The following is a 269,703-nucleotide window of genomic DNA, read 5'->3' as shown; positions in this document are numbered from 1 at the left end:
GTCCCCTCCCAGGATCTGCAGTCCCCTACTCCCTCCTCAAGGTGAGAGGGCCCAGACACCCAGCTCCAGGGCCACCTGGCTCCCAACCCCTAGTTGGTGCATCCGAGGGTCTCCTGGCTGGGTTTGCCCATCCCCGAGGTCACCCCCGAGTCTTCCGCTCACGCTAGACCCTCCTGACGTGTCCAGCAGCTGTTCCCAAGACAGTCTTGGATCTTGGATCCTGGGGCTGGGAGGTTCCCAGGGGCCACAGGACGTGCCCTCCTCCCACTGGTCCCCAGAGACCACCCGCTCCCCTCCCCCCATGGCTGTTTGGAAGGTGACCCACTTCCACCACCTCACAGGGCCCAGCAGGAAACGGGCCCAAGAGGTCCCCTTGCCTGTGGCCTGGCTTCCCTGGGCTGCTTGGGAGGAGGAGACCGCCGCTGGAGGTGGCTGTCCTCCCAGGGTGGGGGCAGTGGGGCCCTCTCCTCCTGAGGGCACACACGTGCATGTGTGGCTCCGCGCTGCTGACGTGCGTGATGGTGTGGGCACAGGCATGTGGGGTTTCCTTTCTGGGAGCTGGTCAGACCCTGGCTGGACTTCGGGGGCCCCTTCCAGGAATGACCTACCCCTGCCCAGCTACTCTTGAACTGGTCACCCCAATCCTCACCTGGGAGGGCGGGGCTGGCTGGACAGAATGGCATCTTCCCCGCCTCACAAGCCAGCCGCTACTCCTGAGACAGTGGTGGGCCTGCTGCAGCTGCCAGGCTCCCTGCAGTAGCAGGAGGATCAGTGCATGAAGGAGGGGGCCCAGAGACCCAGGGCGGTGGGGGGAGGCACTCACCACCCTGGGAGCAGCCTCTGTTGACAGCCAGGCGTTGGTTCTCGTCCCTGGGGCCTGGCCACCCCTGGGACCAGCCTTCTGCTTTTATCTGCCCGCCTTGGCCTGGCCCCCACCCAGCGACTTCCTGTCCCCGCCCCACGTCAAGCTTTTCCATGACAAGGCCTTTGTGGGGGGCGGGGGAACCAAGGAGATCAGGAGGACAGGAAAGAGGCCAGAGCAGGGCTGGAAGGAGTGGAGGGGTGAATGGGATGCCTGACACTGCCCCTGCAGCAGCCCAGATGGCTGCCTGTGTGGTCACCCCCCCTCCCCAGGTAGGCCTGCCTGGACTGGCCTTAAGGGGCCGGAGAAGCTGGCCTCCACCCCAGGGCCCAGGAGCAGTGAAGGCAGGCTGGATGTGGGTTTCAGGACTTGAAGGGTATGGCGGGCCCATGGAGACCCTGGCCACCTCTCCTGCATCTGGGACTCCCGCCAATGGCGACACCACTCACCACTCCCTCCTATGGCGGCCCACATGCCCACTTCCGCCACCCCCTCAGGGTAGGAACAGGTGGGGGTGGGGCTGGCCTGTGGAGGGAGGCCCAGGCCAGGTGGCCGCCAAGGGACCCATGTAGCAGGGCCAGGGCTTCCCCGCCTGGCCCCACTCTGCCCTCTCCTGAACTGGGCGCCCAGCCTGAGCGGGTAGCCTATCCTGTGGGGAAGGAGGCAGCCTGACCTGGACGCAGCCGTGGCCAGGCACCTGGACTCTGGCTCTGCACGGGGGCCTGGCAGCTTGGGGACTGAAGCAGCCTGACAGCTGGCCACCCTGGGGTCACTCCCAAGCCCCCATCTTGTCAGTCAGAACTTGGTTTTTCCTAAAACTTTATTTTGTAAAATGTATAGAATAAGCTATACCAGTGACATCTTTAAGTTAGAACAACGTCTGTCCTTTGTAAGCATGGGCCAGGAGGGCGGATGGGGACGCAGGTGGGAAGGACTGGGCGGCGGGCTAGCCCATGGATGCCGCTTCCTCCTCGTCGCTGCCATCGGGGACAGCATCTGTCCCGAAGTAGCGATCCCCGAAGTTTCCTGGAGAAAGAAGCAGGCCCTTGTAGAGGGGGCCTGGCTCAGCCTGCCCTGCCCCGTTGAGACCCGCCGCTGGCCCTGGCAGCCGCACCGATGCCCGGGATAATGCGGAACAGGTCATTGACGCGCTTGTCCACCGCTGTGGTGATGATCCTCACGCGGGGAAACGCGTAGGCCACCGAGTGCACGCCCATCTCTGCCATGAGCAGCGACAGCAGGAAGATCTTGTCCTCCGGCACGTCGTGGTCCTGCCGGAAGGGCCCAGGGACGCAATGGAGACTCCAGCCCCTGCCCCACCCAGCAGCCCCTGGGGCCACTCACCAGGAGCACGCGCACTGCCATCATGGCCGCGGCGCCCGTGGACACGGTGCAATCCATGAGGATCACGTGGTCGTCGCTGATGTCCTTGGGCAGCCGCAGGTAGTGGAGCTGCGGGCGGCCGAGCGTCAGCGCCACGTCAGCACCACGTCAGCACCACCCGCAGCCCAGGGTCGCACCAACGGCTCCCACCCCCTGCACAACCCCCACACCTCCGGCTCCCCCGTGAGCTGGTTGGTCTGGATAAGGATGGTGCCGATGCGCACGTCCTTGCACACGGCCCGCAGCGCTGGCTCCATGGTTTCACCCGCCCGCAGGATGGACACTCCTGTGATCTGAGGGGGCAGGGGGCGGGCTGAGCTGCATCCTGCCCTTGCCCCCCCACCCCCGGGCGCCCCAGGCACGCCCACGCCCTACCTGCTTCCCCGCGTAGCACTTGCCCGCGTAGTCCTTCCCCTGTGGGGTCTGCACCACGCAGTCCTGCGGCCAAGCAGTTGGGGGCGCTGGTGAGCACGAGGGGCCACCCTACCCCGCCCCTCGCCTGCCAGCCCCGCACCTGGAAGGGCAGGAAGGACAGCGCATGCTCGATGAGCAGCCGCATCAACCTCTTGGAGTAGAAGATGAACTCGTCCCGGCTGGTCTCCTTGTCCCTGCAGCCCAGTTACAGGAGGGATGGGGGCGCTTTAGCAACAGGGGCCACCTGGCCCCGCCCCGCCCCCCCTGCCCACGGGCTCACCTGATGATGGTGTGCATGCCCCGCACCTGCGGCGTGCTCTTGAGGACACTCAGCGTCTGCGGCAGCGGGTGGCACTGGTGCGCGGAGGCCAGCGCGGCCCTGGGGACACAGCGGGCGGGACTGGAGGAGGGTCTCGCCCCGAGCCCCCTCTCGCTCCACACACTGTGAGGGGGAAGTTCTGGGTGGGAGCTGCCGCCTCCCTGTGGCCCCTCCGAAGGTGGGGAGCCCCATACCCCCACCCCCTCAAGAGCTAGGCAAAGGTTAAAGAGCACAGTGGAAGGAAGGTGGAGCAGCTGACCATTAGGCGGGAAGCGAGCTGCGGAAGAGCCGCAGAGGCGGGGCCAGGCAGAGCGAGGGGGGCTCAGGACCCCTCTACCCCCGGGGACAGCTCAGCTGGGGCAGCCCTGCCCCTGCCCCCCAGGTGACGTGCGGCCCCTCAGGAGAGGGAAAAAGCTGCCGAAGCTGCCCCGTACCCGGAGGGAAAAGGGCGGGAGGCGGGGTGGGCGGCAGCGGCCACAGCCCCAGCACAGCGCAGCCGGCACCACAACCAGCGCACTCGGTCCTCACATATCCCAGCGCAGCTTCCTCTGCTCGCCAGGCGGAGAGGTGATGAGCGGGTCGGGGAGGGGACAGGGCAGGACACCCCAGGGTTTACAGAGAAGGAAGAGAACAGAGAGGGCCGCTCAGCCGGGGAGCAGCAGAGGTGCGAGGCGGTGGGAGGGGCCAGGCGGCAGGAAGACCCCGGGAGAGCGAGCGTGCAGAGACGTCCTCGCCCGCCCCCGCGACACTTCCTGGGGCCGCGGAGGCGGTGCGGCCCCAGTCCCCACTTCCTGGGCTGACCAGAGAAAGGGAAAATGCAGGCAGCCGCGTTTAGGGGGTTTCTCTAGTGTGAAGCCTGGAAACGTTTTTCTCAGAGCAGAGGCTGGCGACGGCCCTGAGGGGGTGCTCCGGGTGAGCACTGGGGGCCCTGCCAGGCACACAGCCCAACGCCACAGAAAGCCCAGGCCGCAGTCAGCCCCCCATGCTGCCCACCCCGAGGGGCAGGACCTGGATGCAGCCCCGGGCCCTGTGTGAGCTCTGCCCTGGGGAGCGGGGGCCAGAGGGTGGGGCGGGTGGGCACCACCCCAGCGCTGTCCACACCGGTCCCCCCATCCGACGAGGTGCTCCCCCAGCGCTCAGGCTGCAGGAGGCCTGGACCCCGTGGCCCCTGGCCTGGCGGGCAGGCAGTGCTGGCGCAGGGAGGCCGTGCCTCTGGGGCCGGGAAGAAGCCAGACTCCAGAGTGGCCCGAAGCCTCCCAGGTCACGGCTCGGGGCGACCGCAGGCCAGTTCTTTCACCTCCTCCTGTGCCTTTGTTCCCTCACCCGCCCGAAAGGGGAGGCAGAAGCAGCGTGGGGCCTGGGCCCCCTTCTGTGTCGGGAGCAGGGCTGCCTCAGGGAGGAGAACCGCGGCCCCCAGCACCGCGCGTGCCGGCTACGCGCCGTCTGTGCGGACAGGCGTGGGGCGTCTTACCTGACGCTGAGCTCACGCTGCGGCAGCATCACGGGGGACAAGGGGACAGGGAGGCGCGTCACTGAGGGCAGTTCGCCCCTCGCAGCCACTGGACAGCATAGCCCGTCGCTGCCGTGTGCCCTGCCCGGCCACCCACCCAGGAATGGACGCGTCACAGCCCCACGAAGGGACGGTCCTCGGTGACTGCCAGCCACGGTGGGGGGCAGAGGGGCGGTGCCAGCCGACCGCGGGTAGGCAGCCCCTCAGGCTTCCAGCCCAGAACGTGTGGCCTCAGGCCGGGACCCCGCCGTGGGTGCTCCAGAGGGGGGCCTGGCCCGGAAACCCAACCGTCCCCCCACAGGGCGGGAGGCGCAGCTCAGGCCTGGACCACCAGGGGGCACCCGAGCCCCCTTCCTGGGGCCCTGCGGACTGCGCAGGGAACAGGAAGCATGTGGGGGCCGCAGGGGCAGGCGTGGGGTGGGCACGGGGAGGCTGGCTCACCTCTTCCAGCTGGCTGTGCACATGCTGGACAATCAGGTCAATGGCCACTGTGTTCCCGCTCCCTGGGAGGAAGGGCAGGGGGATGACGCCTGCTGGAGGGTGGCCGCGCCACATCCTCACCCAGCCCCCAGGGCAGGCGCACCTCGGGGCACCACGATGTCTGCCAGGCGCATGGTGGGCTGGATGTACTGGTCGAAGGCCGGCTTGACAAACTTGTTGTACTGCTTGATGACGCCCGTGATGTCGCGGCCGCGCTCGCTGATGTCCCGGCGAAGCCGCCGTACGAGGCGGATGTCGGAGTCCGTGTCCACGAAGATCTTCATGTCTAGGAGCTGCAGCAGAGTGAGCCACTGAGCATGGCCGGTCCAGGCCCGGGTCTGGTGACGGGGGGCTGCTGCCGGCCTGCTTCCCGGGCAGCCTCCCTCACGGACACGCTCACCCCCAGGCCTGGGCTTGGTGAGTCTGGGGTCTGTCCTCACACTCAGCACATGGCAGGTGGCCCCTGAAGGGACCATGAACGGGGGTGCAGGGGCCATGGGTTCCCAGGGCCTGAGCCTCAGAGCTTCCACAGGAACAGAAAGCACAAAGCGGCCAGGAGACAGGCCTCAGCAGGGGCAGCACAAGGGGCCACCGTGGACCACCCTCACCCCAAGGTCACAGTGACCTTAGCAACCATGTGGACCCCGGGGGACAGCCGTGGGGTGTGCAGATGGGGACAGAGGACTTGGGCGGTATGGCCACTGAGGGGATATCAGTGTTTTTGGGGGCGTGGGGGGGGGGAAAGCCCTGCCTGGTCTGCTCAACCCTACATCCCCCACCCCTCCAGGGAGAAGGCATGCTCTCAAGGCACCACCTACTGGGACAGGTGGCCACATACCTCGGGGGCAGGGCTGTGACCAGGGCCTGCCAGGAGGCGGCCAGTCTACAGCCAGGCCTGTGGGAGGCAGCCCAAGCCCGTCCTCACCTCCAGCAGCGCCTTGTCAGCAAAGGCCATGATGCCCTCGAAGATGATGACGTTGGCCCCGTAGAGCGTCTTCTGCGGAGGGAGGGGCCTGTGCTTGTGCCCGCGCCCGCCTGTGGCCCCCGCCACCTGCGCGCGCGCCCGCCAGGCCTACCCAGTCTTTCTTGCGGCTGTGGGTGGTGAAGTCGTAGACGGGCACTTTGACGCTCTTGCCCTGCTTCAGCTTCTGCAGGGTAGACACAATGAGGTCGAAGTCGAAGGCATCGGGGTGGTCGAAGTTGTAATTGTTGAGGGCGGCCTGCTCCTGCTGCTGCCGGGTGAGCACCTGCGGGGCAGGCAGGCTGGGTGCCACTGGGGCCACCGAGGGGGGGCGGGCTGCGGGCTTGGGACGGCGGCCGCGGGCACAGGCCCCTTACCTTGTAGAAGGAGTCCATGGACAGTAGGACCACCCAGGGCACGTCCAGGGCCTCAATGATCATCCTGGCCACGGTGGTCTTCCCAGAGGCGCTGCCGCCACCCAGGCCTGCGGGCAGTGGGCCAGTGGGCTCACACCAGGACCCCGGGGGCAGGGCCCATGGGGATGAGGGGGTGGCAGGCGGGGCAGCCGGCTCACCGATGGCGAAGGCCTCCTTGGACTGCGCGCCATGCTCGTTGTACCAGGGCGGCCGCCCCGCCGTGTAGATGGTGCGCTTGCTGGTGCGCAGCAGCGGCGGCTCTGACTTGCACTGGCTGGTGGTGCGTTTCCGGGGTGAGCGCCCGGAGCCCACGGGTGGGAGCAGCCGGTCCAAGGCCTCAGCGTTGCTGCTGGGGGGTGGGGAGGGACATGCTCGCCTCGGCCGGCTGTGCCTGTGACACACCCCCTGCAGGCGGCACACCAAACCCGCCTGCCACCCCCCACCCACAGGGACTGCAGCCTCGGTCACTGTTCACATGCATTCCCAGGCACAGCAAACCACGAAGGAAGTATCGCCCACACCAAGGGCAGTGACATGGATGGACACAGGAGGGGACCCTGGGCTGGGAGGCCCTGCAGCCTGCAGGGTGGACACTTGGTCTGGGAAAGTGAAGCAGCACGTGGCCTGGCTGCCACCAGGCTTGTGGGGGCCAACCTGCTGACCTTTTTGTTACTAGCACCCCAGAGGGTCTGCGACTACTGGCCTGAAGCCCGAAGCCGAACAGGGTGGCCCCCTCAGGGGGACCCTGAATGGCTCAGGGCCTGCTCGGCACCCTGTCAGGAAAGGGCTGAGGCAGACTCGGACACAGTTGGTGTCCTCGACGTAGGTTGGTGGGGGAAGTGAACGCTAAAGTGTTTGTGCAGAAACCAGCCAGCAGGCGTGGCCACCTGCACGCCCTTCAGGAAAGCGTGCGAGAGTGGGGTGCGTGTGTGAGAGTAGGCTGGAAGCCGACGCGCTGGGACCGTGCTGGGCGGAGGTTAGGGATGAGGGGTTTGTCTGGCTGGAGTGCCTCACGGGCACCTGCCCCCTGCTCTCAGCAGCCAGGCCAGGCTGCATCAGCCTCTGAGGCTGGCTGCCCAGCCATCGCCACTGCAGCCCACATGCGTGTGTGGGGAGGGTGTGGAGGGAGTCAGCTGAGGCCTAACACATGACAAATCACACGGGAAGCTCCCAGGGCACAGATGGCCATGTCTGCACATGTGTGAGCTGTAAGAAAGCCAGCTGGCGTATTTGACAGGACGCACACAGCACTGTTCTGGGGGACAGAGAAGTCACCAGGGCAGCAGTGGCGGGGTGGGGGGGTGTCGGTGGCAGCAGTAATTAGCCAGTTTGTGTGCCTTGGTGGTGTCTCTACAGGGACAGCAATTACCCTCCACATTCTGCTCAGAGCCAGTGCTGATGTTCCCAGTGGGGCCGAGCGCCAACACCAGGCACAGAGGTGTGCAGGTGGTCAGGTGGGCTGGGGACAGGATGCGGCGCTGCCGCCGACCATGAGCATGTGGGTCACTGGGCCCGACGTGGACCAGCCGCCCTGGGCACCGCCGGCATGCCCCCTCAGCATGAGGAGGCGGATGGTATCCGTAGGTCCCGGTCAGAGGACAGCGCCAGCAGCACCCCTGGACACCTGCCCGGGGGCAGCCCAGCCGCACACCCCGGCAACGGCAGGAGGAGCCGCCCCAGCAGCAGGAGAGCACCGAGGGCCATGGAGGCCCCTCCTCTCTGAACCTGCTCTCAGTGAGGAAGCCCCACAAGGTCACTGTTTGCCAGGGGCCTGCCAGGCCCACATGGCCCCCCAGAGCTGAGAACTACAGCTCACATCGCTCCCGGTCCCCCACTTCTCATCCCAGGCGGCAGGCCCCTCTGGTGGGAGCCTTCGGGTCCCTCCTGTGACAGTGCCTGGTTCCCTGAGGAAATGACGGTCACCATCAAGGACAACTGAGGGCGGGCGCTGCTAACGCCTGGGGTGGACAGCTTCCTAGGGAAGGGGGGAGTGGGTTGGGGCAACTGCACTAGACGTCCACCCACCTCGGCTCACAGGGGCCTGAGAGGTGTTAGGCTGGGTGGGCAGCCAAGCCCAGCCCTGAGGCCTCCTCCAAAGCCCAAGCCCGTCTCTCTGGGAGCTGGGACACGGCCTCTCCCCACACCCTCCAGGTGAGCCTTGCTCCCTTGTCACAAGTGGGACCAGCTTCCAGGTGAGAAACTGCACAGGAGACCTCACTTCCCTGCTCCCAGGTGGACCAGGGGCTCCGGCTACAATGGCAAGTAATTTCAGGCACAGGATTGGGTCCCCAGCGACAGACTCCTACGGTGAACAGCACTCCCTCCCACCCCTCCCCTGGCAAAACCAGGGCCTGTGGGTGGTAGGTCTGCCCCCACCCCCAGCACCTGCCTGGCCTGGATGTTTCCTGACACCCATTATGCACAGCGGTGGGAATCCCCCTTCTCCCAGAGAAGGTGGGTCTCTCCACCACAGCCACGACAACAGGCCAGCCACTCACCTGCCTTCAAGGGCCCAGCAGCCCGAGATCCTGATGCCAGGGTAAGCTGGGGGGCTGCTCATGACTGGGGCACAGGGGTGGGGGTCCGAGGTGTTTGCAGGGGGCACCAGTGCAAGGCCTTAGGCCCACAGTGGCCCCCCACGGCAGCTCAGCAGGCACCCAAACTGCCCCTCCGTGAGGGGCTGCCCCCTGGGAAGCAGGGAGTCAGCTGCTGGGAGGCCCTGCCAGGCCCTGGTCACAGCGCTCACCGCCAGCCCCCGACACCGAGGTCATAGGCATAAGCGGATCACCCCGGCTGGGGGCTGTGCACTTGCCGATATTAATAGCACTGACCCTGCTGGAGAGCAGGCCAGCCGTGGGTGTGAACAGCCCTCTGGTGCACGGCTGGCGCAATGGTGCACTGCCGCCTAGGGCTTGCTGTGACCCCCGTGCACCCCCCCCAACACCCTGCAGAGAGCTACAGACCCCTGGCCTGCCTGGGGCTGCAGAGCCAGCTGCCCCCAGCGCCACGGGAATCTGAGATGTGTCTGGGCCGAGCTGAACTCGGGGCTGAGCAGGGTATCCCGCCCCTGTCCCCAAGGTGCCTCCTAGAGGCATAAACAAACCTGAAACTCTACCCTCCAGAGCAGCTGAGAATAGCTGCTGGCCCCGCCCCTCCACAGCCAAGCTCCAGCATGTCCCCCAAGGCCACCCAGTGCTCAGTCCTGGGTTTGGGGGAGGGGGGACGGTGCACAGCCACTCCCCAACCTGGCAGCAGGAGGAAGAGAGGCTCAGAAAGAGTGGCCAGCTAAAGGATCCATCCGCAAGTCTGTGAAGGGGTGTCCATCCACGGGCCCCAGACTCTCTGTGATCAGTCCACCAAACGTCAGCCTGTCAGCTCTCTTCCTGACTCAGCACTAGGGCTGACAGAGCCTCAGGGGAGAGAGACGGCCACGTGAGGTTCACAGGTCGGCAGGGGGCCTCTCTCCTGGCTGCCCAGGTAACAGAGGTGTGTATCTGCAGCCCACCAGAGGCACCTGGTGGCAGGACTGACCTGTTGGTCTTTGCCCATGGGAGCCCCCCTCTTGGTTGCCCTGCCCCCCTGGCCTGGGCAGATGGGCAAGGGCAGAGCCACTTTAGGGACCTGGACCTGCCTTGGGCAGGACTGCAGAGCTGGGGCTAGCAGCCCCAGGGCCTCTACACCTGCCTGACAACCTGTGTGGGGTTAGGGAAGTCTGCTGTTTGCAAGGGTGGGGGAAGTGGGAGGGAGGTGTTGGCAGGAGGTAGGAGCTGGTTCATCTGGGCCAGGCAGCCGATGTCCCAGACCAGCTCAGGGACAGAGGTTTCAGGGTGGCTGTCTCAGGGCAGGTACAGACATGGGAACCCCACCCACTGGCATGACCCCTCCTTCTGGCTGCTCTGGGCCAGCCCCCCTGTATCCCACAGCTTCAGCCCTGACTCCACTGGACCCAACCCGGAGATAGCCTGAGGCATGCAGGGATACCTGGCCTCCACTGGAGCCCGCTTAGGGACAGTGCAGGGGAGTCCTTGGCATAAGCACTGGGGGACAGTGGTGAGCAGAGGAGTGGCGGGGCAGACCCCTCAGTCTCCAGAGCAGAGTCCTGCCGTCCACTGGGCCCGCAGGTCCGGCCACCTCCTCTGTGTGCAGGGCAGGGCAGGGCCCGGGTGGTGGCTGCTGGCCACCTGTGTCTCCAGGGACTTGCCTGGCCTGTCTGATTCCAGGCTAAATCAAAGGCTCTTTGGGATCAGCAGGTGTTACTGACTCAGGGCCTATTAGGCCCTGTTCCCTGTGCCAGGCTCCCAGTATCTGCTCATTGGGAGGGTGTCAGCCCAGGACACAAGTTGCTCCTTCAGAGCCAAGGCAGCCTCCTCCTGCCGGGGAGCACTACACGGCACCCTTCCTTCCTCTCCCGGCCGCACTCAGGTCGTCCAGGTACCGACCGTCCGGGGACCAGGGGCCCGGACTGGGACCATGGTTTCCTTTAGAGCCCAGGCCGGGCCATCCCTGACTTCCCCTGGGGACAGCTCAGACCCGGAAAGCGAGGACCCGGCCTCCTCGGTCTGCCACTGGCGGCGCTGGTTCCCGAGGCATGGAGCTGAGCCCGTTTCCTCTCGACCACTTGTCTCTACTGCCAGGGTGACAGGCAGCTCCTCCCCAACTGTACCCCCACAACGTCCCCTCTTGCAAAGCCGCCACCGAAGCCTGGAGGGTACCCCCCTCCAGGTGCGACAGAGGGGTCCATGTACCACCCCTAGAATCGCGCCCCCTGACCTCTCGGTGGGGCGGGGGCGGACTCCAGCACAAGCTACCCGCCTCGGAGCCTCAGGCGGGCACACACCGCGGCCCAGTCCACTAGGGACGGAAACCAAAGCCAACCTCGGGGTGCGGAACGCGCTCGTTCGCTCGGCCCCGGGTCCGCCGGGGACCGCCCAGCGCAACCAGGGCACCAGTGTGCCTGGCCGCACCCCTGCAGCGTCCTCGTGGGCCGGGGCTGCCCCTCCCACGGCTGCCGCGTGGGGCGTAGGCGACCCCGGCCCGCCCTCGGTCGCCACGCCTACCGGTCCTCGCCGGCGGCCTCGCTCTTAGCCACTGGCCGATCCGTCCCGTCTCCCGCCATCGGGGGCCCCGAAGGTGTGCGGGGGGCATCAGCGGAGGCCGGAGGCGCCGCCATGGAGCTCCGAGGCCTCTGCGCTGGGCGAGTGGGCGGGGTGGACTGCACAAGCCGCCGGGAGCTGTAGTTCGGGGCTGTACACTGTACGCCCGCCGGCGCGCTGCAAGGACTACAGGTCCCACAAAGCCTTGCGGCAGGGCATCCCCAGACTTAAAGTGGGGGTTTCGTCCGCCCGGGGGAAGGACCCTACCCCTTGTATTACCACAAACTCAGCCACACACAACCCTTGGAAAAAAGGCAATAAACATTTATTTGATACAGTCATTTTTAATACATACAGTTGATGGCCCACCCCCGTGCCACTCGTGCCTGGGGGCAGGGACGAGGACCAGGGACAGATGGTCACAACGCGGGCAGACCCGAGCTTACCGTCAGAACATCTTGCAAATAAACACTTTGTAGATAGAATATATATGTATATTTGTGGTTACAAGTGATAGCTGGAGCCTCTCTTTCAGAATGCACTTATGTGCGGAGACTGGCATTTAAAAAACCAAACCAAGAAACCCAAAGTACAGGACGCGTGGCTGTCAGGCTGGAGGTGCAGGCTGGTCCTTGAACGTCCCCCCCCCCCCCCGCCCCCGCCGCCCCCCTCCCAGCTCCAGGACAAGCCTCCTGAGGCCGGCAGAACGAGGACCCATGGGGACAGCCCTGACCTCCATGGGTCAGGGTGCACCGGTTCTTTCCCTTCTGAACCAGAGGAAAGGTGGGGGGTTGGGGAGGGGGGCTATGGCTGGGAGGGCCACTGGTCACACCAGGAAACATCCTCATCTGCCTTTGCACAAGCAAATAAAGTGCATCCTATTCCTGTGTGAAAGTGTGAGCCCCTCGAGCCAGCCCCTTCCTGTTCTCAGGGCAAGGGGGTGGGGGGGCTGGGCCAGAGGTAGATCTTCAGAAGGGGACTTGGCATTGTGTCCTGGGCTTGGGTCTCAGGCAGGGTCCACGCCCACCACGCCCACCACACCCCGGAGCCTGCCACTGGGGTCCCTCTCACTGAAGGTGGCAGTGAAGGCCCTGCAGACCAGCCTGCCACTGCCGCTCACCAGAAAGGAGGGAGGGAGGAAGGGGGAGATGGGGTCCGACCCAATAGCCCATTTTGGCAGCAGCCCCACACCCACTTTAAAGACAAAGAAGGGGGTTAAAGTGCTAAACATCAAGTTATCCAGGACCCCACCGCCTCTCACGTCTGGTAGGGTTCCCACCCCAGAAACCATCTGTGAACCATTTGGAGAGTGACCTGGAAACACCCCCCAGCAAAGTCTAGCCCCCCACTCCCCAAGGGCCAAGTACCTGAGAGGCCGGGGCGGGCGGCTGTCCCCCCAGTAGAGCTGTTGAGGTCCAACCTCCCCCAGTCAGCGGTGACAAAGACAGAGAAAGCATACCTGGGGCTCCTGTCCGCACCTACTTCTCCTCCCCTCCCGAGGCCACCCCTGAAGTGGCTGTCTGACCCCTCCTCCACCCGCCATGCACCCAGTGGCTCCCAGAACCCAGGGAAGAAAACCCTCCTGCCCTGTAGCCCAGCCCGTGCTGCCCTGCCTTGACTCCAACTCCGGATCCCCACCCGTGAGCCCATAGCTGTGAGTGGGCCGCAGCCCACCACTCTGCACCCTCCCTCACACACCAGGCCCAAGCTGCTCAGGGTCAGAGCCTCTGGACACACAAGCAGCACAGCGCCCTGGCACCCAAGCCCCTGGGGCCTGTCCCCCTACTGTAGGGCCAGAAGAGTGGAGCCCAGCTTGGTGCCCCTCCTCTCCAGGGCTGGGCGAGAACGGCAGCTGGGGTGCAGGGGGTGCCCAGTGGGCACTGCCTCCCTGAGCAGGGGAGGGACCCCAGGGACCCCAGACCCAGCATCGGCACCAGGAAACCCTTAGCACCAAAATGTCAGATTGTTGTAAGTTTTTGTATAAAAAACAGAATAAAAAAAGGTTGTTACTTGTCACAGGAACAAGACTGGCACCCACGACACACCCAGGAGACACACGCACACAGGCAAATATCAAAATTCACATCGTCCAGGATCAGCAAGGCCGCACCCTCAGCCCCCCCACCCCCCCGTGGAAAACAGCCTCCAACCAACCCCAGCGGCTCTGAGCTTCCTCACCCCCAGGCAAGGCCACAGCCAGGAGGCAGGGCCCAGGGAGGAGGCCAGAGCTGTTGGCCTACTCCTCCAAGTGCCCTGGACTCCAGCCTGAACCCTGCCACCTAGCCATCCTCAGGGCCCCAAAGGGAGCCAAGACAGCCCCCAGCTCCCATCAGCCCACTGTGACCTTAGCCAAGCCCCCTCTCAGGCCTTCAGCTCTCCTACGAAAAGACCACACAACCAGAAACGAAGGGGCAGGTACAAAGCGGGCAGGGGCTTCCAAAGGAGCCTGGCCCCAGGCAGACAGAAGGCTGCTTCCTGCAGTGGCCACTCCTCAGAGCTGGGCTCAGGCCCCTGCCCCAGACTGGCCAGTCTCTAACCTATCAGGCTGCCCCAATCAGCTCAGTGCTGTTGGCCCAGCTGGAGCATGCTCCACGTGGCCCCAGCTGCTGCAGCCCTGCCTGTGGGCAAACCAGAGGTCCTCCCTTGCCCCAAGCAGGGAGCACCACGGAGATGGCAGGGAGCCCACAAGGGGGCCAATGCCCCCACCAGAATGGACACAGGCCAGTGGGGCAAGCGCCTGAGCACAGCAGCAGTCACACCTGCAGGGGCGGGGGGTAGGCCCGGAGAGGTAGAGAACAGAAGCAGAGGAGCCAGAGGTGGGGAGGGGCGAGGGGCACGGACTGGCAGGTCAGTATGGCAGCAATCAGACTCGGGGTCTGTCCTGGGAGGTAGCTGGGGGTGCTGGGGTTCCAGTGTCGGGGAGAAAGGCGAGGCTGCTCAGGCACCCTCATCAGCCCAAAACCAGGGACCCCCGAGCCTTGGGCTTGAGGAAACAGACGGGGCACGCGGCTCACGTGGCCGGGGCCAGAAGGCACCTGGCTGCTGTGCATCGCCCCCATGGCACCAGGCCCAGGCCACAGAGGCTTGCCCTGCCCCTCCAGGGCCCTGGACTCAGCCAGGCCCGTGCATATCCCTCCAGGCTATTGCACTTCCACAGGCCCAGTAGCAGCCTGCATGAGGGAGGGGCAACCTTCAGGGAGAGGGGTGGGGCTGGCTGCCTCACTGGACAGATGGGTAGATGAGGTGGGGGTGGGGAACTGGAGGGTGGGACATCCTCGATACCCCACCCTAGACAGAGGAGGGAGGGCTTGGCCAGCGTGGGGACCGGGCCCCACCCACCTGCCAGCCACCATGCTCACTTCTCAGGCGCCTTCCCAGCTCCCACCTTCCGGCCAGTGGAGCCCCGGGACCCCTTGTCTCTGCCTCCTGGGGGCCAGTCATCCTGGCGGGGGGGCATCTTGGGCGCAGGCTCCTCAGGGGGCCGCTCCTTGGGCTTGCGGCCTCGCTTCTTCCCACCTGCCACGCTCTTCTCCTCCTTCTTGGGTGCCAGAGAGTCCTGGCTCCTCTGTTTGGGGGGCGGGTCTGCTGAAGTCCGGAACCAGTTCTGGGGAGAGAAGAGCAGCGACGGGAACCTGGGACGGGAACCTGGGACGGGAGGGTGGCCCCAAGCATCTTGACTCTCCCAGGGACCCTGGTAGCCACCTTGAGGATAACGTGCCCGGTCTTTTGATGGTGGCCACTCACTGAAACAGCACCCCCAACCCCTCCCTGGCCGGGCGTCCTCCATGGGCCGGCCCGCCCCACCTGGCCTACTCACAGGCCCCAGCCACCCACCTCAGCGTGCGCCTTGAGGATGTGGTACTTGACGCCGCTCTCGGAGCCGAACTCCTTTGGGCACAGCAGACAGCAGTACTTCCCCACCAGGTGGTCTCCCTGCAAGACGCGGGCAGCCCGGCCCCAGGTGTCGGACCAGGCCCCCACCCCCGGCCACAGGGTACAGCAGCCACAGTGTAGCTGGCCAGGTCAGGGTGCTCACTGTACCCCACAGAGGAAGAGCCCCCGTGGTCAGGACAACTTGGGAGTGACTGACCCGTGGCTAGGGCTGAGGGATGGCCAAGTGTCCTGGGCTGGGTTGACCATGGAGCACCTGGGGCGAGGCCGCATGTCCCGCATGTGGGGGTCCCTGGGCGGACTGCTGGCCATGGTGGAGGGCCTGGGGGCTCACCTTGCTGCAGCTGGCCAGATGGGCCTTGAGGCCAGACACGCTGGAGTAGATGGCTTCGCAGCACTGGGACAGGAGACAGCCATGGGGAGGACCTCCCAGCAGGGCCCCCTCCTCAGCCAAAGGGCACTGGGCCCCTCTGTGCGAGCCAGTTGGGGGCCTAGCCTGGGAGCCCTGGGGTATGGGCAAGCTGGGCCTCTGGGTCTGAGGTTGAGGCCTTCTGCTAGCAGGACCCAGGGACCACAGGCAGGCTGGCCACTTGGCTCCCACCCAGGGCCACATCTGGGGCCTCTTTCCCTCAGTCCCAGTGTCCCCAAGCCCACCCAGCAGCCTGCCCCAGCTCACGTCGTTGGGGCAGTTGATATGGCCTTTCTCTTTGACTTCGTTCTTCCACGCCTCCAGCAGCTGGGGGTTGAGCGTGGGGAGGCCTGGCCGTGTGTAGTTGAGCTGTGGAAGCAGGCAGGCACCAGAGTGAGCCCGAGGGGCCGGGGCAGAGCCACCCCCACTGCCCTATGGAGGCCCTCAGCTGTGCCCTCTGCAGGGAGACCCAGCCCTCGGGAAGTCAGCAGATGGCCCGGGCCCAGGGGTCAGGGTCATCACAGGGGACTCCATGCAGAGGCTCAGAAATCAGGCCTCACCCGCGCCGTCTCGGGCACCAGGTCATCTTTCATCCGCCGCTTGGTCCAGTCTCGGGCCAGTTCGTCCTCTGCGATCTCTTGCAGGTGGAACACGGCAACCTGGGCCGATGTGCGGCGGATGCGGCCGCTGGGAGTCCGCTCAACACCCAATAGGTCCTCAGCCTCAGGGGGCTTGTCCTGGGGCTCCTCCGGGGGCTGCGGGGCACAGAGGCCAAGGTGAGTGACGGGAGACCCATACCAGCAGGTGCAGGCACACGTGGGGAGGACACACGTGCTCAGTGCCGGGAGGACAGAGGGGCCCAGCAGCTCACCGGGGCCGCGTGCTCCGAGCGCATATGGTAGTCATGGCCGGCCTTGGAGCGGTATGTCTTGCCGCAGTGGCAGCAGGGGAAGGAAGGGCTGTCCACCTCGCTGGGCGGCTTCCCGCAGCGCCGCTGGTGGTACTGGTAGCCCATGAGGCTGGAGAAGGCAGCCCCACAGCCCTGGGGGCCAGGGGGCATTAAGAAGCCAGCAAGGGGCCCTGTGCCGCCCACGCTGCCCCCACACCCGAAGGGTCACACTGACCTCCTGGGGGCAGCGCAGCCGCCCCATCTGCTTCAGCACCTTGCGCAGCCGCTCCCGCTCCTCCTGCTCGCTCCCCTCTGAGGCCTCAGTGTCAGAGGGCTGGGGGGCAGGCCTGGCCTCAGTGCTCCCACCCCCACAAAGCCCTGGCCCACGTCGGGCTGGGGTGTTGGAGGGCAGGCAATGCTCAGGGCTGGGCAGGCAGGGTGGGGCAAGGTAGGGAAGGGGGCCTGGGGTCAAAGCCAGGGCAGGGCAGCTAGGCCTGGGCATACCTTGGCGCTGTGCTCGGCCATAGTGTGGTAGTTGAGGCCAGCCTTGGACTTGAACTGCTTCCTGCAATGCTGGCACTTGAGGGCATCCTGCAGCTGCAGACGGGTGACCCATGAGCAGCCGCCCAGGGCACCACCCCATGGAGCCCCGGGGGCAGCCTTACCTTCTGACACACCTCCATGTGCTTCTTGAGCCCCACAAGGGTCTTTCGGGTGACCACGTTGCAGGTGGGGCAGACGGCCTCCCCCCGCTCGTGGAGAGCCCGCTGCCACTGCTCCTCGGGGCCACCTGTGGGGTGGGGTCGGGGCTTCAGGGGCTGTGGCGGGCTCAGGCCACCCTGGGTGTCAGGCAGGGCCCAGGGTCCACACTCAGCTCCTGATCCGTGTGGTCCAGGATCTGCCTCAGTCAAGGCCTACCCCCTTCCCCCGCCACAGTAGCCCCTACCTGGGGCTGGATGGGCCACGGGGGCCAGCACTTCCTTGCTGATGTTGCTGGCGGGGGGCACTTTCTTCCGAATGTCCTCAGGACTCGGCCCCTCCTGCTTCTTGGTACGGTAGCCTCGGGATCTGTCCTCTGCTTTGGCCAGGCCTGTGTGCACACCCGAGGTGGGGCAGGTGTGGGCACAGGCACCACACACCTATGCACGAGCCTGGTCCCGCAGGTGCCGGGCCAGCCGGGCCTCACCTTTGAGTCCAAATGTTCCTGAGATAGACGGCTGCTCCCCTGTAAACTTCTTGGGTGTTTTCTGTTTCCTTCCTGACTCGGGGGAGAGGAGACGGGGCCAAGACTCTGGTCAAATAACCGTGGGGAGGCTGGCCGCCGCCCCTGCCCTGGCTGTCCCCCCCCTCGTCTTACTGTGCTTTGTGCGTTCTGCCCCCTCCTCAGGCGGGGACAAGGGGCCCACGGCCCTCGGCGCCTCCTTGCCGCCCAGGGGCCTGCTGCCCAGGGAAAGAGGGCCACTGCTGAGGTCCGCGCCAGGATGGCAGGCCGAGCCCTGGGCGGCAGTGGACGGGCCACACTCCCCGTTCTCCGGCCTCGCCTGCTTGGGTGGGAGGGGGCAGCTGTCCAGGCCATCCGCAGCCCTGTGGGAAGCAGAAGGTGAGGGGCCAGAGGGCGCACCCCAGGCCATCTCCCCCGCCTGTGCCGGCCAGCACCCCAGCCCACCCAGACGGCACCCCTACCTTTTCTTCCCACTGGCCCTCCCTGCGGCTCGAGGAGTTTTGTTCTCGGACTTGGTCAGCAGCACCATTTTGCAGGATGGCGTGTGTCTGCTGATGGCGATGGGCCTGCTGACTGTCACCAGCTTACTGACCACAATGGGCCTACTGACCGTCACTGGCTTGGCCACCGGCACAGGTTTGGTGACCGTCACAAGTTTTGTCATCGGCACTGGTTTGTTTGCAGTCATGGGCTTGGTGACCGGCACAGGCTTGGTGACCGGCACGGACTTGGTGACCGGCACGGACTTGGTGACTGGCACGGGCTTGGTGATTGGTATGGGCTTGGTGACCGGCACAGGTCTAGTGACTGGCATAGCCTTGGTGATTGGCACAGGCCTGCTGACCGTCACTGACTTGGTGACCGGCACAGGCCTGCTGACCGTCACGGGCTTGCTGATGCCAATGGGTTTGCTGACACCGACAGGTTTGCCAATAGTGACGGGCTTGCTCACTCCGATGGGCTTGCTGACCCCCACGGGCCGGCTGATGGTGACCGGCCGGCTGACCGGCCCAGGCTTGGGGGCAGGCAGAGGCCGGTCCATGTGGTTCCAGATCTGGTGCTTCTCCAGCTGCGTCTTAGAGGTGAAGGCGGCCTCACAGAAGGGGCAGGGGAAGGTCAGCCTTTCTGAGATAGCGCCCTGGGTGGAGAGGGCAGTTGTGGGCCGGGCCACCTGGGGCTCTGCCCAGACACACCCCAAGTCAGGGCAGGCCTCCTCCTCCCTGACCCATGGCCCCTTACCCCCTGACACCGCTGGTAATGGTATTTGAGTCCGTAGATGCTGGGGAACTCCAGCCAGCACCCTGAGTTGGGACACTGCACCCGTGAATGTGCTTTGAATTCGTCTTTCCACTGGTTCATCAGGGAGAGCTGGCATGGGAAAGGCGGGGCTGCTGACCCAGGCCCCGGGCTCAGTGCCCTGCCCGGCCTTCAGGGCAGGCACACTGCGAGGCCCTTCGACCTGGGCCCACAGTGAGATCCGAGCCACCCTGGGCAGCCACCTGGACCTGCTGTAGGGTCCCCACGGACATGGTCCCCTGGGCCCCAGGCCACACCACGGACCCCTGGGGCCCAGGGTGGCCCTGATGCGTGCTTGGTGCTGGACTGCAGATGGCAGGCAGGCAGGATGGGAGCCTCAGCAGGTGGGTCCCATCTCGAGCCCCACCCCAGCCCTCAGGGAGCTCACGGGAATGTCTCGGAGGGCCTGGTTCTCGGCTTTCGGGCGCCCCTTTTTCTTCCCTTCTGTCCTGTCGCCAGCTGGACTTCCCGGGTCAAAGCAGAGTGGGGCCTGGCCGGGCACTGTCTGCCCCCCGCGGGCCGCCGGCAACCCTGCGGCACACAGCGTGTGTGGGGCTTGGTGCGGTGCGGCCGGTAGCCTCGCGCCCCCACGGCTGAGGCATGTAGGGGGGAAGGTTGTCAGCCCAGGACGAGAATCCAGGGTCCCTGGCTACCCCCACCCTGGGAAAGCTCTGAGGGGGTCACCCAAGAGCTGGCGGTCCAGGAGGTGGCTGGCACCCAGCACTGGCTTTCTGTGACCGCTTGAAGTTGACCTCAGCCTGACCCTCTTACCCAGCTTCGGCGGGTCGTGCCGCACAGGAAGCCGGACCTCATGCCGGCTGCCATCCTTGCCAGGCCCACTCTTGCTGGATCCGGGGAGCCGGCGGCCGCCTCCCACACAGAAGGGGTCAGACATCGCTGCAAGGCAAGTGCACAGCCCCATGAGGCCCACCTGAGAGGCCGTCCTTGCACCCAACCCCTGCCCTCTGGCTCTGGGAAGGGGAGCCTGCCTGTGTGCTCTTGGTCCCAGGGCCAGCAAGCGACGGGGCTCAGGGCGGTGCTGGCCCAGCTGAAGTCTCCCCAGGAGACACTATCAGCTCGGGAGAGTCTGGCCCTGTCCCGAGACCCGCATGGGTCCGACGGGCTCCTTCCATCCTAGACACAGCCTCCGAGCGTGTGGAGGGCCGTGCACCTCACCCCTGGCAAGGGGCCTGGCGGCCCCAGCGGAGGCCGAGTGCTTGGGCAGCAGGCCAATGGCATCCCTCCTGGGGGCCAGTGATGACACCAGTGGGGCTGTGGGCGCACAGGCTGTGCGGGCCTGTCACCTGGGGTCGTCTTCCTTCCCAGTCCCAGCCAGACCCAAGGCCAGGCCGCCCTGCTCAGATGCTTACCCTGAATCCTCCTCCCCAGGACCGACAGGGAAGACGGCCAACGTGAGCACTGAGGGCCCCAAGTCCACTCCCCAGGTGCACGGGTCCCCCTCCTGGGGCAGGGGGCAGGCGAAGGGTCCCTGAGTCTGTACAGCCACCCTACCTGCTCCATCTGTTTGTTCTGCCGGGGTCCCTGGGCCACCCTCCACCTGGTTGGCCTCCTCACCTCCACCCTCCACAGCCTCTCTATCCCCCCCTCGCAGGGCCACCAGCCACAGGAAGTACCCCATCCCCTGAGCAAGGAGGCTCTGTGGGCATGAGAACTGGAGGGACTCGGAGCTCTGGCCTGCCGGGTCCTCCACAGTGATGCCCAGGCCCCAGGGGGTGTGGGCAGGTGACCCCCCCCTCTCGGGTGGTTTCCTGCTGACTGGGAGAGGACAGGAAAGGGCTGCCCGGGGGCAACAGGAGCTACCTGGAAAGCCGAGGTCAGAGGTCAGGACAGTCACTGCTTGTTGCAGAGAGGGTGCCTGGGTCCTGAGCCTGAGGGTCTAAGCAAACTCAGGCTGCAACTTCCAGAGGAGACAATGCCAACATCAGTCACTCCTGCCCTGGGGTGACCCCAAGTGGCTTGAGGGGCAGGGGCCTCTGGAAACCCCCACTTTCCAGTCTTTCTGCAGCTTGGTGGAGAATTCAAAGTTGGGGGGCCTGGAACCAGGGCTGGCCTGGGAGGCAGAGACCCTCCTTCCATCCGAGGCCTGTGACTCTCGCAGCAGGAGGAAGGGCTTCCACCCTCCTGGAGGACCCAGCAAGGACGAAGAGAAGGGACCCTCGCGGGGGCTGGGGAGAAGTGTGCAGAGGTGGGCGCCGCGCTGATCACAGGCAGCAGGACCGCAGCACGGCCAAGGCCGCTGGGCCCTGACACCCCCCCCCCCCCCACGGCCCCGCTCAGGTTCGGGTGCGCGGGCGAGGCAGGCCCGGGGATGCACACCTGGCGGCTGGCCTCGCCACCCACCTGTCACCTGCGGCCGGGGTGAGGCCCCGGCCTGGCCCCGGAAGGGCCGATCGCGGGCGCCTGGGGAGGGGGGGCGAAGGCAGTGAACCAAAATGGCGACTTTTTCTGGAGAAGGAGGAGGCAGGAGCGCGGCGCCGGCGCGGGGCGCGGGGCGCGGCGCGGGCTGTCCGGGCGCGCCGGGGGAGCGGCAGGCGGGGGCTCCAGCGCGGCGCCCCCCAGACCTGCGCGCGGGGTCGGGGTCGGGGGCATGGGCAGCGCGGGGACCGTGCCGGGGTCTGAGCCGGGGGCGCGGCCGGGAGCTTACCTGCGGCGCCCAGCGGGCCGGAGGCGGGGCGGGGGCCGGGGCCAGGACGGGCCGGACAGGGGTGCGGGCGCGGGGTCCGGACGGCGCAGGCTGCGCGCCGCGCTGCGCACATGCGCGCTCCCGCCCCTCCCACCTTTGACAGTTTTACTGGGGGGGGGGGGGGCGGCGAACTCTCGCGGTATTCCTGCTGCCGCTCCGCGCAGGGAGGGCCGGGGCCGGGGGCCGGGGCCTGCGGGGCCCGCGGGGCCCGCGGGGCTGCGCGTCCCACGGGTCCGTCTGCCGGGGCTCCAGTGCAAAGTGGCCGGTCGTGCCGCCCAGAAGGCGGGAGACGTTATTTTCAGACACTGGGGTAAACTGAGGCACCATAAGGGCGCAGGGTCCTGCCCCAAGCCCAGCTCGCTTGGACTGAAGCCACCGGATGCCTCTGCGTCATGGCCCTGGGAAGGGGGGCCACCGTCCTCTGGGACCCTGAACTCCTGGCCATAGGAGCCCTGAGACTGCAAAGCAGGACTCGGCCTCTCTGCCAGCCAGCCTTGGGCCACCTATGCCCATGGCCACCCTCAGGGGATCGCTGGCTCCTGGCCTGCGAGGACTGCTCTCCACTGGGGTTACTAACATTGACGGGACCAGCCCGTGCGCTTGGGGACCGGGTATTCCTAGGCTGTCCACCACTTTGCTCCTCTGTGCCCCTGAACCTGGCCCCCTGCGGGAAGCTACTATCAGGTCTGCTGGGGAATGACTGGAAGAGGGGAAGGAGGGCCCGTTGGGGACGGTTACGAGGTGTACCTCCTTCCCTGAAGCCCTGCCCACCCGGCCCTCACACTACACAGGCCCCACCCCCACCCTGGAGCAAGCTCCGCGGCACTGCTTGGGGACAGGGCACCAAAGATGGCACATTTGAGGCCTGCTCTTCTTGCAGGACCCCTTGAAATCTGCCCTCTCAAGGCCAGCCACAAGGTGCCTTAGAAACCAAGGCAAGGTTCGGGTGAGGGCACTCAGTGGGGGGGTCCGTCGTTGGCCAGAGAGAGACCTGTGTGACCCCGGGAGGTAGAGGGAAGGCCCTCTGACCCAAGCACACCCAGAGCTGTCAGCTCCCCCTGTGTGAGTCTGCACGTCCGTCTGTGGCTGTGGCGTGTCGCTGCCAGCAGGTGTGGGTCAGGCAGCACCCTCTGCAGACGGCAGCGTCGGGGTGTGTGTCCTGTGCTGGGTGAGAAGATGCTTGTCCACCCGTTAGTCTCCAGGGGGCTGGCTGGTCATGGGGTGTGGGGCTTGTCTGGATCCAGCAGGCGTGTGTTCCGGCTGCAGTGTGTCTGGAAGTCGGTCTCACACAATGTCACGTGTGTCTGTGTTGGGGGGTCATTGTGTCTCTCTGCTACTGTTTGTGCGTCTGTTGCTGTGAACACACCTGTGTCAGGACCCTGCCCGGTGGCACACGACACTGGAGTCCCCAAAGGATGCCACGGCAAATCCCTGGAATGTGGGAATGAGACCCTGTTTGGGAAAAGGGTCTTTTCGGATGTGATTAGGGATCTTGAGATGAGATCATCCTGGATTATCCAGGTGGGCCTAAATCCAGTGACAAATGTCCTGTGAGAGGGAGATCTGAGGGAGAGAGAAGGCAGCATGACGCCGTTCCTGGACACAGTGGTGAGTCCATGAGCCCAGGTGCCACCAGGGCAGGGAGCGGTGAGCAGGCGGGTGGCCCTGCTGGATTTCAGACCTTCGACCTGCAGAACCGGGAGAGGACTGGTTTCTGCTGGGTGAAGCCTCCCAGTTGTCACTTGGTGCGGCAGCCCAGGAGCCTGTCACTCTGTGTTGGCACAGTCCTGCAGTCCCAGCCCAGCCTCTGCTTCTGGACCCCCGGCCCCCACTTCTAGGGTTAACAGGCACCCTGCCAGGGTGTGGCACCACTGCCCCCTGGTGGCCTCTGCAGGAGGCAGCTGGGCCTGGCACCCCTTCCTCCCAGACTCAGGGTGAGGGCTCCCCACTCTGCCTCCCCTACAAGCCAGCTGACTGGAGCCGGACACCACCCTGGGGCACTTGAGAATCAGGTTTATTTCTGGTCTTTTTTTATCAGAATATAAAAAGTGAACACAAAACAAGGAAGACAGAACAGGAGCTCGGTGTGGGAGCAGGGGCAAGACAAAGGAGGGAGAAGGGGCAGAGGAGGGAGGGGCCCCTGGAAAGGGTGACATCGTGACGGTACAAGGAGGGGGACGCTCGGGGCAGCCAGACAGGACAATGGGGCTTCCCACGGGGCTTACTGGGGACCGGGGGGACCAGGCCAGTTCTCCAAATTCCACTCGGGATCCGAAACAGCCAACCTCCTGTGCTGGGGCCAGCTCAGGGCACAGAGAAGGGGCTGGGGCTCGGTCTCATCCGTCCCTGAGGTTTTCTGGGCCCACTAGGGAGTGGCAGACAGGGGAGCACGGGGGAGGAGACTGCAGGACAGTCCTCCCTGTCCCTCTGCTGTGCTGCACTGGCCCCTGCCTCAGGCCCTCGGGCCCCTGGAGAGGTGGTCAGCTGCTGGCAGGGCTCTGGGGACAGGTGTGGCCCTCAGGCCCATCTCTTGTGAGAACCTGGGCTTTCCTGGGCAAGGGGAAGTGGGAGTGCCCGGCCACTGATGTGCCCCCAGGGTGGCCTCCATGAGCCTGAGAGGAGGGCAGGTCCCCAAACCTAAGGCCAAGACGCGGCCCAGCCTGGTGCTGAGTGCTGGGTCCCTACTGCACAGCATTAGTTCTTGGGTGCTCTGGCAGTCCTGGACCTGCCTCTCCTCGATTCTGTGAACGGCTGCCGGCGTGGTGAGGGTCCCATACATAGGAAGGGAAGGTGCCAGGCAGGGCCTGGGCGGGGGATGGGCACTCAGCAAAGGGAGCTGGGCAGTTTACCCCACCTCTGTGGGCAGTCCTCGGTGGGCAGGGGGAGGGCGTGGAACTGGATGGGTGGGTGGACAGACGTACCTCTGGCCCTGGGAGAGGACAGGGAGCCCGAAAGACAGGGGTGAAGGGGATATAAATACACACTCCCTGGGAGTCTGGGGGGAGCATCCAAACGCTGTTCTGGCTCCAGGTGGCTGCCCCAAATGCCACCGGCAGCACCAGGGGTGGGCTGGAGCTCGGGTCCTGGAAGCAGGCCCACGCTTCCAGAGCCTCCAGGAGCTCCCACCCGCCCAACCCCTGGCACAGCCGGGAGTGCACAGCCAGAGGTGGCTGGAGCAGGCAAGCCTGGTCCCAACTGTCCACTGGGCCAGGCTCGGACCTGGACACCCCTGAAGGTCTGAGAGGAGCCGTGCCTCGTCTTTGCCACGGGCTCCGGTCACAGTGCTGGGGTCTGGGGCTCCGGCCTCGGGCAGCACTAGGACATGTGTCCAAAGGAAGCTGCGGGTGGGTGGGTGAGGAAGAACGGGGCCTCAGGCATCATCTACGCTGCCATGGGAGCAGGACAGCCCTTATGAGGTGCCACGGCCACTCTCCCGAGGTCCACCCACCCAGCTTGCAATCGAGGGGGCCTTGCAGCCCAGCTCCCCAGGCCTCTCCCAGCCTCTCAGGCACTCCTGGCTGTTTTCACTGACCTTGGCTGAGCAGCTGCAGGCTCCGCCCCTCCTCGCGCACCTGCAGGCGCAGCACCTGCTGCAGCACCTCCTGCCGTTGGGCCTCCTGTGCCAGCCCCATGCGCTGCAGCTTCTCCGCGTTCAGCCGCAGCAGTGCCCGGCCTGGAGTGAGGGGAAAGGGGTTGAGCTGAGGTCAACCTTTGATGGGCATCAGGAGCCAAAGCAGAGAGAGAGAGCCAAGTGGGGGGGTGAGCACAGAGGCTAACACAGAGAAAAAGAGGGAGAGAGAGAGAGATGGGGGGAGGCAGAGACACAGATCAATTCAGAGAGACGAGGAGAGAGAGGAAGCAATGCGGACGGACAAAGGCCAAGTGGGGAGAAGCCAGATGCAAACACGTGGAGACTGCAGAGGCCCGGCCAGGAGAGTCGGGGCGGGAAGCAAGAGAAGACAGGGGCTCCCCTGGGCCTCCCGCCCCACGCCCGCGCCCTGGCACCGGTGATGGCGTGCTGGGAGAAGGCCTCCACGTAGACGAGGTAGTTGTGGGGACAGTGCTTCTTGAGCCACTTGCAGACGTCCTGCTGGCTCCACAGGACCACAGGCCTCGTCAGGCCCCCCAGCGATGGACTCGTGTGGTACAGGCCGCAGCGGTCGGAGGATGGCCGGCCCTGCAGGGGGAGGGCGGCAGATGCAGTGAAGGGTGAGGAGGGCAGGGGCCCAGCTGGGTATGGTGGCTGGGTACCTGGGCAGCCTCAGTGCCGGGCTGCTGCAGGAGCTTGACCGGCCGGCCGCCAGCTGCCCTCTGGCTGCGGGAGTCATGCCAGGTGAGGCTGGTGCCTGGAGTCCTAGGCAGGTGGCAGGGGATGCTCTCCGCTGACACTGTGTGCTCCAGGAGGGTGCGGCAGAAGCTGAAGTGGGCAGTAGCTGTGGAGCAGGGGTGCCCTGTCAGAGTGGTCAGGGGCAAGGCCAGAGGCTCCTCTCCCTGCTCAGCCCATCTCCCCTCCGTTGAGGACGGAGCCTCTTTCCCAACTAGGGGCTCCTGAGCCCCTACAGGCAGCAGGAAGCAGCAAGAAGTGTCTTCAGCTCAAAGAGGAAGAATAAACACCTTCCCCTGAGTCCGACACCCACGTTCCAGGGGCCTGGACGGACTGTGCTTACACTACAGAGTGGATGTGCCCACCAGGGAGCCAAAACTTACAGTCAGGGGTGGCGTTATCCTGGGCCTGCCCTGACCTCACCCTTGCCTTGGGCTGGGTGCCCTGGCCTCACCAAACCAGGGTGCACACACGGGTGCTGCCTGCAAGGCCCTGTGTGCTGGGGAGGCCCCAGGGTGCCCTGCCTGCCCACCCTCATAGATGGAACCCAGTCACTGAAGCTGTGGCTGGAGCTGAGGCTTGGCCCTGCCCAGCTATGCTCACTGGTTGTAACTCATGGACAGAAGCCTGAACTCAGGATGGCCGACACCCCAGATTCCTGCTCCACACCTCCCACAGGGCCCAGCCCAGAATGGTTCCTGTCCAGCCCGCACAGGCTGCTCAGGACAGGTGCTCCAGGACCCACTGCGGTGCCTGGAGCTCTCTCTCCGCCCACACCAACTTCATCACACTCACCAAGTTTTGGGTGATGGAAGGCTCTGTGTGATGCCCACAAGTCAGCAGACCCCTGGGCACGGACTGGAAGCTGGGCCCAGGCTTGCCCCCGTCTTTAGGGCATCCAGGCCCTGACTCAGCAGCCAGGATCAGCCAGGCCAGGTCCTCCATCCCCAGGAAAGTGAGACCCTCTCTGCCACTCCCTACAGAGGGTAGGGCCGGCCCTGTGCCCTGGTCTCAGTGACGGGGGGGAAACCCGTATCTTACTCTGCCTTCCACCCCCGAGAGTCATCCAACTCAGCACCTCCTCCCCATTCCCCCAACTCTCCTTTATCAGGTGACCCTGGGTGACTCCCAATTTGAGATCTGAGGTCAGAGTGTGGCCGCCGCCTTGAGGTGGCTTCTAGTACCGTGGGAAAAGACTTATTCTAAGCCGGCACCTTTCAGGGAACTGGCGCCTGGGTCGTTCGGCTCGCTCAGCGGAGCTGGCCCTGGGCGAGAGCGCTCTGCTCTGGGCAAACCAGTCAGACACCTCCGTCAGCGCCGCACCTGTCCCCGGCCAGCCCGGTCCCGCCCATTTCCGGCCCGCGCTCGTGGTGGGATCGCCCTCCAGACGTCCGTCCTTCCCTCCTCCCAGCCCCAACGTCAGAATTCTAGTAGAAAATGGGGAGGGGGCGGCCGAGGCCGGCTCTGGCTTCGGGCCCCCTCTCGGCCCCAACGCAAGGGCTGGGGAGGGATTTTTTCCGAGCGAAGAAAAAGGTGGCCGCACGGTGGTGCCAGCCCGGGGACGTGAGCCCTGGTCGGTCACCTCCTCCAAGCCAAGAGTGCGTTCATCCCCATGGCCTGAGGCCGCGCCACCCGCTGCCCCCAGTGCAGGACAAAGACACCAGGAACCCGGCTCGGCCAGGGCGCGCCCCCCACTCTGCCTGCCGCCGCGGCCTCCCGGAGTCCGCCAGGTCCCGCCCCCCCCGTCCCTCCCGGTCCCCAAGGCCCCAGCCCGCGATATCCCCGCGCCCCAGTCCAGCCCCGCTCACCATCCACATCCCGGCGCTCCCCGAAGCCGGCGCGCACAGCCCCGGGGCGGCCTCGCGGGGGGCTCAGCTTGGTCCTCAGCTCCGTGAACATGGGGCCCGCGCACACGCCCCTCGCCGGGCGCAGGGCGGCCCTTGTGGCCGGCGGGGAGCGCGCGCCACCGCCCCGCCCCAGCCGGCCCCGCGCCCGAGCCGGTCCCCGCGCCCGGCGAGTCTGCGCGGCGAGGCACCTGCCGCTGAGCCCTGAGTGCCGGGCGCGCTCCGGGAGCTTGGAGGTGTGTCGGCGGCGCGCTGGTCCGCGTCTGTAAAGGGCGCCTGCGGGGGCGAGGGGCGACCGTGCACACCGGGGCACGGCTCCAAGGACGAGTGACAGTTCGCCGACAGGGGTCCAGGCGTCCGCAGGGGCAGGGAAGTAAGGACACATTAGTCTCCTCCGTGTGTGTGTATGTGTGTTGGGTGGGGGGGGCCTTGCCCGCTCCTGGGACCTTCTGACCTCTGGGGACCAGGTCAAGGGTCAAACTGACCCCCTTCCAACCACTTCCCTCTTCTCCAACCTCAATTTGCTCCTTTGATTTACACATTCTCCAGGGGGCACTTTCCTCCCGAAAGTCAATTTGACCCCCTCTAGCCCCACCACGCTGTGAACTCCAGGGGTACCGCCAGGGTCTGTCCCTTCCCCTCGGTAGCCCCCAGGTCTGACTCAGTGCCCAAGACTTGGCATTGAAAGGGGCTTGGCTGGGCACAGGGAAGAGAGAGGCTCGGAGGAGGCTGCAGCAGGTAGGAGGGATGTGTTTGCTCCAGGACACCGGGGAGAAGGGCTGGGGTGGGCGTGGGGGCTGCCTGGTCCAGCCGAAGGCCAGACTGGCGACCTGAGTGGCGCTGGCTCTGCCCGGAGCCTGTGTGCTTGCCCCAGGTTCACGTGGGGGCCCCAGGGTGTCCCACACCAAAGACGCGCGTGGCGTGCAGAACTGCACAGAGGACAGGCATGCCTGTCGGTCCGAACCCAGAGCAGTGATGACCTGTACGCGTGCTCGCACGGAGCCCGCCCGCGCGCTGTGGTCGCCCCCACCACGTGCTGACTTGCTCCAGACACATCTGCTGCATCTGTTTATTGTCCTCAATCAGCTCTCCAGCTCCTGCCCTCACTGCAGTGTTCAGGGCGCGACGGGTGGGTGGGGCCTGTGTGCGCGTCTGAGCGCTGAGAACGAGGGCAGCAGTCCTCACACGGGAGACCCGCAGGCGGGGCGCCCACAGTCACGACCCCCCCACCCCCCACTCACAAGCTCTACACAGCGGGGGGGCAGTGCAGCCCCGCTCGGGCGTTAGGGCCCGACCGGGCCGGGGCGACTCCTTAGGGCAGGGCGGCCAGCGGGGCTGGGAGAAGCAGGTGTCCCTGAAAAATATCGAAAACACGCAGGCAGCGGGGACGCCCCAGCTCGGTTTCGAGGTCCCGCAGGGATCGCTCAGGTTGCAGTCGTTCCGGACCCCTCCAGCCGCTCGCCTGACCTCCGCGCCACAAGTAGGCGCTGCGGCTTCTGCGCTCGCCGGGTCTCCGCCCCTTAGCCGCGGCCGGAAGTTGCGTTTCCGGAACTTCCGCCTGGGGACCCCGAGGTAGGCGGGGCTGCGTGGGGACCGCGGGCTCTGCTTCCGGGGCGCGGGTGACGCCGGACCAGCGACTTCTTCCTGCACCGAAGTTCGGGGGTCCTGTGGTTCTCCGCCCCCAGCAGTGGCCTCCGTTTCTTCCCTTCTCAGCCCTCGTCGCCGCCGGCGCCATGAACAAGAAGAAGAAGCCGTTCCTGGGCATGCCCGCGCCGCTCGGCTACGTGCCGGGGCTGGGCCGAGGGTGAGCCCTGCGGGGGGGCGCGTGAGGGGTGGGGGCGGGCGGGCCCGGGCCCCGGCAGGCGGAGCGGGCCCTCACGAGCCCGGGCCCGGCGGCGCGCACTTGGGGAAAGGGCAGGTCGCCGTCCCGGACAACACCATCCAAACTGCCCGACGCGAATGTGACAGATGAGGGCCTGCGGCCATTGCGTCTGCAAGATGCAGGCCGTTTAGTTCAGTGTTTGCAGAAGAAACTACTGCGGCCTAGGCGGGAGCCGGTGGTTTGGTGTCTGCTGTTGGAGCATCACGGCCGCCCAGGCCAGGAGAACCCCGCCCCGCTCCCCCCCCCCCCGGCCATCCCACCAGGGGCATGATCGATCCTTTTCCTTAATCCTCTGATTCTTTTCTGTGGCAGCTCGAAGGGTCTCTCTCCTTTCCCGTGCCGTCGGTGGTCTTACCCTGCTTGTTCAAAGCGTCAGGTCCAGTGGGTCAGGCGCGGTCCCAGCCCCCAGACGACTGCCATGAACTGTTGAATAAACGAGCAGTCGTTACCGTCCCGTTTGTTTGGTTATTCACTTGATGAGGGAAACTACTGGGTTTCTGTCCTTGGGGGTCTTGTGTTAGAAGCCATGCGGTGCACGTGGGTCTCCTATTCGACACTGTCTTCAGAGGGCCTGCAGTGGGCTGGAAGTGGCAGGGAGAGCGCAGGAGCAACTTCAGGATGAGGAGTAGATTTAGGACTGTGGGGCTTGGCGGTTGGGGCGCTCTGTGGGGTGCTAGCATTTGAGCTGCGTTTAGGGGTGCAGGAACGGGCAGGGTTAGGGAGTAGCAAGGAGCCCACGAGCAGGACAGGTGGTGGCGGTGACAGGAATGGAGCTTCTGGAGCCCTTGGAGAGGCAGAGCCTCAGAGCGGAGGGGCAGCAGGGGAGGCTGACGGCCCGGGGCAGCTCTGCTGGCCAGCAGATGGGAGCCATGGCCTGGGCAGGAGGGGTCAGGAGGTTGGTGAGAGATGGGATGGGGAAGGAGGGCAAGGGAGACCAAGCTGATGCCACTGTGTCCACTTGGGTCGCCATCAGGCGGAAGAGGAACTTGGATGGTGTCAGGTTGGGTTTGAGGGCCTGGTTGGATAGGAGATTGTTGGGGATGGGGGCTGGGACTTGGAAGGAGGGTGGTCTGATGCCCTGGGGAATGTGGCGGCAAAAGTAAGCCTCAGTAACTCCTTAGGGAGGATCAGAAGGTGTTCTCCTGAAGAGAAGAGGCTGGAAGTGCTGGAGAGCAGGGCCATTCGTGGTTCACTGTCACTAGCATCTGTGGGGACATTGGGAAAAGGTGTCATTAGGTTATGGGTGTGGAGGGAAGAACACAGGACTAGGTTACCAGGTAACCGGTGTCTCGGGGGTCTCCTGCAGCGCCACCGGCTTCACCACGCGGTCGGACATTGGGCCAGCCCGGGACGCCAATGATCCTGTGGATGACCGCCATGCGCCCCCAGGCAAGAGGACCGTGGGGGACCAGATGAAGAAGAGCCAGGCTGCGGATGATGATGACGAGGACCTGAATGACACCAACTATGACGAGGTGATTGGGGGCCTGGCCCGTCTGCAGGGGCCGGGCGGCCCTCAGCCCGTGGGCTCTAGGCAGCAGGCAGCATGGGAGGCTGGTCCAGCTACTGTTGCAGCCACCCCTGGGGTTTCCATAGCCCAGTGAGAGAAGGGAGCGGGGCAGACGTGAAGAAATGTGCACCTGGTCATCTTTTCCAAACAGGTGTTTGTGTGGCTGTCACAACCCCGCTCTGTGTTTTGTCTCGGCCCGTGGGGGAAAAAATGTTTCAAGTTACAAGAGCAAGTGTAATTTGAAAGTTACAGAGGGGCATTTGAGGTCTTGCTCCCTGGCACGTGTCTTCAGTTTGACTCAAATAAACTCACAAAAATAAAAGAAGTTACTGAGGTTGTAGAAGGGAGCCAGCCCGGCTGTATGGGCTCAGGACACGAGGCACAGAGGCAGAGGAAGGGCCCTCGGAGCTCAGGAGAGTCCAGAAGGTATGGGCGTGTGTGCCCAGGGGAGGGACGGCGTATGCGCCAGGCAGCTAGAGTGGGGCTGGTGATGATACCTGCTTCGCTTTGCACTGGTGCCGCCCACCCTGCCAGGCGGGGTGGGGCCGCTGGAGTGTTGTCTGGTGCGTTCTAACCAGTGACGTTTTTCCTCGGAGGAAGAGAGTTTGAAAATTCTGTTCTGAGATGACCACGTTTGAAGGGAACGTGCACAGGTGTATGGAGAATGCCTGTGTTGCTGGCACAGGCCTCTCCCCATCCTGTGTGACCTGAGTACAGTCCCCGTCGGGAAGGCAGCCCTGACGCTGTTAGTGAACCCAGCACCTGCGTCCTCGGTCTGGTCCAGGGCCAGTCCAGGCCCCTTGTTGTCTTTGGCTCCTTAGTCTCTCCCGGAGGGGATAGCTCCTCTGCCCCCCACCCCCACCCTTGACAGCAGTTCCCTCGTTCCTCAAGTGGGGTTTGTCTCATGCAACAATCCTGCTGAGCAGGCAATGTGGCTGGCGGTGCCTGGGGCCTATTGGTAGTAGCAGGAGCTGAGCCTGCCCTGTGCTTGACCCTCAGTTCAATGGCTACGCGGGGAGCCTCTTCTCAAGCGGGCCCTACGAGAAGGACGACGAGGAAGCGGACGCCATCTACGCGGCTCTGGATAAAAGGATGGATGAAAGGAGGAAGGAAAGAAGGTAAAAGCAGCCCCTGCCCTTCGTGGTCTTTGTCCAGCTTGTAAAACCGGTTTTGTTCTGGCGCATTCCGCATGGGAGGAAAGCTGCAGAACAGCACGTGTGTCCGCGCCGCCTCGAGGCCCCGGGTCTCCTCCGTGCTGGGTGGACGCTGGGCAGCAGCCCTGACTACCTGTCAGTCAGGGCTCCCATCTTTGGGGTGGCCGTGGTGGTGCCAGTCGGTGTGTTCTGGGGGATTTGGAAGTTATCTTTGTAAGCTGTTTGTGCTGTTTGTGTGAAAGAAGACGTCCGCACAGAACACCGGGGCAACAAGACTCAGGAGGGTGGGAAAGAGGGCGACCTGCACTCGCAAGCCCAGGTGGTGGCAGCTGATGCTTTGGTTCGCTTTCCTCCTCCTTTTGCCCATCACGCACATGGCGCTGTGACGTCCCGTGACGCGTGTGGCACCCGTAGTGTTTTCAGGTCCGATAGTGGCGATAGAAGGAGGCCTCACTTGGGGTGGTGGACACAGCAGGAAGCACAGTTGGCATAGAGCTGCTCACTCAGACCTGGGCGGCTTCACGAGCCAGCGTCACCCCAGTGGACTCAGTAAAAATAAAAATAAAAGAAGAGGGTTTGACTCCAGCTTCCTGGAAGTCATCCGTTGGGAAGCTGAGTGAGGTGGACACTTAACAGAAAGGTGTCGCGTGGAGGGGCTTTAGGAAGGAGCTCGGCCTCTCAGGTTTCATTATGACAACTCCAGGCCAGCAGGGGGAGCAGTGCGGCAAACGTCCCGTGGGGTGGGGCAGCCCACGGCCTGCACAGCGCTTCCTGCACCTGCACAGCGTCTCCCCACGTCACTCGGGTCGGGGCACACTCCGCACCAGGCAGTCTTCTCCCGCCTGGGACACTCGGCAGCGTGAACCCCTGTTCTGTCGCCTGATAGCTGGGCCGTCCGTCTTCCCTGCTGCTCACCCCCACCGTCACGTCAGCTCCCTGCACGGCTCCTGGTCTCCACTGCCCCTGCCGCCTTTCCATGACGCTGGCTCTTTGAAGAGACGCAGCACGGTGTGGCAGGGTTGGCAGGGTTGGCTTTCCCCTGCCCTGCTCCCTGCCCCTGGGGGCGGGCCTTGGGGGGCAGTGTCTGTGGCCAGAGCACCCAACAGGCACACCTGCTGTCACTCCGTGTCAGTGGCTCCTGGAGGGGTTTCTTTTAGTTGCGCAGTGTTGTCACCGCACCTCCAGAGTCCCGCCCGAGGAGGCCTCCCGCCGCACGAAGGAAAGTCCGACCCTCAGCCTGAGGGAGTTTTAGCTGCTCTTTCATGGCAGCTCTCGCTTGTCACAGCACCCGTGACTCTGTGCCCACACACAACCTCAGAGTTTGGCCCAGCCTGGACCGGTCCTGGGTCAGCGGTAGCCCAGGGACTCCCCACCCTGGGGCCCAGTCACGCAGCGATGGGCCGGACCCCTGGCTCCGGCCCCATGGGCCGAGACGCTGGTGCGGACCTCCTGTGCGTGTGTGTGCACCAGGTGGAGGGGCGGGGCCTTCACGGGCGGCCGCTGTACTCAGGTTCAAGCGCAAGAGTCTGAGTCGGAGTAAGGTGGCCTGCTCGTGCTGTGGTGAGTCCCTGCGCGCTCCCATTGGTTGGTGTGGAATTCCAGTGCTCAGAACGCCCTTAGAACAGATGTGACTGGGCTGCTGTGTGGTTTCCTTTTTGGGGATTTAATGGAGGCACAATGAAGCGACTTTGTCTCACGGTGGACATGCAGGATCTCTGATGTGTGCTCGCGTTTCACTTCCCAGGGAGCAAAGGGAGAAGGAAGAAATAGAGAAATACCGTATGGAGCGCCCCAAAATCCAGCAGCAGTTCTCAGATCTCAAAGTAAGAGACGCCGGCCTGCTGCAGAGAGCCGGGCCGCTGGGGTGGGCCGTGAGGCCTCACTGGCGCTGCTCGTTAACACAGGCAGGGGAGGGAGGTCCCAGCCTTGGTTTTTGATTATGGTCTGTGTGCACGGACAGCCTCTTCCTCTGACCGAAAAGGGGGGCGAACGGGCGAGTTTTCCTCGTGGCTTTCACTCTGTGTTTACGGCATATTTTCTAAGCCGCGTCCTCTGGGCCCTGACAGACAGCTTGCGTTTGAGTGAAGCAGGTAGCCACCCCCGCGCTGCAGTCCTGTCTGAGCTTGGGACTGACTCGGAGCCGGGGGAGCACCCTGAGACTCTGCGGGGGGCTGGCGGGGGGCTGGGTGTTTCCAGAGGAAGTTGGCGGAAGTCACCGAGGAAGAGTGGCTGAGCATCCCTGAGGTTGGCGACGCCAGAAACAAGCGCCAGCGGAACCCGCGCTACGAGAAGCTGACCCCTGTTCCCGACAGTTTCTTTGCCAAACATCTACAGACGGGGGAGAACCACACTTCGGTGGATCCCCGACAAACCGTGAGTTCCGGGACCACGGGGATGGGTCTCATCAGTCCGGTTGCGGGTGGACAGGTGTTGCAGGAGCGCTGGGGCTGGACAGGTTGCCGCTGAGCCTGTCTGCACAGCTGCGTGCGTCCAGGGGACCGGAGAGAGGAGGCTCTTCTAACAACATGTCCCTTCTCTCCCCAGCAATTCGGGGGCCTCAACACACCCTACCCTGGGGGGCTGAACACGCCGTACCCAGGTGGGATGACACCTGGGCTGATGACACCCGGCACAGGTGAGCTGGACATGAGGAAGATCGGCCAAGCGCGGAACACACTGATGGACATGCGGCTGAGCCAGGTGAGGGTCTGTGGCGTGTGCCAGTGCCACAGGTGACGCTCACAGTTTCTGTTCTCTCGTGACAAAGCTAATGCATCGTTGTGAGAAGTTCGTGCTCTGAAGTGCGTTGTCCCGAGGCGAGCAGACCTGCGGTGTGGTGCTGTCTTGCCCGTCACTCAGACGGCCGAGTCCTGCACTCAGGAGGGTCAGTGTGGCCACCTGTGTTCAGTGCTGGCAGCCGAGGGCCTCCCTGGCTCAGGGACTGTCGGTGAGGCTCAGTGTCCACTCTCTGTACCGGATGGTTCAGTGCACGTCTGCTCTCCCGGCACCCATGGCAATCAAGGTAGCCCTCCAGGGGCACGCTGTCCTTCCCGTGGTCTAGAAGGAAGATGCAGGGGATATGGGGACCCTTTCCAATGAGGACACGCACATTAGAAACCAGGCAGGAAGCCCTGTCTGGTGGGGCTCAGTGGACTGAGTGCCGGCCTGTGAACCAAAGGGTCACCAGTTCAATTCCTAGTCAGGGACCTGTGCCTGGGCTTCCAGCTGGGTCCTAGGGAGGGGGCGTGCAAGAGGTAGCCACATACTCAGGAAGATGCTTTCAGATTTGATTCCATATACGTCTAGAACCTTTGACGGCACTGTGAAGTCAAAGGAACCAACAAACTTGGGGAAAGAGCAGAGTCCTCATGCCCACGGAAACCAGGGGCAGAGTGGTCTCTGTCCATCCCGTCTGTGCTGGAGGGTGGCGTGCACGGCCGTGCCACGCCCCACACGCCCGGGTGCCGGGCGGGCGCTCTGCAGCTCCCTGGTACACAGTCCGAGGAACAGTTTCCCACGTGCTCAGAAGCAGAGACAGTAATGCAGTGGTTCTCCACCCATCCGGCTCGGATGCTGTGGGGGTGTCTCATAGTTGATCTCTTACTGTTTTCGAACTTTTATTGGGAAAACCAGCCGTTTGTTCCCCAGCCTGTGGTGCTAGGTGTGCATGTGCCTCCCGCTCGGTGGGTCGGAGAGCAGTCACGCCTGAGAGCAGCCGAGCACGTCTCTGGTGGAGCTCTCGGTGGTGTCTGCTGCCTTTGCGGTGACGCACCGTGTCTGAGGAGCTCCTCGTGCTTCCGTCTGCACACTTAAGTGCAGGTTTTCACGTGTCTCTGAGGAGGAGCTGTTGGATCGGCGCATTCTAACCGCAACGCGAGATTGCCTCCAACACGAGGCGGCTCACCTCGGCAGCACCGGGTTGGGGCCCCCCGGGCGCCGCCCCACAGCCGCCAGCCAGGCCGCACCCCTCCCTGCGTGGAGCCCCTGGGGCACCCGGACCTGTCCCTCCGCTTGCTCCCACGGTTTCCGTCCACACCTCGTCTCGTGTTCTCTTAGGTCCCTCCTTGGCCAGACTTCTGTGTGGGACGTACAGGCATCTCCTTTAAGGAAAACTTGGTCAGGGTTGGGTTTTCGTGGAACGTACAAACAAGGTAGAATTAACTATCTCTCTGAAAGGTTTTGTGTATTTAAAAAGGTAAGGGAGGAAGAAAGGAAGGGAGAGAGACACCCATGTGAGAAACACTGGTCAGGTGCCTCTCACACCTGCCCATTTGGGACCAAACCACAACCCAGGCCTGTGCCCTGCCCGGGAATCTACCCGCAACCTTTTCGGTGTGAGGGGTGATGCCCAACCCCCTCAGCCACTCCAGCCAGGGCTAGAATGTACTGTTTTAACCATTTTCAAGCGTCCAGTCGGTGGCATCAGGTGCGTTCACACTGTGCAGCTGTCGTCCCCTTCTGGCCCCTGGCGGAGGACGCTCCCTCCCACCCCCGCCTGTCCCGGGACTCAGGAACCTCACATGAGTGAGTCTCACAGGATTTGTCCGTATGTGACGGCCGATGCCACTGAGCATCATGTCCTTGAGGCTTGTCCGTGTCGCAGCTGGGGTCAGTGTCCTCATGAGGGCTGAGGCCACGGGCAGCACCCCCCCCGGACTGTCCTGTGCACCGTGGCCACTGTGAGCCTCGGTGCCCAAGCCGAGCGCCTGCTTCGGCTCTTTTGGGTGTGAAAGCAGAAGGGGTTGCGGGGTTGTGTGGGGCGTCTCTCTAGTTTCTGGGGCCCCCCACTATTGCCCACGGCAGCTGCCCAGTTCAGATTCCCAGCAGACCGGCACGGCTCACAGGTTCTGGTTACACCGACGCCTTTGACAGCATTTTCTTTCAACTGATTTTTTGGAGAGAGAGAAACATCGATTTGTTGCCCCATGTATCAGCGCATGCACTGGTTCCTTCTGGTCTGTGCCCGGACCAGGGGTCGAACCTGCAACCTTGGCGTGCTGGGATGATGCTCTGACCAGCAGAGCTGCTGGCCAGGGCGAGTTTTCTTGTTCAGTGCCAGCCGTCCTCGTGGGTGTGCAGTGGTGCCTCGCTCTCGCGTTTCCCTGCTGAGTGATGTTGAGCATCTTCTCACAGGCTGCTGGCCATTTGTGTATCTTCGTGGAGAAACGTCTGCCCCAGTGCTTTGCTCGCTTTTCTAGGGTTTTCTAAGGCCCAGTTTTAGATTCAGAGCTCAACGGAGAGGGAGTGCAGAGGTTCCCACCGGCCCGGGTCACACCCCGTGGGGCGCACTTGCAACATCACTGTCACCACGTCCGAGGTCTGCACCGGGCTCGCTCGTAGTCACATGGAGCACTTGCGCTGCCCTTGGGCCTTCCTGTGTGGCCCGTGGCCCCTGTCCCCCAGCCTCTGGTCTGCGCCCGGCTCCACAGCTTTGCCCTTCCCAGAATGTCCCAGAGTGGGAACCGCATGGGGTGTGGCCTTTTCAGGTGCCTGGTGTCGCTTCGTTGTGGCACTCACGTTTCCTCCCAGTATCCTGTCACCGGAAGGGCCTGTCTGGAAAAAGGAAAGGTTGCAGTCAGGGGTGGGCAGCCGCTGTGCAGACACCCTGCAAGAAGAGGCTGGCGCCTTCCTCAGCGTGGGATGTGAAGTGAAGGCGGTGCTGTCGTGGCCACAGAACTCCTCCGCTGTGGACCAGGGCGGGCTTTTTCCCATGGGGCTTTCACGCAGATGCACGTGCAAGAACTCCCCCCACAGCTCCTCCAGGTTCCCATCCGGCCACGCCTGCCACGTGTGGTGACGGCCCTGTGTCCGTTCTGTGGGCACTGTGCTGCCTCTCTGAGGTCGCTTGCCCTCTGCCGTGTAAACATCAGAACCCGCCTGTCTGTCCCCACCACACGGCATCAGTCTGCAGATCCAGGGGGGACGCACAGCGCCCCGCGGTGTCAGCCCCTCCTGTGTGGGAGCAGGGAGCGTCTGTCCACGGCCTCGGTCTGTCTGTGGTTTCACTCCCAGAGTTCCGAGGTGTTCCTCGCAGAGAGCTGCTGGGGGTGTGGGGGGTCACACGCATTAGCGTTCCCCACGGGGGTGCTCGTGTGGATGGTGCCATGTTTCTAACTCATGGCTCCTGTGTTTGGCGAGCCCGTGAATGGGTGTTGCGCTCATTGTCACCAGGGCCACAGCAGCCTCGCGGTTGCCTTCAAAGGGCTGAAGTATTTTAGGACTGTGTAAATGTGACTACCCTTAATGGTTAAGGGGTTGAAATTATACTCGGCCCTTCAGAGGCGACCCCGAGGCTGCTGTGGCCCCAGTGGAAATGAGTCTGACCTCCCTGCCACAGAGGGAGCAGCGTGCTCGGCCTGCTGTTACCCTGGCACCCACGGCCCTGCTGTGGTGACTGCGTTGTGGTCCTGGGGGTCCTCGTCGTTCCGGTGACCCGTTCGGACCTCTGTGTGGACGGGCGAGTCCTCTGCGACAAGGCGGACGGCAGACTGATTGTTTTCAGCCTCTGGTCCCCAGGTCCCACTCACCCTCAGACCTTCCTTAATACCCAGTGGGTTTTCCCGCTGGGGCTTCCGTGGTTTCGGGTGTTTGTGTGAACCCTTGCTCTGTAGCAATGACCTTTGTTCCCTGTCATCACCAACTGTGTGATGCGAAGGTGTTTTCCTGCTTTAAAGCCCCCACCTCCACTGGCAGGCAGGGCTGGGGTGTACCCAGGGCCCCCGGGGCCCCACCTGACCTGCCGCCTGGCCCGGCTGTCTTGCAGGTGTCCGACTCTGTGAGTGGGCAGACGGTGGTCGACCCCAAGGGCTACCTGACAGACTTGAACTCCATGATCCCCACCCACGGAGGGGACATCAAGTGAGCGCTCTGAAGGCCGGGGCAGGGCGGGGTTGCCTGGGATGTTCCGGGTGTTCTTTGAAAAACCTGCAGCCAGAGTGAGGTGTGGGTGTCCTAAGGAACATACAGGGTGGCGGTTTGGTTTCCACTTAAAACGCATCTGTCGCTGTTGGCTGTGGACATGCCGGTGCCCGAAGCCGGCTTGCACGGCCCACTGAACAGGCAGGGGGCGGTGCCCACCGGCCACAGTGCTGTCTCCTTAGGTCCAGCTCCCCAGGGGCATGTGTGCTGGTGCTGTGTGCCCCTCCCCGGGGTGTGGGCGCGGCGTGGCAGCCTGACCCTGTGCCTCCTCGCCCTTGCAGCGACATCAAGAAGGCACGCCTGCTCCTCAAGTCCGTCCGGGAGACGAACCCTCACCACCCACCTGCCTGGATCGCCTCCGCCCGCCTGGAGGAAGTCACTGGGAAGCTACAAGTCGCCCGGAACCTCATCATGAAGGGGACGGAGATGTGCCCCAAGGTAAGGTGCACAGTGGGGTCCCTGGGGAGCCTCCGTGCCATGTGGGACACCTGCTGGGGCAGACTGAGTTAGAGTGAGGCTGTCTGCCTGTCCATGTGGGAGCTGCAGGCAGAAGGACAGGCGAGGCTGAGGGTGTGAGCCTGGGGAGCGGGCTTCCTCCTGCCCATCCTCCACGCAGCGAAGGCCTGTCCACTCTCAGATTAACGGCAGGACAACCTTGACTGGGAAGAGCAAGAGTGGTCCATGCTGCCAGCCACCTCATGTGAACACTCTGCAGACCAAGGCTACTCTTCCACCGTTTTTTGGTGGTGCTGTGATTAGACCTTCTACGTGACTGTCCACCATGGTGCAGACTGGGTCCCCTGGCACAGAGATGCCCTCTGCATACTCACCCCGGGCTTGGACATAGGCGGGAGCCTCCCAGGCCAGTGTGTGGCCACCTGTTGCCTATCCCCTCCACATCTGGACCAGCTCCTTACTCTGCAGGCGCTGAGCTTCTCTTACCGGGGTGGCCTGCCCCCCCTCACCCCCCGCCAGATGTGCTACAGCCATAGTCTTGGCCTTGGTGACCCCAGGGGTCTGTGGTGCAGCTGAGTTTGAGGCCAGGCGACAGCCTCCTGTTGGTTGCAAAACTGGTGGAGAGGTCTGGGAGCCAGCCCCTGTGTCCCGAGGCTGCGTGTGCACCCGAGGGCTCCCAGCGGTGTGTGCCTGTACCAGGCGTCTCATCTGCCCCACAGAGTGAAGACGTCTGGCTGGAAGCAGCCCGGTTGCAGCCTGGGGACACAGCCAAGGCTGTGGTGGCCCAGGCTGTGCGCCACCTCCCACAGTCTGTCAGGATTTACATCCGGGCTGCGGAGCTGGAGACAGACATCCGCGCCAAGAAGCGGGTCCTTCGGAAAGGTGCGCCCCCCCACCCCGGGAACCTTCTGCACGCCCAGTGCCCTGCTCCAGCCTTGGGGGCAGTGGTCGCGGAGCAGGCGACATCTTCCAGGCCTTCTCTGCCCTCCCACTGCCTGACCCACCTGTAGCTGCGGCGTGACCTGTGGGCGCTGGATAGCAGCTCAGGCCCAGGCCATCCTCCTCTGCAGGCTCGGCCTCTGGGTTCGCTGGGGACATGCGTGGGGGTGAGGCAAGCTGGCACCATGCAGCCCTGTGGGTGTCGCTGGTCTCTGCCACCAGCCTCGAGCTGCGTGCCGGCAGGTGCTGTGTGGTTCAGAGTTGTTCTGAGTGGCCACGCTGGAGCTTTGCCTAGACGAGCCTGTCCCTGTCTTGGAGGAGTCCTGCAGGGCAGCGGGTGGCCGTGCCTTGCTCTTGCTGGGTGCCGTGAGCCTGGTGCAGCAGGGCCGCTGGGCGTCACCTTGGATGGTTTGCATGCTGGGAACTGAGTCCATCCGGGAGCCGTGGCCAGGGTACAGCTCCTGTGGGCCCTGTGCATGGCTCTCATCCTGGTGGAGTCGGTGAGCACTGCTCCTTCCGCCGTGCCTGCGACGGGCAGTGCCTTCGCTGGGTGTCCCGAGCAGGCACTGGTCAGGCTGATGGCAGCAGCCTGAGCCAGTGGCATCGAGGGCTGTTTTCAGCCAGTGTGTCTGGCTCTGGTGTCCGGGTGTGCGTGTGAGTGCCATCAGGCCTGCAGGTGTTGTCACGGGCTGTTTCTGGGTGGTGTCCGCCTGGCCCGTGGCCCTGACTGCGTGGGCGTTGTGCTCACGAGTGGTTTTTTGCCATGTCTGCCTTCTGGGTGCGACCCCGCCACCCATCAGGTGCTCAGAGCCAGGCCTTCCCACGGGGCCGGGAGCAGAAAGCCAGCGCCTGTTTCGGTTTATAGGAACCAACTCCTTGCTTCTCCTCAGCCAGGAAAATAGCTAACGACACACTGAGCTCTCAGCAATCAGCAGTGTTTACTTAGGGAAGGTCTGCTGCACTTCCCCTGCCACGGCTTGATGAATGACCCGCCATCAGAACCTGGGTGTGTGTCCAGCTGGCGTTAGGCGTGGAGGGCAGTGGGCACGGAGGAGAGCCTGCTGGGCCCGGGCCGTTTGGGTCCTCAAGGGCTCGGCCTCCTGGAGACACGAGTGTGGAGCCCCCCGCGAGCCTGGTCCTGGCCCCGCTCCCTCCTTGGAGGGGCTTCTGAATCAGCTTCTGTTTCCCGGTGCCTCCCTGTACTCTTGGGGAGCACCTGACGGCCCCCACTTGAAAAATCTGATTTTTGAAACCTGAGAGGACACCCTCAGTGGCCTGGGACACTGTGCCCCCCTTGGCCTTGGGTGTGTGAACCCTGCTGTGGCCACAGTCGGGTGCAGCAGACGTCCTTGTCCTCTGTTGGGAGACCTTCTGCTTCCGCGGCTAGTCTGAGACCTGAGGAGGCAGCATGACCTTGGGCATACGCTTGGCCTCTGAGCCCCAGTGTCCTCCTCTGTGTCCCCCTCGTGACCGCACTGGCGGGGCTGAGCCTTGTGCCCTGGGGTGGCAGTTGGCTGCTGCCTGGTGAGCGGCCCTGTGTTCCTCCCTGCATCCCTGTGTCCGTGCACTCACAGGAAGTGACCGATTCTCCCTCCCCCCTCCCAGAGCGGTCCCTCTCCCACAGCACAGGGCCCCGCTCCTGCTCCCGCTCCCGCTCCCAGGCGTTTCTCGTTCCGACTGCTCTTCCTGCCTGAGCCCCAGTGTCTGGTGGTGGCCCTGACACAGCCCCGTGTGAGCAGTGCCCAGCCCTCGGGCACTTGGCCAGGGTCGTCTGTGTCCTCCTGTGGTCTCTGTGTCCTCGCTCGCTCACGCCAGTACCAGCCCCCCAAGTAGTCACTGCCTTCCTGTGCCCGGGCCCCTTTGTCTGCTGACACTGCTGTCCAGGCGTGAGTGGGGGTGGAGCGGACGTGCTGCCCTCAGCCATCTGCTGTGTGCTGGGCCTGGGAGGACCCTGAGGAAGGGCCAGCCTGTCCTCCTGGCCTGTCACCAGGCGAGGCCATCTGACCCTGCTGGCTGCAGCATCCTCTGGGACCGGGGCGTCCTGCCTCCACTCCCCTTTGCCTGTGACCTGGTTTCTCGTGTGCCTTCCCAGCCCTGGAGCACGTGCCCAACTCGGTTCGCTTGTGGAAGGCGGCCGTGGAGCTGGAAGAGCCAGAAGACGCCAGAATCATGCTCAGCCGAGCTGTGGAGTGCTGCCCAACCAGTGTGGAGGTGAGTTCGGGGCCCGGGCTCAGCTGGGCCCTGAGCTCACATGGGCAGCGGGGAGAAGGCACAGGAGGCGGCCGGTCCCAGCTGCCGTGGCCAGCCATGCTGCCGACGGGGGCTCTGGGTTCTGTGCAGAGCCCTCCTTCCACCCTAGAGCCACTCAGGGTTTGCAGATGGGACCTGAGGAGGCAGTGTGGTAGAAACCGTTGCTGTATCTTCCCGCCAGCCCAGCGCGAGGCTGGCTCCTTGCCTCAGACCAGTCTCTTCAGTATTGAGCACTCAGGCCCCTGATGTGCAGCGGTTTTCAGTTTGGGTTCTGTGGCGTCCAGTCTGTCTACAGTTACTCTACGGGGTGCTGTGAAATCCTCCCGACGAAATCAGTCCTCGTTTATTCACATGAACACGGAGCCCATGCACACTTCCGTGATGCAGTGTTACCAAGTGGCCAGCTGGGGTATGAGCCCCCTGGGGGCCAGACCCGCGTGTCACCTTTAGCTTGTGACACAGCTGCATGTCCTGCTCACCTCCGTGCCAACCCCTAAAACGAGCTGGCACACAGGGCACGTCCTGTCCACCCAGCGTGCGGGGCGTGCAGCCGAGACGTGTGGCTTCTGCTAAGTGGAGTGTCACTCTGTGAGCCAGAAGCAGGGCCGGGCAGCTCGGAGGAGGTAAAAGTGCTGCGGTCCCGCTCAGGTGGCCCCAGAGCTCTCAGAGCCTTGGGGGTGCCCTGGGCCACCCAGCGGCTGCCGCCTGCCCTGTAGGTCTCAGTTCCCGCGCTCCCTCCACGCAGCTCTGGCTCGCCCTGGCAAGGCTGGAGACCTATGAAAATGCCCGCAAAGTACTGAACAAGGCCCGCGAGAACGTCCCCACGGACCGGCACATCTGGGTCACTGCGGCCAAGCTGGAGGAGGCCAATGGGAACACGCAGATGGTGGAGAAGATCATTGACCGGGCCATCACCTCGTTGCGGGCCAACGGCGTGGAGATCAACCGCGAGCAGTGGATCCAGGTAGGCCTCCGGCCGCACTCAGGTCTCGGCGACGGCTCCTCTCGCAGGACGGGGGCTGGGCGAGGCGGCCGGGGTCCCACACCAGCAGGGGCACAGGCACAGGCTTCTCTCAACACGATCACACCACAGCTTCTTGTCACAGCAGCACGGCCAGTGGGAGCTCAGTGCGGGGCCCGCGCCTTGAAGAGCGTGCGTGTGTGGGGTGGGCCCACGGTGCTGTGACACTGTGTGTGGAAGGGTCGCACCGAAGGGGGTGATGGCTGGCCAAAGGGCCCCTTTCACTCTTTTTTTTGGGGGGGGGGTTATATATTTATTGATTATGCTATTACAGTTGTCCCTTTTCCGCCCCTTCACTCAACTCCATCCTGCCCACCCCCTCCCTCCCACATTCCCCCCCTATAGTTCATGTCCATGGGTCATACTTATAAGTTCTTTGGCTTCTACATTTCCTACACTATTCTTACCCTCCCCCTGTCTATTTTCCACCTATCATCTATGCTACTTATTCTCTGTACCTTTCCCCCCTCTCTCCCCCTCCCAATCCCCTATTGATAACCCTCCATGTGATCTCCATTTCTGTGGTTCTGTTTCTGTTCTAGTTGTTTGCTTAGTTTGCTTTTGTTTTGGTTTTAGGTGTGGTTGTTTATAACTGTGAGTTTGCTGTCATTTTTACTGTTCATATTTTTATCTTCTTTTTCTTAGTAAGTCCCTTTAACATTTCATATAATGATGGCTTGGTGATGATGAACTCCTTGAACTTGACCTTATCTGAGAAGCACTTTATCTGCCCTTCCATTCTAAATGATGGCTTTGCTGGATACAGTAATCTTGGATATAGGTCCTTGCCTTTCATGACTTGGAATACTTTTTTCCAGCCCCTTCTTGCCTGTAAGATCTCTTTTGAGAAATCAGCTGACAGTCTTATGGGAACCCATTTGTAGGTAACTGTGTCCTTTTCTCTTGCTGCTTCTAAGATTCTCTCCTTATTTTTAATCTTGGGTAATGTAATTATGATGTGCCTTGGTGTGTTTCTCCTTGGATCCAGCTTCTTTGGGACTCTCTGAGCTTCCTGGACTTCCTGGAAGTCTATTTCCTTTGCCAGATCGGGGAAGTTCTCCTTGATTATTTGTTCAAATAAGTTTTCAATTTTTTGTTCTTCCTCTTCTCCTACTGGCACCCCTATAATTCGGATGTTGGAACGTTTCAAGATGTCCTGGGGGTTCCTAAGCCTCTCCATTTTTCCGAATTCTTGTTTCTTCATTCTTTTCTGGTTGGATGTTTCTTTCTTCCTTCAGGTCCACACCATTGATTTGAGTCCCAGTTTCCTTCCCATCACTCTTGGTTCCCTGTACATTTTCCTTTGTTTCTCTTAGCATAGGCTTCATTTTTTCATCTACTTTTCGAACAAATTCAACCAATGCTGTAAGCATCTTGATAACCAGTGCTTTGAACTGTGCATCTGATGGGTTGGCTATCTCTTCCTCGCTTAGTTGTATTTTTTCTGGAGCTTTGAAGTGTTCTGTCATTTGGGCCATTTTTTTTTTGTCCTGGGGTGTCTGTTACCTAAAGGGGCGGAGCCTTAGGTGTTCCCCAGGGCGGGGTAACGCTGGTTGCTGCCTTGACGCAGTACGTGTGGGAGGGGCTGAGAGGGAGCAATGGCGCCCACTCCCCTCTCCACCGGATTTCAGTCTTTCACTCCGATACCCACAATCAAACTGGGCCCCTCTGGTGCTGGTTCCCGAGTGGGTGGGCTTGTGCACGCCCCAGGCCCCTGTGGGTCTCTCCAACCACCTCTCCTGTGAGGTTGGGAGTCTCTCCTGCTGCCGCCCCAACCCCCACGGGCGTTTTCAGTCAGAGGTTTGAGGCTTTATTTCCCGGTGCAGGAGCCTTGGGTTATGCGGTCTGCTTTGTTCCCCGCCATTCGTCCTGGTTTATCTGTGCACGAATGTGGGGCTGCAGGGTCTGCTAGTGGTTGGACTGCCTGCCCCGTTCGTCCCACACTCCGCCAGTCTCGGTCCCGCCACGGCCACGCGAGTCCTCCCTGCCCCGGTGCCCATCTCTGCCCCTCCTACCGGTCTGGATGTATGTTTCTTTTTTATCTCCTTGGTGTCAGACTTCCTTGCCGTTCGATTTTCTGTCAGTTCTGGTTGTACGAGGAGGTGCAGTGTGTCCACCTACACCACTATCTTGGTTCTCCCCCCTTTCACTCTTGTGGTTTGGTAACTCTCGCTGACATGTTTTGACCCCACCTCCAGGCCGATGCCCTCCAGCTCCCTGTCCCCGGGCAAGCTCTCTGGGCAGCGGGGGGTCTCCCGGGGCCAGCAGGCATCCATTGCCCAGGGATGGCCTCTTCTCACATCCTCATCCACAGCAGTGAGGACAGCCAGCTGCGGGCCACTCACACCACCTGCCCTGCTGCTGCTGCTGCTCCTAGGGGGCCACACCTGCGAACCCCCGCCCCCTCCCCCCACCCTGCTGCAGTGGACACCTCCTCCTGCCCAGGGCGCGGTTAGGCCATGGGGCCCCTTCTCTGTTTCATGTGAGGCCTCACACGTCTGTACGGTCTGACCGTCCAGCCTGCACCCGTGTTTCCTCAGTGTCCCTCTTCCCGCCTTGTGTGGGTCTGGCTCCTGGCTCCTCTTCCGTTGGTCCGCCCGACCTTGTGTGTCTCCCACCGCGCCAGCCTGCGGTGGGGAGCCCTTCGGCGTCCCAGTGTTTGCCGAGTGTTCATTCCACCTTGGTTTTTGGGAGGTGTTTTTCCTGGTAGAGAATTCTGGGTCGACCTTCTTTTTTCCAGCATTTTAACCATCCTGCTCGCACACGTTACTTCTGGGAAGAAACCTGTTATCACTCGTATTCCTGTACGAAGTGTGGTATTTCTTTGTAAAAATTCCTTTTAATTAAAAAATAAGGTCTTTTTTCTAGATGTAAAAAACTTTCAGCTACTTTTAAGGCTTCCGTCTGCATCATGGGTTTGAGCAGTCTGTGATGCCCCTCGGTGCGGTTTTCTTCGTGAGACTTGTGTGGGGGCTCCTTCAGCCCCTTGGGCCTGCGGGTCCTCGGTCCTGTCAGGCCTGCATCCCTGCATCTTGGTGACGCCAGCTGCCTGTCTCCCTCCAGGCGCCTTCCGGCTCGCGACGCTGTCCTGCCGCTCACCACGGGCTGTTCTCTGTTGAAACCGTTTCTTCTGCTTCGATTTTAACGCTGGGTTAGGCTGTAACTGGCGCTCCTCGGAACGGACTCACGTATAGTGTACGGTCAGTGGTTTCTAGCGCTTGCAGATGGGGTTGAATCGAGAGGCTCCCCATCGCCCAAAAGTGAGCCTGTGCCCCCCAGCCAGTGCTGCTGCCCTCGTCCCCGGGCACTTGCTTTGCTGCTTCCTGCTCGTTGTCTGTCTCCTGCTCGCTCCGCCTGACTGCAGGGCCACACAGCCCGTCAGCCTGTGAGCGGCTTTCGGGTGACGGGACGTTGTCAAGGTTTCTCCGTGTGTAGCGTGGATGCGTTGAAACCCTTTGTCCATGGTGACGTCGGGGGTTTGCTTTGGTTTTGGCCGGACTGCCTGATCTGCTCATGACGGTGCTGTGTTGAGTGCAGGGTGTTTTGTTCGCGCCCCCGCTGGAAGCCCCCCGTGTGCTGCCCGAGTGCAGTCCGTTCACACCCGGGGGCAGACATGTCCTCAGTTCTGACAGAGTCCAGCGTGTCTGGCTTTTCCTTTCGTTGCTCGTGCTTCCGGAGTCGCGGCTGAGACTCCTTCTCTCACCCCTGGTTGTGACGGTGGGCTCCTGTGTTTTCCAGGGGATTTGTTCCAGGCTCACATGCCAGTCTGTTTCCACGGCATCAGTTTCAGGTGTGTGAGGTCGGGGTCGTGTCTTCCTTTTCCGCGTGGATGTCTGTAGTTGCAGCCCCTGTGTGTCCCTGGCGAGTGGTCTCGGCACCGTCGTGGAGAGCTGTGGGCCATGCACGAGGGTTCCTGGCTGGGCGCGCTCCATGTCACTGGCTGGCATGGCTGTCCCCACCAGCACCGCGCGGTCCCCATTCCCGTGAGCTGCGGAGTCGGGGTGTGTGCCCCTCCTTGTCCTCCGTGTCAGCTGTGTTGCATGGTTTTTGCCGTGTTTTAGGGTCAACTTGTCAGTTTCTGCAAAAAAGCCACCTGGGGTTTCAGAGTGATGGCACGGAGCCGTCCGGCCAGCGCGGGGACTGTGCCCCCGATGGGCTGTCCGCTGGCCCCGGTCTTCACGCACTTCTTTGCAGCCTGTCTTTGTGCTGGTCCCATGGTTCGTTCTTGGGTTGCCGACGGTAGAAATGAGGGCGGTTGTTGGATGTCGAGCCCAGACGCTGTGGCCCTGCCGGAATTGTCTACTGGAGTGAAGTGGTTTTAGCGGGTTCTTGAGGACTTTCTGAACATCGGATCGTGGCGCCTGCAAACACCGTGTGACATCCTCCTGTCCGAGGCTGTGGGAGTCCCTCTTCTCCCTCCCGCTGCTCTGCAGCCTCGTCTTGGGGTCACCGCTGTCCTCTAGTGTGTGACTGGCTGTTTACCTCATCGAGGGTGTTTTTCCTTGCAGATCTGTGCTCCTCGCTCCCAGGAATGAAACTGGAGCCTTTTTAAGATTTCTGTCATGTCTGGTGTCTGCTTAACACTGGGCCGAGCAGAGCGCAGTGACCCCTGGCTCCGGTGGCCTCGTCCGCTCACCTTGGGCCTGTGTCCACTCGGGGCTGACTGGGGTGGCTCTCTCCCCCGACTGTAAGCTGGATTTTCCTGTGTCTGTCCTGTCTGGGACTGAAATTTGTTGCCCGGTTCTGTGCACTTCCCCTCGTTCAGTGCTGGGCACCTCTGTGCTCCCGTGAAGGCTCAGGCTTCCATGCAGAGCAGCCGCATACTTCCCCCAGTCAGGCTCCTGGGTTTGGTGGGTTTGGACCCAAGCAGTAATCAGCTTGGGGCAGCTGAGGCCAAGTCCCCTGTGGGGGTGGGACCTCCCTGTGTCCCTCCAGCGCCCGATGGCTTTTGGGGGTTTCCAGCCTGGCTGGTGGCGCAGGCCCCGCTCCCGCCCACGGGAGCCCTGCTGGGAGCCGGTCCTCACACGTGCTCTCCGCGGGCTCTTCCCGGGCTGGTGTGCCGGCCCGCCCTCGGCAAAGGCTCACAGACACCCCGTGCGGAACAGGTGTCGGGTCCTCTCTCTCCCGCTTGGCCTGTGTTCTCTGTCCTGGCTCTTCCAGGCTCTCGGACCTGTGCCTCCTCTAGCCCCTCCCAGACCCCCTCCCTGCTCTGCGGTCTGGAAACTCCCTGCTGTGGCTGGGCGGACGTGACCCGGGACTGCCCGTGTCTCAGTCCTTGCCCTTCACGCCCATGCCCACTGTCCATTGTGTTGGCAAGCATGGCCGTGTGGGTGTAGTCTGGGGTGGGCTCTTTCAGGGGGGAGGGTCTCAGCCAGCAGGGGCCGCACTTCCCCTGGTCCTCAGGGCTTTCTGGCAGCTGCCTGCACCCCACAAGTTGCTGTGCCGAGCAGTATAAGGAGGGGCCCGCATCCCCTGGAGGGGCCCTTGTGTGCAGCTCCCACTCCCAGCCTCTCTAGGGCTGTGCACAGCAAGCCCCTCATTCCGCCAGCCCATGTCCCCTCTTGTCAGGAAGGCGGTTGCAGGGGGTGGTGGCAGGTCCCCCATCCCCTTGGGGCTCCCAGCCCGCCCCCTGCAGACCCTTTGCCAGGGCTCTGCCAGCGTGCGGGCAAACGCAGCATGAGCTGGGACTGGACTCACCTTATACTTTCCTTGAACTTCGTTTTTTGCCACCACGGGCTTACAGGGGTGCGCAGTGCAGAGGGCCTGATGCCCAACCAGGCTCACATCAGCCCTGCCAGGTGGGCGCCCGTGTTTCCTGTGGTGCCCTGCAAAGAGCATTGCGCGTTTTGGGCCTTTTGCTTCCTGAGCAGGTCACCATTTATTGAGCCCCTGCTGTGTGCCAACTGCGAAGCGGCAGGGAGCCCTCGCCTGCACGCTCCCGTGCACGGGCCCAAAGACCTTCCCCAGCCGGCACAGGCCCTGCCATCCACGCTGCAGCCGCTCCCCGTGAGCCCCCTTGCCCGGCAGTGTCTGCCTCCTGTGCTGGTTCCCTGCTCCCCCGCATCCCGAGTGACTTGGTGGTTTGGCCCAGAGCCCCTGTGGCTCGCCTTTTTGGTGCCCTCAACTCCCCTGTTGCTAAGAACTGTTGCCAGCCTGGCCAGGTAGCTCAGCTGGTTAGAGTGTCCGCTGCTATGCCAAGGTTGCGGGTTCGATCCCCCTTCAGGGCACATAAAAGAAGCAACCAACGAATGTATGAATAAGTGGAATAAGAAACCAATGTCTCCCTCTCCCTCTCTCAAACCCATAAACTAAAAAAAAACTTAACGTGAAAGTAATTGGAACTTACATTTTTTTTAACAAAAATGCTGCTTACATGCCAGGAACCCCACACGTGGATGGTGCTCTGGCGCCCCCTGCCCTGTGTGCCCGAGCGCGGCAGCACCACGTCCAGATGCGGCCAGCGTGTGTCTCTGGTTTGCCCTTGGGCTTCCTCACCTCGCGAGCCATCACCGGCTCCTTCCTCTCGGACCTGCGCCCAGAGCGGTGCGGTCTGCACTTCCGTGCCCAGTGCGGGCACTGCAGTGCCCTCAGCAGACCCCGCCAAGGCGCTCTTCCAACGATCACGTGACTTGCCCTGTCTCTGCCCTGGCACGGGGTGCTGGGTACGGCCGCTGCACTGCGGGGGCCCAGGGGCTGAGGGTCCCAGCTGGGTCTCCGCCCCACCCATCTGCCACCACACTCCTTTGCTCCTCGCTGGTGTTGTTGCTGCACCTCCACCACCCTCTCCCGTGGGCTTTGCGCTGGGCTCTGCTCTCTCGGGGGTGCTTCTCTGACACTTGCAGGGTCCGAGGGGCTCCGGTGAGGCTGCTGAGCTCGGCTCTCGTCCCGGTCCCTCGCTGGTGGAGACAGCGGGCGGCTCCAACCTCTTTCTGTGGCAAACAGGGCTGCCAGAGTGTCTGCTGCCTGTGCTGTTCTGCATGGTGTGAATGCGCCTGGAAGGTGATTCCTTAAGGTAGAATCGCTCCATTTGCATTTTCAGAGAGAATGGAAACTGCCATCTGAGAGGCGGACACACGTGCCCTTCGGCCGTGTGCCCGCACCGTGTCCCCGCCTTTGTCGCACGAGTGCGTTGCCGGTATGTGGATAGAACCGAGTGGCTTAGAGTTCCTGTGGAGAGCTGTGTGTTGTGTGTCTGTGGCCCCTGTTGCATCTGCACGAGTGTCTGTGCCTCCCACTGCCTTCTCTCCGCTGCCCCGAGTCAGTCCCGTGCGCTCCTGCTGGGCGCCCCCTCCCCCGGGTCTCTCTCTGGGCTCCCTGCCCCTCGCAGGCCTGTTTGGTTAGACTGTTTCTTCCAGACCAACAGACACAAGGGTGTGTCAGCTTGTCTTTCTCTCTAGCCCCTTAGGAGGTTTATTTAGTGTCAGAGCCTCTTACAGCCACTGAAGTGCCTGCTGTAGCGCATGGTGCTCCAGCCAGGGTGGGGGGTGGCGCCCCCAGGAGCAAGGCAGACCCTGCAGAACCGTCGGGGCCACGCCACATGCAGGACCGGGGCTGGCGGCCCACCGCCCAGGCATCCGAAGCTCTGCCCTGTACATTCCGCTCTGTGTCCCTCTTATAGGACGCCGAGGAGTGTGACAAGGCCGGGAGTGTGGCCACCTGCCAGGCGGTCATGCGCGCCGTGATCGGCATCGGGATCGAGGAGGAGGACCGGAAGCACACCTGGATGGAAGACGCGGACAGCGTGAGTCCGCCTGATGGAGGCCGGGGTGGGAACCTCTGTGGTCTACTGGTTTTCAGAAGTGGCTGCCTTCGCGAGGAACAGTTTTCCACCCACGCTCGTGTGCAGGGCTGCCTTCCAGCGCCTGCGACCGCGGAGCTCCGGGCGCGTGGGGCTCTTCGCTGGGCCTACCCCAGGGCTCATTGCAGAGTGCACACTGGGAGCCTTTGCTCACAGGGCTTTTGGCTGCTTTGAGACTATTTCCTTAGAATAGGGTTCCGGAAAAGAGATCGGGGGGCCAGAGTCGATAAACACACGCGAAGTACTTTACACCTCGCGTGCACCCCTTGTCTATTAGCTTTTTATTCTGAAATAAGTTTAGTCTTACAGAAAAGTAGCAAAACTGGTAAGAATTCTCCCATGCCTTTTGCCCAGACCCCACCAAACCCGCCCGTTTTGCCATGCTGCGTCGTTCATTGTCTGCGTGAGCCGCACACACGGCCTCACCCCTTGTCGTCTGGGTGGCTGGCGAGTGAGTTGTCGCTGCCGTGGCCCTTCATGCATGGACGTTTCCGCGCGTGCTCCCTCAGAGGAGGACACTCGCTGTCACAGACTTGGCACGGCCGTCCGGAGCAGGAGCCAGTGCTGAGACGGGGCTGCTGCGCAGCGCGCAGGCTGTGCTCACGCCTCACCTGCTGGCGCGGCTGCGTTCTGTCCGGTAGCTGCCGGGGTGCCCTCAGGTCCCCACAACCTCGATGGCCTGCAGGAGCGCTCTGGCTTGTCGCCCCTGTCCAGGGTCTGGCGGCTTTGAGGTGTCCAGGCAAGTGATTGTGCAGAGCCCCTAGGTTCCGCCTCCCCCGTGTCTCCTGCTCAGGGGAGGCTCTTTGTCTGTGTGGGTCGGGTCTCCCCGGTGGGCCGTGGGGGGACGTCTGCGCCCCTCGACTCTGACCCGCTCGGGTGGCATCTGCCAGGTTCTCTCTCCTCTTTGTGTCCTTAGCCCGTGTTTTCTGGGGAGACACTTGGGGACTGCAAATGTCTCTTTCCGCAGCAAACCGACCCTCTGGCATGTGGGCCCTTTAACAGTGCTCTCGGCCTGTGCCGTTTGTCCTGTGGTTTCTGCCAAGTGGAGGTTTTCTAAACGTCGCGCCTTCTGCATCTGATTAGAGCTTGTTAGTAGGAGTCTCAGTAATGAAGAGCGTCCCTCTCTCCCTCGTCCACGTGAGTGTCTACTCCTGCACATTGGGAGGGCACTAGGGACCCTGTGGCCGTCATCTGTGTGGGCCCAGGCAGCTGTCGTCCCAAGCTCTGCGTGCACCGTGGCCCCCAGCACCAGTGCAGGCGGGTGCCCCCGGCTGCCGGGCTGGCCTGCCAACAGCCCTGTGCTCACTCAGCACGCTGGGTTCATGCAGGGCAGCAAGACACAGGCCAGCGTGCACCGTAACCCCCAGCACCAGTGCAGGCAGTGCCCCCGGCTGCCGGGCTGGCCTGCTGACAGCCCTGTGCTCACTCAGCACGCTGGGTTCATGCAGGGCAGCAAGACACAGGCCAGCTGTGCCGAGTGTTCAAAAGCTCTTTATCATGACTGTTTTCTTTTTTACGTTTGTGTTTATTTATTTTTAGAGAGATAGGAAGGGAGGGAGAGAAACATCAGTGTGTGGTTGCCTCTTGCACATCCCCACTGGGCACTGGCCTGCAATCCAGGCCTGTGCCCTGACTGGGAATCGAACCAGAGACTCCTTGGTTCGCAGGCCAGCACTCAATCCACTGAGCCCCACCAGCCAGGGCTCATCCTGAGTGTTTACAGCATGCAGAAGTGTGAAGAATAATTTAGCGACTATGCACACGGTCCTTGCATCGGAAGAACATCTCCAGCCATGCAGAAGACCTGGGCCTGGTGCCCCTGTTCACTCTGTGTGCGGTTACACACGATGTGTGTTCGCTCTCCCACCGCTTCTCACAGAGTGTGGGCTGTCTGGGGGTGTCCCCCTGCGGTTAGCACAGGGGAAGAAGGGGTCCACGGCCATGTCCCGTGTCCCCGTTTCTGTCGTCTGCCACACATGCTGGGCAAGACTGTCTTTCAAGGGGCTTGTGACCCTAAACTGAAGACACATGGAATGTGTGCCTTGTGCTGTATCCCCCTGGCAGGCCCGGCCTGGGCAAGTTGTCACTTGAGCCTGTGGGGCCACGGAGCCTGGCAGCCTTTGTGACCAGCCCACGGGGCCTTGGGCAGCAGGCACAGACACAGTGCAGGCCAGTGTGCCCGGGGCTGATTCTCAGCCGGGGCCTCCTTCCCATCTCCACACCTTGGTGAGAACGTGCCCGCGATGGGGCCCTTCCCTGTGGTGGTCGACACTGGTGAGGCCCCCAGAGTGAGGGGGGCCCCAGTCTGAACAAGGAGGTCTTAACCGTGTTGCTGCTCTTTCTGCTCCTCCCCCATTTGCATACTGGTGGTCTTTCAGCACCAGGAGGCTTGCTAGTGGGCTTCCCAGAGGAGGCAGCCATTGATGCAGAAAGTGACCTCAGGTGGCTCAGGTCCCCCTTGCAAAGCCTGCCATCTAGTTAACCTCAAGACAGGAGCCCCTCCTTGGCCCGAGAGGACATAGTGTGTGCCGGCACTGGGCTGTGTGCTGAGCACCAGCTTCATCCTGCGTGAGGCTCAGTGTCCCAGAGTCTCACCACAGGTGGCCCTGCCAGTTGGGGTGACCCCGCCGAGTGAGGGGAGCACACCTAGGGAAGACGGAGTGTGCGTGGTCATCTGCTTTGAGTAGATGGGTTTGCGCCGAGTATGACTTAGGGTTGAATAAGTGCCACACTGCTTTTGGAAAGGGACCCCTGTGTATGCCATGTGGCCCCCGTGTTCTCCCTGCCCCCACCCTCGGGGCTTCCCTCCTGCACGTGCACGGCTCTGAGCAAAGGGTGTCCTGGGGGAGGGTGCGACTCCGCTGCTCTGATGCCAGAGCTGAGCCCTGCCCTCATGCCCTCTCTTTTCCAGTGTGTGGCCCACAACGCTCTGGAGTGTGCACGCGCCATCTATGCCTACGCCCTGCAGGTGTTCCCCAGCAAGAAGAGTGTGTGGCTGCGAGCTGCGTACTTCGAGAAGAACCATGGCACCAGGTGCGAGGGGGCCTGGTGGCCAGTGTGCTGACGGGACCTCCAGCTGCAGGCTGTGCAGAGCTCCCACTGGTGGGCGAGGGGCTTGCCACAGGAGCTGTCCCCGTGGCTCCTTGGGCGATAGGGACATCGCTGTCCCGTAGTTGAGAGACTGAGGCTCCATGGGCCCCTCTGCCAAAGCGAAGCACCTGTGGCCCCAGAGCCCGCGGGGTTCTGGGGTGCCCGCACCCGGAGCCCGTGTTACGCTGGCTCTGGCCCCGGCAGTGTGGCGGCCTCTGAGCCCTGGCGCACATGGTTTTCATTTAGGCGGCTCTGGCTTTGGGTCAGGGTTCGCTTTTTGCTCTGAGGGGGTCCTTGACAATTTTCTCTAATTGTGCTATTTAATTGAAAAAGCCTTTTTGGTCTGCCTTCTTGGCTGCAAGTGCTGATTAGATTAGGTGTTGCAATTCCTGGCGGTGAGCGGGCTCCCCAGCCACTGGGCTCACATCCGCGCGCACCCTCTGCGCTGTCCCCGTGCTGGGTGCGGCAGGGCATCGCCGATTCTGCCAGGACTGCAGCTGGGAGCCTGAGCCCTGTTCTCGTCTTCCGTGGCGCCGTCCACCTCAGGCCGCACAGGGTGTCCTCGTGCCCCGCCCCCTCCTCATTCCTGCCAGCTGGTCTGCGTTTGCAGTCAACTCCTTGGGCTGTGTCGAAACAGCTGTGCTGGCCTGCCCTGCACCACTACCCCTTCGGACGGCCTGTTCAGGGAAGAGCCTGGCCTCCCGGCTGTGGCCTCGGACCAGCAGCCTCCCCCCCACCCCCACTCTGGCACCTGTCCTGTCTGGCTGCATCTCAGGGTGATGAGGGGTCTCGGTCCCGGTGTCGAGTGCTGCCAGGCTGCCCTGCACACATCTCACTTCATCTCACTGCTCGGGTTTGAAGGGGCACCTGTGCCAGGTGGTGTGGAAGAGGGGCGGTGGGCTTCGCACCTGGTAGCAGGCTGGCAGGCTTCTTGCTCAGTAGTGACCTAAAATAACTTTCTTCCAATGAGACAGTTTCTTGGATGCCAGAGGGTAGACCGAGGCCATAATCCTTATCGGCGGGTCTGCAGCCAAAGATGAAAAGGCCTCCCGTCACCCAGGCCATGGTGCTGCCCCTCCCTGCAGGGCGCCCGGCTGTAAAAGGGGCTCCTGGGAAGCTCCTCCCTGGGGCTCCACTCCCCACACAATATGCTGCTTTGTCGTGCTCTCTGCAGTGGTTGACACTAGAGCCTGCGTGGAGAGAGGAGGTCTCCCCACACTCTCCGTGTCGTAAACCTGGTGAATCATTCACAGGGCTGGACTTTGGAGCTGTGGCTGTCCTGGTAGCCCTGCGCTGTGGCTGCGGGGCCCTGGGCGCCCTGGTGATGGCGGCCCTGTCTTGCAGGGAGTCCCTGGAGGCGCTGTTGCAGAGGGCCGTGGCCCACTGCCCCAAGGCTGAGGTACTGTGGCTCATGGGCGCCAAGTCCAAGTGGCTGGCGGGCGACGTGCCTGCTGCGAGGAGCATCCTGGCTCTGGCCTTCCAGGTGGGTGTGGCCAGCGGTGCTGCGAGGAGCGCCTGCCTCTGGAGGGGGCGTGGTCAGGATGCACAGGCTCAGGCAGCTGGGGCCCCTTGGGCCTGAGACCCAGGACAGTAGCCCAGCTGGCCAACGCCTCTCGGGGTCCCTGCCACTCAGCATGGCCACAGGCCCAACACCCCAGCACACAGAGCTCAGGGCCGGCGGGCAGTGCTCCCCAGGGGGTAGGAGCAAGTGCAGGGACAGCGGCTCTGATGTGGAGCGAGTTTGCCTCGTCCTGGGGAGGGGGGGCCGGGGTCTGAGCACAGGGTGCCCTGGGGCCACACGTGGGCAGCACAACACCCAGACAGCACGGCGGGTGGCCTGTCTCTGCCATCACGTGTGGCGCTGACGCAGCACTGCAGGGTGGGTGTGGCTAGCAGCGCACAGCCCCCTCCCTGTGAGCTGCGGAGGGCACCGCAAGGCTGGTCTGTGGCCCAGGCTGGCACGGCCGCCCGTCATTCCGGAGTAAATCCTTGAGGGGCCGCACGTGGATGGCGCTGTGCGCACGGGGTGGCCGATGTGCTCTCCAGAGGCTGCTAGGACGCCGTCCACGTGCACGCTGCCCTGTGGGCGGCTTGTGGCCGAGTCCTGACCCTTGGGGAGTTCTCTCCGCACCATCTGCAATTCCCTGGGCACCCTTCTGGGCAGCCCACGTGGACACACTGTGGTGGCCGGTTCCCCATCACCAGACCGGGTGTGGCGGATCCCAGGGGTAGGACACAAGTGACCCACTCTGGCTTTGAGAGACCACCTAGGCTCAGGGGCCCCAGAAAGACGGTCCCACGGCTGTGGCTACCTCCTGAGTGCTGTCGGGGCTGCCCACCTGCGCAGTGGGACAGCCTGAGACCGCACTCCTGGGCCGGACCCTGCTGGGTGGACTGGCCTGCGCTGGGGAGGCTGGCACACTCCTGGGAGGGCTGCTGTTCCTCTGGGCCCCCTGACCCTGCCGTGTCTGCCGCCCAGGCCAACCCCAACAGCGAGGAGATCTGGCTGGCGGCCGTGAAGCTGGAGTCGGAGAACAACGAGTACGAGCGGGCACGGCGGCTGCTGGCCAAGGCGCGGAGCAGCGCCCCCACAGCCCGGGTGAGCAGGGCGCGTGGCCAGGTCCTGTGGTGTTGGTGGGGGGGGGTTTCCTAAGGGACCTGATGCGCCTGGCTCCTTTGTTCAGACTCCACTTAAAAACGGGCTCGTGATGTGTGTCCCGCCTGGTCCCTCAGCTGTGGGACGGCTGACAAGGCTGGCAAAGTGCAGCAGGACAAACAGCACGGAAGGGGACCTGCTGCGTGACTGTAGGTGTGTGCCATGGAGGTGCTGCCTGGCCATCTGACACGCGCCCTCCTGCAGGTGTTCATGAAGTCTGTGAAGCTGGAGTGGGTGCTGGGCAACATTGAGGCTGCCCAGGAGCTGTGTGAGGAGGCCCTGAGGCACTATGAGGACTTCCCCAAGCTGTGGATGATGAAGGGGCAGATTGAGGAGCAGGCGGAGCTGACAGACAAGGCACGGGAGGCCTATAGCCAGGGGGTAAGCGCTGCATGCCCCGGGCCCGCCGGGCCTCTGCGCCCTCACTCCGAGCAGTGCTTTTCCTCTGGACCCTCCTGACCGTTTCCGACCCCTGAGCCCTGGGGTCCCTTAGGCCTCACAGCTCCAGGGTCCCAGCCGCTGTGTGCACCACACAGCTGTGCGTGTGAACACGCCCTGTGCACACGTGTGCAGAGAAACACAGATGCGCCTGTTGTGCACATGCGGAGTTCAGCTGGGCCGTGCCGGGGGTGGTCTCCATGGCCCCGGGCAGCCCCGCTCTGCTGGGCAGAAGAGCAGCCACGGCTCTCTCGGTCCTCTGGGACACCAGCCCACGCCCTCCCTCTCTTGCTTGTCTGTCCCTTTTGGCCACAGTTGAAGAAATGCCCTCACTCCACTCCCCTGTGGCTTTTGCTGTCCCGGCTGGAGGAGAAGATCGGGCAGCTGACGCGAGCCCGGGCCATTTTGGAGAAGTCTCGCCTGAAGAACCCGAAGAACCCCGCCCTGTGGTGAGTCGACCCAGCGCACACTCCGGGCATGCCCACCCACAGTGGCTCGGGCCGCTCTCTGCGCGGCGCTTCCAGCTCAGGCTCTGTGGGAAGGGTGGCAGGAGCCACGGTCTCCTGGTGGGAGGGTCCCGCCCGGGCACTCAGGTGGGCCTGTTGTGGGCAGTTCGGCGTGGCTCTGAGAGGTGGTGTCCAGGGATCCCAGAGCTGTGAGGGGGGTCGGGGAGCAGCTCTGGGGGGGGGTGACGTCAGGGCATGATCTGGAGGGGCGAATAGGAGTTCGTGGGGTGCAGACGGCGCATTGCCCACAGGAAACTGCACACGGAGATGCCACGCGGGGCTGCGCGTGTCAGGGCTGGGGTGCACAGCGGGAAGCACGGGAAACGCCACGGTGCTGTGTGCCAGCAGCCCCTCACGCCGGTCTGTTGTCCTGCCGTCCTCGCTGCAGCAGCGAGCGAGGTCGGCATCTGGGTCCCCCTGTGGCCGCAACCGAGGGCCCACGGCGGGCAGCGCTGGTGTCCCCCTGCTGTGCGAGGTGGGACAGCTGTCTGTCGGCAGACAGGTCCCGACCTCCCTCTTGGGCCTCTGTCCTCAGGTTGGAGTCTGTGAGGCTGGAGCACCGTGCAGGGCTGAAGAACATCGCCAACACACTGATGGCCAAGGCGCTGCAGGAGTGCCCCAGCTCTGGTGAGGGCAGCCGGGCTGCAACATGTCACTTGTGTGGGCTGCCCAGCGGGGGGCGCGATCCCCTGTCTCCCGGCTCCACTCCCTGCTCCGGAGCGCCGCCCCCTCCCTCTTTCCTTTGCTGTAGCTGTTTCTCCACGAGTCTGTGAGTGATGCCCATGTGGTGTGAACAGGCGGGGAGTAAAAAGGGCGTGAAAATCCCCCGCAAGCCCACTGGTCGGCAGTCGCGCCTCTGAGCTTTCTCGTGAAGGCACGAGGTCTGTGTAGTTTTGTGCCTTTCTTTGAAGCTGAAAACTTTGTGAGAGTTTCCCATTGTCGTTGGATGCTCCAGGGTGTAAGTCTCAGGGGCTTCAGAAAACCCTAAACGTGGGAGGGGCACACTCACCGGTTGCTCTGGTTTAAGCTGATGTGTCTGCACTGGCGCTGTCAGTCCCTCCATTGCGATAAATTCTCAGCTGTGAGGTCACCGAGTTGGTGGCAGTGAAGCCTGTTGTCACCACCCGGTCATCTCTAGAGAACTGTCCCATCTCTGCCCTCGGGGCTGCGAGGTCCCGGGCGGGCAGCGGGACGAGGGGGCACGTGTGGCCTCTGTGGGTCTCCTCTAGGCTGGACACCCCTCGGGCAGTCACGTGTGGACGGACGCACGTCTGAGCCGAGGCCTGGGTCTGAGGGTGGCGTCTCCGTGTCTGAACTCCAGGTGTGCTGTGGTCTGAAGCCATCTTCCTGGAGGCCCGGCCCCAGAGGAAGACCAAGAGCGTGGATGCTCTGAAGAAGTGTGAGCACGACCCCCACGTGCTGCTGGCCGTGGCCAAGTGAGTGGGGGTCCCAGTGGGGCCTCTTTCCGTGGTCCTTGGCCGCTGAGCTCTGTGATGAGGCTCTTCGGCTCTGGTCTGAGGCCACGGGGATGTGGGCCGTCTGGGTCCCTCTGTCCTGGGTCCTCTTTCAGCCACTGTGTCACTGGCACGCACCCTGGGTCTCCAGACACAGGCAGACGTGCCCACGTTGGCCCACGCAGAAACTAATTCATGAGCAAGGCTCGTTGGGCTAAAAAGAGCTGTAAGCACAAAAACAGCTTTCACAGTGTTGGGCGAGAAACCAGACTCCCCTGGAGGGGGGCCTGGGGTTCCGAGATGCATGTTGGAGGCCACCCCTTTCGGGCCGCGTGGTCTTGAGGACAAGAGGAGGTCAGCCAGTGACCTCACAGCGTGAGCTTGGGTGTTGGGTGCCAGGGCAGGAGCTCGGGCTTTGGGGAGATTGAGGCTGTGGCCTTCGAGTAGAGGTCATTGAGAGCTGACGACCCCTCCTTCTTGGGGGAGGACTTCCGACAGGAGTGGCTGCGGGGGTGGGGAGGGCTCCCAGGCTGCTGCTCTGGACTCTTACCTAGGGGAGGAGGCAGGTGTGGCCCAGGAGCTCCCTCGGGCGGCCGCAGCCTGATAGCACCCAGGACACAAGGCCCAGCGGCCTTGGCCCCCCCTTCCTTAGGTCCTGCCAACACCCCCTCTCCACAGCTCTAGGGGCGAGGGCTTCCCATAGGCCCCTGAGGCCCCCCTTGGCCAGTGGGGGCTCCCTCCCTCCTGCCCTGTGCTTCTGCCTCCCCTGTGACTTGATAGAGCAGCCATAAAACCTTGTAAAAGGCTTTGCTAAGGTAAACAAGTCACTCCTGGAAGTTCCCAGGCTGGTGTCCTGTGCACCTGTTATCTGGGTTTGTGCTCTTTAAGTCACAGTTTATCTAACGCCTAGCAATTAAGAATGCCACACGGCTTAAAAAACGATCAAGCTATCAGAGTGTGAAATGAGCCCGTCCAGTAACAGCCCAGCCGGCCAGCTGCCTGGAGTGCGGGGTGCTGCCCTCCCGCTAGGAGCCTCTGGTGGAGAGGGAGGCGGGCCGGGTGCAAGGTGGGAGCACATCCTCCCCGTGCAGTCCTCACAGCTATGTGGAGGCTCCCGGGGGCCCTGGTCTGCTCTCAGATGGTCCTGCATGGCCTGGTGTTGGGCGTCCCTCTGCTGCGGCCCAGGTGCCTGCGCGGCCCTGGCGGGGCAGCAGCAGGCTGCCGCTCTGTTCCTGCCCTGGCCAGAGCCTCAGTGTGGGTTCTGTCAGCTTTGCTCCCACCCCTGTGTCTCACCCAGAGGGACTGGAGGCTGTGCGGGGTCTGTGGCTCTCGCTCTGCGTGCAGGTTTTTAAGAAAGAGACAGTCTGGTCAGACCCTGGAAGACCAGGGCTCTGGGTTACCACCCGCCCTGGTGTCCAGGCGACCGGGCCCTTACTCAGCCTCCAGCGAGAGCCACCGGGCTTGAGGGGAGAACAGAGCTGGGGCGCCACGGTGGGCCTTGAGGCTCGCGCTGCACCCCATGTGGGGCAGCCGCTCACTCAGGGTCCCCGCCTGCTGCTCCTGCAGGCTGTTCTGGAGTGAGCGGAAGATCACCAAGGCCAGGGAGTGGTTTCACCGCACCGTGAAGATCGACTCGGACCTGGGGGACGCCTGGGCGCTCTTCTACAAGTTTGAGCTGCAGCACGGCACGGAGGTCCGCACCCCCGCGGGGAGGCCTGGGGGCTGGACAGGGGGTGGCGGGGACAGAGGCACTCTGCCAAGGGTTTCTGCTTCCTCGGCTGGTGTCTGATGACAGGTCTGCGGCCTCTCAGCCTGAGATGCAGGTGCAGGGCCGAGTCCAGTGGCCTGTTAGCACCTCCTCGTGCATTGGCTGGCCCGGGCGGGGCTTGTGGGGTTTTGAGGGTTGTCTTCCTGGGCTGGGGCCCAGCATGGCTTCCTGGGAAGCCTGGTCCTTGGCAGAGCTGGGCTCACAGGGTGGGGTGGCCAGGCTGTCTTGGGGTCCCCACAAGAAGTACACACTGGACTTCCTGTGAGGCGTGGGCTGTGGGGCGTGGCTCTGCTGCGCACCAGGGAGGTCGGCAGCCCAGGGGGGTGCCGTGGGGGTGGCTCCCAGGAGGAGGGACTTGCCCCCTGCCCAAGGCCCAGGCTGGGGCCGCACAGTGGGGCAGGCGGGAGGAAGGGCCTGGGAGGAGCCCTGTCTCAAGAGCCCATGGCCCCCCAGGAGCAGCGGGAGGAGGTGCGGAGGCGCTGCGAGAATGCCGAGCCGCGGCACGGGGAGCTGTGGTGCGCCGTGTCCAAGGATATTGCCAACTGGCAGAAGAAGATCGGGGAGGTGCTTGTGCTGGTGGCCGCCCACATCAAGAACACCTTCTGACCGCGTGGCCCTGCGGGAGGGGGCGGGGACACAGGTGGCCCACGGCCTGTGGTGAGGGGGGCCTGGGAGGGGTCCAAGCTGCCCACCCTGCTCTGCTCTGTGATTAAAGCTTTTCTAGGTACCCTGCAGGGCTGGCACCCGGCTGGTTTTCTCTGGTTTTCCACGGCTCTGTGTGCGAGGAGGCCTCACAGAGGGAGTGGGGCCCTGTGAGGTTTCGGGAGAAGGTGGTGGGAAGTACAGGTGCTCCAGTGACTCGTCTGTCCCCTCTGGTGGCGCCAGGCCGCAGGGTGACTCCTCTGAGTCTGAGTGCAAGCAGCAGCCCGGGCCTCTGCCCCCCGAAGCCGGAGCACAGCCGGGCCCTCGGCTGGGTTCGGAGGGAGGTCCCTCACATTCGCGGGTGGGCTTGGTTTGGCTGCTTCGGAATTCGTTTTCCCAAAGGGCTCGCGACTGTCCTCGTCTGTGACTGAGACAGGGATTCAGTCCGGGGGTATGTGGCAGGTGTGTGGGCGAGGGACCCCCAGGCTGCTCCCGTGGCTCCTCTGGGGGAGGCCTGAGCTCCGGGAGCCTGAGCGCCCGAGGCCAGTCTCTGCACCACGTGGAAGCCAAGGCCCAGCAATGGGCAGTGACGGGCTGTGGTTGGCCTTCTGTGCCCTAAGGGGGGCGCTGCTGATCTGGGCACCTCCTCTGGCTCTGATGGCAGCTGAGGCCTTCTGCGGGGCCCTTGGAAAGTTCCGGAGCTTCAGGATGATCCATCCACTGTGAAGGTCTGGGGTGGTGTCTGCCTCGGGGATGAGGTGCTTCAGTTTGTCCCCCGCTGACGTTTCTTTGCCTCCACTTCAGGGCAAGGGGTTCTGGAGGGAGGGCTGCGCCTGTTCTGCGGGCAGGGCGGGGCTGCGGCTGAGCTCCCGGCCAGCGGGAAGTCCCACACCCGGGACCTGCTGAGGCAGGACCCCCGGAAGTTGGAGCAGGGGCTGGGCTGGGGTGGTGGGGGTAGTTAAGTCTCACCTGGCTGTGGCCAGGTTCTGGGGGGAGACAGCACCCCTCCTGGAGGAAGGCCCTGGTGGAGGGGTGTTGGCAGGCCCTTTTTCCTTGGCTCCCCTCCCCCACCTGGCTGTACGGTCCTCTGCCCACGGGCTCCCCACCCCCTCCCAGACGGCACATGGCACATGTCCCGGGCCGGTGGCTCAGTCCCGACCCACTGGATGGAAGGCCCAGCCAGCTGCCTGGGTCCAGGGTCAGGTTAGTTGAAGAAGCGATTGGATAGGGGTGGAGAGAGGGAGGGGGCAGGCTGGGATCAGGGGCCTCCCTCCTTGCTCCCGCCTTCACTGGAGGAGCCAACTTCAAAAGCCTCATCCGACTGCTGCCAGCTGTCCACTGCAGCCTGTGGAGGGAAGCCCTTGCTGGCGTTGGGTGGGCTTGCAGCCGGACCTGAGAGAGCCGCCGCACCTGAGGACCCCAGGGCCATGGTGGAGGCCCAGTGACAGGAGTGAGGGTGGGCCTGACCCTGAGAGGCCCATGGTGAGCAGCTTCAGGCCCCGGGGGCCAGGGGTGGGAGGCAGCTCAGCCGGAAAGGGCTGCTCGGCCCGCAGTGCCCCATTGGCCAGTGGCTGGTGGGAAATCCCCTGGGGTTCGGTCCCCAGGCCTGGCCCTGGGTGCTCTGGCCCTGGGTGCTGAGCCTGGCCTTCCCGGCAGTGTTGGGAGCAGAGAGTCTGCTGGGCCACCCTGTGGCTGGGGCTGCCCTGTGTTTGGGGGAGGGGGAGACAGACAGGCTTTCTGAGGGCCCCTGGGCAACCGACCTGCCCACCTGGACATCCCTCTGGTACCAACTGGCTCTCGTCCCTGCGTCCTCTGACTTGCAGTAGGCAGAGGCGCGACCCTGGGGGGCCATCATGGCCACATGTTCGGGAGTTGAGAGGCTCTGTGAAGAATAGCCTCTGCTCTTCCGGTGGCCGGGGCCCCACACCAGAGCCCTGCAGAGTCCTGGGCCCGGGCGCCAGCTGAGTGCTGCTCTGCAGGCCCCTCCGCCAGGGCCGGGAAGCCGAGTCGAGTCCTGGTCTCGCTCAGTTCACATGATTGATTTCCAGCCGCTGTCAGACTCCATCAGGGGGCCGTGGGTGGGTTTGGGGACTGGGAGCCTGGAGACCAGCCTTTGTTTCTCCCTGATGTTTGGGCTTCAGGGGGTGGGCTTCTACCCCTGAGAGCTGGTCCCCTGCGTTCTGGTGGATGGGGGAGGCCTTTACCAGAATGTCTGGGGGCCTAGTGTGGCCCCTCCCCTCACCTTTGGGGGTTTCCCCAAGCCTTCCCCTTCCAAAGGGGTGTGGCCTTGAGCTCTGAGCCCTCAACCCTGTCCTGGTGGGGTTGGTGTGCAGGGGACTCCGCTTCCCAGCACAGAGCTGGCTGCAGGTGGGGGCACTTCTGTCCAGGGCTCCTGGGGGGGAGGGTGGGCACCCGGAGTGCAGAGGTCCTCCTGGCTGGCGTGAGGGGCAACCTACTCCCCACCAGGCCTAGGCCAGCCTTGCCCTCCACCGTCACCCCCCTGCAGGACCCTCACCCCATCTCGCTGGGCTCTGCTGGGTGCCCTGGGTGTGGGCCCCTCTGTCTCACACAGCAGGCACGTGTCCTGCCCGACCTGCACCCGATCCTCTGGGATGTCACGGGCGTCTGCATGGCACTCCAGCTCAGAGTCCCCAGCTGGTGGGGCTGGGGGAGGGAGGGGGGTGAAGCTGATGGTCTGTGAGGCCGCTAGAAGGGGCCCCTCCCCGTGGACCTGGGTGCCCTGCCCTGACCTGGAGGCCTTCCAGGTGCCCCCTAAGCCCGTGCTCGGGGCACTCCTGCTGGCGCTGCTGGGACTGGCGTCTTCCCCTGTGCAGCTGCACACCTGCAGTGTCCCTGACGTGCTGCGCCACTACCGGGCGGTCATCTTCAAGGACCTGCAGGCCGCCGTGCGGCAGGTTGGGCCGGGGGCCACCGGGAGTGGGCTGGGCTCCAGGCATCTCCACTTCATTCTGAAAAACCAGACCGGAGCCACGGCTGCCCGACGGCGGGGTCGGCCGGGACCCTTCTGTGGCGCTCAGAAGGTACGAGGGGACACCCAACCTGCGCCCTGCGGCGTCCGCCTTGGGCTTTGCGCCCAACCCCGTGCCTCCCTCTCTCTTAGGAGCACAGTATTCTCGCGTCCATCGCCTCCCTGGCCCAGACCCTGCGCAGTGCCGCGGCTGGGGGCCGCCGCGGGGCCTTGGAGAAAGCCGCCTGGACTGTGGCCCTCCGCACCGAGGCTGTGATGAGGAGCCACTGCAGGACTCTGCGCCAGGTGTGCCTCCCATCTGGAGTGTGTGCGGGGCCATATTTGGGCCCTCTCCACCCATGGTGTCGGGGTTTACATCAAGTCCACTGGCCAGGCCACGATGCCCTTTCCCAGGGGCGGGGGGCTGGGACGGGCGCACTCGCTGACCAACCATTCCTGACAGCGGAGCCGGTGGCCCCAAACTCGTTGGGAGCAGCAGCGTCGCGGCAGCCAGAGGCGGCTCCTCCTGCGAGTCCTGGACGCCATCGCCACCTGCTGGGAGAAGCTCTTCGCGCTGCGAGCCTGGTCCCTCACAGGCTCCTAGCTGGCGCCGCGCTGGGCCTGGGAAGGAGCCTCGTGCACTGGTGGCGACCGAGGGCTCCCCCTATTGACCACTGGGTTCCGCTTGTCCGAGTCTCATCCTGGCCCAGGGTGGCTCAAGGAACCCAGACTTTGGAGACGTGAGCCCTGCCTGGACCACGCACGCGCGAGGCCTCAATAAACAGCTGGTGCTGCGGCCCGTTCTTGCTCCCTTTGCCCACTGGTTCAGGGGAGCTGCCCAGGGCTCTGCTTCTCCGTTGGTAGTGGGCGCTGGGGGCACCGCCTGTTGGGGAGCCTGGGGTGTGGTGTACACTTCCCGCTACTCCTGGACGAGGGCAGCGCTCCCAGGCTCAGGCAACAGGGGGCGCTTGGGACACTTGACTCCAGTCCAGTGGAGGCTTTAGGACCTGGGTGGGGCGGGACTCCTGCGGGCCCTGGGACGTTGCTTGTCCATCCTGCTATGCTCTGGAGTGGGGGAAGGGGTGGAAATGGCGGGGGGTTGGGGGGGAAAGGCCGAGCTTTGTGAATTCAGAGCAAAACAGCCGGATAAAGGAAACGGGCCTGAAGGGAAGCCAGAGCCGCTGGCCCTGGCTGCAAGTGGGCCAGGCCATTTCCTGTGGCCCTGGGAGGGCGGCCCTGGTCCCATTCCTGGGACTGATGGGACTCTTGCTTGGCAGAGTGAGGCAGCGACCCCAGAACTCCCCCACTCATGGCTGCACGGGCCTGGGGTGGGGCCCTCTGTGAGTGTGGCCTGCAGCCACATGGGGAATCAGGGCAGGTAGAGCACCAGGCTAAGGCAGATGCCTGGTGGATGCAGCACCTAGCATCACTCCTCCCAGACAGGTGAGGCACCCAGAAGGCACCAAGGCAGGCCTGGCCCCAGGCCCTGGCAGAGCAGAGGTGGGGTTCCCCGGTATGGCGGTCGGCCTGGTGAAACCAGGCCCCCACCAAGCCATTCATGTGGAAGCACGTGTGGTCTCAGCAGCGGCAGCTGTGATTCCTGCTTTCTGGACGAGGGAACTGAGTCCCCAGGAGGTCGCAGGTCTTGCCCCAGGTCACATGCCAGGGAGTGTCACAGCTGGGATGTGACCCCAGCAGCCAGCGAGGTTATCTGCGTGGCCTGTGGGCAGCATGGGGGCCACACTCTGAGTGTGAAGGTGACACCGGGTACATGGCACGCGTGTCGCGTGGGCTGGCGAGGGGCTCCAGCCAGGGCCGGAGAATGCGCGTGGAAACGGGAGCTGTGTGCCTGAGGGTCTGTGCTACGGAGGGCTGCTAGAACTGCACAGCGCTGGGTGTGGGCGGCCGTGGGGGGGGAGGGGTGGTGAGGCTCAAGGAGAGGCTGGGACAAAGTGGAGGGAGCATCCTGGGTGTGTGCTCTTGAACTAGAGGGACCCCGGCAGTGGAGAGCAGACTTGTGTTGGATGGAGCAGTCGGTTCCATCCATCACCGGGGCCTTGGGGCGGGGGCTCGGTGTCCCGGTAGGGGAACACGGCCACTTTGGTGGGAGCCTGAGGGGTAAGGAAGCAGAGCTGGGGGCTGCAGGTCAGTGAGAGAGTCTATGGGTCAATGCGGGGACGGGAGGAGGGCAGGCCCTCCACGGAGGCCCCCACCCTTCCCGCTTTCCCCAGCAGCTGTTCCCTGGTACCTGGACCTGCCCCAGCCCCCGGGCCCTTTTGGGGAGCAAGGCCTGGGGTGGTCCTGGCTGCTGACCACCCAGGGTGCTCCCTTCCTGCTGCCCAGAGCTGTTAGGGTGCACAGGTGGGGGAGGTGGGTCGGCAACAGGCCATCCCTGCCTGTCATTCCCCCCCCCCCGCCCCCCCCCCCCGCCCTTTCTCTCACATACCAACCCCCAGCGATGGGCCGGCTTCGTGGGTGTGGGGGCCCTGGCCACAGCCCCCACCTCAGAAACCGTCTGTCTGTTCCTAGGGCCACTGTCAAAAACACCCATGAAATAGGTGGCTCAACACGGCAGAGGGTTCATTTTCTTGCGACTCCACCGGCCTGAAGCCCAGGTGTCCAAGGGCCCTGCTCCCCCACGGCCTACCAGCAGCTCCGGGTGGCCCCGGTCCTTGCACCGTGGCTAGGGCGTGCCAGGCTCTGCCTCCTCTCCACTGCCAGGGTTCTTATCACCGGACGCACTGCCCCTGAGCACTCCAGGGTCTGCTCACCTCCAGATTCTCTGCCAGGACCCTTGTCCCAAATAGGGTCCCACTCGGGCTCTGGGAGTAGCCTTTATCTTTTTGGGGGGCAGAGTGGGCTTTGGCTTCTGGGACAGCATTCACTTGTGAAGGGGGAGTCTCCCATCCAGATCAGGCCTGGGGGCAGGTACAGAGCCACACCTACTGCGAGGGCAGCCGGGGGTGTCCTGCTCTGACCCTGAGGTGCCCGCCGCTCTTGCGGCTCTGCACAGGCCCCTCTGAGGCTGGGTCACGGTGGCTCACCAGCACTCAGGAAACCTCCACTGGCTGGAGCTGACCAGAACTGGCGGAGATCAGAGACTCAGCCACGGGAAGGCGTGTGGACGGCAGAGTCCCGGAGGGCAGAGCGCCTGCAGTAGGACTTGGTGGGCGGGCCCTGCGTGGCAGTGGGCTCGGGCATCGGCCAGGCTTCTGGGCACCACCCCCACTGCGGAGGCCCTGGGCCTGGTTCTTCGCATGTGAATGGCTTCTCAGGCTCCCGCGTGGTGGGAAGGGGGGCTACACCAGCAGGGGGCGTCCTGTCCCACATGCCTGCCCTCCCAGCTGCTTGCAGGGAGGTGGGGCTGGGGCCCAGGGGAGGGCTTCAGCACTGGGTGGCAGATGCGGCTGCAGGGCACTAGCTGGGGTTGTGCAACGTCCCCAAGCAGGGAGCTAGACCCCCCCATGTGCAGCAGGCAAAGGAGGGGCTAGGCTGACTTTGAAGGGTAGCCGGTCCCACGGCCTCCCCAGACTGGGAGCCTTTGAAAGAACATCTGGAACACGGGCCAGCTCAAACCAATCCCTGGATTCGAAAAACCGAGATGTTAATCCTGATTTTCCCACTGTGTGTTCTCCACCTCCGCCGCCCCCACCGCTGCCCCTTCCCAGGCTGCCAACCAGGGGTGGGGTGCACACCCTGCCCTGGGGGCCGCTCTGGGGCTCCAGCAGCACCACCCTCCTCGGCCCCCACCCCAGTGGCCACCAACCAGCCGGGCCGCCTGAGCAAGGGGCGGAGGATGGAGAGATGGGAGCAGCCAGCCCAGGCCTTGGAGATGCAGCTCTGGGTCCGAGTCCCCGAGGGGGCAGGACGTGAGTCAGCCGGCCCCAAGTCTGGCGCTGCATGCGGAGAAGGCTGGGGCTGGGGCCCCGCAGGAAACACCTGCACCCAGATCCAAAGGGGGTGCCGGCCCTGCTGGCACTGGCCCTTTGGGTGAGCTGAGTGTGGGGGCCCGTCCTTGCAGGTGTTCAAGGAGGCCGGCTGTTCCAGCTGTGGCTGCCGGGAAATGAGGCCCCCCCTCCAGGAAGCAAAAGCAAACACTCGGGGTGGGGGGCAGTGCCAGGTGCTGGAGCCCATTGTCCCTGCCAGTGGCCTGCGGGACCCTGGGGAGCGCCAGGCACAGTCCCCGTCTAGGCGCCTCCCTAGGAAAAGACCCGGCTTCGTAAACAGAAACAACCATCCTACCTGCCCCAGTTAACACCACTCCCAGTCCCCGCCCTCCGGGAACCAGCAGGGAGCTGGCACCTGCCGAGGGGAGCAGACCTTGTTTGGGGGCCAGCAGGTCAGCCAGGAGGGGTGGGCATAGGGCAACGTGTGCTGGCGTTGGATGCTGGCCCGGGCCACCCCTGTCTGTGTCTTGTTGGGACCTCTGCTTGCAGGGCACCCCGCCAGGTGGTCTGGCCCTGTCCTGCTGCCCCGTGTGTCCCTGCTCGGCCTGCACAGGGCGTGAGGCCAGGGGTCTGGCTGCAGCCCCAGATAAGCCCCGCACCCTCCAACACTTCCTGCACTTCCTCCCAGCGCCGCTGCCGCGCGCCTTCCTGTTTCCTTGAGCGGCGGGCGGGACACCGGTGTTGGGGTTGGTGGGGTGGGATCGTGGGGGCAGCGGGGTCATGGACAACAAGGCGGAGGTGCAAGCCCCCTCCACCTTGTTTCGAGGGAGGTGCGAGGGAGGTTCAGCCTCCTCGGTCCGTTCCTGGGAGGCTGGGGGATTGAGGGAGGTAGAGGGGTGGGCAGAAGCAGAGGGGCTGTGGTCTGAAACCAAAGAGGGGAGCCCCGTGGCTGGGCCAGGACTCCCCACACATGGTCAAGCCCCTCCGTGGACTGATGGGCACCTGCTGCTTGGAGCCCCGCCCAGCCTGAGGCAGGAGTGGGGTGGGGTGGGTGGAGGGCTGAGCCTTGGTTGGGGGGTGTTGGGATTAGAGATCGGAGGTTCTGGATCCCCTTTTGGGGGCAGCTGCTTTAGCACGTGGACTGGAGGTGCTTCACCTCCTTGCTCAGACTGGGTCATCAGAGACATCGATCTGTGTAATCGGAATACAAACACACCCTCGTGCTGTGTTTGCGGCGGAGTTGCCCACACGTGGCGTCTGTCTGTGCAGGGGACTATTGCTCAGCCTGAAAAAGGAGGGAGGAGCCTTCCCAACGGACTTACCACCGCCGGCCGAGCCTCGGCAACAGGGCGCTCGGTGGGCAAAGCAGGCGCTGCTCACAGGCCGGGTCCAGAGAGGGCCAGAGCACAGAGGCAGCAGCCAGCCTGAGGCCCCTGGGTGGCCCAGGTGCGGGGCAGGGCGGCAGTAGGAAAACCCTGAGGCTGGATGTCTTGACAGCTTGTGAGTCGTGCGCTTACAGTGGGGGCAGGCTGTGCCGCCCGCCGGCCAAGCGGCCGCCTGGTCCAGAGCTGGGCCAGTGGAGTGGCCGTGATCCAGGTCCCCCTCGCCGGCCCCGGCACGCCCTCGCTGTGGCTGGGCCTGGGAGTCCCTTGTTGTGGTGCCCCAGGGCCTCCGAGGGGACGGTTGAGCCAAGGAGGAGACGGTGCGACTCACCACTCTCCGCCCCAGCTCCCCGTCCTCCTCCCCCGGCCGCTTGCTGGGAAGGGTCTGACACCTCCGCCCAGGTCACTGCAGGGCCAGGCTGGTCCCAGGCCTGGGAGCTGTGGCTCCTGCCAGGCAGAGCTGGGAGAACTTCCCGAGGGGCCGCCGGTCTGTTCCTGGCTGGCCTGACTCAGCGGGAGCTGGGGGGTGGGGACTTCCTTTCTCCTACCCTTGGGGAAGCAGGTGGGTGGAGCCAGGAGGGGGGTGGAAGCCAGGCCTGCAGTGGGGGCCACCCAGACCCTGGGCCTGTAGCCCTGCCCAGGAGGCGGCTGTCTAGCACAGCGGCCGAGCCAGGCCCCTCGGGGAGCTCCCCAGGCAGAGCTCTGGACAGAGGGTCCTCTGAGGGGACCCCGGCCCCTCCCCAATTCCACTGCTGAGGAGCTGCTATTAGAAACGGCTGCTCTGTGTGGGTGGGAGGCCTTTTTTTCCGTCCTCCTGTGGCTGTTCCTGGGTGCCCTTGGTCCCCACACAGGGAGTCCTTCACATTGGGCCCCCACTGGCCTCCCACCCTGGCACTGAGGCAGTGTCTTCTGGGGTACCCACTGTTCTGCCACCCAAGGCCCCCATGTGACTCCCCATCCCATTGCCTCAGGGGCCGGGTGGGGCTGGTCCTTCCCACCTGCCCTGGCCAGGCGCTGGGGGGGGAGGGGGGGCAGGAGGGCCACATCTGAGGCAGAGGCTCCTGGGCTCCCGCTGTCATGGTGTCCACTTCTGGGAGGGGCCAGCTGACCCAGGGTCTGGGGGGATGGCAGGGGGTTGGTCACCTGGTCCCCCAGCAGAGGCAGGCCCAGAACAGCAGCTGGTGGGCTGTGAGAGTTGGGTGTGCCTCTCACACCCATGGGTGATGGGCACTTCTGCCCGTGCAGGAGCCCCGGGCTCGGCACTGGGCCTCCGAAACACACCCGCGTGAGAGATGTGCCTGGGCTGGGCCACCCTTGTGGTTCTATGTCCCTGCCTCCTGGGCACCAGCACCCACGGCTGCTTTGGCCACCCTTCGTGTGCTGCAGGCTGCTTCCGTCTGTTCCTCCACCCCTGGGGGCCTGTCTCTGCCTCTGAGCCCGTCTCTGGCTGTCTCCCCAGCTAGTCTCTCTCTTTCCCTTTGTCTCTGAGTTTTCTGGGCCCTGCTGCAGACGGGGTGGGGGCAGGGGCCCAGGTGCGGCCCCGCACTCTGCCCACTGCGGTGCAGGGTTCACACCAGTTCACACAGGCGATGGCAGCCTGCCTCCAAGAGACGGGACACCCGGAACAGCCGCACGCCCTGTCACCCCCACACTCAGGCAACAGACCCGCGTGGGTGGGCGGGGGCCCACGCACGGCCACTATCACATCCAGCCCCGGGCTGGCCTCAGAGATGCCTGGTGCCGCGCACACCGTCAGCTCCGCTCAGAGCTTCCTGAGCCCATGCATGCCTGCACATGCTCCTGGGCACGCTCACACGTACAGTTTGACTCGGTCCCAGCCCCAGGTGCCCCCCCCCCCGGGGCGCGTGCACGCGGGGGACTGAGCGTCACTGCCCCACATCAGGGCTGGCGGGGGTCGGCGGGACCCCCAATGTACCTTGGGGGCAGCCTGGACCGCAGGGACGTCTAGGCCCTGGGAAGTGTGCCTGTGTGGGGGACTCACGTTGGGGGTGCTCATGGACTCTCCCCACAAAGGAAGAATCACCGAGAGGGTGACAGGACATCTCAGCCTGTGGCCGCGGAAGGAGGTGACACAGAACGAGTGTGTCCAGTGCAGGGAGGGGACGCAGGGCTCGTGGAATGCAATTCCAGGCTTCAGGTGTGAGGCCTGTGCCCCCTGGTCTGGTCACTGACCTTCCGCCACTGGGCAGAGTCTGGACAGGTGACCCTGGGGAGCCCTGGGGTGTGGCCAGTGCCGCCCTCTCTGGAGACGCTGGGCCCCCTGGATGCCGCAACTGTGCGGAGGCGTCAGCCACAGCAGCCTCCTCCCGAGGGGCACGTCTGGGTGGTCCCGGGGCTTGAAGGAGGTTTCTGAGAGGAGATGAGTTTGAGGAAACCTGGGTTGGGGGCGTTGCTCGGTGTTGTCTGCCCTTTTTAGGTGTGAGTTAAAGTTGGGGTTGGGGGGGACAAAGGCTGGGAGGGTGGGGAGTGCTCACAGCTCCTGCCTCCCACCCACTCTGTTTGGGCGGGTGCCCTCCTGGGAAGCTGGGGAGGCGGGTGCTGTGGGGTCCACGCTGGGGGCCGGTTCCCAGAGAGGTTTGGAGGAAAGGGCGTGTCCAGCCCTCAGCCCCCACAGACCAGGCGGCTGCTCAGACCAGGACGAGGCACTTTATTGTGGCCTCACCTGGCCTAGGGGGCACAGCTCCATCGGGGTTCCTCCTGCGCGGGACAGACGTCGTTATGGCTGCTCATTAAACAGCCGTCTCTGCAGCGATGCTCCGCTCATTGACACCCCTGGGAGGAAAAGGTTTCAACGTTTGCGTAAAAATTAAATACAGTGTATTACATACATAAGAAAGGCAAAGTAAAAAAAAACAGCCCGTTTCTAGAAAACGCTGCAGGACAAGGATTAAGCGCTTCTTTGGAAACTTCACCCTGGCAGGGCCAGCCCACAGGGCTGAGGCCTGGGCGTCCCGGAAAGGCCCGGACGTGCGGGAACCGCACTCGCAGGGCCCGCGGGCCGCAGCCCGGGCCCGGGCGTGGCGGTTCCAAGCGGCCACAGCATACACCTGCGGCGGGGCAGAGCGGTGACGGGGCGAGGCGGCGGCGTGGCTGCGGGCGGGGCGCGGGCGGCCGGGAAGCCTAGCCCGAGATGCAGGCGCTGTAGTAGACAGCGCTGCTGGCGTCGGACAGCGCGGCGATCAGGCTGCTCTCCTCCGGGCAGGACATGGCGCGCGGGCCCAGCTTGGCCAGCGCCACGTGGTACGGCAGCGCGGCGGCGTCGGGCCGAGTCCGGCCGCAGTTGAGGTACTGGTCGAACTCGGTGAGGTCCACGTCGGCCCACAGGTCGGCGGCGGGCCCCAGCGGCTCGGCGCCCTCCGGCGGCGGGGCCTCGGGCGGCGGCGATAGCGGGCCAGGGTACGGGCCGGGGCCGGGCGCGCCGAAGGCGCCGTAGTAGAGGCCGGAGAGCGGCGCGGCGGGGGCGGGGGCGGGGGCGGGGGCGGGGGCGGGCGCGGTCCTGAGCGCCTCGGCCAGGGGCGCCCCGTAGCAGCCGCCGGGGTCCCGCGACAGGTCGGCGGAGGCATAGGGCGCGCGGAAGGCTCGCAGTGCGCAGTCCTCGGGCGCCGGGGGCGGCGGGAAGAAGGCGGCCTCGCCGGGCTCCAGGCCGTCCAGCGGCGAGCGCTCGGGCGTGGGCAGCCCCAGGCCGTCGAACTCGGCGCCCAGCGGGGGCAGCTCGCGGAAAGCGCGAGCCGGGCCCGGCCCCGTGGAGAAGGGCTCGGGCGGCGGCGCCGGGGGCGCCAGGCCCTGGAGCAGGAGGCCGGGCTCCATCCGCCGCGCCTTGCGCGCCTGCTTCTTGCGGCGCGGCCGGTACTTGTAGTTGGGGTGGTCGCGCAGGTGCTGCACGCGCAGCCTCTCCGCCTCCTCCACGAAGGGCCGCTTCTCCGCCGGGCTCAGCTCCTTCCATGCCTTGCCTGCGGGCGCGGGTCAGGGGGCTGCTGTTGCGCGGGCCGAGGGCCGGGGCAGCCCCCACCCTTAGGCAGAACCCCTCCACCGCCCCCCGCCCCTCCCCGGCCTCGCCCGACTCACCCAGCATCTTGCTGAGCACCGCGTTGTGCAGGTCCGGGTTCTGCTGCGCCAGCCGCTTGCGCTCGTCCTTCGCCCACACCATGAAGGCGTTCATGGGCCGCCGGATGCGCGACTCGTCGGCCGCCTGGCGTTCCCCGCGGCCGGCCGGGCTGAGGCCATAGCGCCCCGGGTCGGGGCTGCGCGGCGGGCTGCGCGGCGGGCTGGGCGGCGAGGCGGGCGCGGCAAGGGCGGCGGGGGCGGCGGGGAGGCCGCGCGGCTCAGCGGCGGCCCCGGGTCCCGGGGCCCATGCACAGTCGCGGCGGGCTGGCGGGTCGTCCTGTGCGCCGTAGCCGGGCGGCGATCTCTGCATTCCAGCTGGGCGCGGCCTGGGCGGAACGAAGCGCGGGAGCGCGGCGGTGGGCAGCGGTCACTTCGGGGCCGGGAGGGACAGGCGGACGGCGGCGGGCGCGACGGTGACCTTGCGCCGGGTGGGCGCCCAGATATAGCGGCGCGGGGCCAATCGGCGGCGGGGCGGGCGGGGCGGGCGGGGCGGGCCGGGGCCGCCCCCTCCCGGGGCTGCCTTTCTTCTCGCGGCGCATTCCGTCGCGGCCTCCTCCGCGCGGCGCCCCCTGCACCTTCTCTGGAGGAGAGACCCCCCCGAATGCGAAAGGGCCACTGATGTGGGCTGGAGCTTGGAAGGGGGCGTCCTCGGGGGATGTCAGGGGCTCAAAGTCGAGCTGTCGCCCCACCCACGGAGTCAGACCCGAGGGAGGTAACTGGGAGAGGGTGTCAGCCTCTCCCCGAAATTGCAGTGGCGGGGGGCGTATTTTAACACCATCTTCTTGGGAGGCTGCCTCCCAACAGCCCGTAAGTCCTTCCGTGAGTCTAGCTCCAAGGTAAGGGGAGCTTTGGGAATAACCCCTGTATCTGGAGGGAGCGAGCGCTGGGTAACCCCAGGGACACGATGTCTGCGACCTCCACACATGATGAACTTGCAGCACTGGGGGCTTGGAGCTCTAGGAGGACCACCCGTGGGGTTAAAGGAGAAGGTGGTCCTCGCGCCCCTCCCCCGCTCCCAAGCTGACTCAGAGCAGGACAGACCTGGACAGAGGGGCCACCCGGGCTGCTGCGGAGCCTCCCCGGGATTCACGGAGTCCTCCGCCTCATTTCCCCTGCCCTGTTGGGGTGTGGGGTAGGGGTCTGGGACCAGTCCTAGCTGGTTCCCTGCCCAGCCCAAGCCACCTAGGCAGCAAGAGAGAATGAGGCTGGACCTCAGGTGGGACAGGCCGGGATGGGGGAGGGGAGCGGGTGCCTGTTCTGGGCTGTCAGACCTGGGAGGGTTTCCAGAGGGGTATCCAGCCCACTCCCAGGCCCTACCCCACCCGGAATAAGAGGGTCTGGGCTCCAGAAGCTGAGGGGCCCCCCACTCCCCTCTCCCAAGGATGGTGGTCTTGGGGGGCAGCAAGTGCCCTCAGCGGCCCTGGGTTGGGGTCTGCCCCTGCACATCCGCCTGCAGCCCAGCAGCCCTGCCCCAAGCACTGGAAACGTCCAGGAGCAGTCACCTCTGCGAGTAGGGTGGGTCCCAAGCAACCCCTGGGAAAGGCTGCCACCCCACAAAGGCCCTTCCCAGGGGGGCCCACTTGCCTTTGACCAGCAAGTGGTGAACCCAGCCACCTCTGTGGGCAGCTGTGGGGATTGGTTCCAGGTTGAAGAGTGGGTCCTCCGGGCCAGCACCTGTCAGGGCTGCTCCACCCACAGCCCTCTGGGGGCGTTGGGGTCACCGGGGCCTGGTTCAGCCTGGGCAGCAGCTGGTCTGGGATGATGGTCCCCAGGGCTCAGGAAGGGTCCTCCACTGTGTGACCCCTGCTCCCCCAGAGTGGGATGGATTTCTGGCTCCTGAAGGGGCCCTGCCTGGCCCCTGACAGCCCAGAGTGGTCCAAGCTGCCCCAGGGGTGGTGCGGGCCTCGACCGGCATTACCTCACCGCCCGCCCCCCCCCTGCCCCCGCCCAGCTGCCTCGCCTGGCGCCAGCTGGTGTCCCTCCCTCTCACTCCAACTGTTCAACATAGGTGTCCGGCTGTCATGTCCTGTGGGCTGCGGCTGGGCAGGGCAAGGGCAGAGCCCCCGGGTGCCCCCTACCTCTTTGGGGGTCAGTCTGCCCCCCACGTGCTGCCTGGCAAGGGTGTGGAGGGCCTGTTGCTCAGGCCCACTGTCCAGATGGGAGAACAATGGGGGTGGGGGCTCCCCAGGGCTCCCCAAGGGCTGGTGTGGGTGTGGCCGGCTGTGCTGGGGGAGGGGCGTCAGATGTGTGTGGTCTGTGTGTCTGTCTGCCTGGGTTTGGGCTGCCCAGCACCTAGAATGGGGGTCCTGCTCAGGGCAGTCTTGGCCCTCAAAACCCACTAAGGGAGGGCTCCCCAAGACTTCTCTGGCCACCAAGCCATGGTCCCAGCTCTAGTCAAAGTGTGGGTGATTCATGAGTTTGGGGGGTGTTCCTGTGTCTCCAGAATCCACCCCAGGTTGGCCTGGTTCAGGCTGGCTGCTTCCCACCCTTGGGAGGCCCCATCTGTAGCCCCTTAAGTCCCCAGACCAAAGGTAGTGTGGGGGACAGTGTTCTTCTGCAAGGGGGCCAATGGCCTGGGTGTCGCATGGACACTGCTCTCTCTGTCCTCTGCCCATTCTCCCCCCTCGGCCTGGACCGGACGCCTCAGCCTCAGGGAAGCCTGCAAAGGATGCTGGGTAATCCCCTTCAGTGGCTCTGGGTGGGGGCTTGGATGGGCTCCGGGGTGGCGGACCTCCCAGGCGCTGCCCCGGGCCCAGACCTCACAGACTCCACCCGCCCAGCCCCGCTGCAGGAGCCGAGAGCCTGGGACCAATTACAGAGGCCTGCAGGCTGGGCCCTCCTGTTCTGGAGGGTGGAGGTGGGGGTCTCCACTGGACGTAGGTCCAGGTGAGGGGACCCTCTGGTCTCCTGAGACCTTGAGTTTGGAGCCAGGCCACCCGGTTCAGACCCTGCTTCGTGTCCTGGAGGCCAGGGCTGAAGTCTGGCCCAGGTCCTCATGCTTGTCCTTGAAGCCGCTTGCGGGGGCGGGGCTGGGGACTGTGAGGTGCAGGAACAGAGCCTTTGGGCAGAGACCGTCTAGAATCAAGTGGGCACACCTGTGTGTCTCGCCCAGCGACTGGCTTGGTTCGGGGAGACGCTGGGGTGCAGGCCTGGGGACAGCGGGCTTGACACCAGCCTCACCCCACCTCCTGGGCCGACCACTCCTGCTCGTTCCTGGGGTGCTCAGCTCCCAGGAGCCTCTGGCCTGCCCTGGGAAAGGACAAGGACGGCGGGTGGGCGGGGTGAGGGGCGGTGGCTCCCCTGTGAGTTCAGATTGGGGTCAGTGTGTGGCTGCCCATCGAGGGGGCCTGCAGCCTAGCAGAGCTGCGGCTGTGGGACGACGGGGCGTCAGCGCACTTGTGGGGTGTCGGCTGCTGGGGGTCTGACCCTTTGGAGCAGGCAGAGCGGGGAGTCGCTGACTCTGCAGGTGCCTTGGTGGGTGGGCGCAGGAAGTGGGGCTGTCTTGCAGAGTGGCAGATCTGGCCCCAGTGCTGCGGGGCCAGCAGGACAGGGCAGCTGGGGGCCCAGGGCCTGGGGGGCAGGGAGCAGGCTGTAGGGTGGCAGACAAGCTGTGGACGCTGGCAGTGACTTCTGTGGGTGTCCCAGTGTCAGGCAGCGTGGCGCTGGAGGAGAGTGGGGGCCTGGTGTGGCTGTGTGTGTCCCGGGGTGTTGCTGCGTGCTGTGTGGCCCCCCTCCCTGCTCAGCGGGGACTCCATTGGAACCAGGCTGGGGGGGGGGCGGGAATCGGGCTGCTCTGGGTTTCCATGGCAACAGCAGGGCGGAGCCAGGAAACACCAGCTCAGGAAGGAAGGCTGCAGCTGTGAGGAGGGAGCCTAGGGCCAGCCTCGCTGAGCAGGCGCCAGACACTCTGTCTGTCCAGCCCATCCCGGCGTTCTTGCCCCTGGCTCCACCCCACACCACCAACCTGGGCGCAGGCAGCCACTGGTCTGGTTGTCCTCACTCAGGTCTCAGCACCCTGGGGCTACGTCTGCGGGTGTCTGTGCTATACAAGTTGTGCCCCTAGTGGTCCTCGGAGGCACAGAGGTGGGGCTCACTGTGTGCCCTGCAAGGTGGCTGTGTGGTGGCACCCTGCACCTACTGTCCCCCAGGACAGCCCTCCCCTGGGCTGTCCTGGCCCCACACTCTCCTGCCCAGCGCTGGTGATGATCCTTGGCTGTCTGTCGTGGAAATCATGGGAGGAGGCATGGGCCCAGGTGGTCACCAGCCCCCAGGCCCTGCACCTGTGGTGACAAGTGGCTTTGATGGCCCAGCCAGGTGGGGCTGGCAGGGGGAGGTCTGTGTTTTTTGGGACCTTCCACCCCTCCTTGCTCAGGGACAGCAGTCACTCACCCCCCGAACGCTTGTCTGTGTTTGCTGAGCACCCGGTGTGTGCCGGACCCTGTGCTAGGGGACGAGCTTCGGCAGCAAACAAATCGGACCCGAGTCCCCGCGAAGGGGGAGCTCCAGTCCTGGGGGACTGACAGTCAGTGAGTCTACCAACGAGTCAGAATGAGGGCGGCCGGCTGCGGTGTTGCTCCCGGGAGCAGGGCACTGTCCAGGGCACAAGGCTTGTGTCGGGCGCCCCTGCCTGTCAGGAGGACACTCCTGAACTGCCCCTTGAAGGCGACGTGTGGAAGACACGCTGGGGAGGGTGTTTTGCACATGGGCACCAGCATGGGCAAACGCCCTGGGGTGGGCCATGTGCAGGTGGGCAGGAGGAGCAGGGAGGGTCTGTGTGGGGCCAGGAGGGCCTGGCTCTTTCTCTGCAGGAGACTTGGTGGCTTGGGGGGGCTTTGGGCAGAGGAGGGGTGTCCCCTGACCACTCCCACAGCCTCACCGCAGAGCTGTGTGGACATGGGCCTGCCTGGGGCCAGGGGAGAAGGGCAGGGGTGTGTGCCTGGAGCCCCCAAGGTCACCTCCCAAGGCCTGGCTCCTCAGCCGCGCCCCCATCTGTGCTCACCCCTCCCCTGTGAGTCTCCTGTGTCTCTCTCTGGGAGAGCAGGGCCAGCGTGCTTGACCCTGGGGTGTGCTGACCCCCTCCTGTCACCCACAGCCCCCGACCCGCCACGGCCTGGGCCCCTGGGGAGGGGAGGTAGAGTGGCCGCCAGGCTGGCGGGCTGGCAGGGCGGCGAGGGCGGCGTTTCTGGGAATTGTGTGGGGAAAGCACATTGTTAGAGCAGCCTGGAACAGGCCCCAGCCTCTGGGGGATGCCGGCTGCCGCCCCACAAGGGCTGCCTCTGGGGGGGTGCGGTGCTGGGCCTTGGCCAAGGTGATGGGCCTGCTGGGGACTTTCCGAGAGACGCTGCCCTTCCATTGCACAGATGGGGAGACTGAGGCCCAGAGGGAGGCAGCGGTGGCAGCGCCACACATGCACTGTTGCCGGGACAGGGGACTCTTGCTGCACCTCGGCCCCTGGTCGCTGCTCTGCTCGGCCCCAGGAGTCAGGCTGTAAGGGAGGCCTCGATGGAGTAGGCTGGGTCTAAGTACCACAGGGTGCCCGTGCTGGGGACCTGTGGCCCCCGTGGTGGGCTAGGGGGTCTGAGGAACAGGGTGAAGGGATGGCCGAGTGCCAGGCCAGCAGAGAGCGGCCTGCAGACAGCAGGGGACGGAGGCTGCACAGGCTGTGAGGCGCCCTGCCTGGAGCCACGGGACGCCAGGGGGGCCGTGTGAGTGTAGAAGCTCAGGCCTTCCCACCAGGGCCCCTGCCCCAGCCAGAAGGGAAGCATGGATGCGACCCGCTGGGGTCATGGCCGGCTGTGGATGGCGGGGGGCGGGGGCCCCAAATAGAAAAATTAATGGCTTGAGCTTCCGATGTTTCCGTGGACTGAGGACGGGGGTGGGGCAGGCCTCTGGGCCAAAGGTGTGTCCGGGCCTGTGGGGGGTGGGCCCCGGGGTTGTCCCCACCATCCTGTCAGAGCCCCCCGGACAGGGTGGGGCTCCTACAGAGGGCTCCTGAGGGCACCCCCCTTTCTCTAAAGGGGTGGAGTGTGGAAGGGCCAGGAGGGAACACAACCTGGCAGGGTGGGCTGCGGGGAGGGCAGCCCCACAGGTGGGTCTTCTGTGGGTGCCCCTTGGGGTATCGTGGGAACTGAGAGGCCCCCTGGTAGTAGTGGGCCAGCAGCATCCGGAAGGGCTTTCTGGAATGAGGGAGTGGGGCTGGGAGGTAAGGGTGCTGTGCTCACCCTGATTCCTCTTCACCTCTGACCTCTAATAAGGAGCCCCCTCCTGACCACACATCCGCATTTCCATGGCTCACAGCCTGGAATAAGGCCAGGGGCAGGGGTTGCGGATCTGGAAGGACCCAGCCCTGGTGGGCGCCTGCGGAGGCTGCAGCCACCCCCTGGAAGCAGAGTCCCACGGTCCGACGCCCCCCTGCCCCCGGGACAGCTGTCCGAGAGCACAGGAGGTCCTGAGGGCCCAGGCACCTTGCTGGGAAGCTCCTTGGAGGAGGAAGTTCCTAGGGTCAGGCAGGGCCCACGCTGGGTGAGGGGGAGCAAGGCTCTGGGGGTCAGGAATCGTAAGGGGTCCAAGGGCCTGGGGCTGCTCAGGAGAGGCATTGGGAGTTTTGTGGTTGGCCGGTGCTACTCCAGCTGGAGCCCTGGTGAGGGCAGGACCCACCTACAGCCCGCAGGAGTGAGGACCTCTGTCCAGGACTAAGCACTGTCCCTCTGGCGTTGGCCAGACGACCTGGAACTCGGGTGGACGCCTGGCGGGCAGGCCGTCCACGGCTCACTCCCGCCACCTAGAGGCCACTGCTCAAAGCAGTGTCGTCCTACCTGGACCTCAGGCTCCTGTTCACCTTGCCTGGGGCTGCCCCCCCACCCCCTGAGGTGGTGGTGGTCCCCAGTTCCCCAACTTGGAAGCCATCTGCCTCCTACCTGTGTTGTCCACCTCCTACTCCCCATCGCCTGCCCTGCCCTGGGCTAGGCTCCCCACAGGCTGAGCCTCCTGGCCATCCTCCGCGAGGGCCACAGTGGCTTGGTCTCCTTGGCTTGCAGTGTCACTGGGCCTCAGTTGAGATGCACAGAGACAGGCCAGGCTCCTCGAGCTGTCTCTGTGGCCGGAGCCGTGGAAGTAGGGACCACCTGGCTTCCCATGGCGGAGGAGAGAGGGCCAGGGTGGCCGGGCAGGGGAACAATGTCCCAGGTCCTCAAGTCCTGGCTTCAGTGCGCAAACGACACTCACAGGCTGTGAGGACGCCAGCTGCACTGAAACAGTTGTCAAAGCACTTTCCGAGACGTGCGACCTGGAGACCAGCCCCGTCGTCACCGCAGCACCCTCAGCTGCGGCCCTGCGTGTGCTCTGGGTGCCCGGCCCTGCTCCGGGATGCGGTTCACTGCTCCACTCCTAACCCAGGAAACGTTGCCCCTGTTAGAGATCTGTGGAAAGTAGAGGACGGTCCCTTCCCACCCTGTTCCTTTTCTGACGGGGGCTTGGTCCTGGGCCCCAGCTTGAGACCTTGTTCTCCCTCCCACCCCAGCAGCCACCTCCTCTGCCTCCAGACCTGCCCTGTCTCTGTCTCCTGCGCCTCTGCCTGCCTGTGCCACGACCCCTCCTGCCCTCCCAGCAGCTGGGTAGGGTCATAGGGCCCCCAGACCACCACCCACCTCCCAGTCCAGGGACCCCGCTGTACCCTGGGGTGCAGCCCTCTGAGTCTCTGCCCCCTCTAGCTGCCCACTGCTCAGCATGCACCCCCGTCAGCTGGTGGCCTAAGCCTCTGCCACCTGCAGACGGAGCACAAAGACCCCAGGGCTGTCCCTGGGGTACGAAAAGCAGGCTCTTCATTCTTAGCCAGCCCTTCAGTCATGCTGGAGGGTCACTGCACAGGCACGTCTTTGTGGCTGAGAACATCCAGCGCGGCCAGACCCTTAGCAGCATCCCTTACTCGAAGCACCTTGCACAGGACAGCGGGAGGCGTCCCCTCGCCAGGGGCCATCGCCCAGGGAGAGTCTTCAGGCTAGTTCCCGGGGGTGTCTGCCTGCCTGCTCCCCTCCCTGGCACTTTGTGCTCATCTGTCCCCATCCCGTGGAGGGAGCGGATGGGGACTGGCTGTGGGGCTGCCCCGTGGACACCCGGGCCGCAGTTGGGCGTCTGGGACAAACCCATCTTGGCAGCAAGGCGAGGCTCTGAGAGGCCTGCCCTGACCCTCTCCGTTGGACTCTGCTGGACAGAGGGCTGCTCCCTGCTGCCCATGTGGGTTGACTCCCCTCCCCTAGGCTCCAACCTCTGCTGGCTCCCAGTTGTGGCACTTGGAGGGGGTGCCAGCCCGAGGGGGTGTTCCTCTGAGCAGTCCTTGCAGCCTCATCTCTGGGACTCGGTTCTCTAGGGTTCCTGCTGGTTTGTTACGGGACCCTGGCCAGCAACTTGTTCTGGCCATCTGTCTTCGGTTGAGAGGGGTTGAAAGGTGTGTGGCTCCAGATTCCCCAGTGTCTCTGGTGTTGCTGGACCCCAGGAGGGTTCTACCCCCTCTAGCAAACCACCCAGCATCTGCATCACTGGGGAGGTGGCAGACGTCGGTGTGGCTGCTGACCCTCCCCGGGCCGGGCCATCCCTTCAACTTCGTGCAGTCTGGCCCCTCCCTCCCGCAGCAAGGGCGATGACAACCTAGCTGCCTGTGCTCTGTCCCCAGCCCTGTCCTCAGTGCATCGTCCTGAGAGCAGCCCTGTGAGGTACCGGGGACATCCCATTGCACAGACAGGGAGACTGAGGCACAGAACGGCCAGTGAGTTATTTGAAGTGGCAGTCCAGGATGCGCACCCAATTGGCCGACTGCGGCGGCAGGGTCCCTTGGCGCCATGCGGACTCAGCCCCGTCCTCTCGCCTCTCCGCATCCTGCCACTGCTTCCTCCCAGCCCCAGGCTCTCCGCACGCGGCCTCGGAGGCCAAGATCCGGGGCACAGCGCGCAGGGCGTGTCCACGCCCGCAGGACTTGGCTCTGGGGTGAGGGAGTCAGGGGCCGCTGCCCCGCGACGGCGCCGGGGCCGGAGGAAGGAAAGAGGAGGGCTCAAAAGAAGTAGAGAGGGAAAGACACTAAGGTGCAGTTGCCGGCCCCGCGTAGTGGGCCCCGTCTCCCTTCCCCAGCCTCTCCAGAGCGGAGGATCCACGACGTCCCGGGTTCCACGCCACAGCGGGAACGCACGTCCTAGCCTCAAGCGCCAACGCCTCGCCCCTCCACAGGCCAACGGGGCCGCGCCGGGGCTTGTGGGACTGCTAGTCCTTCTCTTCCGTAGGTCTCCGGCGACAGCCCGCGAGAGGACTACAATTCCCAAGAAGCTGTGCGCTGCCGCATGGCTTCTGGGAGTTGTGGTCCAAAATGGGAGAGCACGCGCGAGGCGGACGGGCGCCGGAACTACATGTCCCAGGATGCAGCGCGGCGGGCGCGGGGGCCGGGGGTTTGAACGAAGGGTCTCCCTCGGCCGCAGGACTGCGTCGGCTGCGGCGGGTGCGGGAGGCGGCGACGGCTGAGGCTGGCGTCGGGGCCGGCAGGTTGAGGCTGGCGCGGTGGGCGCTGGGGGCGCTGCCCCTGAGGCAATGATGGGCAAGGAGGAGGAGATTGCGCGCATCGCCCGGAGGCTGGACAAGATGGTGACCAAGAAGAGCGCGGTGAGGGGCGCGGGCCGCCAGGACCCCGGGACCCCCGCCCCGCCGAGTCCCCGCCGAGCCTGCCGAGCCCCGTCAGGGCCGGGGAGAGCACCCGAGGGGCAGGACGAGACCCCGCCGGTGGCCGAGACCCCTGCCCCGGGACAGCCCTGCCCATCACCCCCGCACCGCGGCGGAGGCCGCTTTCGGGCCTGGACGTTGTCCCGCAGCCACGGCTCTGGAGTCAGACCCAACCGCAGTCGGGGAACCCCGCGGGGCCGGGCCTGCGCAGCCCAGCCCCGCCCCGCCGGGGCATCCCCGCAGCAGTCCCCGGCCCCGCCCTGGTCCCACGCCGGGTCCCTGCCGGCGGGAGTGTGGACTGTGGTCGCCGGTTTCCTCGGGCATCCCCGCGGGGCCTGGGGCTGCGGCGCTCGCCGTCCCCGTTCGCGGGCCGGCCGCTGGCCTTCCCTTCTCTGTCCCCGCCCTGCAAGAACCAGGTTTCCCTAATAAATGCTTTCCCTTCTTCGGCCAGGACTCAGCCAGCACCCACTTGGGGGTGGACAGATAGCGAGACTCTCAGGCAAGGGCCTTAGCAGTGCCGGGCCGCTGCCGTCCCGCAGCCTCAGACAGGGTCCCGGCTGGTGGGGGGCCAGTGCCGCCCCTCGGCTTGGAGGCCTTGTCCAGCTGCGTCCCCTCACACAGAAGCGTCCTTGGCAGGCCGAGAGGGTCCAGCCAGCCCGAGAGAGGCCTGGTGAACACCGACCCGCTCTCCTCTCCCGGGGAGTTTGGGGTGGCTTCTTGGGTCGAACAGGACAGAATGTGGGTGCCTGTCGACCCAAATGTCCGGGTTCAGGAAATGGGGCTGGCCCCAGCACCCCCATTGTGTCCATACCCTGGGAGGCCGGGGGAATAATCTGTAGCCTTTTGCAGAGGTGACCAGAGAAAGAAGATGCTTCCCCCCGTGGAAGAGACAAAACAAACAATGAGCACCCCCTAGGTGCAGAGGGACGGGCCTTGAAACCCACGGAGGGCTGAGTGGGGCCTGGCAGAACTGGGGGTGTGGGGTGTGCAGGTGGAAACACCCTCAAGCCCCACGGGAGAGTGAGGAGGGGGCAGCTGTTGCTGGCACACCTGTGGACTGGCCAGGTGGCTGGGGCTAGGGGGCTGTGGGGTGGGGCGTGAGAGCTGCCGGAGGCTCCCAGGGTTCCAGCCACCGAGAGGCCCCTCAGGGGAGTTGGCGGCTGTCCCTGGGAGGTCAGGTATGGTGTTAGCCCGGAGCCCTGGGAAGCTGGCACTATGAAGCCTGGGGCTCCGTCTTGTCCCGGGAAAGATGATCAGGGAGCGGGGCTGTGCCCTTGTGCCCCCTCTGAGGAGGTCACCCAGGGCTGCAGCCTGAGCAAGGATGCCACCCAGATTGGGAGGGGCAGGGCAAGCCCACTGCCACCTGGGCTGCAGGACATCTGAGGCTCTCATGACCTTGGGTGGCCGGGTGGAGTCATCTGTACCCCTTTGTGTCCCGGGAGAGACACACGTGGAAACATCGATGCGTTAAAAAGTGAGGTGTCTGTGGAGGGAAGAAGAGCAGTGGGGAGGGTGGGGTGCTGTGTGGGGTGTGGCTGCTGAGGTGTCCCCCAGCAGCTCTGGGGGAGGGATGGCGGGAGTCTTTGGGTCTCCTGGGAAAGACATGTCCTTGGCGTGGGCGCAGGTGGGAAGGCCCTGGGGCCAGCAGTGTGGCACGTTGCAGAACAGTGAGGAAACATGGGTGGGGGGAGAAGGGAGACAGAGAAAGGAGACCGGGGGTCTGTGCAATAGTCCAGATGAGGGGTAGGGCTGGCCAAGGAGTGGGTCTCAGAGAGATTGATGGGGGGTGGGGTCATGGGACATGCACAAGCTGGGTGAGGGTGTGGTGGAGGTATCCTGAGGGTTTGGCCTCAGCAGGGGCACCCACAGGTCCTGGGTCAGCTCCTCTCACCTGGTGGGTGGGTCACTTTGGGAGGAGGCTGCCTGATCCACTTGGGCAAGGGACAGGGACCGCACAGGGGAGTGGGTACCTCTGGGGCCACACCTTCACCCGGCTGTGGCCCTCCCTGGCATTCCCCTCATCCTGGTCTGGTCAGTGGCCGCTGCCGGGTGAGAAGCCACGTGACCTGTAGTGCCAGGGTCGGGTGCACAGCCGCTTCGCATGCCCACCGGCCCTGGGCATCTGGCCCCAGTGGGCCCCTCAGTTGTCACTACCTCGTGTCCCTGCACTCTCATGTGTCGGCAGTGGGCTTGTCCAAGGAGACAAGTTCATGAAGGCCCACTCTTCTTCCAGGAGGGAGCCATGGACCTGCTGCGGGAGCTGAAGGCCATGCCGGTCACTCTGCACCTGCTCCAGGTAGGGCCCCAAGTGTCCCCTGCCTGGGAGAGCTTCCGGAGCAGGTCCTGGGCACCTCGCAGGGCTCCCTGCCCCATGCCCCTGTCCTTGGGCCGCACAAACACCTCCCCTGATGAGGCTACCCCTGCCTTTTGCTGCTGGTCTGAGATGAGGAGGGGCCTCCCAGGACGACCCACCCTGTCCCTGGCCACTGAGGCTCCCAGGTCCCGGAGGGAGCAGTAGCCCTCGGGAAGAGTGTCCCCCTTCTATTGCTGACCCTTAGCCCCTGCCCCATGGGAGCCTTCAGAGGTCTGTGAGGAGGGCCTGGCCGCTGCCCCCAGCCCAGATGCTTGCCTTGTAGTCCACCCGAGTCGGCATGTCTGTAAACGCCCTGCGGAAGCAGAGCTCTGATGAGGAGGTCATCGCGCTCGCCAAGTCGCTCATCAAGTCCTGGAAGAAGCTCCTGGGTGCGCAGTGGGCACGATGGGCTGAGCGCTGGGGCGGGGAGCACGTTGCCAGTAGCGGCTGGCTGGCAGGCCCACCGGGGATGGGGGTGTGGCAGGCCCTTCCTAGAAGCCCTGCTCAGGGCTGGGAGGGGTGGGGCTTCCCTGGAGGAGACTTGAGGGTGGCCGCGGGCTGCGCAGAGGCAAGTGGTGTCAGGGCAGCAGGAGTTGCCCCCAGCCAGTGGAGGAGGAGGGGGAAGGAAGGAGAGGAAGAAGGGGTGAGGGGCAGGAGGAGGAGGAGGGAGAAAGGAGAGAAGGCGGAAGTTGGCAGAGAGGAGGGGCCAAGGCGGCACCCGGAGCCCCTGTGGAGCGCAGAGGAATGTCTGCGGCCTCCCTGCGGTCCTGCGTGGCCGAGGGCCCCATGTTGGACGTGTGTTTTGTTGCGGCGGGTGGGGGAGGCTCCCGGCGCAGGCCCCGGTCTTGGGAGCCCTTGCGGTCTTGCTCAGTGGATGGCGCCTCCCAGTGGTGCCTGCTGCGGTCCAGCTGGGGAATGGCCTTGTCCTGTCTGAGTGCAGATGCTCCCCCTGTGGGAATGTCACTGGGGGGCGTGTGTGTCCACACTCAGGGGTCACTCTTGGGGGATGGCAACCCCTCTGGCAGATTGGACAGTGGGGTGGGCCCCTGGGAGGCCCTCAGGCAGCCTGCCTGAGTGGGGCAGCGTGGGCGGGGAAGAGGCATGGGGGCCATTCCTCAGTCTGCACAGGAGAGGCCCTGGTGTGTCGTTGGCAGCAGGGGCCGGCAGGCTGGCAGAGGCTGTGCTGTGGCAGCAATCTGCTCCCCTCCCTGGGCTGGCCCTGCCCCGGCCCCACCCCCGGGTATGCCTTCCCTCAGCCAGCCACCCCACTCTGGGCACCTGCAGATGCTTCGGATGCCAAAGCCAGGGAGCGGAGGAGGGGCGGGCCTCCACCTACGTCCTCGAAGGAGGGCCCTGAGGCCAAGGATACCAGGTAGCTTACCCGGGAGGCAGGTGCACCCCCTCCAGCACTCAGGACAGACCCACTCAGCATGTGAGCACCGATTTCTGCGCCATGAGCAGGCTGAGGCCCTGTGAACACGAGCCCTTTTAGCCTCTGGGAGGGGACTGTCCAGAGTTCCGCTGGACACTGTCTGCAGCGCCATCCCCCAACGGGCAGGGCTGCTGCTGCCCTGCCAGACCTGTGGGAGCCCTCAGCGCGGTGCTCCGTGGCCAGCTTGGGCTGTACACCCTGACCCTTGAACTGGCCTCTCTCTGGCTGGCCTCTCCCTTCTCCCTCGGGGTCACAGGTGCATGAGATGCAGGGGCCTGAGGGGAGGGCTGGTGGACACAGCCTGGACAGCAGGCAGCCTGGGGCAGGGCAGCTATGCTCTGGCCAGCTGACCTGGCCTTGAGCGACTGACACCCTGCCCCACCTGCCTGACGCCAACTGGTGGTGGTGGTGGTGTGGCCCTATGATCTGGGCCCCCCTGAGAGTGATGCTGTCCCCATTGTGCCCCAGTCAGGGGGTGGGGGGTGGAGTTCCCTCCCAGCTGGCCTCACTGCGTCTGGCCAGCAGGGCAGACCCATGGACAGGCCAGGCTGGACTGCAGCTGCATGGGGTCAGGGGCTGCTCTCAGGGTGGAGCAGATAGGACTTAGGAGAATGGGCTGTGACATTGGATTTTGTGGGGATAGGTGTCTCATGGGTCCTTATGGCCCGAGTGGGCCTGTCTCTCTCCAGCCGCAAGAGGCCAGAGCTGCCCAGAGTGCTGTCGGCCCCGAGAATGACCACATTCCCCCCAGTGCCGGTCACTTGCGACGCTGTGCGGAACAAGTGCCGGGAGATGCTGACAGCCGCCCTGCAGACGGACAGTGAGTGCCCAAGGGACAGCCCTGTCCCCAGCCCACCACTGCCACCCTGGTGCTGGGTGGGCTGAGAGGTGGTGGGCAGAACCAGCGGGGCGGCTAGTCAGAGCTGCTTCTTACAGATGACCACGTGGCCATTAGTGCAGACTGCGAGCGCCTGTCGGCCCAGATTGAGGAATATATCCTTTGCGCAGGGCTTGGAGGCTGGGGGTTTCAGGTGGGGTCCCCAGGCCAACCAGGCCCAGCTCTGCTCTGGCGCCTTTGCCAGGCTGCTGGGTGGTGGTGTGGGCCCCCCTCACCCCGAGCCTGCTGAGGGCTGATGCTGCTTGCTGGCAGCCCCGGGTCCCCGGGCCCTTGAGCCTGGACTGGGTCCAGTGGGGGCAGGTGAGTGCCCAGCAGCCCTTCCGCTCACCACCAGGCCTGGGTGGACAGACTGACCCTGAGGTGCTGAGCTCTTCTTCCCAGCCCTGTCCCCACCCTGGCAGCCCCCACGGGAGTCCCCACCCGGCTGGTGGGGTGGGTGGAGGGCAGCGGCCTCGCCTACAACAGTCCTTAAAAGCCCGCACGCATCTTCCGGGACGTGGGGAACACGGACATGAAGTACAAGAACCGTGTTCGGAGCCGCATCTCCAACCTCAAGGACGCCAAGAACCCAGACCTGCGGCGGAATGTGCTGTGCGGCTCCATCACGCCACAGCAGATCGCCGTGATGACGTCCGAGGTGAGTGTCCATCCCACGGGCAGGCGGGGTGCCCTTCGGGCTGCGCTCAGTGCCCGGCGCCCTCCGCAGGAGATGGCCAGTGATGAGCTGAAGGAGATCCGCAAGGCCATGACCAAGGAGGCCATCCGTGAGCACCAGATGGCCCGCACGGGCGGCACTCAGACGGACCTGTTCACCTGTGGCAAGTGCAGGAAGAAGAGCTGCACCTACACGCAGGTGCGCCGTGGCCACGCGTGCGGGCCCAGGTCTGCGGGTGGGCGGTGTCCACACCCTCAGCCTGGATGGCAAGTGTGGGTGGTGCCAGCCAGCACTGGGGCCCAAGCCCAGGAGTGACGGTTACCTTTAGGACCTGCTCCTCTGCTCAGGGCCCTGGTCCCCAGCAAGCAGCACCTCTGGGGCGTGGCCCACTTGCTGTGGACAGAGTTGGGGACCTGGCCCACCCAGCATGGAGGGGCCCAAGGACTGCTGCCGGGGGGCGGGAGAGGGTGCTGTGCTGCCTGGTGGTGGCTGCACGGCCACACTGTGACCCACAGAGGCAGATGCCACTGTGGACCCCAGGGGGCGCCAGGGCCCTGGTAACAGTGGAACGGTCAGGGCCACTGGAAGGAAGGGCCACCCTCAGGGGTGGGGGGCTGTAGGGCAGGCCTGGGTGGCCCCCTGGTAGTGACTGCAGGGGAGACCTGCTGCCCGCGGCCTCCTGCCCTGACTGACCGCTCCTGGCCTGTGCCACGTCCCGCCTGCAGGTGCAGACCCGCAGCTCCGACGAGCCCATGACCACGTTTGTTGTCTGCAATGAGTGTGGGAACCGCTGGAAGGTGGGTGGGTGAGCCCAGGTGTCCCTGGCCCCCTGGGGTTGGGTCTGCAGCCTGAGTGGGGCCCATGTGGTGTGCAGTGGGGGACAGCCCCACCCAACTGGCCTCCTGGGAGCTCTGGGGAGGGCGGTGGGACCCCTCCCCTGCCTCCTGCCATGCGTGGCGACTGATGCTGAGGGGATGGACGCCTGTGGCCCACCCCCCCTGCAGTTCTGCTGATGTCGTGTGGGCGCGCTGGCAATGGCCCATTGCCCTTCCTGCTTCCTGCCGCCACAGCTTTCCCGGAGACCTGCTTCGTGCCCCCACTTGCAGCCTACCTTTCTCCCTTTCCCCAAATTATTAAATGTTTCTTTTTGCCACTGTGCTCTCTGTGGCCTTTGGTCCTGGTGGGCCATGCACAGCCCTCCTTCTGGGGTCAGGTGACACTTGGGTATAGCCTTGGTGGCAAATGCTGGAGGGATTGGGTGGGAGGGGGCTTGGGTGCACAGAGGGCCCGGGTCCCCTCCCAGCGCTGGTCCCTGCACCCTGTTGCTGGGGGAGGCAGAATGGGTGGGGCTGGGCCCCGGACCCTTTCTCAGTGCCAAATCACACTGTGTGCTGGGAATTCTGGGGACGTGGTGACCAGCACAGGCCTCCCAGGGCCCGCCTCTGGAGACAACCTTTGACACGTCCCGAGACCCGGCCCACCCAAAGCCTGGGCACTGCTGCTTACTGCTCTGCCAGTCCTGGCCCCTCACCTGCAGGGCCCTGCTGGGGAAGAGTAGGCATAGGGCAGGGTGTGGGGTGGGTCTCCTCCGAGCCCGGCTGCTCCCACATGGAAAGAGAGGTGGCACATGAAAACCCCTCCGATGAGACAGCCCGCTGTGGGGGGAGGGGATGTGGAGAGGAACAGGAAGCCTTCTTTGGATAAAACACAGTGAGGACGTGTTTCCAGGTTTACAGTTAACGAACTGGTAACAGAGAGGCTGGGTCCCATCCCCGGAAGTGGGCGCAGAGGCTCTGCGTCTGGTTCCGGGTGTTGCAGCTCAAGGTGGAGGGTCTCGTCCCACCACCGCGACAGTGCAGGGGCCCTGTTTTTCACCAAAGGTGTCTTTCACAGCCCCCAGCTGCCTGGGGGGGCGGGTGGGGGTCCAAGCTGTCTCCCACGGGGTCCTTCTCTCACCAGGTAGGAGCCCTCGCGGGCCAGCACACCTGTCTGTGAGCAGGCCCTCAGGGCACGGGGTCCCCGGTGGGGAGGGCCCCTGGCCTCCCCTGCTCCTGCTGCTCACGTCTGGGCCCCCAGGGTGCCGGCCAGGTGTGCCTGCCAGCAGCTGCCGCACACAGGGAAGGTGTACTGAGCCTCTGCCCAGAGAGGAGCGGCCTAGGCCTCCTCAGGGGCGGCCTGGGAGCTGGCCTGGAGCAGCAGGGCACGGTAGGCAGGGGAGCTGAGGAAGCGGGGGTAGGAGTCCCGGTGCATGAGTGTGTAGACCTGCAGCTGTGCGTCGTCGAAGGTGTGTGCAGATGGCTCCCTCATCCTCCTGTTGATGCCCTCCCGGACGCGGGAGTCCAGGCTCACCTCCCTGGGGGACAGGATGGACACGTAGTCCTCGTAGATGAGCCGTGCCTTCTCGTCTACCACATGCTGGTCGGCCTCAGCCTTGAGCTCCTCACAGGCCAGCCAGAAGAGCATGTTTTCCTCGCTGTACTCGGTGCGCAGGAAGGCCCGGAAGGTGCTGCGCCCCGCGGGGCTGTGCATCAGCTTGTCAAAGGACTGCGCCCAGCTCTGCACCTCCTCGAGGCTTGGTGCACTGCCGGGGAACCACCAGCAGGTCAGGCACATGCCCCAGACCCCCAGCCCGCAGCCCTACCCGGCCCAGACTTACCAGGCTTCACAGCTGGGGAGGGACTGCAGCTTGCTGTCCCCGGGGGCCCGCCACGAGCGCCGCTGCCCTTTGCTCCTAATGGCAGACACACAGGCCCCCGTGTGAGCACGGGACGCTCAGCACAGGTGTAGACGCGAGGCCCGGGGTCTCCCATGTGGCAGCCCAGCTCTGGGTCCTGCTCCTTCCTTTCCTCTGCCCCAGCCTCGGGGCCAAGGCCGCTTCAGCTGCCTTGACCAAGGACTCTGCTGTTCTCTTGCCTTTGGTACCTTCGTGGGCTGCTGGTGTAGCCCCACCTGACCTCAACCCCTCTCCCAGCAGTCCCACTGTTGGAGTGGGAAAGCCCCCAGCCCCAGAGGCCCGTCTTCCCTCTGGCCTGTGTCAGGTGGGCTCCGAACCCGTACCTGCAAACACACCTCTCTCCAAGGCTGTGCAGATGGCCGATAGACCCCTCACACCCCCCTGTCCACACAGCCAGCCCGAGCACAGACCCTCCTTTGGCCTCCCAAGCCGCTACTCAGCTCCTCACACTGTCTCACCCCCAGGCCACCCCTCTCCTATCTCAGATCTGGGCTCAGGCCTCGGTTGCTCACGGGTCACCTGGTGCCCCTGTGGGTCCCCACAGCTCTGTCCAGACCTCCAAAAGGCACACAAACTCCCAACAGCTTCCTAGATACCAGAAAACCCTGGGACCACCTGCAGGCCCCATGCCTGCTCCAGCATGCTGCACTGGAGGCTTGTCCCCAGTGTCCCCGGGCAGGTCTCTGTTCTGCACCCCTCCACCTGACAGTAGGATCCCGAGGGCCGGTAGTACGTGGTGTCAGCAAGCCTGTGCTGGGTGAAGGGACGGAGGAGCGTGCAGGGCTGGCTAGCACCACACTGCAGGCAGAACACCAAACCCGGGCCCGGGCCCAGCCACCAGAGCTCCACAGTCCCTGGACAATGCTGGGGGTGGCAGGGGCATCCTGCTCGCAGGAGACACCCCGGAGGCCACCTGAGGGTCAGGGTGCAGGATGCTGGGCCCAGGCCTGCTCAGCTGCTCCTCCCCTCCCCTCCCCACCTGCACGTACCAGGAGCAGCTGCAGCAGCAGCACCAGCACAAGCAGCAGGGGCTGCGGCTGGGGGCAGCCGGCGGTGCCGCGTCATGACTGGACATGGAGGGCGGCTGGTCCGCCTCCTCTGGCCCTGTGTACTGGGAGGAGACGGGTACTTCAGCCACCGGCTGTACTGCGGGCCCACCCGCCTCCCCCCACGGGCTGCCCACTGGTGGCTGTGCTCCTACAGGCAGCACTCTCCCGGTCTCCCAGGTGTTGGAGGGGCCCTCAGCTCCTGGTTGCCGCCGGAGGCAGAGATGGGGGTGGGAGGCGCACCTGTTTGTCAGCCTCATGCGCGGTGGGCATGGGTGGGTGGAGGCAGTCGCTGGGGCTCCGTGGTGCCGGCTCTGGACCCTCACCGCAGCCTGGGAGTCTGAGGAGAGAGGCCCAGTTTCTCAGAGGACCCAAGCCCCCAGCCCCTGGACACCCCCCCCAGGGGTCCTGAATGTGCCCACTGCCTTGCCTGCAGCTGCACCACAGCCTACACCAGGGCCGCCAAGGGTGCATGGACAGTGAGGAGGGGTCTGGGACAAGAAATCCACAGGAGGTTCTGGGACACCCCCATCCACTCAGTCCCTGGGAAGCCGGAAGCCTGGGTTCCTCTTTCTTGGTTTCCGGCTCCTGGCCCCTCCCAGGGGGCCTGGAGGCCCCAAGTGTTTGTGGCTATCCGTTTGGAGCATAGGGGTGGCGGTCACACATTCAGAACCCCCACCCCAGCTCCCTCTGTGCTGGGTTTTCTGCAGGTTGCAGGGGACAGTGTGCGGCTGGTCGCTGCCACCAGGAGTCCAGATCTGCCCGTGGGCCCCAGAGCATCTGTACCCGTTCGCTGGGTGGGGGACTATGCCTGAAGCGTGGAGGGTTTGGGTGGGAAAAGCAGGACCTCCTGAGGGTGCCTGACGTGGGGCTCACGGGGGAGGTGAGCCTTGAGCCTCCCAAGGACCCACGTGCCCCGCCCCCCCAGCCCTAGACGAGGTCCCTGGGAGCCCCTTCCCCCAGCTGGCCACTTACCGCCCCGTTTCCCGCCCTCCCTTCCCCCACCAGGCTGCGGAAACCGCTGCCTTGCCACAGGGCAGGCACGCCACGCCAGTTGGGGGAAGCGGGGGCAGCAGTAGGCGGGGGAGTCCTGCTCCCCGGTAGAGAACTGCGGGATGCCCGGGGAGGCGCGGGATGCGTCCTTATCAGCGTCTCCGCCGCACCTTCACGTTCCGCACTGGAGGCTTGTGGGGGCGCTGGAGGAGCGAGTCGAGTGAGCAGTATGCCCGCCACGCCCCCCATGTGCCCCCTGCCAGCCTCACCACAGATCCCGAGTCCGAGTGGGGACCGCGGCGGTGCAGGGCAAGCAATGAGCGCCCTGGAGGCGGTTTGACCACCTCCTCACCACCGCCCTTGCCTGCGCCCACCCCGTCCCAGCGGAGGGCTCACAGGGCCCAGGGAGGCCCCTGCACAGCTGCCACGCACACCTCCCTGGGCCCCTACCGCCCCTCTCAGACGACAGGAAGCTCGCGGCCTGGTTTCGCTTTATTTTCTTGTCCCTGAGCCGGGGGCCTCTTAATCCATTTTGGTCCACGCTGGCCTGGGGGTCTCCAAGGAAGTGAGGATGGATGTCAGACGGTGCAGCTGGGGCCCCCCTGCTGTGGCTGGCCAAGTCCCGGTGGAGGTGACAGAACCAGAGCTATTCACACTTAGGGCTCCCTGGCCGCCAGGGCCTGGATGCTCAGGGGCCTCTGCCCTGACACGAATGTGGGGGCAAGGCGCAGGGTTCCCTGAGACCCCAGCCCTTTACCACCTTGAAATCACGGAGGGGAACCCCAAACTTGGTCCCATGGTTTCTGTCAGGCAGATGGGGAAGCAGCAGCCCCACAGCCTTCCCTCAGGGGTCAAGTTTCTAGGGAAAGGAAGGGGTGTGGCAACCTCTGAGGTCTAGTAGCTGTGCCCTAGACTGTCGTGACTTCCCCAGGCAGAGCCGCTCTTCCTCCTCTGCGCCCCCCACTGTGAGAGGGGGCAGGGGCCCAGTCCTGCCCCCCACCCCCAGCACCTGAAGACTGTACCCACCTTGGCTGCCATCTCCAACTCCCCTCTGCAGTGGAGGGTCCTGTCTGAGGGCGCAGGGCCCTGATGCTGGGGTCCAGAGGTTTGGGGAAAGGGGACTAGTCCCCAATGTCCAGGTTGCAGGCCCTGGATCTGGTCACCTACCCCTGGACCTGGCTGGCGCACCCTTTTCAGGCTGGCTGGGGCCACCTGTGCCCCCATGGCAACGGCTGCTTCTCTGGGGCAGCTACAGGGTGTGAACTGGGGTTCCTACCCCTCATCCCTGAGTTTGGAGGGGCCTCCTTCCTCTTCCTGGGCCCCACGCTTGGCCAACCCCCTAGTCTGGGATGAAAGAGGCTGGACAGGCAGAAAGTCCAGCCTCTGGGGACTCAGGCTCCCTCGGGAGCGGCTGCTGCTCTGCTCCACAGAAGGAAAAAGAACGTCTCCAACCCTGCCCGGTCCAAAAAAAGAATGAGAACGTGTGGCAATCCCAGGGAAAAAATGCCGGGACCTTTGGGCGGGGGGTCAGCAGAGGGGCTGTTCCCTCCTGACCCTGCTGAGTACCTTTCCTGTTTGTGGTCCCCGACCCCCATTTGGCTGTTGGTTGAGCCCCAGCCTGGCTCCTCCAAGGCAGGCCAGTTCTCCTAACCTCGGCGCCCTCGCCCCCAGCTCACCTTTGCAATGATGGGGGTCAGGGGCTCATTTCTGGCTCCCTCTTTCTGCTGCTAGGTTCTGCCTGGAGGAGCTTGCCTCCTTTTGCAGGGACCCTTTCCTCCAGTCTCTAACACCCCCACCACTACCTCAAGCAACTCGCCGTGGCGCCCCACTCACCAGCGACCCAAAGGAGAGGTGGGGGCGGGAGGGGCCAGGTTCGGTGGGGGCCCCACCCTGGTTGCCGAAGGGGCGTGCACTGCAGCAGCTGGGACTCCAGTCGGACAGCAGGAGGCTCTCCCACGGCTTGGGAGGCCAGCGCCTGCCCGATCGGCGGGGGGCGGGGGTGAGGGTCGCAGCGCCTCCCCTACGACTAGCGCGGCTGAGAGGCTGCCGCATCCAACAGAGCGCAGCGGACCGAGTGTCCCGCTTCGGCCCCTCCCCACCGGGCTGAGGGGGGCGGGAGACGCGGAAACCTGAGTTCTTCCGGCCCCCCCTTTGAGCAATCACTTCCCCAGGCCCTGAGCTGCAGAAAAGGGGAACCCGGTTGCAGCGCCCCTTCCCCCACGCGCGGGGGAGGGCAGGCTCCAGTCCCGCGGCGGCCCAGGGTCCACGTGGACCCCACGGCGGGAGTTCTTGGGGTGCGGATCCCGGAGCCTGCTCACGAGGCTCCCGCCCCGCACCTCCCCAGGTCGGGAGCGGCAGGACCGCGGTCCTCGGCGCTGCGTGCGCGCGAGCGCACTCACCGGCCGCGTCCCCGCCCGAGCTGCTCGCGCCGCGCGCGGGGCCCCGCGCTCCGAGGTCCGGATCGTCGCGGCCGGGGCGCAGGGTGGTGTGCGCAGGCGCCTGAGCCGCACTTCCCCAAAGCGCGGGGCAGGGACTTCCTCGCGCGGCGAGGCGCCCGTCCCGCCCCGCCCGGCGCGCCCCGCCCAGCGCTCCGCTGGCTCTGCGCCCCACCCGCCCGTTCCCCACCACCCCACCCTCCCTGTCCCGCCGGGCGCCTCGGTCCCCACCGTCGCTTAGGCCGGCCGCAGTAGGCGAGGTGCTACTACTGGGGCCTCTGGCCCCAGGGCGGCCTCAGCGAGCTCTGGGGCAGCTGGGTGTGTGGCCGCGCCCCCCCAGGCAGTGCCCAGCCCCGGCCGTTCTGTCTTTGCCATTCATGTGGCGGTCCAGTGTGGGGCTCAAGAGCCCTCGAGACTCCGGCGTCCCCGTGTGCTACTTGCCACTCTAGAATAAGGAGAGGCCCCAGGAGAGGACTGCCCCGGGGTTGCTGTGCCCGGCGTCTCCAAGGCCGGGTGCCCTCGCCTTTCCACCCGGGTTAGGAGTGCACCGTCTCCGTGCTGTGGGGGGCTCACCAAAGGAGGGGCAGGGGTCCGGGGCTGTGGCGCGGTGGATGCTGGGGGTGTGGGTTCTTGCATCTGAAGTCACCAAATGTCCCTATCCGTGGGTCCTGGCTGAGTCCCTTGTGATCCCTTCTGTTGCTCCAAGGGGTCTTAGTTTAAAGCCACACCCTCCCCTTTGCCACAGGTGTCCTGCCCTTACTCTCGGGCTGGCTCGCCTCCTATTTCATGACCTGGTACAGCTGTCAGTTTGGTTCCTTCTCCAGCCGGCTTTTGGACAGTGTCACGGTGGCCCTGACCATGGTCTGGAGGTGGCCTGGTCTCTCAGACCATGGACACCTCCCATCCCCCATGCAGGGGCTCAGCCCTGTCGGCTCCGGATGCTGGTTCCTGCTCACAAAATGACGCCCAGTGGCACAGGTCACCCTGTGTGCACACGTCCCCAGAACTCCATGAAACGCGAAGGGCAGTGGACATTCCACATGCACTCTTCATTTAGTCAGCAAGTGTCTGGGTGTCCCCTGCGTGCCAGGCAGTGGGGCCTTGCAGTGAGCCAGGCAGACCAGCCCTAGAGCGGACCAGCAGCAGACTGCAGGCTGGGGGAGAGGTGAGGAGAGTGGGTGTGCAGGGCTGTGCCGGCCTGGGAGGGGGACGCCGTGCTGGAGAAGACGGAAGGGCAAGAGCAGAGGTGACAGGGCCCTGGAGCTGGAGTACCTCTTGATGCCATGGGCCCAGGGGGACAGGGTGGAGGCTGGATGCCTGTCCAGAGAGGAGGTGGCTGCTTTCTCTTTAGCCCCGGTAACAGTCCTCAGAGGTAGGTCCTACAAAGACGGGCCAGCACCTGACCCAGGTCACACAGACAGACTGGGTCCCTTGGTGTGGTGTCTCTATCCACCTCCTAAGAAACGTGGGGGGCAGCCCGCTATGGGTGGGGGTCTGCACACTTCTCCCTCCTCGGGCCACACCTTCATGTCTCCTGGCCACTTGGGCCTGTTGTCTCTTCCCCTTGCCTCTGCCCTTTGTGGTCTCTTGCTCCTCTCCTGGGGACTGTCTCTGTAGAGTGTCCCATGGGAGGATCCCAGGTGGGCTGGGCAGGAACTCACTCGAAGCCATGCAGCAGGTAGTGGTGGGACTTGAACCCAGGACCCTCTGTGCAGAGCATGAGCCTGCTGCCCCAGGGATGCAATTGAGCCCTTACCGGCTCCATCCCCTGAGCCTTGGCCCATGTGCTCTGCTCTCTCACAGCGGCAGCCACCTCTAGGCCCTGTCACCTCTCCTTGGTCTCCTCTGCAGAGCTGGGGTCCCCTCCCTGGCGTGGGGACCAAAGGGTGCTCCGTGTGCCAGCCATCTGTGGGGCCACCTTCTTGCTGGGCTTCGTGCCTCTGTCTTGTGCCTCTGTCCTCAGGGGACTGCCTCATGCACGTGACCCCTCCCTTATGGAGCAATCACTGCATGGGGGGCAGGGTGCCGAGGGAGACCCTTGAGACTCCATTTCAGAGATGGGAAGAAATGGAGGCTTGGAGAAGTGAGGAAATGAAATGCGCTTTTACTAAACAGATGAAGTCATCCCAGGCCCGTGGACACCTCCAGGAGGCAGAGCACTGGGTTCCAGGTTGCAGGGAGCTTGGCCAGTGCACGTCCAGGTAGTAGTGGCCACCACCTGTGGACAGAGACTGCCTCCCTGCATCTGTCTCTCTGCCCCTGGCCCAAGCCGCTGCCCCCCTTCCCCTGCCCGAGGACCTCCCTGCATCTCCCACCCGCCTGGAGCTGCCAGACCAACGTAGTTCTGGGCGTGGTCAAGGCCACAGGCAGCAATAGCCCAGAGAGCAGGCAGGGCCATCGCAGTTCGAGAAGGGCTGGCTGAGGGCTCCCTGCAGCTATCCCCATCCTGGGCTGGGTTGGGGGGTGGGGGGGGGGGGTGCAGTGACTGCCACTGAGCAGGATTCCTTGCCAGACCCCAGCTCTGATGTCAGGGGGGAAAGAATGTGCCGCTCCAGCCCGTTTTCCGGGCTTCTGCGCAGCCCACTCAGCAGGAACCTCTGGCTGCGGGGGGCGCTTGCTGGAGTCCCTGCAGCCCCCACTGCAGCCTGATGGTGAGGGCTGGCTGAGGTATGCCCCAGACTCGGCAAACAGCAAGAGTCTTCTCAAAGGTCTGTAGAGGCACTTGGAGGCTCTTCCGAATCCAGAAGCTTTGCAGGAAGTGGGTTTTTCCGAAGGGGGAAGGGGTAGTTTCCTTCCTCCTGGGAGCGTGGGGGGCGTCACTGGTAAGGGAAATGCAGTGGGGCAGAGGAGGCCCCCCAGAGGGGCGGCAGGGGCCTCCCTTCAGGAGCTGCCCCTTCCCCAGCCTCTCAGTTCTCTGGAGGACCCCGCAGCATGGCCGGGGACTGACTCTCTCCAAAGACCAGTCCCTTGGCCTGTGCTGTCCCTTCCCCTGTCCAGAACGCCACTTCCCTCTCTGAGCCTCTGAGGGGATGCCCTGCAGGCTGGGGTCCCTCTTGGGAGGCACTTTTTCCCTGAGGCTGTCCTGACTTCCGGGCTGTGGCAGTTGCTGAGCCAGGTTCTTCTCCTTACCCCTCTCCTGGCCCCTATGGACTCACAGGGCAGAGGCTGCCTGGTTGGGGCAGCCCCAGATTTGGGGGTTCATGGTGTCCCTGTCCCCTGTTAATCTGACACCCACCCACTTGCACCTTCCTGCTTTGGTGGAGGAGCCCCAGTCTGTGTCGCCTGGTGTCTGTGACTTCCGATGCAGGAGAGGCAGCGTCCTTACCCACCCTTCCCTCCAGAGGGACCCAGAACCTGAGCGTAAAGACCAACAGGCGCTTGAAGAGTGAGAACTTTATGGGGGAGGGTAGCGCAACAAGCGGTTGCAGTAACCGTGGAGATTGCCGCCAACGACTTTCTCCTCCAGGATGGTCTCCACGCGCCTCCGCTGCAGAGGAGAGGGGCTGGGGCCAGGTGTGCAGGGAGGCGGGCGGGACCCCCTTTCCGCCCCCTGCCCGGGCTTGCAGGCACCTCTTGGCGGTCCAGGGGGTCCGGGATGCGCGTAGGCTTCAGCTGCGGCGGCAGGAACAGCTCCAGCCGGATGGCGGCGCGCGCGGATTTCTGCTGCTGGATGAGCAGCGAGATCTCCTCGGCCTGTGGGTCTCCGGCATGGGGCGTGGAGGTCTTTCTGAGCCTACTAGACGTCTGCCTCGCCGCGCAGAGCACCCAGCCCCACCTGCCCCGCCCCCTCCCGTCGAGGCCCCAGCCGGTCCCCATCCCTTTTCTTCCGCAGGTCTCCCCTGCGGACTTGCTGCGCGCCCCGCCCCCCACCCCCAGCCTCCTGCACCCTGGGCTCACCCGCATGCGGGTGTAGCGCAGGCGCAAGGCGCGGAGTCGTCCACGGGCCTCCGCTGCCTTGAGGACGCCGAGCAGCCGGTCCTGGCGCGCCGCCGGCGGCTCGAGTGACTGTTTCCACCCCCGCGGGTCGGGCATGCGGTACCCCAGCTCTGCCGACTCGCGGGGAAGGATGGAGGGGGCCGCGCCCACGTCCTCAAGCAAGTCCCCGAAGAGCAGGTGGCGGCGGCACTGCGCGGGATGCATGGCCGCGAGCACCTCCTCCGTCAAGGCCCAGCCCGGCTTGGGGCGCTCCCTTGCAGGCGCTCCCTTGGCGCGCTTCTGAGGGGACCCTGCGCCCAGTGCCTCCTTACCGGCTCGCTCCCGCGGGGCTCTGTGTCCTGCCTCCTTTGGTGCGGGTGAGGGCTGCATCCTCGGCCTTGCCAAGGGAAGAGGGCATCCCCTCGCTGGTGCCCGAATGGTGTCCGTCAGGCACCTGCCCACCCCTCTGGTCTGGCTTGGCCTGTCCAGACGCCCCGCAGCCCGCTTAGGTCCTGCACCTCAAGCCACGGCCCCTTTGCTCCCTAGCGCGCCTCCCTGTCAGCCCTGTCCTCAGCCCCGCAGCTTGCTAGAACTTTCTGGGCCTCAGAGTGTCAGGAACGTCCCTTTCTGCCCAAGGGATGTCTCTGTGCCCACTGAAGAAATGCTGAGACCCCTGAGTCGACCTCAGGCCCCACGCAGGGATGGAGACCAGATGAGGCCACTCTTGGAGGTTGGTGGACCCGCCCCCACGACACTGGGACCCTCACTGTGACCCAGTTCCCTGTGTCTGTGGTCACCGGCCAGTCAGCAAGTCCCCACCCCACTGGACCCCCAGAGGCTCAGAGCCAACAGGGCAGCTGGCTTGCGGTGGGGGAGACCCCGTCCTCTGCATCTGTCCCCTGCTGGTCTAGAGGGAGGAAGAGCGAACAGAGCCCAGGGAGGAGGGGCCGAGGAGGGAGGGTCCCTCGGGGGTAAATGGAAACACCCGAGGGCCCGGGTCCAGCCCACAGCACTCCCAGGCCCTAGATCCCGGTTCAGGTCCTGCCCACCGCCCTCCCACGCCCGTCCCACACCCCGTACTTTCTGCCTTCTGGGGTCTGAGCCTCCCACAAAGCCCCTGCTGTGACCCGTTGACGCGGTTGCCCGGCAACCGGGAGCCCCGCCCCCCCAACTCGCGAGCGGCGTGGGCACAACACTGTCCCGGTGCGGTGCGCGGGACGCTGTCAGCCCAGGACGAGTAGCCCGCAGCGGCCCTAACTGGTGGAAGACCATGGAGGTGGCGACCGCCAGCTTTTCCAGCCCCCGTGCTCTTTCTTTCCTTTCTGGGAGCCCCAAACGCACTGTTCCGGGGCCTGTGCGCCCAGCTTCCTGGCAGGGGAGGTCTTTGGCGGCTGTGTTTGAACGCGCAGGGCGCAGCGTTGAGACCTTCGTGCCGCGGCCCTATCCCTCTGCAGGACCCGCCCCCCACAGCCGCGGGTGTTCATCCGGGAACCAGGGCAAGGTGGGGCCCCCTGGGCTCCCAAGAGACTGGACCCGGGGGTCTTGCTGAACCCTCTGGGTCCTGCGCTTTTGAAATCTGTTGTGTACTCGTTAATTCCTCGCTATTCGACAGCCAATCCACGTCTCAGCTTGTTCTGTAATTCACGTCTGCGGCTGCAGTCTGTTCCAGAACTTACTAACTCATGTGCTCATCCCGCACTTGAGCACTGTCCGGCCCACTGTACTGTCAGCTGACAATTTGCCCTCCGTGGTGGCTCCTGCAGTGCCTGCGTTCCTGCCGCCTTCTCTCGCTGATGCGCCTCCTGAGGGCAGTGTGGGCGCTGGGGCCCCGGGCGGTGCCTTTTTGGGAGTCCAGGGCCTGAGCCCCTGAGTGGGCACTGTCCTGGCTCTGGAGAGGGGTCTCAGCTGAGGCTCTGGCCTCTCTGTAGGGGTCTGTGGACTGTTCCAGTGGTTTTTGGAAGCTTACTCTGGCCTCCCGGTGTGTGGGTGACTACGAGTCTCTGCCCCCAAATTCCTGAACTGGTCCCGACCCCAGTTCCACGAGACTGTCCAGCTTCCAGCCGCCCCTGGGCCTTTGCACAAAGGCTCCCTGGGGCAGGAGGGACTGGGGTTGGCTGCCAGGGGCAGCAGCGGGGGGCCAGCCTCTGGGGTTCCTGAGGGCAGTGGGGCCAAGCTTCAAGCGCCTCCTGCAGATGGTGGTGTGTGTGTGGGCCCAGGGGCCAAGGCCCTTGATCTCTCTGCCTGCCTGTTCTCTCGTGTCTGCCCATGTGCCTCACGTGCGCTGCAGTGGGCCTGCATGTGGGTGGCACGTGTGTCTCTGCATCCCTGCAAATGAGCTCGTGTCTGTGTGTCTTGCCATGTGCCTCTTTGGGCACCTCTGTGTTTGCAGGCACGTGGGCCTGTCCGTCCCTGTGTGTCTCTGTAGACATGTCCCATGTACACACACGTGTCCCTGAGTCGGCTGCCACAAAGACGCAGAGAAAAGTCCTGGGGGACAGCTTTGGAGGCTGAGTCCTGGGGCATCTGCCTGCTCTGTCCTCTCCTGATTCGCAGGTATCCTAGCGACGCTGTGTCCGTCACCTAGCAACCAGGCCCCATCCTTGGAGACGGTGCTCAGAGCAGGGTCTGAGATGCGTGGGCAGAGGTGGGAAGAACGATCCCGTGGCTGCATGGGGGCCATCGACTCCACTGAGGGGCGCCCCCCATGGCATATGACCCCAGTGGAGGAAGGACCCCCTCCTTGGGGGCGGTCCTGCTGTGAGGGTGCTGAGGGCCCAGGCCAGGAAGGAATGATGCTCAGACGGTATTCTGGGGCCCCACTGTGGGACAGGCCTCCTTGGGGTGTCTCAAAGTGACAGGGACCTGGGTTCAAACCTGCGTCTGCCACTTTGACAGGTGGCCTCACACCCCTGAGCCCAAACACTCTGCACAAAGGGCGCACCCTGGGCCAGGTGTGATGCAGACGGATGAGCTCATGCTTGTGCCTGGTGTGGAGCCCAGCAGGTGTGTGGGCACACAGTAGGTGCACAGCAGAATCCAGGGATCCTGCCTGCTGACAACAAGACTCTGGCCCCTCCCCGCCAGCCAGGCAGGGGCACTGCCGTGTGCCGCCCCCTGCTGGCCTGCTGTGGCTCGGCACCCTCGGGGCCTCCCGCAGGGCTGGTCTGAGTCTGTCCAAGACCACCTCCACGGGTGAGAGGTGGCCCCGCGTCCGTGTCCCAGGCTGTGTTTGTGTGCACCTCCCCATTTCCCTGTCCCCTGTCCTTGTGTGAGTGCCTCTCCCTCCGTCCCCGTGGGTCCTTGTGTGTGTCTGTCCATATGTCTGAGTTCCTGCGTCTGCGTCCAAGCCAGTCTGCCTGGGCTCTGTGGGTCTCAGTCTGTCTGTCTGTCACTCGTTTCTCACCGCGTGCCCTGGTCCTTGTGTCTGCCCCACCCAGGGTGGGGCCTGGTGACCCCCCTTCCCTGCGGCCCCTCCTGCAGCCCACACGGCCCCTCCCCCTCTGGAGCTGCAGTCCGCGCCCCTCCCCCGCTCTGTGCGCCAGGCTGCTGCGTCTCGTCTGGCGTCTACTGAGGAGCAGCTGCCACTGCGCGCGGCCGCTGCAGCCCCATCCGGACCCGGTGCTGTCGCGGGCCAGGGGCTCCCAGCCTGCTTTGCTCCCGGGTTAGGGTCTCCACAGCCCCGGCTGCCCCGGAGCCACCCAGGTAAGGCCTGAGCCGCGGGGGTCAGGTGTTGGGGAGAGCTGCAGCCAGCCTGCCTCTCGCAGGGAGGGGCAGGAGGAGGCTGAGCTCGGCTGCCCGGTGCCCTGCATGCCAGGTATTTCTGGGCATGTCTCGGCCCCTTTTGTGCCTGTGTGTGCATGCAGGCAGGTCTGGGCATCTCTGTGTGTGCACATGCATGTGTCCCTGTGCCCGTGAGCACACGGGCAGCTGCGTGTGCTCCAGTGCCTGTGGGTGGACACATGCCCCAGCATGTGGCTGCATCCGCACATCCCATGTGGGGGTCTGTGTCCCTGTGTGTGCACACGAGCTCTGTGTGTGCCCCTGCATGCACACACATGCTCTGTGCATGCCCCCTGCATGTGCACACATGCTCTCTCTGTGTGCACATGTACTTGGCATGTGCCCCTTTCAGCGCTTCACGAATGTGTGCCTCCATGTGTCCCTGTGTGTACACATGTGCCTCTGGGACCGTGGGCGCCTGTGGGGTCCACATGCCCACGGGGCTGCGCACCAGCCTGGAGGCCTCGGCTGGGGGGGCTGGGTGCTATGGTCACGTGTCCTGTGCCCTCCCAGGTACCGAGTGGCTGCACACTCAGGCTGGCAGCATGGATTGCCTCTTCCCCACCCCGCCCTGGGGCATCTACGGCAGCGCCCTGCAGGACAACCTCTCCAGCCCCAACCATAGCCTGCTGCCTCCTGACCTGCTGCTCAATGTTAGCCACAGCGCCTTCCTGCCCCTCGGGCTCAAGGTCACCATCGTGGGGCTCTACCTGGCTGTGTGCGTCGGGGGGCTGCTGGGGAACTGCCTGGTCATGTATGTCATCCTCAGGTAAGCTGGGCCCTGGCGAAGCCCTTGATGGGTGAGTCCCATGCCGCTGCAGAGGGGAAACTGAGGCGGGGTTGTTCTGGGTGAGTTGGGCAGGTGGTCAGTTGTCCTGTCAGGAGGTGGGGTTCATCCTGAGGCCTTGATCCTCAGCTCCTCAGGGTGGGGGCACCAAACTGCGGGGAGAGAGAGGGGACGGAGTGTCACCCTGACTCCTGACCGAGCTATGGGCCAGGCTCCCAGCTGGGCCCTACGGTGACCCTGAGAGGGAGCTCCTGCCAGTCCAACCTCGGGCTCCTGTTCACAGCTGGCATTGGGCTGCAACATCTGTGGGACGGCCGGGCTGCGAGGTTCCCGCACACCAGAGGGACAGTATGAGGGATGGTGTGGGCAGAGAGTGTGGGGACAGTGTGGGGGGACACAGAGGGGACATGCAACACACACACACATGCATGCACAAATGCATGCCTCTGCGTGCACACACACACACAGGAACACAGGCCTGTCCAGGCGAGCACACATCAGTGAGCGTGCATGGTGCAGCGGGAATTTGTATGTGCACACAACACACACGTGTGCACACATGTTCAAAACACAAGCATGTAAATGCATACACCACGGTGCACATGCATGTATGTGTTGGTATACAGAAACACGTGCAAATGCACACATACCTGGGTGCACACACACGTGTACATGTAACCTAGCATGCACACATAACATGTGAGTGTCCGCACACATGTGCACGGTGTCACGTTGGTGTGTGTGGTGTGTGAGCTCAGACAAGGTGACAAGAGCAGGAGCTGCCCCTCCCCTGTGCTGGCCCCAGTCCCAAGCCGATCTCTTTTTTTAAAGGCCTTTCCCTTTTTAGGGTCACAGCGAAGTTGAGAGGGAAGCACAGAGATTCCTGCAGCCCCCCCCCCACGCCCCCACTCACGCCCTGCCTTCCCCATTGCTGATGGCCCCGCCAGATCGCACGGGTGGGGTTTACAATTAGTGAATTTATTCGGGCACATGGTACCCACCCCGGGCCCACGGTCCACATCAGGGTGGCTCTTGGTGCTGCACGTTCCAAGGGCTGGGCAAACTGGTAATGCCGTATGTCCGCCATCAAGGTGTCACCGGAGCAGTTCCACTAAAAACCCTCCGTGCGCCCCTGCTCCACCTGCCCCCACCCGAACCCCTGGCCAGCCCTGGCCTCTCCCTGGCTCCGTGCTTCAGCCTGGCCCAGAATGTCACAGAGCTGGAATCATAACGTGTGGCCTTTTCGGGTCGGCACCTGTCACTCAGTCCAGCGTGTTCAAGCTTCTCCACATCCTCTGGTGAGCTGATAGCTCATTTCTTTGTAGTGCCAAGTGGTATTTTATTGTCTGGATGGACCACAGTTTATCCATCCACCCACCGAAGGACATCTTAGTTGCTTCCAAGTTCGGCAGTTGTGAATAAAACTACTATAAATACCCAGGTGCAGGCTGGTCTGTGGGCGGAGCTGCCGACTCCTTCGTGAACAGCAAGGGGCGTGGTCGCTGGGTCACGTGAGCCTGCTTCCTTTTGTGAGAAACCACGGAACTGCCTTCCACAGCGGCTGCCCCACCTGCACCTCGCCTGCGCCTCACCTGCGCCCCACAGGTGGGGCCGAGCGTCCCCACGGCTCCCCATCCCCGGCACTGGGTGTCGTCTGTGCTCTGGGGTCTGGCGGGTGCAGTGGCGTTGCGTTTAGTTTGAGCGTCCTGGTGACTTGGGACGGATGCGTCTTCTCGTTCGCTCATTTGCCACCTGCGTGTCATCTTCAGGGAGGGTCTGCTCAGGTGTTCAGCCCATTCTCTACCCAGTCGTTTGTCTTAGTGGTGAGTGTTAGTTCTTGTGTTCTGGATAATGGTCCTGGACCATGTGTGTCTTTGGCCAGTTTTTTCTCTGTGCTGGTTTTCTCGTTTCCTTGACTCTCTGCTGTTCGCCAGCTCTGTGGCCTTGAGTGTCCTGCACAGAGTGGGACTCAAAACAGCACACTGGGAAACGCGAACATGATAAAACCCACGTGAGGAGCTGGGCTCAGCGGCCCGCCATCAGCATCGCTATGGCTGTTGGTACTGGGTCATAATTAAGGCTTCTGGGCTTGTCCTTCCTCTCCCTCAAAGAGGCAGAGCTAACCCTCACGGCACCTGTGCTCAACGCGGAACATTCTCATCTCTGGTGTTGCCGCTGCCAACACCATCACCCTCCATCACCATCATCATCATCACCATCATCAGCATCATCACCGTCATCACCATCACCCTCCACCGCGACTGTCACAGCTGGTCCTTCATTCCACAAGGACCAATGGAACGAGCGCCCACATCCCCCTGCCCTGTTCCTGGTGCTTGGATGCAATCAGACCTCATCAGCGCCCCCACCCCGTCCCTGGCACCATCTCCCGACTTGATGGCTGGACATCAGCATGGCCTGGGAGGCCTGTGATGTGTGCTCACCAACCTGCGGCCCTTGGGGGACCTGGCAGGTGTGGGGACAGCCTTTAATCCGCGAAGGGCTTTGGAGGAGACTTGGAGGGAGGAGGCCGGGCTCCTTCTGTCCCGGTTCCCAGCCCCTCGCTCTGCGCAGGGGCTGGCATGTGCTCGTCCCCGCCTCTCACCCCCTTCTCCAGAGCAGCCCCGTCGTGCGGCCAGGAGCCCTGTTGCGTGTGCCAGAGTACCTGAAGCTTGTTACAGGGTTTGTCCCCGGGCTCAGTGCCCTGGGGCCTGCCTTTTAGCAAAGGCCTCAGAGCGGGTGCCCCTCCTGGTGGCTTTGCTCCCAGCCCCAGCCAGTGGCCAAATGAAGCCGTCCTTGTCCCCTCCCTGTCCTCCCTGCAGACACACCAAGATGAAGACGGCTACCAACATCTACATCTTTAACCTGGCCCTGGCAGACACCTTGGTCCTGCTGACGCTGCCCTTCCAGGGCACTGATGTACTCTTGGGCTTCTGGCCGTTCGGGAATGCCCTGTGCAAGGTGGTCATCGCCATCGACTACTACAACATGTTCACCAGCACCTTCACACTGACCGCCATGAGCGTGGACCGGTACGTTGCCATCTGCCACCCCATCCGCGCCCTGGATGTCCGTACGTCCAGCAAGGCCCAGGCCGTCAACGTGGCCATCTGGGCCCTGGCCTCCATCGTCGGCATCCCTGTGGCCATCATGGGCTCGGCGCAGGTGGAGGATGAAGGTCAGTCGGGGGGCCGCTCCTCCCCGGGCCCCTGCTCCCTGGACCCCTCCCTGGCCCCCCTGACCCCGCCCCTCTGCCCGCAGAGATCGAGTGCCTGGTGGAGATCCCCGCCCCGCAGGACTACTGGGGCCCGCTGTTTGCTGTGTGCATCTTCCTCTTCTCCTTCATCATCCCCGTGCTCATCATCTCCGTGTGCTACAGCCTCATGATCCGGCGGCTGCGTGGCGTCCGCCTGCTCTCTGGTTCCCGAGAGAAGGACCGGAACCTGCGCCGCATCACGCGGCTGGTGCTGGTGGTGGTTGCTGTGTTCGTGGGCTGCTGGACGCCCGTCCAGGTCTTCGTGCTGGTCCAAGGGCTGGGAGTCCAGCCGGGCAGTGAGGCAGCGGTGGCCGTCCTGCGTTTCTGCACTGCCCTGGGCTACGTCAACAGCTGCCTGAACCCCATCCTCTACGCCTTCCTGGACGAGAACTTCAAGGCCTGCTTCCGCAAGTTCTGCTGCACGTCCGCCCTGCGCCGGGAGGGGCCGGTGTCTGACCGCGTGCGCAGCATCGCCAAGGATGTGGCCCTCGCCTGCAAGACGTCCGAGACCGTGCCGCGGCCCGCATGACTAGGCGTGGACCTGCCCATGGTGCCCGTCAGCCCACAGAGCCCGTCCACGCCCAACACGGAGCTCACCCAGGTCACCGCTCTCTAGGCTGACGCACACCCTGAGTCCTGAGCATTGCCAGCTGCTGGGGGCTTCCCTGGGGCCCAGAGGGCCTGGTGACATCATGGGACAGGTCAGAGCATGAAGGCTGCCCTGCACCCCGGTCACACCACAGCTGTCCTCCTGGAACTCACCAGCAAGCAAGCCTGCCAGAGCTCAGCCAACGCACCCGCGCGTCCCCGGATTCCACGGCCTCTCGCCTGCTGCGCCCTGCCTGCTCTGGGGGCACATACGTGGAGTGTGACGGTGTGTGTTCAGCCCTGTGCCCCCGTGCCATGTCATGCCTGTGAGGAACCTGTGCTGTGTCTTCAGGGACTCGCCCTGAGCTGGAGCTGCTGATCCGGACTTGCCCGAGCCACATGCTGGGGCGGCCTCATTGTCCCCTGACTTCCGCTTCCCTTCGGGGAGCCTCCCCGCCCAGCAGTTCCCTGAACTGTTGTGCCGCAGACGAGGCTATCCGAGTGCATGGAGCTGGCAGGGTCAGGAGCGGGGCTGTGGGACCCCTCAGGCTGGTCTGTCTGCTGTTTGCAAAGTGACCCGTGTGCCTGGTTCTGACTGCTTGGTGTTGGGGTCCTGCCCGGGGGTCCCGCCTAGGGGTCCCTGGGTGCTGCTGTGGCTTCTCCCTCACAGCGTCTCCTTTTCTTGAATTCAGAGGTCAGCAGCTGTGCTGCTGGCTGGACCCTGTGCCCTGTTTGGGTCTCAATGGCCTGGACAGGGTGGCCATGGGGACAGGTTTTGCTCCGCACCGGCAGACTCAGCTCCTGCTTCATTCCCAAGCCTCCTGGTGTCCATGGGGGAGGCCTGGGCTTCGGGTACCAATCCAGGTGGTTCCGGTGTCGGAGCTGGAGTGAGGCCTGGGGCTTGGCGGGCCCTGCTGAGCAGGGCTGTGATGCTGGCCTGGGCTGGGGGACACTGGTGGGCGGAGTCTCCCTGCTGCAGTCTCAGGGGAAGTGACCCCCCAGGACCACTGATGGGAGCTGCTGCTTGGCGACTTTGCAAACAGTCCTGCAGTACTGAGAAGACTCCACCTCCACCTGTGAGCCGAGCTGAGCTGCCGCCCTTGGCCAGTTGACCTTGCGCACCTGTGAGAAACAGGAAATGCTGACTCTGGCCGGCTCCTGCTTCTGGAGCCAGACGCTGTGGGGCTGGTCCTGGGGCAGCTGATGGGCCGGCGCCGCCAGGGCTGCAGCACTTTCCACGGAGACTGAGAGATGTGCAACCTTGTGCCCACGCACCTCCATGTATGTATGCGTGTGACAGCGTGACCCCGCATGCGGCCAGCCCAAGCCTGTCTCCCGGGCCCACAGCGACCCACGCCCAGCCACAGGCCCTCCCCTCAGTGTTTCTGGCTCCTGCTGGGCGGGCTGTCGGGTGCCTTCTCTGAGACGCTCGAGTGTGGGCCTCCCCTCTGCTCTGGCTCCTCGCCTGTCCCCCTCTGTCCTTAGCAGAGGCTCCCCCACGCCCCAGGCTCCAGCTTTGGTAAGGGGCGCGCCGACTAGTTTGTGCTGGGGGCTGTTACCTTCTATTCAGCACAAGTTCAGATAGTGCCTCCTCCCTACACAACACCCATGGCACCTCTCTCCTGTAGGGGGACGTCTCCGTGGACCCAGGGTGTGGGGTGCTCCCCCCACGTGCGTGTGGCTTCTGTGGGGCCCAGTTCTGCCCAGGCTGACCCTCCAGCAGGCGACCCTGGCAGAGGGCGAGGCCGACCTTGGGCCGAAGTGCTTGGTCACAGGCAGATGGGCCATGATGGTGTAGTTTGGGGGTTTTTAAAAAGGTTTTATTTATTTTTAGAGAGGAAGGGAGGGAGAAAGAGAGGGAAACATCCATGTGTAGTTGCCTCTCGAGCGCCCCCTACTGGGGAACCTGGCCCGTAACCCAGGCATGTGCCCTGACTGGGAGTCAAACCAGAGACCCTTTGGTTTTCAGGGCTGGGGCTCAACCCACTGAGCCACACCAGCCAGGGCCTGCGGTGTGGTTTTATACAAATTTTAATGACGGGCACTTTGCTGTTAAAACTTTGGCATCAGGAGAAAGTCTGGGAAGAATGGGCCACTTGGCAAAGGGTGCTCAGGAACTGGTGGGGTCGGGGCGGAGGGGGCTCCAGCATGGGCCCCTGGAGGCTGTGACCTCCCCTCCATCCCTTGCCACCCAGGCACCAACCAGCTGTCTGCACTGACCAGCTGGAGGTTTAAAAGTGGACACAGCCAGAGTGTGGGCTGGACTTAGAGACCTGCTTCCGATGAAGAGAATGCGGCTGCACCCCGTGGTTCACCCAGGGGCCTGCGTCCTGCCCACGATGCCCAAGCAGCCCTGCAGAATGTCTGCGAGTGGAGGAGCCACGGGCTGCAGCCCACCGCTCTGTGAGGGGCCCGGAGTGGAGCCTCGGCCCTCAAGAACCTCCCCGAAGCCACCCTCAGGTTCCTGAGCCACAGCCTGTAGCAGGCACCCCTCTGAGACTGGGGGCCAGGGGTGAGGGGGGTGGGGCTGGTCCAGAGGAAGTGAGTCTCACAGTGAAGTGGAGTTTCCCGGTTTCCCATGCATATGTTACCTCTACGCTGTAGTCTATTAAGCGTGCAATAGCGATGTCTAAAACAGCAACAATGTACACACCTTAGTTACAAACCCCAGGCTCTGCACAGTGCAGCCCAACGCTGACCCCCCTGGCCAGCCCTGAGCACTGCTGCAGTGGGACAAGGACCGGGGGAGGGGAGGGGACATTTGTGACCCCAGCCCAGGCCCCTCAGTGCCCTCCCTGAAGAGTAAGCAGGACACCCCCAAAGGCGGGCCCAGCGGTAGAGCCCCTGGCTTGGTGGTTTGGGAGCTCTGGAGAGTCAGGCACCAGTAGGTCCCCTCCCCCGAGGAGTTCTGATATTTGTCACCCTGGAGCCTGGTCTGTGCCGCCAGCCAACAGGGGTCACCACAGGCTTCTCAGGGGGTGGCCTCTGAGCTGTGCTTCTGGGGAGGGGGAGTCTGGGGCAAGGCAGCGAGGCTGGTGGGAGAGCTGGGAGTTTAGGTGAGCTGAGGCCTGAGGGCAGCCATGCTTCCGCCACCCACCCCGCATCACTGGGAGGGGATCGCACTGGGGCTCTCTCTGGGGGGCGGTTCAGAAGCTTTGGGCAGAGTGACACGTCATCCTGGCTGCTGGGTGGAAGGTGGACAGAGGCGTTGCGGCTGCAGTAGGTGGCCTTTGAGGACTGGAGCTAGCGTCACCTCAGCGTGGTGGGGATGGTCACCGGCAGGGGATGTGGGGTGTGACTTGGAGGGCAGTGATGGCAGCCAGCGTCCCTGAGGACAGAAGGCGGTGAGATTGTCGTTGGGAGGGGCAGCTGTGTGGTCAACCCTCAAAGTGGCAGAGGCACCCGTCCAGGGTCTCTTGAGGGTGGAGAGGAGCCAGAGCCTGAGGGCACCGCGGGGGTCAGGCTGGGAGGGGCTGACCACTGCCACCCCGGGGGGGGGGGTTCTGTGCTGGGCATGCGTGTGTGTGCGGTGTAGTGTGTGCAGGTGTACATGTGGGAGTGCTGTGTGCACGCCTGGGTCTGCGTGTGTACGTGTGTGCATGTGCTGGGCTGTCCCCCTGCCACTCTGGCCTCTTCTTTCAGGCTGTCCCTGGCCGCCAGATGGGGCCTCCTGCCGTCCAGGAGGGTCAGCACATTCTTCTCTTTAAACCCCTTAAAAACGACTCCTTTCAATATGAGGGAAAGGACGTGGTCTCGGTGGGGGTTGGCTCTGAGGCGGCCCCGTGGACCTGGGTGCCAGGCGGATAGCGACCGTGCTGGAGCCGGTGATGCCCATGCGACATCCGGTTCTCTCCGCCTGTGTGTGTGCTTGGGACTCTGCCCGGGTAAATCGCGAAAGGCTTTGACAAGTCAGAAGACATTAGCTGGGTGTCCTGCTGGCCCTCTCAGATTTTCTGTCTGTCATTATTTTTGAACTGTTTTAATGCTCTCTAATTGCAGAGAACTGATGGTAATGCAAACAATTCTTCACGGAAATGCAAATCCATTTAGTCCAGTGGAAAGCAACTGATGGTCGCTCTTTGGGTCTCAGCCAGTTTTGCATCTCCTGACCAGTCATTTCAGGACCTGATTGCCTGGATTGGCCTCGTGGTCCAGGGTGGCCTTCGAGCTGGGTGGTGACATTTTATTGCTTCCTCATTAGTGTCATGAGTTGAATTGTGTCCCCAACAAGACACGTTGAAGTCCTAACCCCACGATCTGTGAGCGCAGGTGTGAGGGGTAGCAGGAGGTCACGCTGGTGTCCCCCTGAGAAGAGGGACATCTGGACACAGACACAGATGATGTCGGAGGAGCAGCAGGTGATGGTGGAGGCCATCACTGGGGTGGCATGGGGGCCACCAGGAGCTGCAGCGACCCTCCCCTGGAGCCTTGGAGGGAGCACCGCCCTGCACACCCTGGACTTGCCGTCCAGGCCCTGACAGGTTGAACTGCAGATGGTTTTGCGCCACCAGCAAGCAGCGGGCCTGGCTGGAGGGGTGGGTCATGGGGAGGAGTCTGGAGTTTTCCCTAAAGGCAGTGGGAGGCTTTTGGGGGAGAAAAAAAACAACCTAAAAACAAACACAGCTCCTCCTAGGAAACGGCAGGCGAGGTGTGGGCAGTGAAGCCCTGGCCCTGTGCCCTGTGTTGTCTGTTCTCGCTCCCTGGTCTGTAGAGGACTCTGCTGGGTGTGGAAGGCGGAGTCAGTGTGTTGTCCTGGGCCACCATCAGCCCCCAGGCGGCCGGGTGGGGAGCGGCTTCTGGGGGTCCTGGGTCCGGCTGTGAGCACCTATGCACACGTGTGTTTTTATGGGTGTCCCTGGGGCAGGTGCCCTCTCGGGGTGCAGTGAGGGAGGCCCTGGCAGCGCGGACCCCATGGTGCAGCAGCAGCAGGTCTCAGAGTGGGCGGCGTGGGCCCTCTGGTCCCCACCACGTCTGCTCCAAGCGTCTGGCTGGGCCTGAGCTCTGGGCAGGGCTGGAGGTGGGGTGGGGGCTGGAAGCCAGGGGGGGGGGTGCCCTGGATGGAGTGTGCCCTGCTCGGGGTGTGCCCCTTTCAGCACACCTGCTCTGGCTCCTCTGTCATCCTGTGGGGACCCTCCTGACCTGTCTGTGTCCTGGGGAGCCCCGGGGGCTGGGGGGCTGTCAGGATACATTTTTCCCTGAGGTGAGGGGCAGGAATGGGGTGGTCTCAGCAGCCACCCTGCAGCTCCGCCCACTGGATTTATCTCGGCACCTGGGTTTATCTCTTTGTTTCTGACTGGAGCCCAGCAGATACGGACAGGTTCAGACACCACAGTGAGTCCTGTGGACCCGCACAGTGAGCCCCAGACCCCAAAGAACGCGGGCCCTGGAGGGACCCGCAGGCTGGGCTCATCCCTCATCTACCAGCGGGTGGCAGCAGCTCCTCACGTTTGCCCCTGGGACAGCCGCAGGGCTGGGGGGCCTCTGTGGGGTGCCCAGACTTCCTGGGGGCCAAGCGATGCCCCGTGGGAGGGGCTGACATCAAAGGAGGCGGCCACCTGACCCCCAGCACTGCAGAAGCTCCTGGGGACCCCACCCCTGGCCCCAGGTTGGAACCTCTGGGACTGACAACAGAAGTGGGAATTCAAACACGCATATTTAAATAGTTTATTTTGCCCTGGCTGATGTGGCTCAGTGTATTGAGGGCCTGGCCCGCCTTTGAACCAAAGGGTCGCAGGTTCAATCCCCATCAGGGCACACACCTGGGTTGCGGGCGGGGCCCCTGGTCAGGGGCATGCAAGAGATTGGTGTTTCTCTCCCCCTCTTCCTCCCTCCCTTCCCCTCTCTCTAAAAATAATAAAGTTTACTTTGTTTTTCCTTTTGAGGAGGGGGGTATGTCACACATGCAGAGCAGAGTCACAAAGAAAAGGGAGGGGCCCGGTGGGGGAAGGAACTGCTTCTGTGTCCCATCAGTGGCTGGCCTGCCCCCTGCCCCTCGTGGGCCCCCCAGGCGGTGGTGCATGTGGTTGGTGCCTTCCCCAGAGCTCACGCCTTCATCTGTGGACAGGTAGGCTGCCTGCCACCTTGTCTGCACGGACAGATGGCGGTGTCAGCGAGAGTGACACCTCTGTGGTACACCCACCCACCTCCTCCCAGCACGCCCATGTTAGGAAACCTGGGCATCGTTGAGAATCTCCAGTTAAAAGAGAAACTGCATCTTGCGGTCGCCTGTCCCCTATCACGAGGCAGGTGGCACTTTTGTTGTTTCTCCTCCTTGTTCTGTAAACTGTTTATATCCTTGACCCATTTTTGTAAAATCTGGTTGTTGGACTTTGTTTTATTTATATGTGCAGATTCTTTACATAGGAAGGCTCTAATCCCTGAATAGTGGCAAATATTTATTCTTGTTTGTTATTTGACTTTTGTCTTTGACTCAGTAGCTTTGCCGTGTAGAGATTTGTATCGTGTGAGGTAGTCAGTCTTCATGATTAGGGCTTTGTGAGCTCATGCTCTCTCTGGGACTTTAGGGTTATTTTTAAACGTTTATCCTTTGGCCCACTTAGGATTTATTTTGGTATAAGACCCAAGTCCGGCATCTCATACCTCAGTTTGAGGGGAACTGAGTAGCAGGCTTCAGGGGTGGGCAGGGAGCAGTGAAGCCACTCAGGGTAAGTTGGGGCCCACCCTTCACCCGAGAGGACCCTGCAGGCTGGGGCTGGGGGTTAAACACCCCCCTTCCTGTGGGGCTCCCCAGCCCACAGGTGCTCCCGCAGGCCACCTCCAGCTTCGGCCAGGGCAGAGAAGGGGACGGGGACGGGGTGGGTGCTGGCCTTGCCTTGTGGGAGTAGCCACCGCCAGCGGGTCTGGACAACCTGCAGCTGCAGGAGCTGGATCAGTGGCGGGGGGACAGCAGTGGGCCGTGGGTGCACTGGGTCCCCAGCCTCCTCTGGAAGTGGGGCCCACGTGCGAGGGCACTGTCCTCCATTCATTCATTCATTCATTCATTCTGCACATAAGTGTTCAGTCCTTGCCAAATGGTTGTAACCCTCCCTGACATAAAATTCAACAAAAAATGTGAAGCCACAGATGATGGTTTTTCCCAGGGTGACTACTGAGACCCTTTTGAAAAGACGAACAGTTCTGCACACAGTTGGATTTGGTGCCCTGCTCGGCTGGTTCCCTAACACTCTCTCTGACTGCTAGAAATTCAGTGCCTTTGGGTGGGGCCCTGGGGGCGGGGCCTTGGCAGTGGGTCGGAGTGGCCAGGAGTTGGGGTGCAGGGAGACCCCCAGGAGAGGGCCTTGGCTGTCGTCCTGCAGGGGCAGCTGATAACCACAGGGTGGTGTGGGGGACAGGCCTCTGGGACTCCTGAGAATGGCCTTGAGCAGAACTGACAGCATGGGATGTGGGGGCAGAGCGGGGTTGGGGGGGATGCCCTGGGGAGTCGGGGGAGAAGGTGGGGGCAGAGGAGAGCTGTGGCCTTGCCAGGGTGCAGGAGCACAGGAGGCCCCGCCCCACAGGGCGCCCCTGAGCACCCTGGCTGGGGCAGAGAATGGTTCTGCTGGTGATGGTTGAATCTGAGGACCCTATGGGGCCTGGGCAGGTGCACAGGCTGGCGGAGAATGATGCAGAGCCCCCTGTGTGGGGTGGGCTGGCCTGCTGCCTGTCTGGCCCTGTGGCCCACCACCCTGGCTTGCCTGGGTGAGGGGTGTCCGGGACTCTTAGTTTTAAAACCAGGACGGTCTGGGCAAACCTTCAGGAGCTGGCCACCTGCGTCATCTTTGTTCCTAATGCGGCAGCGTGGCCCCCAGCTGCCCCTCTGACCGAGGGGCCAGGGTCCTGCAGCCAAGAGGGAAGAAGCCAGGTCCAAGTTCAAGCTGCTGCTCCGGCCCCTGCCCCAAGCCAGGGAGCTGTGGACGCAGAGGGCAGCCCTGCCCACCTCACCTGCCAGGCCCAGGCAAGGACTCGGCCACCCGGGCCCCCGGTCTGGCCGGCGCTTTGATGTCCTCTGTGGCAGTGGCCCCGGCTGGGGGCAGCCAAGTCACCAGTGCTGTTCGTCTGGAGTGAGCCTCACCCCCTCGTCTGCAGGAGGACGGACAGCTCTGTGTCTTCATGGCACATTTGTTTCCGAGCCGCTGTCGAAATTCTGGAAGCAGAGAAAATGCATTTTCTCCATCTCCTTTCCGGATGTGACAAGTCCCATAAAATCTATTAAAGCCTTTAATGAAACCCCTGCTCGGAGCTGCTCCGTGAATGAATGTGGAATCGGAATTTAAATTAAAATGTTGTTTTTCAATCTGGAGGCCTTGCCTGGGAAGAAATTAAAGGGACAGCTCACCTTTTTGCCGTCAGCCTCAGGCTTGGTGGCCCTTGTGCTGGGCAACACCAGGCTGCTGTGGGGGTGGCAGCTGTCCCCACACTCCCACCTGTCCCTGCCTTGGCCCCACTGAGGGCGCCATGCAAAGGGGTGGCCAGCAGCCCCCGGGAACTGGAGACAACAGCATTTATGCACAAGCAGGTGCATCCTGCACCCACAGAGCCCACAGTGGGGGCAGACATGCCTGGAGTGGCTGTCGAAGGCCCAGAAAGGTAGGCAAGCGCCACTGGGGTGTGAGGAAGGGTTGGTGCAAGATGTTAGCCAGGGCAGGGCCAGGGGCACAGGGGACATGGGGGCGGCTGGGAGGGCTGGGCCGAGGGGGTCCTGCCCTGTGACTTTAAACACACCAGTGGTCTGTCACTGAGAAGGACATCCCAAGGCCTCTGCCAGCCCCCCAGACCTCTTGGCAGCCCCTCCTCACTCTCCACATCCCGCCTGGTGGGACAGACGGACAGACACACACACAGAACAGCCTAAAGGCCCGGCATCCCGTGTAGCTGCCTGAGGGGGCACGGCTGTGTGAAAACACACTCAGGACATCAACAACGTGCTTTTCTGTTCTCATTTCCAGGAGGTGATGTCCCCCCGTTTCTTCTGTGATAAAAGGAAATTCTATGCCCTGGCTGGTGTGCTGGCCTGTAAACCAAAGGGTCGCTGGTTCGATTCCCAGTCAGGGCACATGCCTGGGTTGCAGGCCAGGTCCCCAGTCGGGGATGCATGAGAGGCAACCACACATTGGTGTTTCTCTCCCTCCCTTCCCCTCTCTCTAAAAATATATAAATAAAATAAAAGAAAAAGAAATTCTAAAAAACACTCAAAACGTGTGTGTAGTCCCCAAGTGCTGTGAGGCTGCTGGGCGGCCCCGGGACCTGTGTTAAAGGCAGCAAGTGTGGCAGGGTCAGGGGTTAGGGAGCAAAGGTCATAACCTAAGCAAAGGGGGGAGCCCCAGCTGTATGCTTATAACACACAGAGTCAGTACAGGTTTCTCCCCCCACATGGGGGACATGTTCATACACCAACAGGAAAATCACAGCCCAATGGGGAAAAGGGCAGTGGGGCCATGCGTAGACCCGCGGCCCAGAGAGAGTGGGGCTGGAGAAGTGGCTTCCGGGGGTCCCTGTGGTGGCTGCCTCCCTCGCCCCAGATCGCTGAGCTGCGTCTGAGAAGGGGAGCCTGTCCTGGCGGCTGCGGTGGCATCCGTGAGTTTCCAGCACGGTTGAGTGGCTCAGAGAGAGTATCCCTCGCAAAGGCCCTGGGGAGCATGACCCGCGGTGGTGGGGGGCTCATGATGGTCCCGAAGTTCTGGGTCGTTGCTGCCCGTGGGGACCCTGAGCATGCAGCACTTCCTGCCCCAAACCCTATGAGAAGACACCCACCCTCACCGACCACCCGGAGGACAAGTGTGGTTGGCAAAACTGAAAGCCGGGCACTCTGGGGCGGTGCGTAGGCCTGAGGGTCGTGATGCGGCAAGAGGGCCACCACCACGCACCCAGGGCCACCTGAGGCATGCAGCAGCAGGGAGACAGGTCACTGAGAACGTACTTGTCACAACAAAGTGACCTGGGCATCCCTGGGCAGCAAAGCACAGCTTTTACTCATGTGACGCTGCACAGGGCGAGCATCAGACGGAGGAGCAGCTCCGGCAGCTCAGGAACAATGCCGGGCGAGGCGAGCACGTTGCGAGGGTCTTGTTCTGTATGACCACGCTCATTCACATGCATGTGACCCGCAAGGGCGCTCTGCGGTGTCCGTGGGCATTCTGTGCAGACGGCAGAGCCGCAAACACGCAGAGATGACCCGCACCAAGGTCAGGGCCCCTCCCTCTGGGGACCACGGTGCACTCAGTGTTTATCATGGTCTCTGTGCTCGAACATTTTCATGCTTAAAAAATAGAGTAGGAGTTCGGGGCCAGGAGGCCCGGGCTGGGGAGGCTGTCCCGGTGGTGGGGACAGTGAGGCCGCGGGTGTGGGGCGGGCGGAGGATGAGGCTAAGCGGTCCAGGCAGCAGAAAGGGTGGAAGTGGGGCAGGAGGAGATAGGGAAAGGCAGCGGTAGTGGGGGGTGGCCGGAGGGGAAGGCCGGGGGGGCCGGGATGCGCAGGTGGTGGGTTTCTGGCCCTGAGGTGGGCTTGTGCCCAGCAGGTCACATTGGGAGTTAGCTTCAGCTTCTGGGGACCTGGAGCACAGGTGGGGCTGGACGGGCAGGGAGCACACTGACCGCGAGGGCTGCTGCCCATGGCCAGACGCTGCAAGGTGTGAACAGTGTGACTCAGCATGTCAGCCCCTGTCAGGCACTGGGAGCTGCTCCCTGCGGCTCAACGAGTCGGTCACACCGTTAAACTTTTATTTATGGTGCAGCTGTTAATTGTGCCATAAACATTTTTCCATCACGAGATTGCCATTTACTCGTTTGCCAGTCAGCTCGGGGTCTTGCTGCCTCTCTCCCCGCTGCCCCGGCCCAGGCCCACCCACCTCCTGGTGGTTGGTAGGCCCACCTCTCCAGCCGCTCAGGCCCTGCTGGGGTCTGCTGTCTCTGCTCTGGAAGAGCTGGTGCCCCTGCGGCCAGCCTGACCCCGGGCCTGCTGACCTGCCCTGGCCACTCCCCCTTCCCGGGCTCCCTTATCACAGCCCCTCAGCTCTCCATGGTGCCCCCACCCATTGCTCCAGGAGAGCATGAATCACGTGAGACGTAGGGAGGGGTGGGTCTCCCAGGTTCATCCCTTTCCGTGGCCAGCACCTGTGCCTTGTGCCCGGCTCCTGCTGTGAGGTGTTGGCGCCCATGTGGGCCTGTCTCCCCAGCAGAGCCTTGTGGAGCTGCCGGTAGGTCTCACGCCTGCTCCTGTGTCTGTTCCTTCCTTCCCTCCGCCCTGACCCCTCCTGAGCACAGGGCGTGGCACAAATCCCCCCAGGAGCTCTGGTCCCCTCCTGCCAGCCCCTCTGCAGGAGGCCTGGCCCCAGAGGGAGGCTGTGTGCAGCTGAAGCCAAGTGGAGCCTGAGCAGGAAGACCCTCTGGGTGGGACAGACCTCCTGCCAGCAGGCCCCAAGCTCGGTGTTCTGAGCGGTGCGTCTGTAGTCCTCCCCTGGCCCTTGGTTTAGAGAAACTGGCTGGGCACTTTCTGTGGGCAGAGCCTCCTCCAACAGCCCTCTGAGGGCGCTTCCCCGCTTGTCAGGCTTCCAGCCAGGCTTCCCGGCCAAGCCGGGAGGAGACATTGGCAGGGCAGGTTCTTGGGAGGAGGAGAGACCATTCCCATCCTGCCAGCCCCTTCAATTTCAGGTCAAATAGTACTGGAGACACCCCGATGGGCTGGGAGTGTCCAGGTGGAAGCTGGCCAATAGCAAAAGCCTCGAGGACCCATCCCCAAAGGAAGGACCAGGTTCAAGCCAAGGGCAGGGACCTGCGGGTTGGGGTGGGACCCCAGGGGGATAGTATGGGCAGGCCCCAGGCTATGGGTCTTGAGCTGATTAGCTGATCAGAATCAGGGCCATGTCCCCACCTCGGCCTGTGGGGGTGAAGACAGCAGGGAGACCCCAGGTCCCAGAGCCCGTGAACGGGGCTGCAGGGGACCCGCATTCCACAGCAACACCCTCTGGCCACCACTGGAGCAGCACCTTGTGGCACCTGGCTTCTCCCTACCCAGGTTGGGACGGGACAGCCCTCTGGGGATGGAGCAAGCCCCTCGTGCTCATGGGCAGGAGGTGTCTCAGGGAGGCAACTGCCGTCGTTCTGTGACAGCAGGTTTGGAGGCCCCTGTTGTGTCCTGAGCTGGTGGAGTGTCCTTAACCTCCACTAACGTCCCTTCCCCAAATGTCGGCTGGCCCCCTCTTGGGGTCCTGCAGAGCAGCTGGCCAGCCTCCTGGTCGAGTTGGGGAGCAGAGCTGTGGAAACCAGGAAGGACTGCAGGAGTCGGGGTCGCGGGTGCAGAGCCCTGGGCCTGCAGAGGCATTCGGTCAGCTCCTGCTGCGTCTTGCCCGAGGTGGGATGCGCCCTGAGCTTGAGTCCTGCCCCAGGCAGCCTCCACTCCAAATCTGGCAGGGGGCTCAGGGTAGGCGTGGGGTTGGGAGACAGAGAGCCTTCCTGGCTCTGGTACCCAGCAACCTAGGGGCTTCAGCTCAGGTTGGGGGAGGGGCTGTGACTTCCAGGACAACATCCTCCCCTTTCTTCATTCCCCCCCCCTCCCCAGACTCTGTTTTCAATCAGTGCAATTAGTGCTACTTTAAAGCAATTAGGGAGAATCAGCAGCCAGGCTGCTCCAAGCGACTGAATGCCCCCCACCTGCCCCAACCCCTCGTCCTGGCCTGGCAGCTGCTGTTGACTTGCAGGGCTCAGGCCTCACCTTCCCCTAGGATGCCGGGTGGGCGGGGCGGGCGGCAGCCCAGGGGAGAGACCCAGAGACACCGGGCCGGCAGGTGCTTGCTGTGGAGAAGACAAAGGAGGAGGCAGAAGCTGAGCCCCTGAGCCAGGGTGCTGTGTGCAGGTTCCCTCTGAGCACCTCCCTCACCCCCTGCCCTGCCCCTCGGCCCCCCAGACCCTCCTGGCTGGGAGGCGGAGGAGAGTCGAAGAGTGGGGGGCACTGGGGGGACAGTGGAGGCACCCCTGCTCTGACAGATGCTCCCTCTGCTGTGGTTGCGGGAGGGGACATGCCTGCCTCTGCCCACACCCCCTGTGGGCCTCCAGGTGCCCCAGCCTCTGTTTGGGGCTGCACTCTGCACCAGAGTGAGTGGGTGTCAAGCCCTGTGCCCCTGCACGTGGCAAAGGCCATCTGAGCCAGCCCCAGGGCCACGTGCAGGGGTGACCCCATGTGCTGCGGGCTCCTCGGTGGGGAGGCCTGGCCCCTCCATAGTGAGAGGATGGGGGAGAGGGCCAGTGCAGGGCCCAGCATGGCAGACAGAGCCCTTTGTGTGGGACCTGCCCCCCACCCCCCACCCCCCAGCCTTCCGGCCCTGCCCCCACCACCAGCTCTCAAAGAAGGCCTGTTCTCTCAGTCTCCTCTGGAGACCCCACCCGCACGGCCTCCCTCAGATACATGGGTGTCAGCGGGCCTAGCTGCGTCCTCCCTTCCCCTCCGTCCACTCTGCTCCGAAATGCAGAGCCAGCCCTGGGCAAGGCCTACTCACACTGTCCCCTGGTCCTGCCCCTGAGCAGCTGGACGCTGGACAAATGGTGGCACAATGAGTTTTGAAATTCCATCTGTGATAAGGGCTGCCAGGGGGAGGGGCCAGCACCGGGAGCACTCCAAGGACACCCTGACCTCATCTGGAAGCTTCCCAGAAAGGGTTCCGCAGGAGGAGCCCAGGAAGGAGCTGGGTGGGCCAAGCCTGGGAAGTGGGAGGGAGCAAACCCCATTGGGGCTGAGCTCAGGAGAGGCAGGCAGGCGGAGGCCTGGGCCTTTATCCTGAGGGAGGGGGCTGATGGGAGGTTGCTGCCAGGTGGTGCTCAGTGGAGACCCCCCACAGCCCCACAGGCCACCGGGACTGAGCCAGGTGGACAGCTGAAGTGGTCTGGGGCGGGCTCTGGGGTGTCTGGCCCTCAATAGCAAGCAGGACGTGAGGGGGCCGACCTGCCTCTGCTCCCGAAACTGACACCAGGGCCCAGCCCCGTCACGCGGTGGCCGTCCTGGCCCTCGCGGGACTCTGGGCCCCAGCACATGCAAGCATCCATGTCCATGTCCCCACAGCTGCCACTGAGCAAGTGAGTGCCCCTGCAGGGTCCCCTAGGGAGGGAAGCTGAGGGGCACAAGGTGGCGGGCTCCAGTGTGGACCTTACCACTCTGTGAGATCGAGTTAGAGGTGGTGGGTCCACCACAGAGCTGCTGGGGCTGAGGCCTCCGGTCACTGCAAGTGCAGAATGGCAGGTGTGTTTGGTGCCCCCGCAAAGGCATCATCTTGAGTCCAGGGAGACTTCACGCTGGAGACGATTCACTTCCCCCAAACCTGCTTTCCACCCCTGTGTTCTGGTCCCTGGGTGGGAGCCTTGGGAACAGAAGGGGTATCCTGTCCCCCAACCCCAGCCCCATGGGGACTTTTCCACGAAGGCAGGAAGAGAGCACGGGGAGGTGGGGCACCTCCAGTGCTGCTCAGTGGCCGGAAAGTTCTCTCCTGGTGCTCACTGTTCCCATTTACAGGGCCTCACTTCCTGATGAAGCCCCTTCCACTGTATGGGCCCCACACGGCAGGATAAGGGTGGGGTGGAGACACAGGTTGTCGTCTTCAGGAAGCTGTTGGCTGCAGCAGCTGTGGTTGCGGCCTGTGGACCCTCCGTCTCAGGTTGGACGGGGCAGGCCCTCACGCCAGCTCACGCCGGGCACCCAGGTTGCCGCCTTGCAGCCCAGAGGGAGAGGGACCACCGCCCAGGGGAGGTGCAGAACAGAGGGCTCAACTGACCGGCTCAAGGCCCGGCCAGGCCTCTGGACGGATGGTGAGTGTGCGCATGCACGCATGGACACACGCACGTGTCCAGATGTGTAAATGCACGGACACACACACACACGGATGTGCCCATGCACTGTACCCAATGTGCACACAGGCACACATGTGCACACAGCTCCTCCATGCAGCGTCCGCCGCCTCCTGCACTCCAGGACAGGGAGGGTCCAGAAGCCCTTGGGAGTCCAGCAAGAAGCGGACGGGGCAGCCCCTCCCCTGCACCAGGTGTAGCCTGAGCTCGGCTGCAGGGCCTGGCTGGCCCCTCTGCCACGGGTATATTTGGCTGCCGGGACCCTCCCCCATTTGCGTTCGGCTTCTGGGAATCCGTTCCACACACACCAGTGGTGAGTGTTCGGTTGCCCAGCAGGGACACTGGGAGTGTGCGGGCCGCCCTGTCTGTTGGAGCCTCCCGCAGTGTCTGGGGTCTTCCTGGGCTGAGAAGCAAGTGTCAGGACGTCCCCCTCAGAGTCAGGCCGAAGACAAGGGGTGAGAGGGCAGGTCGGGGTGTGGGGCCTCTGTGCACCCCGGCGCCCAGCTGAGACTCTGCCGCCCCCACGTCCCCCGCCTGGTGTGCAGAGTGCACAGGGGTGTCTGTCCCACACTCTGCCTATGCTCGCGTGATGCTGAGGGTCGCTGGTGTGGTGTTTGAGCCCCCAATGAGTCCGTCTCGGAGGACGCGGGCTGAGGTACCGCGGCCCTGGACCCACCGAGGCCTAATTCCAGGGCACAGAGGGATCCGTCCTACCCGAACACAGCAACGACTCCCCACGGTAACTGTCAGAGGGCGCCTGCCCGGGAGGACTCGATCTTCATTATTGTTTCCTGCGAACTCAGACGGGTCATTGTTTCCCGGGAGACTCTGCAGCTGAGCGAACGGCCAGCCGGTAGCTCGAGGGCACTCAGTGCCACTGGGCCCATGTCCCAAGTGTCCTGTCCCTCAGCCTTGGGCTCCCCAGCTCCTCGTGGGGCCACAGCCCCCCTCCCGTGGCCCTGCTCGCCCCTCCCAGGGTGGGGGCTGGCCGCCCTGCCCCCTACGGGTGGCGTCTGGTCTGCGCAGCCCCCCTGCCCCCCCACCGTGGGATTTGCATACAGGTGCCCTGGCCTGGTGCAGCTGAAGAGGGGGGCGGGGGCACAGGTGCTGGGACAATGGCCGCTCAGAAACGGGTCCCACTCGCCTGCTGCCCCCTCAGAGCTGCGGCCGCACGCCCGTGCCAGTATGGGATGCTGGGCTCTGGCGTGTGGGGCCTATGGGGAGCCCTGGGTCTGCGACTAGCTCCTCTTGGAGCCTCGTCACGCAGTGTGTCTGGGTCTCGGTTCCTGGGTGCCGTGGGATGAGAGGCCTCAGAGGTTTGCCCCCAGGACTCGGGTCAGGGAAGCTGGGGCCATGCGCCTGATGGGGGCCGACCACTGGGTGACCCTGAGGCCCAGGCTGCACCTCACATAGGTCTCCACGGGGACACTCAGGGCTCCCTGCAAACAGGGTGGCACTCGGCCGGGCAGGGCGCTGAGACTCAGCCAGCTGGTCCACAGGCCTGAGGGCGCCGGGTGTCCGACGCATTTTCCTTAGTCCCTCAAATGTCCAGTGAGCGGGTCACGTGTAGAAAGGGTTCAACTTCCAAATGTAAGTCTGGGCACGCACCCTGCTTTTGGAAGGCTGCCGGGCAGCCTCTGCTTTCTCGCAGGCTGGGAGACTTGTGGCTCGGAGGACTGTCGCTGTCCCGAGGTCCCCAGGGCCCAGTTACCACCATCAGGGAGGCACTGGGTCCCTGGCACCAGCCCCCAGTGCCCACCGCCCGTCTCCTGCCCCAGGAGTCCATGCGGCCGCACTGGCTGTGGCTGTGCTCTATCAGCCTGTCTCTCTCCTTCCAGACCCGGGACCTCGGCGGGTGGGGGAGGCTGTGGTCTCTCAGGCCTCTGGTTGGGCCCAGGGTTGCATTGCCTGGGTGTGTCCAGGGCTCAGGGTGTGTGTGTGTGTGTGTGTGTATGGTCAGGACAGGCAGGGACTCCTGGACTCTGAGCTCAGGGGCGTGTGGGTGTCGCAGGTGTGTTCCCCGGTGAGCCATGTCCTGTGTCCCTGCCGGGTGTCGCAGGTGTGTTCCCCGGTGAGCCATGTCCTGTGTCCCTGCCAGGTGCAGCCCTGCCCACGAGGAGCCATCCGGACCAGCAAACTGATGTGTTCGCCCCCGACCCACCCACTCGCCCTCCATCAACCATTTACTTGTCCACCTGCCCACCATCTGTTTGTCCATCCGTCCGCCCGTCCCTCCACACCCCTGTGGGTGGCAGAGCTGGGCTGTGCAGAGGTCAGGGCTGTGGATGGGCTCACTGCAGCCTCACCCAGCAGGCTCCGGGCACGTGTGTGTTGGGGTGGGTGGGTTGCACAGGGCCTGGGAGCTCCCCAAGTGTTCTAACCCGTGGAGGCCAGTTGGGGTTCAGGGGAAGGTGTGGCCTTGAGGCTCTGGGCTGCAGGCCTGGCCTGGTTCGGGCCCACTGGCTAGTCGGGAAGCCTGAGGCTGACCAGGCTGAGGGTGGCACCCTTCCTCACTCTGCGGCTCTGATGCCCTGCGAGGGAGCCTGGTCCTGGGGGCCTCCCTTGAAGACACCCCACCGAGGCCTCCTTGAGCTGAGAAGGCTGCAACCCAGGCTGTGGCTCCAGATGGCCCTGGACTCCAGTCCCCTCTCTGTCCTGGGACCTGGGGGCCCGTGGCCCCTCTGGGCCCCGTTTGCAAGTTGGGAACAGCATTCTTGACCCCACAGGGGGCTCCATTGTGCCAGCATAGACATGATATCTCCCTTCCTCTTCTCAGGGGCTGGACGGCTGGGTCAAGTGACCGCTTGGGACGTTCTGCCTGGCTTCCCCAGGGGTTCATGGCCTTGTTGGGGTGATGGGTAAGCTGATGCTCCAAGCTGCCCCCCACTACTAGCTCTGCTGAGGGCTCCCGCTGGGATGGAAGGCCGGGCCTCTCCACCCTCACCCCGGGCCCTGTGTCTGAGATGGGGGCTGACCAGGGTCTGTCCTGTCCACCTTCACTCATCTAGCATGGGTTTGGCCCCGGGGACTGGACTCCAAAGCTGGAGCTGCTGGAATTCCCGGGGCCAGCTGTCCTGAGCTGCAGCTCTGACCCCTCAGGGATGAGTCTTGGGAAGGAATGTTCCTCCTGATGTGACCAGGTTGTTGTCCCCAGACCCCAGCCTGCAGCCGGCTGGTGGTCACTGCCCCCTCCAAGCTCCGACGTTGTGCTGGGGGCTGATGATCAGGCAGGGGTGCATCCTTGCTGCAGGCTCCCCTTCCCAGGAGCCTTCTTGACATTTGTGGGTGTCAGCCTCATGGACACTAATAAGCAGACGCCACCAGCCTGGCCTGCCATGGCAACCGCCTGAGGCCTCGCTCTGTCCAGACTCCAGGTGGCTTTATCTCCAAGGCCATCTGTTCTGAGAGCAGAATTCCACAGCCATTGAAACAGACCCTGGAGCAGGGAAGGTATGAGCCCTCCCCCCCATGTGTGCGCATGCACACATATGTATACCATGCACACACACAGATGAGGCGTGGTCCCTGTAGGGCGAAAGGCCACCAACAGGAGGAAATCCAGGGAGATTTCCACCTGGCACTGTTTCCTGTCTTCTGTCTCCTTTTCCCTCCTTCCCTCACTTCTGCGTCCGTCTGTCTGTCTGAGCCTGCCTGACTGCTGCCTCAGCTCTCTGCCTTGGTCTCGCCTTTGTTCCCACCCCGTCTCCTCCTCTGCCTGTTTGTGTCCATCTCTGTGTCCACTCCCTTGACCCTGGAGTCCTGCCCCGCCCCACCCCTGCCTGTCCCTCTGGTCTTTTCTGCCTCTCCTCCCTCCCGCCAGGTCAGCTGCTGCCTGGCCCAGTGGGTCAGGCCCTCAGGAGGCGTCTGGTCCCTGCTCACCATCCTGGATGCATCTAGAACTCTCAGTTGGGGCTGCCCGCTTACCCCAGCTCTATCCCACCCCAAGATGGCTAGGTTGGGGGGCTATCTGACGCTGCGCTCCTCATCCTGGGCCCCACACCTGGGGCTTACCGCCCTCAGCTTGCTCTGTGACCCCTCAGTCTGTGCAGGCAGCGCCCTGAAACTAGCCTGATGGAGGAGCTGGGACCCCAGCGGGGCTGCAGTCATGGCAGGTGATGCCCAAGGGCTCCCCCTTGGGGTGGGGCGGCTGCACTGGGTGCTGCTCGGCTTCCAGTCAGTGTAGGGAGAGGCCATGGCCATGCGGGCCTGGAGAGAGGCAGGCATGGCCTCCACCTGGACAGCTGGAACCATACCTTACACACACGGAGCCTCCCAGGGGCCCCGGGGGCCAGAGGCCACTGATCCTCAAACTCTAAGGGGCTGCAGGCCTCTGGGGGTCTTGCCAATTCCTGGATTCCTACTCTCTGAGCACACTGGAGTGGGAGCAGGGGAGGCCTGGAGGACGCCCCTGTGCGCCCCCCAGAGGAGAGATGACTAGGTCTCACCTGACTCTGAACCTGTCCAAGGGGTTTTGTCATGGGCTGGCCTAGTAGGCATCGGTTTCATTGAAGGGCACAGCACAAGCATTCATAGATGCCCCCGCTGTTACTTCAAATAATCGACCTTAATTATCTCCATCCAAAGTCGGCTTCTCCCAAAGGGGAGGGAGTGGGGCGAGGTGGAGAGGGCTGGACGGCAAACTGCGGGCACCTGGCAGCTGAGGTGCCCTGAAGAGCTTCCTGGGGTCTCTGAGGTCCTGGGGGTGTATGGCGGGGCCACCAGCCGTGACTCAGCACCTGCCAAGCTGCGTCCTATATGGGACCCGCAGGGGAGCGGGCCCTGCCACCCTCACTTTGAAGATGAGGAAGCTGAGTCACAGAAGGAGTCTCCCAAGGTCAGTTCTCTGTGTCACGGTAGACAAAGGACGGTGACATGACAGATCAGAGGGGACCTCCCGCCCTGTCCCAGCAGCATCTGCAGCCCCCTGCCCCCAGCCCCCCTGCTCTGCCCCCTCTCCCTGCACCCTCAGCAACCTCACACGCTCACCCCGCCACTGCCCGGCCCCTAGTCAGAGGATGTACCTACGTCCAGCCTAGTCATGGCCCTGAGCCTCAGACTGGAGCCCACACTGAGGGACAACAGAGCTGTCCACTCCTGCCCACCCACTCCGTCCCCCTTATGGAGTGGCAGGGCCCACACCCAGACCCTCAGCAGCCTGTGCCCCCACCTGTCAGGGGCAGATACCTGCACACGGGCAGGTGAGCCCCCAGAACGGGGAGGGTGGGACAGAGACCCGGGGGGTAAACTGAGTTGTCTCAGCGTGAGAGAGCTGGGAGTGTCCAGTTGGTCTGAGGACAGCCAAGCCTGGTGGCAAAGGGCCCCCGTGGGCACTGAAGTGTCAGGGATGGGGGCTGAGGCAGTAGGACTTGCCCTGGAAAGGCTGCCCGCCCCACCGGGCCCCTCTCCACCCCTGGCCTGGACCAAGCTGCAGGAGTCCAAACCTAAGTTCTCCCTCCCAACCCCCACCTCCCAGATTGGGGTTCCTGGTCCTCCTTTCACCTACCCCCACCCTCCTGCCAGGGCTCCCTACCTGGGCTATGGGGGTCCATAGTTCACGGGCCCCAGGCAGCCAGTGATCGTGTTAGGGGCAGGCCAGGATGCCCAAACCTGATCCTCTCCCACCTGTTCCACTGGCCTCCCACCAGGTTTCTTGCCTGACTTGTTCTGGGGGGAAGTAGGGAGGGAGGGCAGGTGGGTGGAGGAAGGGGAGGAGAGGAGGGGGTGGGGTGGGGAAGGGGAACACCCTCAGAAGGCCCCTCCCGGCTCACTGGTTAGTCCAGGGGAGCGAGGGACTGCTCCCCCTCCCCACCTGCAGGCGGGGCCCATTGTCCCAGCCGGGCCCATTGTGTGGGGAAGGATCCTCATTGGCAGGGCATTAGTTTGTGATTGTCTGCTCTCTGCTCTGATTGGCTGGATGAGAAGGGGGCTCCCCAGGGCCTTGGGACCCAGAAGTTTGTGCCGCAACTTTTTCCAGCACGAAGTGACGGTGTGCCCAGACTTCAGCGTGGAGGCGGCCCGCCCAGCCAGGATGACGCTCTGCGGGACCTTCCTGGGTGCGTAGCTCCCCCAGCCCACGCCCCCCTCCCTGGGCCTCCTCACATGCTTCTGCCAAGATGCCGAAGGGGCTAATTAGCGGTGTGTCCCCGTCAGCACTGAGTGCTCCTTTCTGGGCAGCAGAGGAGGTGACAGACACAGGCTCCTTCCGGAGAGAGGCCAGACCCGTGGAAGTGTGCCGCCTGCCGCCCCACCTCCAGCTGGTCGGGAGCTCGCAGACCTGTCAAGGCCAGCCTCCCTCGGAAGGTTGGCGGTGGGGGGCCAGCGGGGGAGGGTGCAGTGCCAGCAGGCGCCGGGCTCCCTGGGGTGGGGGGAAGGCGTGTGCGATGGAGGGGATTGCCCGGAGGAACCGAGCGTCTGGGGCTGGGCCTGCTGCTTGTGTTCCCTGCACGTGCGCCTTCAACACAGCATCAGACCAGGAGCCGGCGTGCGAGCCCCACTGCTGCTCCCGGACGTGCGTGTCTCTGTGTGTACGTGTGTTAATGCAGCGTCAAGTGTTGGCGTGTTTGATGTCTCGGCGTGAAGCAGTCTCATCGCACAGCCCAGAGCGTGCTTGTGGGCACCAGGCAGGCGTGTGTGCAGAGTCAGCCCCGGGTGCCGGCAGCTCCGGGTTTTGTTTGCTCCATCTGCCAGTGCCTGCGGGGGCCGCGCCCTGCCCAGCCCCCCCCCCCCCACCGCACGCCCTCAGCTGTTCCTATACAATATTAATGCTGACCACCTCGGCTCCACACACCAGAGCCCTAATTGCGGCTTTAAGGCAGGCGTCCATCTGCAGGGAAGCTTTCAGGAAAACAACAACAACACCCCCCCAAGAAAATCCTCACCCCCAGCTGATCACCAGAGAAGGTGGTGCCAATTGCAGATGCAGAAAGTTTGGACCAAAACTGCTTGAAAGAGTTTTTACAAAGCAAATGAGCAGGCATTTGGAGTGTCTGTGTGAAGGTTTGCACAAGGGGTTACACTGTATTTGAATGATCTTTCCAGCGAGGCGATCATGCAGCCCGTTTCCCCTGCACAGGCCTCAGCCCCAGGTTTGGCTCTGCCCGTCTCCCTCCGAGTGGAGTTCAGCACCCTCTCGCCCGGCAGAGGCTGCTTCCCTGTGGGTGTTCCCAGACGTTGCCGTCACACTCGACTTCCCTATCAAACTTAACAGAACAATTCTGCTCAGTGCTCAGTTACGGAAAAGAAAATGTCTTAGGTTTAAAATGGCCTGAGTGTTTGTCACCTGGGTAAGAAAGTTTTCGGTTGCACCTGGCTGTTGTCACCTCCAAGCAGGGCTCGCCACCAGCGGCAGGGTGGAGAGCCAGTCAGAAGGGAGACTGCTGGGAACAAAGGCCCTGGCGGCGCCGCTGTCCGAAGTGCTGATCAGACCGCGGGCGCGGCGGCCTCCCTGCCGATCCGGCTTTCCTCAGCCGCCAAACCTTAGAAATTGCCCGCAAAGCCCCTTCCCCACTCCGCCCCTGTAGCTTGTCCTTTGTTCTCTCGCGAGTCAGCTGAGGGTTTTGAACCTGCGCTCATCAAACTCTATCTCCTGAAACAGCTCACAGGCTTCCCGCTCAGCTCCCGGAGGCCAGCTCCTGCTGCAGAGCCCTCGGCTCAGGGCGGGTGGCTCAGGGCAGACCTGAGAGGTGCTGAGACTTGGGTTTGCGTAGACATAATTTCTGTTACCTGGAAGAGTGGTCCTGCCGTCTCAGGTCTCCTGCGGTACAAAGTGGTCTCTCCCTGTTGGTGCCTGCGTTTGCTGTTCTTCCCCGTTTGACTGCTGCGTGTCTGAATTAAGGGCTTTCCCGAGACTGTGGGCATTGTTGGGGAACCGGCTGATTCAGCACCAGCCCTCCCTTGGAGTCTATCTCCACTCAAACAATGGCGTGCCGGGCCACCTGAGCCTGCAGCCTGCTGATAAGTGTTTAACAGAGTCCCTGAGTGCCAGAGGTTTGGGTGTAACCTCTCCCAGCGCTCACGGTGAGTCCTGAAGAGACAGAAAATGGCTTTTCGGGAGAGCTCGCTGTGGTATCCTTCTGTGCTGATGGACGCGAGCGTTCGAGGGAATGAGAACAGCTGCAGGCAGTCACTGGAGGCGCCTCACGCTGCTCTCATTTGGCTAATCAATATTTCATCCTCGGTTTGGCCACCGAAGGCTGGCCTGCATTTCCTTTTGCTCAATCTGAAAGATTGCCTTCCGCGTGCCCAGCCGCCCGGGGCTCTCATGTGTGGGGATCATTGTGTGTCTGTGTGGAGCTGAGCATCCCTACTTTCGGGTGACGCTTGTCGGCTGGCCTGGAGGCAGAATGCTGAGTGTTAAAAGCGATTGCTTGTGGGGTTGTTGCTGATTCTCCCTGCGCTTGTTCCGTCTTGTCCACGCTGCCAGTGGCCGGAGCCCTTGAGTGCCAGTCCAGCTGGGCCATTGCGCTCCTGAGTGACTTGCCCAGAAATGGTATTTGCTGTCTGGAAATCTCTGCCCTGAACTCCTGAGGTGGGGGTCCCTGGCTCTCACGCCGGCCAGGTGTCTGAAGGTGTCTGACAGCCTGATTATGGTGACGGACAGCTCTGTGACCGAGTTGTCACGAAGGAAAGGGAACTGGAGTAGTAAGTGAGAGTATCTGTGCTCTGGGGTACTCTGAGGAAATTCCTGCATTTACCCCTGAATGTGGAAAAAAGTCGCAAAGTGACAGATGAGAAAGCAGACAACTGGTTTGCCTAATGGGGCGGGGGGGGGGGGGTGGGGGGAGAGGGCGGGGGGGGGGTTCTATTGTGTGTGTTGTGGATTGTGCTCCTCTTGGCTTCCACGGCATAGCTCCTTCCGGCAGTTCAGAACAGACTCAGAAAAGCAGAGCAGAGAACTTGAGGGGTGCATTCCCTCCTTAGGGCTTCAGGAGGTACCCCTGCTCTCTTTGAGAGAGTTTTCGTATTTTAAAACTGAAAACAGAGAGGGAAGGCGTGATAAAAGAACGCACCGCTTCCTGGTGGACCCTTTGTGTGTCTGTATTTTGCAGGCTGTGGCCGTGGACACTGACTTGTACCTGGACACACAGACCCCCATGGGGGGTCACGGGGCTGAGCCTGCAGGGGAGCCACAGGCCACCCCCGCTCCCTCCGAGGGACAAACCCTGCCCTGCGCTCCTCACCACCAATAAATACTGTGGAGCGCTTTGCCTGCAGCGCGCTAACCGGGGCATCTGTCATTCGGGTTGCTGCTATTAGGAATTATTGGACTGAACCACTGGCGGAGAAAGCACAGGGGGGGGTGAGCATGGCGGTGGCGAGGCTGCCTGCCCTTCCGTGTGTTTTGCATAAAAACAGACCCCGTCGCGCTGCATGTTAATGACAAATCAGCGTGGGCAGAGGCAGGCACCGACCTCTGGCTGTGGCTCGGGGCCGCTGCCGGGGCCTCTGCCGGCCTGGCCCCTCTCAGCTCCCAGGTCAGCAGCCCCATCTTGCTGATGCTATACTGTAAATTTATTTCACCTCGGAGAGTAAACAGATATATCGGCGCCCCAAGGGTTCATGGGTAGCGTATTTACAAAGGAGCCTCTCTGCCAGCCCGTGCCACCGCTGCTAATGAGAGTGGTCATTAAGTAAATGAGACGTCGCCTCTCGCCGGCTCGGGGGCTCCAGCGCCGAGGGGAGAGGATACGCACTGAGACCCGCACGCAGGCTGCCCCCATGTGACGCGGGGGAGGCAGCCGCCCGCCCCGCCCCCGTCCACCCTGCACCCCCCATGTAAATTTCATGATTGCTTTCCGTGATGTCATTTTGAACGAGGACAGACAATAGCTGTGGGGAAAGGTAAGTCCGTGTTTCGTTCTTTCGCTGACAAAGGCAGATGCCTGGTGCCCGGCTTCTCCCCTCCGAGGGGGACAGGGTGCCGCTGGTGGCTGCGATGGAGGCTTTCTTTGCGGGAAGAGCAGGTCTGGGGACAGCTCTTTAGAGCCGCTCTGTTGGACGCAAGCTTTCTCCTCCTCCCGGGTCTGCCCGCCGCTGCCTCCTCCTCTCTTGCAGTCGCTCCCCGGCTTGCTCACGCGCTTGGCCTCTCGGAGTCCAGTGGACAGTTGTGTCTGCCAGAAAAGACACGGCGGGGCAGGGGGGGTCTCGCACGCAGACGAGAAACTTTACATGCATTTCTGAAAGAGGAGCAGAGGTACACCTGCACCCGGGGGACCCGGCGGCTGTGGCCCCGGGGAAGACACTAGCCCTGTAACCTGCAGACTGCCGGAGTGGGACAGAGGCTCGGCACCTCCTGCGGGCCCCCGCCCCTGGCGCGGAGTGGAGATGGCCATGTGAGCATTTGGTCTTCGTGCCGCGTATCTCCGAAGTTGGGGAGCGGGGTGCAGGCGCATGTGTCTGTGGGGCAGGCGTGCAGGGCTGTGTGGCCTTCCCTCCTGCTGCCCTTCTGGAGAGGAGACGGGCCCCTCGAGCTGTTGTTTATGTGTCTGTGTAACTGCATCTGCGAATTTAAAACTAGACATCAGGGCCGGCCACGCAGCTGGCCTGAGCTTCGAGCAATGTGGTGCCCTTGCCTGCATGGTGACGCGTCTGGGCCCGGGACTTTGTCCACTGGACGTACTTTCTTCTTTGTGACCCAGGGACCCAGCTGAGCTGGGGGCTGCCGGGCGCAGGGTTCTCCTCCTGCCACTGTGGTTGCGATTGTCTCTGTGTCCCTGTCATCGGCGGACACCCCTGGCCGGTCAAGTTTGTTTAACTCCTGAAACAAGCACCTGCGTGGGGGATCTGGGAGCAGGATGTGGGCTGGGGCTTGGGCCATCGGACTGTCCCTGGAATGGTGGAAATGACATCAATTACGGTTATTGTCCTTTTGGCATCGGGAGGGGTTTTTCCTCGGTGGTTTCAAGAGAGTCAGAGAGACCAGCCAAGGTCCCTGAGGCCAGTGGCCGAGGGAACAAAAGGTGGGCGGGTGCTGGGCAGCCTGGGAGGGGATCCCCCAGCGAGGTGTGACAGGGTGTGCTCTCCCTGACCCCGCGGTGGGGGGGTCCTCGCCACTGGGACTCCCCCCACCGTTGGTCCTTGCTGTGGTTGTCACTCCTTCCGTATGCTCTGTCAGTTAAGGGTAAATAAAAGAGGGGCCTCGGGGATTGGAGTTGGAGGTGTCCGGGAGCGTGTTGCCCATGGGGCAGGACCCAGCCTGGCATCCCCGGCCGGTCACTGGGTGAAGGAGGTCGGTCAGGACTTGTTTGTGAAGAGAAGGAGGCATGGGCATGACCCCGGTGCCCCCTAGAGCTGGGGACAGAGTCGTGCAGCAGCCTGACCCCTGGGCAGCCCCAGGCTCCCCAGGGCCGCAGACAGTTGGATCTGGAGGACTGTAGACCCCGGAACCCCTGGGCTCTGCCCCCCCTGGGTCCACAGGGCCTAGAGGTGAACCTGGGAGCTCATGCAGGCCAGTGGGCCGCTCCTGCCCACTCAGGCCGAGCGGCAGTCCCAAGTCCTTGGAGCCAGTACACCTGCTTAGAAGATTCTGGCAAAGGGAGACTTCCCGATGGCTCCTGGTGCCAGACGGCAGCCCCTGGGCAGAGGTGACCCCACGCGGCAGGCAAAGCCCTTGGGGCTGAGAGGGGCCTCTGTCCCAGGTATCACAGCAGCCGTCACAGGAAGGCCCTGTCGGGGCTCCGAGGTGGCAGGGAGCAGTGGGTGAGCGTGTGCCCCCAGCACCCTCAGCCCTGACCCCAGTGGCTCTGCTTGCGGCTGGAGCCAGGCCCGGCTGTTTTGGGCGCTCTCCCTGGTGCTGCCCAGAGCCTGGGCCCCGCCTTTCTCCTCCTGCCCTCCTCTGGCCTGGAGTTACCTAATGTGCCCACGAGGACATGGTGACTGTGTGAGCATGGGGTGGGGGTGGTGGTTGGGGCCTGCAGGGTACAGGCAGCTCAGAGCTGGGCCGACCTCCGTCCGGGTGGCCCCATGCCTGGGCAGCGGCCGCGCAGCTGGGCATGCGGGTTTGCACGGCCCAGCACTGGGCACAGCGGCAGGACAGAGTGCAGAGGGGTTCTGGGGAGGTGGACGCACTGGGGGCCTGTGCTCCTCCTGGATGGAGACCCTGTGCTGTGGGCCCCACCCCCGCAAACGCCTCCGTCAGCAAGGGCGGCTGGCGTGACAGGAGTGATTGCAGCTGGGCCAGGGGTGGGGGTGCCGCTGGTCACCTGATCTGCGGGCCGGCAGGGCACTGGGCAGCCAGTCAGGCGCACGTCAGTCACTCCGCCTTGCTGGGAAGAGCGCTGTGCCTGCCCCGCCCTGGAGGGCCGCCCTGGTCCTGTTGTTGTGGCCTCCCTCGCCCCAGCTCCCAGGCCCTGCCCCCCCCTGCCCCCCCCCTCCCGTGCGCTTTCTTTGTGAACTCATTCATGAATAAACCAGGAGTTGAGCGTCTACACATGCAGTTTTAACGGGAATTTTGTGGTGACAGTTTACAGGAAAACGGTCTCCGGAGCCGGCGTCATTAGGACATGAGTCAGCCTGGAAAACGCTGTTTCCCAGAAGGGTCAAGAGCAGCTGCCTGGGGCCCCCACAGCCCCGTCCTCTCTCAGGCCCCTCCCAGGCGGCCCAGACCAGCGAGCTGCGGGGTCTGGGGGCGGAAGTCCAGGTTCTCACAGTACTTTCTGTCTTCCGTGAATGCTGAATTTTTCCAAATGTTGCTTTAAAAACTCAAACTGAGAGAGAGAGAGAGAGAGAGAGAGAGAGAGAGAGAGAGAGAGAGGTTTCACATGACTTGAGATGCTGCTGCTCTTGGACTCTGGAGTGTGCGTCAGAGACCAGATGCGTGACGCGCTCGAGGGGAAGCACAGCCTGCCAGAGGCTCCCTCGTCACTCTCGGCACTGCCAGAGCTAACCGGGCCCGTCTGCGCCCTTCCCGCCCTCGCTGGCTCGGTGCACGGGGAGTCAGGCGCATTTCCGGTGCCAAGGGGCGCTTTGTCCATCGCTTCATCCCGTTTCCGTTTCTGAGTTCGCCCTTGCAAACACAGTGCTATTTGGGGGCAGTGACAGAAGCTCGGAGGCCGGCTGTGAGCTCTGCCAGGGTTAGAGCAGTGGTTGGCAGGGGGCGGGAGGGTGGTAGTGGACCAGCACAGGGTGGGCATCACCGCCTCATGCCACCGTCCTGCCGTCCTGGGCTCTGCGCCTGCAGCCCCACCTTCAGCCGCGCCCCGGCAACTGCAGGGGTCGGCCTCGGGGGCAGCCGGGTGGTCGTGTGTGCTGTGTTGTGGGGCTGATTTGGACTGTGTCCAGAACAGAGCCACTGTGGAGGCTGTGTGTGCGTGGTAGGCCCTTGAAGGATGGGTGCTCCATGCTGCCCAGGGTGGCCGGCGAGTTGCCAGTGGGCACACCGTAAGCTAGATGTTAGAGCCGTGGGCATGCCACCTGGCCTCGCTGCTGACAGCCCACCTGCCCCCACGCCTGGCTTCACGCCTTGCTGTGTGGGGCGTCGGGCTGAGGGCTCTGGCAGAAGCCACCTGGGGCCCCTCCTGTTCTCCCGTCTTGTTGCCTAAAAGCCGCACATTGGAGAAGCAGCTGAAGGTCAGGGTCCCAGAGCTGCAGTCCTGGCGGGCTCTCGCTGGACCCAGGGCCGCACCCCCACATGCTCTCTGCTGGGGCGGAGCCTGTACACTCTGTGACACCCAGGTGCCTGCTGACAAGGTCCAAGAGTGTCCCTGGCCTCCGAGACCTCAGACCTGCAGCAGCAACATGGCAGGTGTGGGGCCCTGGGGTGCGTGAGCCAGGCCCACAGGTCTGAGGGCCCCCGACCTGACCCGGCATCCCCGGGTGTTTGGCTGAGTTGGCTGGTCGTGGCCTTCAGTGTTCACACCCACCGTGTTCGTGGAATTCTGAGAGGGACCAGCTTCAGGTCCCTGCAGAAGGGCTGCTGGTCCTCAGCGAGGCGTTGTGGAGGTCGAGCTTTGCCGGCGACATCGGTGCTCAGAGCGGGGGGCCCTGCCAGTCCCGGGGTCCTGGACAGTCACCCACGGTCCAGGGTCCCATCCTCGGGGGCTCAAAGCTCCCTGTTCTGTCACAAGACCTGAGGGAACAGCGGGCTCATGTGTCAGTTACTGGTGGGCACATGAAATTGTGCCAGTTCTCACACCTTCTTCCTGGCCCCCACGTGTGTGGCAAAGATGGGGCCTTGAATTTGGAAGGGCTTGCTGCATGGTTTCGCCGGAGGATGGGCCACTGCCTGCAGAACAGACACACTTGACACTTCTGTCACCTCTGTGCCAGCGGTCGTGCTTCCTGTGCCCTGTGGGTAGACTGCCTCACCCCGTCTTCTCGCCAGGCCCCGAGGCTGGCAGGCCAGTCACCTTCCCAGGCACGAGGTGCAGCTGGACTGGAAATGACTCCCTCAGGGCCACCCAGCCCCCATGACCCAGCCCCCTCGGCCCAAGGTGTCACCCCGGCTGCTGTCCTGCCTGTATGGCCCTCCCAGGAGGTACCCTTGGTCTGTGTCTGGCTGGCCTCCAGCCTTATCATCTGTCCCCAAAGTCAAGGTCTCTGACCTGCCTCCCCAGTGGGGCTTCACCTCCTGCAGCTGGAGTTTTCTCTTTCAAGGCCTCGTACAGGTGCTACCCGGGGCCCTCGGTGGCCTCTCTGACTTCACTCTCTCTCTCACGTGACTCAGCCTTGAACCACCTGTCTCGGCAGCTCTGTGAAGACACTGTGTCCACCTGGCATGTGTCCCTGCTCCCTCTGCGGGACACCTTCCAGCCCAGGTCCAGCCCACCTGGCAGGGATCTGGAGGCAGGTGCTGCCCTGGGTTCCCTGGGCTGGACACGCCACTTGCTCCTCAATGCTGGTTTTGAGGTCGAAAGGAAATTGAGGTGAGAGGAAAAGCTCCTTAAATGTTCCATGGACGAGTTTCTGTCTGAATTTTCCGTCTGCTCCGGGCTCCGTCTGAGGCCGGCTCTACTGCAGGTGACCGGCAACCACGTCCACGTGGCTGAGCGATCTCACGGAAGGGCTGGTTTTGGAGGATTGAGATTTTTCTGTGACCTCCTTGTATTTCCACCCCAGCTGGGGAGGCTTCCGGAGGTCCCTGAAGCAGGTTACCTGGGAGGGCTCCCCTCCCCCGACACACACAAAGTGGTTGTGTCCACAGTTTGTGTGACTTGTGACAAGTGGGGACGCACCACCTTCTCTCATGCAAATTCTGATGCTTCTCAGAAATGCTCCTGAGCCGCCAGGAAAGTCAGGGGGACCCCCAGATAGGGCCCTGCTCCTCAGAGCATCAGGAGTGAGACAAAGGCTGGGTTTGGCGTGGCCCCCGGCAGGCTGGGGGCTCCAGGCCCTGGTCCTGCCATCCAGATGCAGGCGACCTCGGCTTCCATCCTGAACCTGCGCAGACAGGCTCGGCTGGTGGAGCCAGATTCCAGTCCTTCTTACAAGGCGGGTGCGCTCCCAGGCAGGGGTGCGACATCCGGGTGGTAGTGGGCCCCCCCAACCCCATGAGGCCCCTCATGGCCCAGAGTCCCACTGAGCGGCCTTAAAAGGCAGCAGAGTGCTGCTGGGCATTGCTGTGAGGGTCCCCACCATGCGGAGCCACTCCGAGCCCTGGAGCTGGGCATGATTTCAGTCCTCAGGGACATCAGCCCTGGAGCTGGCCCTCCTCCCCAACAGGAACTGGGGGTGGAGAGAGAAACCAGGGCTGTGGTCAAAACCATGGCCCCCAGGGCCATGCGGCCCCAGAGTGGCCTGGGCCTGGTGGTGGGGGGTGTCCCCCGCCTGGAGTGTCCTTTCTGAGTGGGACGGGGCCGAGGGCACAGACCCTTGAGCAGCTCCTCTGTTTACTCAGGACAGAGCCCATTCTGCTTGGGTTACCTGCAGGAGCCCCAAACCCAGTGTGGTTCCGAGGGGGAAGGAAGTGCCCTGTCCCCAGGCTGGGCAGTCCTGACTAAGAAAGGGTGTCCAGGGCTCGGCATGAGCGGTGCTGGACCAGAGTCCCGGGAAGGCCCTTCCTGGACCCGGGAGGCCGCTGTGTACTCTGGAGACCAGAGACCTCTGCAGGACCCCAGGCCATGCCCCTGGCCGCCCACCCCCACCTGGGGGCGAGGCCCATGCCACCCGTCTGTCACGTTGCCTTGTCCTCCTCTGCACCCCAGGAGTGAGACAGCCTGGTCGGCCAGCGCCCTCCTTTCCTGAGCTCCTGGGGCAGCCCAGGCTCTGGGTTGGAGGGGGGGCAGGGGGCAGCAACCGGACACGGAGGAGGGGCAGGTGGTGATTGCAGAGGCCGGGGAGCTGTGGGCAGGAGCAGGGGACCGAGTAGATGGCTTCCCAGCATCTGCCTGGCCTGGTCCGTGGGGTGGGTCAGGGGCAGTCAGAGGGAGGCCCCACCCTAGCACCTCCTGCATACACGCAGCCCTTGGGCTCCATCTCCCTTGGGCTCCCCCTGGTCCTCCTCACCCCCTATTCTTCCAGCCTTTCCTACTGGCCGGGAGGGCTGCCTCCCCCGGCTCCTCTTCTGGGGTGGGGAGCACGTGTGCCAGCTCTGAGAGCACCCTGGGGCCCCATCAGCCCTGATGAAGGTGGCGATTGGGGTCAGAGAGGACCCCTGGGGGGGTCCGCGCGGGCGGCAGGCTCTCTGGGAAGTCCTGCTAGCTGCGGCGTGGAGCTCTGGCGCCTGCACTCTGGGCACCTGCCAGAGGCGGGAGGCCTGGCTGGGCACCACTGTGTCGCTCCCAGGGGATGTGTGGCCTGGGGGGGTGGGGGGGTGGGGAGGACACCTCCTCCAGTCAGGCTGGGACCCGCCCTCCCCTGCTGGTGGGCTCCATGACAGGCCGCCTGGAGAGCGTCCTGTGGTTTGGTTTGGAAAGTCATTATTACCGCGAGCACTTTAGCTGCTGTTTTTACAGCCCGGGGAAGGTTAAAAGAAATAATAATAATAATGTAAGAGAGGCTCAGCCCCAGTAACTGCCTGCAACGTGCTATTTGCATTTTTAAGGAAACACTTCTTTGAGACGGCTTGGGTGAAAGGTCACCATTTGCATATAAATGGAAAAGAAAGTGCGTGAGGCTGGAAGTTACTCTGTATTATTTTCTCAGCGGAGAGCTGCCGGTGCAGAGATTAAGGGACACGGCTTGCAGTTGGCTTTTATTGAATAGAGAAAGTACCAGCGAGGCCGATTTGGAAGCAAAATAATGAGAGAAATGTGCAGAGCGATGGAACTGCCGGCTCCCCGCCCCCCCTCTCGTTTTCACGTAAACTCAGCAAAAGCAGGTCTGTCTTTGCTCCGCTCAGCAAGTCTTCATTTTATTCTCACCGAATCTCAGTTTAAGGAAAAAGGAAAGAAAAGGAGCAAAATGCCTCACTTGCCCCTTGGCCTTGTTTGCATTTCCTGCCAAACGCTGGCCCTTGGGTGGGGCGCCAGCGCTGCCTGGGGACCCCTACCGCAGCTGTGACTCCAGGGGAGGAGGTCAGGGGTGAGAGGGCACCCCATCTTGAAGGCCTGGGGCTGCAGGAGAAACTGAGGAGGGCAAATATGGGGTCTGCGTGGGGCCCGTGCTGTCCAGGACACAGCTGCCACTTCCTTTTCCCTCTCTGGGCTGTCAGGCTCTCCTCCGGAGCCAGCACCGCCCAGGAGGCCCCGGCAGCTCTGGGGAAGCCAGGCCCAGCTAGTTGGAGCAGGCCTTGGACAGACCTTTCAGCTGCCCCATCTCCGGCTTTCAGGAACAGCCCCGGGGTGCGAAGATGGAGACTGGCACCTGGGGGGCCTGAGGACCCCAGGTCCTGTCTGCAGTCTGTCCTCACAGAGATGGCCTGTCGCGGAAGCCAGGTCTGTGTGCCCTGTCACTGTGACAGATGTGTTTTGAAACAATCTCAAATGCACGGAAACGTCTCCAATACAGGGCAGAACTGCCTTTTCAGAGCCACCCGAGAGAACGTTTGTGAGCGTTCCCCCAGAACACCTGTGCAGGGCATCCCCATGCTCACCTGCGCCATCTGTCGAGGGCGGGCACAGGACCCCCTGCACCCAGCTGCTGTGTCTCGCTGGTCCCAGTCGGTCAGACCTTCTGAAGAGGGCTGGTCAGTTTGTCCTCAGACCTGCGGTTTGGGTTTGTCGGTGGCCCTGTGACCCCGTGGGAAATATTCGGGGACACCTGGATGGGTGGCTCTCCTCCCTGGTCCTGAGGTTGCAGCTTTTGTCCCTGGGTGCCGCCCACCGCCCCTGATGCCGGGAGTCTTTTCCTTTGCAGTCAGTCAGTTTGTGGGGGACGATGCTTGGGAATGGCGGAAATCCTCACTCCTCATTTATTCCTCTTTATCGCTAAGTGGGCAGACACAGCCTATTCTATCCATGGGGCTGTGACTATGAGATTTGTCAATGAACAAATCAAGGCTGCTTCCTAGGACGGCACCGGTCACCCCAGGCAGAGCTGCAGTGCCCCCCACCCCAAGCCCCATGCCTTCCGGCCCAGCTTTGGGCTCTGTGGGTTTGGCGTTTCCAGGTGGGCGGTGCGTGGGTAAGCAGCCGTGCAGTGCCGTGTTTCCATCTGTGCCATGCAGGAGCACTTGGCTCCTTTGTACTGCCAGATACGATTCAGTGGCATCTTGTCTTACCCTTTCGGCCGCTGATGGACACAGGGTTCCTTCCACATGATGGCTGCTGGCAATGAAGAGCAGAAAAGAGCTGTGTCCCAGGCCCTGCGCGGAGGTGTGTTTGCATTCTCTCGGGTCTACACAGAGGGCTGGAGTTGTGGGGTCCGCGTGGCGACGCCATGCTTGGTACTTTGAGGAGCTGCCAGGCGTGTTTTTCAAGGTCATTGTGCCAGTTTTCATTCCCATCAGCAGCGTGTCGGCGTTCCCGCTTCTTCATATTCTCTCCAACACCAGTTATTGTCTTTTTAAAAATTATAGCCACCCCTCCTCACCCTGGGCACTGTGGCTCAGTGGATTGAGCACTGCCCTGCGAACCAAAGCGTCTCCTGTTCGATTCCCAGTCAGGGCACATGCCTGGGTTGTGGGCCAGGTCCCTAGTAGGGGGCGCGCAAGAGGCAACCACACATTGGTGTTTCTCTCCCTCTCTGTCTCCCTCCCTTCCCTTCTCTCTAAAAATAAATAAATACTATTTTTTAAAAAGGGAAGAAAATTATAGCCACATTGGTGAGTTTGTGGCTTTGATTTGTGTGCCCCCAAAGGCTGCGTGTGCCGTGGCATCGTTTCGGGACAAATGTCTGCTCGCCTCTCTTGCCCGTGTGGAAATCGGGCTGCGTGATCACGGGGTTGACGAGTCTTCACGCATTCTGAATACCGGTCCCCTGTCGGATACACGATTTGCAAAGTTTCCCCAGTTCACGGGCTGCTGGCTCACCTGACTGGTGGTCGGTCACGTAGAGAAGTTCTGAACTTTGATGCAGGCCCGTCGATCCGTCGACCCGTTTTTCCTCTTTGACTTGTGCTTTTAGCGTCCTATCTGAGATGCCACTGCCCGAGCCAGAGGCAGGGAGGGAGGTGCGCTCCTGTGTTCTCTACGACTTTCAGCCCCGATGCCGGGTTGGATCTGTGACCCTCCATGAGCTGACTTTTGTGTCTGGTGTCAGCCCTTGCGACCTCACTGTTTGGCCTCCAGCCGGGCGCATGCGGGGGCTTCGTGTGTGGCCTCTGTGCCTCAGATAGGAGGGTCTGGTCTGCGAGGTGGCTGGGCCACAGGCAGGTCCCAGGGGACCCAGAGGCCCCTGGTTGTTTCCCAGCAAAACAGAAGTGCTGTCTCCCAGCAGTGCCTATAGGTTGCTGCCAGCAAGTCCCCAGGGGAAGGAAGAGCCTGCAGGGCAGAGCTCATTTGTGGGGTGGTCTCGGGTGTGGCCCCATCACTCCTCACTCCTCGTCCCAGGGGCCTGACCTCTAGGCACCAACATCCTGCCCTGCTGCTGTGCCCAGAGGGTGCAGGAGTGGCCTTGGAGGGGACGGGGCGGAGCGGATGCCCAGGCCAGGGCTCTGCCTGACCAGGTGGGGGCCAAGGCTTCCCTTCCAGCCTCCTGGGCAGGTGACAGCAGAAAAGCCCCTGGGAGCCCTCGTCTCTGTCTCCCATCAGACAGAAAGCCAGTGGCCCCCACCTCCACACTCACTCCGCTTATCCCCATTGGGCGTCTCCAGGAAGCAGGAGGGACCTCAAGGGGGTCGACAGGGTGGGGGCACCTGGTGTGGAGGGACCGTCCTGCTGGCACCCCAGACTTTGGCCCTTATGTCCTCCCTCCAGCTGTCCCTGACACATGCCTGTCACCTCACAGATTTACCTATGTCCCCGTGACAAGTAATTCCCCGTGAGCCTCTCTAATCTGCCAGGTGTACAGGTCTCTGTGCTGCCTGTTCTCCTGGACAGGGTGTGTGGAAAGGGGCCCCATGGGCTTTGCCTCGGGTCTCCCAGGATTTCCACCTGTGTCCTGGGGTGGAAGACACACCCTATGGGTGGTTGACTGAGGCTGAGGGTCCATCCTCCCTCTAGCTGTGAACCCCCAAACGCTGGCCCCCGAGGGCCTGCCCTGGTTTGGAATTCTGAATCCTTGAGTGCTGATGACGCTGAGGGCCCTGGAGCTGAGCAGTCACAGAGTCGCACAGCTCCTGTCTCTGGTCCAGGCCAGCCCTCACCGTGCCCCCTGCAGGGGATCCGTGGCTCAGTGAGGGGGACACACAGTAGGTACCCAACTGGCCCTTTCTAGGTGTCTCCTTGACAACCAGGCTGCTGCTCACTGGGTCCCGCTCTTGGAGGTCCCAGGAGGCCGTTCAGTGGCACAGACTCACTTCCAGCCACGAGGATACTGGCACCACAGGGATGCCTGGGGCAGAAGAGGTGGAATTCTAGAAAAACTGCGTTGCGGGGGGCCATCTAAAAGGAGGAGGCATGGCGGGTGTGACAAAGCTCTGCCTGACCTGCCTTCGGAATCCAAACCCCCTTTCAAGGAGCGGCAGAGAGCGGCCGCAGGAATTTTTATTTCCTGTTTTTATTGTTGGTTACTAATGACCTTCCTTTGAAACGCGGCTGTCCTGGAAAGCCGGTTGTCATGGAAACAGGGAGTGCCGGCCGGGGATAGGTACACAATGCGCTTCTTTGTCAGGTCCAGCTGATGCCTCAGCCTCTGCCTGTGAGGAATTAAATGTTTGGCGTTGCTGCAGAGGCAGAGGCCATGCTGGACTCCAGGGTGGAGGCGGCACAGGGTCCCCCTCAGGGCCCCACACCAGCCCCGGCTGGAAACACACAGAGTGACCCTTCCCTGGGACAGAGAGCCAAGTTCCTAAGAGAGCTCCTTCTCCTGTCCCTTGTGTGTCCTCTGGTGGCTTCCCCTCCTTAGCTCCTGCCCCCAAAGCTCGCACTCACTGTCCCCTCTCTCTGTCCCTCAGAAAATGAGTTCCGGGGCGAGCTGCTGAGCCAGAGGTGGACGTGCGGGGACAAGGCCAGCTGCTGCAGGACCCCGAGGCTCCCGGACAGGCGTGGCAAGGTGAGGTGCTGGAGGGCTGTCCTGCCCCAGGCCCTTGTCACCGTGCGCCTGGAGCACACACAGGTGGCTTCCTCATGGGTCCAGAGTAGGCAACAGACAGGTGAGGGTGAAGGCTGTCAGTGATCTGGTCCCTTTAGATTTGAAGAAAGGAAAGTGACTGACTAGCGCAAACCCGCCACGGGACAGCTGCCTCCCCTCATTGCCCATGTCCCGGCCCTGTGGCCCCTTGGCGCTGGAAACGGGCCTCCTCCGTGCCTGCTGTGACTGCAGGCTGACAATCCCTGCAAACTGGTGTGGTGTGTTTGCCTCGCTCACTTCAATCTTCCCAGGTGGCAGCAAATGGTTTGTGCTGGCGTAAAACTCACTGGTGGTGAGGGCCCTGGCCTGGGACACTGCGTGTGCCGGCAGCCCCACCAAGCCTCCCATTTTAGAACTTCCCAGGATGCTCTCTGGGTGAAGCCAGGCCTCGGGCCAGGCAGCCCTCAGAGATGGAGGTGCAGGTGACGCAGGCGTAGTGGGCCTTGCTTCCTGGACCTCAGACTCTGATGTCCTTTCCCTCAGGCCTGTCCCCCCAGGGGTGACAAGGTGTGGACGAGGGATGGGAAGGGCTGCGAAGTTTTCGGTCGTGGCCTCACCCGAGGGCTCTGTGCCGCACAGACTGGCGTCTCTTTACAGCCGGGTGACCGGCTCGCATGGGGTAGTGGGTCCGTTGCAGCACCTCCACCCAGTTGGTGCTCCACAGGGCTGCCCGGGGCACCCGGGGCACCCGGGGCAACAGGAGCAGTCAGTGACTCCAATCCCACTTTAGGTAAATGTTTGGCACTTGGTTTGTCATGGGTTTTCTGTGTTGATGTTAATGTTTTAAAACACCGAATTAACCTATGATTTAACCTTGGTCCCTGAGTTTTTGTTTCACCCTTAAACCTGCACTGGGGTGCCCGCCTCGCTGGCCTCGCCCGCCACAGCGGAGCAGAGGTCGTGACCACAGATGTCACGGGCAGCCACAGAGGTATCGCAGGCCCAGCCCCCTGCGGAAAGCAAGTCGCCCCGAAGCAATTGGAATAGCAATGTCGAAGGTCACCGATCACACACCACACAGCAAATAGAATAGCGATGAAAAAGCCTGAAATGTTTTGAGAAATAGTTTGTGACGCAGAGACACGAAGTGAGCAAACAGTATACGAGAAATGGCGCCGGCAGGCTTGCCCGACGCGGGGTTGCTATGAACCTTCAGTTTGTAAAAATACAGTGTGTGAGAAGCACCTCGGAAGGAGGTCTGCCTGGACTTGGTCCGAGGTCCCGGGCTGTGGGGGAGGGGTCGGAAGGTGGCGGTCCCCATGGCTCTGGCGTGACGAGCTTGGGGGTGGGACCTGCCACAGACCAACCTGTGTGCCACGCCGGGCTCTCCGGCAGCGGCCTGTTTCACTGGACTGAGTTTTCTGGCTGGACGGGGCAGGCAGGGCCTGAGCTGCTGTTCTGATGAGGGGTGTGCGTGAATGTTGGTTTCAGGGCAGCAGAGAGGCCAAGGCCGAGGCAGTGGCAGGACTGGCTGCAGACGGGAGGTGGGTGAGGCGTGGAGCTCAGGGATGGGGGCCTCGGAGTAGTGCGCGCTGTGTGGGAGGCTCCCGCCGGCCTCTGGGTTCAGCACCAGGGCTGTGGACAGCTCACCGCTGGGTGGGTAGGGCCCCTGGAAAGAGTTGGTGGTTGTGTGATTGGGGGGGTGCTGGGCGCTGTGTGTATGTGTTTCTGCTTAAGGAGAAAGGGACTTGGTGTTGATTGTTGGTCCTTAAAGCTCTTCTTGCCCTCGAGGAATGGAGTAACGGGGTCCCAGGCTGCAGGCTAGTCCGTGGATGGCTAGAGGTATTCAGTTGAGATTCAGCCAGGCCTTCTCCCTGCTCCTGACGTTGGCTCCTGACCAGGGAGGGAGGTTACTGGCACCGGCACCGCCTCACTTGATGTGCCCCAATTCCTGCCTCTGGGCAGGCGGGGTGTTACACAGAAGGACTCAGACATGCTGCTTTACCAGGGGTCCCTGTGTAGCTGTGATTTTTAACTGGGGGCTGGAGTGGGCTGGGGTCCCTGCTTAGAGAGGTCAGAAGAACCCTTCACGTGTTAACTAGTGCTCTGTGGGTGTCCTTCCTGCAGCCACAAGGGAGGCTGGTCTCTTCAGCTGCCAGGAAGTTGAACTACGGGGGGGAATGTCAGGAGAATATCAGATACGCAGTGGGATGCCCTGGGGGGGACAGGGCTGTCACTGAAGGGAGCGGGGGTGCTGTGCTGGCTGTCAGGTAGTGCCATGGTGCGGGCAGAGGGTTTGGCCTCCGAGATTGGAGGGTGGAAGGCCAGGCGTGTGCTGGGGTTCTGGAGGCAGCAGCACCTGCCCATCTCTGAAGCTGACGGATGGACCATGATCCGCACAGGTGTGCTCCGAGAAAGGGAAGTGGGGAGGCAGTGCCGTGGGGTGGGTGGGGTCGGAGGGCTCCATGGGAGAGGGGCAGAGAGCCTCCTGGAACGCTTCCCTGAGGTCCTAAGGGGCTCGGGACGGGGTCAGCCGCAGTGCCGTCCACCTGTGTGAGCAAGTGTGGCCCTCGCTGGGCAGTGAGGGAACAGAGCTTGCCCAGACCGTCACCCTGCCTGGGAGAAAGGGGACACTGGGCAGGTGCTTTGGAGCCAGTAAGGTGGTGACAGCCATCTCTTGTGTCCCTCTGTCGTCCTCACCATGGCCTGAGGCCCCCTGGGGGTCAGTGACGCTCCCCCTTCCTCTCATCTGCCCCAGGGACACTGTAATCCACGCACTCTTGTAGATTTAACAAATTGTTCTGAGTCCGTTCTCACTCTCCAGCTCTGTTAGCTGTTGGAATGGATTCTGAATAAAGAAGCACTGACTTGTCTCCTCCTGCAGCTCAGGGCTGGGTGAATGCCCCACGGGGCCCAGTCCAGGCCCTCAGAGATGTTCCTGGCTGTCCCTGCTTGTCTGTCCACCCGTCCATCCTCAGGGCACGTCTGCTGAGCAGTGACGGAGGCCATGGTCTCTCACTCTGCAGGACACAGCGACCCCGAAATGGGAACGAATGAGTTTGTTTCGGGTGGGACTGGGGGCTGTGAGGGAAAGGCGCACCCTTTGGTGTGGCTGCTGAGAGGTGCTGCGGCCCTGAGGCAGCCTAAATGGCCTTCGGTTTTCACCAACCCACGGAGCCTGTCCTCCCCACCAAGGGTCCTCTTGAGCTGTCCCCTGACCCCCTTTCCCTGGAGTGAGGGACCCTAGGGTGCTGTGGGTGGTGCTGCAGGGCCAGGGTGACAGGTCGTCTAGGGCTTCTCTGGGCGGGGTCTCAGCGGAAGGGCAGGGATGCAGCATTGGGTGGGGTGCAGGAACGCTCCTCATCCGGGAAGGCCTGGGAAGAGCTGAAACGAAAGGTATGAAAGAGAGGGAGAGAGGCAGGGAGGGGCACCCTGCAGAAACCACCCCGGAGTCCCTGAACTTGGGGGGCGAAGCCTGTGGGCCGCGTTGACCACACTCTCGCACACAGAGCCCCCCATGTCCACGGTGTCGCTGGCCAGGTCTGAGTGCCGTTCTCTCCCCTCTGCCCAGCTTCCAGGTGGATCCCCAGTTCAGAGGCTGCTGACCGCATGTGCTTGTTTGGGGCCCAAGTTTGTAAACGTCGGACTCAGGGAGGCCAGAGTGGGCGAGGGTGGCGTGCAGACAGGTCTGAAAGGGGCCAGTCTCCACGGCGCACCTGAGAGCCACCTGCACGGAGAAAGAGCCCACGCAGTTTCTCTGGACTAACAAGTGTAGAGTGGAAGGGCACGGCAGTGGCAGCCCCGGGTGAGACCTGCGTCACTCAGCCAAGGTAACCGGAGGGCCAGGACACCGGGGCTGCATCTGTGCTTGTAAATTACCCTCCTCCCTCTTTCCCCCATTGAAGACAAGACTCATGAAGCATTCCCAGGGCTCAGAGCCTGGCTGGGGAGCACAGGGGTGTTCTGAGGGGGCTCCTGCCCTGGGAGGAGATGGGACTGGGGTGGCTTGGCTGTGAAAGGGGATCTTGTCACTCTCAAGGAGGGACACCATTCAGTTTTTTGTGGGCTGCAGGAAAACAGGAACGCGATGGGGCTGTGCTTGGAACAAGGGAAGGGTTTTTGACAATAAATGAATGAAAAATTGGGGTGGGTCTTCTTGCCTTTGTGGGGTGGGGCTCTGTCTGGGGCACGGAGCACCAATGTCCAGGGCATGAGGACAGCAGAGAGCCCGCTTCTGAAGCGCTCCGCAGTCTCTGGGGCTCGGAGTTTTACCACAGCCTCGCCCAGGGCTCTGGGCAGCCAGGAATGCTGGTGTGAAATGACTCAGAAAATCTGCCTCGCTGACGCCGTCCCAAGTCTTCAGCTCCGACAAATTCCCTCTCACGTGAAAGAGCTAACCCTCCTCTCCTCCTGCACGGCAAGCAGTGTTTTCCCTTTTAGAACCAGAGCTGCACATGCTGGAGAGAGCTCACTGACCACCTGACGCAGAGAAATTGCAAGTGGAAGGAGCTCGGTGGCAAAGGGCTCGCCGTTCGCAGGTGCGCCATGGCCCACCCCTGCCACCCTCTCTGCTTGGCTCTGTGAGTACTGAATCTGCAGGAAGCCCACATTTCCCGGATGCTGTAACCCAGCAGAATGCTTGCCGGTTTCCTCGGGAAACCTGACCAGAGAAGAGCTGCAGATTGCGTTTCAGCGGCGAGCAGGCTGGCATCCAGCAATCAGCCGCATCAGCACCATTGTGTGCCTCGCATGGGAGGCAGGCGCTGTGGCCCCGCGGATGGATGGACGGATGGATGGATGGACGTTTGGAGGCTCGGAGCCATAGGGAAGCCCCTTGGACACCTGCTCCTCTCTTGCTTTCAAGGGGAGCTGTTGGCCCACATGGAGCCTCTGTCCAGAACGGAAATGGAGACACCGCGTCCTGCTGCTGGACACCTGTTTGGGAGCAGCTGGGAGCACCGTGGCTCTGTGGCCTGGACCGAATGCTGCATAAATCACCCCGGGTTTTGATTTTTCCCCTTTAACAAATCACATGACTCGTGTTCGGTGCTGATGGTGGGGGGGATTTGCTCTGCTGCCTTCATCGCACTGACTGGGGGTGTCCTTTCCTCCATGTTATCTAGACAGCCACTTCTTCCCTCTGGCGCCTCACGGTGGCCTGTGGCCAGTGGGACTGCTTGCTCTTCTTCCTGACCATGGGGGCAGGTGGTGAGTCCCGCTCTCCCAAGGCCTCTTGGGGTGCAGGGTGCTGGGCACAGGCTTCTCTCCCTTGGAGACATGGAGCACAGTGAGCCCCCTGCCCACCACCTACCTCCTGCCTCGCCGTCACCTGCCTGCCCAGATGTGTCATGGGTGACACAGGTCGAGGATCCTGTGTGATGGCCTGTAGCTCCTGGGGACTCTCCCTTGGCTCCCTTGGGAGACAGTGCAGGCAGCATCTCCCCAAAGTGGGTCAGGGGCAGGGACTTCCGGTGGGTGGGGTCCCTAATGGGCTCCGAAGGGGCCCCTGGAAGGTGCCTCTCACTCTGTCCCAGGAGAAGTGACCCCTGGAGGGTGGCCGCCAGGTCTGGTGACATGTTGACCCGTGTCCGTGCGTCAGCCTGGCTCTTGCCGATACAGCCTCCCACCACAAGAGCCACACTGTCCGGCACAGCCCGTGGCCTGTGGCCAGTCAAACCCAGACGTGCTGGGAACCCAGGACATGGGCGAGGCTTCTCGGGGTTATCACGGAGCAAACCCCCACTTGTGATTTCGTGTGGGTTGTTATTGAAATGATAAAGTCTTGGACGGATTGGGCTGAGTAAGGCAGTACTAAAATGAGTCTTAGCTGCTTCCTTTTACACCGTTAATGCGGCTGTGGGAATGTTTACAGTGACCTGGTTGACGCCCACTCTGGGCCCCCGGGCGGTGGGGACTTGCCCACATCAGGGAGGGTCCCTCAGCTCAGGTTGCCTCTCCCTGGACTGTCGGGAGCTGTCCTACCTCCAGATGCTTCCTGGAGGTCCATTCAGGTCCCAGCCACCTGTTCCTAACAGGGCGACCTCATGTTAACCCCCACGGCTCTGGGGCTCGGTGGGGCCCACATCTGTGGTGGGTGCCCTGCTCTGGTGCAAGTGAGCAGGGGTGGGGTGTGAGGCTAGGGGGCAGAGCAGGCACAGGGGACGGGGACCCCAGGCTGGCGCACTGCTCCTGGTCCCCAGCCTTCCCTGCCCTGCCAGTGGCTTCTGGTCCTCCTATGTCGCACACACGCCCTGCCCAGCAAAGCTGGAGTGGGGACTTGGCTGGCCATCCCGGCAGCCCTGTCTTCCTGCTGACATCGCTGTCATTTCTCCCTGCAGATGAGCTTGGAGAGCGAGGACAAGCGAGCTCGCACTCGATCCAAGGCCCTGCGAGGTGTGTCCCCCTCCCTGCCCCCTGCACCTGTCCGCAGCGCAGCTCTGCCTGAGTCCCAGGTGTCCATGTCCCAAGGCTATAGATGCCACTTTTCCCACCAGCGCCCCTCAGGAGAACAGAGAGACCCAGCAGCGCCCCCACCTGGCCTGTTCCGCCCTCCACGGGCCCTGGCAGCTTCCCGGTGCCTGAGGGCAGCTGAGGGGCCTCAGCCCAGACAAAGCTCAGGTGCCAAGATGAGGAGACAGACCCAGCTCCCCAGGGCAGGGGTGTTTGGGTGTGACAGGCCACCAGCCTTCCGTCACTAGCCTCCGCCTCCCAGGATGTCCACCTGGGAGCTGGTGGGGCCTGGGAGGTGGTTGGGTTGGACTGGCAGGGGTGAGGAGGCATGGGGGCCCTGCCCAGACTGAGCTGCCCCCTCGGCCCAGGCGCCCACAGGTGGGAGGGGGCGCTGAACTCCTCAGTGTGCCGGCCTCCCAGTGTGGCCCCGTGGGGCCCACCTGCCATCCCCCCCGTGCGGCTTTACCTGCCGGGTCGGGTTTCCTGCCAGAAACCAGCCTGTCTGTGCAGTTAGGGAAGGAGATACCGGCCTGGCTCGGAGGGCCCGGTGGGCCTGTGTCAGGGCGGCCTCTGTGCCCCACAGGGTCCTGGCGGGGAGCAGGCAGTGTGCCCGCCTCGGAGGCTGGCTGGGTCAGGAGAAGGTGGGGCTGGGCCACCGCTCCGCTCTCCGCGGTGCCTGTTCCGCTCTGACCCCACGTCTCCTCCCCGTCTCTCACCAGCACCCCCAGAGCCCTCAGGAGCTGACCTCAGGTAAGAGACTCCCTGCTGGCACAAGTGTCTGCGGCCCCCTCTCGAGCAACCCTACCCTGGGGCCCCCTTCCCTAATGAGGCCCCACCCTCTCTGCTACCCGTCAGCTGTCGTCACCTGCCTCCACTCCGGCCGCACCTCGTAGCCTGCCTCTCGGCAGGGGCAGGGGCAGGTGCGCACCTGGCCACCCGCAGCACCTGTTGCCACCCGGGCCCCTGCCAGACACAAAGGGCCATCTTTGTGGGCTGGCATAGAGGCCGCTGTGTCGGACGGCCTGAGGCCCCGTTTGACCAGAGGTGGGATAGGCTGTTCCCAGGCCGGAGCCTTCTGTTCTGTGTGTTGGTGCCGGGGGACCTCTGGGTGTGCCAGAGGGACGTTGCCGCGAGGTTGGAGAAAGTCATGCACAATCACATGCAGGACTCTGTGTGGGCGAGAGGCCTGGGCCCCATTGTCCCCGAGCTCCATGTCACCCACACCCTGCTGTCCCTTCACCAGCTTAGGCAGAGCCCCTGGCCTGGGGGCAGCATGGGGGTTGTGAGGAGGAGAGCAGCGACAGGCAGGGCCCCCAGCTCCTCCTGCCTCCAGAGGGCATGTGGGTCTGGTGGGCGTTCCCTTCGTGCTGAGGAGAGGTGACAGACACTCTCCTGGCGTCTTCGTCCGGGCCCATCTGCTGCCACAATGCACTTCCAGTGCTCAGGCCCCTAAGGCAGGTCACCGGGACCCGCCCAGCGCTGACCGTGCCAGGCTGTCCATGAGCCCACCCCCGGGGCTGCTGCGGGGAGTGGCCGTGTCCCTTCTCTCCCCTGAGGGGTCCTCGGCAGCCCTGCACACAGGCACACAGGCTGGGCCGGAGGCCAGGCCTCTTTTGGATGGGTGGGCGGAGGTGTGCCTTGGAGCAGGTGACGTGTTGGGGGCCGTGCCAGGGCCCCACAGGCCTCCCCAGCAGCTGTCACCTAATTGCCTGATTAACTCAGTGATTAATCGACTAATTGGGACTTCGGCTTCAAATCCCCCATAACAAGGAGCTTTTGTGGAAAGTCTCAAAGCTAGTTCTTGAGAGAGTGAAGCTGTGGGGCATAGACTGGGACAGACAGGCCAGGGACAGCGGCCACTGCTCTGTGTCTGCAGAGGAAATCCTCGGTAGAAAGGGGCCTGTCTCTCTCCCTCCCTCTCTCCTTCCGGCTTCTTACTGAAACAATGAGACTCGGCGCTGACATCAGCTGCAAGGCCCCGTGAGGAAGGTGGCGGCCAGTGGGTCCCCCATCCTACCGGGCTTTGCTGCTCTGTAAAACGCCATGATGGTGCCTCTTTGTGGGCCTTGGTTGGGGGACGTGTCCAGCAGCCCACAGATGCCTACCCCTCCGCCCGCCCAGGCCCCTCGCTGCCCTGGGGAGCTGGATCCTGAGGGAAGGGGTCTGGGTGGCATGGTCCATGTCCATGAACAGAAGTTTCCGGAGCTTTCCCCAGTTTGGTCCTGTGGGGAGACAGGATGATGGAGGGTGAGGAACCCCTGAGGTCTTGCCCCATCCACGTTTGCTCACCAGCCCTGAGGTGGTGGGAGGGGGGGGGCGCTGCAAGAGGCCCAACCCTACCCCCACCAAGGTCTCATAGCAGCTCTGGGTCACTGGCTATCCTGGCTTCCCCACACCAGGCTCGGCCATGTCTGCATGTTCCCAGGCATCCCCCCTGCCTCTAGCGCCGCTCCCCTGGCGAGGGCCCCAGAGACAGTGGCCTCTGCACCGCAGACGGGCGATGGCCTGGAGCAGCCGTTGGTGCTTTGCCCTGGGCCAGCCTCAGGAGGGGGTCCTGGGGCACCTCAGAGGGTCTGTCTCCTAGGGGCCATTTCCTGCTGTGGGAATGCCCTGTCCGTGGAAAACGGAAGCTTCCAAGAGAGGCCCCCGCTGGAAGGCTCAGCTCATGCGTCCGGGTCCTCATAGTGAACATGCTCACAAAACTGCTGTTTGTGTGTTCACGGGGGAGTCCTTTCATTAATTTCAGCCAACTGCTAGCGGCCGTGTTGACAGCCACAGTCTGGAGACCCCTGCTGAGGGTCTGGGTGGGGCCCCTCCCCTGAGTGACCGCTCTGCTTGTCTCCCCAGCTGCCCCACCCCGGGGTGCACAGGCGCGGGCCATATCCGCGGCAAGTACTCCAGGCACCGGAGGTAAGAAGGCTGTGCAGGAGCAGCTCCGGGGCACACTGAGGTGGCCCGAGTCATCCTGGGGTGCACTTGACCTCAGGGGTCCCCCTGCTGCCCCCAGTTTGGAGGGTGGATGAGGGTGTTAAGGGTCTGCAGGTGGACAGGGATGGGCTGGGGCCCCCAAGGACCTGCCAGGTGGGCACAGAGCAGAGCAGTGGGCGCCAGGCCCCACACTCAGGGGTCTTCTGAGAGAAGCTGGAAATGCAACTGAAAACACAATCAGGACAATTCACGTCACGTCCGAAAGCAGCCTGCTGGTGTGTCTGGGGCTACTAGCGGAGGGATGGCGGGGAGATGACCGGAGGAGCAGGGGTGAAGGGCAGGAGGGCCTGGGAGGTACTGACAGGCGGCCGGGCCCCCCCCTCCAGTTTGCAGAGCTGCCCTCTGGCCAAGAAGAGGAAGCTGGAGGGTGCCGAGGCCCAGCACCTGGTGTCCAAGCGGAAGTCACACCCCCTGAAGCTGGCTCTGGACGAGGGCTACGGCGTGGACAGCGATGGCAGCGAGGACGCCGAGGTGAAGGAGGCCTCTGTTTCCGATGAATCGGAAGGAACCCTGGAGGAGGATGAGGCCGGGATGCCAGGACAGGAGGAGATTCATCGCCCTGAGCCAGCTGAAGGTGCTTTGTTGCTCTTTCTGCCCCGAATAAAGGGCGCTCAGTGTGTCCCTGGAGAGCCACAGCCTGGGAGCCGGGAGGGCCCCTTGCCAAGGAAGCCCGTCCTGAGAACAAGTGACGTCCTGTCCCGACAGTGGTGGGGCTTCCTGGGGAGGGGCTGGGGGCGCGTCCGTGGGAGGCGGTGGTTGGTGTCCGTGCACAAGAGAGATGGACACGTGGATATGACTGTATGTCTGGCCCTTGGGATAAACTGCCCAGGGTGGGGTGGGCATCCGCTGGACATCAGGTGAGATCAAGGGGGACCAAGGCAGACCCCTGCTTGTACTGTCTTCCCTGTGGGGCACTCAGCCCTTGGAAATGCTGGTGTAAAGGCCCAAGGTCCGAACCCCCCAACACCCCTGAGCTTCTGGTGTCTTCTGACCTTGCAGGGCCTGAGGTGGATCTTTATTTTATTTTGGAGCCGATCCTGGTGGGCCCCACATGAGCCTCCCTTCAGGGCTCTGGCATGGCCTCCCGGACCACTTGCTCGCCTGCTTCCTCACAAAGCAGGGAGTCTGGGGTCAGCCGCCAGTGCCCACCCCGGGGGCACCCCACAGGCCCGGTGTGTGGTGAGCGCCGTGCGTCTTTGTCGTCGCCATTACAACCTTTGAACTTAGGCCCTTTAAAAAGTATAAGTTTGTTTGGTGCTTTTTGATTCTGAAACAATTTTTATTTTTATTTTTTTAAAGATTTTATTTATTTATTTCTAGAGAGGGGAAGGGAGAGAGAAAGAGAAACACCAATGTGTGGTTGCCTCTCGCGTGCCCCCCACTGGGGACCTGGCCTGCAGCCCAGGCATGTGCCCTGACTGGGAATTGAACCTGCAACCCTTTGGTTCACAGGCCAGTGGCTCAATCCACTGAGCCACGCCAGCCAGGGCTGAAACAATTTTTAAATAGTTGAGCTCCGTTTTGAGAAATGACTTGAGAAAGTACTACACTTAGCAGTTACCCATCTGCCCCTCAAATAAACTCCCCATGATCTCGGTCCAGGCAGAGGCGGAGACACACAGGACCCCGCCGAGCCCTGTTTCTGGGGGTTCCGTGTTTTGGGCTGTGTCAGGAAGTGGGGACCAGAGGCCTGGACACCCGCCCTCCCTGTGCACCCCACCACATGGCTTTTCTGGTCTTCTGCAGGAAGGAGCCCCACCAAGTCCCACTTTGGACCCCACCCCATTGGCAGCCCCACGGGCCCTTCCAAAGGCAGCTATGGCAGCTATCAGGAAATCATTGCAACTTCTCTCCTGAACTTGGGCCAAGTTGCTGGGGAGACCCTGGTCCGGGAGGGCTCGGGCCAAGGAGCCCAGCTGGGCCCAGGCGCCGTGCGCCTGGTCCAAGAGGAAGCCGAAGAAGGGGCCACCAGTGACGAAGGGGAACGGGCCATCTTCATCCCGCCTGAGGACGCAGAGGAAGTCATTGAGGTCACCAGCGACCGCTGCCAGGAGCTGAGTCCCCAGGCCCTGGAGAGTATGACCAGTGAGGAGCCCAGCCCTCAGAAAGGCTCCCTGGGTCACGAGGAGGAGGAGGAGGAGGACGAGGAAGAGGAAGATGAGGAGGAAGAGGAGGATGAGGACGAGGACGAGGAGGCGTCCACGCCCGATGGGGCCTGCCAGGAGGGCACCCCCCACGCTGCTGCCCAGCAGGCCCCCGAGCTCCCCAGCCCCCTGCCTGAGGACTCAGTGGTGGCGGAGCTGCCCTCTGAGGATAGCAAGGATGAGGACTTGCGCTCCCAGAAGTCCGCGGTCACCGACGAGTCGGAGATGTACGACATGATGACGCGTGGCAACCTGGGCCTCCTGGAGCAGGCCATCGCCCTGAAGGCGGAGCAGGTGCGCACTGTGTGCGGGCCCGCGGAGCAGGGCCCGGGAGAGCCCCTGAAGGCGGCCAGGCCCCTGGACACAGCGCGCAAGACCTACGGCAGCAAAGGTGGGCCTGGCGTGGGCGTGCACACCCACAGACCTCCCGAGGTCCCTCGGGCTGGGGGCGGGACGGACGCAGACCAGGGACAAGGATGCACGTGACACAGAGCAAGGTCCTGGCTCACCTGCCACCTGGGGTTGTGGCGGGACAGACAGACCTGGGGACTGACCGAGCTATTGCGGAACTTGAGTCAGCGACAGCCCTGGGGACCTTCTGGCCTGTGGAGACACTGGGCCACATTTTCTGGGAACACTCACTAGTGTGGATCTGGCTCAGGGGCAGATATTCAGGGACAGCTGAGGGGACAGAGATGGGGACATTATTCAACCTGAGGATGCTTGTCGAGGGGAGACCCTGGTAAGGTGGCACAGACTTCAAGGACAGCCGTTTGGGGCCCACAGTCAGGCCAGCACAGGGCCATGGGCACCAGGAGGCCTGTGTTCAGGGGACAGAAGCTTGGGGTTGGTGTAGGGTGTCAGTCTTGGGGTGGGCTGGGGTCCCACGGGGCAGTGGGACATGGTTGGAGAGGGGCATGCTGGGGGACACAGGGACACAGAGTGACAGACCCAGACCCAGGTGTTCAGGACTCATTCCTGTGGGACAGACATTAGGGGTCCCAGATGCCATATCCTGCTTTTGGGATGATGTTGAGGGCGTGGACCCAGGGGCAGAGGCCGGGGGCCAGGCTGGGGGCAAAAGGCCATGGGACGCAGGATGCCTGGGGCAGGAGCCGAGGTGCTGACCCGGGGCATCTGCATGGAGGCCAGTTTGCCGGGAAGCTGGTGTTGGGAGGGGTCGGAGAGCCACCCACCCTTCAAATGTGGCCCTGTGGCTTCCAGGTGCTTCCAGAGGGGTGGCTCCACCCAGGCGTTTCCCTGGGCAAAGGCCCCTCTCTGGAGACCTTCCTCGTCAGGACAGGCCCCACACACCCTAGGGGCCTCTCTGGGCTCACGTAGGCTGGAGGAGGTCAGTAACTGAGGTATGAGCTTAAAGTTCTGCCCTGGCATTTTTTAGTCATGTGACTTGGGTAAGTTCCTTAACCTCTTTGCCTCCTGGTTTTGTCAAATCCAAAGGACACACCCTGGCGAGGACCTCATCACATTATCTTCACCTCTCTGTGCAGAGGCCGGACCTCGAGGCATGGGGGCTCCAGGCAATTGGCCCTGGCTCTGAGACCAGCTGCCCTCTGGGTCCTGCACACCACAGTGCATCCTGCCCACTGTTTGGGGCAGTTTGGCCAGCCCCTGGGCAGACTGCTGGAGTCACTTTGCCCTCCAGCCCTGGCCCCTCTCCCCTCTGGACAGCCAGAGAGCGGCTCAGCGGTGCTGCCCCCCACTGTTCGCTGCACGGCTTCCTGGCCACCTCTGACGGGGGCCGTGTCTCTTCAGATGCCTCTAGAGCAGAGAAGCGTGAGATCAAGTGTCCGACACCAGGCTGTGACGGCACAGGGCACGTGACTGGCCTGTACCCTCACCACCGCAGCCTGTCCGGCTGCCCCCACAAGGACAGGATCCCTCCAGAGAGTGAGTAGCTCTGCACAGCTCGGGCCAGCTCTCGTGTTTGGATGGAGGCCACTCAGGGCCCTGTCCCTTGGGTTAGCACCGTCCCGATGCCCAAACTCAAGCCCTACAAGGCTGGGGACACAGAGGGTGCCCAGCCATCCACTTGAGATGCCAGCTTGGGTCAGGGTCCCCAGGAGGCGACCAGGGGCACAGGCACCCTGAGGGGAGACAGGCTGTCAGTGGGGCTCCTCTGTGCTCCGGAGGCTCAAAGGAAGCCTGACTTCTGGGCTAGAGGCAGCAACTGTGAACTTGAGGTTGACAGGGGCAGTCACAGAGCAGCCAGAGGTTGTGAAGCTGAGTTGGTTTCAGCCCCAGGAGGCAGAGGCCATGGCGGGGAGGGGGGGCATGTGGGGATTGGACTGAGGACCGTCACCCCAAGCTGCTGTGTGCCTGTCCTAGGAAGATGCAGACTTCAGACTGGCTGTGCTCACCCTGGGCCCCCCATTCTCTTTCAGTCTTGGCCATGCACGAGAATGTGCTCAAGTGCCCCACCCCCGGCTGCACGGGCCAGGGCCATGTGAACAGCAACCGGAACACACACAGAAGGTACTCACCGAGCCATTGCATGAGGGCGGGGGTGGGGTGCGCTGGGCCTGCCATACGTAGCCCCTCAGCAATGGTGCCAGGTCAGGGCAGGCCCCAGAGTCGCCCCAAGCAAATGGCCTGAGCAGCTGGTGCTCTGAGGGCTTGAGCCCGGAGCAGAAGAGAGAACCCAGTTCTGGAGGCATGGCGGCTCCCCAGGCCACTGTGGGTGCCTGCCTCTGTCCCTGGCTGGACAGGCAGGGCCTAGTGGAGAGGGCTCAGCTGTTCCCATGTCCGTCTCTAGTTTGTCTGGGTGTCCCATTGCTGCTGCTGAAAAATTAGCCAAATCTCAAGAGAAACAGCAACCGCAGACAGGAGATCCCTCCAAGACTGGCTCCAGTTCAGATCGGATCCTCAGGTGGGTGATGGGGTGGCTAACTCCCGGCTGCATATGCCTCAGGCAGCCGGGGCCTCCCAGGGTGGGGTGGGGGCACACAGGATCGTCCCCAGTCCACTGCAGAGGCAGGTGGGGGTCCCCTGTTCCCCTTTCTGTCCCATCTGTCCGAGCTGACTGGAACAGAAGCCCCTCCATGCCTGGCCTGGCCGAAGTCTTCTCCTGGGCGGCCTCCTCGGCCAGGGGCTCATGCCACTTCTGTGCATTTAAACATCTGAACTCTTCCAAGAGTCTCAGTGACAGTGAATGAAATGCCGGCAGTGGTCTTCTGCTGGTCCCTGACTCTGCCGTGGCTGCCGCCCACGAAGAGCTGAGTCTTGGTTCTCAGGAACATGCCCCAGGTCACTCCCCCGCCCCCACCACTGCTGCCCCCTGCCTGGGCAAGGCTGCTGAGCTGTGGGAATCCTGCTCTCCTGAGCTCTGGGGGTAAAGTCCAGGCCCTCCCTCCTCCAGCTGTGCTGTCTTGCAGTGGTGGGGCTCGGGGGAGGGTCTCCCAGGCGTCTGCCCTCACAGGGCTCTGAAGGGCCCCTGTGCCAGCTGTGGTGGGAGGCGATGGGTCCCTGGGTCCTGTCCTCATGGTTCTGCATCTGCCCTGTACCCCAGACCCATGTGCTTCGTGAAGCAGCTTGAGGTCCCTCCTTACGGAAGCTACAGGCCCAGCGTGGGTCCTGCCACGCCCAGGGCCAACCTGGCCAAGGAGCTGGAGAAGTTCTCCAAGGTCACCTTCGACTACGCAAGTTTTGATGCTCAGGTTTTTGGCAAACGCATGCTTGCCCCAAAGATTCAGACCAGCGAAACCTCACCTAAAGCCTTTAAATGTAAGTTGGGGGGTTGTTCCTGGGAGGTGTGAGGTGAGGACCAGTGGAGGGGGCACCCTGGCCATCCACCCTGCATACTGAGGGGGATGGAACTGGGCCCTCGCTGCCCCAGTACCCACCCCTCCTGTTCACCTTGAAACTCCACGTTTCCCCTTTCTGTCTGCGAGACAAAGCCAGGTCCTCTGTGGTGTGTGTGTCCAACAGTAAAGAATAACTTGACTGGTGTGGTGCGGCCTGGGAAAACTCCCTCCCCAGCCGCCTTCTCCCAGCCTGTGTGACTGGACAGTGGCCCAGCTGCCCAGCAGCCAGGGTGTGTGCATGTAGCTCTGTGTGGCCGGGCCCAGCCGAGCCTGGTGCCCTGACGAGCCGTTTTCCTTCCTGCTTGGAGATCGTCTTGCTGGATACCATGTGTTATTTGTGATACTAGCTACAAATTTTCCTGGGTGCTTGTACTAACAAAAATGAACCTTGGGGAGCGATCCTTCCTGGGTTTTTTTTGTCATTTATTGCACTCATTTGTGGATTGCCAGCCCATTAGCCCTGAAAATGCACATGAAATGGAGAAGCACCCCCCATGTACCTGAGATTGGAACTGGCATCTCCTGGGGGGAACTGGAGTTTCCTACATGTTAATAACAAACGTACCAACTGATACAATTTGATACAATTGCCAGCGGAACCTGTTTGGTCTGAGGCATCCTGCCTTCCCGCACTGCCTCCCACTAACACCTGCCTTTTCTGTGTTCCTGGGAATTTGCTGGGGATGTCTCAGGACTCTCATACCCGAGAGTGATTTTATGGCTGCTGCACAATTACCAGAAAAGATAGCATTTTACACCTTATGTTTTTTGAACAATTATGTTACTTTGTTAAAGCAGGGACACCAAAGTCAGCCTTTTGAGATATTTGATACAGTTTTCATGCCTGGATGATATTCCGAACATGCATCCTGTTTACAGAATTCTTTGGTCCTTCCAAAACCGATGTGCCACCTGTTTTTGTTCGAAATATCAGGGATGCTGGCATGTCTTTGGAGGGTTTTGCTCTTTCTGTACAAACTTTGGTCAGGCCGGAAATAGCCTCCTCAGTCCGAAACAGGGGAGCACAGGGGTGGGGGTGGGCAGGTGTGAGCCCAAGTCCCCCCTCTCTGCAGCTGGGCCCTGTGCACCCAGCTGCCCCCCAGCCCCTGTGTGTCTGCAGCCGCCTGCCGTGCAGGTTGGGCCTCAGCCCTGTGTTGCTCCCTTCTTGCAGCCAAGCCTCTCCCAAAGGCCGCCCCCCCAGGCACAGCTCCCCATCCTCTCCCGCAGGCTTTGACTACGCGCACGATGCCGAGGCCGCGCACATGGCTGCCACCGCCATCCTGAACCTCTCCACACGCTGCTGGGAGATGCCCGAGAACCTCAGCACGAAACCGCAGGACGTGCCCGGCAAGGTTGGTGTGGCCCTGCAGGGCCCTGCTGGGCAGAGAGTGGCCGGGAAGTTAACAGTCAGGGCCGAGCAGTGTGTCTGTGGGGAGGGTCATCCTCCCCTTTTCTCCCCCAGCCTTGGCCCCTGCTGACCGGAGAGCTTGGATGGGTGCCTCCCGAGAGCTGTGTGCTGGGCCGAAGAGGGCCCACAGGGCTGTGCACGCACGTGTCCCCTCGTGTCTCCCCACGTCTGAGGGTCGCGCCCATGTTCTCGTCTGACCAAGCTCCTGCTCTCGAGGGTCTGGCCTGTGGTCCGGGGCACGGGAAGGAGGGAGGCGGCCTCTCTTCCACGCGGGCTTCAGGACTCGGGTCTCAGATCTGTTCTGTCGGGCTCTGCAGCCTTGTGAGGGATGCGTCTGGCATCTCTGCGCAGCTCTGCTGAGAACCATGGCCCGCTGGCAGGGGTGGGCCTGGACACAGCTGGTGCCTTTGCCTTGCAGGCCGCGGACATCGAGGTGGATGAGAACGGGACCCTGGACCTGAGCATGCACAAACACCGCAGGCGGGAGAGTGCGTTCCCTGGTGGTGGCGGCGGCGGCAGCCCCGGGGTGAGGTCTCCTGACCCCTCCCAGCGCCAGAGCAGTGCCCCCGGCAGCGGCATGACCTCACCCCAGTCCAGCCAGGGGTCCCGCCAGGAGGAGTGGGACCGGCCCCTGGACTACACCAAGCCCAGCCGCCAGCGGGAGGAGGAGCCTGAGGAGGTAGGTCCCACAGCCTGCGGGCTGCTTCTCGGGGCGGGGCCTCCAGGGCTCCTATCCCTTTGCGCCCAGGGCCCTCCGCCGTCCACACGACCAGGACGAAGCCCATCCCCCGGGAGGGGTTTTCCTCGCTGGGCGATGCTGAGTCCTGGTCCTGTCTGAGAGGGGTGGTCTTTTCACCCCGAGGACATGCGAACAGGACCTCTGAGGGCCTGGGGAGGAAATGGCTTCTTTCAGACTCCCCAGGGGACGGCTCGGGCACGACTCTTGAGTCCCCTGGTGTTGTGGGCCTCCCACCAAACAGGGACACCCCGAACTCTGGCAGCAGCCCTTTCTCTGGTCCCCAGGATGCTCAGGCCACCTGTCCCCCTAGTTAGAGGCAAGAGGGGACTCCTGGCCTTGGGAGGAGCCCCCAGTGGGCAGTGGCCTGAGGCACAAGACAAGTGCTGCCTGGTAAAGAGCACGGAACTGGTGTCTCTGTGGGGGCTGTGGTCTGGGGTGGTGGATAGTCCCTGCCCAGTCCCTCCAGCCACTTGAGATGGGGGCTGATGGAAGGCTTTTCCCAAGGGGCTCCCCTTTTTCCCGAGCATCCCCGTCTCCTCCCAGGACTGTCACTGTCCCCTGTGGGGTGACCCAGGTCTCAGAGGCCCTGAGGTTCCCGCCCACTGCAGCCTGTCCCTGCCCTCTCCCTGCAGACACCGCCTACCCTCCAGGAAGAAGCCTCAGCTCCCCTCCTCCGGCCGCCTCTGCTAGGCTTGGGGGCCCCACATCCCAGGCATTGGGTCACTCCCGGCAACACCTCTGGAGCCGGGCCTCCTGGGTCCCTGTACTGGGGTTCTGGACTCTGTCTCGGGCCCCCTCCAGCTTTGCCCGTCCTGGAGCACATGGTGGCCCCCTTGTGGCCCCCCCACAACCCAGCCTCAGGCCATGGACCCTGTCCACCGCCCCATGTCCCTGGGCCCCAGGGAGGCTCTCCTGGTTTGGGAGCCCCGTCTATCCGGAAGGGCAGCTTTGTGCAACGTGCTTAGGCTAATGAGTCCATAGTGACGAGGCCTCGAGGTGTCTTTTTCCTGGGCCACTTCTCCAGGCACCTCCTCCTCCCCTGATCCCTGCCAGTCTGTGAGCGGCTGCCCTCGGCTCCAGGTTCGAGGTGGCACCTCCACCCCGAGAGGCTGAGCGGTTGCTAGGGACAGAATGCCAAAGTGCAGTGTGGGCGTCTGTTCCCCGTGAGCCTCCATAAACACCTGCCGGGGGTGGAACGCTGTGGGGCGTCGGGAGGCCCCTGTTGCTGTGGCAGCTGTATCTGAGGTGGAGGGTGCCCCAGCCCCTTGAGGAGCTGTCTTCTGTGTCTGGGGGGCGGGCCATCTTCCTCCCCAATACAAAGACAGGAGACGCCAGATGCAGCCTATATGGACAACACTCTGAAGGGTCCCTGTCCCTCTCCCCGGGCTGGGTGCCCGGCCCCGCCGGCGGTTAAAACCTCTCCCTGCTGGTTTTTTGCAGTCAGAGCCAGCAGCCCATTCTTTTGCTTCTTCTGAAGCAGATGACCAGGAAGTGTCGGAAGAGAATTTTGAGGAGCGGAAGTACCCCGGGGAAGTTACCCTGACCAACTTTAAGCTGAAGTTTCTCTCCAAGGACATAAAGAAGGAGCTGCTCACGTAAGTACCCACCCCAGCCGACAGGGCTCCTCAGGGAGTCTGCACAGCCGGGACCGGAGCATGGCTGGGCCGGGCCCGGGTTGCGGGCTGGCCGGGGCCTTCCGCTGCCCTCGGCGGGCAGAGGGTGAGCGTCCTTCACTGGAACCCACTCCATCAGGCAATGGGGGACAGGTTTCCCGTCCCCTCTGCACTGTGCAGGGCTCTCACCTACACCCCCAATGTGATTAAGGACGAGGAAGAGCCCCGTTCCAACCGACTGCATGGCAGGGAGAGGGCTGAGGGGCTGACCTCTCTGGGCCACAGCCGTCTGCCCCGCGGCAGGGTGCCAGGGCAGACCTGCATGCTGTCTCAGGACTCTGTGACCAGTTCTGGCAGCCTGGCTAGCCCTTCGAGCCTGTCCTCAGAGGGCTGACCAGACATCACACGAGAAGGGGAGCCATGCATAGTCAGGGGCCATCCTGCAGCCTCTGGTCAACCCCAACTGAGCACGCCTCTCTCAGGGGCCTGTGTGAGGCCGCATGTGGCACCTGCCCCAGAGGGGCCTAGCCCTCACCTTGCTCCGTGGGTGCCGGGCACCCTTGTCTTGTCCTGAGTCTCCTGCTCTGTAGCTGGCCCCACAGGACGGCCAGGTCCCAGCTCTGGGCTGGGGCTTGGTTCTCAGGGAAGGCCGTGTGCTTCAGGAAGGGACTCCCTGTGTGTTCTTGGGCACCCACACATGTGTGCGTGAAACACGTGTGCTCTAGTGGCATTCTCACTTCACGCCAAACTTTGATTTGGTTCCTTTTTCCTTCTTGAGTTGAGTTGTGTGGGAGAGTTGCCGCCTGAGGCTGCGGCTGAGCTCTGAGGGGTGAGGCCGAGGAGTTGCCCCTTGGCCCGTGGGTGACCCAGGACGGGTGCCACCTCTGTCCCCACCCAGGCTCAGCCAGGCAGGCCTGGCAGGTAGGCCTCACCCTCTCCCCTGACGCTCTTTTTCCTTTGTCCAGCTGTCCCACCCCTGGCTGTGACGGCAGCGGCCACATCACGGGGAACTATGCCTCCCACCGCAGGTTGGTCCCCGCTCGGGCTGGCCTGGCCGGGGTGCTGCGCGGTGGGTCTTCCTCCTCTCCTGCTCTGCTCCCCTCTCTGGCTTACCCCCCTCTCTTCTCTTTCAGCCTCTCTGGTTGCCCTCTTGCTGACAAGAGCCTCAGAAACCTCATGGCTGCCCATTCTGCTGACCTCAAGTATGTCTGCCCTCCTGGCCGCCCGTCTCTTGGGCGGCTCCCTGGCTTTGCTGTCCCCTTCCACCAGGCTCCAGCCCAAATCGGCCTTCCATAGCGCTCCAGCCACCTGCTGGCCCCACCTGCAGGGGGCACAGAGAGGCAAGGCTGTGGAAGGGCCGATTCTGCTTGGCTGGGGCCACTGCTGCTTGTGTCCTTGTGCTCTGAGAGCTGCTGTCTGTCTGTCTGTCTGTCTGTCTGTGCCTACCCACCGGGGCCGCTGTAGGCTCCTGTGCTGCCCTTCACCCCGCCAGCTTCTCAGGCGGCCGAGGGCTGCAGGAACCACCTCCGGCCCCTGGTGGCCTGGCCCATTTGCTCCCAGTTCCAAGGGCCCTGCTCTCTCCCCACACGTGGAGTTGGGAGAGCCCTGAACTGGCCGTGCCTGGTGCGTCTTGCGCAGTGGGCCGCAGGCTGCGCAGCTCATGCTCCCTGAAGTGGATGTTGTTGATGAGAGGGGGAGCTTCTGCCCCTCTCTTCTCAGCAACCCCTCCGGTGCCTGTGCCTTGGCCCCTGGTCCCCCAGGTGCGCCTCCCCGCCTCCTCCTGGTTCATCCCTTCTCTCTGCCAAACCCACCTCATTCTGCTTCTGCCCCTCCCTGCCTCTGGTGGCAGACTGGCAGGACAGGGCCGGCCCAGGGCACAGCACCTGCTTGACGGTCCTGCCGAAATGAGATGCGTGCACCCTGAGGCTTCCCAGGCAGTGGTGTCCTCTTGGGGCAGGAGTCCAGACTCCCCGCCTTTGGTTTTCATGTCTTTGGCCAAGCTGGGCCCCACTGGGCCCAGGCTCCCAGGCTAAGCCAGGCTGGGGAAGGAGGCCCCACTCGGGCCCTCAGGCCGCCTTCTCCTGGGCTGCTCCTCGCTCCTCTGCTATGGGAAGCCCTGAATCCAGACAAATTCCCTGGAGCCTCTGAGGGGACCCGAGCTGACTCAGAGGCAGGGCGGGAAGCTCTGGGGGCACGCTTGCCCCAGCAGCTGGAGGAAGTGACTCTGCACCCATCGTGGCCAGGCGGTCCCTGCTCCTGCACCCGGGTCGGGCAGGTGCCGCCCCAGGTGATCTTTCTGGGGGTCACAGCCATGAAGCGGGTTCCAGGAGGTTCCGCCCATCTGGACTGGTCCCTGTATCCAGCCCAGAAAGCCAGCTCAAACAAACACTTGGTCCTGATGGGACCTTCTGCCTCAACCTCCCCTTCTTTCCCGCCTCCCTTCTCCTTCCACCGTTCCCATTCTCCTTTCTCCTGTTTCCTTTCCAATTCTGCTGTCAGGTCCACCTGTGGTTAGTGTCCGTGGATTCTCAGGCTGAGGGCCTGAGTGATTTCAGAGCTGGGGGGTGGCCATGTGGGCCCCATGCTGCGGGATGGAAAACGGCCAGAAATGCAGCTGCCTGGGAGGGTCAGCCTCCCCCCAAGACTGAAAGTCTGTGAAGAGATCTAACCCCAAACGTACTTAGAAATAGCAACAAAAAGTCTTCCCTGTGTGAACGCCAGTTGCTGCACAGCCCCGGGGCGGTGCCCCCAAGTCCTGGCCTCTCTAAGGCCCAGTGTGGGCCTTGGGGGAGGGGCTGGGCCTAGCGCTTCCCGGGTGCCCGACAGTCCTGTTTCGTCTGTCCTCCTGCACAGTGGGTGTAGGTGTGGCCTGCTCCCGACCAGCCCCGTGGCAGGGATGGGTGCTGGCGGCCTGTCCAAAGGGGCAGACATCTGTGCCGCTACCTTTCAAACCAGGCTTTTTTGGTGGCTTCCGATTGCCACCTGGGTGCAGCTGGCCGTCTCTGTGATGGGGTTTCTGGGTTTTAATTAAACCCCGAGGGCACTAGCTCTTCCCTTTCATGCGCCCATTGTGGTCAGGGGCTGGGACATGTCTCTGGGAAAAGCTGCTGAGCCAGGTGTCAGCAAGGGGGCGGGGCAGTCCCACCCGCCTGGGCAAGTGTGCCTCAGTGGGACCCCTGGGGGAGCTTCCCTGCCTGTGCTGGGGTCCAGCAGGGACCACCTGTGTGTGTGTTCTCCAGGAGTCACCCCCTGTACCCCAGACTCGGGCCCCATCCGGCGCCACACATCCCAGGGCCATTCCCCACTGCCCAGGGCTACGCTGCGGCCACAGGGACCAGGACACCAGACACCCATGCTGGGCCTCTGAGCTCTGTCCCTCGGTCACTGAGGCTGAGAGGAAGCAGAGCCCCAGTGGCCGCCTGAGCAGCTGCAACCCCAAAATAGAAGGGTCCTCCTCACTCTGCTCTGTGCCCGGCAGGCCACCCTCAGCCAAGGTGGGGCATCAGGGCATCACAGGGCCGTAGCCTCAGCAGAGAGCCACAGGAGGGACACCCCAATGTGCCCAAAGGACCCAGTGCCCGAGTGGCTGCCACCTGGCACTTCGGACAGTGGAGACACGCGATGTCAGAGTGGGAGTGTGGGAGCAGCCGCCGTGGTGGAGTTGGGGGGTGGCTTCCATTGAAATGCAGAAACCTCCTGTCCCAGATGTGTGGGTTGAAATGTGACCACATGTGATGGGGTCAGGAGCCACTATAACCCCAGTGGGGGTTGAGTCACCCCAAAACCTGGCCAGAAGGCGATTGGACTGGTTGGTCAGCTGCCACACCAGGGAAGCACTGGATGTGGGGCCCCAGGGCAGCAGGGAGGAGGGGCCCTGGGACTTTCTGGAGAAGGAGCTGGGTGGGGAGAGGCCAGAGGAGGCCCCTGGGTGTTGAGCACCCCATGCTAAGTGCCAGCCTGGGGGTTTCTCTTGTGGGGACAGGCGATACTGGCCTGCTGGTCCTCAGGCTGCCCCAGATGCCGGCCACTGTGTGTGCTGGTGCAGGGGACCCGGAGGCAGGGCCCTGGGCCCCTCAGCTGATGTCCTCTGCTGTCATGGGGGACGCTCGTCCCCTGACCCTCCTAGGGCCTCTCTGGGCCCCCGTTGTCTCTGTGTGAGGATGCACCGTAACAGTCTCTCCAGACACAAGCACCACGTCCTGCCCTGTCCCCAGGGCCGGGGCCGCACCCTCACGAGGGACGAGGCATATGCAGCCATTTTCCCAGGGGATAGGCAGGGAAAGCAGTTTAGAAAGCCCACACTTGTCCATGACAGTGGGGTTCCCACCTTCTACGGGGTACGCTCGTCACACGTTTCGTGGGCAACATGTGGCTCTGTGTGTGGTGTTTCCACTTCACGCTCTGCCGGCACCTGCCACCCCTCACTGAGTGAGGACACGCCCAAGGGGCCGGGCTGTGGGAGGCGTGTCACGGATGTCCAGTAACCATGTTTGAGTGCCTGCACAGTGCAATGTGGCCCCCGAAGGCAGACAGTCCCGGGTGTCAGGGCCGCCTCCCTGACCACTCGCGTACAGTAAAGGCCCCTCTGTGTTCCGGAACCTTCTGTTTTAGCCCAAACCCCTGCAGAAGGCTGGGCTAGGGGCCCAGTGTCCCAGCAGCATCACTGTGCTCTCCTCTCGGCCCGCCTGGGCCACCACGGGGCAGAGGTGGGGACAGAAGGCCGACTGTGAGACCTGGCTGGGTGGGTGGGTGGGTCCTCGAAGGGCCTGAGCACACAGGGTGTTCTTCTGGGGCTGCACATCTCCACCGGCCCTGGTCCCAGCTCCCTGTCCTTTGCAGGTGCCCCACGCCCGGCTGCGACGGCTCTGGCCACATCACAGGAAACTACGCCTCGCACCGGAGGTGAGCCCACCATGCCCGGGGCCTGGTGGGGGTGGGCCTCTTCCTCAGGTTAAGGTGTAAGCCGCAACATTAGTGTCCTCAGCTACCGGGTGAGGCTGCCCTCTGCACCCTGCGTGGGGCTCATGGGACCGAGCGTCCTGCCGGTGGGGTCTTCTGTGGCTGCTGACCTCAGGCTTGAGGGGAGGGCAAGGCAGGTTGGGGGGAGAAGCTGCTGTCCTGGGACCATGGTTATGCTTTTCGTCTCCAAACCAGCTTGTCAGGCTGCCCTCGTGCCAAGAAAAGTGGAGCCAAGGTGACGCCCACGAAGGACGACAAGGAGGACCCCGAGCTGATGAAGTAAGCCCGGGCCCTCGCTTTGCAGAGCTGGGGTTCTCCTGTATCTTAAAACTGAAGCGTGCCTTCTCGGTTCCCTTTACATAAACACAGCCGATCAACGACAACGCCAGTTTTACTGGTGGTCTCGCCCCACACACGTGGATGCCGACGAAGGCTCAAGCCGTGCGCGGTGTATCCAGGGCACACAGCCCCAGCCCCATCTTGGCTTCTCAGGTCTGGGTGTTCCGCAGGCTGAGGGGAAGAGCACCCTACCCCCCTGCACCTGGAGGCCACCTGGGGATGGGGCTCAGGGTGTGGGGCTGCCCCCAGGCGCTCTGGGCCCTGCTCTCCATGAGACTTCCGTGTGGTGGGAAAGCTCAGGCGGAGGAGTCGAGGAGGAGGCTGTGGTCAGAAAGACGACAAACCCTTCGGTCCCGAGTGTTGGCACTTGCACACCTGAACGTTCACACCCCTGGTGTGAGAGCTCTGGAGGTGCGCTCTGGCCTGGGGCCTCAACACAGCTGTGGCGGGGGCAGTGCGTCCTGCGCCTCCCATGATCAAAGTCCCCGCAACCTTCTACCCACCTCGCAGTCAGTCCTTGCGTGCCCCTGGGGCTAGTGTGTGCACTCTGACCCTGCTGTGCCCCACTCCGTGGGGGCTTGTACCATCACCAGCTAATCCCGCCAGAGGGGCCGCCCCTTTGAAACCTCAGTAGCAGGTGGGGGCAAGGCCGCAGGTGCAAACAGCGTCAGTCACCAAGCAATTTGCCCAGGACTTTAAGAGCTGACGTGGCAAAGCAGGGATGGTCCTCCTGGCCGGCCAGGGGTGGGAGGGAGTGGCCGTGGCTCCCTTGTGGCCCAGTGCCCCAGGCTGGCTTGGTTGGGGTGGAGCCTGTCACCGTGTCAGGGGTCTGGTACACTGAGCTAGCAGGGAGCAGGCCCACCCTGGCGTGTGGGTGAAGAACAGCCAGAGACCCCTGCAGAGGGAGCAGCCAGGCCTGGCTCTGCCTGGACATCTGCCCGGCCGCAGGGAAGGGCCTGAGTGATCAGCGTCACTCCCTTCAAAGGGGGCCTGTGAGCTGTTTGGTGTGAGGAGCTGTACCTTTTTCTGTACTTGAATTCTACAGTGACAAGTAGTGAATGCTAAATCAAAAATGCAAAACAAGTGGCTGGCATCGTGAATGCCACCTCCTAACCTCCAGGGTGGTAAAGTGTTCTTCTGCTGAGAGCCCTGGGGTTTGCCGCAGCTGTGTGAATGGACGCCCGGCTGGCCCGCCTGGCCGGCCGTGGTCAGTGCATTGTGCTGTCTGTGCAGACGACTCAAATCGTCATCAGCATTTTTCACGTCAGCTGGGGAAAATGGTGCTCCTCCTCCTAATGTGCTGTCAACTTGGTGGTTTTTTTTTTTAAAACAAGATTTCTGCCTCCAAGTGGAGAATGAGACTGTAAAAGGCAGTTCAGGGCGTATTTGATGCATTCCTGGTGGCCCCGTGGCGGGGACGGGGCCGTTCCCGCAGCGCCTCTCTCGCAGGCCTCCTGCCGCATAAACCGCATTCGTAGCTGAGCATCAGTGAAGGCAGGTGCAGAGACCGTCATTGTGTGCCAGGTGCCGCTGCGCAACAGGGCTCTGTTAGCACTCGCGCGCCCCGCCTCTGGATGGCTGGCGGAGACGGGGTTCCCTTTTGTGACACCCTGGGTCTGTGCTGTGTGAAACTGTCACTTCCGCACTTTGGCCACAGTGGACTGTGGAGGTTCTGGGCAGGGAGTCGGGAGCCGTGTGCCCTGCTGTCCTTGGCTGCGGTGGCATCAGACTGAAGAGATGCTGCTGTGTCCCTCCCCCAGCACAGGCTTGCCCAGGGATTATGGGAGCCCCTGAGCTGGTACCCCACATGGGTTACTGGGAGGTCACCTGACAGCTGCGAAGATCTGGACACTGGGCGGGTGGACGGGAAACGCTCACTGCAAATGCAGTTCTGGGGCGTCCCTCCAGACGGGGGTCGGGGTGGTTTGTAAAGAAAGGGGGAAGGAGCCCTCAGGTCTGGCCAGCTGTAGAGTGGCCTCACATTTGGCCTTTTTATCTTGTGAGGCCCCAGGCACCTCAGAGCACCTGGCCCAGGTGCCCCCTGGGACCTGCCAGCAGGGAGGTGCCAGGTTTAAGAAACAGGTGTGAAGTGGAACCTCCTTAAGCCCACTGTGGGGCACCAACAGTGTCTCCACCCTGCACTGCAGGCTGAGATGACCTTGGGCTGTCTCGGTGGACACCCTGAAGGCCTGAGGCCCTCGAGGGTGGAATGAACAAGGAAGAGAGAGGAGCCCAGCAGAGGGGACTCGTCAGGCTGCCTATGATGGTGGCCTGGGCCCTGGGTGCCCCCACCCTGTGGCTTCCTGCCTCTCGCTTCCCTGGACCCCTGGAACCTGTCTGTAGCCTGGGGCAGTGTCTCCCCTCCTGGGTCCTGTGTCTGGCAGGTCTGTAGCGCAGAGGCCGTGGGTGACAGACATCAAGTCAGATGAGTCTCATCGGGTGGAGGGAGGGGACTGAGAACCTGCAGGCAGAGGGGAGATCTGCTGCTGCCTCGCGTGTCCACTCCAAAGTCCTGCCCCGTCGGCGTCAGAAGGCACAGCCGGGAGCTCCCGGTCCAGATCCCCACTGAGGGCCAGGAGGAGGGACCCCAGAGCTCTGTGTGTCTCCCCATTTCCTGCGCCTGCAGGGACCCTCACAGCAGCGTTGCGGGGGGGGGGGGGCAGGAGTGGGCACTCTGAGCCTCTCCCAGCTTAACTCACCTGTCCCTGGGGCATTTGTGGTTTCTACAGGGCTACAGGGACCCCGCCTCCCCCACAACCTGAGCAAGCCTCGGGCTGAGTCACTGTGTCCGAGCGTGTCTGAGTCACACCTTTCCCACCTGAGCTCCATGGCCTCTCACAGCCATCCTTCCAGAACACATGTTTCAGATGTGACAAAGCTGGGACACCCACGGGCATCATGCTGTGACCGGCCTGGTCCTGGGCTGCAGTGGGGTGGCAGGCCCCTGCTGTCCCCAGGCTGCCCCGTGCTTGGTTCTAGCTCCCAGTGAGAGGTCTCCGGGCATTTCCTCCAGTACCCCTGGCTCACCTGTGACCTCTCTGTGCCCAGGTGCCCGGTACCAGGCTGCGTAGGGCTCGGCCACATCAGTGGCAAGTATGCCTCTCACAGGAGCGCGTCGGGCTGCCCGCTGGCCGCCCGCCGGCAGAAGGAGGGCTCGCTCAACGGCTCCTCCTTTTCCTGGAAGTCGCTGAAGAATGAGGGGCCCACCTGCCCCACGCCAGGCTGTGATGGTTCTGGCCACGCCAACGGGAGCTTCCTCACGCACCGGAGGTAGCTGTCCCCACTGCGACTGGCCTGTCTGAGTCCTGCGGGAGCCCGCTGTGGGCTCTGCACAAGGCTCCCGGGGGCCCTATGGGGCACAGGGGTGCCCTGCACTTTCTCGAGAGGAGACCAAGGCGACTGGGGAGGCGTGAGGATGTTTGTTGGTAGCAGGTGGTGGCACTTGTGACCTGTGTCTCCTGTGTGTCTATTGTCACAAGCGTCCTGTCCACATGTGGCTGGCCACAGACCACCAGCTTTTCAGGGAAAGCTCTGTCTGCCACACCCCATGCCCTGCCCTCCTGATGGGGCCAGGCCTCTGCCTGTTTTACAAGGGGCCTGGTGACAGGACCCCTCCCTGACAGGGCAATAGGCCGGGCACTCACCTGCCCCCCCCATCTGCCCTAGGGCTAGGTGAGTCTTGCCTGGCCAGTCCACTTGCTCTCTGTGCCTGGTGAGGGCTGAGGTGCACAGGGTCCCCCCCCCGCCCCGGCTCTATGAGGAACCCTGTTCTTCCTTGTTTTTGCCCTGGTCTCCCCATCTATAAAGTTAATCCACTTGTTCATTCTACAAGCCTTTCTTGGAGCCTACCAAGCCCCAGGCTCTGGAGGTCAAGCAGAGACAGGAAGGACAGCGGGCCCTCCTGGAGTTGACGTGGGCAGGCAGGTGGGGGGACAGATTGCAAACAAACAACCAAGCGAAATGCCTGGTGTGGGGCCTGCCTCTCTGAGGATGAGCAGCCCCCCCAGGGCTCGGACAAGGCCTCGGGGCAGGGGCTGGGGTCCTGGATGAGGGGTGAGGGAGCTGGGGGATTGTCCTGGAGTGGGGGGCAAACAGACATGAGCTAGAAAGTTCCATCCAGGACCTTCCAGGCTGCCAGCGGTGAGGACTGCTTTTTGACATATGACCTTTTCTTCCAGCCTGTCTGGCTGTCCCAGAGCGACCTTTGCTGGGAAGAAGGGAAAACTCTCAGGGGATGAGGTTCTCGGCACAAAGTTCAAGACGAGCGATGGTAAGGGGCCCCCCTTGCTCCCTGGGTGTGCGGGCCTTACCCAGGGCGGGTGTTGGGGAGACAGAGACAGTTGTGCTAGGGACGGACCCCTTGACCTGGGCCAATGGGTCTCCCCATGGCAGTGCTGAGCTCTGGTGGCCGGTGGCCAGGCTCCTAGCCCTCCTTCTCTGACATGGGCCCAGGGCGGGGGCCGTCGGAGAGGCTGCTGGCAGCCCGGAGGCCGTGTCCTCCGTGTGCGAGGCTGAGAGCTTGGGCTTCTGAGACTCAGCATCATCAGAAAACACTTCCCTTTCGATCTTGGCCATTAGTACCTGCCAGAGAGGTCTGTCCTTTCCCATCTGTGACCCAGGGCCAGGAGGCAGTACACACACATGTGGCCAGCGGTCTCCAAGACTGGCTTCCCCAGCGTGAGGTGTGGGAGCTGAGCCACCCACTGAGGGGAGCTCAGAAAGCAGGTGGGGGGCTTCTGCTTGGAAAGGGGCCCCCATTCCACCTGGAGGGCAGGCCTCTGCTGCACCCTCCCGCCCCCTTGCTGGCCTGGGCGTGAGGCTGAGAGCCACGGCAGGGGTCTCTCTCTGCGGCAGTGCTGGAGAACGACGAGGAGATCAAGCAGCTGAACCAGGAGATTCGAGACCTGAACGAGTCCAACTCGGAGATGGAGGCCGCCATGGTGCAGCTGCAGTCCCAGGTGGGTGGTGCCACCCCAGCCTACCGGCCCCCAACCAACCAAGTTCTTCCGCTTTTGGTCCTTGGCCCCCTCCTCTGTGAGAGGGAAGAGCTGAGCCGTCCTCAAGGCCGTTGAGGGTGCCCTGGGGCTGCACTGATGGGCACAACACACAACACTCGGGCATGCCTGTGACGCACTCACTAGTCCCCCGCAGCTGATAGCTGGGATCCCGGCATGGCTTGTGGCGCCGGCAGGGTGAGTGTCCAGAAGAGCAGTACCTACCAGGCTGAGGGTTCTGAGCGCCTGGGTGGAGCTGGTGCCACCCCCCAGCAAGGCCACATGCAGGCTGAGTTAGCTAGTGACCTGTTCGTCAATGTGCACCTTCGTGTCCCCGCCGATGGGATGGGTCACAATGGCCACCGAGCCCACATGGTTGCTGTAGGAAGAAGGAAGCATGCAGCACAGTGTGACCCAGACAGAGCCGCCGCCGCTGAGCGACAGGGTGACAGAGGACTGTGAGGATCACATCTCTCTGATATCCCCCGACAAACGCTTGTCGTCACGAGAAAAGCAGTGAAGGTCATTTTGAAAAGAAGGCCATGGCCCACCCTGGGCTGCTGAGTGGGGGCCCAAAGGTGGGGCCCCACGTGGTCATGTCCCTGTGGCTGAAGGGACGAGGGATAAGGAGGGGACCTGGCCCTATATGACCGAGGGCCGAGAGGGCAGATCGGGACTTGAGGCTCCTGTCCCGAGGCTGCTGTGTGATGGGGCTAACACTGTGCCGTCCTTGCGGGCAAAGGGCTGGGGCCTCACCTGTCACTCGGAGGCCCGTAAAAGACAGTGTCAGCCTTGGGGACCTGGAAGGGTCTTCACAGGGCCAGCAGCACCTCCCCCAGGTTCGTGGGTGTTGGAAGCAGAGTGGGGGCATCAGGCCATCCCTGGGCACCCAGACCCGTGGTGGGGCTGTGTCTGTCTCTGCCTGGCCGGACCCTTTCCAAAGGCCATGGGCCCTCCGTGCCAGTGCCCTGTGGGGTGCACCTCGGATTTCTCTTTATCTGCCAGCAGCCACGCTTTCGAAGACAGTGATAGTGACCCACGGACCCTTTAGGAAGGGCTCCCCCTTTCCTCTCAAGGGGGTTGGGGCCCTGTGCTCTGCTGAGAGCTCAGGCAAAGAGAAGGCAGATACTCACCCAACCTGCGTACTCACACCTTTAAAGCCAGAGGCTTGTCACCTGGTGGCAAAGCCCGATGCTCCCCGGCCACCCGTGACAGAGCCACCTGGTTGGAGGAAAGCACTTTCCCTGGTCCACAGCCTTCTGAGCGGAAGCTGGCTGTCCCTCACTGGGGACGGCTCTGTGTATCATTGATACTGTGAACTTGCCTCTGCCCCGGCTCCTTCTCGGTGCAGCCAGGCTGGGAGCTGCCATCCAAGCACGTCTGCTCCAGGCGAGGCCCCAGGGAGGCCCACCTTCCCTGCGCTGGCCGTGCACCTCTGCACAGGCCTACCTGAGGTTCATCTGGTGGCCTGAGCCACCCACAGCAGGCAGCCTGGCCATCCCTGTCCTATGGTGGAACCCGAGAGCCCCTTGGGAGCAGCTTCTGGGCTTCTGACTGGGTGTCCCTTCTGGTGTCCTGTGGGGTCCAGAGAAGAGGTGCCTGTGCCGGAAGCCCCAGGGTGTCGCTGGGGTGCCTGGAGGAGCTCTGTCAACGCGCTGTGGGGACAGGTCTGCCCACCTTCCACAGCTCTGCTAGACACATTGTTGGTCTCTGTGGTGGGAGACCCCAAAGGCAGCCAGACACCCTAGTGGGTGCAGAACCCCCTTACAGCTGAGGAATAGGAAGGTAGTGCTGGGCCTGGACGGGAGCTCAGGTGCCTCGGACTCTGTGCCCCTCCTGGCCCTGCGGGAGGATGCAGCACCAGAAGCCACGGCCCCACACCCCCACTGCTGTATCACCGTGTCCCCTCCTCCACCAGGGACCAGGGCCCTGTCAGCCCCACCCTGTGGCAGGATGTGCCCCACACCCCCATCTCCCCCAGAGGGACGTGGGATGCGTCCCGGGAGGATGAGAGGGACACAGGCCCTTCCTGCCTCTGTCGGTGCAGATCTCCTCCATGGAGAAGAGCCTGAAGACCATCGAGCAGGAGAACAAGCTCATCGAGGAGCAGAACGAGGCCCTGTTCCTGGAGCTGTCGGGCTTGAGCCAGGCTCTCATCCAAAGTCTCGCCAACATCCGCCTTCCGCACATGGTGAGCAGCATGTGGTCCCGGGGGGGCCTTACCTGCCCCGGGTCGGGGTGGGGCTAGGCGGACATCCCTCTGCCCCTTGGGTGCTGCGCCCGGCAGGCTGCTGCCATGAGGCTCCAGCCCCCCTGCATCTCCCGTGACCCCCCTACCAAACCCTCGTGGTTGACGGATCCCGAAGGTAGAGCGGTCAGCGCTGGGTAGGACATGGACTCGAGGTCTCCCCATTGACTCCAGTTTCTGGAACGCGTGGGCCCGCTGTGCAGACAGGGCTCGCTAGATGGGTTCTGTCCCCCAGGAGCCGATATGTGAGCAGAACTTCGACGCCTACGTGACCACCCTCACCGACATGTACTCCAACGAGGAGTGCTACCAGAACCCCGAGAACAAGGACCTCCTGGAAAGCATCAAGCAGGCCGTGCGGGGCATCCAGGTCTAGGCTGGCCTGTGGACTGGGGCCCCGGGGCCCCGGGGCCCCTGTGTGGCTCCAGGGGCCCCTGTGCGACTCCACTGTTTACCTCCCTCGCCCTGCCCTCCCGTGCTGACTCCCTCCTCACAGTGACTTGTTGGTGGCAGCCTGGACGGCCTCGGGGGTTATCCAAAGGGGTGCCCCGAGATCCGTCCCTTGATGTGCTGGCTGGCTGGCCAGGCTCCCTTCCCCGAGTGAGGGCAGAGCGCGAAGTATTACAAATTGATTTATTTTTGTTTTCTGAACATAATCTGAAGAGCAGCTCGAAGTCTCCAGTGGTTCTCAGGGAAGTTTCGGAGTGTGTGACCACAGAGCTCCTGCGTCTGGGGGGCCGGGAGGGGGGCTGTGGTGTCCGCCCGCTGCGGCGTGTCTGCTTGGGAGGCCAGTGTGGCGAGTGTGTGTTCTGTTTTCAGTTCGTTCGCTTTTGTGTTAAGAATGAAACGAAGCGCTGCCCCAGAGGGTAAGGGAAGAGCGGGCCTGCAACTGGGCTGCCCCAGAGAGCCCGCTGGCCACCGGCTCCCAGCAAAGCACCTCCCCTCTGGGGGCAGCTGGTCCCCGACACTGCTCGGACCTGAGCGGGGGGCTGCGGCCTCTACTCCCACGTCTGGCTCGGGCCGGGGCTGTGACTCTCTGTGTGTCTCCCGTGCCGGGACCGTCACTGCCACCTGGGTCACGGCTGAGCTTGAGCGAGGTGGAGACCGTTGCAGCAAGGTCAGGGGGTAAATTCCTAATTGGAGACCACCCAGGTTTTCCTTTCCTTTAGATCTAGTCCAGATGGGAAAAAAGGTAAATTTTAATTTAACGTGTTAAAAACACAGTGTCCCTATGTGTAAATAGAGTCCAAGTCGATCGTGACAGCAATTCCAAGTTAGTATTTAAAAGTAGAGAAACGGCTCTTTCTGGAAGAAATGAAAAGTAGTTAGTTTAATTATTCTGTAAATTATTTAATTTTGTCAAGATGTAAGTATTTATATCCACAACCTCTTTTATGTTAACGTTTGCTATTTATTTGACATTTTATTTATTAATTTTATACTATTTTAATTAGACCCCGACACCGGAACACCAGGAGAGAGAAAGAAACGACATCAGAGCGAAGTTAACTGTCTGACAGTGAGGCAGGCCACACAAAAGAACCTTGCTATAACTTCTAGTTATAATTTTGATGCAACCAAGTTATTTTTTATATATTTTGTTATTTATTCTTTTAATAATGGAATTTTTAAGAAAGTATTTTGTAACTGAGGAATTTTGATAATTTGGGGATGTCCTCCCCTTCGTGCAGTGGAAAGAAAGACTCAGTTTTCTTTGCCCTTTTGCTTCCTTTGGTTCCAGGCCCCGGCCGTGGTGGTGGAACTCTGTACTTACCATTCATTTGCGTGTAGCGCAGCTGTGTGTCGTGCCGCGTCCATGTGCGGGGTCGTGAGGGTCGCTGGGAGGGCATGCTGGCCACTGCAGCGCCCACCCACCCCCGGCCCCTGCGCCCCCGCGGCTCCGACACTGTGACCCTCCTTCCTCAGGAAACGTGCGGAACCCACAGCACAGCACTTCTCGGTGTGTTTGCAGGGTGATTTCCTAATAAAAGGCCACTCCGACTGCGAGTGTTGTGAGCACGCCGCCTCTGTCCCTGAGCACTCCCGTCACCAGGTGGGGAGTGGGGGCGGGTGTGGGCTCAGTCACCTCAGCAGGAGCCTGTGTCTTCCCCGCAGGTGTGTTCGACAAGCCCTACAGCACAGCGCCTGGCCCGCAAGCAGTGGGTTCTGTAGTGGGGGCCGGGGAGAAGAAGTCTTCCTGCTGAGGGGAGGGGGTGGGGGGTGCTGGCCTGGCCATCTCCCCTGGCCACAAGGAGAAAGGCTGCAGGAGGTGAGAGTTTGCACCTTCTTGGGGGGGACAGGGCCGAGAAATGGAGAGAAAGGTGGAGGTGGGAGGCGAGGAGGCAGAGGGGTCTCTCAGGACCTTTCCAGAGCGCCTGGGTCCAGCCACACCTGCACCTACTCCCCAGGCACATGAGGTACAGACTCCTTTTATTTAGAGAAGGGTTTGGCATTGTAGGAACACCTCACCGGCTCACACCATGGTGGCAGGCAGAGCTCTAGCTCTGTCCTGGGGTGTCCCCAGGGTGAGACTTAGGTCAGGGGCTTCTAGTCACATCCAAGCTGAGTGTCAGCACACTCTGGCCTCCCTGGGAACCTGGCCCTGCAGGCCAGCCCGGAGCCACCAGCTAACCTGTGAACCAAGGAAAAGCTTAGGAAATTCTGGTTCTCATTTCCAGCCCCGTCTGAGGCAGATGGGGTCCAGGAGGCATTTGCTGGGGGGCATTCGGGGTGCCTGGAGGGCTCTGACTGAGGGCTGTGGGGACCAGAGAAGGTGGCCAACCCCCTGTGGGAGGCCCCTGGGGTGGGGTGGGGGCTGTACTCCCCCACACCAGCATGCAGATGCTTGGATGTGAGCAAGACTGACACTGAGGTGTCTCGTCTGCACGCTGAGCTGCAGCCAGAAGTTCTGCAGTCTGCTCTTCCCGAACCATCCTCTCCTCATGGAGGCTGGTGTCCTCTTGCTCTCTTCCCTGAAGCTTTTCCTCTCCTAAGTCACAGGAGACAGTGATGGGTGGGTAGGGGCGGGGGGCTGGTGAAGGGGGCAGAGACTCTTCAACTTTGGGACCTGCATCCTAAGAAATGTGGTGTCCTGTACACAGACCCCTGGACCCTGGTCTGACACCACTTCTTTGTGTACACGCCGCACCAGTGAGGTGTCCCCAGGAGAACGAGGACAGATAGGGGACCGATTAGATAGGTGACAGGTTTAGTTCGACGAAGGGGCTCATGTGAGGGAGGGGCTCGTGGGAACTGCAGAGCGGGCCAGCAGGCTGGAGAACAGGAGGAGCTGCATCCAAAGGCTTCCGGGGACAGGGGGGCCCCCCCAGTCCTTTCCAGGGCATTCACACCTCTGCTTAAAGGGCCTGACTGGCCTGGACACTGACCACATCAAAGGAAATGCCCTCCCAGCAGCAGGCAGACGGGTGTCTGACCAGCCGCCTGGGCATGGGGCCCGGCCAAGCGCACACAGAAAACCAGCCCCCACGGCCCCCCAGCATTGCTAACTTTTTACTGGGGTGTTCTGTTTTAAGGCGAGAGATTATTTCATGCGTCGTTTTGCACAGACAGCGAGGGATATTAGAGTCCACTGATAATAGACACCAGCCCGCAGTCTCCTTTGTGGGACAAACAGCAGAGAGGACCCGACCCGAGTCTGAGCACCGGTGGGCTCCACGCTCCGGCTGCACACACTTTAAACAGAGGAAGAAATAGTTTTTCTTTTTGGGGGGAACTTAGGCCGGTCCCAGCTGGACAGCTGTGCTGTCGCGACACCTAGTGGTGAATTCACATCCTGTTATCTCTGTCCCCAAGTGGCTGGGGACTGGGGTGGGGACCTTCCCAGCTGATTTCACCTGCCAATCAGATGCAGGAGAGAATGTTCAGGTATAAGGTCATCCATTTGGAACGCCCCCACCCTCACTCTGCCTCCCCAGGCCAAATGTTTCCTGCATGCACAGGTAAGAATCTCACTCAGAGGCCTGGACACTGGGAGTGGGCCGGAGACCTCCTGTCCCCTGGTGGCTGGGGTGGGGGCTCTCCACGCCCCCCTACTTCCCCTGCCAAAGACAGTGAAGTGACCTTGGCAGCCCTTCCTGGCTTACAAAGGAGGATCCCCCCCCCCCCGTCACCCAGCAGGGCTTGTTTATCCGACTGCACTGCACCAGCCAGGAGGTCCCTCGTCTGCGGCCCTGACTCAGCTTCCTGACCACCGTCTGAGGTTTAGGCCCAGGCTCCTTCTCAAAAACAGGATGCTGTGTGCAAATCATAACTGATAAGATGGTTTGTAGTTATTGTCATCACAAAGGCGGCACTTGCCCGCGGTGGAAATGGCCAGACAGGACTGTGATGCATAAAAGCAGCAGCAGCAGTGTCCTCAGCCAGGACGGGACACCCGGGGAACCACCGGAGACACACATTCCGCTCACGGCACTTTCCTGCGCTCTCCACGCTCTGCACAGACCTGTCTCCCCCTGGTGTCATTTGCTTCTGGTCTGGAAACCTCCCCTTACCGTGTCATGCTGTGTGAGTCTGCTTCTTCTTCTAGGTTTTATTTTATCATTTAAAAAAATTAGTCGTCTGTACTTTTGAAAGCAGTTTTAGGTTGACAGAAAAAATTGCAGAGGTGGTGCAGAGCCCTATCACTAGCATCTCACGTCAGTGTGATACATTGTTATAATTAATATACCAGGACTGATACATTAACTCAAGTCCATAGTTTGATTTCATGGATCATGTATTTGGTGTTGTCGGAAAACATCATTGCCACGCCCAAGTCGCCTAGATTTCCTTCTGTTACTTCGTAGGACTTTCATATGAATATTGTGAGGTTTGCGTCCGGCCTCGTCCTGGGGCATGTGGATGTCCAGTTGTCCAAGTACCGATTGTTGAAAAGACTCTCCTTTCTCCACTGTGCTGCCTTTGCTTCTTGGTCAAAGATGAGTTAACTGTATTTGTGTGGGTCTGTTTCTTGGCTGTCTGTTCTGTTCCGTTGGTCCATCTGTCTACACTTTCACCAGTTCCACCTTTCCTGATGACCGTGGTTTCACAGAGAGTCATGAAGTTGGGTGTGTCAGCCCTTCCACGTGGTTCTTGTCCTCCAGTGTTGTGCAGGTTTTTCTGGGGGATTTTGCCTCTCCATATTACTTTATTTATTATTTTTAATTTATTGATTGTCGAGAGAAAGAAGGTTGGGGGGGGGAGAGGGAGAGAGAGAGAGAAAGCAATTTGTTGTTCCACTTATTATGCATTCGTGGGTTGCTTCTTGTACGTGCCCCGACCAGGGGCATCTGCAAACCTTGGAGCGTTGGGACAGCGGTCCAGCCACTATTCGGTGGGGTCTGAGCAGTGACCAGCCTGGGACTGATGATTCCTCCTGGCTGAGGCAAGACCCTCGGAGTACTCTGTCCAATGTCTCGTGGACCACCAGGTTTCCAGTCTGGCTGGTGGGGACAGGCACTTCTCCCTTCCTGATCCTGCCTGCTGTGACTGTGGCCATTGTCACTTCTAATCGTGCCTTTGCTGCCTGGGGCTGTCTCCCCACACGCAGGGGCTTGCTAGTTCTCCACTGGATCCTCGCAGGGACCTGCAGGTCTCCACGACCTTCCTCATGCCCAGTCTGCTCTGGGGCTGCTAGCTGCCTCGGTCTCCCTGGGTTCTCAGTTCCATTTCCTCACCTCAGGGAGTCCTCCAGGCCCTGCTTGGGCTCCCCTCTGCCTTGCGGCTTGGGAACTGACCGCAGTAGAAAGGGGTGATTGTAAGGCTTGGCCCAGTGGTTTCTCATCTCTCAGGAGTCTCTGAGCTTTGCTGTGTAACAACCAGTGTCCAAGGAGCTGCTTCTTCACAGGTTGGGTCCACCTCTGGTTCTGGCAGGCATGAGAGCAGGTCCAGCTCCTGCTGCTCCATCTCGGCCACAGCTTCGGAGTTTTTGGTGCAGAGTTGTAGCTGCAGTCGATGAAATTCTGGAGATGATGGTGGTGATGGTTGCACAACAATGTGAATGTGCTTAATGCCTTGTGATTAAGGGTTACAGTGATACATTTTATGTTGTCTGTATATTTCCACAACAAAAAACTTAAGAAGGGGTTACCTGAGTCGAAAGAAACCTTAGCACTGCACTTTGAAGACATCACAACCCAGAATGACCCTGACCGATGGCCAGCAAAGGTGACTCAACAACCCTCACAAGCGAGGCAGCCTGTGCAGGGGCCACTGCCTGGCCACGAACATGCCGAAACCGGGTGCCGTCAAGCACAAGTCCCCTGCTCTGAGATCAGGTCCACCTCCCACAGTCTGGGGCTGTGAGACAGCACCTCCCATGTAGTGTCCCCCCAGCCACCAAAGCTTAGGTTGGTCAGCTTTACCAGGACGGCCCTGTCAGCTCAAGGTGGACAAAGTGGACCCACCCTTACCCAGCATCTTCTGTGTGGGACACGCATGCACACACACACACACACACACACACACTCCTGCAGGACCAGAAGACCCAGCCTGCTGTGCTCTGCACACCGCCCCACCCCCTGCCCCAGGATGCTCTCCTCCTCCCTCCTGTGTAGCTGTGCAGTTCACACCTGCATATCACTCCTTTTCATAATTATTCAGAAAAGTTCTCTTTGCCTCATAGGACCCTAAGGAACTTTACCAGTTGTTCCCCTTGCCCAAACTCTGCCCTCCCACATGTCAAAATGGGCAGACTTCAACTAAGAAGTCCTGCAGGAGGACCTCTGACACCCTGTGTGGGAGGTCAAAGCCCCACCAGAAGACTCTATGATTCTAACGCCCCCGCCTCCTCTTCCCGCCTGTAAGACATTCCTGTGCTTCCTCGCCCTCCGGCCTGCAGACTTGCACGTGTCTGCGTGTACTGAAGGGCAGCCCCCACCCCCGATCCTCCGTGTTTGACGCCCAGGAACCACAACGCTGCCGCAGTAGCATTCCTGTCTTCAGATGACACTGCCTGGACGCGGAGTCATTTGAGATGTCTTCCCTTGTCCTTTTCGGACGAAACAGCTCCGCGATACTGAAACCTGTTTGTTCACAGCTGACTTTGCTGGACAGGTTAACCGGGCCTGTCCCCACTGCGGGCTTCTTTGCTGGGGCCCGGGAAAGAGGGGTGATTCTGTCCCAGGCAGGTGGTGCGGGTGATGCGGGTGATACAGGATGTGTGTGGGGGGGGAGCAGTCAGGGGGCCGAGCACGGACAGGGGGTCCGGGCCTGGCCTGCTGCCGTCAGCATGCTCTAGGCGGGATCTATCTGGTCCTTCACTCCGTAGCCCCGAACGACCCTTCCGTGCCACCCACACCACAGCAGTCCCCGCCGCCTGCACCTGTCCATCGCTCTGCCTGTCGTGCTCATAGAGGGGTCCTGGCTCGCGGTGCGGCGCCAAGGCGATAATCCTCGAGCCCGACTGCGCTCTGACCTCCATATCCCCGCGGGGACAAGGCCCGCCCCACTGTCAGTCCGCGGGCCGCGACCTCGTGGGCGGGGCCGGAGGGCGGGGCGGGGCAGGGCCGAGCCCACCCCCAGCGCCGCTGTCCCGTCTGCGCCGGGACGGGGCGCACGCGCAGTCGAGCCGTTGCCCGCGCAGGCGCGCTGGGGCGGCGGATGTTTACGGCGGCGGAGGTCGGCGCGGCTCGGACTGGCGGTGGACGGCGAGCGGCGCCTGGGGAGCTGCGGGTCGCAGGCCGGCCGAGCCCGGAGGTACAGCCGCCGCCGCCGCCGCCCTGGGCCCCTCCCTGCTGTCCACCTGCGCCCGCTCCCTGGCCCGAGCGCCGGCCCCGGGCCCCGGGGCCTCCCCGCCCCACGCCGTCCCGGTCCCCCCGTCCCTGGAGCGCGTCGTCGCGGCCTCGGGGCGCGGCGGCTCCCTGAGTTCCGCGGCGGAAACGTTCGCGGTTAGTTTGCAGGCAAGTCGGGCGTTGCCGCGGGTTGGCGCGAGCAGTACGCGGGGCCTTCGCAGGGGGGACAGTCGCCCCCACGCTACCGGGGGACGCTACCGGCGGCGGCGGGCATCCCCGCGTTCCCGGTCAGAGCTCAGGCTTTCCGGAGGGGTCTCCGCTCCTCCCGCTGTTCTTCCGCCGGGGGCGCGTCTGGGCCCTGTCCCCCAGCGCCCCTGCCGCCCGAGTCACTGTGTCCCGCTCCCCCCGACGGGCGCCCTTCCCGTCGGGACAGCGGCCTCGGCGCGAGGCCGACGACCCCGAGGGCTGGACGGGACCCACGAGAGAGCCCGCAGGGCCGGGCCCGGGCCCGGGAGGGCCGCTCACACGGAGGGGCGGCGGGCGGCGTGTCCGGGGCGGGGGCAGGGGGGGCGAGGCCCCGGCAGAGTCAGCAAAGGCTCAGCTCCCGAGGGCGTTGCCCCCTGGAGAATCCTTCGCAGCCGCGTCTGTTGGGGGCAGAACACAGGCTTGTGGCCGGTCCTGGGTTCGAGTTCCAGGCCGCTGGCGGGTGCTGGTCGGCAGAGCAAGCGCTGGGCGGGTTCGCCCGACGGTGTGGAAGCCAGAGTGAGGGTGTGAGTGGCGGGTGGCGCCTGCGAAGAGGTTGTGCTGTTTGTACGGAAAAGCAAACGGACGAGCGCCCACACTGGCCCTTGCACACGGAATACACTGTCAGAGTGAGGCGAAGTGGGAGATAGGTGTGCGAAACGGAGCCTGTGTTTGCCGCGCGGGACGCAGCTGCGGGGTGACAGGCCCTGGGGCCCGCGGGGGACGGTGGTTCCAGGCGTTTTCCCGGACACGCACAGCTGCACCGTCAACCAGTGACCCAAATTTTCAGACGACTGTCCTAGACCAGGGGTGCGGACTTCAGCCTGAAAACTAAGTGGCTTATCCAAGATTAGATTCGACCTCATTAGCGCTTTATCCCGTTCCGTTAAACTGGCCTCGGACCAGACCTGACGAGGGCTCCCACACAAACCGGGGCTGCAGGCCTAGTGATCGGACCGTCCTGGCTGCGGGCAAAGTCCTGCCCTCGGCCCTACAGTGCTGGCGGAGGAGACGGTCCTCGGCCTGACTGTGGCGCGCAAGAGGCCCGGCCCCACACTGCTGTGCACTCGTGAGCAGGAGGGTTGTCACTGTGCTGGTCTCTCTCTGTCCTGGGGAAACCGCTCCCACCACGGCTCCCACTTGTGAGTGGGGTGTCTCCGTGCCCAGCATTGCTCACGATCCCCGTCCTGTTACAAAGCCGGGCGTTCTGAGGGGAAAAACTGCATAGTGACAAACCACAGTATGTGACGGGAGTTGGCCTCCTTCAGCAAATGTGTCAGTCTTTGAGGTCAGATGTTGTCCTTTTCCCCCAACAATTGATGAGCTGTCTGGTTACCATGTCGTGTGAAGTGCAGCCGAGAGTTTGAAGAAGTTACATGGAGTGAGTGTAAAATGGGAGCAGGCAATTCTTTATGTTTTGGAAGAATAAGACCTCTACAAAGCATTTTCCCTAAGAATTCGGTGAAGGTACATTACGTACCATCAGTTGGCCCAGAGGGAACACACGGTGTCGCTTTGTGTTCTGGAAGGCAGGTGGGAAGAAGGTGACAAGTGTCCAATTGCCCTTGCCGAGCTGGAAAGGCTGCGTGGCGAGACTTGCAAAGGGGATGTGGGGGTTGGAATAGCAGCTCCTCCTGCCCATGAACTGCAGCCTTGGAACAGGGTTCATGTTTGTTATGACACTGCCTTTGCCATAGTGGTCTGTTGGGTAACAGAGTCTGTAGATGTTGTTTTTGCCTGAAATCTGCGCACCGGGGTGTCCAAGTGAGAGGTGGTTGCGTCTGGTTGTGCGTGGGGCTCAGAGCTGCCGGGTAAAACACAGGACACCATGTACTGTTGAGTTTCAAATAGACAGCGAATACCTGTTAGTGCCCGTTGTCTACCTGGGTGTCAGTGCTTTACGCCTGAAGACTCACAGAGGGGGAGCTGCAGCCCTGGCAGTTCCATGTCGCAGCCACTGTTCCCAGAGCAGCGGGTCTGAGAAGGGGGTTCAGGCGCCTGCTCTGGCGTCTGCGTTTGGTGGCTTCGCCGTGGGTGCGCGTGTCCCTGTGACGGCAGCGCTGCATTCACAGTAAGTTCAACTCTTGAGATGCGGACTCGGTAGGTTGACAGTGCAAGAAAAGTGTGGAAATCACAGTTTAATGATGTTTTCAAGTTGTTAGATATGTTTTAAGTACGTCAAGTTCTTTAGAATTCAGTCAGTACTGTAAAGGACAGAGTTCCTTCTGTGTGGATACCATTGAGTTTATCTCCTTCCGGATCTGACGTCTTTGGGGCTGGGGCAGGTGCGTTGACCAAACATAATCCCTCTGTATTATTTTCAGAAATCAGTGTGCAGTGGGTGTGTGTTCCGAACTTTCATCGTTGTGCATTTACTGTCACTTTAAACAGCTCTTCTGAAATGTTTTGACCACAGTGTTGCCCTCTTGTGCTCGTGAGGATGGGCGGGGCCGTGAGCGCCGGCGAGGACAATGACGAGCTGATAGACAACCTGAAGGAAGCGCAGTACATACGGACCGAGCTGGTGGAACAGGCCTTCCGCGCTATCGACCGTGCAGACTACTATCTTGAGGAATTTAAGGAAAATGCTTACAAAGACCTGGCGTGGAAGCATGGCAACATCCACCTGTCAGCTCCGTGCATCTATTCGGAGGTGATGGAGGCCCTGGACCTGCAGCCGGGGCTCTCGTTCCTGAACCTGGGCAGTGGCACCGGCTACCTCAGCTCCATGGTGGGGCTCATTTTAGGTAATCGGGAGAGTCTGCAGCAGAAGAGAGGCGGCAGGCAGGGTCCTGTGCAGCGACCTGTCCAGCTGCCCTTGGCCTTCAGGCAGTTGTCTGGTGTCATTTACCAACAGTCACTGGGGGGGCCGGTGAAGGGAGGGCCCTGGGGCATCCCTCCCGTCCCTGCCCCTCCCACCTGCACCTCCAGCAGGTGCTCATGCTCAGCACCCCCTCTCCTGGACAGCAGAGCCCCCCTGACTGTGGTGCACATCTGGACGTGACCTGATTTTGTTGCCTAACGGTGTCACTCATCCTGCCCTTTCACTCTGTCCCCAAACTGAGAAAAATTAACTTGAAAGTCCCCTGGGAATTAAAGTTCTCTGGAGCAGTTTATGTTTGCTTTGGCATTTGCATGCTGGAATAGTTACTACCTGTATGTTTACTTTTAGATAAATTTCAGGATGAGAGGGATTTCACAAGTCATCTTATTTGAAGCCATTTAGCAACAGTGTCAGATACCTGACGATTAATTTAATTCCTGCTTAGGGTGAAACATGGTGGGGGAAAGGCATGTTAACGGCTGTCGTGGCTGAAAACTCTTGGGGGGGGGGGTCGTTTATTGAGGAGAAACGGGACCAGGTGCTGGGCATCTAGGCCAAACACTGGCAGCCTTGCTGGATGGAAAAGGAAATCCTGTCCCATCTCGGATGGATGGGGGCCCTTTTATTACGATGAGTTTGTAGGAGAAGGATACAAGTTGTTTTGAAGGAACTCACATTGGGTATAGATGGGGGAGGGGAAGGTGAAGCGGGCAGGTTCTGGGACAGGTGTGCTGTCCAAAAGGGTTGGCTGTGGGAGGCAGGCTGGCAAATTCACGTGTGAGAGAGACACAGGCGTCTGGTGCAGGTCTGGCGCTCTGGGTACCAGCCGAGACGGCGCCCGGGAGACGAGAGATCTCAGCTACACGCGGAAGGCGGGCACGCTGCTGGCTCCTGCCTGGGGCTCTGGTAGCTGCCCCCCACTCCTGGTCTGCCTTCCACTTTCCTGCCCGCTGTGATTTAATTCAGACGCCTCAGAACTTTTCTCTTGTCAGGCATCTGTTTCACTGTGAGCGAGGTGGCGCTGTGTTCCCAGAGGAGTGACGGGAGCGGAGAAAGCTGGCTGGGAGCTGAGGTGGGAGCACGGGAGCTGGGGGGTGCTGGGAGTCTGGTACCGTTTGATGTTTGATGTTGGTTCGCTGAGTATGGAGATTCCCACAAGGTTTTTGCCTGAATGAGATTTTGAATGTGGCAGATTTTAAGTGATAGGGCTTCCAGTGGTGTACATCGCAACATTGTTTCTGGTGGTTGTGAGAGCTGCTTTAGAAAATCTTAGCAGGAACAGTTGGTTTTTGTGGATACTGGGTGCAATTTTTTAAAAAAGGTTTTATTTATTCATTTCCAGAGGAAGGGGAAGGGAGGACGGGAGAGAGAAACATCAATGTATGGTTGTCTCTCACACGCCCCCTACTGGGGACCTGGCCCACAACCCAGGCCAGTGCCCTGACTGGGAATCGAACCAGCAACTCAGTCCACTGAGCCACACCAGCAGGGCAGATCTTTGTATTTTTTATAAGTTCATATATTTTGAATTTGGGTGAAGTTTTGAGACTGTAAAGTTTTTGAGGAGTCAAAATGGGTGTGGTTTTTCGGCCCTGCATTGTTCCAGGGTCAGCTGTGCTGAGAACCTCATTGGATGCTGGGAAGAGCGAGCTGAGGCAGGAAAGCTGTGTTCATCCGTAATGGACACGACACACTGCTGGGATGTGTTTGAAGGGGTAACTGCCAGTTTGCTTTCACAGGAGACGTCTCAGGTCTGCCCTGAGGGCGGCACACGTGGACAGTTGTCTCTGTCCCTGTTCCGTGTGTTCCTGGGGGCTCCCTCTTCAGGTCGTTCAGCCTAAACACTGTTTCTCGCAAATCCCTCCAGAGGTCAAAACCTCATTGGCTTCCCAGTGCCTGCAGATCTGAGGTCTAAAGTCCTTTGGCTGACACAGGGTCCTCCCTCCTTCTCACCCCAACTGCCTTTCTGCCTCGCCCTGAACTCGATCCCTTTCTCGCCACATTCTGTGTTTGTTTTGTGGGCTCCTGTCCTTGCTGAGGGCTCATTTGCGAAGATATTTCTTCTTCAATTTATGAGTTAGACCTTGAACTTTGGTTCAGACCTTGGCTTTTTTAAAAATCTCCATCTGAGGACATGCTTTATTGATTTTAGAGAGAGAGAGGAAGGGAGGGAGAGAGACATCAATGAGTGAAAGCATCATCTATCAGTTGCCTCTTGTGTGCATCTCAAGCAGGGACTGAACCTGCAACCTGGGCATGTGCCCTGACTGGGAACGGAACCCATGACCTTTTGGTCTACGGGACAATGCTCCGAACCACTGAACCACACTGGCCAGGGCAGACGTTGGCTGTTTCACATTTTCAAATAATTCTGTAGAAATTGGAGAATAAGCAGGCTTAGGCTTTGGAAAGCTGTGGAATTTGTAACTCAGAGAAGTGAGTGTTTTTGCTGTGAGGAGAGACTCCCCTGTATAAAGAGTAGCATGGTGATTTAGGTCAGCAGTGTGGTAAGATTGGAGAACCTTACGAATTCCCATCATCGCTCTTGCAGAGTCTGACCCTGTGCAGCTGATGAAGGGACAGTGAGGGGTGAGAGCCGTTGCTCCAGTCCTGGAAGTTGTCTTGTCTGAACCCTCTAGGTCCTTTTGGGGTCAACCACGGCGTGGAGCTTCACCCAGACGTGACTGAGTACGCAAAGCAGAAACTGGACTTCTTCGTCAGGACCAGCGACAGCTTCGACAGGTGAGGCCGAGGCCTGGCCCTTGGGGGGCTGCAGTGAGGACGGGACGCGATGCGGGGTTCCGGGACCAGGGCGTGCGTGGGTGTGTCCTCATGGTTGAAAAGTGTTTTGTACTTTCAAGGGTTTGTTAACTGCAATGCCTGAGAAGGGAAGAGAGGGAAAGAGAGTGTCCTGTTTGCTCCGTTTTCAGTGTCTCTGATGGAGACGTTTTGTCACCTGATTGTTTCTGAAAGAGAAGTGGTACATTTGCCTTTAAACAGTACTTGTAACTAACTCTTGCCATTTTTAAACAAAGCATGAAAGTTCTCATTCTGGGGATTACAAGTTTTGGAAAAACCAAATGCATTTCACACCCCCTCATTTCACTTGCGCAGCAGCCTTTGAATAAAATAACGAGTTAAACGCAGAGCAGAGATGAGGAAGGTCGGGGGTGATGCTTGGGTCCTGCTCACGATGCCCACTTTCGTGATCTGCGATTGGGATGTGCAGGGTTCCCATTAGCAGTAGCTTAATTCCGCTCGAGTCCGGCTCCCAGTTCCTGGCTGGTCGCGTTGTGCCGCGTTGCTGTGAGACTGCAGGTGAAAACGTGCAGCCCGGGTCGGCGTCGTGGACTGACTGTGGCGGCGTGGTGCAGGCCCCTGTCTGTGGGATGGACACGGCTTTCCCCGGCAGGTTTGACTTCTGCGAACCCTCCTTCGTGACCGGCAACTGCCTGGAGATCTCGCCGGACTGCTCCCAGTACGACCGGGTCTACTGCGGCGCTGGCGTGCGCAGGGAGCACGAGGACTACATGAAGAGCCTGCTCAAGGTGGGCGGCATCCTGGTCATGCCGCTGGAGGAGAAGGTCAGACCCCTTCCCGGCTGGCGTCCTTGTGCGCGACTCCCCGCCGGCGTCTGCTCCGGGAGGTCGGCTGTGTTTACCTGTTACCTTGTGACTACTGCCCGTGCCTCACAGAGGAGACAGGTGGGGGCAGTTGCTGGCTCCATAGAGCCACCCTGAGCGCCTGCCCCGTCTCTACCACCCCCCCCCCCACCGCCCACACACCCCCTGAGCTCCTGTGCCTGCTGCGTTGTGAGGAGGTCAGTGTGTTTCGGAAGTACTGGAGTGAGTCTGTTCTGATTGGCAGTCTGGTTGTGACAAGCTGTGCTCGTGAGTATTTTACCAGAATCCCTTGCGTGGTGGGAATCTTGCCCAAGTCTGCTGTTTGGTCCTAAATGTTCCCGTGTGTTTTCTTTTTCCTTGCACTTTCCCACTGCCATTTAGCTGCTTACACGCCCCGCCGTCTCCACACTGCTGTCCACGCCAACGAGCCCTCTTACCTCTTTGTTTGACCCCCCCCAAGCCCCTCCCGCCATCGCTGCCGTCCCGCTCGTGTGTCTTTGATACTGCGTGTAAATAGGACAGGCAGGCATGACTAGGTCGTTGGGGAGGATGTCTCTCTGTCACAAGAACTAGGAAAGATGGAAATGATAAAATCAGGAGAGTGTCTGTGTTTTTACAATTTTTGGTAATTAAAAAAAAGATTTTATTTGTTTTTAGAGAGGGAGGGAGAAAGAGAGGGAGAGAAACATTGATGTGTGGCTGCCTCTCGAGTGCCCCCAACTGGGGGCGTGGCCTGCAACCCCGGTGTGTGCCCAGCGGGAATTGAACCAGCGACCCTTTAGTTCGCAGGCTGGTGCTCAATCCCCTGCGCCGCACCAGCCGGGACAATTTTCTGTAATTTTTAAATGTCCACATTTAACTTATTTTGATTTCTTTTGCTTGAGAAGCAGTCATTCACCTTAGGAAATGAGTGGGTCAGGGATGCTGCTCCCAGCTTCCACTCCGACGGCTGAGTATGGTCCTCGTACCTGCCTGGAGTGTGTCGTCCTTGTGGAAACAGTGACTCTGCGTGTGTCGGAGTGCACGCGGGTTCAGGTGCAGGGGCTCGTGACTGTGACCTCCAGTCCGGCTGCTGAGGCGTGGGCCCCGGTCCGTGCCTGCGTCCCCGTGCGCAGACGACCGGCTGTGGCGTCCCTGTGAGGCACTGTCACAGGAAGCCTCCGTGAAGTGAAGACAGTGAGGGAATGAAGGAAAAATTTACAAAAGAGGCTTGTGAATCTCCCAAAATAAAAACAAATCCACTGACATCGACATGGCCCGGCAGGGCCGTGACCCCCCGGGAGCTCGGCTGCGGTGTGGGCTGGCGGGGACCACGTCCCCCCGCGTGAAGAAAACTTACATGTAGCGCAGCGTGCGCCTGTGTGAACACTCGGTTTCTAAAATGTGATCACACAGCCGTCACCACCCTGAACAGTTAGTAGTAATCTCCTAACAGTTCAGATGTCAGCTAGTGTTCAGGTTTTCACGACTGTCTCAAAATGCACTTGAACAGCTTATTTGAATGAGGGGCAAGGCAAGGCTTACGTGTTGCATCTGGTCGATGTGTCTCCCGAGCGTTTTCTCATCTGTAAGTTCTTTTTCTTGGCAATTTACCTGTTGAAGAGGTGGGGTCATGCGTCCTGCAGAGCTGCCTGCAACCTGAACCTGGGCGCCGCGCGTCTGTGTGCTGGTGTCGCCCTGTCCTTCCCGTGCGGTGCCCCCTGGGAGCTGGCAGCTGGGGTCTCGAACCGTCGCTCTGCTCTGCGTCAGCTCCGCCCGGCCCCCACTGCCCGGTTCGATGCTTGTCTGCCGTACTGGTACAGCCGTTGCCGCCAGCCATCTGACTCCTGCGACTGGTGGAAGATTCCCTGCTTTTGTGCCTCTTTGCGCCCCTAGAAATGTACAAAGTGTGGTGCCTGGCCTGAGTGAGTCCTGCTGTTCCCAGGAGGTCGGCCTGCTGTGTGAGTGCGTCTGTGCTCACAGACTCTGGGAATCTCGGTTGTGGGGCTGGCGCTGCAGCCCGGTCGCCGCTGGACGTGGTGCGGGTTCTCTTGCTCTTGCAGACCGCGAAGTGGGGGCTTGCAGCCGTGGGGGCTCACAGTGTGTGTTGATCACGTTTAAACGTTTGACGTTTGTTACAGTGAGCACTCCTTTTAAAAAATGTCTTTGCTGGCATTCAAGAACGTGAGTAACTTGTCTACCAGGCAGGACCGCTACTTTTGTTCCTGCGGTTCACGGCACGGGAGTCTCAGTTCTTGGAGGGTTTGCTCGTTTGGAGAAGAGGGCAGTCACCACAGTGCGTGGCAGTGGATCGCGGAGAGCGCTGCCACCGGCGGGGCCCTGCTCTGCAGCGCAGGAGCCCCGGCTCCGGTGTCCTGGGGTGACACCGCTGGGCGCTCTCTGGGGCTCTTCAGGACGCAGCGCCCATGGGCCCTGCACTCCCAGGCGCCTGGGTGCCCTCAGGGACATCGCTGCAATGCTGTGACCACAGCTGTGTGGTGCTGGGCGTGGTCCCCACGGACTGTAAGGTGCCCTGGCTGTCCCCTCCCCGCCTCCCCGACACTGAAGGTGGTCGTGTCAGAAGCCCTCATCCTTGTCTGCTCCTTCCCTCCCAGTGTCCCCAACCTTCTTCCTCCACTGCGTGTTCTCCCGAAACTGGGTGGGAGGGTGGGAACCTTGAGTGCGTTCCGACTGAACCTGTTGGCAGAGCTGTTCACCTCACGTCAGGGTCCCATGTCGTCGGGCTCGCTCGGGACCCGAGTCTGCGTATTCAGGTCACACGTGGGAATGACTGTGTTTGTGTCGAACCGACCAGTAGCTAAGGCCTGTGCACGCTCTCACTCTGTCTCTGGGCAGCTGACGAAGATCACGCGCACCGGCCCTTCCGCCTGGGAGACCAAGAAGATCCTGGCCGTGTCCTTCGCGCCACTGGTCCAGCCGCCCCGCTCCGAGTCCGGGAAGTCCAGGCTCGTCCAGTTACGTGAGTACAGGGGCCCCAGCGCAGCGTTTAGGTCTTTTAACCTCGTCAGAAGAGCCTCTCACGTTTGGTGCCAGGGCTCCACGCAATTGCTGTGTGACAAGTACTCCCATGATGCCACTCGGGGCTCAGGAGGTGATGGGCTCGGCCGCGACCTTGTGTTCCCAGCCTGGAGAAGTCCCATGGATGATGACGGTGCATTGTGAGGGTACGTGGTGTGGACAGGCCAGCTGGGGGGACGAGGGACAGGCAGGCAGGAGCCAGCTAGGAGCTGATGGGGGCTGTCCAGGCCAGGGGGGAAGATCAGACCTAAGACACTGGCCTGGACGCAGAAGGGCTCAGGGGAGGCCCACGGGACCTTCGCTGGTGTGGGTTTGCGGGAGGCTCTGGGCCCTGGTCTGGACTGCGCAAGAGCCCCGCAGCTGTTGGCCAGTGTCTGTGCACTGAAGCCGCAGATCAGAGGTCGCCAGAGGAAGGAGTAAGCATGCAGAGGGGAGAAGGGGAGGAATCAGGACCTTAGGAAGCACCACTGTGGCCAGGCGCGGGGGGAGCCAGGGGGAGACTCGGGCTGGGACCAGGCCGGGCCACCTTCCCTAGTGGCTCCTTGGAGAGGCTGGTGCTGGTGGTGGAGGGTCCGGTGGCCTGTTAAGTACTCATTTCAGCTGCTTTAGGAGTGGCAGCGAGTGGCAGGGTGAGCTCTGGAAGAGGAGGATGGTGGAACAGAGAGAAGGGTCGGTGCTGATGTGGGGACAAGGTGCTGAGAGTTTAGTCATGGGAGCTTCCAGGCTGCCCTGGAGTGTTGGGCGTTTGCTGAGACTCTGCACAGGCCCCTTTAGTTTGGCCAATAAAGTTCCAGACTGGAGAGCCCACACCATGGGCTGAAGTGGCCTGGAGCCTCGAGGTGCTGGGGGGAAAGAGCTGATGCTGACCTTGAGCTGAATGGATCCAAACCCTCGACACCTTGTCCTCTGGCTCCGAGAACCCTCGTGGGCTGCGTGTGCGGGGTCTGCCGGAAACTGAGTTGTAATCGCCAGGCTCGACTTTTCTTTGCTGTGCTTTGGAGTTTTTTGTTCTTTTTTTAAAAAAAGAGAGCTTTAAAGATTATTTATTTATTTATTCTTAGACAGAGGGGAAGGAAGGGTGAAAGAGAGGGAGAGAAACATCAATGTGTGGTTGCCTCCCGTGTGCCCCCTCCTGGGGACCTGGCCCACAACCCAGGCCTGTGCCCTGACTGGGAATTGAACCAGTGACCCTCTGGTTCTCAGGCCAGTGCTCAATCCACTGAGCCACACCAGCCAGGGGCTGCAGTTTTTGTTTTTTTGTTTTTTTGTTTTTTAAATATATGTATTGATTATGCTATTACAGTTGTCCCATTTTCCGCCCCCACTCCACTCCATCCTGCCCACCCCCCTCCCTCCCACATTCCACCCCCATAGTTCATGTCCGTGGGTCATACTTATAAGTTCTTTGGCTTCTACATTTCCTACACTATTTTTACCCTCCCCCTGTCTATTTTCCACCTATCATCTATGCTACTTATTCTCTGTACCTTTACCCCCCTCTCCCCCTCCCACTCCCTTATTGACAACCCTCATGTTCTAGTTGTTTGCCTAGTTTGCTCTCGTTTTTGTTTTATGTGTGGTCATTAATAACTGTGAGTTTGCTGTCATTTTTACTGTTCCTATTTTTGATCTTTTTCTTAGGTAACTCCCTTTAACATTTCATATAATAAGGGCTTGGTGATGATGAGCCTCTTCAACTTGACCTTATCTGAGAAGCACTTTATCCTCCCTTCCATTCTAAATGATAGCTTTGCTGGATACAGTAATCTTGGACGTAGGTCCTTGCGTTTAATCTTGGGTAATGTAATTATGATGTGTCTTGTTGTGTTCCTCCTTGGGTCCAGCTTCTTTGGGACTCTCTGAGCTTCCTGGACTTCCCGGAAGTCTATTTCCTTTGCCAGATCGGGGAAGTTCTCCATTATTTGTTCAAATAAGTTTTCAATTTTTTGTTCTTCCTCTTCTCCTTCTGGCACCCCTATAATTCGGATGTTGGAACGTTTCAAGGTGTCCTGGAGGTTCCTAAGCCTCTCCTCATTTTTCCAAGTTCTTGTTTCTTCATTCTTTTCTGGTTGAATGTTTGTTTCTTCCTTCTGGTCCATACCATTGATTTGAGTCCCAGTTTCCTTCTCATCACTATTGGTTCCCTGTACATTTTCCTTTGTTTCTCTTAGCATAGGCTTCATTTTTTCATCTGTTTTTCGAATAGATTCAACCAAGTCTGTGAGCATATTGATAACCAGTGCTTTGAACTGTGCATCCGATAGGTTGGCTATCTCTTCGTCGCTTAGTTGTATTTTTTCTGGAGCTTTGAAGTGTTCTGTCATTTGGGCCATTTTTTTTTTTTTTTTTTTGTCTTGGCGCGTCTGTTACTTTAAGGGGCGGAGCCTTAGGTGTTCACCAGGGCGGGGTAATGCTGGTCGCTGTGCTGTGATGCTGTACGTGGGGGCGGGGCCGAGAGGGAGCAAGGGCTCCCACTTCACTCTCCTCCGGATTTCAGTCTTTCACTCCGCTACCCACAATCAAACTGGGCCCCTCTGGTGCTGGTTCCCGAGTAAGTGGGCCTGTGCACACTCTAGGCCCCTGTGGGTCTCTCCAACAACCTCTCCTGTGAGGCTGGGAGTCTCTCCTGCCGCCCCAACCCCCAGGGGCGCTTTCAATCAGAGGTTTGAGGCTTTATTTCCCCGAGCTGGAGCCCTGGGTTGCGCAGCGGTCTGCTTCTCTGCCCGCCGTTCGTCCGGTTTATCTGTGGGCGAATGTGGTGCCGCAATGTGCTATCCGCCACTCTGCCTGCCCCACTCTCCGCCACTCTGAGTCCGGCCCTCTGGGTTTATCTGTGCAAATGTGGGACCGCAGGGTCTGCTAGTGCTCGGACTGCCTGCGCCATTTGTCCCACACTCCGCCAGTCTCAGTCCCGCCACAGCCACGCGAGTCCTCTCCACCCCAGTGCCGTCTCCGCCCCTCCTACCAGTCTGGATGAATGATTATTTTCTGTTTCCTTGGTGTTGGTCCCCCTTGCTGTTCAATTCTCTGTCAGTTCTGGTTGTGCGAGGAGGCGCAGTGTGTCTACCTACGCCGCCATCTTGGTTCTCCGGGCTGCAGTTTTTATTCTTAAAAATGTTGTGGATTTGCTTTTCTCTGCTGTAACAGAAACAGAAACGGTCAGTCTGTAAAGTGCTGTGAACACGCTAAGGCGGAAGTGAGCGTGCTGGACGAGAGGGTCCGTGAGTGGACGCAGTGTCCAGAGGGATGAGACGCAGAGATGCAGGAGAGCGGAGCCAGGCTTTGGTTCTGCCGATGAGGCAGTCGGCAGGGCTGCTCCGCCGTCCCTTGTCTGAGTTCAGGGTCATGTCTGTGCGTGAAGCGTCTTCTGAAGAGAGCTTACGGGCTGTGCTGTGTTCAAGGACACTCGGGTTTCGGGTGGTTAAGCCTGTGCTGCCGCCGCAGACGCTAATGCCTGTCCTTTGCCCCGCAGCCCCCCTGGCAGTCCGCAGCCTCCAGGACCTGGCCCGCATTGCCATCCGGGCCACCATTAAGAGAGTCGTTCGCCAGGAAGCGGGGAGCGGGAGCGGGAGCGGGAGTGGACTGAGGGCCACCCCCAGACTCAAGCGAAGGAGAGCGCGCCGCCGTCGGATGGAGACCATCGTCTTTCTGGACAAAGAGGTCTTTGCCAGTCGCATTTCCAGCCCGTCCGAGGACAGCGGCTGTGAAGGCTTGGAAGAGGGGCAGCAGGAGTCAGAGGAGCAGAGCCCCGCTGAGACGAAGCCCGAGCCCCCAGTGAACTTCCTGCGGGAGAAGGTCCTGAGCCTGCCCCTGCCGGACCCCCTGAAGTGCTACCTGCTCTACTACAGGGACAAGTGAGCTGGGCAGGCGGGCGGGCGGGTGGGTGGGCACTGCGGACTGCCTGGGGCAGCGAGCACCCTGCCTGCAGGTCTCAGCGTCCACGCTGACCCTAACGACTGTCCGGAGTTTTCGTCGAGGGGAGGGTTTCTGTAACTGTGAATCTGACAAGTGCAAGTATATGGGAGGGCCTTTTCTGAAAAGGGACAGAGTCTCCCGGAGAAAGGCGTTTCCTGCCAGCTGCTGGGAAGCGTGCGGAGACCTGCGCTCCTTCCCTGCGCTGCAGACACACCCCTGCGCTGCCAGGGACGCCGGGGCTGGTGTTAAGCGGGGCTGCGTGTGACACATGAAGGGAAGCCCAGGTTTGTGAGTGCACGGACTCTTGTGTGGGTGTGACGCACGTGTGTCTAAGTGTGAACTGGACGTTATCAGCATCTTAGTTCCTGGCCCCAAGGTTCAGTGACCCTACCTTTCCAGAGCGGGACATGATTGAGAAGCCCCCTTATTTTAAGTAAATGAAGTAACTCTTAGGGGAGTTGCCAGTTGTGTTTTTTTTCATTGTGTTGGGGGAGGAGGGATGGAAGTGTCAAACCGCCAGATGTCAGGAGTTCTAGAAGAATCCCAAGAGATTTCTTCCTGACCCTTTGTTACCTTTGAAAGAAGCCAGGTCCAGTACCCAAGGGGGTGTCCTGAAGAGGGCCACTGGTGCAGGCCACGCCCCTTCGGCCCCAGTGGGGCCCTGTGACTCTTCAGTGGTCCTGGGAGACGGAGGGTCGCTGTGCGTGGTCCCAGGGCCCTTGGGGGGGCGTTCAGACCGTGGGCGGGGCTCAGGACTCTGACAACCTGGGTGCTTGCTTTTTCTTCTTTTACTTCATTCGGCTGCTGGCTCTGCTGACAGTGTGCCGCACCGTAATTTTCTCTCTCCGAGTTCTGGAGAAGAGCGTTTGTTAGCTCTGCAGTGTCTCTTGAGACACACGCATGTCGGAGCGGCTGCGTGGCAGCGGGGCGGTTCTGGCGGCTGTGCAGAGCCTCCTGCCTCGTCAGGGTAAGGGTCCAAGAGAAACGGGGCTGTCAGTCAGAAGCTGCATCACTTCATCCAGAACATCAGCTCTTTTCCACATTTTCAACCCGAAGGGAGGAGCAGTGTCAGGTGTTAACAGTGAACCTGAGCTCACCGACACAGGGGGGAGCCCCGTCCACGGCGGTGTCACCCTGGGGCATTGCTGAGGTGCCGCGTCTCCGGTTTTAGCCACTTGACTGAGTTCTGGCTATTTTTTCACCCAATTGCTTTTTCCCAAGTGACTGGACCATCTTTGTCCCAGGATGCTGCGTGCGGGTGAGGTAGTGCAGAGCACGGGGCGTTGTCCTGGGTCTGCCGTGCAGAGGCTGCTCCACACCCGCGTCTCCTGGCCTGCAGCTCCGGGCCGAGCGCCACGCTCCGAGGGGACGGTGTCTGTCTGCCGGCCTCGCTCTGACACTCTGCGAGGCCTCTGGGGGATGAGGGCGTTTCCGGACGCGCTATTAAGTACACGGTGTCCGTGACGTCTGTCACATTATGTTGCCTGCCTAAATTTTTCTCCTGTGATTGTTTGTGGATTCTTTTATTTCCACCCGTGCTTGCCTCGTAGAAAGGCAAGACGTAAGACAGGTTTTACCCTGTACGTGCTCACCCTTTCCTGACGTTTTATATTTACATACTGTCAGTTGTTTTTAAACCGGAACTTGGTTAAAAACATAAAGATACAATGTATATGAAATAGCTTGGTGTTTATCTTGTAAACATAAAGGAGAACTGTGGGTGGTTTTCCTGTGCGCCCCCGTCAGCAGCTCCGCGAGAGACGCGGCTGTGTCTCCAAGCAGATGCGTCCTGTGTGGTCTGCTGTCGGCCCCTGCTGGACAGCCATTGGCTGCCGTGTTCTGAGTGGTCCGTATTTTTATATGTGACCTCTGTCTTGAAAGTAGTAAAGCCATAGAAACGTACGGAACAAATACCAAGCATGTAATGTAAAAACCAGCTGTGTGCGTGAACACACTTCTGCCAGCCCGGGAATTCCAGGGTTGACGCAGGACGCTGGAAGCAGGTGTGAGAGAGCTGATGAGGTGGAGCAGCGCCGGACGTCGGTGGTGGCCGTCGAGACATTAGACATTGCAGCCGCCTCAGCGCGGCCTTTGCTTCCGGTGTGGGATAGAAATGCTCGACCACCTTTTTTTTTTCCAAAAATAAACTTTTTTCTCTCAGAAGTGTTTTCTTTTGCTCTGTATATTATTGCCACTCTGGTATGTGAAGCGTGTCTGGGTTACTTTTTTGGCACAATTTTCCCTCATTGTGAAAATGGGGGCAGATGGCTGGGCAGTGACAATGCACCTAGCTGGCAGCGAAGGGGGAGGGTCAGGGTTCAGGGCTGGTTTGGGGTCAGGGGTTAGGGACGGGTCATCTGGATCAGGGTCAGGACTTCAGTGTTTGAGGCACACGATTCGTTTTTCCTTTCAAAGTCCGGTTTCTCCTGCACACCACTGCCGACTGTTCCAGCCCATCTGGGCGACTGTAAGGAAACGCCATGTGCGGATTTCTGGCAGCTTCTAAACCGCAGGCGGGTGGCTGGGAACTCCGAGATCAGGGCACCAGCAGGTTATGGGTCTGCAGTCAGTTTCCCAGCTTGCCCTGTCTCTCCCCTTTGACCTCACATGACAGGAGGGCAGTGGAGCTTTCTCTAAAAAACTTTGTATTTTCACACTGGGGAGGGGGGAGGGGAAAAGCTGCTCCTGTCCTGGCTGCATGGTGGCAGCTTCTCGATTCGGGGTTGGGGAGCTCGAAGGGGACAGAAGTGGGAAGATCCAGGCGGAGGTGCTGCGTGCTGTGACAGTTAGAAGGGCGCGGGCTGGAGGCCCCCACGCCCTCCATCTGGTTGCAGGCCGTGTCCTGAACCCTGGGCGGAGGCCGCCCCACTCTCTCCTGCTGCCTGGGATTGCTGACGGCCGGTTTGGTGCAGACAGAGGACCAGCGTGGGGCGGTGGGAGATGCGAACAATCTCAGAGCATCCTGGCCAGGCGCTGGGCCGCTGCTGCCCCTGCGCAGGAGGTCATGGTGGGAGACCCGGGCTCGCAGCTCTCTGCACGCTTTTCATTCCTTCAGGTGGGCCCCGCCCTGGAGAACTGGTGACCTCGCAGCAGCCCCACGGCCCCACAGCCTGTGGCTGCCTGAGTACTGTCCTCGGGCAGTGTCTCTTGCAGAGCCCGGTTCCAGCCACAGCAGTGCCTGCTGGTGGAAAGCTGGAGAGGGGCCAGCTGGAGAGGGTGAGTGTCAGAGCCCCCGCCTGCCAGGGCCAAAGCCAGGCGTCAGTGGGCCTCTGGTAACGACCGACCTCTTCCTGCCATCAGACATGTGTTCGTTTGTGTTTCCGCAGTAAGTGGGTCCGGTGCACTGTAATCAAAGGGTCCTGGTGGCCACGTTAGAATCTGTGGTCCCCGAGGCGCCCTCTGCACAGGCCTCACTGGGGGGTGCCCAGCCAAGGAGGTGAGGGCACCGGGTTGGGCCACATAGGGGAGCTGCCCAGCAGCTCTGCACTGTTCCTTTCCTGTCCCGGGGACAGCGGGGTGGGGGGGGAACCCCAGAACAGTGAGGATACCACAATGAGCAGGGGAAAGAGGGGCCTGGATGGGTAATTTCCCTGTATTTTCCTTATTTTAGGGTCCATTTTAATAATATGTATTTTTACTAGGAAATCACCCATTTACTCTAATTTTCCAATTACTTGGCTCTTAATTTCCCCTCTCTGTTTTTTTGTACAGAAATGTTAATATGCAAATATTGATACATTATCATGAACAAACGTCTGTATTTCACTCAGTTTCCCGCATTCGAGGCTCAGTCTCGGTGCCGGCGCCTCCATCTCTTAGAGCCCTGGCTCTCCAGCCAGGGAGGCTGGGGCTGGCCTCCGGGGTCCCTGGTGACGAAGTGGGGTGGGGTGGTCTGAAATAGAACCAGGAGAAGGAAGTGGGGCCTGACAAAGGGTCTCAACATCGTGCTGATGATGGAGACTTTATTCCCTAGGCTGGGGTGTCCAACCTTCTGGTGTCTGTGGGCCACGCATTAAATTCACGAACACTAACGAAAACTGATGGCAAAAAAAAGGTTTTAAGTAAATTTACGGTTTTGTGTTGGGCTGCAGGTTGGTCTCCTGGGCTCGGCTGTGTTGGGGGAAGCGGTCGGTAGTTTCAGAGCTCATTCTGCTGAAAGGACACTGTTTGCTAAATTCTCAGTTTCTCTGGGGCACAGGAAATCACGGAAGGACATAGAAGGGAGGAGGGAGGGAGAGTGAGGCTCACCACACGTTGGGCAGGAGCTGAACTCCCCACCTCACCGAATCCTCCCAGATGCCCTTAGAGGGGCTGTTACCCCGGCTGGCAGAGGAGGAGGCTGAGTTTTCGTTCATTTGCCCGAAGTCGCACAGCTGGTGGGCGGTGGGGCCAGGAGGCAGCTCTGCGCCTGTCCGGGACTCAGGCTCTTCTCCGTGAGGAAACAGCCACTCCAGACTCCATGCTGAGCCTCTAGGAAGCTCGTGCCGGGCCAGGCCTCAGAGGAAGGGAACACGGGCAGGAGGAGACTGGCGCTCTGCACCGAAAGAACGGGTGTTAAGTGGTGGGGGGACAGGCAGGGAGTAGATGTGGGGAGGTCACTGTTACAGGAATCTGGTGCTGGTTGTGCCCCTGTGAAGGGCCAACCCACCTCCTCCTCCCCCCTGCCCCCTTCCCAGCTGCCTGCCCCAGCCCCACCCCAAACAGCCGCCGGGCTGAGTGCGTGGCATTAGGTCACGTGCAGGGTTTCTTCCAATGGGACGACCAGCATCCAGCCCAAACCTGCAGAAACTGGGATCTCTGTCTGTCCAGGGTGTCCTGTGAGCTTGCTCTTCTGGCCCATCTCGGCCCATGCAGACCTTGGCCTGGGCTTTGCTGGAATCAGCCTTCAGTTTAAATCCGTGTAAATTGCACCTGACACGTGTCCCTGCCTCATGTAGCAAATAGCAATAGGTAAGATGAGTCACGTGAGATGATTCCGGTCCGGAATCGTACCAAAGTGAGCTCACTGCCGAGTCTGGATACTCTGGATTCTCAGAGTAGAGAAAGTCTCTCTACTCTGCATACTCTGGACCTGGACGGGGAGTACCCGAGCCCTGAAGCCGGGAGAAAGGCCTTGCTGCCACCTCGTGGCCACCTTGTGAATAGCACCTGAGCGGGAGCAGTGAGGGAAACTGTCCCAAGGGGATGCGGGCCCCCCCCCCCAGGCGTGCGGGGGGGCTAACCCTCGTGCACCTTCTGTCTGTGGGATGTGACCACTGTAGGCGCCTCCTGGAAGTGGGCTCATTCTTTGTCCCTTTTGTTTTTTTTTCACTGACAGCCTAAGGTCTGCAGCATTTTGCCTGGCCTCCTTCCTTTTAGAGGCTGAATTCAGGATCGCGCCAGCTGCGGGATGTTCCGGTGGACGGGGAGGGGCCTGCCACCGCCCGGGGGCGCGCGGGAGGAGCACCACGTGCGCTAGCGCGGGGGTGGGGGGGTGGGGGGGTGGGAACGAGGGGTCTCTGCGCTGCGTCCTCGGAAGGCGGCTTCTCTCCTGATGCTCGGCACCCCGCTCTGTTTCTCCACGGCGCTGACGTCCATGCAAACAGACGTAGTTATTCCTACCCTGGTGGCAGGGAGCCCCGCGGAGGCACGCGTGTCCTTACCAGGGTGTGTCCCGTGTTGCACTCGAGACGCGCGCCCCCGGGCCCGACTCCAGCGGACGCTTCACACGTGTTCCCCGAGTGCACGCGCTCCCTTCCCGGGCCGACATTGTTCCCCGCGCTGGGCTCGGCCTCCCAGCGGTTCTGACTGTCCCGGGGGTCCGGCCGGTCCCTGGGCCCTTCTCAGACCCAGCCTGTCCCCCCCCCTCTCTTCCCTCTCAGCGCCCGCAGGACAGGAACGCGCCCGCGGACGAGGCCGCGTGGGCGGAGGGGCGGACGGAGGGGCCACGGGTGGGGGGGGGCGAAGGTCTGGTGACTGAGAGCAGAGGGGGTCGCTGGCCGTGCCTGTCCGGGAACTTCGAGAACTTCAGGAGGAGGAGGGACCTGGATGCTGCCCGGTGAGCGACGGAGGGGCCGGGAGGGGCGCTGCGGCGGTGGAGGTGCGGCTGCGATCCCCGCGGGTCGGGGTTCAGGCTTCCGCGGGGCTGAGCCCGGGTGGGTTGGGAAGGGCGGAGCGTGTCTGGAAGGAGGACAGGCCCCTGGTGCGCGGTGCTGGGGAGCGGCGGGTACCGGAGAGGGTTGAACCGCGGATGCCTGGGGGAGGTTTGAACCTGTTGCGTTTGGGGCGGGAGGGGGAAGGGCCCGCGAGGAATCTGGGCGGGATCGTGAGAGACTCCAGGACGCTTTGGGGAAAGGGCTGTGGGGTGGAGACGGGACACGGGGCCGCGCGCTCCAACAGGTTTGGGGTCTCTGCTTTATAGCTAAATATAGTCATTAAAAAAAAAGTTCCAAGTGTGCTTGAAAAGCATTTTTAATTTACCTTTTTTTGTTGCTGCTTACTTAAACAATGAGAAAAAATTGTATTCAAAATTCTACACCAAGAGTTAAAAAGAAACTGGTATCATTTGATGTATATACATTTGCAGATATGTCGACGTGCACGTTTCCGTCTACTGTCTCTGGATTTAATTTACTATTTTAGGTTCCAAATATGGGCACAAAACTTGTAAATGTTCAGCTTTTATTTCTGATAATGTGCATTTAAGGGTGAAGAATTTTTTCATAAGTTTTGGTATGCAGTATCTTTATCACCATTCATTTTCAATTATTTTGTAATTCAATTTGTGCTTTATTTTTGAGGTTGTTGAGGAGTGTACTCCCTAACTACCAGACGTAAGGGCTTTCCAGTCACCCATTTTTAGTGAATTCTAGCTTAAGTGCAATAGGAGCACTCAGAGAAACACGTTGTATATAATTTCAATGTTGCAATGCTTGTTGAAACTGGCTTTATATTGGCTTGACCAAAAGATAAAAACTTTTGGGAAGATGGAATTATGAAGATGCCTGCAATATTGCAGAAAGCAGTGGAACAAAACGGTGAATACGTTGTTCAATACAGTTATTGGTGAAAACGAAAAACGTCTCTTTCATTGTGTCTTTACCTAAAAATCGAATGAACCTTTTGGCCAAACAGTACAGTTTTCCAAGTGTGCATCTCTGCTGCCATCTCGTGGGAATTTCAGGAATAACATGTTAGTGGCAGGTGAGCAGGAAAAGTGGTTGAGTGTAGTAGAACATCAATGAATGTTGATTGCAATGTTATTTAGACATGTATTTAGTAACTTAAATATCAGGACTTAACTAGTCAGATTTTGTCCCTCATTTCTATATTAACAGCAATAACAGTAAGAAATATACTGTATACAATTTCAGTCCTTTGAAATTTGTTAAAACTTGCCTTAGCACAGGATGGTCCCTTTGAAAATGGTCCCAAGTGTGTCTCTCTGCTGCCATCTCGTGTGTCACTTGGGAATAACAGCTTCGTGCAGGCCGGCAGGAAAAGTCATTGCCTATAGTGAATTATCTACTCAGGGTTCGTGGAATGTTATTTGAGAAGTGTCTTTCATTACATTTAAATGAAAGGACTTTCTAGTAACCTTTTGTTTCTCAGTTCTACATTAGCAGCCATGAGGGTGAAACATATTTTCTATAATTTCAGTCCTTTGAAGTTGGTTGAGAACTGATGGATGGTACAATATAGTCGTTTTGAAAAGGTTCTGTTTGTGTACTGCTGCCATCTCGTGGGCATTCTGGGGAATGACACCTTATTGCAGGTCAGCCGGAAAAGTGGTTGATTGCAGAAGAATATCAACGATTGTTGATGGCAGTTGTATTTAGAAGTGTATTTCAAACGTCTAAGTGTAAGGACTTTCTAGTTACCTCGGGAATGGTTTCCAGATATATGGCCAAGGGAACAATAAACGTGATTTATGTGACATTTGTTGGAACTGGCTTTATAATGTAATCAAGTTGTTAAAAGTTGCAGGTGTGCTTCAAAATCATTTGTCATTGGCTTTTTTGCAGCTTCCTTAAACAACGCAGAAGTAAAAATTTATTCATAATTTTGCACTAGGAGGTACAAAAAACCCAGTAAAATATAAGCGCCATCATTGTATGTATGTGCCCTTCTGGACATGTCTACAGGCTCGTTGCCTCCACTTTGCCTGGACTTTGTTTACCATTTTAGATTCCTTGTATGGGTGCAAAACTTGTGCATTTTAAGCTTCTGTTTCTAATGTGTGCATTCAAGGGTGAAGATTTCTTTCTCAGGTTTTGGTCCGTAGCATCTTTAGCATCATTCAGGTCAAGTTACTTTGTAATTCCAATAGTGGTTCATTTTGGAGGTTCTGCAGGAGTCTATTTGAGAAGGTCTCTACAGCAGAACTTTGTCCTCATCCTTTCCCTGTGAGTGCTAGGTCAAGTGCCATTAGAGCAGAAAACATATTGTATAGTCTTTCGAGGCTGTGATGATGGTTGAAACTTGCTTTAAATGGGGTTGTCCAAAAGGTCAGTTTGGCCCCTACAACTGCACCACCTCTGCGTCACCCCCAGCATGTCACCTGGCGCCGGTCCCACATACTTGCCTTTAATGTCATTTGAAACTGTTTCTTAGACAGTATCGTAACAGCTGTCATATCCTGCTGGGATGAAAAACCTCATGACAACTGGTGAGTGTGCATGTGGCCCTCTTCCCACTGAAGATGCATGAACATAAGGAACATTTTTGGCCCCTCAGGCTGTGTCATTTCCAGAAAGGTACAAGCGGAAGTATCAGGCAAGAAAAGATGCTTGGTTGTACGGAGAAGATGCTGAGTCTGATGGAACATGTGAGAAGTGGGTTGCAAAGATTCACGTGGGAGATTTCTCATGCACAGTTGCCCCATGGGTAGGCAGACAAGGTGCAGTGGAGAGCCATCCAGGGCAGACGTTAACAGAGGACAGACCACGTTATGGCACGCGGGAGACAGGCAACATAGTCCAAGTGTCCCAATCAAGCGTCGAAAAGCATTTGCAGCAGCTTGATTATGTTAATCTTTGATGTTTGGGTTCCACAGAAGTCAAGCGGGGTGGTGGGGGTCCCATCTTGACTGAATTTCCACATGAAGTTCTCTATGGAAATGGAAGGGAAACATTCCATTTCCAAGATAAAGTGTGAGGGGATGAACTGTTGATATTTGAGAATAATGCGGAACAGGATATATTGAGGGAAGCCCAGGAACCACCAGCAGCCCCTCCAAAGGGTGGTCTTCATCCGAAGGAGGTGATGTCCTGCAGTGGGAGCTCCTTGCAGAAACCCAGCAGGCTTCTCCCAACAATGACTGATCTCCGTTAGACCAAGTGAAAGCCACCTGAGGGAAAATGTCCAGAATTTGTCAGGAAAGACAGGGAAGCTTCAGGATAAGGCAGGAGCGCACACATTTCTCTTTGGTGACCAGGGGAAAACTGTTCAGCCTGGCTGGGCAGTCAGGATTCATCCACGGTCCTCACCAGAGCTTGTGCCTTTGCATGACCCTTTAGTTTGGTCTTTGAGAATTTCTCTTATTGGAAAGGAATTTCCCTTCCCTGGAAACTGCAGAAGACACTTGGAAGAGTTCCCTGGTCTGAAAGAGAACAATGTTGTGGGACGATGGAACGGTGAAGTAGCTTGAAAGGTGGCAGAGAGCAGTGGAACAAAACGGTGACAACGTTGTCCAGTAGTTGTTCAGTCCTGTTGTTTGGGAGAAAATGGAAACTGTCTCTGTCATGGCATCTGATGGTGAAAAGTGAACAAAATTTTTGGTGAAGCCGATATAGTATGGTATGTGTTCCAAATGTTGGTCTTTGCTGCCACCTTGTGGCTATTTTAAGTAATGACACCTCAGTACAGGTCAGCAGGAAAAGTGATTCCATGGAAGATCGATGACTTTTGATGGCAGGGGTATTTAGAAGTGCATTTGAAAACGTCTAAATGTCAGGGCTGTCCAGTTACCTTGTCACTGGGTTGCAGGTTAATGGCCAAGAGAACAACAAGCGTGCTTTATGTGACATTTCTTGGATCTGGCTGTGTAGCGTGACAGAGTCGGGTTTCTACAAGTTCCAGGTGTGCTTGAAAATCACTTGTAATTTGGTTTGTCTGATGCAGAATCTGTAAACAACGAGGTGGTAAAATTTATTTAAAGTTCTCTACCAATAAGTAAAAAAAAAAAAAAAGTAAAATACAAGCACTTTCATTTTATGCATATGCCCCTGTGGATATATTTACAGGCTCATTTACTCAACTTTGCCTAGAGTGCGTTTACTATTTTAGGGTCCTTGTTGGGGTAAAAAGCGAAGGAACCTTTGTGGGAAGCCAATAGTAGAGTGTGTGTTCCAACTGTCTGTCTCTGCTGCCATCTCGTGGTCATCTTGGGGAATGACACCTCAGTGCGGGTCAGCAGGAAACGTGGTTGATTCCAGTTCAATGTCAATGACTTTGGGTGGCAGTGGTATTTACAAGTGCATTCGAAAACATCTAAATTTTAGGGGTGTCCAGTTACCTTGTGACTGGTTTTCAGGTTAAGGGCAAAGGGAGCAATTAATGTGTTTTATGTGACATTTCTCAGAACTGGCTCTGTAGTGTAGTAGCGTCAGTCTTTGACAAGTTGAAGGTGTGCTCGAAATTCAATTGTCTTTGCTTTGTTGCAGCTTCCTTAAACAACGTGGAGTAAAATTTATACATAATTCTGCACCAAGAGGTGCAGAAAGAAAGGCAAAGTAAAATATCAGCACTATCGGTGTATGTACTCATGTTTCCTCAACTTTACCTGGACTTCCTTTTCCATTTTCGGTTCCTCCTCCATGTGCAAACCTTGTCCGTTTCCAGTTTCTGCTTCTGACCTCTGCATCGAGGGGTGAGGATTCTTTATCAAGAATTGGTAACTAGCATCTTTATCGTCATTCGGGTCAGGTTATCATGTAATTCAAATGGTGGTTCATTTTGGAGCTTCTATAGGAGTCTCTTTCGGACGTCCTGAACAACAGAACTGTCTATTCATCTGTTCTCTGTGAATACTAGGTTAAATGCTTTGGGAGCAAAAAATGGACTGTATATGATTTTGCGGCTGCGATGCTGGTCGAACCTTTCCTTAAATCGGGTCGGCCAAAAGGTCTGTTCGGCCAAAAAGCCTGTTCAGCAAAGAAGTCCATTTGTCCAATAAGTCTGTTTGGCTAAAATGTCAGTTCAGCTAAAAGTCAGTTCAGCCTGCAACCCCACTCCCACACCCCCACCCCATCACCTGTCTCTGGTCGCCCATACTTGCCCTTAACATCATTCAGAACCGTTTTATTAGACTATATTGTGACAGCTATTATATCAGTGTGTGATGAAACTCATCACAACTGGTGATTGTGTGTGTGTCCCTTTTCACAGTGAACAAGGGTGAACAGAAGCACCATTTTGGTCCACTTAGGCTGGTCATGTCAAGAAAGGTACATGCATGAGTGTAAGGCAAGAAAAGATTTATGGAGAAGATGCTGTGACTGATGGGACATGTCTGAAGTGGATTGGGACGTTGGATGCTGGAGGTTTCTCGGGTGCAGTGGCTGCATGGGTAGGTGGACCACTTGCAGTGGAGAGCCATCCAGGGAATACGTGAACTGAGGACAGACCACGTTATGTCACATGGAATTCAGGTGACATACTCAAAGTTTCCGAATCATGCGTGGAAAATCATTTGTACCAGAACAGTTACATTAGTATGTTTTAAGTCTGGGTTTCACAGAAGTTAAGTGGGGTGGGTGGAGATGGGATTAAATCTTTCTTGACCACATTTCCACATGAGATTCTCTAATCAAACACAAGGAAAATGTTTCATTTCCAAGACAAATAGTGAGGAGGAGGAAGAACTCTTGATATTTTACAATAATGTGGAATGCAAGGGATCATGGGCATATGAAGGGAACCACCACCAGCCCCTGTAAAGGTGGATCTTCAGCCTTGGCTGGTGTGGCTCAGTGGATTGAGTGCCCGTCTGCAAACCAAACGGTTACAGGTTCAATTCCCAGTCAGGACACATCCCAGTCAGATTCGATTCAGGCCAGGTCCCCAGTAGGGGCTGCTCAAGAGACAGTGACTCATTGATGTTTCTCTCTCTCTCTCTCCCTACCCCTCCCTCTAAAAACAAATAAATACACTCTTAAAAAAATAAAAAGAGGATATTTAAAAAGAGGATATTTAAAACAAGAAAAGGAGCATCTTCATCCAAAGAATGTGGTAGTGTGTATGTGGTGGGTTCGGGAGGGAGTACTTTAGTAGAATATGCTTGCGGAAAACCAGTGGGGTTACTTGCAACAGGTACGGCTCCCGAGTAAACCAACTGAAAGCACCACTCCAGGGAGAGTCTGTAGTTTGTCAGCAGAAGACAGGGAAGCTTCTGGATAAGGTGAGAGTGTATATTTCCCTTTGGTGACCAGGCTAACGTGTTCCCAGCCTGGCTGCCCAGTCATAACTTGTCCTCAGTACTCAGCAGATATCGCAACTTTGCATGGCTGTTTAGTTCGGTCTTTCTGAATTTCTCTTAATGGAGAAAGGTTTCCATTCCCTGGAAGACTGCAGAAGGCACCTGGAAGAGTTCTCTGTTCCAACAGATAACAATATTTTGGGAAGACGGAATGGTGAAGTTGCCTGAAAGATGGCAGGGGGTGGTTGAAGAAAACGGTGAAACCGTTGTTCAGTCACGTTGTTGGGGGGAAATGAAGAATGTGCCTGTCATTGCAACTCCTGGTAAAAACCAAAGGAACCATTCGGCAAAGATCAAAGTACTCGTGGTCCAAATGTGCATCTCTGCTGCCATCTCGTGGCCGTTTTGGGGAACGCCACCTTAGTGCAGGTCCCCAGGAGAATTGGTTGATTCCAGTGGAATATCAATGACTTTTGACAGCAATGTTAATTACAAGTGCATTTCAAGACATCTAAATGTAAGGATTGTCAGGTTACTTTCTGATTGGTTTCTAGATTAAGGGCAAAGGGAGCACTAAACGTGTATTATGTGACATTTGTTGGAACTGGCCTTTAGCATGATAGAGTCAGGTTTTTACAAGGTCTGAGTATGTTTGAAAATTTTTTGTAATTTGCCTTGTGTGTCACAGCTTCTTTAAACAAGGGGAAAATAAAATGAATTCAAAAATCTCTACTCAGAGGTAAAATCAAGTCAAATCGCTGTCATTTTCTGTACGTGCCCTTCCAGACACGTCTAGAGGCCTGTTTCCTAGAGTGTGTCTTGGCTTCATTTAGTCTTTTCGGTTCCTCAAATGAGTTCCACTCTTGTACAGTTTGAGGTCTTGTGCCTAACACGTGTGTTTAAGGGTGCAGATTTTGTTCTCAAGTTTAGGTATGTAGTATGTTTAGCATCATTCAATTCAAACCATTTTGTAACTCACATGGTGGTTCATTTTGGAGGTTCTGTAGGAGTCTCTTTCAGAAGTACCAAGCAGGAGAACTTTCCAGGCACCCATTTTCAGTGAACTCTAGCTTTAGTGCTGCGGTAGCAAAACACATACTGTAATTGATTTCAGTGGTGCGATTCTGGTTGAAGCTGTCTTTATATCGGGTTGGCCCAAAAGTAAGTACAGCCCCCACCACCCTTCTGCCATCCTGCCCCTTCATGTGACTCTGGATTGCACACTTGTCTTTAACTTCATGGGAAACTGTTTTGTTGGAGTGTATCATGACAGATGTCATACCAGCATGCGTTTCAAGACAAAACTCATCAAAACTGTTGAGTGATATGGTGGCCATTTTCATCCTGCAGATGGGTGAACATAAGGAACACTTTGGCACATCAGGCTTTGTCATTTCAAGAAAGGCGAAAGCACACCTGGAATGCCAAAATAAAGATTTGCAGTGTGTTTGGAGAAGGCGCTGTGATGTGATGAAATGTGTCAGACGTGGTTTGCACAGTTTCATGCCCAAGATGTCTCACAAAGGTGCCCCACGGGTCTGGCAGACCATTAGCAGTTCACGGCCATCGAGTCCAGACCTTAACTGAGGACAGACCTCCCATGTGGGAGACAGGTGACATACTCAAAGTATCCAAATGGAGTGTCGAAAATCATTTGCACCTGCATGATTATGTGAATGGCTTTGATGTTTGGGTTCCACAGAAGTTAAAGGGGTGAGGGGGGGGACTTTCTTGACCTCACTCCACCAGGTGGTTCTCTACGGAAAGTAAGGAAACCGTTCTGCTTGCAAGCAAATTGTGAGGGGGGTATGAATCGTTGAAGTTTGAGAATAATGTGGAACAGGAGAGATTGTGGGCAAATGAAGGAACCACCGCCAGCAGCTCCTCCACAGGGCGGTCTTCATCCAGAGGAGGTGAGGTTGCCTATGTGGTGATATGGGAGGGAGTCCTGTAGGAGGTGCTCCTTGGGGAAAACCAGTGGGATATTCGCAACACATGCTGCCCCATCGGACCAACTGCAAGCACCGTCTGAGAGAAAGAGTCCAAGAAGAAGATGCGAAAGCTTCAGGATGAGGTGGGAGTGCACGTTTCTGTTTGGTGACCAGGGAAAAACGGTTCCAGCCTGGCCACGCAGTCATGATTCATCAGCAGTACTCACCAGAAATTGCACCTTTGCATGGCCGTTTAGTTCAGTATCCCGAGTTTCTCTGTGGAGAGAAATTTCCGTTCCCTGGAAGACTGCAGAAGGCACCTGGAGGAGCTCTCTGCTGCTAAAAGTAACAGTGCTGTGGAACGATGGAATGGGAAGTTGCCTGAAAGATAGCAGAGGGTAGTGGAACTGAATGGCGATGATGTTGTGCAGTTAAAATTTTGGGGGGAAATGAAACGTGTGTCGTTCAATGCATCTTACAGTAAAAAGCGAAGGAACCTTTCAGCCAAGGCATTAGTGGGATGTGCGTTGCCTGTGTCAGTCTCTGCTGCCATCACGTGGCCATTTTGGGGAATGACACCTTAGTGCAGGTCAGCAGGAAAAGCGGTTGATTATCTGGAGATCAGTGACTGTTGATTTTTTTTTTTTTAAGACTGTTTTGAGGTACAAGTCTCAGGTCCCAATGTAAGTGACCAGTTCCTTGGGACCACTCTGTACGAGCACATCATCTGGACCACACACTGGATTTGGCGGTGTCCCATGGGTTCTTTTCTTTGATTATATCTTTAAATTACTCTTTGTATGTATAGAAGTTATTTATTTCTGGATGTTATTTACCACATAATTTACTAAGTTGTATCATTTATAATAACTTCAAGTTGATATTGACGAGTTGTCAAGGTAAATAAGACATCATGCAAAAGTACAATTAAGTTAGTTTAGCTGTATAAAACCTGAAAAAATAGTTAAAGCTTGAGTAAAACATGAAGACATGAAGAATTTAAAATGTGTTAGTTATAAGTTCATTAGTAATTAAATAAAATAGTAACATGAATCTTAGCATCATAAATGAGTTCAGGGCCTGGAGCAATGGTGTTTTACAAATCAGAAGTATTTTGTAAGTAAAATTGTGCCCCCTGTAGGTTATCTGAGGAACTGGCAATATGGCAAATGTCCACATTTTCCAAGAGGAGAACGTTTGATGGTGAATTCTGGAAAATAAGAGTAAGATTACAGATTCTAAGTTATTTTAAGAAACAATTACTGAGGAGTGATTTATGGGCAATGAAAAGAGACAGTGAGCCTCAGTGCTGTGGTTTATCAGTGTGGTTCAGTCTCTTAAGGTGTCATATCTTCCTTGGCTTCTGATCTTCTGTGGGTGTCTTCTTAGCCGAGGACATTTGTCCCCAGCCTTTGCAAGACGGCTGGCATTGTTATTTTTGTTGTTGTTGTTCTTTAGCTCTCAGCCTCCAGGCTGCCTGTCCAGAGACAGGCGTGATTTCAGATCCAGGGTGCAAAGTCACATGCTGTTTGTATTCTAATGGACTCTTCATCCTGCTCCATACAGAGGAGGGTTTCTCATGGCTACGGATAGTTCTTTCTCCTGGGAGATTTTTCTCTGATTGTAGGTGCTTATTAGCAGTCCTTCCCTCTGTTCAGTGCATGCCAGTGACTCCCACCTTAACCCCACCCTAAGGACAATCTGAAAGGTGTCCACACAATGTGCCAAATGTCCCCTTGGGGGGAAAGTCAACCTTAGGTGAAAACCACTGATCTTGAAGCTGGATCATCTTTGGAACCTGAGTGATCTGGCCTTGGTAAGAAGTGTTTTCACTATCATTCCATGCAAATTATTTTCTAACTCCAATTGTGATTTATTTTGAGGTGGTTATTTACAAGTGTATTTCATAATTTGTAAGTATAAGTACTTTCTAGCTGTCTGTTGTTACTGATTTCTTGATTAATGGCAGTGAGAGCAAGAAATATACATGAAAGTTGTTGGAACTTGCTTTGTAGCAGTATATGGTCAGTGTTTAAAAAAGTTCCCAGGGTGCTTGGAAAGCATCTGGGGTGTATTTGCAGTTTTGGGGTGTAGTGAAGTACTTATGCACATTGAATGCAATTTGCTTCTCATGTTATTTTTTATATTTTTACTATTTTTTTGTGGGCTGTATTGGTTCTGAAACAGAACCTGAATGATAGAGGTGTGTTAAATCTCCTATTGCGATTATTAATGTGTGTAGTTTTCCATGTAGCTCTGTTCTATATAATTTTGAGTCTATATTATTAAGTGAATAAAAATGTGGCACTAACTGGTAGATTGAACTTACTGATATGAAGTATTCCTCTTTATTTGTAGTAGTGTTTTTTTTGCCTTCAAGTCTACTATAGGTTATTTAATTTTCATTTGGTTAATGTTTTTATAGTATATTTTTCCCATTCTTTCACATTAGATCTCTTGGTATGTTTTAGATAGCTCTCAATGTTTTATATTAGTTATGAGTGGCTATTAAAATCAATTAAAGAATTGATTTTGGTGGAGGATGTCATGTAGGGGGCCCAATATTTTTCCCATTCAGTTGTTCCAAGACATTTTATTATATCCCAAGTATTTTTCCACAAATCTAAGAAGATAGTTTTATCATAGAAAATTTCCATCTGATTTCACATTTACTATTGGACTTTTTATTCCGTCCTATCAATTTGCCTATTCAAAGGCCATTTATGGTCATATTTGGTTGGGCTCGGTTCTATTTATTAATTTGCTTTTCCAGAATTCTCTTTTCATTTCTCATTTTAACAAGTGAACTGAAAAGGAGATTGAGTTTTAAAATGTTGATATTTTAGACTGTATCACATTCAATTTATAAGCAACGTTGGGAAATTGACATTCTTACGCTTTTTATCGAAGAACACGATGCCACTTTACAGTTGTTCAAACATCTTTCATTGGGCATCATTGTAACATTTGTCCACACAGATCACGCACATTCTTGCTGAGGTTAGCGTTAGGCGTTTTATCTGTTTTGTTGCTATTGGTTCTTCTCGATTCTGTCTTTAGCTTCCTGTTTCTATATACATAGAAAGGATATTTATGTGTGTGTTATTTCCCCTGACTGTAATACATTCTGTTACTTGTAATCATTACGTTGCTTTTCATGATTCGTCAAGGTAAATAAGTTATTGTACAATAATAAAATTACATTACTTTAGTTATGTGAAAATATTTAAAGTAGATAACACTTGAAAAACTATGAAGAAATGAGGTAATGTGAGGAGCGAGAGAAAATCTTGTTGGCGGTAAGTTCATTGATGATGAAATAAAACAGGAACAGGATACTTACTTTTAAGTGAGTTCAGGGCGCGGACCCCCGTCCTGCAGAAACCAGCAGTGTTTTGTAAGAGAAATCGCGCCCCCTGGAGGTTGTCTGAGGAACTCACGGTCTGGCCAGTGTCCGCATTGTCCGTAAGGGAGATTTGAGATGGCGAATTTGGGAATGCAGGAAAGCAAGAGTATTTACTGATAGTATTTACGTCACAGAACAGGTATTAAGGAGTGACGTGTGAGCGATGACAGGAAAGCCGTCAACCTGAGACGCCGGCAGCGCTTCACCGCCGTGACTCTGATCCCCGGGCGTCGGGTCCCTTCCGCCTGCTGCGCTCGGGCTGATGCCCGCGCAGCCTGGACGCTTGCACCGCGACTCGGCCACCTGCCGGGACAGGGAGCCCCAGGAAGGCACGTGTGTCCCTCTCACCAGTGTGTGGCCCGTATTACACACGAGACGCCGGTCCCTGGGCCGGACACCAGCAAATGCTTCACACGTGTTCACCGAGTGAACGCGCTCCCTTCCTGGGGCGAGACCGCGCTCCGGTCCGTGTCCTCCGCGTCCGGTGGGGCTGCACCTGCCCGGCGCTGCGCTCGGCCTCCCTGCGGCCCTGAGCCCTTTGGTCCAGAGCCCTTCTCAGATCCAGCCCGTCCCCATGCTGGCCTGCCGGTCCCCGCTCTTCTATCCCAGCGGCCACAGGACAGGGACGCGCCGGCGGAGGACCCGCGTGGGCGGAGGGGCTTTGGCGGGGTCGCATATCTTGGGATGCAGCGGAGGGGGCTCAGCGATGTCTGTCCCGGGAACCTCAAGAACTATGAGGGGAGGAGCGACCAGGACGCTGCCCGGCGAGGGACAGAGGGGCTGGTGAGGGACAAGGGGCCAGGAGAGGCCGGCGGGGCTGCGATCCGGTGGTTGGGGGTTCGGGGACAAGCCCGGGTGAGAAGGGAAGGGTGGCGCGTGTCTGGAAAGAGGACTGGACCCTGGTGCGCGGTGGGGACAGGAGAGGGTGGACCGGAGCCGCCTGCGGGAGGTTTGAACGGGTTACCTTGGGAGAAGGAGGGGGAAGGGCCAGCGCGGAATTCCTCTGGAACGCAGAGAAGGGAGGTTTGGGGACGGGGACCTGCGGGTGGGCGCAGGTGACGGAGACCGTGAGAGACTCCAGGAGGGTTTGGGGGGAGAGCGATGGGGCGGGAGACGGGACGCGGAGTCGCGCGCTAACACAACTTTGGGGGGGTCTTCTCCCTGGTGGGAGGGAAAGGAGAGCGGAGTGGAGCGCCTTCACTGCGGACGACGCTGTGCACCCGGCCTCTGGCCCCTCTCTAGCACGCGGGGCGCAGCGCAGGTCCGGGGGTGTGCGGAGCTGGAGCCGGCTGGGGGTTCACACGTATGCACTCTCCAAGACCGCCGAGCTCACCCCTCTCTCTCCTGGTTATGAAAGAAGAAAAAACGGGGAAACCGGCGTCCGGGGACTGTAGTGAAGGAGCGAAGGAGTTCACCCGTTTTCCGCGGTGCGACAACAGGGACAGGGTCGCTGGACCCCACGTGCATTCGCGGAGGCTCCGGACGCCTGAGTCAGGGACCCGCGCACACAGGCGGCCTCCGAGCAGCAGGCTCGTTACACGCGCGCTTTTCTCTCCAGACCTTTCTTTAGCTGTTCGGGTGCCAGTAGGGAGAGTCAGCGTTTATGCATCAGAAATGTCCCTGGTGAGAGAAACGGCCCTGTCCGAGCGGGCACCGCCCCAGGGGACTCTGGTGCTCACTGGGTGCTCCGCCAGGAGAAGGGCTGAGACAGAGTTTGGGGACAGTTCTGGTCCGATCAAGTGACACGATTGACGGAAAGGGTCTTCTTTGCTGTAGCCACGGTGAGCAGTTTTCCCTAAACACGAAAGCTAATGTTAATATTGTAACCAAATTGGACGGGTCCCACATGGTCTGGAGGAATCAGGTAGAAAGTGTCAAGAGGGTAATTGCTTTTCTCTCTGGTTGTTAAAGTTGGGACCTTTCTTGCCAGGAGTTACTGCATCTGGAAGTCCTCGGAGCTGGTGTTGGTTTGTGACTTGTCATTATTGAGTAACTGGGACCACAGCATTGGCTGCCTTCGCCCTTATTTTCCAGTGGTGAGTGATGTGGAGATGGGAATGCTTCATTTCCTGGGGGCTGTAGCTTCCAGTCGAGTTTTAACTATTTTAGGAGAAGTCAAGGAATATGTAGATTCATTTCAGGGGAAATTTTTCCAAATTTAATGGATTTAAGCAGTACGGCTAGAAGAGGGCCCTGGGGCTGGCCCTTGACCCTTTTTATGAAGATACTTTGAAGCCCCAAGGCTCCTCCCATCATCGCTGCCTCATTTATGCTCTTCTGTGTGTGGGGTTTCTGACTCTCTCCTGTGAGTGAGGTTCTCCTGCCTATGCATGTCTTACATTTGGCCATTTTCATTTGCTAATCTGTGTCCTACCTGTTGGATTATTAGACCAGCCCAAAGATTCCTGAGGTCACAGGAAAGGTTGTTTCCCCACTACGTAAGCAAGCAGTCAGGTGTTTAATATGAGGTGAATTTGGGGAGTACATGTACATCACCATTTACTTAAGGAAGATTTAACAATTTAAGTAAAGTAACTTATTCTCAAAACTGAACGATTATGTCAGTGAAATGTGGAACAATGTACTAAGGTAGCTTGTGGATATACAACTTCTACTTAATGTTTCCAAGGTGGCAATGAAGAGGGCCAGCATTTTGCACTTGGCACGTTGATTTGAAACTGGCTGTTAAGGAAGGAAAGACTGAGAAATTACGTAGGTTTGTCATCTCATTTCTTCCTAGAGGGTTAGTTGCCACAGTTTGGTTTAGGAAGAGAGCTTCAGCACCATCATCTCAGCTTCAGACAGTGACACTCCTAGCGAGAGCTTGTTGACCCTCTTACCGTCTCCTTGTGTGTTAAAGTTTTGGGAGTTGCCCAACAGAAATCAACCTGCCAGGTATGCTGCCCATTTTTCTAAATTACCTGCATGTTCCCCATGTCACCTTTGAAATCTAAGACTCTGTTCTTCCATTTTCCAAAATACCCTATATACCCAATATCACCTCATTATGTTTGGTATTCACTTGAATATGAATTCCCCTTGCCCATGTGTTTGACCTTGAATACCCCCCATTAATTAGATTATGTTAATTTGATTGTTATCCCAGCTCTTAGAACTTAGAAGGTATGGCAAAAATAATGTTTTAAACCCCACAGTGTTGATGAGCTGGCCGTGTGACAAGCATGGCCGGGACACTAACTTCTGGAAAGTGCAGCCTCTTACAGATCGTGGACACCTCCTGGCAAAAGTAAGCATTAATATTATATTTTGCTCTGTCAGCCTTTTTGGTCTATTTCTGCAGGGCTTGGTATAATTTAGTAGTGCTGGGAGTCACTTTCTTCTCTCGCACGTTTACACTGGCATGAAAAGTATTTGTGAGGCCAGTTGCTCGGACTTAGGAATGTTCTTCATTGACTGCTGGCTCTGTTTACATTGTGAGGACTCGGTTCTGCTCCTGCATCTGGCATCTGGCAACTGGGCTCCATTATCCAGCTCCAACTCTGGAGTGTGGCTGTGGGGTCTTGGTTACAGATCTAGGTTCTGTCTCCAGGGTCTGTGGCCTGGGGCTGTGAGTCTGGGATGTGGAGTCTCTTTAGGTGTGGCTTTGCATGCTGGGTTGGTGTGTGGGATCCACATGTAGCTCTGGCTCTAGGGTCTGATGGATGGACTCTGGTGTCCAGTGACTGGCGTTCAGTGTACATGGTCTGTCCTGGGTTGTGGGGACAGTTTTAGGATTGGGGCGGAGGTCTGGCATTCAGCTATTGGTTCTGGCTCTACTCCAGGGTCCAGGTTCTAGACTCCAGGGCCTGTGTATGTTTTGGCATCGGGTGTCTGTGAACTTGATGCAGATCCAGGCCCGTGGGATCTGTGTGCTGTGGCAGCACTAGACAAATTCACAGGGACTACAAAAATCCTGTGGGGAAAAAGGGATGGCATGGCCACTCTCTAAGTGAGAGAGGGTGTGAGGGCCAGAGAGAGCCCCTGAGAAAGCCCGATCCCTGCCTGGACAGGCTTTTACTGCTTTTCTGGGCAGTTTACATAGAGGATGGTCCACATTTACTGTGCCCATGTTCACTGTAGGTAATTACCTTTTACACACAACCAAGGACAGAATGCTGCTAATTACATCAAAAAGAAGGATGTTACAGCTCCAGGGGGGAAGTGGTTGAACTGGTTATACTCCATACTTGGGTGGTTTAGCACAGACTTTAGGAAGTTAAAGATACTCAGTAAACATTTGCTGCCTCAATCCAGGGTGAGGGAGTTTCAGGGAAAGCAAGTCTCAGAGCAGCCTAGGTACAGGGCAGGCCTGATTCCCCACAGAAGTAGCTGTCTGTGGGTGTGGGTCCTGCCTGCCAGACCTCGCTCCCACTGGCTTTTCCAAGTGGGAGCTGGGCTAAATTTCCCCCTTGTGGAACAGTTCCTTATACTTGATCTTGGCCGGCAGTCCCTGGTTCTACCCTTTTGCACTCTGCCTTTATGTGGGTGGGAGACATGCTTGGAAATGCGGTCTCCAGAAATATGTGTGGTCCTCTGGACAGTAGGGAAAGCATGCAGTTGTTGGGAAGCGCCCTGCCCTGTTTCAGAAGCTGTAAACCCCCATGGCTAAGGCTGAGTGAAAGACCTTGGGACTACAAGCCATTAAGGAGACAAAGCTTATCTCCCTGGCAGGGGCACTGCCCCAGCCCACTTTACTTTACACTGCTTGACCCTGAGACTGAACAGTTAGCCAATGACGGGTAAGATTCCTCAAGGGAGGGATGACCTAAGACAGGCATGGTCAGGAAGAGGCTCTCCGGGAAGGACTTGGGGGGGCTAGAGAAAAAGGGGGTGATGGACCCTCGCCCCTCAGCTTTGACATAGACTTGAGTCCTCATTCTGTCTGCAAGAAGTCACCTAATCTCTTGACTGCCTTCCTTCCCCTGCCTGACTTAAGCCTGAAACAATGACAGAGGGCTGTACAGCCCAGGGTTGGAAAGGGTGGTTCCCTGGGGGCCGATCAGGCCTAAGAAAAAGTACATAAAACCCTGTGAAAACTGCTTTGCTAAGAATGCCCTCAGTTTTCTCATAAGGGTCCAAGCACGAAATGAGTTTGTTTCCCAAAGTTTCATAGCCCTTTAGCTAACTGACCTGACTGAGAATAAGCCCTGAGAGTTCTTTGTGTGTTACCTATTGTTTGATACTGACTGCCTGACCATGACTGATGAGCTTTACCTGTATTCCTGTGCAAATTGAACCCAATAAAAGCCCATTGAGGAAAAGGCTCTTCGCCCTTCTCCTTGGAGAGATCAGCCACCTTTCCTCCCCAAGCAGATCATGTCTCGGTAGACTTATTCTCATCCGCGGTGGATGGGGGGCTCTGTGGGCAAAGCTCCTCCACATCTGGTGCCCAAACAGGGACCTGAGAAGTCGGGACCTGCTTTGACCACAGGCTAGGAGCCATCATCACGAACAGCACACCTAAGAGGATGGAAATGAGTGCTTTCATCCCCCCCAGGGACAGGGCCGTCTCTCGGTAAGGCCCCCAGGTGTATTACAGATGAGAGGAAAGGTTTCTGTCGTGCTGCCCCTTGAGCGGTTCTCTTCTCCTTTCTCTCCCCTGCACCCTCTTCCGTGAATAGGACTCTTGCTTTCTCTCTCCCAGCATTTGCTGCATTTTGCGGGCATGGGTCAGGCGTGTAAAGGCCACTAGGGCGCCCACTGCTAGAAGACTCCTGTGAGAGGATGAGCTGGAACGTGGACCGGGACAGAATGCTAGGTTTCCCACTAGCTGCAAGCAAAAGTCCACGCAATGAGAGGCACACTGTAAAAGCATTCACAGTCCCATCCCCTGCAGCTTGATCCCCGCCTAGGTTTAGGTTTGGGGAGGAGAAAGGAAAGACTTTCCCTTTTATCAGCTTTCGTAGTGAGGTATTTATGAGCATTTCAACTTCTTGCGGAACGCCGAAGAAAAGAGGCACTTCCTCCCTCTGGCTCGAGATTTCGGGTGTCCCTACATGAGTGGGGGCCTCGTGGAGGTGTCTGGGGTCGAGTCCCTGAGACCTGAAGGGGCCTCACAGGGAATTCCATCTCACGTAATTTAACTTTTGGCCCATCCGGGGGAAGTGCAATTTAAGGGTTGGTCACCCAGTGCTCCAAGCCCTCCCAGCTGGTCTAGATGACTGGGAAGAGAAACCGAGTCCCATAAGCAGGGTTAGGGTCCCCCAAATATCCGGTAGTCCTCCCTGACTGTCTTCCACCAGCAGCACATTTCGACCCACTACACTCTCCTCACTAGCAAGAAACAGGATCTGAGGGTGCAGACAGAGTGAAAGCGAAACCAGAACTGGTTTTGTAATGGCCATGCTTGTGGCAGGAGGAATCTGAGAAAAGGTTCTTTTATTTGTTAAGGAATTTCTATAAACATTTCTAAAAATCCTCAAGCATGGGGAACGGGCTCTCGAAGGAACAGGAGCAACGTTTCAGGCTAATTCAGCAGCTCGTTAAGGCTGCTGATGTCTCCCAGATAAGGGATCTTTAGTTTTGGAAATATGGGAAAAAGCAGGACAGAGATGCTTTCATAATCAGGAAAGCTTAGACAAAAAGAGAAGGGACAGATGGGCACCAGCCAGGCCCTTCCCTGGTGGACATCATGTCCTAGCCTGGTGAGCGCCAGCGTGTGCACACTTGCAGCACAGTGGGGCCTCATCTTTCCACCAGGACGGGTAACATCGGCGGAGGGGGATCTGGTGTCCCTCTCATCCTCTCCTCCCCGTGCGCACGGGAGCAACTTTCCCTGCGCCCAGAGCCAGGCACTGGTCCCGGCCCGCTGGGTCTGCCCCTGGGGTACAGTTACACAGCGTCTAGCAGCAGACTTAGAACTGGCGCAGACAGCACATCATGGAGGGGAGTTCCAGCCAGGTCATCTCTGAGGTAAGGGACAGCAGCCCCTGTGCTTTGGGAGGCTGCTGGCATGCTTAATTTCAAAAAGGAATTTCTATTTTATTTGTATTTCTATAACTGGAATAGGGGGCATTTCTTAGCCCTGCAAAAGTGTGTGGACTCTGAAAGGTTTTGGTCTGGATGGGCAAGTTGGACGGATTCAGCGTTACATCCTCCCTGCCCAAACTTAATATCTGGGGCAGGGATCTCCTCACTCAGTGGGGAATACAAATCACCCTGCCGCCTTTTCCTTAGTGGCGACTGTACACATTCAGACCTAAATTCTCCTAGATCCTTAAGTGATCAGGCTAGACTGGAATTAGATTTAGTTAACCAATACCTTTCTTCCAGGCAGCTCACTAGGGTAAACGGACAACGACCTGTCAGACTTTTTTGCTTCTGCACACTGGGGACGCCTACTGCCTTACTGGGACAGTTGTCACCTAATTTAGAAATGATTCAGTGGTTCTTTTTATCCCATCCAACCCAGCACACTATTACCACCTACATTACTGCGCTATGTCAGCTTATTATCAGAGGCCGTGATAGAGTCATTCAGCTTCTTGGCCACGACCCAGCTATTAGAGATGTTCCACTCACCCAAGTGTATCTACAACAACTTTCTAGTCAATCTTTAGAATTTCAGTGTGCAGTCGCTGATTTTGTAGGGGGTTTAATATTAATTTACCTTCTGATAAACTTCTCCAAAACCTCCCCACTCTTAATATCCACATGGGGAAAAATTCAGCGCCACTCCTGTTCCCAAAGCTAAAACCATCTTTATTGATGGTTCAGGAAAAACAGGGAAAGCCGCTATCACCTGGAAAGAAGGGAACGAGTGGAAACATTTTCTTTCTGGAGGGCACTCTTCCACCCGATGGGCGGGAATTTCAGGGGCTCTTCTTGCCCTCCAGCATTGGCCCAAAGAGCCTCTTAACTTAGTTTGTGGCTCTGGTTATACTGTGTATACACTCCTTCATATAGATCAATCTCTGTTCAAAGGGTCCATTGAGCCTCAGTTCCTAAGTCTATTTCTAACCCTGCAAAGACTTTTAGATCAAAGGAAGCACCCCTTATTTGCTACCCATATCTGATCTCATTCAGGCTTGCCTGGACCTATGGCAGAGGGTAATTCTCTGGCTGATGCCCTTGTCAGCCTAGTGGATACTTTTCAATCTGCGGCGATGCCTCATCAATGTTTTCACCAAAATAGGCAGGCCCTACGTAAAGAATTTAGTATTCCATGGGCCCAAGCAAAACAGATGATCAGAGAATGTCCAGATCGTCAAGCGCTTTCAAAAGCACCCCCTACTCTTGGAATGAACCCTAGAGGGTTGCAGCCTCGAATGATTTGGCAGACAGGTGTTACTCACTACGCCCCTTTGGGAAGATTGAAATATTCACATATATCTGTAGAGACTTACTCAAGTCCTCTACATGCCACTCCCCTCCCCGGGGAGTCAGCAAAGCACATTAGAGCTCATTGGCTTGAGGCCTTCAGCCACTTAGGCCGTCCACAAGAAATCAAGACCGATAATGGCCCAGGATACATTCCACAAGCCACTAGGCTTTCTTAGAAAAATGGGGAATTCAGCATAAAACAGGTATCCCCTATAACCCTACAGGCCAAGCAATTGTTGAAAGAGCTCGCCAGACCTCTAAAACATCATTAAACAAACAAAAAAGGGGGAGTCAGGCAATACCTCCCAGGAATTTCACCATGCTAGCAATATATACGTACAACTTTTGGAATCGTGATGATAATTTAAAGTCACCCATAGACAAACACCTTGTGCCAAACAGGCCCGCAGGCCCACACCCTTTGTTCTTATACAAAGGCCTGTTAGGGGAAGGAAGCTAGAAAGGCCCAGTTGAACTTTGACTTGGGGAAGAGGGTATGCTTGTGTTTCCTCTCCAGAATGGACTTTGGAGCTGGCGGTGAAGAGGGTGAAGCCATATCACAGAAAAGGCTTCCTTGGCGGCAACCCACCTCCACTCCATTGGACTCCCCCGATGCAGATTTCTCTAAGCTGTGGGTCACCCCCTTGAAGTGGAATTCCAGTCAGCATTGCTGGGCAGATATTTGTCATCGCCTGCAGGACACGTTCTCTAGCAATCTCAAAGGACAAATCGATCAGCTCCAGCATGAGCTCCACCGCAGCTCAGTGACATCAAAAGCTTAACTGAACAGAAAGTGTTGCAGACCCTCCATGATAATCTACAATAGCTGAACCCTAAGAACTGGTTTGATGGACTGAATTGATGAGTTTGGGTCATGACAGCCGTTGGGCGCCTCCTTGTCTTAATTCTTATTTGTGCCTTACAATGTATATGGAGGTTATTTTCTCAAGATCGCATTGGGAAACAGCAAATACTGGTTTCACAGGTTTGACAACTACAATTGATTTCACAAAGAAAAAGGGGGGAGATGTTGGGAATCACCCTGCCTGGTTTCAGAAGCTGTAAACCCCCATGGCTAAGGCTGAGTGAAAGACCTTGGGACCACAAGCCATTAAGGAGACAAAGCTTATCTCCCTGGCAGGGGCACTGCCCCAGCCCACTTTACTTTACCCTGGCCCTGAGCTTGACCAGTTAGCCAATGATGGGTAAGATTCCTCAAGGAAGGGATGACCTAAGACAGTCATGGTCAGGAAGAGTCCCTCAGGGAAGGACTTGGAGGGGTATAGAAAAAAGGAGGGGATGGACCCTCGCCCCTCAGCTTTGACATAGACTGAGTCCTCATTCTGTCTGCAAGAAGTCACCTATTCTCTTGGCTGCCTAACTTCCCCTGCCTGATTTAAGCCTGAAACAATGACAGAGAGCAATACAGCCCTGTGGTGGTGGAAAGGGCAGATTCCCTGGGGTGATCAGGCCTAAGACAGAATACATAAAACCCTGCGAAAACTGCTTTGCTAAGAATGCCCTCAGTTTTCTCATAAGGGTCCAAGCACGAAATGAGTTTGTTTCCCAAAGTTTCAAAGCCCTTTAGCTAACTGACCCTGACTGAGAATAAGCCCTGAGAGTTCTTTGTATGTTACCTATTCTTTGATCCTTACTGCCTGACAATGATTGATGAACTTTACCTATATTCCTGTGCAAATTGAACCCAATAAAAGCCCATTGAGCAAAAGGCTCTTCCCCTTCCCCTTCCCCTTTGACAGATAAACCACTTTTCCTCCCCCAGCAGATCATGTCTTGGTAGACTTATTTTTATCCCCGGCAGACTGGGAGATCTGCGAGCAGAGCTCCCCCACACACAGTTCTATGAACACAGTCACAGTGACCCTGTGAACCTGGGATGCTGACTCAGGGGTGGGAGGCATTGCCCCGGAGAAGGGAGGCATTGTATCTGCAGAGGATTTTGGAAGTAGGGTCCCTGCACGTGCCTGGCCCCAGGCCTGACCTGAAATGAGCTAGCCAAGTCTCTGAATAAGCCATCTCCTGGGACGCTCCTCTGTGTCTCCATCCATAAGGGGACCCCCTAACGGATGGAACGACAGGGGGATCTTCGCAGTGGGGAGGCCGGGACTGGAGTAGGAGCCCACCCATGTCCTGTAAGTTAGGCAAGTGACAAGCATACCTGCCCCTGGTGTCTGAGCTCAGGGGAGGCACAGGACCACTCCCCCAGGTCTACAGGCCTCCTGCGGGGGATCAAGGGATGGCGTGCCCACTCTCCACCCGAGAGGGACCACCAGGGCCCCGAGAGAGCCCCCAGGGAAAGCCCCAGCCCTGGCCACAGAGGCTGCTGTTGCCTCCCCAGGCTACTCCCATGGGAACAGGTCCTGATAACCCGGGCCCAGGTTCACCGCAGATGAATGCCGTTTGGGGACACCAAGGACGGGAGGCTGCCAATTCCTTCACGGAGAAGGGGGCGCGAGCTCTGGGGGACTGAAGTGGAAGTTGTCACAATCCCTTCTTGGGTGGTTTAGCACACACTTTAGAGAGATCTAGCTGCTCGGTCACAGTTTGCAGCCTCGAGGCAAGGTGGGGGAGTTTCAGCCAAAGCAAGGTCTTTGGAGGGCCAGTCCGAGCACAGGCCTGACTTCCCGCGGGAGAACAGGTCCATGGGCGTGGGTCCCATAAGCACTGGCCGTGGGACCGTGGTCGGCCCCCCGTCCAGGCCCCAGGTGCCTATTTCTTCCCTGGGCACTCTACCTCTGAGGGGGTGGGAGACTGCTGGGAAGTGTGGCCCACGGGAAAATGCGTGGTCCTCTGGGTGGCAGGGAGGGCTTCTGTTTCTCGGGTCATGAGCCCAGGGACCCTGGGAACCTGGCCTGATATCTCAAGGGTGGGGCACGTTGCCCTGAGGGAGGCTTGAGGGAGGCTTGTGGTGGGGAGGCCTGGGTGCGCATGCGGGGTCCCGCATCTTGGCCGGAAACCAGCCAGCCCCGGCTCGCACAAACGCCATCTCCTGGGGGCCTCCCCACTGTTCTTCGCAGTGGTGGTGCCTGGACGGCGGGATCTGCGGGTTTACCGCCACGTAGGCCAGTTCCTCCCAACCCAGCCCCATGTGTCCGAGTCCCATGGAGGCAGAGGGCTGCTTATCGCGGGATGCAGGTGTCTTGTGTGGGTCAAGGGATGGCGTGGGCACTCCCCGGGCGAGAGAGGGCACCTGGGCCCCGAGAGAGCCCCTGGGAAAATCCCCAGCCCTGGCCCCCTTGGCTCCAGAGGGTTCCCCAGGCTCCTGCCCTGTGGCCTGGTCCTGCTCACTGAGACCCGGGTTCGCTGCAGGAGAATGCCTTTTGCCGACACCAAGGACCGGAGGCCGTGATGCCTTCACAGGGAGGGGGTTTCGAGCTCTGGGGGACCGAGGTCGCAGCGGTCACAGAACCTTCTCGAGTAGTTTAGGCCAGATTTTAGAGAGTGGAAGCCGCTCTGTCCAAGTTTGCCTTCTGATAAACTTCTCCAAAACCTCCCCACTCTTAATATCCACATGGGGAAAAATTCAGCACCACTCCTGTTCCCAAAGCTAGAGGCAGGGTGGGGCAGTTTGAGCCAAAGCAAGACTCTTAGCATCCCAGGCGAGGCGCAGGCCTGAGTCCCCCCAGGAGAACCTTTCCGTGGGTGTGGGTCCTGCCGGCCGGGCCCTCTCCACCTGACGCAGAACCGTGCCCGGCCCAAGCCCCCGCCCTAGGTCCTCCCTGGGCACTCTGCCTGTGCGGGGGCGGGAGAACTGTTGGGAAGTGTGGCCCATGGGAAAGCGCGCGGTCCTCTGGGTGGCAGGGAGGGCTTCCTTTTCCCGGGTCAGGAGCCCAGGGACCCTGGGAAGCTGGCCTGATATCTCAAGGGTGGGGCACGTTGTCCGGAGGGAGGCTTGTGGTGGAGGGGCCTGGGGCTCAAACTGCCCCACCCTGCCCCGAGGTGCCAAACTTGGACTGAGCGGCTTCCACTCTCTAAAATCTGGCCTAAATTACTCAAAACGGGCCTGTGACCGCTGCGACCTCGGTCCCCCAGAGCTCGAACCCCCCTCCACGTGAAGGCATCTGCGGCCTCTGGTCCTTGGTGTCCGCAAATGGCATTCACCTGCGGCCAACCTGGGCCCAGTTGAGCAGGACCAGGCCCCAGGGCAGGAGCCTGGGGAAGCCTCTGGAGCCAAGGGGGCCAGGGCTGGGTTTATTCCCGGGGACTCTCTCGGGGACCAGGTGCCCTCTCTTTCCCGGGGAGTGTCCACGCCATCCCTTGACACTCGCACGAGACCTGCATCCCGCGATAAGCGGCCCTCTGCCTCCATGGGGCTTGGACACACGGGGCCGGTGTGCGAGCAACTGGCCTACGTGGCGGTAAACCTGCAGACCCCGCCGTCCAGTCACCATCACTGCGAAGATCCCCTTGTTCTTCCATCCGTAAAGGGCCTTTACGGATGGAAGAACAGTGGGGAGGCCCCCAGGAGATGGCTTTTGTCCTAGCCGGGGCTGGCTGGTTTCGGGCCAAGACTTGGGGCCCCAATGCGCACCCAGGCCCCCCCACCACAAGCCTCCCTCGGGGCAACGCGCCCCACCCTTGAGATATCAGGCCAGGTTCCCAGGGTCCCTGTGCTCGTGACCCGAGAAACAGAAGCCCTCCCTGCCACCCAGAGGACCGTGCATTTTCCCATGGCCACACTTCTCAGCAGATCTCCTGCCCCCGCAGAGGCAGAGTGCCCAGGGAGGACCCGAGGACCTAGGGCCGTGGCTGGGGCCGGCCACAGTTCCGCGCCAGGTGGAGCGGGTCTGGGCGTTGGGACCCTCGCCCACAGAAGAGTTCTCCCGGGGGGACTCAGGCCTGCGCCGTGCCTGGGCTGCTAAGAGTCATGCTTTGGCTCAAACTGACTCACCCTGCCCTGAGGTGGCAAACTTGGACCGAGCGGCTTCCACTCTCTAAAATCTGGCCTAAACTACTCGAGAAGGTTCTGTGACCGCTGCGACCTCGGTCCCCCAGAGCTCAAACCCCCCTCCGCTACCCACAATCCAACTGGGCCCCTCTTGTGCTGATTCCCGAGTACGTGGATGTGCTTGTGCACGCTCTAGGCCCCCTGGGTCTCTCTAAGGAACTGTCCTGTGAGGCTGGGAGTTTCTCCCACTGCTGCCTCAACCCCCACAGGTGTTTTCAATCAGAGGTTTGAGGCTTTATTTCCCCAGGCTGGAACTCTAGGTTGCTTGGTCTGTTTTGCTCCTCCGCTGTTCCTCCCGGTTTATCTATGTGGGAATGTGGGGTCTGCTAGCAGTTGCACTGCCTACCCCGTTCATTCCACAATCCGCCACCTCGCCAGAGTTGCCTGGAGTCCTCTGTGCCCTGGCTGCAGTCTCCGCCCCTCTTACCGGTCTGGATGGATGTTTCTTCTTTATCTCCTTGGTTGTCGGACTTCCATGCAGTTCGATTTTATGTCAGTTCTGGTGTTTTTTTTGTTTTTAAATTTTTGTTGTCCTTCTTTTGCTTGTGCGAGGAGGCACAGTGTGTCTACCTACACCTCCATCTTGGCCGGAAGCCCCAACTTTCTTTATCAAAATTGTTTTGGATATTCTAAGTCCTTTGTATTTCTATGTAAATTTTACAGTCAGCTTTATATCTTTTAGTTCAGTTATGTTTCTGGATCAGGGAATGTTTATTTCTTTGTGCAGCATTTTGAATAAATTTTTCTGATACATTTTCCAGTTTACTAATTACTAAGCATTTTATGCCTGCCTTATGGTTTTGATTTTATAGTTTTTGTGAGACTGTTCTGTTTTCTGTATCCTGTGCATTTTATGTTGATGCTTTGCCTTTCCCCAGTGGTTTCATTTTTTATCTACTGGAGATGTCTAGGGGTATCACTGGCATGGGCCAGTTTTGTTAATTTCTCATGTTGTGGAGGCTCCTAAGTCATGAGGTAGAGTAAGTAAATTTAGACCTCAAATCCATATGAAGCATATGTTTGTTTTCAAATTCTCAAGGGGAGCCCTTTTCTCCCCTTACCGTAGATTAAAAAGTCAGACAAGCTTTCTGGTCTTCTTGTTCATGCAGGTAGATTTTTTCTTGTTTATTTTCATTGAGAGCATAGGCCTCTGAGGTCTACAACTTTGCAAGAGATCTTAAATCCAACTCTCCACCTTACTCTGGAACCTTTTGTACTTTTCTCCTGCATTCTGTCCCCTTTCCTCCACTCCCGTCGGTTACTGAAATGTCTTATTACAAAAGCTTCTGGGGATAATACAAAGGTCAGTACCTACTTCTAGCTCTGGCCTTTGGTTCACTTTTTATTTCCAGCTCTGATAGCTTTCTCTACTTTCTTAAGAACTTAGCTACACTTTTTAAAGGGTGTTACCACTTATCCATCATTCCTAGACTTCAGTAGCTAGAGAGTTTTAGTAAATTCTGTAGAAAGCTGTATTGCAAGATAAAAAAATAATAAGACTGTGTGATTTAAAGATTGAGTTTAATTTACAGAAATCTTGGGTGTCAAAGCGTAACATTTTTAATATATGCATTTATCAATTTCTATTTTTAAATGGCAGCTCCTTTTAAAAAAAGGGATCAGGAGCCTGATTTTCCAGTCTGCTTCCTGAGGAAGCAAAAAGGCAGAAACTGGGTGAGTAGTAGCAAGTCCAGTTGTTGCCATAGTAAACATGGGACTTCCTGGCCATGACTCTACAGTAGGGAATGGAACCGCGCAGTGTCTCTCTAATTTGCCTCACGGTTTTGTTTCCGGTCTTTGGCATTGGGGTTTCTGCTATATCAAGGAATTGGCCTTTCCAGTTATTTTACTCTTTCAGTCAGACAGTGATTAGAAGGTCTCACTGGCTGTGTACATTGCACCATACTTACGAGTTTTGTAATTGCGTGACAATTACGATAAATTTAAATCAGGTCTTTGAAACTTTCCATGCATTTCCTTCTTGAGGGAAGCCCTTTTTCTCATGTGGCTATTGATGTACATTGTTTATAGGCCCTATTCAACCAAGGGGTGAGAGCATAGATTTCAGAATAAGATATGCCTGGGTTTGTGTCTTGCCACCAGCCTCTGCCTTTCTGTAATTGTGTGATTAATGTGCTATCTACATGTAGATGCATTGCTAGTACAGATGGAAAGAGAAATGGACCCAAGTATTGAGAAATAAGGCCAATGATTGCTCTTTGCTTGCCCAGTTACTGTCATCCTTTGTGGGGCATTGGTCTCGTGTGAGAACAGGAGGATGAACTGAACTACCTCCATAGTCTCCTCTAAAAGCCTTGAGTTTAAATTAGTGCAACTTTTGATCAAACAGATGAGCTTACGAAATGTCTGTAAAGTCCACTGCCTGGTCTTTTAGTCCTTAGTACATGGGCGTGTGCCTTTTTTTTTTTTTTTTTTTAAGAACTCCAGCAGTTCGTTTATGAGTTACCCCTTGGTGAATTTAGTCACATTGTATAAAAATATAACAATTTTTCCTGCCATAAGAGTATTTCTTCAGGAGCAAAATTGAGCACAAAGTCTTCCTGGAATATTTTTTATTATGTATACGTAATAGACAATAGTTCAGGAATACTTGGATAGTACAGAGGCCCCAACATTGTTAACATTTTGGTTTATTTACTGAAAGTCTTTTTCTCCCCCTGGTGTTTTTTTTTTTTTTTCTCCATCAGTGTAAATACCCTTAATATATGTGCCAGTTGGGTTCTCTGAAAGCAGACTGAGATGCAATGGGAGAGCAAGGGGCTTACTGGTGTGAGTGTAAAGGAACTACAGACCTGGCAAGCTCAGTGGGGGCCATGTGCAGGCCTTACAAGCTCAGTGAATGCAAGTAACCACACAGGATGGTCTAATCATAGATTCCTCACTAGGAGGGTCATAGTGCATAGTCATGTCCCTGGCCTGTAGCTTCCTTAACAAAGGTCAGTCTTTTACCTTAAGTGAGTCCTATTCATTTTTCTTATGCATCCAGTATAACTTACCTTTGAAACATCAGAGTACTTTTCCAGACTCCTCAGAGGCACCACCTGGCACAAGACCATGAAACTCTTCATTGTCTTGTCTACATACGATCTCTTATTTACCATGGTGAATGGCAAATGTTAACTGTCCTGTACCCACCAATGTGAAGGAAGTACGTATCTCTCCATTTTACTTTTTATCCAGTCCTAGAGATTTTCCTGCTTTGTTTTCTCCCAACTTCTTTTGTTGACACTGGGGAGTAATGACTGTGAGAAAAAAGGGAAAGGGTAGGATTGGGGATGGGAAGCCACCAGACAGCAGTGCACACCTGGCCGTCTCCGCCAGCCCAGATGGCCCAACGGTGGAGTACCTCACCGGACGGAAGTGCTAGGGCCTTGGACCACTACATGACCCAGTCATTGGGCAGTCAATAAATGTCTTTGTATGAAGTTTTTTAATTGTATTTAGGATTCTTTTTCTTGACTAGATTCCCAGAAGTAAAATAAATTCAAGTGTGTGAACGTTCAGAAGACCCTTTCTGTTGAAAGGGATCGTCTTCTACAGTGTCAGTGCAGAATATGAGCGACCTGTGGCATTAGATCCTTAACAGCGTTGGATCTTGTTTTCCTAATCTTGGCTAATTTGTACTTCAAAAATGTGTCTTGTCTCCCTTTTCTGACCCAAAGTCTCTTATGGTGTTTAGTGGGCTGTGAATTTAGGGATGTGGTTTTTAATCCTCTGTCCACAGGTCCAGAAAGAGGGGGAGGTAATGATAAGAATGAGGGCTCCAGAATCAGATTGGCCGGGCTCAGGTCCTGGCTCTACTGTTGACCACTTTGTGACCCTAAACAAGCCTTCTTGTATCAGGTTATTCATTCAAATAATGAAGAGAATGACAACATCTGCCTTACAGGGCTATTTTCAGGGTTAAATGAGGTAGAACACATAAAACAGTATGTCTGGTCCATTGTGTATACTTAAAGGTTAGGTATTATTTCAGTATAATTTTATTATTTTGGTACCGTAAGAATTAGAATGGAAGAGAACTTTTAATTCAGGCTCTATTCTTTTTCCAAGAGAAAGAACTGAGGCTTAAGGAGGTTAATACATTTGGCCTAGGTCACTTAACTTATGACTTACAGAGCTTGGACCTGAAGGTGGGTCTTTGATTAGTACGGGTTTTCAACCTTGGTATTTGAGGATTATTCTTTGCTATGTAAGGGCTGTCCTGTGATTTGTAAGACAATTAAAACTAGCTTCAGGGCAAAAAAACCTTGCAGTGGAATACCTTATTTTGCCGGGTATAATGCACACCCATGTTTTTGGCCCAAACTTTTAGGAAAAACTATGTCGTTTTAATTTTTTAATTCAATTATTTATTTATTTATATTTAGATACTTGTCTTTTGTTTTATAAAGGAATTTTAGCATTAGTTTTTGAACATATTATGGTACGAGAAATGTTATGTAACAAATAATTACAAAACACAAGAACAGGAAGAAGGTATTTTAGTTACTGCACACATGTAATGCACATCCTTATTGTTCCTTCAAAAATTTGGTCAAAATGCACATTATACACAACAAAATATGGTAGTCCAAGTTTTGGAAGAAGGGAGGAGTGCTCCGTCTTGCCGCACTGGCAAGACCTAATTTCTCACCACACCCAGCTCTCATGAGCTGTTTGGTGATCTAAAAACTATTTAATTGAAGATGGAGATTTGTTCCGTGGCTCCTGGATGTTAAACACAGCTCTAGGAAACATCTCCTTAGAGGGTATTCCTCTCCCTGGAAACAAATCCACAGGTTTAAATAGGGTTGTTTCACCTTTCTAAATGGTTTTTTTCCTTTAGTTGCAGGTGGCAAAACTAAAAAAAGAAGTATTTATGGAATTCCAGTGAGTGGGGATGGATGATGCAGTTCAAATAACTAAGGTAAGAGAAATAAAACCAGAGCTGTGAGGAGGCTTTGTCCCCCAAGTAAGTGTTCTCACAAAATAAAGCTAAAGTCAGGTTCTCTCCCATTCCACTTTATTTCCAAAGTGTAAGAGCAGCCTATTTTTTGTGATTAAAAACATTATAGCTATTATCCTTTAAGATGGTGGCTCTCATCCTGGTAGTGAACCCAAAACATGAACACTGTATGTCTGTTCATTTATTTAGGTCTAACTTGATTACTGTTTCATCAGTGTTTTGTAGTTTTTAGCATTAGATCCTAACATGTTTTGTTAGATTTATAACTATGTATTTTCTCTTTTGGGGAGTGATTGTAAATGTTACTATGTTTTTAAATTTGTTTTTTCAGTTAGTCTTTACTAGTACATAGAAACATTAATGATTTTTTTCTGTGTTGTCCTTATGTCCTGTGACATTGCTAAATGTACTAGTTCCAGGAGGTTTTTTTTTCTTTTCTGTTTTTTGTGCATTTTCCCATGGCCACCCTTCCCAGCAGTTCTCCCGCCCCCGCAGAGGCAGAGTGCCCAGGGAGGACATGGGGCCTGGGGTCAGTGCTGGGGCCAGCCACGGTTCTACGCCAGGTGGAGAGGGCCTGGGCGGGTGGCAGCCCCTGACCACGGAAGTGTTCTCCCGGGGGGGGGGGGGGGGTGCGGGACTCAGGCCTGCGCCCCGCCTGGGCTGCTCAGAGTCTTGCTTTGGCTCAAACTGCCCCACCCTGCCCCGAGGTGGCAAACACGCACCGATCGGCTTCCACTTTCTAAAATCTGTCCTAAACTACTCGAGAAGGGACTGTGACAGGTGCGACCTCGCTCCCCCAGCGCTCCAACCCCCTTCGCCGTGAAGGCATTCACCTGTGGCGAACCCAGCCCTGTTGAGCAGGACCAGGCTCCAGGGCAGGAGCCTGGGGAAGCCTCTGGAGCGAAGGGGGCCCGGGCTGGGGATTTTCCCGGGGGCCCTCTCGCGGCCCCGGTGCCCTCTATCGCCTGCGGAGTGCCCACGCCATCCCTTGACCCCCGCAGGACACCTGCATCCCGTGATAAGTGTCCCTGTGCCTCCAGTGGGCTCAGACACATGGGGCCGGGGTGCGAGTAGAGATCCTACGTGGCGGCAAACCCTCAGACCCCTTCGTCCAGTCACCAGCACCGCGAAGATCCCCCTGTTCTTCCATCCGTAAAGGGGTACCCCTTTACGGATGGAAGAACAGGGGGGAGGCCCCCAGGAGATGGCTTTTGTCCGAGCCGCGGCTAGTTAGTTTTGGGCCCAGACGCGGGGCCGCGCCTGCGCAGGCACGCCCCCCCCCCCACAAGCCTCCTTGGGGGCAACGGGCCCCACCCTTGACAAATCAGGCCAGGTTCACAGGGTCCCTGGGCTCGTGTCCCGGGAAACGGAAGCCCTCCCTGACACGCAGAGGTCCGCATGTTTTCCCCTGGGCCACACTTCCGCGCAGCTCTCCCAGCCCCGCAGAGACAGAGTGCGCAGGGACGACTTGGGGACCAGGGGCCGTGGCGGGAGGTAGGCCACGGTTCTGGGCCTGGTGGAGCGGGCCCGGGCGGCTGGGGCCCACGCTCACAGAGGGGTTCTCCCCGGGGGAATCAGGGCTGTGCCCTGCCTGGGGCTGGTAAGAGTCTTGCTTTGGTTCAAACTGCCCCACCCTGCCCCGAGGCAGCAATCTTGGACCGAGCGGCTTACACTCTGTAAAGTCTGGGGTAAACCACATTGTGTGGACACCTTTCAGACTGTCCGTAGGGTGGGGTTAAGGTGGGAGTCACTGGCATGCACTGAACAGAGGGAAGGACTGCTAATAAGCACCTACAATCAGAGAAAAATCTCCCAGGAGAAAGAACTATCCGTAGCCATGAGAAACCCTCCTCTGTATGGAGCAGGATGAAGAGTCCATTAGAATACAAACAGCATGTGACTTTTCACCCTGGATCTGAAATCACGCCTGTCTCTGGACAGGCAGCCTGGAGGCTGAGAGCTAAAGAACAACAACAAAATAATAAAAATGCCAGTCATCTTGCAAAGACTGGGGAGGAATGTCCTTGGCTAAGAAGACACCGGCAAAAGATCAGAAGCCAAGGAAGATATGACGCCTTGAGAGATTGAACTACATGTGATAAACCACAGCACTGAGGCTCACTGTCTCTTTTCATTGCCCATAAGTAACTCTTCAATAATTGTTTCTTAAAATAACTAGAATCTGTAATCTTACTCTTTTAGATTCCAGAATTCACCACCAAACGTTCTCCATTTTGAAAATGTGGACATTTGCCACATTGTGAGTTCCTCAGATAACCTACAGGGGGCACAATTTTACTTACAAAATACTTCTGATTTCTAGAACACCATTGTTCCAGGTCCTGAACTCATTTATAATGCTAAGATTCATGTTACTATTTTACTTAATTATTAATGAACTTATAACTAACACATTTTTACTTTTCATGTCTTCACATTTTATTTTAGGCTTTAAGTATTTTTTCATGTTTTATACAGCTAAACTAACGTAATTTTATTATTGCGTGATATCTTATTTACCCTTGACAACGCATGAATATCAACTTAAAGTTACTATAAATAATACAACTTAGTAAATTGTGTGGTAAATAACATGCAGAAATAAATATCTTTGTATACACAGAGTAATTTAAAGATATAATCAAAGAAAAGACTCATGGTGCATTCCCAATTCCAGTGTCTGGTCTAGATGATGTGCTCATAAAAAGTGGTCCCAAGGAACTGGTCACTTACATTGGGACCTGAGACTTATACCTTGAAACAGTCTTAAAAAAATATCAACAGTCAGTGATACTCCACTATAATCAACCACTTTTCCTGCTGACCTGCACTAAGATGTTATTCCCAAAATACCCACGAGATGGCAGCAGAGATGCACACTTGGGATACCTATTAGTGGCTTGGCCAAACCGTTTGGTTTTTACTTATAAAATGATAGCAGGTTTGTTTGTTTTTTTTAGCCTTTTGGGTTAAAATTTATTTTAGATAGATTTTACTTTCTTCATTGTTTCAGGAACTGCAACAAACAAAGCAAATTACAAATGATTTTCAAGCACACTTGGAACATCTAAAAACCTAACTCTTACAGTATACAGCAAGTCCAACAAATGGCACCTAAAACACGTTTATTGCTTCCTTTGCCATTATCTGGAAACCAGTCACAAGGAAACTGGGCAGTCCATACATTTAGACATTTTTAAATACATTTCTAAATACCATTGCCATCAACAGTCATTGACATTCCACCAGAATCAACCACTTCTCTTGTTGACTGGCACTAAGGTGTTATTCCCAAAATGAACAAGAGATGGCAGCAGAGAACCATGCTTGGAATTTTTTTTTTTTTGACATTGACCACGTACTATAGAGCAAGTTTCAAAAAAATATATAAAAAGAATGAAATTATATAAAGTGTGTTTCTTGCTCTCATTGCAGCTAATCTAGCAACCAGTAATAAAAGATAACTAGAAAGTCCTTATATTTAAAAATTATAAAATACACTTCTAAATAACCCGCAAATTAAATTATGATTGCAGTTAAAAAGTAACTTGAACCGAATGATAATAAAAATAGTACATAAAAAACACTCTGGAAAAAATGTATTGATAAATCCACACATTAGGTAAAAAGCCTGAAAATGCACTAATTTTGCATCAAATTACAAACCTGGAATGAATTAAATCCGGAGAAAGTGGAAGAAGGCAAATGTGCAAGTGGTGATGTCTGGACGGACATATACTTTCCTATTGAATAATTTTTTACTGTTATTCTATTACAGCTCCCCAATTTTCCCCTTTCCCTCCTCTGCCCATCCCACCCCACACACACACCCTTGTTTAGAAGCGCATTTACTTAATATAATAGCAGTTATTACCTATTTGGGTAGGATTTTCAACTATTTTTATTCTTCTATATAATTTAAGTAAGCGGCAACCACAACAAAAACAGGCTACCTCAGTTTGGGCTTAAAACGATGTAGAGGAAAACATGGCATAATTTTACAATAATTATAATCTAGTCTGTTGTGGTGACAACACCAGAGGCCTTTTCTGTGCTTGCCCAGCCTGATCTCAGAGGGGCTCCTTTTCCAATTTTCACTTCTTCAAGTGCAAATACAGTCGAGCAAAGAGGAAATGAAAGGTCTAGGTGAGCAGAGAAGCCCTGAGCAGCACAGCAGGAGAGGGAGTTTGCCCTGGGGCTGCCTCACTTCAGGGCCTCCTCACAGCCCTGATGCTACGTAACTAAGAAGCAGCACTGTTGAGTCGATACACAGTGTGCTGCTTCATAATTCACCTGTGACAACGCTGAGCTTCTTAACAACCCTTCTGTGCTCACAGCCATTCTGTATTAAAATTGAGGTATTTGCATTAAAGTTTCCATCGTCACCACACCTCAACCTTAGGACTCCTCTTGGCATTGACTTGGAGCCAACGACTATAAATTTACAGAAATGCACGTGGACCCCCCACACACACCCAGAGACCCCAAAGCCACACCCAAAGAGACCTCAGATCCGAAACCCATAGCCCAATAGATTCAAACCCAGGCCACAGACCTCAGACACAGGACCCAGATCCGTAACCAAGACCCCACAGCCAGACTCCAGAGCTGGAGCTGGACAATGAATCCTAGTTGCCAGATGCCAGACACAGAAGCTGAACCACACTATTCAGGGCTTGTAATATTCTTAATAGCATTTCTATAAATGACCTTGGATCCAGTACTTAAATATAAAGTTCATTCTTTTGATAATAAATGGTTTTCATCTCTCCAACAAACAGTAACTGCGTGACACAGTACATTTTGCACTATGGAAGTGTTCCTGCTGGAATAGAGCTCTGGATGCAAATCGGACACTTGGGGTGGTCAGGGCGCTATTCCGATACGGAAGGCGGCAGGGGCCACTGGGTGTAATGAGGGTGGGCAGAGTTTTTGTTGAGCCATTGTTAAGTGCATACATATACAACCAACTACTTCTCATCCTTTCTTTTATCTACAAAAATATGTATAGGTAGGTTTATTCTAAGTAAAGGAGAAAAGAAATGACACAGCATTCCAAATGACATGAAGGAAAAGCAAGTTTCCCCTGCACGTTGCCCAGACCCTGACCCCTGTGTCTCCTTTCAGCACGTGTCTTCTGCCTGGGTTTTTTTTAAACACGATTCTTTTTGCAGGATACTGTTCTCACATCACAACATTACTTAGAAAATTATTCTCTGTTAAATTCTATTAGAACCACCTTACCAGATTGTTTCTTGAATGAAATGTTATATATCCTCACCCATTTTTAATGTTCTATAATATTTCACAGTGTTAGAAACCATAACATAACAAATTCTCTTCTATTGAATTTGTTAAAATATGTAAGATATATTACTATTTAGTAAGATATATACTAAAATTATGTTATTATATGTGTTGGATAAAATATATTAAACATACTTCATTTCATACACAGGGAAGCAAAATAGGGGGAATTTTTTATGCTTTTCTTTTAATTTCATTTATTAATTTGAGAGAGAGAGAGAGTTGTTCTGCTTATGTATTCATTCATTGGCTGCTTCTTGTATGTGCCCTGACTGGAGAATGAACTGACCACCTTGGCACATAGGCAGGACACTAACCAACTCAGCTACCAGGCCAGGGCTACCAGGGGAAATTTTGAAAAGTGAAATTTCTGGGTCAGAGGGCATGAGGATGCTGTTTCTGGATGGCTATTCTCGAAATGATCACCGGAGAGTCTGCACCAAAGGACCCTTCCCCCAGCCTTTCAGAGCAAGGTCCCTGCACCTGCTTGCTCATCAGCCTCAGGGATTCCAGGAGTCCTCCGGATCCTCATACGGGCCACCAAACTGTGTTGACCTCAAAACTATAGCAGTCAGTCATTTTACCAGCAGATAAGGGGTTTATTCGGAAACAGTAAAAATTGCGATTTAGGACAATCAAGCTGTACAAAAACCATAGGCAAGCTCCACAATTAAAGGAGAGGTATGTTACTTATAGGGACAAAGGAGGAACTTGAGAGGGGTCATTTCAAACGAAAGTGCGGAGGAGAAAAGCGTCAGTTCAAGGTGACCATGGTTTCTCTCTGGCTGAGTTGCTGGGGAGTCGGTTTCTCCTGGGAGCACATATAGGTACATCTTCATGTTGGGGCCTGTGACGGACAATTTTTCCTGTAATGGACCCTGGGTGGTGCTATGTGACAGCACCCCCACTGATCCCAACTCCACTTTAGTGAGGTTTCCCTTTATGCAATTTCACAGTAATAATTAGTTAGTTGGCTTATTTGCAATCCATGGAAATCAAGATATATTTATGTGCTCGAAATGAGGTAAGGACCAGAGACGCTCTTCCCATTTTAACCCGTGAAAGCCAGCAGCAGTTAACACTGCCCCTGCTCTGTGGACCGCCCCTCAAATTTGGTATCTTATTTTTATGCAAAATACTTGTAGTTTTCTCAGTATTTTTTAAAATTTATTGTCTTCTTTAGTTTTATCTTGTCTTGCTATTTCTGAAATGTTTTTAGACCTGAGTTACTTAAACATACCTATTACTCATAACGCCACTTCTGTGAGACGTGAAATTCTCCCAGTGTGTTTTCCAGTGTACTTATTGTGTCATTTGATGTGTTTAAATCTTTGAACCCTCTGGAACTTGCTTTGTGTCCACCAATTGGGTGGTCAGAATTTACTGATGTAACAGTTTCCCAGAATGCAATGCAGTCTTGACCATGTCCTCACTGGTTAAGCAGCTCTGGCTGAAAGTGGGTTTGAAAAGGGAGGACACGGAAGGGCCTAGACGACAGTTGGGGATCCCGACTACAGTCTGATGGAGCAAAGACACTTTGTCAGGCGGCAGGAGGGCCACGTCCACCCGGCTCGGGGCTCCCAGCTCCTGCAGGGTGGGTCCCTCGCCAGCCACAGGAAAACAAGCCATGGAAACCGCCAAGCCACAGTACTCTCCCTGCAGGCTGCGTGACGGGCGCTAGCCCGGCTCAGAGCAGCCAATACCCGCGGGGTGGGGCGGGTCTTCCTCCCGCCAGTCTCGAACCCTGGAATAACAGACTGGCTCCGCCCCCTGCCCTCTCAGCTTCTTAAGACTCCATTGGCGGGCAGGGCCCTGGGATCGCAGCACTGATTGGCGGCTTGCTCCCACGTGGCTGTCCATGCAGGAACCTCGCCCCACCCCCGCGCCCTCACACCTCCAGAGGGCGGGAAGCCGGGGAGCTCGGAGAAGACTCTTCGCCTAGGTGGGCAGCGCGGCAGGGGTCCCGGGAGACTGACCCGTAAGCGGGAACCTTGCCATGTGGGACCCTTAGCCCGAGACCTTCAAAGTCCAGCCTAAGAGACCCCAGATGCCCTCATCCTGCGGGGCCGCAGATCCCTTCAGCATCGAGGGGCCCGCGTCCACCAACCCGGAGGACCCATCTCCGGACCCCCGACAGCCTGAAAACCCCAGTTCCCCTCAGGTCGGGCACCCTAACAGCCGCTCGCCCGGAAAAACCAAATCTCCCTAATTCAGAGACCCTGAATGCCGTCGTCCTGGAAACTAACTCGACAGTGGAGAGCGCCTGAAGCCTCTCGGCCTCAGGTCCCGCCCCCTCCCCGAGGCGCTCCTAGTGTCCGCAGCCAGGAGCACGCAGGCCCGCGTCTCCGCCGGAGAGACGGCGGTCCGATGGAGGCCGCGCCTGCGTCGCATGCCGGTGTCTGCAGAACCCGGTGCGACTCCGAGCCCTCCCCTGAGAAGAGCGCGTTTCCTGGCGCTGCGGCCCCGGAGCCTGCGCTGAGGGGGCGCGCGGGGGGGAAGGGGGAACGAGGGCGCCCCCTCTCCCGGCGCCCTGCCAACGCGGGAAAGGCGCTCGGCCCTCTCAGCGCCTTCTGCTTCCACAGGCGCCTCGGACTCGGGGCTGGGACGCCATGAACCCCGACGGGGGCCCAAAGGAGCGCCCTGCGGGAGTAGTGGGGCGGATGGGGCGGAAGCCTCAGGTGAGCTGTGGGGTCGGCGGGAAGCGGGGGGCAGGGCTCCGCAGACGCCCGGCCCTCGGGGTGACCCTCGCGGCGCGTGTGCAGGGCGCTGGTGGGAGAGATGGGGCTCCGTGTGGCGGGGCCGGGTCAGGGAAGCGGGGGAAGGCGCAGAGTGCGGGCGGGCCCCCGGGACGCAGCCGGGAGGAACAGCCGCTCGGGGACCCGGGACACGACCGAGAGAGACTCGGGCTCGGTGCTTGCGGCACAAGGACCACCGCGGCCCCGCCGGCTCCCTGCACCGGGGCAGGGCAGGCCTGCTGCGCGCATTCTCGCGCGCGTCACTGAGTTACTGGTGCGTCCACTCTCCTCCCCAGGCCGAAGACGCTTGGAAAGACGTTTCCCTCTACTTCCCCGGGGAGGAGTGGGCGGCGATGGGAGGCTGGGAGAAAGGCCGGTACCGGAACCTGAAGTGGAACTTCGACGTGCTCCTCCGCCTAGGTAGTGCGCAGGCGCCGGGCGGAGGAGCCTAGTGACCTGATGGGCTGCTGGGCCGGCTCCAGCTCGGGCGGCCCCCTCCCTCACGTAGGAACGCCGTAGGGGGGATTTGCTCCACCCCGGCAGAGCACGGCCGGCTGGCCCTGACAGTGCAGCGCCCACAGTAACTCGTCGTAGACTCTCCCATCCCGTCGGAGCCAGTCACACGGGCTTCCTGGGGCTCGTTCCTCCTCCAAGCTCTTTGCTTTCAGGACAAAGGTCTTGTCTCTTTCCAGGTCTCAGGGCCCCGCGACCAGCTTTCATGTGTCACCGCAGGCCGGCCGCCGCGCTCCAGGAGGAGGACCCTGAGGACTCTGATGAAGAGTGGACTCCAAGGCGGCAAGGTGAGGGGCAGGAGGAACCGGAGCCGCCCTGCTGACACGGACCTGTTTAGGTCAGGCTGCATCTCAGGACTTAACCAGGGAACAGGTTCGCTTGTCCAGCGAACAAGCAAAGATGCCGAACAGTGCGTCGCACAGTAAGGGGCTATTCGTGTAAACTTTCAAGTGCAACATAATCATATGTTTTTATAGATACAGTAATAAGCAGTAAGTGTATAAGAACATACAAGTGAATAAGAAATAACTAATTCAGAATAGTTGTCATCGCAAGAGAGGGAGGCAGGTCTGGCCGGTGAGGAGTGTTCCAACACCCGGCTGCCTGGTGGCCTGCATGGGGACAGACGGACACGGTATTAACCATGGTGATAACGGCAGTTTGGGGGAGGCCCAGGGTAGGGAGGGGTTGATCACTGTATCGTTTCCTGATGTCGGCCATGGGGCCATTCTGTCCAGTATCACGAGTGTTCGCTTGGTAGGGTCAGTCCACTTTCATGGGTCTGGGGTTGAAACACAGCTGAAGTCAAGGTCCGATCTTTCACTTGACTGGAATTCTGCTTCTGTGGTCAGCAGACTGTTGGTGCTGACCAGAGTCTAATGATTAAGGAAGGGTGCGGACGGCCAGTATGTGCCCAGGTGGGAGGGGACCAGAGAAAGGACGTGAGGTGGCCGTTGTGCCGTTAGCCCGGACAAGGCCAGTTTGAATGAAGAAAGCAGGACGGAGAAAGGGTTATGTTAAAGACAGGGAGTTTCTGTGCAGTCGCTTTTACTACATTTTTGTCAGGAGAGGCCAATTTATTTTTTAATAAATGTAATAGATGCTGTATGAACATAGGATGAAGTGTGGATGACACTTTGTCTATTTTTTTTTTTTATCATTCTAATGAAATTAGTTGACGGCCCCAATAGAAGCATAGGCCTTAGGATACCTCAGAAAACCTTTTCCAATCACCCTTGGATTGTTCTTGGACTATTCTCGTTCAGAATTCTGTGTCCTTAATAAGAATCTCCAGATTTTGGAAACATTTACCAACCAAAACACTGATTTCTCATCATCTTTCAGTGAAATCTTCTTGGGTGGCCTTCAGAAGGGAACGGAGTAAACACCAGAAGGTGAGTATTTCCCAAATCCTGTTGACTAGAAAATTTTCCTCATAGATAGGAATGCAGGTAAGAGTAGGAAAATGGAGAAAGTATCCTGGGAACTTCTGCCTTCCTTTCCTGGTCTCTTCAACACATTGTCCGATATTATTATCTTTTTTAAAGATTTTATTTATTGATTTGTTTAGAGAGAGGGGAATGGAGGGAGAAAGAGAGGGAGAGAAACATGAATAAGTTGCTTCTCGCACGCCCCCAGCTGGGGGACCCGGTCCACAACCCAGGCGTGTGCCCTGACCTGGAATGGAACTGGTGACCTTTCAGTCTGCAGGCAACGCTCAATCCACTGAGCCACACCAGCCAGGGCTCATCATCATCTTAACAGTTAACAACACAGCAACAATAGTAACTGCCAGTTGTTTCATTCTCACAATGTTTCAGACTTTAAGAATTCTGCGTGAATAAATTCACTTAAACATTACAACAACCTGATGAGGTGCACACTATAACTATCACCATTTACGATGAGGAAAGTGAGCTTTCAGAGATACAGAAATGTTTGACTGTATGTCTAAGATCACAGTATCAGGGGTGGTGCAGTCTAACCCATAGTGTCTTCTCTAACCCACTTACACACTCGTTACAACTTTCATGGTTTTGCCCTGGCCAGCATGACCAGTTGGGTGTCTTCTTGCAAAGCGAAAGATCGCCGGTTTGATGCCTGGTCAGGGTGCGTGCCTGGGTTGTGGGCCAGGTTCCCGGTTGGGGTGCATGCGAGAGGCAAGTGATCAATGTTTCTCTCTCACATCGATGTTTCTCTCCCTCTCTTTCTCCCTCGCTTCCCCTCTCTAAAGAAAATAAAATCTTTTTTAAAAATTAGAAAAATAAACTGTCATACTTTTCTAAAGTTTACATTGTTTTATCGATATGTCATTACATCATTCATCTGACTGATGGTTTCAGCCGAAGTGAAACCATCTTTTCTGCTGTGCTGAAGTGAGAGGTGCACTGAGACCCTCTGACTGAGGAAGGCATGCAGTGTATAGGCAGTTTGCACAGTGGATGGTCCCAGATGAAGAAGAATGCAAAATGTCCAGGATCACAGCCTCCCACTTTAATCAAAGAGCATCTCCCATCCCTGAGGAACTTCAGGTTTGATGATTGGGAAACAACAAATAATAAAATGACTTAAGGACTTCATATAGGTTACACACTCTTCGACAGAAACTCGTCTGTCTGGAACTGATTTCAAATGCCGCTTCCTGTAAGGTGATGTAACAGCTTCTTTCTCTGAGTTCCAATGAGGCCACTCTCATCCTGTTTAGAATCATTTCTTCAGCCTGCCTACCTCTGCGCTGTGAGCTCTTTGAGAGGCTGGTCTATACCCAAATCTTCTCAGAGGTCACAGGCCCAGGTCAGGGCCCCTGAGGGCCCCTGAATGTTTGCTGAATGAATGAATTCACAATTACAAATTAAACTAGAAGATGATCAATGAACGCTGAAGATAATTTCTGTGAGATTTGAAACATGGAGAGAGCTGAGGGGTAAACTGATAGCAGGACTGTAACCTCACATTCACACTGTATTACACAATTCACAGAACACTTTGGTGAGCATTATTTAATTGCACGTTCACTATAACGTTGAAAGTTAGCATGTTATAGATCATGCGGCTGAAGACAACTAGCTACTGATGCAGCCTTATTGAAACAGAATTGGGGGGAACCAACTAAGCACAAATATTCTTCCTAAGGTATTGCAAATTTTATCACCATTTTATTTACTGTCGAGATATGTTTCTGCCAACTATTTCTTTGTTCTCTTCCAAATATCATTCACTCTCAATATTACAGAGACAGTTGCAAGAAAAGAACCATAAGGCATGGGTTCTAATCTTGGATTCACTACTCACATTGGCCCTATCCTCTCTAATGTTTGTACTCCCTACGTATTTTCAAGGGTTGAAGTTTTAAAGATGTGCATGTAAAATGTATCATAAGCCTTAAAAAATTAAATACATGTTACCTTTGTAATATGTGATTCTCATACTGAAGGCAACATCCAGGGTGCCATTAAGCAATGAATACAGTTTGAAGGAATTGTCAGGAACAGCAAATTTGATGACTGCAAGCGACTCAGAGCAGGCCCAGAATCCAGCGTCCCCTCCTGGAGAAGTGTGTGCCTTTGGACAGCACACTAGACGACAGTCGGGTGAGAGAACATAATTTGGAACGTTAGTTCCTCTAAGTCCTACAGAAGGGCTGATAACTATGGCCTGGGTCTGTGGGACGGACTTTGGATGGACCTGGATTTAAGCTGGGCTAAGCTGAGGCTGAAGTTAGCACTGGAGCTGTGGGCAAATCCTGTAAATTCTCTGAGCTCCCAAATGCTAATGTGTAAAGTGAAGATAGGGAGACATTGCTCATATATTGTTTGAAAACATTAAATTACATTTAAAACAAGTGGCACATGCAAGTTGTCCGACAAATCCATCTGTGATAATAGCAACCACACTTCGTTGGTGGTGTGTGCTCAGGCCTTTACTCGAGGCCTAACGCATAATGTGCACTCCATGAATACTTTATGAATGATTACAGGTTGGCAAGTTACACCTGGTAATGGGAAGATCTAGAAACTAAAACTGAATCAGTCATCTGTACTTAGTGTGGAGTCTTAGTCTTCTGAACCAATAGTTAATAGTAAAATACCAGAGTATGCAAAAGGACGGGTAATAATTTGGTGGGAGGAGATTGTGTTAATTGACAAAGTGGGAACCAACACTCCAGACCCCACCAACCTCGGTCACCTGGCCTTCTTCAACTCAGCACTCAGGAGAAAGGAGATTGATGTGAAGATGTACAGCCTACGAGAAAGAAAGGGCCGTGTGTACCAAGAGGTCAGTGAGCCCCAGGATGATGACTGCCTCTGTAAGTGACTCACTGAGAAGCATGTTACGATACAGTAATTTCATCCAGTCCTTTGGTCCCCAAATCATTCCCTTCCTCTAGTGACCTGGAGTACAGCATTGAGTCTCAGTGATGTCAGTGCCGGACGCCCTCTGAAGCTCTGTGTCCAGGAACATGCGCTGTACCTTCCCTAACCCCTGTTGCTCTCGCCTCCAGATTGTGAGAAGTGTCAGAACTTCTTCATCGACAGCTGTGCTGTGCATGGGCCCCCTACATTTGTAAAGGACAGTGCAGCGGACAAGGGGCATCCCAACTGCTCGGCCCTCACCCTGCCCCCTGGGTTGAGAATCAAGCCATCGGGCATCCCTGAGGCTGGGCTTGGAGTATGGAATGAGGCAGCTGATTTGCCAGTGGGTCTGCACTTTGGCCCTTATGAAGGACACATCACAGAAGATGAAGAGGCAGCCAAGAGCAGATACTCCTGGCTGGTGAGAAGTATTTACCTCTTCCACTGTCCTCTGGCTTCCCACATTCCTTCTGAGGCCTGGAGGGACCTCACTCCTACATGCTAGACATGGAGGGACAACATGGTTAGCTGTGTGCACTGACGGGACTTCACGTGAACACAGAGCTCCTGTTTAAGGATCAGAGCGTAAGTGGGAGCAAAGTGGTGCAGACACAAAGGAGTGGCTCCTCCCTTGTGGGGCTCCTGCTCTGATTGGTCAGACAGACTCGGATGTGTACATGATGAGTAAGGAAAATATCGTGTGGTCACAGCTGGCAGTGGAATCCCCATGCGGGCTGAAAGAGCTTTGGTGACAATAGAGTAAAATAATTCTTCTGACTATTACCGCCCCGCGAGAAAAATAAAAGTTCTTTAACTTCTCTTCTGAAACACAGATCACCAAGGGGAGAAACTGCTATGAGTATGTGGATGGAAAGGAAAAATCCTGGGCCAACTGGATGAGGTGAGGTCAACGGGTCTCTGGGTGCCAGAGGGGACTCATCCCCAACAATCCCTTATATCTTTCCCTCTCATCATGCCTCGCTCAGCGGTCTCCCTTAATCCTTTTTCCTCTTTTTCTCCATACAGTGTTCTTTCATTTCAGGGGACATTCAGGAAAAAAGTATTGCATATGTCCTCAAAATGTAAAGCTCTCTGCTAGACACAGTCTGGGCACTGGAAAGGACCTTGAACAGCCTAGATTCACCAGGGACACTGGATTATACTTTAATTTATCAAATGAGCATTAATTAAGCACTTACTATGTTCCAGTGTAGATGAAGGAATACATTTCTTAAACAGATCACACAACCCATGTCCTTATGGAGGACTTCTTGAGACAGACATAAAACAATTGCTTCTAGAAACATTTAACTATAATTTCCAAGAAGTGCACAGTGTCAAGATAGCACAAACCAAGGATGGCCCAAACCTGGGAGGGCAGCAAACCGTTCCAGCCTCACTTCTAACTAGAGCTGGGCTCTGAGGCCTGCAGAGGAGTGGTCACGGGCCCCTTTCCTGAGAGGGGCTCTCTCTTATCAGGGATAACAGAATGGGAACCAACTACTATTGTTCTGTTTTATTCTACTAAGACAAAAAGACCTCCAATTTTCTACGGTAGCCTTGGGGAGGCAAGTGAATGGTACCCTAAATAAAGTGTAGGGGGGTTGGAGAAAGGTCTCTCAAGAGAAAACAGACATGGGCTGAGTACTGAATAATTAGTGAGCTAATTTAGAAGCAGGCTCTAGATCAAGCACCAGGTTCTGTGGTGTGAGACAACTTGATTTAGAGTTTGGAGAAGCCAGAGATCACTGGATATTATGGCCAGTCAGGGTGGAGGTTAAGTCTAGACCTGGGTTTTAGAAAATGGTATTAGGCAGCATTAGCACTGTGAGCAGGACTTGGAGGTAGGAGTTCACATGACACGCTGACAGATGCTCAGACGCTGAACAGAAGGTCCCCGGGAGCAGTAGGGGCAGTGAGCAACACCAGAGCCTGAGGGTCGCCAAGAGTCAGTGAGGAGCTGGACATGGACTTTGCTTCGCTGGAGGGGACGGTGCGGTGTGGCAGGTGGTCCGGGAAGGGCTTTTCAGGTAGTGGGAATGCATTGCTGTGCTTTTCTTTCCCTTCATCTGCCTCAATCCCAAGTATGTGAACTGTGCCCGGGATGATGAAGAGCAGAACCTGGTGGCCTTTCAATACCACGGGCAGATTTTCTACCGAACCTGCCAGGTTGTCAGGCCGGGCTGTGAGCTGCTGGTCTGGTGCGGGGACGAGTATGGCCAGGAGCTGGGCAGCAAGTGGGGCAGCAAGTGGAAGAGAGAGCTCGCAGCCGCGAGAGGTGGGCACCACTGTTCTTCAAAACAGGAAGAAAAGAGAATTCTCCATAGAAATATTCATGATCCAACTCCTAAGTAGAGTAAAATCCACTCTAAAGTCAGTGAAGTTTCAAATGAGATGCTTCAGAAATTCACAGTTCATTCATATGCCTTTGACTCTTAGGCAAAATGTTTATATTTTTTCTTTTTAAAATATTTCATGCCCAAAATACACAAATGCATACAGGGCTAAAAGGCTGAGAGGCAAAAAAAAGAAAAAAAAGTTTTCAAGCACTAACCAGCTCTCACCAAAGCAGTTTTTCTGACACCTTTATAGCTGTTTCTTATTAATTTTCCTCCATACTTCTAAATAAATCCTTTTTTATAGGTGTTCATTATTTTTTAAAGATTGCCCTGGCTGGTGTTGCTCAGTGGGTTGAGTGCTGGACTGCGAACCAAAGGGTCACCAGCACACGCCTGGGTTTCGGGCCAGGTCCCCAGTAGGGGCGCGGGAGAGGCAACCACACATTGATGTTTCTCTCCCTCTCTTTTCACCTCCCTTCCCCTCTCTGAAATAAATAAATAAAATCTTTTTTAAAAAATGATTTATTTTTACAGAGAGTGGAAAGGACGGAGAAAAACATCAACGTGCAAGGGGAACATTAATCGGTGGTCTCTCACACACCACCAACTGGCTCACAACCCTGGCATTTGTCCGGACTGGGAATTGAACTTGTAGCCTTTCAGTTTGTGGGACAACACCCAGTCCACCGAGCCACACCCTTCAGGCAGGGCACATTCGTCCGTCATTTCAGTGAATCGTCAGGTGAGATCCCACTCCAGCGCACAGGGTCCTGGGACCAGGAAGTACAGATTAACATGAGGACGAGAATCACTGCTCTGGAGGGGCTGACGGTGGAGGAGGGAAGCCCAGGCACAGGTGCATGCGTGTGCATAACACTGCACAGTGGTTAGTGCTTTGGAGAAAACTAGTCCAGGACGAGAGCCTAGGGATCAGTGTGAGGGGAGGGGCGGTGTGGCTGGTGGTCCGGCTAGGGCTCTCTCGGGAGATAACATTTACAACAACACCTGCGGGCAAGGGGTCCCAGGCAGAGGGAGCAGCTAGTGCAGGGAAGAAAAGAGGTGAGATGTTGAATTGGCTGAGGGTCACTCGGGTCTCGTCTCAGCACAGAGGGTAAGAACGGAGATCAGACAGATGCTCCGCAGCCCGGAAATGCAGCGCCAATGATCCGAGTTGAGACACTGGGGACTCCCCTGAGTGAAAGCGTGCAGTCAGCTGCAGAGTGCTGTGTTCTCTGTTCTGATTGTGCTTTGTTAATTTTTAGGAAATAAACTCCTGTGGGGAATCCCCTCAGAGATTGCTTCATCTCCAAGTGAGAGAGCATGGCGGTTGGCCAGAGAGGAACAGGAGTCGGGCATGGAAGAAGTGTGGTTGGAGAAATATTTTGAAACAGGACTTCTCAGTGTATTTTAAATGAGCTAACACTGAATGAAATGAAGCATGAATGTCTGGTGTGAGGCTTGAGGAAGGACTTTTCTTTTTAAGATTTTATTTATTTATTTTTAGAGGGGAAGAGGGAGAAAGAGAGGGAAACATCAATGTGTGGTTGCCTCTCCCACGCCCCCTACTGGGGACCTGGCCCACAACCTAGGCATGTGCCCTGACTGGGAATCAAACTTGCGACTCTGCTTCTCAGGCTGGCACTCAATCCACTGAGCCACACAAGCAAGGTCAGGGAGGACATTTTATTTTACTGTTTGGGAAAGCAGAGAAGCAATTCCTAGTTGGGGCCTGTGGTTTGCTCTTTAACACGACTTAGAAGATACCTATAGAAGGGAAAGGTCACTGTAGTCCCATCCGCACGGGGAGTGAAATGGCCTCTCGTGCTCCTTGAAAGCCCCTAGTCTGGGCAATATTAGAACAGACCCTTGATGTGGGCTTTCTGGATTTCTGAAGAAGGTGCACTGCATAAAAATAAAAAGGAAAATAGGCTGCGAGTGGACACTTTGTGGGAGACGGAGCTTGTGTTGTCACCACAGTAAGAAAGACTCACGGGGCAGGTCTCACCAGCAGCCAAGTCGTGCGGCCCAGGCATTCTTGTCAACATCTGCCCTGACCAAACCTTTCTCTTTCAGCGGAACCACAGCCAGAGGTGCACCCGTGTCCCTCCTGCGCTCTGGCCTTCTCCAGTCAGAAGTTCCTCAGCCAACACGTGAAACGCAGCCACCCCTCTCAGAGTCTCCTGGGAACATCTGCAAGAAAACACCTCCAAGCAGAGGAACCCTGCCCAGAGGATCAGAATCAGCAGCAGCAGCAACAAACTAGTACACACAGCTGGAAAGATAAAGCTGAAGGTCAAGGAGTCAAAGAAAGGTCCAAACCTTTGCTTCAAAGGATCAGTCAGAGGAGAATCTCAAGACCCCTTTTCCAACCTTCCAAAGAACGAATGAGGAGCTCCAGCGAGCATGAGAGAGTGATGGAGGAAGAGCCCCGCAGAGGCCAGAAAGAGAGACCAGAGGACACAGGCAAGTTGTTTGTGAAAGTAGTAATGTCAAGAACTGTAACGATCGAGCATGGAGGGTGTTTGCAAAGCTTCAATAATGGGTCACATCTCATTAGAAGCCAGAAGACACACTCAGGGGAGAAGCCCAATGTTTGCAGGGAGTGTGGGCGAGGCTTTACATGCAAGCCAAATCTCATCACACACCAGAGGACACACTCAGGGGAGAAGCCCTATGTTTGCAGGGAGTGCGGGCAAGGCTTTACCTGCAAGTCACATCTCATCAAACATCAGAGGATACACTCAGGGGAGAAGCCCCATGTTTGCAGGGAGTGTGGGCGAGGCTTTACACGCAAGTCATATCTCATCACACACCAGAGGACACACTCAGGGGAGAAGCCCGATGTTTGCAGGGAGTGTGGGCGAGGCTTTACACGCAAGTCATATCTCATCACACACCAGAGGACACACTCAGGGGAGAAGCCCTATGTTTGCAGGGAGTGTGGGCGAGGCTTTACACGCAAGTCATATCTCATCACACACCAGAGGACACACTCAGGGGAGAAGCCTTATGTTTGCAGGGAGTGCGGATGAGGCTTTACCTGGAAGTCAGTTCTCATCAGACACTAGAGGACACATTCCAGAGAAGCCCTATGTTTGCAGGTGGACTGAGTGAGTCATTAGGATTAAGTGGCATATCAACAGCCATAGAAGTCTAGGGCCCCCTCCTCTCCCCAAGACTGAAATTAGTACAGAAGTAACTGGTTAAACAAACCCTCCAGTTTCATTACAAGAGACGAGATGGACAAACAGTTCCATAGTGATACGGGGATGTCAGCACCATTCTCCATGGTCTTTTGACGTCCTATTCTAAGAAGTTTTGTCCCCATACAAATATGAAGCCCACATCCCTCATTCCACACACACCCTCCATCACTGAAAGCAGAGTTCCAGAAGAACCACAAAGAACTAATTCTCTCAGCCACAGAAATTCAACTCCTACAAATGCATAAGTCTTTAGTCAATCTACTTTGGTTACTGCCCAGAGAGGGATTTGACTCATCAGGGAAGGGAATTCCGCGGATTCCTGGGCAGTGGGGCCTTTTCTCCTAATAGGCTCCCCACCCTTCTCCCTTGGCTTCTCTTGGCTCTTCTGGTTTCCTACAACCTCTGGGCCTCAGAGGTGAATGGCAGGGAGGGACGTATGCTTGTGCACGGACTGAGCCTGGCTCAGTCTGGGCACCTGGTCTTCCTCACTCTCCTTGCTGCCCCTTCAGGGTCAGCATTTCCTGGTGCACAGCATACAGATTCCACGTCAGTCTGTAGTGGGTGTGAGTCTCAGCTCTGTCTCTGCCAGCTGCGTGATGTAAGGCAAGATTCTCAACTCCTCTCTGCCTGCTTCCTAGTCTGTACAATGGAAATGGGAACTGCAGCCTTTCGGTTTGACATTCAAAGTTGAGTCAGCACAGAGGATCGCTGAGATCAAAAGTCCTGCTAAACAGCCTTCAGTACCAATGGGTCCTGAGTCTTTAGTGCTGGACAAAGGAAGATAAGGACAGGGTAGGGGTCTGTAGCCAAATTCAGACTTTGAGCAGACCCCACTGCTTTCCCCACATAGACTCAGCGGCCCTGAGGTGGGGCATGCGCTTCCCACCAGGTCACCACCCTCCCACTGAGCCCGCGCACCCTCAGAGCCTCCTCAACACAGGCAGGTTCTACTGAGAGTGACCTGTGAAGCAAGACCCTTGCCCACCCCTTGCTGAGGACTGACACTGGGAAGAGCATGTCCCTCCCACTAACTCAGCAGTCCTGAGCCTGGTCCAGTTCTATTGCCAGATGTTCCAGCAGCACAAGAAACACCATGCTAACATGTTGAGATTCTAGGTATCGTTTCCACTATCTGGGAAACGCTTTCAAACTATTCATCCCAAGGCCTAGAAGATGGGAGGGGGTCCACAGCGCTCAAGGAAAGGACCCAGAAAATAAACTTGGCAAATAGCTTTCCTCTGGCCACAACCTGCTTTATGAGAGGGTCCCCAGTGCGTACAGAAGGAGCCCTTAGGTAACTGGGTAACTGCCTCAACTTTAACTCTCATGTATCTGCTTTACAAGATGACCAACTGGGGTCTGAAGCGAGATAAGGATTCAGGCTAACAGACCCCGCGCACACATACCTACGTTTGGGTGGGCACAGCCCCTGTGGAAGCTGGCACCGCTTTTACCTGTCAATATGTGATTTCTTTGCCCTCATCCCACCAAATACATGAGTCCTTAGGACGAAGGACCTGGTGCTCTTGCCTTTCACCCCCACCTCAGCAAGACCTGTCCTGTTCCATGAGAGCGTATCACGAATAAACCCTGCTTGCCCGCTAGTATACTTGCTGATCAGTGATCCTTTACTGCTTTGGCAAGAAGAACCGAGTTTCTCCTGTGGCAGGTGCGCCCCACCTGCGCATGGTGTTCATGAAGCCCACAACACGGCAGCTTCTGTGATGCACTTTCCTCGTACCCGGGCCCCACAGGGCTTCACGCACCACTGACACCATCTCGAAATTAGTACTTATTGCAAATCTTTAAACTCTTGTGAAGTAAACACTGATGGGATAATGGACATGCACAATGTTGGTCATTCCTGGCCACCCATCCCCAGGTGATGTCCACAATGGCCCAAGAGCACAAAATTCCTGTGGACCCAGTGGCTGGGAGTCCAGCAAGACTCGGGGTGAGAACAGGGTAAACGTCTCTATCTGTATAAGCACAGCGAGGGTGCTGACAGCTCCCAGAGGCCACACTTTTCTTAGAACCAGAGCTGAGTTCAATACAGAGAGATGGCGAACAATCGGTGAGGACCCCATCACACCCTCCGGCGTGAGGGAGACCTAAGCATGACCCACCCTGTTCCCGCTGGGATGGGTTCACCAAAGGGGGACACACACACCCATGACCTGGGACGATGACCTTTCTGTCCTCCCAGTGCCAGCCTTGTGAAGAGTGTCTACATAAACTGTGGATTTCAGTAGTACCACTATTATTTTCTTTTTTAGGCTTTTTTAAAGGAAGGTGTGTGTCTTGGGTTTTGTTTCCCTTCCCTGTTTCTCCCCCCACCACCGCAGCCCAGAGAGAACACCATAAACTCAATATTCTGTGGCTTTCAGCATGGGCATGGGAGAGGGGCCGCACTGACATACAGTGGGGAGGGGACCACAGACTGCCAGGTGATGGTCACCATGACCCCAGACCAGGACAGACCCTGGAGCTCTCCCAGAAGGCTTAGCGATCCCAGATGAGTAGAGAGAGGTCTGTTCCCCCTCCCCTTCAGCAGCAAACCACATTCCTAGTGTAGCTGCCAGCCTCCAAGGTGTCCCCCAAATCCACATGCTGGCAGCCCCGCCCTTGTGCAGCCACTCCTTCACACAACCAGGCTGATCTGTGTTGGGAAAATGGTGTGCGGCTGTCAAAGCTAAGCTTTTGTGTCAGCCTTGCTTGCACAGGTTCACATGGTCTCAGACCACCTTGTGCTGGGACCTGGGTGTTTACCCAGTGTTTACACTCCCCTCCCGCCCACCTGCCAGTGGCTGGCAGCCACCATCCTTGTTTCGAAGTGGAGGCTCCCAGAGCGACTGCAGCCTGAAATCTGCCCTTGCCCCGAAGCTGGTCGTGTAATGGAGAGGATGGTCCTTCTAGGTGGGTGTCTCGGGGCTCCTCATCTGCTCTCGGTGGCACTGGGGGGACGAGCCAAACCTGCCTCTGATCCCCACCACTTGTCTGTCTGCAGAGCGTGCCCGTGTACAGCCTGGTGGTTCAAGGTGACGGCCTCCAAGGCGACGAGTTAAGTTCTGCAGTGACGGCTAGACTCAACGCTCACTGACAGCAACAGCCACCCTCCCCCATCTCCAGGCTGCCCGCGTCCAGCAGAGGCCAGCGCACATCCTGTGAAATGTGTTCTCATGAACTGTGTTGAGCCACAACGTCACCCAGGCCCGTGGTCCTCAGCCAGGTGGCTCCTTAGAACCCTCTGGGCCTCGCTGGGACACACCGACTGACCCTCTGTCCCAGGGCAAGGGCAGCCGTCTCTGGCCTGGGCAGTGACTCGAACGGGGAGACAAGGGCAGCGGGCAGAGTCCACGACAAAGTCCGGATGCGGTTGCTCTGGGGTCAGGCGAGGGGCTCTGACTCCTACCACACATTCCCAGCACAGTGGTGTTGGGGACGGGCACAGGCATCCTTCCTGTGACCCTCCAGCCACCGTGACGCATGGGCCTCCCTGTGGCAGGTGCTTGTCCCGACAGCAGCCAGACCAGCCAAGTCCTCAGGTCTCTGCTCAGGGCCTTGGCTGACCAAGAAGAATCATCCTTTCCAGGTTACTGAGCAGCATGTGCTGCGCATTTTACCTGCATGGTCTCAAACCTACGAGGCAGAGACGCCTGCAGCCACAGGCCCGGAAACGTCAGCGAGACGGTTCAAGAGCACGACTGGCCGGTGGCTCCAGCACACGGTCCAGGCCCAGAGGCCCGGCTGCCAGGCAGCCCGGCAGCAGCACCAGGCCCCCAGCTTCGGCTGTCCTTCCGCTCCATCTTCCTGGGCCTGTGTTTTGTCCACCTGGTAGCCAGGGGCTCCTGCACTTCCAGCATCACACTCGTCCAGTCCCAGAGATCGGGAGGGAGGAGGACAGGAGCCAGTTTCTTTTGAACTGGGAGACTGCTACTACTGGGCTTGTTAGACTGCTACTGCTGGGCTTGTCAAAAAACCTTTTAATCCTCACCTGAGGACATGCTTATTGATTTCAGAGAGAAGGGAAGGGAGGGAGAGAGAGAGGGAGAGAAACATCGATGTGAGAGAGAAATACCGAAGGGTTGCCTCTTGCACGTGTCCCCACTGGGGACCGAACCCACAAACTAGGCACGTGCCCTGACTAGAGCTTGAACTAGAACCTTTCGGTATATGGAAGAAACTTGGTTCTTCTTGCCAATGCAGTAAAGAATTACAGATCAGCCAGTCTATTAGTGAGCAAGCACGGTTTACTGGTGATCCGTTCTCATGGAAGAGAACGGGCCTTGCTGAGGCAGCATGAAGGGCGAAGCTGCCAGCCAGGGTGGCCAGGGCAAGGTAAGGGCGGCAAGAGCATCGGGTCCTTAGGGAGGATCCACTCACTATAGGCAACGTTTGCTCCTGGTCTGCATCAAGGTGTTTTCCCAAGGTGAACACCAGATGGCAGAAGAGAGGCGCACTGGGAACATTTTTCAGGGATCATATTGTACTGTAAAGCAAGTTTCAACAAACTTCAGAAAATTGAAATTATGTAAAGCATATTGCTGGCACTAACTGCAGTCAATCTAGAAATCAGTAACAAAAGGTTACTGAAAAGTCCTTATTTTTAAAAGTGATGAAATGCACATCTAAATAACATTGCATTCCACATTCCTAGATGACACACAATACCCACTTTTCCTGAGGACGTGCACTAAGGTGTCATTCCTCAAAACGGCCACAAGAAGTCAGCAGAGACCGACAGATGGAAAGGAAATCTTCCCAATGGCCCGGTGGAAAGATTCCTTGGCTTTCCACCTTGAGATGCGATGATGGGCACTCTTTTCATTGTCCCCCCAAAACATAACGGCAAACTGTCCTCACCATTTAATTCCACTGCCCTCTGCCACCTTCATGCGATTTCACCATTCCACCGTCCCAAAACATGGTTCTCTTTCGGAGAAGAGAACTCTTCCAGGTGTCTGACGCAGTCTTCCAGGGAATGGAAATTTCTCTCCATAAAGAAAAATTCAGAGACATGAACTAAATGGCCATGGGAAGGAGCAGGGTCTCTGAGTACTATGGAGGAATCGGGACTGCACAGCCAGGCTGGAAGCGTTTTCCCTGGTCACCAAAGAGAAATGTGCTCTCTCACCTAATCCTAACCTTCCGCATCTTCTGCTGACAAATTCCAGACTCTTTCCTTCGGGCGGAGCTTGCAGTTAGTATGACGGGAAGCAATACGCGTTGCCAGTAACCTGCTGGCTTTCTGAAATGAGCTCCCACTGCAGGACTCCCTCCCGAATTCACCGTAAGGGCATCATCACCTCCTATGGATGAAGACCACCCTTTGGAGGGGCAGGTGGTTCCTTCCTTTGCCCACCATCTCTCCCATTCCATATGATTCTCAAATAGCAAAGATTCATCCTCCCCCCCCCCCACACACACAGTCTTCTTGGAAATGGAACGTTTTCCTCACGTTTCAGTGGAGAACCACTTGTGGAAATCTGGTCTAGAAGCGTCCCCCTCCATTTGGCTTAACTCCTGTGGAGCCCAAACATCCATGTGATTAATGTAACCAAGCTGGTGCAAATGCTTTTCGAAGCCTGATTAGGATACTTTGAACATGATGCCTGTCTCCCGCCTGCCGTGAAGTGATCTGTCCTCAGTGAACGCCTGCTGTTGAGGGCTCTCCACTGCACCTGGTCTGCCTACCCCTGGGACAAATCTCCACCGTGAAACTTCACAATCCACTTCTGACACGTTCCGTCAGTCACAGCATCTTCTCCACACACACCACAGATCTTTCCATGCCTTCCATTTGTGCTTGTACCTTTCTTGAAATGACAAAGCGAAAGGGACCGAAAATGTTGCTTATGTTCACGCGTCTTCACTGTGAAAATGGCCAACCATACATTCACCACTTGTGGTGAGATTTTTATCACATGCTGATAGGACACCTGTCACGATACGATCTAACACGATGGTTTTGAATGAGGTTAAAGACAAGTCATGCTACCAACCCTAACGCAACCCCAACCCCTAGTCCTAACCCCGAACCATGCCACGCACCAGACACCAGACCTGGTGTCCGAAGCCTGTCCCTGCCTCCGGATGCCTGACTCTGGACATCACACTCCAGAGAACAGTCTTTCCTCCTATTTAAACCTGTAAACCCTTGAAACTTAAACACCTAATGTCTAAAAACATAAAGCAGGTTTCTGTAAAAAAAAAAAGTTATTTTAAATCAAGCAAATGATGCAATGATGACGCACATTAGACATGAGATGCACGAGGCTGCTGCTGGCATATCAAGGCACGCTTCTTGAAACCAAAATCAGTTAAAGTACGTGAGTAAATGTGATGTCCCCCTGATTGAAAAATTCCGGGTAGCAGGAGATGCTTTTCTCAGAGTAAGAAGACCACCCACGGAATTGAAGAAAAAGGTTGTACGTTACACTTTCAATAAGACTCTTTCTTCCATATCAGAGAACTTCATGACTCATCACTGAACAGACCCCTGTATTATTTTAAACATTTTATTTATTTACTTTTAGAGAGGGGGAAGGAGAAAGAGAGGGAGAGGAACACCAACATGCGGTTGCCTCTCACGCGCCCCCTAGTGGGGACCTGGCCTGCAACCCAGGCATGTGCCCTGACTGGGAATTGAACCGGAGACCCCTTTGGTTCACAGGACGATGCTCAATCCACGGAGCCGCACCACCCAGGCAGACATCTATATTTTTAAAAAACTCGAGTAGTCCCTTCTAATGAGAAGACATTCGTAGAAGTGGTAAAATATATACATATACCAGAGATGCTCAGTGGCTACTTCACGGCACCATCCCCCTTCCCAGGCACTACAAAGGCGATAATGGGAAAGCAAAACTGGGAAATTTTTATGACCACAAACAAAAATAAGAACGATTGACCATTTCTTTCATAAATGTAAAATATTGAAGACCTTGTATAAAATGGTTTGACATTTCCTCAAAAAAAATATCCTACTGTATTCAGTAACTCTACTCCAAAATACATAGCTCAGAAGTTGAAAACATGCTATAACAAACTTATACATGACTATTCATAACAGCACTGTTAACAAGAACTGAAAGGTAGAGAGTATTAAATGTCCATCTACAGATAAATGAATAAACAAAATCTGGTTATTCTGTCACCAGAAAGGGACTGGACCCAAAGGGGGTTTGCCCTGGAAAGGTCTCATGTGTGTAGACTCTTGACTTCCTGCAGCACAATTGCACAACACAAAGCCAGGGAACTTGGAGAGTTTGGACATTAAATCTGAGGACAGTGAAACAGAGAAAGGGCTTCAGAAAGAAGAGGCACGATCACAGCAACAAGAGTGAGCATAGGCGGAACTGCTTCTTGGGAAATGGAAAAGTTAGACACAAAGAAGGCCCTTGGAGACAGGATCAGGGGGTGAGCCCGGAGTGAGCTGCTGCTGCCCACGGCTCCCCTGGCTGCGAGTCTCCTGGGGACCTTTGGAGAGAAGGAGAAAGAGAGCGAAGATCTGCAGCAAAGAAGAGAAGGGAAGGCGCACGTGTGCTCAACAAACAGTGCATGCTGGGTCCTTTTTTTAGGGTTTTACCTGTTTTCTAACATTGAGGACTTTAGAGGGGGTCTTAGGAGAGCAATCTGCACAGAATACTCTGACTTCCAGGGCTGTCCTTTCATGTGCTCATGCCACAAAACGAGCACACAGAGCGAGCAGGGTCCTTCTCTGGTGAGTTTCTCCTTCAGAAAAGTCACCAGAGAAGGGCTGGGACTGCGGTGGGTCTTCCCCTGCTTGGTCTGCAATGTGTAAACCATTTACTCTCAAATATCCTTGGTTAGGGAAGATAAGATCCTCATATTTATTACCGGGCTGTAAATCATTGTTGTTACTCTGCTATCAAACTCACTTTTCCCATTCCACTACCAAGGAATTTTCCTACCGTTTTTACTAACCTGCCTCAACTCCATTCACTTGGGGACTCATTTTGGCATTGCATTGAACACAGTGATCGTCTGTTGACAGACACCAGTCACCAGAGCCAACCTCAGGATCCTGGACCCAGACCTTTGACTCTGAACCCTGGACTCTGGAGCGGACCCAAAACAAAACCGGCACTCCAGGCCCAAAGCCCCAAACCCAAAGCCATGTGCCCTCAACCGAGCCAGACCGTGAAGTCTGAAGGCCCAAACACCAGATGCCAAGAACTGACATGGGACCCTTAATGCCAGACTCCACACACCAAACCAAAAGCTTCATCTGCACGTGGACCTCACATGCGAGCCCAGGACACAAAGCCACAACCTAAGAGGTGCGAGACCGCAGACACAAAACTGAATGCATTTTGACTCTGAAGCACAGGCCCTGGACACAGGATGCAGATCTATAACCAGGACACTATGGCCAGAATTTGGAGTTGGGGCCAGACACTGGGCCCCGGTTGCCAGAGGCCACGGGCAGAAGCTGAACCGGATCCTCCCACTGTAAACAACGCTGCCATCCAATGAGATGAAACCCATGTCTCTCCAAATGCAAACTTCAAAATTTTACCAAACCAAGCAGTGATAGGCCAAAAGACAGAGTGAACAAAAAGGATGCTGACCTTGCAGGGCAGACGTCCGTGATCTCTCAGTTGCAACAGGTTCAGGAGTTAGCATTGTCTCACTGTTCATTCCACACCGCCAGCTTTTCAAAACTGTGGGGGATTAAAAAGCGATTATTTTCCACAAACCTTGTTGGCTCTAACACATGTGGGATAATAATCAAAATAACATAATCTGATCAATACAGGATATTCAACATTTCATATGTGCATGGGTACAAATAAAGACCAGACAATGAGGTGACATCAGGTATGAAGGACATTTGGGAGGATGGGAAAACAGGGTCTTATAGAGGTAAAATGGGTGACAGGTAATTTATGAAAAGTTCAGCATTCATAGAATGTTACTTTTTGGTAGGCATTCCTACAAACTACTCAACCCAAGGTAAACTAATAAACTCTTCCAAATTTCATGCCTGTAATCATTCAGTTGAGAATAGGTTACTTTGCTAAACTTGTTAAATCTTGTGGCAACAGCAGCAGACACGGCCTGAGAGAGCGAACGGTTGCCGGGAGGGCCTTGCATCGCACACAGGGGTTCAGGGGACTGAGTGTCCCTGTCCAGTGCAGAGCGACCGTCCTCCTCTGCCTGCAGCCAGCAGAGGGCACGTGACCGCAAAGCACAAACAGGGAGGCGAGCCACGGCCACACAGGTGGGACAATGACATTTGTCATCTCACCTGACACATGAGATGGCAGCAGAGACACACACTTGGGACCATTTTCAAAGGGACCATCCTGTGCTAAGGCGAGTTTTAACAAATTTCAAAGGACTGAAATTATAGACAGTATGTTTCTTTCTGTCGTTGCTGTTAATATAGAAATCAGGAACAAAAGGTAACTGGTAAGTCCTGATATTTAAGTTACTAAATACACGTCTAAATAATATTGCAATCAACATTCATTGATGTTCTACTACACTCAACCACTTTTCCTGCTCACCTGCCACTAACATGTTATTCCCAAAATGCCCACGAGATGGCAGCAGAGATGCACACTTGGAACACTACTATTTGGCCAAAAGGTTCATTCCATTTTTAGGTAAAGACACAATGAAAGAGACGTTTTTCGTTTTCACCAGTAATTTCATTGAACAACGTATTCACTATTTTGTCCCACTATTCTGCAATCTTTCAGGCATCTTCATAATTCCATCTTCTCAAAACTTTTTATCGTTTGGCGAAGCTGATACAAAGCCAGTTTCAACCAGCACTGCAGCATTGAAATGATATACAATGTGTTTCTCTAAGTGCTCTCGTTGCAGGTAAGCTAGAACTCACTAAAAATGTGTGACTGGAAAGCCCTTACGTTGGGTAGTTAGGGAGTACACTCCTCAACAACCTCAAAAATAAAGCACAATTTGAATGACAAGATAAACTGAATGGAGATAGATACTGCACACCAAAACTTATGGAAAACATCTTCACCCTTAAATGCACAGTATCAAAAATAAAGGCTGAAAATATACAAGTTTTGTGCCCATACTTAGAACCTAAAATAGTAAATTAAATCCAGAGACAGTAGACGGAAACGTGCACGTCGACATGTCCGCAAGTGTATGTACATCAAATGATAGCAGTTCTTTTTAACTCTTGGGGTAGAATTGTGAAAAAATTTTTCTCACTGTTAAAGTAAGCAGCAACAAAGTAAATTAAAAATGCTTTTCAGGCACACTTGGAGCTTTTTAAAACATGACTGTAGTTAGCTATAAACCAGGTTTCAACAAATGTCTCACAAACTATTGCTCTCTTTGCCATTGATCTGGAAACCAGTCTCAAGGTAACTAGAAAGTCCCTATATTTAGATGTTTTAAAACACACTTCTAAATACCTTTCCAAGATAAATCATAGTCAGAGTGGGAAATAATTTACATAGAATAATAAAATTACTGCATACCAGACCAAGATCTTTCTGCTTTCAAAAATGATAAAAGCTTCAAACTATTTCTCAACCAAAGGTGACTTTTGTCCCCAAGGGGGCTTTAGGCAATGTGCTGAGTCATTTTAGATTGTCCTGAGGGGAAGGGAAGCCAGGGTGTTGGCAGTGAATAGAGGTACTGGATGCTAATAAGCACCTACAATGCAGAGGACAATCCCCCAGGAGAATGAATTATGTGGCCAAAAAGGTCCATAGTGCTGAGAATGACAAACCCTACTCCGTATCCTGAAGAGTCCATTAAAATACAATCAGCATGTCCCTTTGCATCCTACATCTGAAATGCTTCCTTTCTTGGAATAGGAAGCATGGAAGCTAAAACTTAAAGAATAAAAAAGGCCAGCCATCTTGCAAATGTCGGGGAGACGTGTCCCAGGCAATAGATCGGGAGGCAAAGGAAGATCTGTCCACTTAGGAGACTGAATCACACTGTGATTAAACACAGTACTCGTCTGAGGATCCCTTCTTCTTTCCATTGCTCATATATCACTGTACTAACTGATTCATAATGTCACTTAGAACAAAGATTCTTACTCTGTTAGATTCCACATTTCACCATCTCAAGTTTTCCTGTTTGAAAATGTGGACATTTGCCACACTCTGTGTTCCTCAGATTACCTCCCCGGGGCACATTCCCTGTAACAAAATACTTCTGATTTCTAGAACACCATGCTTCCAGGCCCTAAACTCATTTAAAATGCTAAGAAAGATGTTACTATTTTATTGAGTCGTTAATCTATGTATGACTAACCAAGAAAATTTTTCTACCTCCTCACATTACCTCACTTCCTGTGTTCTTTCAAGCTTTAACTATTCCTAGGTCACCTACAGCTACAACCATTTAACGATCATTATCGCATGAGAGCATGTTTACCTTCGTAACTCATGAGAATCCAGGGAAAAGTATCACAAATAGAATTTAGTGCAGTGATGCGAAAATAACCTGCAGAAATAAATATGCAGAAATAGTAAATTAAAAATACAATTTTTTAAAAAGACTCAATAGCAACAAAACAGGTAAAAAAACTGGGAATAAACTTAACAACAACAGACAGGATGTGTATGAATGAAATTGGAAATTGCGACCCAATAACAGAAACTTTAACAAATGAAAAATATCATCTTGTTCTTGGGTTAAAAAATGGGTATCACTGTATACCCATGGGCCAAAGTTATCTATAAATGTGATATAATCTAGATTAACATAGAAAAGTGGTCCCACAGGAAGTGGTCACTTGAATTGGGACTGGAGACATGTACCCCAGGAACGGTCTGGCCCCCCTTTTCTGCTCCCCACAGGGTGGCTGGCCCTTCTGCCCCGTGAAGACACACAAGAAGGCTGGGAACCCCCCCACCATGCTGGCCTCTCGACCTTGGACTTCGCAGCCTGGGGACCCCTGAGAACAGTGTTCTGCGGTGACTGAGCCAGGCTGTTGTATGCAGGGAACATTCCGGCTGAAGCGCAGCTTTGAAACACGGACTTCGACCACAGGCCGATTCTAATCTTCAGAACGAGTCTGAAATCTCTGAAAACAGAAGGGGGAATGGTTTCTTTATTGTGGTTATTTGTGGTTTGTTGTGTGTTATTTAAAGCGACTTTAATACTCTTTGGGGATTGAAAAGCCCTTGAAGATTGACGCTTTTTAATACAAAAGTTAAACTAACAAGAACACAGCGTTTTTGTTACAAAACAGACCGGGGGCAGGGGTGTGGACAATATACTATTAGGGAAAGGACCCCCGCTTTTCTCTCTCTGGGGGTGCCCCCCCAAACCTACTAGGTTTGCCTTGCCTGCCGCCAGAGGAAAGACATCTCTCAATGCCAGAGACTGGTGAAAAGGAAATGAACTATTTATTTAAAAGTTATACAGACTTAGAGTAATGACTTAATGTATTCATTAAAATACTAAAGTTCTCTGGAATACCCACAGATGCACACAGTCCTTCCTTCTCCCTCTACCCAGTCCGGGGTACCGTGTCTCAGGAGAAGAAGTAGAAGTCCGTGATTCAGGCTCCCGGCACCATCAGCTGTGTTGCCGCCACAGAGTCCCCACTCTGCCAAAGCAGCGTGGTTCTCTCCCTCCTTCCCCAAAACCGTGCGGTACTCTCCCTTCTCCCCCCAAACCGCATGGTCATCTCTCAGGTATGGCTGCTGCGCCTGGGTTTAAATCCCAGCGCCCGTCTTCCTCTGCAGCCCCATTTCCGACTCCTCCCACAATCAGTTACACCAGCCAGCATTCCCGTATTCTTCCAGCTTTAACTGGGCTGCCACAGTAAGTCCGGGCAGGTGTGGCCCCATGGCATGGAGCCAATCCTCTCCACGCTCTCACACAGGTGCTGTAACCAGGGGGAGTTGCTTCCCAGTTACATATTGGGTGGAAGTCACTCCCGTCTCCCTGGGTCAAAGCATGGTCACAGCTATTTAACATATCCATGAAACCAGTTAAAGGTTATAGATATGTTAAATGACTGTGCCAGGGGTTAGCTGCACAGCTGTTGCTACACAAAACAGCTCTGAATGGCCCTGCTCCGTGTGTCCCTTCCCTGGGCTCAGGCTTGTGGGGGTGAGGACATCCTATATATATTTTTCTAATATTTCCTGGATACCTTGAGTTCTGGACCACATTACAAATCCCTATTTGGGGCCCCCTCTTGGCCGCACCCTGTTACATTTTCACACCCACTTAATGTGGGTGCACAGTTCATGTTGGGCCTGGACAAGTGAACCCCCGGTGCTCACAGGGAGATGACATGAACAGCCGGACTGTGTTTGAGACTGTTTCCGTCCATCACCTCTGGGTTCGGGCGGTGTGGGGAATTACCAAAAAAGAGCAGTTTCTTTCCCAAAAGGCAGACTCCAATCATAGTACAGAACAAACTGTGTACTAATATTTACTTTGGAGATCAAGGTTAATGCTTCACAAAAACAGTAATAACACTATAGACTCAAAAAAAGATTTGTTTTAAATAATCACATCCACTTAAAAAAGTATTTACTGTTTTGAGAGAGAGAGAGAGAGAGAGAGAGAGAGAGAGAGAGAGAGAGAAGCGAGGCTTTGTTGTCACACCTCCTGAGGCATCCGCGGTTGTCTGTGCCCCGACCAGGGGCTGAACCCGTAGTCCGGGAGGTTCGGAATGGTGCTGCGACCAACTGGACACAGGGCCCCGGGGAAAAAGGTTTCTTAATTTGAGTTTACAGCTTGGAAAACATTCTTTTTGTGTCTGTGTCTCTCTTTGTGCCCCTTCCACTTCCAGGTGTTGTCTCAGAGACCCTGTGACTCAGCACCTGTGCCCTGGAGGTGCCAAGCCCAGGGTGGCTGAACGGGCAGGTGCGGGGCTGACCAACCCTAAGGTCAGCTCCTCACAGCTGCCCTGCGCCTCCTCCATGCTGCCTAGACTCGGTTTCCCCCTTGAGAAGTGCAGCAGCCTGTACCACCTACGGAGAAAACCGGGGCCCATTAGAGCACTTCATGAAGTCTGGGAGCCTACAAGATGGAATAATGCATTTAGTAATTTCAGTTAAAATTATGTATCAATAGCAATATGCAATGTTGCCAGTTAATATCGACTCTGCACTGGAATACAGTTGTGTCACGAACTATACAATGGGTTTTAGAAGCTCGGGGATCCAGTGACCAATCTCATTTAATCTTACTCTTTGTTCCCTGTCGTAGACGGTGAAGGTGGTACCCAATCCCGGGTGCAGTCTGGAGAGCGGCCACGCGGGGGCAACAGCGAGCCAGCATTGGCCCAAACCCTGCTCAAAGCAAAATGTTGCTCTTCGCTGTTCACAGATCGGTTTTTTTAAGGATTTTATTTGTGAATTTTTAGAGAGGGAAAGAGAAGGAGAAAGCGGGGGAGGGGGGAACATCAGCGAAGACTCGGGACGGGAGAGTCGCATGGGGGTCGGGATTGCCGAGCGGGACCCAACCTTGGGGAGCGCCCGGAACGAGGGGTCAGTGACCGGACACCCAAGAGGCGCCCCCGCCTGCACGTGGCGGGACCGCGCAGCGCAGGGCCTGGCGCTCAGATGCGGGGCCGTCCTGGACACCCGCGACCGAGCTGGCCCGGGACGGGAGGCGCCCCGACCCGACCGCCTAGGGTCTGGCTGGCTCCACGCCGCCACCTCGCCCGGTGCGGGGACCCCAGCTGTGCCGAGAACAAAGGCAGCCTCGGCGGCTGCGGAGAAACCTCCCCAGGCCTTCTGGAACAGACAAAATCTCACCACCGGGACATGGATAGTTTTATTAAAAAGAAAGAGAAACCGGTCATAGAGTAAAACTTCTTCAATTAACAGGTATTTATTGAAAGTTTTCAACTCCGTGGGAGTTTCCAACAGTGAGGAGTTTCCGCTTCGAGGTGACTGGGGACCTTCACCCAGAGTAAGAAGGTGTGGTGATTGCAATACAAAGATACAGGGAGAACATTGAACGGTTTCACTAAGTCTGTAGAGAGAGTCCGGTTGAGGGTTGGCGTTTATTTTAAAAGATAATTCTGTATTGACTCTCGTCCTGAACCATTTATGCAGCCGCTTCTGTTTCCAGCCTCCGAGTGAAAATTCCAGCGACGTAGCCAACAATCTACCCGCAACTGCAAGCAAAGGGCCGTTGCTGTGAAGTCCAGCCACAAACATTTTTCTTCCCTCCACATTTTCCCTTCCTCTTGCATTTATGCCTTCACACTTGGAAATGCTCACTGCCTCAGGATGCATCAGGCCAAGTGAGCAGAGCACGCAAGGCTGACCCCAAAACCTGGAGCAACCACGTAATGCCATGTGAACCACAAAGCAGGCTCCCCGCCTGAGCCAGAAGTTGGCCTGAAAGAGTTAGTTGTACTGTGTTCTGGAAACAGGACCCCGAAGGACCTCCAGGGTCCTCAGAGGACTTGCTTTGCGGCTGAGGAACAGATTTTTGCTTAGAGGGGCAGCAAGAAACTCCAAATGCAGCATTTTTATGACATCACCCTATTTTATGTAGAACCTGTGTGTTAAGAACCTGCTGCCCGTCGAATGGGCTCTCATACCACTTTCTGTACCGACCTTCGATTTTTCCAGAGCTTGGCTTTTTGCTAAATAATTGGAGATCATATTTCTGGCAATTAACACATACAAAGGTATTGCTAAGTAAAACTATCTAGATATATTAGCACCTCCTAAATGTATTTACATTTTAAAAGAGAAATTCTTGGGACACATGCTTCAGCTCTGCGTATTTCCGGCACCCAGATGGAACCTAGGCAAAGGCCACTTCCCCACTGGGAGGACGGCTGCCAAGATGAGTTCGCATTTTATGTCAGAGTCTGGCCTAAGGTCTTCTTAAGTGACTCAGCATTTCGGTTCTTCTTTCATAAGAACATTAGGAGGCAGGTGTTATCGTTCCTATTCTCCAGACGGGGAAAGAGAGGCCCAGAACCATCGCGTAGCTTGGCTGCTCCCACAGCTAACAGGTGGCTGAGGAGGACCGAACATTCAACCTCAAGGCTGCCTTTAGCAACAGGGGCAACGCTAGACCTCAGGCTCCTCCGTTAGGATCCCCTAAGCTGTCCTCAGGGCTCGCCTTTGCCGCTGTCTCCCTCTGTTATGCTCAGACGCTTTGGGCAGGGGGGTTGAGGGGGTGGGGGAGCGTTGAGGAGGAGAAGGCCCGCCCCCTGAGATGCTCCCCATCCCTCCAGGATCTCTGACCCCAGCCCCCCTTTCCCTGGCTATGTATAGCACAGCCAACTGGGAACTTTAAATATTTGTTTAATTTTATGTTTAAGAAGACATAGTATGAATGTTTGTTCTCCTTCTGTTTACACGAACAGAGTCAACTTTGAGTTCTTAGGCTCTAATTACAACTCATTTCTGTCAAACTCGCTCCTCCATCTGCTCCGGGACTTATTCTCTGTGCTTCCTCCACACTCGGCTGCTCAGTTTACTGTTGCTGTAGGTT

The 269,703-nt window shown here is 59.0% G+C and overlaps 13 protein-coding genes and 1 long non-coding RNA gene across 47 annotated transcripts; 7 read left to right on the top strand and 7 right to left on the bottom strand.

The window, feature by feature from the left end:
• Window positions 1–1,664: 1,664 nt before the first annotated feature.
• On the bottom strand, window positions 1,665–11,549 carry UCKL1 (uridine-cytidine kinase 1 like 1). 17 transcript variants are annotated; one of them, XM_053926761.2, is made up of 15 exons: window positions 11,403–11,549; window positions 6,504–6,694; window positions 6,307–6,413; window positions 6,045–6,215; window positions 5,894–5,965; window positions 5,072–5,261; window positions 4,930–4,991; window positions 4,450–4,466; window positions 2,940–3,101; window positions 2,760–2,853; window positions 2,621–2,683; window positions 2,416–2,538; window positions 2,207–2,314; window positions 1,977–2,133; window positions 1,665–1,888 (listed from the first exon to the last, which is right to left on the bottom strand). In XM_053926761.2, the coding sequence occupies exons 1-15, from the start codon at window positions 11,513–11,515 to the stop codon at window positions 1,809–1,811; spliced, it is 1,710 nt and encodes a 569-aa protein (XP_053782736.1). In that variant the 5' UTR covers window positions 11,516–11,549; the 3' UTR covers window positions 1,665–1,808. The 17 variants fall into 17 exon arrangements, 15 of the variants coding, with proteins under 15 accessions (XP_053782736.1, XP_024415163.1, XP_053782735.1 ...); XM_024559395.4 differs by having other exon boundaries at window positions 2,940–3,038; XM_053926760.2 differs by lacking the exon at window positions 4,450–4,466 and adding an exon at window positions 3,507–3,526.
• Window positions 11,550–12,096: 547 nt separating this feature from the next.
• ZNF512B (zinc finger protein 512B) lies at window positions 12,097–21,940 on the bottom strand. 5 transcript variants are annotated; one of them, XM_071221722.1, is made up of 19 exons: window positions 21,811–21,940; window positions 20,967–21,331; window positions 20,516–20,607; window positions 19,917–20,042; window positions 19,534–19,676; window positions 19,089–19,217; window positions 18,311–18,987; window positions 17,985–18,211; window positions 17,814–17,885; window positions 17,574–17,717; window positions 17,293–17,417; window positions 17,132–17,224; window positions 16,863–16,961; window positions 16,610–16,780; window positions 16,299–16,493; window positions 16,006–16,107; window positions 15,664–15,726; window positions 15,273–15,371; window positions 12,097–15,042 (listed from the first exon to the last, which is right to left on the bottom strand). In XM_071221722.1, the coding sequence occupies exons 4-19, from the start codon at window positions 20,038–20,040 to the stop codon at window positions 14,794–14,796; spliced, it is 2,712 nt and encodes a 903-aa protein (XP_071077823.1). In that variant the 5' UTR covers window positions 20,041–20,042; window positions 20,516–20,607; window positions 20,967–21,331; window positions 21,811–21,940; the 3' UTR covers window positions 12,097–14,793. The 5 variants fall into 5 exon arrangements, with proteins under 5 accessions (XP_071077823.1, XP_071077821.1, XP_071077822.1 ...); XM_071221720.1 differs by lacking the exon at window positions 20,516–20,607 and adding an exon at window positions 20,135–20,389; XM_071221721.1 differs by lacking the exon at window positions 20,516–20,607 and adding an exon at window positions 20,135–20,389 and having other exon boundaries at window positions 20,967–21,042; window positions 21,811–21,922.
• A 1,905-nt stretch (window positions 21,941–23,845) lies between these two features.
• Window positions 23,846–28,223, bottom strand: SAMD10 (sterile alpha motif domain containing 10). The gene is made up of 5 exons (XM_053926156.2): window positions 27,982–28,223; window positions 26,101–26,282; window positions 25,855–26,026; window positions 25,382–25,522; window positions 23,846–25,187 (listed from the first exon to the last, which is right to left on the bottom strand). The coding sequence occupies exons 1-5, from the start codon at window positions 28,070–28,072 to the stop codon at window positions 25,165–25,167; spliced, it is 609 nt and encodes a 202-aa protein (XP_053782131.1). The 5' UTR covers window positions 28,073–28,223; the 3' UTR covers window positions 23,846–25,164.
• A 32-nt stretch (window positions 28,224–28,255) lies between these two features.
• PRPF6 (pre-mRNA processing factor 6) lies at window positions 28,256–62,591 on the top strand. Of its 2 annotated transcripts, none has more exons than XM_024559399.3 (22): window positions 28,256–28,390; window positions 29,731–29,821; window positions 31,206–31,374; window positions 32,409–32,527; window positions 34,308–34,386; window positions 34,760–34,936; window positions 35,108–35,263; window positions 39,327–39,421; window positions 39,763–39,919; window positions 40,657–40,819; window positions 42,969–43,087; window positions 43,872–44,090; window positions 51,766–51,888; window positions 54,857–54,978; window positions 56,380–56,518; window positions 57,515–57,634; window positions 57,896–58,072; window positions 58,445–58,578; window positions 59,171–59,262; window positions 59,957–60,071; window positions 61,656–61,782; window positions 62,311–62,591. In XM_024559399.3, exons 2-22 carry the CDS (start codon window positions 29,751–29,753, stop codon window positions 62,461–62,463), a joined length of 2,826 nt encoding a protein of 941 aa, XP_024415167.2. In that variant the 5' UTR covers window positions 28,256–28,390; window positions 29,731–29,750; the 3' UTR covers window positions 62,464–62,591. The 2 variants fall into 2 exon arrangements, with proteins under 2 accessions (XP_024415167.2, XP_045050439.2); XM_045194504.2 differs by lacking the exon at window positions 28,256–28,390 and adding an exon at window positions 29,571–29,589.
• A 1,020-nt stretch (window positions 62,592–63,611) lies between these two features.
• Window positions 63,612–66,260, top strand: C6H20orf204 (chromosome 6 C20orf204 homolog). The gene is made up of 4 exons (XM_024559467.3): window positions 63,612–63,981; window positions 65,265–65,540; window positions 65,621–65,773; window positions 65,931–66,260. Exons 1-4 carry the CDS (start codon window positions 63,979–63,981, stop codon window positions 66,069–66,071), a joined length of 573 nt encoding a protein of 190 aa, XP_024415235.3. The 5' UTR covers window positions 63,612–63,978; the 3' UTR covers window positions 66,072–66,260.
• Window positions 66,261–73,385: 7,125 nt separating this feature from the next.
• SOX18 (SRY-box transcription factor 18) lies at window positions 73,386–75,328 on the bottom strand. Its single transcript, XM_053927335.2, has 2 exons — window positions 74,823–75,328; window positions 73,386–74,707 (listed from the first exon to the last, which is right to left on the bottom strand). Exons 1-2 carry the CDS (start codon window positions 75,169–75,171, stop codon window positions 73,878–73,880), a joined length of 1,179 nt encoding a protein of 392 aa, XP_053783310.1. The 5' UTR covers window positions 75,172–75,328; the 3' UTR covers window positions 73,386–73,877.
• An 8,924-nt stretch (window positions 75,329–84,252) lies between these two features.
• On the top strand, window positions 84,253–91,056 carry TCEA2 (transcription elongation factor A2). Its single transcript, XM_053927224.2, has 10 exons — window positions 84,253–84,503; window positions 86,794–86,856; window positions 87,197–87,302; window positions 88,198–88,285; window positions 89,035–89,165; window positions 89,282–89,338; window positions 89,726–89,880; window positions 89,950–90,096; window positions 90,624–90,695; window positions 90,903–91,056. The coding sequence occupies exons 1-10, from the start codon at window positions 84,432–84,434 to the stop codon at window positions 90,909–90,911; spliced, it is 900 nt and encodes a 299-aa protein (XP_053783199.1). The 5' UTR covers window positions 84,253–84,431; the 3' UTR covers window positions 90,912–91,056.
• A 531-nt stretch (window positions 91,057–91,587) lies between these two features.
• Window positions 91,588–97,187, bottom strand: RGS19 (regulator of G protein signaling 19). Of its 8 annotated transcripts, none has more exons than XM_053927153.2 (6): window positions 97,071–97,187; window positions 94,654–94,874; window positions 93,922–94,018; window positions 93,622–93,743; window positions 92,555–92,629; window positions 91,588–92,479 (listed from the first exon to the last, which is right to left on the bottom strand). In XM_053927153.2, exons 3-6 carry the CDS (start codon window positions 93,949–93,951, stop codon window positions 92,053–92,055), a joined length of 654 nt encoding a protein of 217 aa, XP_053783128.1. In that variant the 5' UTR covers window positions 93,952–94,018; window positions 94,654–94,874; window positions 97,071–97,187; the 3' UTR covers window positions 91,588–92,052. The 8 variants fall into 8 exon arrangements, with proteins under 8 accessions (XP_053783128.1, XP_045050864.1, XP_045050865.1 ...); XM_045194929.3 differs by lacking the exon at window positions 97,071–97,187 and adding an exon at window positions 96,505–97,037; XM_045194930.3 differs by lacking the exon at window positions 97,071–97,187 and adding an exon at window positions 95,698–96,490.
• A 2,457-nt stretch (window positions 97,188–99,644) lies between these two features.
• LKAAEAR1 (LKAAEAR motif containing 1) lies at window positions 99,645–102,089 on the bottom strand. Its single transcript, XM_053926858.2, has 3 exons — window positions 101,004–102,089; window positions 100,677–100,799; window positions 99,645–100,593 (listed from the first exon to the last, which is right to left on the bottom strand). Exons 1-3 carry the CDS (start codon window positions 101,409–101,411, stop codon window positions 100,501–100,503), a joined length of 624 nt encoding a protein of 207 aa, XP_053782833.1. The 5' UTR covers window positions 101,412–102,089; the 3' UTR covers window positions 99,645–100,500.
• A 2,577-nt stretch (window positions 102,090–104,666) lies between these two features.
• Window positions 104,667–109,965, top strand: OPRL1 (opioid related nociceptin receptor 1). 2 transcript variants are annotated; one of them, XM_024559554.3, is made up of 4 exons: window positions 104,667–104,723; window positions 105,315–105,570; window positions 108,411–108,766; window positions 108,850–109,965. In XM_024559554.3, exons 2-4 carry the CDS (start codon window positions 105,347–105,349, stop codon window positions 109,371–109,373), a joined length of 1,104 nt encoding a protein of 367 aa, XP_024415322.1. In that variant the 5' UTR covers window positions 104,667–104,723; window positions 105,315–105,346; the 3' UTR covers window positions 109,374–109,965. The 2 variants fall into 2 exon arrangements, with proteins under 2 accessions (XP_024415322.1, XP_024415324.1); XM_024559556.4 differs by lacking the exon at window positions 104,667–104,723 and having other exon boundaries at window positions 105,391–105,601.
• A 20,537-nt stretch (window positions 109,966–130,502) lies between these two features.
• Window positions 130,503–179,307, top strand: MYT1 (myelin transcription factor 1). Of its 5 annotated transcripts, none has more exons than XM_045194962.3 (23): window positions 130,503–130,557; window positions 145,628–145,725; window positions 152,082–152,136; window positions 152,913–152,943; window positions 155,041–155,103; window positions 155,508–155,755; window positions 156,928–157,716; window positions 159,099–159,233; window positions 159,728–159,818; window positions 160,099–160,212; window positions 160,852–161,066; window positions 162,374–162,498; window positions 162,973–163,233; window positions 164,734–164,888; window positions 165,872–165,934; window positions 166,040–166,108; window positions 169,746–169,808; window positions 170,061–170,144; window positions 173,253–173,474; window positions 174,383–174,474; window positions 175,059–175,162; window positions 177,246–177,389; window positions 177,682–179,307. In XM_045194962.3, exons 3-23 carry the CDS (start codon window positions 152,082–152,084, stop codon window positions 177,820–177,822), a joined length of 3,264 nt encoding a protein of 1,087 aa, XP_045050897.2. In that variant the 5' UTR covers window positions 130,503–130,557; window positions 145,628–145,725; the 3' UTR covers window positions 177,823–179,307. The 5 variants fall into 5 exon arrangements, with proteins under 5 accessions (XP_045050897.2, XP_045050894.2, XP_024415303.2 ...); XM_045194959.2 differs by lacking the exon at window positions 130,503–130,557 and adding an exon at window positions 133,801–134,097; XM_024559535.3 differs by lacking the exons at window positions 130,503–130,557; window positions 145,628–145,725 and adding an exon at window positions 133,801–134,097.
• Window positions 179,308–185,015: 5,708 nt separating this feature from the next.
• On the top strand, window positions 185,016–199,251 carry PCMTD2 (protein-L-isoaspartate (D-aspartate) O-methyltransferase domain containing 2). The gene is made up of 6 exons (XM_024559469.3): window positions 185,016–185,141; window positions 187,836–188,166; window positions 190,883–190,985; window positions 191,656–191,827; window positions 194,702–194,825; window positions 198,357–199,251. The coding sequence occupies exons 1-6, from the start codon at window positions 185,046–185,048 to the stop codon at window positions 198,740–198,742; spliced, it is 1,212 nt and encodes a 403-aa protein (XP_024415237.3). The 5' UTR covers window positions 185,016–185,045; the 3' UTR covers window positions 198,743–199,251.
• A 448-nt stretch (window positions 199,252–199,699) lies between these two features.
• On the top strand, window positions 199,700–250,055 carry LOC128781280 (histone-lysine N-methyltransferase PRDM7-like). The gene is given in 13 exon segments (XM_053927400.1): window positions 199,700–199,766; window positions 200,778–200,899; window positions 201,953–202,015; window positions 242,112–242,261; window positions 242,683–242,778; window positions 243,132–243,255; window positions 243,528–243,635; window positions 244,693–244,742; window positions 246,782–246,938; window positions 247,553–247,654; window positions 247,850–248,121; window positions 248,534–248,614; window positions 249,786–250,055. Coding segments are annotated over 13 exon segments (1,662 nt in total).
• Window positions 250,056–261,814: 11,759 nt separating this feature from the next.
• Window positions 261,815–265,271, bottom strand: LOC123480178 (uncharacterized). The gene is made up of 3 exons (XR_006656078.2): window positions 265,147–265,271; window positions 264,649–264,717; window positions 261,815–261,932 (listed from the first exon to the last, which is right to left on the bottom strand). It is a non-coding gene; the product is annotated as an uncharacterized lncRNA (long non-coding RNA).
• Between the last annotated feature and the right edge of the window lie 4,432 nt (window positions 265,272–269,703).

This window comes from Desmodus rotundus, chromosome 6 (genome assembly GCF_022682495.2).
Source record: "Desmodus rotundus isolate HL8 chromosome 6, HLdesRot8A.1, whole genome shotgun sequence".
Classification (NCBI taxonomy): domain Eukaryota; kingdom Metazoa; phylum Chordata; class Mammalia; order Chiroptera; family Phyllostomidae; genus Desmodus; species Desmodus rotundus.
This window is presented reverse-complemented; position numbering and strand designations above follow the sequence as displayed.

What these genes read in the sequence shown, in the direction of transcription:
- MYT1 (XM_045194962.3), top strand. Translation starts at nt 152,082, where the DNA reads ATGAGCTTGGAGAGCGAGGACAAGCGAGCTCGCACTCGATCCAAGGCC. An exon ending in AGTTCAGATCGGATCCTCAG is followed by an intron (nt 160,213 to 160,851) that starts GTGGGTGATGGG and finishes CCTGTACCCCAG; the next exon opens with ACCCATGTGCTTCGTGAAGC. An exon ending in GGGAGGAGGAGCCTGAGGAG is followed by an intron (nt 163,234 to 164,733) that starts GTAGGTCCCACA and finishes GGTTTTTTGCAG; the next exon opens with TCAGAGCCAGCAGCCCATTC.
- SAMD10 (XM_053926156.2), bottom strand. Translation starts at nt 28,072, where the DNA reads ATGTTCACGGAGCTGAGGACCAAGCTGAGCCCCCCGCGAGGCCGCCCC. An exon ending in GGAGCGCCGGGATGTGGATG is followed by an intron (nt 26,283 to 27,981) that starts GTGAGCGGGGCT and finishes CCTGCTCCACAG; the next exon opens with CTACTGCCCACTTCAGCTTC. An exon ending in CCGGCACTGAGGCTGCCCAG is followed by an intron (nt 26,027 to 26,100) that starts GTACCCAGCCAC and finishes CTCCCCCTGCAG; the next exon opens with GGCCGGCCATCCTCCGACCG.
- TCEA2 (XM_053927224.2), top strand. Translation starts at nt 84,432, where the DNA reads ATGATGGGCAAGGAGGAGGAGATTGCGCGCATCGCCCGGAGGCTGGAC. An exon ending in TCACTCTGCACCTGCTCCAG is followed by an intron (nt 86,857 to 87,196) that starts GTAGGGCCCCAA and finishes CTTGCCTTGTAG; the next exon opens with TCCACCCGAGTCGGCATGTC. An exon ending in AGAGCTGCACCTACACGCAG is followed by an intron (nt 90,097 to 90,623) that starts GTGCGCCGTGGC and finishes TCCCGCCTGCAG; the next exon opens with GTGCAGACCCGCAGCTCCGA.
- PRPF6 (XM_024559399.3), top strand. Translation starts at nt 29,751, where the DNA reads ATGAACAAGAAGAAGAAGCCGTTCCTGGGCATGCCCGCGCCGCTCGGC. An exon ending in ACCGCGAGCAGTGGATCCAG is followed by an intron (nt 44,091 to 51,765) that starts GTAGGCCTCCGG and finishes TCCCTCTTATAG; the next exon opens with GACGCCGAGGAGTGTGACAA. An exon ending in GCAGCGCCCCCACAGCCCGG is followed by an intron (nt 57,635 to 57,895) that starts GTGAGCAGGGCG and finishes GCCCTCCTGCAG; the next exon opens with GTGTTCATGAAGTCTGTGAA.
- RGS19 (XM_045194928.3), bottom strand. Translation starts at nt 94,152, where the DNA reads ATGCACCCTTGGCGGCCCTGGTGTAGGCTGTGGTGCAGCTGCAG. An exon ending in AGGCTGTGGTGCAGCTGCAG is followed by an intron (nt 94,019 to 94,108) that starts GCAAGGCAGTGG and finishes CTCTCTCCTCAG; the next exon opens with ACTCCCAGGCTGCGGTGAGG. An exon ending in CGCATGAGGCTGACAAACAG is followed by an intron (nt 93,744 to 93,921) that starts GTGCGCCTCCCA and finishes GTCTCCTCCCAG; the next exon opens with TACACAGGGCCAGAGGAGGC.
- UCKL1 (XM_053926760.2), bottom strand. Translation starts at nt 11,515, where the DNA reads ATGGCGGCGCCTCCGGCCTCCGCTGATGCCCCCCGCACACCTTCGGGG. An exon ending in CAAGGAGGCCTTCGCCATCG is followed by an intron (nt 6,414 to 6,503) that starts GTGAGCCGGCTG and finishes CACTGCCCGCAG; the next exon opens with GCCTGGGTGGCGGCAGCGCC. An exon ending in AGACATCGTGGTGCCCCGAG is followed by an intron (nt 4,992 to 5,071) that starts GTGCGCCTGCCC and finishes CCTTCCTCCCAG; the next exon opens with GGAGCGGGAACACAGTGGCC.
- OPRL1 (XM_024559554.3), top strand. Translation starts at nt 105,347, where the DNA reads ATGGATTGCCTCTTCCCCACCCCGCCCTGGGGCATCTACGGCAGCGCC. An exon ending in GTCATGTATGTCATCCTCAG is followed by an intron (nt 105,571 to 108,410) that starts GTAAGCTGGGCC and finishes TCCTCCCTGCAG; the next exon opens with ACACACCAAGATGAAGACGG. An exon ending in GGCGCAGGTGGAGGATGAAG is followed by an intron (nt 108,767 to 108,849) that starts GTCAGTCGGGGG and finishes CTCTGCCCGCAG; the next exon opens with AGATCGAGTGCCTGGTGGAG.
- ZNF512B (XM_071221722.1), bottom strand. Translation starts at nt 20,040, where the DNA reads ATGTCTGACCCCTTCTGTGTGGGAGGCGGCCGCCGGCTCCCCGGATCC. An exon ending in GCTCGGAGCACGCGGCCCCG is followed by an intron (nt 16,494 to 16,609) that starts GTGAGCTGCTGG and finishes TGTGCCCCGCAG; the next exon opens with CCCCCGGAGGAGCCCCAGGA. An exon ending in TCCTCAAGGCGCACGCTGAG is followed by an intron (nt 15,043 to 15,272) that starts GTGGGTGGCTGG and finishes TTCTCTCCCCAG; the next exon opens with AACTGGTTCCGGACTTCAGC.
- PCMTD2 (XM_024559469.3), top strand. Translation starts at nt 185,046, where the DNA reads ATGTTTACGGCGGCGGAGGTCGGCGCGGCTCGGACTGGCGGTGGACGG. An exon ending in CATGGTGGGGCTCATTTTAG is followed by an intron (nt 188,167 to 190,882) that starts GTAATCGGGAGA and finishes TGAACCCTCTAG; the next exon opens with GTCCTTTTGGGGTCAACCAC. An exon ending in ACCAGCGACAGCTTCGACAG is followed by an intron (nt 190,986 to 191,655) that starts GTGAGGCCGAGG and finishes TTTCCCCGGCAG; the next exon opens with GTTTGACTTCTGCGAACCCT.
- LKAAEAR1 (XM_053926858.2), bottom strand. Translation starts at nt 101,411, where the DNA reads ATGCAGCCCTCACCCGCACCAAAGGAGGCAGGACACAGAGCCCCGCGG. An exon ending in TGCGCTACACCCGCATGCGG is followed by an intron (nt 100,800 to 101,003) that starts GTGAGCCCAGGG and finishes GGAGACCCACAG; the next exon opens with GCCGAGGAGATCTCGCTGCT. An exon ending in ACCCCCTGGACCGCCAAGAG is followed by an intron (nt 100,594 to 100,676) that starts GTGCCTGCAAGC and finishes TCTCCTCTGCAG; the next exon opens with CGGAGGCGCGTGGAGACCAT.
- SOX18 (XM_053927335.2), bottom strand. Translation starts at nt 75,171, where the DNA reads ATGCAGAGATCGCCGCCCGGCTACGGCGCACAGGACGACCCGCCAGCC. An exon ending in GGTGCTCAGCAAGATGCTGG is followed by an intron (nt 74,708 to 74,822) that starts GTGAGTCGGGCG and finishes CCGCGCCCGCAG; the next exon opens with GCAAGGCATGGAAGGAGCTG.
- C6H20orf204 (XM_024559467.3), top strand. An exon ending in CCTTCTGTGGCGCTCAGAAG is followed by an intron (nt 65,541 to 65,620) that starts GTACGAGGGGAC and finishes CCTCTCTCTTAG; the next exon opens with GAGCACAGTATTCTCGCGTC. An exon ending in ACTGCAGGACTCTGCGCCAG is followed by an intron (nt 65,774 to 65,930) that starts GTGTGCCTCCCA and finishes CATTCCTGACAG; the next exon opens with CGGAGCCGGTGGCCCCAAAC.